The sequence below is a fragment of the Chiloscyllium plagiosum genome, unplaced genomic scaffold (genome assembly GCF_037043375.1).
Source record: "Chiloscyllium plagiosum isolate Xiang-an unplaced genomic scaffold, Cpla_swu_hap1 HiC_scaffold_21, whole genome shotgun sequence".
NCBI classification, from domain to species: Eukaryota; Metazoa; Chordata; class Chondrichthyes; order Orectolobiformes; family Hemiscylliidae; genus Chiloscyllium; species Chiloscyllium plagiosum.
The window spans coordinates 67661986-67950343 of NW_028270159.1; the positions used below are offsets into that span (position 1 = coordinate 67661986).

General features: G+C 43.9%; 1 non-coding gene across 1 annotated transcript; it reads right to left on the minus strand.

Annotated features, from left to right (window-relative positions):
• Positions 1 to 20044: 20044 nt before the first annotated feature.
• On the minus strand, positions 20045 to 20126 carry trnal-uaa (transfer RNA leucine (anticodon UAA)). Its single transcript has one exon. It is a non-coding gene; the product is annotated as a tRNA-Leu (tRNA).
• Positions 20127 to 288358: the final 268232 nt, after the last annotated feature.

The window sequence follows — 288358 nt, forward strand, 5'->3', positions numbered from 1 at the left end:
ATTTGAATTCTGAATGGACCTCAAATTTTAAACCTAATGTTGATCTTGCTTCTTGTGCACCTTCCTTGTAGCTGTACCTCTGTATCCCTCACTCTGTTCAATCGCCCGGTGGCATTTGTGTCTTTGCACTGAAGATTCACTGCACTGCAAGCAAAACAAGTTTCTTTCCCACAATACAGAGGTAAACGTGACAATATAATAATAAATTAAATCAAATCAGGGTTTATTAAAAAATGGTAAATGACAGAGATGATGGAAGAGGAACCCTGTCTATCAGCAGAGCCAGTCGAATACCTTGAGAGGCAAGACACATTACATGGTGTCTATAGCTGAACAGTGTGAAATGCCTGAGGATGGCTTACTCAATGTTGGAGGGGCTGCTGCAATTTCAAAGGGACTAGCATGGAATGCTGCATTACTGGGAAAGTTGCTGAACTGGCAGAGATGCTGCAACAATGAAAGATATCCCGAACAGTAACATAATTTGGGATAATGGCAGTCAGTATCATTGTTCGAGTCAATGGCTCTGGGGGAAGTACTGGTTGAAAATACAATGGTCCAGCTGGGAGATGGAGAAGGTTTGGAGACATAGAGACTTACAGCACAGAAAATAAAAATGCGCTTTGCCCGATAGAATCCATGAAACAAATGCCTCAGAATTCTCATCCAGTTTTCCAGCATTAAGTCCATAACCCGGGCATTACAAGTGCACATTTAAAGAGTTCTATGCTATCGGGGATCTGCTTCTACTACCCTTACAGGAAGTAAGTTCCACATTGTCACAATACTATTGGTGGAATACTCAAACCCCTGCCTCTCTGTATCTATGCCCCTGGTCATTGACTGATCACAAAGGGGAAAACATAATTGCTTCTGTGCTATCTATGCTCCTTATAACAATATACTTTTAAATGATGCCGCCTATCAATCTCCGCTGCTCCAAGGAAAACAATCCCAGTCCATCCAACCTCCCTTCATACGCAAAACTTTACTACCTTAGAGTCTTCCTGGAAAGTCTCCACCTTCTTTAAGACAATCAAAGTACTCCAACATTCTAGCTGTAGCCGAGCCAATATTTTATACATATTGTCGCTGCTCCTAAACTCTATGTCTTGCATTTAAAAGCCAAAAAATCCCAATACCTTCTCAACCATTTCAGCGACCTGTCCTACGACTTTAAGGTCTTCATGTGCACCAAGATCCCCCTGATTCAGTGTTTCCCAGGTTTCTACAATTCATAATGTAACCCTTGGGTTTTGTGTCCCTCCAAGTGCATCAGCTCTCATTCATGGATTGAATTCCAATTTCCAACAAGTTTTGCATGACCAGTGAACTTATCCTGGAAATCCCCTGATATGCAGAGTTCACAGCATTTCCAAGTATCAAGTTTTATCTTTCATTGAACATGGTGACCCTGTAATTTCCCAGTTTCCGCCTTCAATGCATCCCACTGCTCTGACATGGATTTAGTTAAAAGTTTCTGCTCTTTGTCCAATCACACCTGATCTTATTCCCTCGGTTTAGAACTTTGATTTCCCCCTCATCCTTGTCTGTTTCCATGATAATCTTGAGTTATGATTACTACCTACCTCACTGAGAGGTCAGCCCATCTTCATTACCGAAAAATAAATCCAGGATCACTGTCAAAGTGGGGGAAGGTAAAGGAACAGTCTGGGATTAGCCAGGTGAAGCTATGAACTGTGTTGTAGGAAAGAGAGATTTAAAAACCCTCCAGTTTATCCAGCAGAAAACAACAGAAGAATAAGCGGTTACAACAGCTGCCAAATTTTCCAGAATCAGAGGAAAAGCAGGAACATCCAGGATCAGAGACAGATTATGGGGTGGGGGAGCTATACCAATCAGAATGGCGGAGAACTGAAATTTAATAAATATTATCCAACCTGAACATTCGGGGGGAAGCTATTGGAAATCGTCGAGGGTCATTTGACAGAAAATGATTTGCTCTCTCAGTGAGAATGGGTCATGGTCCCTGTGGGTTTAAGGAATGCTCAGGTTTGTTGTATATTTTGCAGTCGAGTTGATAACCACGGTCAGAAAGGAAAGTCATCCTCAGTGTGTAGCTCTGTACTCATTCAGAAAAAAACAAAAACTACATGCAGGTGGGACACAGAAAGCGGAATGAAGAATGTAATAACAAATCCAATGTTTACCATGTCCGAAGGAACTGGTATTTATTTTTAATTCTAAATAGATCCTATACTTTGGAATCCGAGAATGTACACCTGACCGTTGCACTTGTCTATCCTCATAGGGACACCTCCCCCCCACCATCCACAAACAGCAGACCCCACTGCAGATTACAGCTTTGAACCGAGACATGGATGGAACGAGCTGAGAGATGGTGGATAAGATTAAAACGTTTAAAAGGGATGGGTATATAAACAGGAAGGATTTAGAAGGATATGGGCCAAACGCTGGCAAATCGAACGAGGTTAATTTTATATATCTGGTCAGTATTGAGGAGTTGACAAAGGTGCCGTTTCTGTGCTGCATGATTTCATAAGAAGACAAATATTCCTCAAATCTTCATCACTCCTCTAATTGGAAAAATCAATCCGTGCTCCTCAACAGTTACCCAAGCCAACAGCGGATTCTGGACATTCAACAGTCAGAGCTAACAGAATCTGAAACCCACACGGTGTAAAGGAGATTAACCAGCTCAAAACCCTTTTACTCCCTAAAGTAGGAAGGAGGAAATGCGCTGCTATCAATACAACTGCACAAACACAGATACACGCAGGAATGTGAGAACACTGGGTTTATGAGATCCACTGCACTGACTGACCACGATCCATTGCAGTTCTATACTTGCTGACATTTCACATCATTCCTTTCCTCAAGATAGCCTCCAGTCTAAGATGCAATTCAGGAGTTGGAAACATTTGACTCAGCGTAATCATGTAAAACAATGAAACATCAGAAGTTTTAAAATGTATAATTTAACTGCACGATATTTCAACTCGGGAGTCGGTATAACACTTAATATTACATCAGGATGCAAATCTCTGTGTTGGAGAAATTCAGGTCCCCTCATTGTCACCCTCCTGCTGTGGCATGGATTTACTTTTCCCAATTGCTGATGCAATCCCGTTCTGGTATAATCTAGTTCCAAACCAGGCTCAGACGGATCATTTTAGCTCCTCACAAAGTATTCTATGTTATTTTTGGGATATATGGTCAGCATGGACAGGTTGGACCGAAGGGTCTATTTTCGTGCTGTACATCTCTATGACTCTATGGCAAGGGCAGCAGCTACTTAGGAACACCACCAGCTTCAAGTTGCCCTCCAAGACACTCACCACCCTCACTTGGAAATATACCGGTATTCCTTTACAGTTGTTGGGTCAAAATCCTGGAAATCCCTCCCTATCGACACTGTGGGTGAACTCACAGCAAGTGGGCTGCAGCGATTCAAGAAGGCAGCTCAGCACCACCTTCTCAAGAGCAAATATGGATGGGCTATCAAGGCTGGCCAAGCTAGAGACGGCCAAGTCCCACAAATGAATTTTAAAAACCCAGAGAATCTGACATGTTAGTGTGGGACCAATGTTCAATATTTTCAAACTGTAATGATATTGTCAGTCTCTCTTGCTTTTCCAGGCTTATAAAGTCAACGTCAGTGCTGTGCTAACACAAACTGGCTGCCGGGAACACACCTAACATGTCTGCCTGACACATTTGGCTATGGAATTCTGTCAGCAAGGGAGAGAGGGGGTGTCAAAAGCCATTTCCATGTCTGAATCCTGTGTGGTTCTACCCCATCCCTAAATCAAGTGTTTATCAAATCCCACTCTGACGTGCTGGGAGTTCAAATTGTGTGTTGACTACAAATAAAAGAAAATAATGCATCTGCAAATAAACAAAGCTGTAGGATGTAACGTTGTGTGTTTGTTGGTGTCATTGTAGTTATACAGGATTGAAGATAAATAAGACAGTGCGAGATAGACAGCACTGTAACCAGCATGGGGATAGTGCCATTATAAAAGGAGTCGAGATTGTGGTGCTGGAAAAACACAGCAGCTCAGGCAGTATCCGACGAGCAGGAAAATCGACGTTTCGGGCAAAAGCCCTTCATCATGAATCCCTCGAATTCAATCTCCAGTTCTCACTTCCGCCCCATTATAAAAGGATATTAATATCTTCAGTGAATGGGGAAAACAGAGGGGAACGGTGTTCAAAGTAGGCAAATGGGGAGTCACCTGAAGTAGTGAAGTTTATGACTTCAAGACGTAATGGTCGGCATGGACGGGTTGGACTGAATGGTCTGTTTCCATGCTGTACATCTCTATGACTCTATGACTATAAAAGGAAACCGATCACAGATCAATTAAAATGTCTCAGTGCAGACTAACAATAATCTGATATCTTTTCCTCACTGTCCCACACGGATTCCTGGTATAATAGGGAACACATCATTTGTTGTTGGAACGAGCAGGTTAACTTCCTGTGATTTAACCTTTCTCCAATTCCCTTTCCAAGTTATCTCTGCCGAGTCAATGTTTAAATCTAACACTGTCCTGATCTGATGCCATTTGGAAATTCGAATCTCCTTCTGTCCCTTCCTGCCTGGTGCTCACTGTGTGAGGGTCTGCCTGTTTCTCTCCCATCTTTCAGAACACATGGAAACCTTCACATACAGGAGTTGAATCCTGTCTGGCTCAGCTCATTGTTAAGTTGGTCTATGGTGGGTACTTTCTCCCTTGATTTCTCTCCTCTCATATCCGGTTGTTCTGTATATAAATAATCCACTCCCCTCAATTCTATTCCAGTCTATAACACACTCTCGCGTTTCTAGTATTCTGTGTATAAACCAGCCCGACCACTTTGACTACTTCCCGTCTGTAACTCACTCTCGGGTCTGTTTTTTTTATGCACAGATCACCACAAAACCCTCAGTTAGATTCCAAACTGTGACTCAATCATGGCCTTCCGTTGTTCGATATACAAACCATCCTGAATTCCTCAATAGGATTCTAGTATGTAACTCACTCGCATGTATCTGTGGCAATTTATGTAGACCATCTCAAACCCCTTGAATAGATTCCAGCCTGTAAGTCACTCCTGGGTATCAGTTATTCTACATATAACCCTCCTCAAAGCCCACAAGTAGATTCCAGTTTGCAACTCACAGTTGAGTATCTGTTCTTTTTATAAATAAACCTCCTGATCCATCAATTCGATTCCATTCTGTAACTCACACTTGTTTATCGGTTATTCTAAATATAAACCACCCCAAAACCTTTGATTAGATTCCACTCTGTAACACACTCCTGGGTATATGTTATTCTACATATAAACCACCCCACATCCCTTGATAAAATTCCATTCTGTAACTGATTTCAATTTATCCATGGCTGTCTACATAAACCACCTCAAAACCTCAGTCAGACTTTGATCTGCAATTCATGGCTCGGTATGTTTTATTCTGTAGAAAAACTACCATGAACCCGATCGATTCGATTCCAATGTGTAACTCACTTCCATAAGTCTGTGCTTCCTTTTCTGAAACATCCCAAATGGTGCAAATGGGGGTAAGCACAGTGCAGGAAAACGGGTCAGCATGGACCAGTTGAATCGAAGGACCTGTTTCCGTGCTGTGTGACTCTATAATTTCTATCATCTCGATAACTCACTCCTGAATAACTGTTACTCTGTATAAAAACCACATTGAACTATTCAGTTCGATTCCAGTCTGTAACACAGTCCTGGGTACCTGACACACTGTGTATAAAGCATCCCGATACACTTACAACTCATTCCCAGGCATCAGTTACTGGGTGGATGCATCAACCCCCAAAGCTCGATTAGATTCAAATCTGTAACTCACTCCCCAGTACCTGTCATTATGTATACAATGTCTACTCCCGAACCCCACATCACCCCATCCCCCACTCCCCACCCCAACACCGATTAGATTCTTGTCTGTAACTCTCTTCTGAACTCTATGTTATTCCATATATAATTCGTCCCGAACTCAATTAGATTCCTGTCTGCACTCAATCCCCGGTACCTGTTACTCTCTGTGTAAGTCCACACGGAACCCTCAATTAGGTTCCATGCTGTAATTCACTCCTGGGTATCTGTTATTTGATACATTGACCTCCTGAACCTATACTGAGTGGAAGAGTGAGTGAGAACGAGTGAGAGAACGTAAGGGTGCATGTGTGTGGGTGTGTGAAAACGTGTGAGTATGGTAGCGTGTGAGTGTATGAGCATGTATGTGTGAGTGTGTATGTGTTACTGTTTGTTTACGTATGTGTTAGTGCATGTATAGGTGTCAGCTCATGTGTGAGATTGTGTCTGTATGTGTGAGAGAGTTAGGAGTTCCAGCATAAAATCATTGACACTCAAACCTTTCAGTCAGATGGACGGACACACACACACAGAGAAATAGGCACATTTGATGGAAATATAGAAATAGAAGATGGAAATGGAGAGTTATATCTGGGAGTCACACTAGCAGCAAGAATATTCTGAGACAGAGCCTCAGCTAATAAACCCACGATCTGCCCAGTCCTCTGTGTCGGGCTGGGGGGCGGGTGTCAGAGAATCTTACATGTTAGTGGGGGACCAATGTTCAATAATCACAAACTGTACTGATGTTGCTCGTCTCACTTGCTTTTCCCTCTTTGTATCGTCCATGCTAGTGCTGTGCTTACATGAATTGTCTGCCGGGAACATACTGGTATAGATTGTGTATGGGAGAAAGTGATAGTGAGATTGAGTATGGGAGAGAGTGAGATTGTCTATGAGAGAGTTGGCAAGATTGAGGATGAGGAAGAGTGACATTGTGACAGAGAGAGACAGTGAGACTGTGCATGTGAGACAGAAATAGTTTCTGTATGAGAGGGAAACATGGTGAGACTGTGTATGAGAGAGGGTGAGAAACTGGTATAATGTATGAGACAGATGATGAGATTCTGCATGAGAAAGAAAAATAGTGAGATTGTGCATGAGAGAGCGAGTATTGGGTTCTCAGTTAGTCCACATGTAAAGCACCCCAATCCCCTTGATTACATTCCAGTCTGTGCACCATTCATGAGTATCTGTTCTTCTATAAATGAACACCCCAAAACCCACGATAAAATTCCAATGTGCAACTAACTTTCAATCATCTGTTATTCTAAATATGAATCACCCCGATCATCTCTATAAGTTTCCAGTCAGTAACTCACTCCTGGGTATTTGTTATTCTATGTATAAACCTCCTCGAATCCTTCCACATATTCCAGCCTGAGTCTCACTCTCAAGTATCTGTGATTCGATATATAAAAAGCTCAAACTCCTCAATTAGATTCGTTCCCAGTATTGGTTAGTCAATATGTGAGCCACACATTCGACTATACCCCGATCTGTAACTCACTCACTGGCACCTGCTACTCTGTCGAGAAAGTAGCCCAAATCCCTCAGATGGATTTCAAACTGAAACTCACTCCCTGTTGTGTTCTGAAATACATGGACTCGCTGAGACCATCGATGAAATTCCAGTCTCTAACTCAGTATAAACTGAACGGGTGAATATTAAATTGGGAGCAGGAACAGAGAAAGCTGGAGTTTAATTTCCGCTACATTCTGTTTCTCCAGAAACATTAATTTGATGGAGTGCAGCGGTTCAATAAGGCAGCTCCCTCCCACCTTCTCAAGGGCAGATGGGAATGGGGGGATAAATGCTGGGCCCAGCCAGTGATGCTCACATCCCATGAACGAATGAAAACAACAATCCCTTTCCCTTCCTGAACACTCACTACCCCTGCAGACTGAGTCTGCAGACACAGCAAGGCTTCCTCACTTCCCTAGTCCCATGTCCTGGTAATAATTGGCAAATCATCCTAATATTTGATGACACCATTACGTTAGCTTTCTGGGATTTCTGGACACGGATCCAGAAAATAATGTGTAATACTGGAGTACAAGAGGACATGACCCACGAATGCAGGGCCCCGGTCATTCCCTGTCCCTCTCTCTCTGTCTCCCTCTCCCACACACATAAACACACACACACACATACAGAGTTACTGAGGGGCAAGGAATAACAGAGGAAAATGAGCATTTTCAAATATTAAAGCTCTGTTAAACAATCCTGGGAGTGGTTGATCGGGACAGTGTGGAGAGAGAGAGAGCTTGACTCAGTATCTAATCCTGTGCTGACCCTGCCCTTGGAGGGGTTGATGGGGATACAGTAAAGGCAGCTTCATTGTGTATCTAACCCCATCCTTTCCCTGCCCTGAGAGTGTTTGATGGGGACAGTTTGTAGCATAGGAACAGGAGGAGGCCATTCAGCCCCTCGACCCTGTTCCACCAGTCAATGGCATCATGGTTGATGTGTGGCCTAACTCCACATTCCTTCCTTTGGCCCATATCCCTCACTGAACAAAAATGTATCTCTCACTGATTTAACCTGAACAAGTGATGCAGCTTTGCCCATTTACCCAGTCTATCAATATCCCTTTGTAATGTTAAGGTACCATCTGCACTGTCTCCAATGCTGCCTAACTTTGTACCTCACCCCGTGCTGTCCCCATCCTGTGTGTGTTTGAGAGGTACAGTGCAGATGGATCTTTACTCTGTACATAGCCCCATGTTGTCCCTGTCCTGGGAGTGTCCGATGTGGACAATATGGACAGATCTTGACTCTGTATCGAACCCCATTCTCCCCAGACTCTGGGAGATTCAGGTGGAGAAATTGCCGCTGAACACATAGTCTGTATCTAACCCAGTGATGGAACTGCCCCGAGTGTGTTTGATGTGAACAGGATGGAGGAAGTGGGAGATTTGATTAGTATCTACCGCCACACTGAACATGGCCTGGGAATGTGAAAAGCTGCAGTGTACAGGAAGGTTTACCCTCATCTAACTGTATTCTCTACCTGACCTGGAGATTTAAATGGGTACAGTTTAAATAATGTTTTACTTTGTCTGAACCATGTACTCCCGCTGCCCGGGACAGTTTGCTGGGAACACTGTTTAACCTCTGCGATATGGATCCTATGAAGACTGATGGGAGACAGCGTAAATTGAATTGTCAGGGTTCAATTCCTTCACGTGGATGAGAGAAGGTCTCCAATTGGAATTGTGAGAAAAATTCATGCCCTTGGGACTGAAGGGTCAGTAACAGAATGAAGACACCATTGGCTCAGTGACAGCAGACAAGATAGAGGGGAATGAGAGTTTCAGCTGGAGGCAGGTACAGGTACACACAAAGGAATCTGAGACACAATTTTTATGCACAGAAGGTTTTGGGTGTGCGGAATGATTTGCCAAAGTCTGGTATAGTCACAACATTGTTGCCAGGGTTGGAGAGTTTAAGCTAAGGGGAGAGGCTGAACAGGCTGGGGCTGTTTTCCCTGGAGCGTCGGAGGCTGAGGGGTGACCTTATAGAGGTTGACAAAATTATGAGGAGGATAAATAGATAAAGTCTTTTCCTTGGGGTCGGAGTGTCCAGAACTAGCGGGCATGGGTTTAGGGTGAGAGAGGAAAGATATAAAAGAGACCTAAGGGGCAACAATTTCACCCAGGGGGTGGTACGGAATGAGCTGCCAGAGGAAATGGTGGAGGCTGATACAATTGCAACATTTAAGAGGCATTTGGATGGGTATATGAATAGGAAGGGATTGGTGGGATATGGCCCGGATACTGGCAGGTGGGGGAAGATTGGGTTGGGACATCTGTTCGGCATGGAGGTTTGTATCGCTCACAGATCTAACCTGAACAACTTTGCCCATTTACCCAGTCTGTCAATATCCCTTTGTAATGTCAGGGTCTGTTTCCATGCTGTAAATCTCTATGACTCTATTTAAAAGGCATCTGGATGGGATGCAGACAGGGAGGGTTTGAAGGGGTAAGGGTCAAATGTTGGCAAATATAACTAGATTAATTTCAGTTATCTGGTCAGCAGGGACGAGCTGGAATGGAGGGTCTGTTTCTGTGCTCAGCACCTGCGAAATCCTGATGAAGGACTTTTACCCGAAACGTCGATTTTCCTGCTCCTCGGATGCTACCTGACCTGCTGTGCTTTTCCAGCAACACTCTGATCTAAGCTCTGAAATGCACTCTTTCAGAGTTCCATCAACCTCATACCATGCACTTGAAGGCACTTCTACTGCCTTCCGAAAATACACAAAGCCAACACACCAGGATGTCCCATCATATTAGGCAATGGGATCCGATGCGGGAACCTCACTGCCGATGTCAAATGCATCTTGAAAGCCATGAGGCAGGGTACCCCCAGCTTCTGCCACGACAGAACATTGGGACACAGGCAGATTTCAACCTCACACCTTCAAGGCTGAATCTGAGCTGTGGTGGCATCTATTGTTAAAGATTTACCTGAAAATTTAGCTATTTTTACATACTGTTTACATATGAAAGAATAAAATCTAACATGGTATTTCTAAAAGTATACAGACTGAACAGACAATGCACTTTTATTTTTAAATATGTCATTTCAGTCCCATCACCCTGTAATTTTTTGCTATAAATTCTGTGTCATATGATGTTAGGCTCCACAACCACCTGATGAAGTTACAGCGCTCCAAAAGCTAGTACTATCAAATAAGCCTGTTGGACTATAACCTGATGTTGTGTGATTATTTAACTTTGTCCACCCCAGTCTAACACTGGCAACTCCAAATCTTTATTACATATTGTTTACACTAACTCACACGCAGTTCAGGTCAGTTTAGCACAATGACCCTGTTCCTCTTTTTGTGAGGTTCCCTGTGTATATTAACAGAGTTAATGGTGAGTACATTCTCTTTATCCTCTCAGTTTAAACAGTTGAACATATCAGTTTGAAGCCAGTGGAAGAGGAGATTGTATTTTTCTGTACAATTTCAGTGCAGAAAGTTCAGCCATAAACTGTCTTCGCATAAGTGGGGGTTGAATGCAATTCTCACTGAGCAACATTAATACAGCAAACACAATTCCGAGTTACTGTTATCAATTGGTTAAGGAACTGGGATGAAAAAAAAACACTTGTAGTGTGGTGCCATGACTCAGTTTGTTCACTTGCCGACATCATAAACAGCCCACCAAGATTTCACATCGTAGTGGTTCCTGTGTATTTTACCAAATGCTTGGTTGCTTCAAAATCTCCCAAGTCAGTGTTGCTCGTCAGTCAACCATGCGTCCTGTTTGAGCCTCAGTCTGTTGTGGTGACCCTCGTCTGATAGGAGAAAGTGAGTACTGCAGATGCTGGAGATCAGAGCTGAAAATGTGTTGCTGGAAAAGCGCAACAGGTCAGGCAGCATCCAAGGAGCAGGAGAATCGACGTTTCGGGCATGAGCCCTTCTTCAGGAATAAGAAGGGCCTGAAGAAGGGCTCATGCCCGAAACGTCGATTCTCCTGCTCCTTGGATGCTGCCTGACCTGCTGCGCTTTTCCAGCAACTCATTTTCAGATTCGACCCTCGTCTGTTCCCTGGTTTAGTTCCTCCAGTGGATATTGTTTCTTCCGAACTATTCATTCAATCTGGAGTTTCCTTCCTGCGTTTGACAAGAACTTCTGCGTGTACTCCTCCTTTATTACGCCTCGTTCATTTCCAGTTTGTTGGGAATAACGAGGTGGGCCAGGAGACATGGCAGGCTTGCCGGGGAATGTTGCAGTGATGGCGCAGACACCAATAGCTGTTCACCCTAATTCTCTGCTGTCAACATTCATTCATTCCACACCAACAGGAAATACTTCATTGCACTCCTGTCGTTGTGGTTCGCACTGTGAGTGCGGTTTCTTTTCTTGTGGATTATGAATTCTATTTAGAACTCGAAAGGATCATAATATTTGGAGGAAGGAATGACTCCTCACCTCAGGCATAAGTTTAGGGAACTTTATTCGGAGAATGTGAGCCTAATCCCACACATGCTACCGAGAGGGCAGAAAGCTTGTTAGCTGGTCCACTCTCAATTTGTCTCCGAATGTCAGACTTTTCAAAGAGCAGAAATGGGAAATGAGGAATATGGGCAGACCGAGAGTTTGAGAATGTGAAAGAGGGTCAGGTGCATGCACAGAGAAAGAAAGAAATATGGAGACGCATATTGAGGGAGATACTGAAAGAACCAATTCTCCAATCGACATGGCTGCTGACTGACAGAAACAAATAATAAAAAAGGTAACTATTAAGCACAGCCTTTCACCATCTCCGAGCAACGGAAGGATTCTTACAGCCAACAAAGTCATTTTGAATTTTCAACATTGATGGTTGTAAGCTAATGAAAGATTTTGGTAAATATCCTGACAGGGAAAACTGATCATTTTACCAAAAATATAATACAGAAATGTCTAAGTAACCTCGCTCCGCCGATATGAAGCACTAACTCTGTTTCTCTCCACTGTCGTACTAAGTTTTTCTATCAAACCTTGGTTTTGGTTCCGATTTCAAACATCTGCAGTCGTTTGTTTCATGTTACTCTTAACAACGTTTGAGACAAAACCAATGACCTGACGGCTTCAGAAAATCGGTCAGAAATACTGTTCGCAAGATATCTTTGCAGAACGCATCGCCCATTCCCTGACCAGGAATCACCCTTTCCCCCTCAGAAAATGCACCAACTCCTAACCGTGAGATTAAAAGGGAAGGCAACAGAAGCTGTCGCATTTATTCTCAATGAAACCACTTATGCATTTCATTTTGGTTCATTTTCGCTGCACATTAGTTTCTCGTTGTCTTCGAGGTTTTTTTAACACAATAGGAAAATACCATTCGGCCTATTGTGCAGTATGGCTCATCAGATAGCCGTCTGTTTTCGATCCAGTGTCCAGCTTTGACAGGATACTTTGTGTGTTCTGTTGTTTTCAACGCAAAATTCAGAAAAAGATTATCCCTGCGATCTTAAACGAGACAACAATGGGAGTGAGTTATATGCCGTCATACTGAAGTGAAATCCCCTCGAGCAACCCGTTCACATTTTCATCCATAGAGTGAGTCACAGACACACGTGCCCGGAGGTGGGGGGAGGAGGGCAGAGGTTTCGGGATTATACCAGCTCCTTGTGCTTCAGTACTGCTCTCCACCGACTTAAGACCAAGCCCCACCCCGCCCCCTACACCCCACCCACACACACACACACACACACACACACAGACGTTTCTCCGACAAAAGGCAGCTTTAGGCGCAACTAAAGTCAGTTTTACAGACAATGAGAGACGTTGCGTTGAGCTGGAATTTAAAATGGACAATTGCCTCACATGCAACTTTCAAATTTGAAAACACACTGGTCCAAAGTCTGCAGCTCCTGAAAATCTGTCGCACATTGAGGTGCATTACTACCAAATTCGAGACCCACTGATCCAATCCCTGCAGTACATTGCACACAAATCAGGAAGGATTCGAACCACCAAAAGTCAGAGGCATTATCCATTACATCACTGGCCCAACGGCAGCTGGAGGTACGGCAGGTAGTCGATATGAAATTGAAACATGGACATCGGGGTAAACAGTATTCACAAGGTGAACAATCAGTAAAAATAATTATCGTCACTGTTTCACATCGGATATCCCACTTCGTGAAGCAATGTCTTTCAATAGCCAAGGAAACATGTTTGCCCTCAGGTACCTGCTTCTGGGTCGCCTGAGCCTCTGCTGGAAGTTGCCATCATTTTATTCACAGTCCGTCCGCGATTTTTTGATTCACTCCAGTGAAATATCTTTTCATACCTTGCATCGTGACCTTTTCCAGTCAAGACCCTGAGCCAGTCCAGAGAGAAACCTCTGTTGGTTTTAATCCCGCGATGGAGAATCAGACGAGATGAACAGCGCCTTTTAGTGGTGGAATCCCTTCAGTGCAATCTCACGCCTCAAAACCTGTTCTGTATATTTCTGCATTGCACCTACTGACCAACATCAGATCGCCACAGCTCCACTTTCTTTACTTTGAAACCCAAGGCGATCATATGAAGCGTTTGCAAAATTGAAGAGAGAAACGTTGTTGCCGAAGGTGGTTATGAAGGGATGGACAGGCACAAGGGTGTGTACAATTCAGGTCGCTTTGGATACTGTCAGCATTACCGGGGGCCCGTGCTGAGGAGTCAAAGTTTGTATCGTCCAGACATGGATATAGTTCCAATTCAGGGAATGAAGGTTTAATTCTCTTCATGTGAATTGTCTGACTGAAAACGCATTCCTCGTTTCACACAGAAGACCTACCGGGATCCCTCCAGAATCAGCCCAGTGATTGCTTGAACCATGTAGAAGGACAATGACAGCGGACAGATACGATAGTGACCCCTTCAAATCTCCCTCCAATCATCTCACCTTCCTGAGTTGGAAATATGTTGTGTTCCTTCCGTGTCTCTGGGTGTAAATCCAGGAACTCCCGCGCTTGCAGCATAATGGCTGTACCTCCGTGTGAAGGAGTTCAATGGTTCACAAAAGCAACTCATCTCCTCCATCTCTGGGGGATTTAGGGATGGACAGCGAGTCCTATTCCATTGAGTGATATCTTTATTCCAGGAATGCGTTCCTAAATGTGGTAGGTTCCAATCGGTAGTAAGTTTGGAAGTGGAGCAGGGAAGTGAAATTGACGTGAATGACAATGATGACTGGGAGGCATGAGGCAGGAAGTGAGTCTGCATCTGGTGGTGCAAGGCTCAGTGTCACTGCTAATGGGTTAGCCTTTACTGCAAACTGTTTACATTGGCTCACACACCATTCCTGGTCAATTCATGGCAATGACACTGTTCCTCTTCGTGTGAAATTCCCTCTGTGTGTATTAAAGCCGTCAATACGCCCCAAGAGGATGAAAAATGTTCCCTTTGTCCTGTCAGCTTAAACAGATACAAATATCTGTTTGAAGCCAATGCAAGAGAAGATTGCCCTTTTATGTCCTTTGCATTGAAGAACGATCAATCGTGAAATGTCTGGTTTTGCAAAAGAGGGGTTTGATTGCAAATCACACTGAGTAATATTGATACAGAAATGTATTTCCGAGTTACTGTGGTCATGTGGTTAATGAAGTGCACATATGGACGTTGCTTAGTTAGTTAAAACCCCTCCTTGGTAAGCAGCTGACCATAGGGTCCAATCGCAGTTGCGCCCGCTTGTTGTATTGAAAGCTCGGAGGTTCACCTTTTATAAAGTATCGTGTTGCTGATGAAGCGACTCAGCATCCTGCCTGAGTTCGAGCCTGTTATGGTTTGGCAAACCCACTCCTTTTTCCTGGTTTAGTTCCAGCAGTGCATGTTGTCCTTCCGAACCAATACGCCAACCTAGAGTTTCTTACTGCTGTTCCAAAAGCACTCCTTCTTCTCCTCCACTTTTATTCTCCCTCCTTCATTCCAAGTTTGGTGGGAATAACGAGGTGAGGCAGGAGACACTGCAGAAAGGCTGTGGAATGTTGTGGTCGTGGCACAGAAACCACGAGTGGATCACCCTCATTCTCTGCTGTCGCTATTCATTCATTTTACAGCATCATTAATGTTTCCACGTTCTCCTATAGTTTGTTTATTTTCCTTTGGATAAGAAATGCCACTTTAATTTCGAAAGGGTTACAATGTTTTGAGGAAGAAATGGCCCCTTGTATCACATTCAAGTGCCAGACGTATTATCCGTAAAATGTGAGCCATGTTGTGCAGTCTCCTGCCAGGTTCCAGAAAACCTCTCAGCAGCTCCATTCTCAAACTATCCCCGAACGTCAGGCTTTTCAGAGAGTAGGAATGGGAAACGAGTGATATTGGCAAATTAAGGGTCAAAGAATATGAAAAAGGTTGAGGTAGATACACAGAGATAGAGACAGGAAATTAGAGGCCCATCTGGAGGTAGCCACTGAACGAATCAGATCTCGGGTCGACATGGCTGCTAACTGGCAAAAAATAAAAGATTTTGATAACAATCCTCATTCGACAGATAAAACTGACCATTATCCCGGCATTGTGGTCTAGAAATGAAGAACTAATCTGGTTCTGTCGTTGAGTATCATTGTCTCTGTTTCTCTCCACAGATGTTGCCAGGACTATTCAGTTTGCACGTCAATTCTTGTTTTTGGTTCAGATTTCCAACATCTGCATCTCTTGGTTTTCTGTTCAACTTTAAAACCGATGTTCTGCCAACTTTGGAAAAGTGGTCAGAAATATTCTTACCACGATGTGTGTGCAGAACAAAGCACGCATTCCTTGACCGGGAATAGAACCCGTGTCACGGCGGCGAGAGCGCCAAATGCTGGCTACTAGACTACAAGGGAAGGCAGAAGACGCCCTTACATTTATCCAGAAAACTGAATTAGTGACTGTATGAGAGCATGAGTCAAGCAGTTCATCTGAGGATGTAAATCTTCTCATTCCTGTTGTTGACTGAATGAGCGGTAACCATGCCTTCTGCTTGGAAACTCGAATATGTGAACTGCTCCAAATCATGACTGAGGTTTTCTGGTTTTGGTTCACGCAGGTTTAGAAATGCTCGGGTCCAAATGAAGCGTTTCAGAGCCTACTTTGGGATACATTTGACAGAGATGACATCAGGTAATCAATGTTCGCTGTGACCCGAGCAAATGAGAGCTTACCTTGTCACTGAACCAGGATGCCATCACATGTAAAGCAAATGCGATAGTTTTGGTGCAGAAAGGATCAGTGCTGGTAACTGTACCCTTAAAATGGACGGCGGGAGAAGATCTACAATTCGACTCATATCGTCGACCCAGGAGGAGAGAAACTTAGTTGAGAGTGTGGTGCTGGTCAGGCAGCATCCGCGCAGCAGGAGAAGCGCCGTTTGTTTCAGGAGCGTTTCATCATCTCCAGTCCTCACTTTATCCGAGGAGAGAAACTGAACAAAGTTTGATCCAGCAATTAATCGGAATGGTATTCCTTTTCACCATGGCTGCAGATGTGGGCTAGCAAATTCAAAGCCAGGTTTGCTGATGGGAACAACCAGCAGGAACGCTCCATTCCCACCAATCCACCTGTCCCAAGGGAACAAAGTAGCTCCTGCCTGGTTTGAACTAGAGATGTTTCGGGTGTGACCCAAATGGAACAATGAGGTCACAACCGAGCCACCGAGCCAGCTGCTCTTTATCCAACACTGACATTTCCGTTCCGAATAGACCAATGTTGGCCAGGGTTATTAGCATGATTGAAAAAAAAAGGATATCACGTGAAAATGCTCAGGAAATACTGACAAACAGGTTGCCAGGTTTGCCGAGTTTGGAATGTAGGGCGAGGCCGAATAGGCGCGGGCAATTTTCCTTGTAGCGCCGAGACAGAGGAATGTTCATAACTGCACTCTTAAACAGGATGGCCAGCAGGGCTGTAGACATCGCCACATATTCACAGCCACAGCGCAGTGACATTTGAAAAGAAATTCACGCAGCAGTTATTTGGAATGATACTTCTTTTCACCACTAGAGTAGTGATGGGCGAGTAAATGCAAAAGAAGGTTTGCTGATGAGGCTGCAATAAAGCCCCATCGATCACCATCTGGAAAACTGTCGCCCTTAAAGCGGGAACAACAATATTTCTGCTCAGCTCTGAACGAGGCCACTTTCTGCAGAAACTGATGCTTCTACTCTCCAGAATGCCGACTGCATTCTTGAAAATAGTAATTATCTGTGCTGGAAACATCCACCTATATTCTGAACAAGGAAGAATGTGTATCGAATAAAACCGTACACGGCAATTAATTGGACTTGCATTCCCTTTCACGACAACGGCAGGAATGGGCAGGGACATACAGAGTAAGGTTTACTGACCAGGTCAGAAAGCAATTACCTTCATCTATGTTCACACACAAGCCAATCGTTTTTACTGCCCGGATATTTGAAGGACCGATCCTTCCCATGGGAGGTGAAGGTGATAACTGCTCCCCCGCACAAACACAGTGGGGCCAGAGACCTGATCGAGCTGTCCCCCAGCGGTGATTGCGTTGTTCAGAACAGATTGGGTTTGCCGTGCGGGACTGAAACTCAGCGCGATCACCCAGAGACACGGTGTAACAGCCGCCAGCAGATGTGGAGGGGTTTGGGGCGGATGAAGACCCAGTCTGGGAAAAAAAGACTGGGTCCTAAATTCAAGGGGAATGAGTGTTACAGGGAGAAGACTGGAGAATAGGATTGAGAGCGATATTAGCCATGATCGAATGGCAGAGCAGACTATGGGCTGAAAGCTCTAACCGTCATCCTATACATTCCGGTCTCTGGGCATCTGGTATCTAAGGAAATAGAAACAGAGTTAATTGTTCATTTCCAAGTTCTTCGGTCATAAATGGGCAAAGTGAGAGATGGGACAGATCTGATACAAATTTAAAAGCTGGGAAAACGGTTGGAGAGGAAAATAAAATACAAGAGAATAAAGTTGGAAGCCAGAAGATAGTCAATAAAAAGGAAGACTGTACAAATCCAGAGGGAGATGGGCATGCAAAAAGAAATGTCACGAGTCCGAAGTCTTAACACTTTTCCTTTCCAAAATGCGAGCAGACCTGCTGAGATTTTCAGCAATTTCATTTGTTGGTTCCGAAACAGAAGATGGGAGTGATCCTGGACCAATCAGCTCTTCCATGCTCTGGGGATGTGAGACTTACCCGTTCACCCAGATCACTTCTGTCCCACTGTGAAACCTCACAATCCTGCCCCACCCCCACCCCTGTTACTGACAATAAACTGTCCATTTCGTGAACCCCCATGAGTACACAAGATGATTTTCCGTGTGAATTGTGAAACGTTCAGGCGAGTTCCCCTCGGTTTCCGTCAGAACGGTCTGAATCACTTCATTTTGGTTCAGGTCCATTTGACATTGAGCAGTCACTGTCAGACCCCGTCCCCCCAACAAGTAGACATTCGCGTTCTGTGTCTCTGAGCACTCTGGTGGACGTTTGGAGTGGAACCTGACGTTTTGAAAGAGACACAATTCATCGTCTATTCGGGCGCACTGATAAACTTGTCTCTGGCACTTCCAGGAAAGTGGAGACAGCTTTCACTCAGAAACCGACGTGTGATCAAACACAGTCGGATCCACGTGTCAAAAACGACCCCTGCACTGGGTTGCAATCCCTCAAGTGGAGTAGAGGGCTGGATTTCTTTAAAGGAGTGAAAGGGCCCATCGTGAGGCTTGAACCTATGGCCCTGAGATTAAGCATCTCATGCTGTACCGACTAAAGTAGCTGGGCCTGGCTCACGATTAATTAGTGTGTCATTTCATACTGAGCATATTTCACCTGGCATTGCAATTTGCAAGGATCCAGTTCATTCCTCCCAATCACAAATGTCATCATCCACACTTTCCATTTCTCAGCTAGTATTCGTTCAGAACATTATTATCTATTTAGCACTTGTCTCTGGATTTAAGATTCAATATAAATATTTTCATCTTTTTATGCTCATCTTTAGGTGGCCGGAATGATTCCCAATCACTCTGGCAGACGTTAAATCAATTGGGAAATTCCCTAAGGAAACGCAATCATTCCTGTTTCGGGTGTAAGGAATCCCACCTGCTGCCGAGACAGAGTCCTCACAGTCAGCACTTTCTCTATCCTTCCTGCCCAACAACTTTCCCCACTTCTTATTTGCGAGACAGGAGTTTTGTTTATGAAACACTCCAAGGACAGGAACAATATTCTGAAGCCGTTCTCAATTTAAAGTGGAATTGTTGTCCCTCTCACACGGGAAGAGCCGTTCCTGGGGAAGGATTTTCCATGTGCTGTGTCCCAGGGCTGAGCAGGAAGCCGGTGATTGAAGCGGCAGTAGCCGCTTTCTGTTGGCAGCGGGGCCTTGGAGAGATTGGGGCCACATCCAGCTGCGGACTCTGCTGAGTTCTCGTGGTTGCAGTGTCAGTACATGGTTGGTCTCAATGCTTGAAATGAAATCATTGAGGCTCGGTGCGAAGGGCAGGCTCGAACCACCAAACTTGCAACCAAACGTGCTGACTATTTGAGACACAGAAACTGGCACCAAAAGTTTCCACATATTCATCGTAAAGCAGTGCAGATGACGGGGTTCCACTGTTTTCAGCGTCAGTCTGGATTAGAGGCCTGACCGGCTGCAAACACAACAACGAAAATGTACAGAGCCGGCTAAGTTTCTCTGCCTGCAGAAGAACAGCCGCGATCTTGGTAGCGGTGGGATTCGAACCCACGACTCGATAGAGACTGGAGCTTAAATTCAGCGCCTTAGACCACTCGGCCACGCTACCCTACAGGTAGAGAGCGCTCAAAATTGTCATTACTAATGTTTCAGCGTCGCTTCACTTCAGCACTAACAGATCGTGCATTCAGTAACGAACGTGGTGCAATTTAGAAAGTATTTGAAAGGGTTTGCAAGGTTTGCACTGTTTGGATAATAGCACGAAGCTAAATAGGCTTCGACAGTTTTCCCTGGGACTTCAGGACTGAGGAATGGCCTTACAGAATTTTAAAAAGTCATGAGGCAGACGGTCAGAGAAAAGAGTCAGGGAGTATTTTTTACATAAATTCATACAGTTTTTGAGCTCAAGATTTCTACATGAATGAATGCAGTTTTTGAGCAAAGTACAAAAACTGCATGCAAGTACAAATTCACCCACAAAATATATGTGTGCATGTGGGTCTTTGTCTGTCTGTGTGGGTGTGTCTGTCTGGGGTGGGGGTTGTGAGTGTGAGAAAGTGTGTGTGTGTGTGTCTGTGTGTAGTGAGTGCAGAGTGTCTTAAGTCTGTGAGGGGGTGCATGTGTGAGTGTGGGAGTGTGCGTGTCTATAAAGCTGTGCGTGGGTGTCTGTGTGCGCGTCTGTATGTACCTGTGTCCGCGTGTGTGTGTGTGTGTGTGCGTAGGAATATCTGTGTGTGTGTGTGTAGTGCAATGGTGATCACCTGTAATGTGACATGAACCCAAGATCCCGGTTGAGGCCCTCCCTATGGGTACCGAACTTAGCTATTAGCCTCTGCTCGGCCACTTTTCTCTTCTGCCTGTCCCGAAGTCCACCTTGGAGGATGGTCACCCGAAGGTCCGAGGCTGAATGTCCTGGCCGCTAAAGTGTTCCCCAACTGGGAGGGAACCCTCCTGTTGTGCGGTGCCCATTCATCTGTTGTCGTAGCCTTTGCTCGGTTTCCCCAATGTACCATGCCTCCGGGCATTCTTGCCTGCAACGTATAAGATAGACAAAGTTGGCTGAGTCACATGAGCACCTGCCAGGCAAAAGGTGGGAGGTGATCCAATGCGTAATAGTGGTATCCATGTCCACAATCAGACACGTCTTGCCGCATGAATTTATGTAAAACTCCATTATCTCACTTTTTAGATTAGAATCAATCTAAACATCATGGTATAGACAGAGAACACAGTGGTGGATTCTGGATCAGCGGTGCTGGAAGAGCACAGCAGTTCAGGCAGCATCGAAGGAGCAGCAAAATCGACGTTTCAGGCAAAAACCCTTCATCGGGATTAAAGGCAGTGAGACTGAAGAGTGGAGAGATAAACTAGATTAGGGTGGGGGTGGAGAGAAAGTAGCATAGAGTACAATGGGTGAGTGCGGGAGGAGATGAAGGTGATAGGTCAGGGAGGAGAGGGTGGAGTGGATAGGTGGAAAAAGAGATAGGCAGGTAGGACAAGTCCGGACAACTCATGGGGACAGTGCTGAGCTGGAAGTGTGGAACTAGGGTGAGGTGGGAGAAGGGGAAATGAGGAAACTGTTTGAAGTCCACATTGATGCCCTGGGGTTGAAGTGTTCCGAGGCGGAAGATGAGGCGTTCTTCCTCCAGGCGTCTGGTGGTGAGGGAGGTGCGGTGAAGGAGGCCCAGGACCTCCATTTCCTCGGCAGAGACGGAGGGGGAGTTGAAATGTTGGGCCACAGGGCGGTTGGTTGATTGGTACGGGTGTCCCGGAGATGTTCCATAAAGCGCTCTGCTAGGAGGCGCCCAGTCTCCCAAATGTAGAGGAGACCACATCGGGAGCAACGGATACAATAAATGATATTAGTGGAAGTGCAAGTAAAACTTTGGAGGATGTGGAAGGCTCCTTTAGGGGCTTGGATAGAGGTGAGGGAGGAGGTGTGGGCGCAGGTTTTACAGTTCTTGCGGTGGCAGGGGAGGTGCCAGGATGGGAGGCGGGCGTGGAGCTGACCAGGTAGTCACGGAGGGAACGGTCTTTGCCGAAGGCGGAAAGGGGTGGTGAGGGAAATATATCCTTGGTGGTGGGGTCTTTTTGGAGTTGGCTGAAATGTCGGCGGATGATTTGGTTTATGTGAAGGTTGGTAGGGTGGAAGGTGAGCACCAGGGGTGTTCTGTCCTTGTTACGGTTGGAGGGGTGGGGTCTGAGGGAGGAGGTGAGGGATGTGGACGAGATGTGTTGGAGGGCATCTTTAACCACGAGGGAAGGGAAATTGCGGTCTCTAAAGAAGGAGACCATCTGGTGTGTTCTATGGTGGAACTGGTCCTTCTGGGAGCAGATACAGCGGAGGTGGAGGAATTGGGAATACGGGATGGCATTTTTGCAAGAGGGAGGGTGGGAAGAGATATAATCCAGGTAGCTATGGGAGTCGGTGGGTTTGTAAAAAATGTCAGTGTCAAGTCGGTCGTCATTAATGGAGATGGAGAGGTCCCGGAAGGGGAGGGAGGTGTCAGAGATGGTCCAGGTAAATTTAAGGCCAGGGTGGAATGTTTTGGTGAAGTTGATGAATTGCTCAACCTCCTCACAGGAGCTCATTTTCAGGCCCTGTCTTTGTTGGAGATGGTTAATTAAATATAACCTGGAGATGTAGAGACTCCTCATTTTAAGGCACTGACTGTGTGGTGGCTGGTTAAAACTTTTATAACCACGATATTTACAGTTTCTACAGTTTGGGGCACTGACTCTGGGCTGGCTGGTTAAACAAATAGCTATAACCAGGAGATTTAGAACCTGTCCAGTTTAGGGCACTGACACTGTGCCTTCTGGTTAAATATATAAAACAGTATATTTAGCGTCTCCTCAGTTTTGGGCACTCTCTCAGGTCTGGCTGATTAAATAAATATATATATATCCAGGAGATTTAGAGTCTCCTCAGTTTATGGCACTGACTGTGGGCTGGTGGCTTAAATAAATACATATAACTAGGAGATTTACAGTCTCCCCTGTTTAGGGTTCAGATTATGTGCTGGATGGATCAATATATATATATATATATATATATATATACAGAGAGAGGGGAAAAACCCTTCATCGGGATTAAAGGCAGTGAGACTGAAGAGTGGAGAGATAAACTAGAGGAGGGTGGGGGTGGGGAGAACACCCCTGGTGCTCACCTTCCACCCTACCAACCTTCACATAAACCAAATCAGCCAACTCCAAAAAGACCCCACCACCAAGGATATATTTCCCTCACCACCCCTTTCCGCCTTCGGCAAAGACCGTTCCCTCCGTGACTACCTGGTCAGCTCCACGCCCCCCTCCCATGCTGCTTGTTTAAATACATGTATCCAGGATATTTAATGTTTCCTCAGGTTCGAGCACTGACTCTGGGCTGGCTGGGTCAATATACATAACCAGGAGATGTAGAGAAGCCTCACTTTAGGTCATTGACTCTGTGCTGGCTGGTTAAATATATGCATGTAACCAGGAGATTTAAATTCTGTTCAATTTAGGGCACTGACTCTGTGCTGGCAGGTTAAATGTATATAGCCAGGAGGGACAGAGTCTCCTCAGTTTGTGATACTGACTCTGGGCTGGCTGGTTAAACAAATGGCTATAACCAGGAGATTTAGTGTCTGTTCAGTTTAGGGCAATGGCTCTGTGCCTGCTGTTAAAATATATATATATATATATATATATATAATCAGGATATTTAGGGTTTCCCCAGTTTTGGGCACTGGCTCTCAACTCTATGATTAAATAAACATATATAACGAGGAGATTCAGAATCTCCTCAGTTAATGCACTGATTGCGGTCTGGCGGATTAAATAACTAGATATAACCAGATTTAGAGTCGCCTCAGTTTCCGGTTAAACAATGTGCTGAATTTATAAATACACATAAATTACCAGGAGATTTAAAGTCTCCTCAGTTAAGGGCACTGATTCTGTGCCATCGGTTTAAATATATATATAACCTGGAAATTTAGAGTCTCCTCAGTTTGAGCACTGACTCTGTGTTAGCTGGTTAAACATATATATACAACCTGGAGATTTAGAGTCTCCTCTGGTGAGGGCACTGACTCTGTGCTGTCTGTTTAAATATATATAACCACGAGATTCAGATTCTCCTCAGACAAGGCAGAAACTCTGTGCAGGGTGGTTAATTAAATATGCATATCCAGGAGATTTAAATTCTCCACACGTTAGGGCACTGACATTGTCCTGGCTGGTTACATAAATATATATAATCAGGAGATTTAGAATCTCCTCAGTTTAGGCACTGACTCTGTGCTGACTGGTTTAATATATATAACCAGGGAATTTAGTGTCTGCTCATTTTCGGGCACTGACTCTGTGCTGTGTACTAACACATACATACTCAGGAGATTTAGAGTCTACTCAGTTATGGGCACAGCCAGCACATTTTCTGAACCCGAAAATGAGCAGACTCTATATTTCCTTGTTACATATATTTATTTAACCAGCCAACACAGAGTCAGCACTGACTTTATGCTGGCTGACTAATTTCAAAACAACAGGAGATTTAGAGTGACCTCAGTAAATGGCACTGTCTGTGTGCTGTCTAATTAAATATATACAACCAGAAATATAGAGTCTCCTCAGTTTAGGGTACTGACTCTGTGCTGGCTGGTTGATTATCAGGAGATTTAGAGTCTCCTCATTTCAAGGAACTGACTGTGCTGTCTGTTTAAATATATATAACCAGGCGATTTAGCGTCTCCGCAGTTAAGGCACTGACTCTGTGCTGGCTGGTTAATTATATATAACCAGGAGATTTAGAGTCTCCTCAGTTTCGGGCACAGACTCTGTGCTGGCTGGTTAAATAAATAGATACAACCAGGAGATTTAGAGTCTCTAGTTTCGGCCACTGACTGTGTGTTGGCTGGTTTAATAGATACAAAACCACAAGATTGAGTCTTCTCAGTTTAACGCACTGACTTTCTGCAGGTGAGTTAAATAAATATATGTAACCAGGAGATTTAGAGTTTCCTCAGTTAAGGGCACTGATTCTGTGATGTCTGGTTAAATATATATAACAAGGATATTTATAGACTCCTCAGATTATGGCACTGACACTGGGTTGGCTGGTTATATAATTATATAGAAACAGGAGATTTAGAGTCTCGTCAGTTTAGGGCACTGATTCTATGATGGCTGATTAAATAAATATATTTCACCAGGGGATTTAGTGTCGGCTCATTCTAAGGCACTGACTCTGTGCTGTGTATTTAAATATACATAACCAGGAGATTTAGAGTCTCTAGTTTAGGGCACTGACTTTCTGCTGGTGAGTTAAATAAGTATATGTAACCAGGACATTTACAGTCTGCTCATTTTAGGGCACTGACGCTGTGCTGGCTGGTTATATGTAACCAGGAGATTTAGAATCGCCTCAGATTAGGGCACTGATTCTGTGATGTCTGGTTAAATATATATAACCAGGATATTTAAAGACTCCGCAGATTAGGCCACTGACTGTTGGCTGGCAGATTAAATAAATTTATGTATCTATTAGATTTACAGTTTCCTCAGTTCAGGGCTCAGACTATGTGCTGTATAGATAAATATGTATATATAAACAGGAGATTCAGAGTGTCCTCAGTTAATGGCATTGACTCTCAGCTGTTGCTTAAATATATACAACCTGGAGATTCAGAGCCTCCTTAGTTTAGGGCACTGACTCTGTGCTGCCTGGTCAAATAAATGACAGCCAGACTACGAAGACCTCTCGGAATCCTGATAGCACACAATCCCACCAACACTCTCAAACAAAAACTGGTTAAAAAAAATAGATATAACTAGGTGTTTTAGACTCTCCACTGAATTTCTACTGTCTAGTTAAATAAACATGTAAAACCACGAGATTCCGATTCTCCTCAATCTAGAGCAGTGACTCTGTGCCGGATGGTTAAATAAACATGTACATCCAGGAGATTTAAATTCTCCACAGTTAAGGGCACTGACTCTGTGCTGGCTTGTTTAATACATATAACCAGGAGATTTAGAGTCTGGTCATTTTCGGGCACTGACTCTGTGCTGTGTATTTAAATATACATAACCAGGAGAGTTAGCGTCTACTCAGTTATGGGCACAGCCAGCACATTTTCTGAACCCTATAATGAGCAGACTCTATATCTCCTTGTTATATATCGATTTACCCAGCCAGTCCAGAGTCCGTGCCCCAAACTGAGGAGACTCTAAATGGCCTGGTTACATATATTTATTTAACTAGCCAACACAGAGTCAGCACTGACTTTATGCTGGCTGACTAATTTCAAAACAACAGGAGATTTAGAGTGTCCTCAGTAAAGGGCACTGACTCTGTGCTGGTGGGTTAATTAAATATATATATCTATATATACCTAAGAGATTTAGAATCTCCTCAGTTTAGGGCTCAGACTATGTGCTGGATGGATAAATACTCATAAATTACCAGGAGTTTTAGAGCCTCCTCATTTTAAGGCACTGACTCTGTGCTGTCTGTTTAAATATATATAACCAGGCGATTTGGCGTCTCCGCAGTTAAGGCACTGACTTTCTCCTGGTTTATATATATGTATTTATTCATCCATCACATAGTCTGAGCCCTAAACTGAGGTGACTCTAAATCTCCTGGTTATATATTTATTTAACCCACCAGCCTCAGTCAGTGCCCGAAACAAAGGAGACTCTAAATATCCTGGTTATATGTTTTTACTTAACCAGCCAGCCCAGAATCAGTGCCCTACCATAAGCAACCTCTAAATTTCCTGGTTATGTATATTTATTTAGTCAGCCAGCGCAGTCAGTGCCCCAAAATGAGGAGACTCAATCTCCTGGTTGTATATATTTAACCAGCCAACAGAGTCAGTGCCCTAACCTGAGGAGACACTAAATCTCCTGATTATATATTTATTTAACCAGGCAGCATAGAGTCAGTGCCCTAAATGGAGGAGACTCTGAATCTCCTGGTTGTATATATTTAAACAGCAGCACATAGTCTGAGCCCTAAACTGAGGAAACTATAAATCACAAAGTTCTATAAATGTACTTAACCCTCCAGCCCATAGTCAATGCCCATAACTGAGGAGATTCTAAATCTCCTGGTTATATATATTTAAATGGACAGTGCAGAGTCAGTGCCCTTAAATCAGCAGAATCTAAATCTCTTGGTTTTATGTATTTATTTAACCAACCAGCGCAGAGTCAGTGCCCTATAATGCACAGAATCTAAATCTCATGGTTGCACATATTTATTTAACCAGCCAGCATTGATTCAGTGCCCTCACCTGAGGAGACACTAAATCTCCTGATTATATATTTATTTAACCAGGCAGCATAGAGTCAGTAACCCCACACTGAGGAGACTCTGAATCTTCTGGTTTTATATATTCATGTATTTATCTCTACAGCACATAGTCTGAGCCCTAAACTGAGGAAACTATAAATCTCCTAGTTATATAAATTTATTTAACCGGCCAGCCCACAGTCAGTGACCTAATCTGAGGAGTCTATAAATATCCTGGTTATATATATTTAACCAGACATCACCGAATCAGTGAAATAAACTGACGAGTCACTAAATCTCCTGGTTACATATAACCACCCAGCACAGTGTCAGTGCCCGAAAATGAGCAGACTCTAAATGCCCTGATTACATATATTTCTTTAACTCACCAGCAGAAATTCAGTGCCCGCAACTTAGAAGACTTTAAATCTTCTGGTTATATGCATTAAACCAGCCAACACACTGTCAGTGCTCTAAACTAGAGACTCTACACCTCCTGGTTGTAACTATTTATTTAACCAGCCAGCACAGAGTCTGTGCCCCAAACTGAGGAGACTCTTAATGTCCTGGTTATTAATACCTGGTTATCCATCTTGCCCTAAAGTGAGGAGAATCTAAATCTCCTGGTCATATATATTTATTTAACCATCCGGCACAGAGTCAGTGCCCTCGACTGAGGAGATTCTGAATCTCGTGGTTTGACATATTTATTTAACTAGACAGTAGAATGTTAGTGCCCTGAACTGAGGAGACTATAAACCACCCCGATATATCTATTTTTAACCAGCCATCCCAGAGTCAGTTACCCAAACTGAGGAGAGTCTAAATATCCTGGTTATACAAATTTGAATCAGCCACCACACAGTCAGTGCCCTCAACTGAGGAGACCTAAAACGTCCTGGTTATATACAATTAACCAGCCAGCACAGGGTCAGTGCCCCAAACTGAGGAGACTCTAAATACTCTGGTTATAAAAGTTTTAACCAGCCACAACACAGTCAGTTCCAGAAAATGAGGAGACTCTAAATCTCCTGGTTATGTATATTTAAATACACAGCACAGAGTCAATGCCTTAGAATCAGCAGACTCTAAATCCCCTGGTGAAATATACTTATTTAATCAGCCATCATAGAATTAGTGCCCTAAACTGACGAGACTCTAAATCTCCTGTTTCCATATAATTATATAACCAGCCAACCCAGTGCCAGTGCCCTAATCTGAGGAGTCTATAAATATCCTTGTTATATATATTTAACCAGTCATCACAGAATCAGTGTCCTTAACTGAGGAGACTCTAAATCTCCTGGTTACATATATTTATTTAACTCACCTGCAGAAAGTCAGTGCCCTAAACTGAGAAGACTCAATCTCGTGGTTTTGTATATATTAAACCAGCCAACACACAGTCAGTGGCCGAAACTAGAGACTCTAAATCTCCTGGTTGTATCTATTTATTTAACCAGCCAGCTCAGAGTCTGTGCCCGAAACTGAGGAGACTCTAAATCTCCTAGTTATAGCTGTTTTTTTTTAAACCAGCCAGTCCAGTGTCAGTGCCCCAAACTGAAGAGACTCTAAATCTCCTGGATATGTAGATTTAAATACTCAGCACAGAGTCAGTGCCCTAGAATGAGCAGATTCTAAATCCCCTGGTTATATATATTTATTTAATCATCCAGCACAGAGTCAGTGCCCTAAAATGAGCAGATTCTAAATCTCCTAATTATATATATGTATTTAACCAGCCAGCACAATGTCGGTGCCTTAAACTGTGGAGAATTTAATTTCTCCTGGATATACAGGTTTATTTAACCATCCAGCACAAAGTCAGTGTCCTTGACTGAGGACACACTAAAGGTCCTAGTTTCATATATCTATTTAACCAGAGTGTAGATTTGCTCGCTGAGCTGTAGGTTTGATATCCAGACGTTTCATTACCAGGCTAGGTAATATCATCAGTGGTGACCTCCAAGTGAAGCGAAGCTGTTGTCTCCTGCTTTCTATTTATATCTTTCTCCTTGATGGGGTTCCTGGGGTTTGTGGTGATGTCATTTCCTGTTCATTTTCTGTGGGTTTGATAGATGGCATCTAGATCTATGTGTTTGTTCATGGCATTGTGGTTGCAGTGCCAGGCCTCTAGGAATTCTCTGGCATGAATTATTTGCCTCGCCTGTCCCAGGATAGATGTGTTGTCCCAGTCGAAATGGTGTTTTTTTTCATCAGTGTGTAGGGTTACGAGGCAGAGATGGTCGTGTCTTTTTGTGGCTCGCTGGTGTTCGTGTATCCTGGTGGCTAACTTTCTTCCTGTTTGTCCAACGTAGTGTTTGTTGCAGTCCTTGCATGGGATATTGTAGACGACGTTGGTTTTGTCCATGGGTTGTACTGGGTCTTTTAAGTTTGTTAGTTTTTGTTTTAGAGTGTTGGTGGGATTGTGTGCTACCAGGATTCCGAGGTGTCTTAGTAGTCTGGCTGTCATTTATTTAACCAGGCAGCACAGAATCAGTGCCCTAAACTAAGGAGACCCTGAATCTCCAGGTTGTATATATGTAAACAGCAGCTGAGAGTCAATGCCCTTAACTGAGAACACTCTAAATCTCCTGTTTATATATACATATTTATCTATACAGCACATAGTCTGAGCCCTGAACTGAGGAAACTGTAAATCTACTAGATACATAAATTTATTTAATCTGCCAGCCCACAGTCAGTGCCCTAATCTGAGGAGTCTATAGATATTTTGCTTATATATATTTAACCAGACATCACAGAATCAGTGCCCTAATCTGAGGAGATTCGAAATCTCCTGGTTACATATGACCAGCCAGCACAGCGTCAGTGCCCTAAAATGAGCAGACTGTAAATGTCCTGGTTACATATACTTATTTAACTCACCAGCAGAAAGTCAGTGCCCTAAACTAGAGACTCTACCTCTCCTGGTTATATATATTAAACCAGCCAACACACAGTCAGTGTCCTAAACTGAGGAGACTCTACATATTCTTATAAAAATTTAATCAGCCAACATACAGTCACTGCCCTAAACTGAGGAGAACCTAAATCTCCTAGTTATGTATAATTATTTAACCAGCCAGCACAGTGTCAGTGCACTAAATTATGGAGAATTTAAATCTCCAGGATACACATGTTCATTTAACCATCCAGCACAGAGTCAGTGCTCTAGACTGAGGAGAATATGAAACCCGTCGTTTTGCATATTTATTTAACCAACCAGTAGAAAGTCAGTGCCCTAAACTGAGGGGACTCTAAATACTCTGGTTCTAAAAGTTTTAACCAGCCACCACACAGTCAGTTCCTGAAAATGAGAAAACTCTAAATCTCCTGGTTATATTTAATTAAACAGCTTGTTATATGCAAGGTTTGTGAAGGTTTGTAGCTCAGGTTGAGGTTAAGGATGTAGGTTTGCTCGCTGAGCTGTAGGTTTGAGGCAGCTGTCGGGCTACGAGGCAGAGAGGGTCGTGTCTTTTTGTGGCTAGCTGGTGTTCGTGTATCCTGGTGGCTAACTTTCTTCCTGTTTGTCCAAAGTAGTGTTTGTGGCAGTCCTTGCATGGAATTTTGCAGTTGACTTTGGTTTTGTCCATGGGTGGTACTGGGTCTTTTAAGTTTGTTAGTTTTTGTTTTATAATGTTGGTGGGTTGGTGTGCTACTAGGACTCCGAGGGGCCTTAGTAGTCTGGCTGTCATTTCTGAAACTTCTTTGATGTATGGTAAGGTTGTTAGGGTTTCTGGCTGTGTTTGGTCTGCTTGTCGTGGCTTCTTCTTGAGGAATCTGTGCACTGTATTTTTTGAGTAACCGTTCTTCTTAAATACGTTGTATAGGTGGTTCTCCTCTGTTTTCCGAAGTTTGTCTGTGCTGCAGTGTGTGATGGATCGTTGGAATAGTGTTCTGATACAGCTTTGTTTGTGTGTGTTGGGATGGTTGCTGGTGTAGTAAAGTATTTGGTCCGTGTTTGTCGGTTTTCTGTATACGCAGGTTTGTAGTTCTCCGTTGTCCATTCCTAGACGTCACAGTCGAAAGAAGAGTCTCCTCAGTTTAGCGCACTGACTGTGTGGTGGCTGGTTAAATAAATGGATACATCCAGGAGATTTAGGGTCTCTTCAGTTTAGGACATTTACTCTGTGCTGGCTGGTTAAAGATATATAACCTGGGGATATGGAGACTGCTCATGTTAGGGCACTGTTTCTATGATGGCTGATTAACTAAATATACATAACCAGAAGATTTAAAGCCTGCTCATTCTTGGGCACTGACTCTGTGCTGGCTGGTAAAATAAATATATACAACTAGAAGATTTAGAGTCTCCTCTGTTTGGGGCACTGACTTTTTGCTGGCTAGTTAAATAAGTATGGATAACCACGAGATTCAGAATCTCTTCAGTCTAGGGTACTGACTCTGTGCTGGCCAGTTTAATAAATATATATAAAACCAGGAGATTTAGAGTCTGTTCTGTTTAGAGCACTGACTCTGTGCTGGCTGGTTAAATCTTTATCACCAAAGATTTAGAGTCTGCTCTTTATGGGGCACTGAGACTGTGCTATCTAGTTAAATATACATATAAACAGGAGATTTAGAGTCTCCTCAGGTTAGGGCATTGACATTCTGCTGGCTGGTTAAATAAATATATATAACCATTAGATTCAGATTCTCCTCAGTTTAGGGCACTGACTCAGTGTTGGCTGGTTAAATATATAGAAGCAGGAGAATTGCAGTCTCCTCGGTTTAGGGCACTGACATTTTGCTGAATTGTTAAATAAATATAGAAAACCAGACGATTTAGGATCTCCTCAGTTTAGGGCACTGACTCGGTGTTGGCTGGTTAAATATATAGAAGCAGGAGAATTGCAGTCTCCTCGGTTTAGGGCACTGACTTTTTGCTGAATGGTTAAATAAATATATATAACCAGACGATTTAGGGTCTTCTCAGTTTAGCGCACTGACTCTGTGCTGGCTGATTAAACAAATAAATATAACCAACACATTTAAACTCTGCTCATTATAGGGCATTAACCCTGTGCTGGCTGGTTAAATACTGAAATATAACCAAGATATTTAGAATCTCCTCAGTTTGGTGCACTGACTCTGTGCTCGCAGGTTAGTTATATATAACCAGGAGATTTAGAGTCTCCTCATTTTCAGGCCCCGACTCTGTGCAAGATGGTTAATTAAATATAACCTGGAGATTTAGAGACTCCTCATTTTAAGGCACTGACTGTGTGGTGGCTGGTTAAAACTTTTATAAACAGGATATTTAGAGTCTTCATATTTTGGGGCACTGACTCTGGGCTGGCTGGTTAAATGAATAGATATAACCAGGAGATTTAGAACCTGTTCAGTTTAGGGCCCTGACTCTGTGCCTTCTGGTTAAATATATAAAACCAATATATTTAGCGTCTCCTTAGTTTTGGGCACTCTCTCGGGTCTGGCTGATTAAATAAATAAATATATCCAGGAGATTTAGAGTCTCCCCAGTTTCGGGCACAGACTCAGTGCTGGCTGTTTAAATATATATAACCAGGAGACTGAGAGTCTCCTCAGTTTATGGCACTGACTGTGGGCTGGCGGCTTAATTAAATATATAAAACGAGGAGATTTACAGTCTCCCCAGTTTAGGGTTCAGACTATGTGCTGGATGATTAATACATATATATATATATATATATATATTTCGACTCTCCTCAGTTTAGGGCATTGCCTCTTTGCTGTCTGTTTAAATACATTCATCCAGGATATTTAGAGTCTCCTCAGTTTCGAGCACTGACTCTGGGCTGGCTGGGTCAATATACATTGCCAGGAGATGTAGAGAATCCTCACTTTACGTCACGGACTCTGTGCTGGCTGGTTAAATATATGCATGTAACCAGGAGATTTAAATTCTGTTCAATTTAGGGCACTGACTCTGTGCTGGCTGGTTAAACAAATAGATATAACCAGGAGATTTAGTGTCTCTTCAGTTTAGGGCAATGGTTCTGTGCCTGCTGTTTAAATATACATAATCAGGATATTTAGGGTTTCCCCAGTTTTGGGCACTGGCTCTCAACGCTACGATTAAATAAACATATAGAACGAGGAGATTCAGAATCTCCTCAGTTAATGTACCAGGAGATTTAGATTCTCCTCATTTGGGGCACTGATTGTGGGCTGGCCGATTAAATAAGCAGATATTACCAGGAGAATTAGAGTTGCCACACTTTAGGACTCAGATCATGTGCTGAATTAATAAATACATATAAATTACCAGGAGATTTAAAGTCTCCTCAGTTAAGGGCACTGACTCTGTACTGTCGGTTTAAAAAAATATATAAAACCTGGAAATTTAGAGTCTCCTCAGTTAAGGGCACTGACTCTGTCCTGTCTGTTTAAATATATATATATAAACACGAGATTCAGATTGTCCTCGGTCAAGGCACAGAGTCTGTGCTGGATGGTTAAATAAACATGCATATCCAGGAGATTTAAATTCTCCACACGTTAGGGCACTGACTCTGTGCTGCCTGGTTACATAAATATATATAATCAGGAGATTTAGAGTCTCCTCAGTTTAGGGCACTGACCCTGTGCTGGCTGATTGAATCAATATACATAACCAGGGGATTTAGAGTCTGCTCATTCTGGGGCACTGACTCTGTGCTGTGTATTTAAACATACGTAACCAGGAGATTTAGAGTCTACTCAGTTATGGGCACAGCCAGCGCATTGTCTGAACCCTAAAATGAGCAGACTCTCTACCCCCTGGTTATATATCGATTTACCCAGCCAGCCCAGAGTCAGTGCCCTAAACTGAGGAGACTCTAAATGTCCTGGTTACATATATTTATTTAACCAGCCAACACAGAGTCAGCACTGACTTTATGCTGGCTAACTAATTTCAAAACAACAGGAGATTTAGAGTGTCCTCAGTAAAGGGCACTGTCTGTGTGCTGTCTAATTAAATGTATATAACCAGAAATTTAGAGTCTCCTCAGTTTAGGGCACTGTCTCTGTGCTGGTGGGTTAATTCCATATTTCTATATAAAACTAAGAGATTTAGAATCTCCTCAGTTTAGGACTCAGATTACGTGCTGGATTGATAAATACATACTCATAAATTACCAGGAGTTTTAGAGTCTCCTCATTTTAAGGCACTGACTCTGTGCTGGCTGGTTGATTACCAGGAGATTTAGAGTCTCCTCATTTCAAGGAACTGACTGAGTGCTGTTTGTTTAAATATATATTCCCGGCGATTTAGAGTCTCCTCAGTTAAGGCGCTGACTCTGTGCTGTCTGGTTAATTATATATAACCAGGAGATTTAGAGTCTCCTCAGTTTCGGGCACTGACTTTCTCCTGGCTATATATATGTATTTATCCATCCATCACATAGTCTGAGCCCTAAACTGAGGTGACTCAAAATCTCCTGGGTATGTATATTTATTTAACCCGCCAGCCTCAGTCAGTGCCCGAAACTAAGGAGACTCTAAATATCCTGGTTAGATGTTTTGCTTAACCAGCCAGCCCAGAGTCAGTGCCCTACAATTGCAGCCTCTAAATGTCCTGGTTATGTATATTTATTTAGTCAGCCAGCACAGAGTCAGTGCCCTAACCTGAGGACACACTAAATCTCCTGATTATATATTTATTTAACCAGGCAGCATAGAGTCAGTGCCCGAAACTGGGGAGACTCTAAATCTCCTGGTTATATATAATTAACCAGCTCATTATATATATTAAACAGACAGAACAAAGTCAGTGCCATAACTGAGTAGAGTCTAAATCTCCTGATTACGTATACTTAAATGCACAGCACAGAGTCAGTGCCCGAGAAAGAGCAGACTCTAAATCTCCTGGTTATATATATTAGACCAGCCAGCACAATGTCAGTGCTCTAAATTGTGGAGAATTTAAATCTCCTGGATGTACATGTTTATTTAACCATCCGGCACAGAGTCAGTGCCCTAGACTGAGGACATTCTGAATCTCGTGGTTTGACATATTTATTTGTCGAAAGTCAGTGCCCTGAACTGAGGAGACTCAAAACCAGCTAGTTATATCTATTTTTTTAACCAGCCATCCCAGAGTCAGTGCCCCAAACTGAGGAGAGTCTAAATATCCTGGTTATATACAATTAACCAGCCAGCACAGCGTCAGTGCCCTAAACTGAGGAGACACAAAACATCCTGGTCATATACAATAAACCAGCCAGCACAGAGTCAGTGCCCCAAAGTGATGAGACTCTAAATACTGTGGTTATAAAAGCTTTACCCAGCCACCACGCAGTCAGTTCCCGAAAATGTGGAGACTCTAAATCTCCTGGTTATATATAATTAACAAGCTCGTTACATATACTAAACAGACGGAACAGAGTCAGTGGAAATAACTGAGTAGACTCTAAATCTCCTGGTTATGTATTTTTAAATACACAGCACAGAGTCAGTGCCCTAGAATGAGCAGACTCTAAATCTCCTAATTATATATATTTATTTAACCATCCAGCACAGAATCCGTGCCATAGACTGCGGAGATTCTGAATCTCGTGGTTATATATATGTAAACAGACAGCTCAGCCAGTTCCCTTGACTGAGGAGACACTAAAAGTCCTGGTTACATATATCTATTTAAGCAGGGTGCAGATTTGCTCGCTGAGCTGTAGGTTTGATATCCAAATGTTTCATTACCTGGCTAGGTAACATCATCAGTGGCGACCTCAAAGTGAAGCAAAGCTGTTGTCTCCTGCTTTCTATTTATATGTTTGGCCTGGATGGGGTTCCTGGGGTTTGTGGTGATGTCATTTCCTGTTCGTTTACTGAGGGGTTGATAGATTGTATCTAAATCAATGTGGAAAATGTGAGGACTGCAGGTGCTGGAGATCAGAGCTTAAAAATGTGTTGCTGGAAAAGCACAGCAGGTCAGGCAGCATCAAAGGAACAGGAGAATCGACATTTCGGTCATAAGCCCTTCTTCAGGAATGAGGAGGGTGTGCCAAGCACGCTAAGATAAAAGGTAGGGAGGAGGGACTTGGGGGAGGGGCACTGGGAATACGATAGGTGGAAGGAGGTTAAGGTGAGGGTCATAGGCCGGAGAGGGGATGGGGGCGCAGAGGTCGGGAAGAAGATTGCAGATCAAGAAGGCGGTGCTGAGTCTGAGGTTTGGGACTGAGAAAAGGTCGGGGGAGGGGAAATGAGAATGCTGGAGAAATCTGCATTCATCCCTTGTGGTTGGAGGGTTCCTAGGCGGAAGATGAGGCGCTCTTCCTCCAGGCGTCGTGTTGCCATGGTCCGGCGAGGGAATTGGCCAAGGACCTGCATGTCCTTGACGGAGTGGGAGTGGGAGTTAAAGTGTTCGGCCATGGGGCGGTTGGGTTGGTTGGGTGCGGGTGTCCCAGAGGTGTTCCCTGAAACGTTCCGCAAGTAGACGGTCTGTCTCCTCAATGTATAGGAGGTCACATCGGGTGCAGTGAGTGATGTGTGTGGAGGTGCAGGTGAATTTCTGATGGATATGGAAGGATCCCTTGGGGCCTTGGAGGGACGTGAGGGGGGAGGTGTGGGCGCAAGTTTTGCATTTCTTGCGGTTGCAGGGGAAGGTGACAGGAGTGGAAGTTTGGTTGGTGGGGGGTGTGGATCTGACGAGGTAGTCACGGAGGGAGTGGTCTTTCCGGAACGCTGATAGAGGTGGGGAGGGAAATATATCCTTGGTGGTGGGGTCTGTTTGGAGGTGGCGGAAATAGATCTATGTGTTTGTTTATAGCATTGTGGTTGGTGTGCCAGGCCTCTAGGAATTATCTGACATGTCTGTGCTTAGCCTGTCCCAGGATAGATGTGTTGTCCCAGTCGAAATGGTGTTTTTTTTCATCTGTGTGTAGGGCTACGAGGGGGAGAGGGTTGTGTCTTTTTGTGGCTAGCTGGTGTTCGTGTATCCTGGTGGCTAACTTTGTTCCTGTTTGTCCTACGTAGTGTTTGTGGCAGTCCTCGCATGGAATTTTGTAGACGACGTTGGTTTTGTCCATGGGATGTACTGGGTCATTTAAGTTTGTTAGTTTTTGTTTGAGAGTATTGTTGGGTTTGTGTGCTACTAGGATACCGAAGGGTCTTAGTAGTCTGGCTGTCATTTATTTAACCCACCAGCCCACAGTCAGTGCCCTAATCTGAGGAGTCTATAGATATTCTTGTTACATATATTTAACCAGACATCACAGAATCAGTGCCCTTAACTGAGGAGACTCTAAATCTCCTAGTTACATATAACCAGAGTCAGCGCCCTAAAATGAGCAGACTTTTAATGTCCTGGTTATATATGTTTACTTAACTCACCAGCAGAAAGTCTGTGCCCTAAATTGAGAAGACTCTAAATCTCCTGGTTATATATATTAAAACATCCAAACACAGTCAGTGCCCGAAACAGAGGAGACTCTAAATCTCCTGGTTGTAACTATTTAGTTAACCAGCCAGCAGAGAGTCAGTGCCCTAAATTGTGGAGAATTTAAATCTCCTGGATATACATGTTTATTTAACCATCCAGCACAGAGTCAATGCCCGAGACTGAGGAGAATCGAAATCTCGTTGTTTTACATATTTATTTAACTAGCCAGTAGATATTCAGTGCCCTAAACTGAGGAGACTCTAAATCTCCTGGTAGTTTATATGTATTTATAAATTCAGCACATAGTCTGTGCTCTAAACTGAGGAGACTCTAATTCTCCTGGTTATATATATTAAACCAATCAACACACAGTCAGTGCCCTACACTAGAGACTCTAAATCACCTGGTGGTATCTATTTATTTAACCAGCCAGCACAGAACCAGTGCCCCAAACTGAGGAGACTCTAAATATCTTGGTTATACAAATTTGAACCAGCCACCACACAGTGAGTGTCCTAAACTGTGGAGACACAAAACATCCTGGTTATATACAATTAACCAGCCAGTACAGAGTCAGTACCCAAAACTGAGGAGACTCTAAATATCCTGGTTATAAAAGTTTTAACCAGCCACCACACAGTCAGTTCCCAAAAATGAGGAGACTCCAAATCTCCTGGTTATATTAAATTATCCAGCTCATTATATATATTAAACAGACAGAACAGAGTCAGTGCCCATAACTGAGTAGAGTCTAAATCTCCTGATTATGTAAATTTAAATACACAGCATAGAGTCAGTGCCCTGGAATGAGCAGACTCTAAATCTCCTGATTATTTCTATTTATTTAACCAGCTGCACAACGTCGGTGCCCTAAACTGTGGAGAATTTAAATCTCCTGGATATACATGTTTGTTTAACTATCCAGCACAGAGTCAGTGCCCTTGACTGAGGAGACACTAAAAGTTCTGGTTACATATATCTATTCAACCAGGGTGTAGATTTGCTCGCTGAGCTGTAGGTTTGATATCCAGACGTTTCATTACCTGGCTAGGTAACATCATCGGTGGCGACCTCCAAGTGAAGCAAAGCTGTTGTCTCCTGCTTTCTATTTATATCTTTTTCCTTGACGGTGTTCCTGGGGTTTGTGGTGATGTCATTTCCTGTTCGTTTTCTAAGGGGTTGATAGATGGCATCTAGCTCTATGTGTTTGTTTATGGCGTTGTGGTTGCAGTGCCACCAGGCCTCTAGGAATTCTCTGGCATGTCTTTGCTTCGCCTGTCCCAGGACAGTTGTGTTGTCCCAGTTGAAATGGTGTATTTTTTCATCCGTGTGTAGGGCTACGAGGGAGAGAGGGTCGTGTCTTTTTGTGGCGAGCTGGTGTTCGTGTATCCTGGTGGCTAACTTTCTTCCTGTTTGTCCTTCGTAGTGTTTGTGGCAGTCCTTGCATGGAATTTTGTAGACGACGTTGGTTTTGTCAATGGAATATACTGGGTCTTTTAAGTTTGTTAGTTTTTGTGTGAGAGTGTTGGTGGGTTTGTGTTCTACTAGGATTCCGAGGGGTCTTAGTAGTCTGGCTGTTATTTCTGAAATTTCTTTGATGTATGGTAAGATGGCTAGGGTTTCTGGCTGTGTTTGGTCTGCTTGTCGTGGCTTCTTCTTGAGGAATCTGCACACTGTATTTTTTGAGTATCCGTTCTTCTTGAATACGTTGTATAGGTGGTTCTGCTCTGTTTTCCGAAGTCCGTCTGTGCTGCAGTGTGTGGTGGCACGTTGGAATAGTGTTCTGATACAGCTTTGTTTGTGTGTGTTGGAATGGTTGCTGGTGTCGTCAAGTATTTGGTCTGTGTTTGTCAGTTTTCTGTATATGCAAGTTTGTAGTTCTCCGTTGTCCATTCCTAGACGTCACAGTCGAAAGAAGAGTCTCCTCAGTTTAGCGCACTGACTGTGTGGTGGCTGGTTAAATAAATGGATACATCCAGGAGATTTGGGGTCACTTCAGCTTAGGCCATTGACTCTGTGCTGGCTGGTTAAAGATATATAACCAGGGGATTTGGAGTCTGCTCATGTTAGGGCACTGATTCTATGCTGGCTGATTAAATAAATATACATAACCAGGAGATTTAAAGCCTGCTCATTCTTGGGCACTGACTCTCTGCTGGCTGGTAAAATAAATATATATAACCAGGAGATTCAGAATCTCCTCAGTCTAGAGCACTGACTCTGTGCTGGCCAGTTTAATAAATATGTATAAAACCAGGAGATTTAGAGTCTGTTCTGTTTAGAGCACTGACTCTGTGCTGGATGGTTAAATACATATCACAAAGATTTAGAGTCTGCTCAGTATGGGCCACTGAGACTGTGCTGGTTAGTTAAATAAATGTATATAAACAGGAGATTTAGAATCTCCTCCGTTTCGGGCACTGACTTACTGCTGGCTGGTTAAATACAGAAATATGAGCAGGTGATCTAGAGTCTCCTCAGTTAAGGGCACTGACTCTGCACTGTCTGTTTAAATATATATAACGAGGAGATTTGGAGTCTCCTCATTTTCGGGAACTGACTGTGTGGTGTCTGGTTAAAACTTTTATAACCAGAGTATTTAGAGTCTCATCAGTTTGGGGCATTGACTCTGTGCTGGCTGGTTAATTGGAAATAACCAGGACGTTTTGGGTCTCCTCAGTTTAGGACACTGACTGTGTGGTGGCTGGTTCAAATTTGTATAACCACGATATTTAGACTCCCTCAGTTTGGGGCACTGACTCTGGGATGGCTGGTTAAAAAATATATATAACTAGGTGATTTAGAGTCTGCTCAGTTCAGGGCACTGACTTTCTACTGTCTAGTTAAATAAATATGTAAAACCATGAGATTCTGATTTTTCTCCATCTAGAGCACTGACTCTGTGCCGGATGGTTAAATAAACATGTACGTCTAGGAGATTTAAATTCTCCACAATTTAGGGCACTGACACTGTGCTGGCTGGATAAATAAATATATATATAACCAGGAGATTTAGAGTCTCCTCGGGTGAGGGCACTGACTGTGGGCTGGCAGGTTTAATAAATTATATAACCAGGATATTTAGAGTCTCCTCTGTTTGGAGCACTGACTCTGGGCTGGCTGGTTACAAAACTACGCATAACCAGGTGATTTAGAGTCTTCTCAGTTTTGGGCACTGATTTTTTTGTTGGCTAGTTAAATAAATCTATATAACCAGGACATTCAGAGTCTCCTCAGTCAAGGGCACTGACTCTGTGCTGTCTGTTTAAATATATATAACCATTAGATTCAGATTCTGCTCAGTCTATGGCACAGACTCTGTGCTGGATGGCTAAATAAACATGTATATCCAGGAGATTTAAATTCTCCACAGTTTAGGGCAGTGACTCTGTGCTGGCTGGTCTAATATATATAACCAGAAGATTTCGAGTCTGCTCGTTCTAGGGCACTGACTCTGTGCTGTGTATTTAAGTATACGCAACCAGGAGATTTAGACTCTACTCAGTTATGGGCACTGACTTTGTTCTGTCTGTTTTATATATATAACGAGCTGGTTAATTAAATATAACCAGGAGGTTTAGAGTCTCCAAAGCTTAGGGCACTGACTATGGGCTGGTGGGTTAAATACATTTATATAACTAGGTGATTTACAGTTTCCTCAGTTTAGTGCTCAGACTATGTGCTGTATAGATAAATGCATGGCGATTTAGAATCTCCTCAGTTAAGGGCATTGACTCTGTGCTGCTGTTTAAATATATCCAACCAGGAGATTCCGAGCCTCCTCAGTTTTGGGCACTGACTCTATCCTACCCGGTTAAATAAATATATATAATCAGGAGATTTAGTGTCTCCTCAGGTTAGGGCACTGACTGTATTGGCTGGTTAAATATATACAACCAGGAGATTTAGAGTCTCCTCATTTTCGGGCACTGACTCTGTTCTGGCTGACTAAATAAATTTACATAACCCGGAGATTTAAAGACTGCTTATTGTCGGGCACTGACTCTGGACTGGCTGGTTAAGTAAAAACATATAACCAGGATATTTAGAGTCTCCTTAGTTTTGGGCACTGACTGAGGCTGGTGGGTTAAATAAAAATATATAATCAGGAGATTTAGAGTCGCCTCAGTTTCGGGTTCAGACTATGTGATGGATGAATAAATACATACATATATATATATATATATATATATATATATATATATTTATAACCAAGAGAAAGTCAGTGCCCGAAACTGAGGAGACTCTAAATCACCTGGTTAAACATAATTAAGCAGACAGCACAGAGTCAGTGCCTTTACTGAGAAGACTCTAAATCGCCTGTTTATATATATTTAAACAAACGGCACTCAGTCAGTTCCTTGAAATGAGGAGACTCGAAATCTCCTGGTAATCAAACAGCCGCATAGATTCAGTGCATTAAAATGTGGAGACACGAAAACTCCTGGTAATTTATATGTATTTATCCATCCAGCACGTAGTCTGATCCCTAAACTGAGGAGATTCTAAATCTCTTAGTTATATATAGATATATTTAATTAACCCACAAGCACAGAGTCAGTGCCCTTTACTGAGAACACTCTAAATCTCCTGCTGTTTTGAAATTTATCAGCCAGCATAAAGTCAGTGCTGACTCTATCTTGGCTAGTTAAATAAATATATGTAACCAGGTCATTTAGAGTCTCCTCAGTTTGGGGCACTGACTCGGGACTGGCTGATGAAGGGCTTTTGCCCGAAACGTCAATTTCGAAGCTTTTTGGATGCTGCCTGCATTGCTGTGCTCTTCCAGCACCACTGATCCATAATCTGGTTTCCAGCATCTGCAGTCATTGTTTTTACCTCACTGGCTGGGTAAATCGATATATAACAAGGAGATATAGAGTCTGCTCATTTTAGGGTTCAGAAAATGTGCTGGCTGTGCCCATAACTGAGTAGACGCTAACTCTCCTGGTTATGAATATTTAAATACACAGCACAGAGTCAGTGCCCGAAAATGACCAGACTCTAAATCTCCTGGTTATATGTATTAAACAAGGCAGCACAGAGTCAGTGCTCTAAACTGTGGAGAATTTAAAGGACCTGGACATACATGTTTATTTAACCATCCGGCACAGAGCCAGTGCTCCAGACTGAGGAAAATCAGAATCTCGTGGTTTTACATATTTATTTAACTAGACAGTAGAAAGTCAGTGCCCTGAACTAAGGAGAGTCTAAATCACCTAGCTATATCTATTTTTTTAAGAAGCCATCCCAAAGTCAGTGCCTCAAACTGAGGAGAGTCTAAATATCCTGGTTGTACAAATTTGAACCAGCCACCACACAGTCCCTGCCCTAAACTGTGGAGACCCAAAACGTCCTGGTTATATACAATTAACCAGCCGGCACAGTCAGTGCCCAAACTGAAGAGACTCTAAATCTCATGGTTATGTTTATTTAAATACGCAGCACAGAGTCAGTGTCATAGAACGAGCAAACGCTTAATCTCCTGTTTATGTTTCTGTATTTAACCAGCGAGCACAGTCAATGCCCTAAACATTCTCTAAATCTCCTGTTTATATATTTATTTAACTAGCCAGCACAGTCTCAGTGCCCTGTAGTGAGCAGACTCTAAATTTTTGGTGATATTTATTGATCCATCCAGCGCAGAGTCAGTGCCCTAGACTGAGAACATTCTGAATCCCCTAGTTATTGCTTATAATTGTTATGCTTATTTACCGAGCCAGCCAAAAGTCAGTGCCCCAAACTGAGGAGATTCTAATATAAATATTTATCGATCCAGCACATAATCTGAGCCCGAAACTGACGCTACTCTAAATCTCCTAGTTATATCTATTTATTTAACGGGGCAGCCCACAATCAGTGCCCCAAAATGAGGATAATCTATATATATATTTAACCAGATAGCGCAGAGTCATTTCTTTAACTGAGGAGATTCTGAATCTCCTGGTTACATATATTTATGTAATCAGTCAGCACAGAGTCAGTGCCCTAAACTGAGGAGACTCTAAATATCCTGATTATATATATATATTTAAACGGACAGCATTGAGCCAGTGCCCTAAACTGAGGAGACACTAAATCTCCAGGTTATATATATTTATTTACCCAGCCTGCTCAGAGTCTGTCCCCTTAACTGACAAGACTCTAAATCTCCAGGTAATATATATTTAACCAGCCAGCCCAGACTCAGTGCCCTTAACTGACAAGACTCTAAATTTCCTCGTTATATATATTTAAACAGACAGCACAGAGTTAATGCCCTTCACTGAGGAGACTCTAGATCTCCTGGTCATATTTCTGTATTTAACCAGCCAGCAGAAAGTCAATGCCCTAAACTGAGGAGAGTGTAATTCTCATGCATCTATATATTTAACCATCCAACAACGAGTCAGTGCCCTAAACCGAGGAAAATCTGAATCTAATGGTTATAATTTTTTATTTAACTAGCCAGCAAAACGTCTGCGCATCAAACAGAGGAGACTCTAAATCTCCTGGTTATATATATTTATTTTACCAGCCAGCAGAGAGTCAGTGCCCAAGGATGAGCAGGCTTCTTTATCGTCTGGTTATGTATATTTATTTAATCAGCCAGCATAGAATCAGTCCCCTAACATGAGCAGACTCGAAATCCGCTGGTTATATATGTTTAACCAGCCAGCATAGAGTCAATGCCCTAAGCTGAAGAGACCCTAAATCTCCTGGATGTATCCATTTATTTAACCAGCCACCACACAGTCAGTTCGCTAAACTGAGGAGACTCTAAATCACCTGGTTATTAATATGTATTTATCCAAACAGTACATAGAATGAGCCTTCAACTGCGGAAACTCTAAGTCTTAACCCACCAGCCCACAGTCAGTGCCCTAAACCAGGAGATTTACAGTCTCCTCACCTAAGAGCACTGACCTTGGGCTGGCGGGTTAAATGAATATACATAATCAGGAGATTTTGAGTCTCCACAGTTTAGGACACTGACTCTGGGTTAGCTGGATAAATAAATATACACAAGCAGGAGATTGCGACTCTCCTCAGTTTAGACCACTGACTGTGCTGGCTGGATAAATAAATATAACCAGGAGATTTAGAGTCTGCTCATTCGAGGGCTCAGATGGATGAATATAAACCAGGAGATTTACAGTCTCCTCAGTTTAGGGTACTGACTCTGTGCTGGCTGGTTAAATATATATATTTAGGGCACAGAGTCAATGATCTAAGCTGAGGAGACTCTAAATTACCTGGTTATATATATTTAACCAGCCAACACAGAGTCAGTGCCCTCATCTAAGAAGACTCTAAATCTCCTGATTAAATATACTTAATTAGCCAGCCTGGAGTCAGCGCTCTAAATCTTCTGGTTGTGTATATCAAACCAGACAGCACAGAGTCAGTGCCCTCAAATGAGTATACTTTAAATCTCCTGTTTATAAATATTTATTTAACCAGCCAGCAGAGAATCAGTGCCCTAAACTGAGGAGACTCTAAATCACCTGGTTATATCTGTATTTATCCATCCAGAACATAGTCACATCCCTGAACTGTGGAGACTCTAAATCTTTTAGTTATGTATATTAATTTAACCCTCCAGCCCACAGGCAGTGCCCTAAACTGAGAAGACTCCAAGTTTCCTGGTAATATTTAAATAAACAGACAGCACGGAGTCAGTGCCCTTAACTGAGGAGAGTCTCCATCTCCTGCTTGTGTATATTTATTTAACCAGCTAACCCAGAGTCAGTGCCCTAAACTGTGGAGACTCAAAATCTCCTGATTATTGAACCAATCAGCCCAGAAACAGTGCCTTAAGGTGAGGAGAATCTAAATCTGTTGGTTTAGGGCACTGACTGTGGGCTGGCGGGTTAAGATTTAGATTCTCCGCAGTTGAAGGCTCATTCTATGCACTGGATGGATAAATACATATTAATAACCAGGAGATTTAGAGTCTCCTCAGTTTAGCGCACTGACTGTGTGGTGGCTGGTGAAATAAATAGATACATCCAGGAGATTTGGGGTCACTTCAGCTTAGGCCATTGACTCTGTGCTGGCTGGTTAAAGATATATAACCAGGGGATATGGAGTCTGCTCATGTTAGGGCACTGGTTCTATGCTGGCTGATTAAATAAATATACATAACCAGGAGATTTAAAGCCTGCTCATTCTTGGGCACTGACTCTGTTCTGGCTGGTAAAATAAATATATGTAACCAGGAGATTTAGAGTCTCCTCTGTTTGAGGCACAGACTTTTTGCTGGCTAGTTAAATAAATATTTATAACCATTAGATTCAAATTCTCCTAAGTTTAGGGCATTGTTGACTCGTTGTTGGCTGGTTAAATATATAGATGCATGAGAATTACACTCTCCTCAGTTTAGGGCATTGACTTTCTGCTGGCTGGTTAAATACAGAAATATGACCAGGAGATCGAGAGTCTCCTCAGTTAAGGGCATTAACTCTGTGCTGTCTGTTTAACGAGGAGATTTAGAGTCTCCTCAGTTTAGGGCACTGAGTCTGGGCTGGCTGGTTAAATATATATTACCTGGAGATTTAGAGTCTTGTCGGTTAAGGGGACAGACTCTGAGCAGGCTGGGTAAATAAATATATATAACCTGGAGATTTAGTGTCTCCTCAGTTTAGGGCACTGGCTCAATGCTGTCCGTTTAAATATATATATATATAATCAGGATATTTAGAGTCTCCTCAGTTTAGGGCACTGACTCTGTGCTGACTGATTAAATAAATATATGTAACAAGGAGATTTAGAATCTCCTCAGTTAATGAAATGACTCTGCGCTATCTGGTTAAATATATATAGATTATCCTCATTTTGGGGCACTGATTGTGGGTTGGCGTGGTAAATAAACAGATATAACTAGGAGATTTGGAGTCGTCTCAGTTTCGGGCTCAGATTATGTGCTGGATCGATAAATATTTATATTAGAATCTCCTCAGTTTGGGGCACCGACTCTGTGCTGTCTTTTTAAATATATATAACTGGTATATTTGGAGTCTCCTCAGTTTCGGGCACTGACTTTTGGCTGGCTAGTTAAATAAGCATATCTAACTCGGAGATTCAGAATGTTCTCAGTCTAGGGCACTGACTCTGTGCTGGATGGATCAATAAATATCACCAAAAATTTAGAGTTTGCTCATTACAGGGCACTGAGACTGTGCTGGCTAGTTAAATAAATATATAAACAGGAGATTTAGAGAATGTTTAGGGCATTGACTGTGCTGGCTGGTTAAATACAGAAACATAATCAGGAGATTAAGAGTCTGCTCATTCTATATCTATGGCACTGACTCTGTGCTGCGTATTTAAATAAACATAACCAGGAGATTTAGATTTTCTTCAGTTTGGGGCACTGACTGTGCCGGCTGGTTAATTGTATATAACCAGGACGTTTTGGTTCTTCTCAGTTTAGGGCACTGACTGTGTGTTGTTTTGTTCAAATTTGTATAACCAGGATATTTAGACTCTCCTCAGTTTGAGGCACTGACTCTGGGACGGCTGGTTAAAAAAAAATAGATATAACTAGGTGATTTAGAGTCTCCTTAGTTCAGGGCACTGATTTTCTACTGTCCAGTTAAATAAATATGTAAAACCACGAGAATTCGATTCTCATCAGTCAAGAGCACTGACTCTGTGCCGGATGGTTAAATAAACATGTACGTCCAGGAGATTTTAATTCTCCACAATTTAGGGCACTGACATTGTGCTGATGATTTAAATAAATATATATAACCAGGAGATTTAGAGTCTCCTCAGGTGAGGGCACTGACTGCAGGCTGGCGGATTTAAAAAAAAAACATATGACCAGGATATTTACAGTCTCATCTGTTTGGAGCACTGACTCTGGGCTGGCTGGTTAAAAAAATACATATAACCAGGAGATTTAGAGTCTCCAAAATTTTGCGCACTGACTCTGCGTCGGCTGTGTTAAATATATATAACCAGGAGATTTAGAGTCTTCTCACTTTTAGGCACTGACTTTTTGCTGGTTAGTTAAATAAATATATATAACCAGGAGATTTAGAGTCTCCTCTGTTTGAGGCACAGACTTTTTGCTGGCTAGTTAAATAAATATTTATAACCATTAGATTCAGATTCTCATCAGTTTAGGGCATTGTTGACTCGTTGTTGGCTGGTTAAATATATAGATGCATGAGAATTACACTCTCCTCAGTTTAGGGCATTGACTTTCTGCTGGCTGGTTAAATACAGAAATATGACCAGGAGATCTAGAATCTCCTCAGTTAAGGGCATTAACTCTGTGCTGTCTGTTTAACGAGGAGATTTAGAGTCTCCTCAGTTTAGGGCACTGAGTCTGGGCTGGCTGGTTAAATATATATTACCTGGAGATTTAGAGTCTTGTCGGTTAAGGGGACAGACTCTGAGCAGGCTGGGTAAATAAATATATATAACCTGGAGATTTAGTGTCTCCTCAGTTTAGGGCACTGGCTCAATGCTGTCCGTTTAAATATATATATATATAATCAGGATATTTAGAGTCTCCTCAGTTTAGGGCACTGACTCTGTGCTGACTGATTAAATAAATATATGTAACAAGGAGATTTAGAATCTCCTCAGTTAATGAAATGACTCTGCGCTATCTGGTTAAATATATATAGATTATCCTCATTTTGGGGCACTGATTGTGGGTTGGCGTGTTAAATAAACAGATATAACTAGGAGATTTGGAGTCGTCTCAGTTTCGGGCTCAGATTATGTGCTGGATCGATAAATATTTATATTAGAATCTCCTCAGTTTGGGGCACCGACTCTGTGCTGTCTTTTTAAATATATATAACCGGTATATTTGGAGTCTCCTCAGTTTCAGGCACTGACTTTTGGCTGGCTAGTTAAATAAGCATATCTAACTCGGAGATTCAGAATGTTCTCAGTCTAGGGCACTGACTCTGTGCTGGATGGATCAATAAATATCACCAAAAATTTAGAGTTTGCTCATTACAGGGCACTGAGACTGTGCTGGCTAGTTAAATAAATATATAAACAGGAGATTTAGAGAATGTTTAGGGCATTGACTGTGCTGGCTGGTTAAATACAGAAACATAATCAGGAGATTAAGAGTCTGCTCATTCTATATCTATGGCACTGACTCTGTGCTGCGTATTTAAATAAACATAACCAGGAGATTTAGATTTTCTTCAGTTTGGGGCACTGACTGTGCCGGCTGGTTAATTGTATATAACCAGGACGTTTTGGTTCTTCTCAGTTTAGGGCACTGACTGTGTGTTGTTTTGTTCAAATTTGTATAACCAGGATATTTAGACTCTCCTCAGTTTGGGGCACTGACTCTGGGACGGCTGGTTAAAAAAAGAATAGATATAACTAGGTGATTTAGAGTCTCCTTAGTTCAGGGCACTGATTTTCTACTGTCCAGTTAAATAAATATGTAAAACCACGAGAATTCGATTCTCCTCAGTCAAGAGCACTGACTCTGTGCCGGATGGTTAAATAAACATGTACGTCCAGGAGATTTTAATTCTCCACAATTTAGGGCACTGACGTTGTGCTGGTGATTTAAATAAATATATATAACCAGGAGATTTAGAGTCTCCTCAGGTGAGGGCACTGACTGCAGGCTGGCGGATTTAAAAAAAAACATATGACCAGGATATTTACAGTCTCCTCTGTTTGGAGCACTGACTCTGGGCTGGCTTGTTTAAAAAATACATATAACCAGGAGATTTAGAGTCTCCAAAGTTTTGCGCACTGACTCTGTGTCGGCTGTGTTAAATATATATAACCAGGAGATTTAGAGTCTTCTCACTTTTAGGCACTGACTTTTTGCTGGTTAGTTAAATAAATATATATAACCAGGACATTTAGAGTCTCCTCAGACTCTGTGGGCCCTGACATAACCAGGAGATTTAGAGTCTACTCAGTTATGGGCACAGCCAGCACATTGTCTGAATGCTAAAATGAGCACACACTATATCTCCTGGTTTTATATCGATTTACCCAGCCAGTCCAGAGTCAGTGCCCCAAACTGAGGAGACTGTAAATGTCCTGGTTGCATATATGTATTTAACCAGCCAACACAGAATCAGCATTGAATTTATTCTGGCTGACTAATTTAAAAACAACAAGAGATTTAGAGTGTCCTCAGTCAGGGGCACTGTCTGTGTGCTGTCTGTTTAAATATATATAACCAGAAATTTAGACCCTCCTCGGTTTAGGGATCAGACTACGTGCTGGACAGATAAATACACATAAATTGCCAGGAGTTTTAGAGTCTCCTCATTTCAAGGAACTGACTGAGTGCTGTTTATTTAAATATATATAACCAGGCGATTTAGCGTCTCATCAGTTAAGGCGCTGACTCTGTGCTGTCTCGTTAATTATATATAAGCAGGATATTTAGAGTCTCCTCAGTTTCTGGCACTGACTTTCTCCTGGTTTTATATATATATATATATATATATATATATATATATATATATGTGTGTGTGTGTGTGTATTTATTCATCCATCACATAGTCTGAACCCTAAACTGAGGCGACTCTAAATCTCCTGATTATATATATTTATTTAACCCGCCAGCCTCAGTCAGTGCCCGAAACGAAGCAGTCTCTAAATCTCCTGGTTATGTCTATTTATTTAGTCAGCTAGAACAGAGTCTTTGCTCCAAAATGAGGAGACTCTAAATCTACTGGTTGTATATATTTAACCAGCCAATACAGTCAGTGCCCTAACCTGAGGAGACACTAAATCTCCTGATAATATATATATATATATATATTAGCCAGGCAGCATTGAGTCAGTGCCCTAAACTGAGGAGACTCGGAATCTCCTGGTTGGATATATTTAAACAGCAGCACAGAGTCAATGCCCTTAACCGAAGAGATTCTAAATCGCCATGCATTTATCTATACAGCACATAGTCTGAGCACTAAACTGAGGAAACTGCAAATCACCTAGTTATATAAATGTATTTAACCCGCCAGCCCATAGTCACTGCCCTAGGTTTAGGAGACTCTAAACCTCCTGGTTATATTTAATTAACCAGCTCGTTATATATATAAAACAGACAGAACAAAGTCAGTGCCCATAACTGAGTAGAGTCTAAATCTCCTGGTTGCGTATACTTAAATACACAGCACAGAGTCAGTGCCCTAGAAAGAGCAGACTCGAAATCTTTTGGTTATATATATTAGACCAGCCAGCACAGAGTCACTGCCCTAAACTGTGGAGAAGTTAAATCTCCTGGATATACAGTCAGTGCACTAAACTGAGGAGACTCTTCTTTCGACTGTGACGTCCAGGAAAGGACAACGGAGAACTACAAACCTACAGAAAACTGACAAACACAAACCAAATACTTGACGACACCAGTCACCATCCCAACACACACAATCAAAGCTGTATCAGAACACTATTCCAACGAGCCACCACACACTGCAGCACAGACGAACATCGGAAAACAGAGGAGAACCACCTATACAACGTATTCAAGAAGAACAGATACCCAAAGAAATAGTGCACAGATTCCTCGAGAAGTAGCCACGACAAGCAGTCCAAACACAGCCAGAAACCCTAACCACCTTACCATACATCAAAGAAGTTTCAGAAATGACAGCCAGACTACTAAGACCCCTCGGAATCCTAGTAGTACACAAACCCAACAACACTCTCAAACAAAAACTAGCAAAATGAAAAGACTCAGTACATCACATGGACAAAACACACTTCTTCTACAAAATTCCATGCCAGGACTGCCACAAACACTATGTAGGACAAACCGGAACAAAGTTAGCCACCAGGATACACGAACAACAGCTAGCCACAAAAAGACAGGATCCTCTCTGCCTCGTAACCCTACACACGGGTGTTGAAAATCATCATTTCGACTGGAACAACTCATCTATCCTGGGACAGGGTAAGCAAAGACATGACAGATAATTCGTAGAAGCCTGGCACTCCAACCACAACGCCATAAACAAACACATAGATCTCGATGACATCTATCAACCCTTCAGAAAACGAACAAGAAATGATATCACCACAAACCCCAGGAACCCCATCCAGGAGAAAGATATAAATAGAACGCAGGAGACAACAGCTTCGCTTCACTTGGAGATCGCCACTGATGATGTTACCTAGCCAGGTAATGAAACGTCTGAATATCAAACCTATAGCTCAGCTAGCAAATCTACACCCTTGTTAAACAGAGAGATGTAACCAGGACTTATACTGTCTCCTCAGTCAAGGGCATGAACTTATGAACTTATAAATTCATAAGTTATGAATTATGTGCTGGATAGTTAAATAAACATGTATATCCAGGAGATTTAAATTCTCCACAGTTTAGAGCACTGACTCTGTGCTGGCTAGTTAAATAAATATATAATCAGTAGATATAGAGTCTGTTCATTCAAGGGCACTGACTCTATGCTGTGTTTTTCAATATACATAACCAGGAGATTTAGACTCTACTCAGTTATGGGCACTGACTCTCTTCTGTCTGTTTAATATATATAATGAGCTGGTTAATTCACTATAACCAGGAGATTTAGAGTCTCCTCAGTTTAGGGCACTGACTGTATGGTGGTTGGTTCAAATTTGTATAACCAAGATATTTAGAGTCTCCTCAGTTTGGGGCACTGACTCTGTGCTGGCTGGTTAAATAAATAGATACCACCAGGTGATTTAGAGTCTCTAGTTTGGGGCACTGACTGTGTGTTGGCTGGTTTAATATATATAACCAGGAGATTTAGAGTCTCTTCAGTTTAAGGCACAGACTATGTGCTGAATTTATAAGTTCATGTAAACTACCAGGAGATTTAGAGTCTCCTCAGTTTAGGGCACTGAATTTCTACTGGCTAGTTAAATAAATATGTAAAACCACGAGATTCCGATTCTCCTCAGTCTAGAGCACTGACTCTGTGCTGGATGGTTAAATAAACAAGTACTTCCACGAGATTTAAATTCTCCACAATTTAGGGCACTGAATCTGTGCGGGCTGGTTAAATAAATAGAAACAACCAGGAGATTTAGAGTCTCCTCAGTTTAGGGCACTGACTGTGTGTTGGATCGTTTAATATATATAACCCGAAGATTTAGAGTTTTCTCCGTTTAGGGCACTGACTTTCTGCTGGTGAGTTAAATAAATATATACAACCAGGACATTTAGAGTCTGCTCATTTTAGGGCACTGATTCTGTGATGTCTGGTTAAATATTTGTAACCAGAATATCTTTAGACTCCTCAGATTAGGGCACTGACTGTGGGCTGGCGGGTTAAATAAATTTATATATCTTGTAGATTTACAGTCTCGTCAGTTGAGGGCACTGACTCTGTGCTGCCTGGTTAAGTAAATGACAGCCAGACTACTAAGACCCCTCGGCTTCAGCGATGTAGAAGTCAGTGCGCCAGACTGACCCTGCTCATTCCTAAAGAGGGGCTTATAACCGAAACGTCGATTCTCCTGTTCCTTTGATGCTGCCTGACCTGCTGCGCTTATTCAACAACACATTTTTAAGCTCTGATCTCCACCATCTGCAGTCCTCACTTTTTCCACATAGATCTAGATACCTTCTATCAACCCCTCAGAAAATGAACAGGAATGACATCACCACAAACCCCAGGAACCCCATCCAGGAGAAAGATATAAATAGAAAGCAGGAGACAACAGCTTCGCTTCACTTGGAGGTCGCCACTGATGATGTTCATGAGCCAGGTAATGAAACATCCGGATATCAAACTAAGCAAGCAAATCTACACCCTGCTTAAATAAATATATGTAACCAGGACTTTTAGTGTCTCCTCAGTCAAGGGCACTGACTCTGTGCTGTCTGTTTACATATATATAAAACCACGAGATTCAGAATCTAATCAGTCTATGGCACGGACTCTGTAATGGATGGTTAAATAAACATGCACATCCAGGAGATTTAAATTCTCCTCAGTTTGGGACACAGACTGTGTGCTGGCGAGTTAAATAAATGGATACAACCAGGAGATGTAGAGTCTCTAGTTTAGGGCACTGAATGTGTGTTGGCTGGTTTAATATATATATAACCAGGAGATTGAGTCTTCTCAGTTTAGTGCACTGACTTTCTGTTGGTGAGTTAAATAAATTAATACAACCAGGACATTTAGAGTCTCCTCAGTTAAGGGCACTGATTCTGTGATGTCTGGTTAAATATATATAACAAGGATATTTATAGACTCCTCAGATTAGGGCACTGACTCTGTGCTGCCTGGTTATATAATTATATAGAATCAGGAGATTTAGAGTCTCGTCAGTTTAGGGCACTGATTCTATGCTGGCTGATTAAATAATCATATATAACCAGGGCATTTCGAGTCTGCTCATTCTAGTGCACTGACTCTGTGCTGAGTATTTAAATAGACATAACCAGGTGATTTAGAGTCTACTCAGTTATTGGCACTGACTCGGTTCTGTCTGTTTAGTATATGTAATGAGCTGGTTAATTAAATATAATCAGGAGATTTATAATCTCTTCATTTTCGACAACTGACTGTATGGTGGCTGATTAAAACTTTGTTAACCAGAGTATTTAGAGTCTCCTCAGTTTGGAGCACTGACTCCGTGCTGGCTGGTTAATTGTATATAACCAGGACGATTTGGGCCTCCTCAGTTTCAGGCACTGATTGTTTGGTGGCTGGTTCAAATTTGTATAACCAGGATATTTAGACTCTTCTCAGTTCAGGGCACTGACTTTCTACTGTCTAGTTAAATGAATATGTAAAACCACAAGATTCCGATTCTCCTCAGTCCAGAGCACTGACTCTGTGCTGGATGGTTAAATAAACATGTACGTTCTAGGAGATTTAAATTCTCCACAATTTAGGGCACTGACATTGTGCTGGCTGGTTAAATAAATATATATATAACCAGGAGATTTAGAGTCTCCTCTGTTTAGGCCACTGACTGTCGGCTAGCGGGTTTAATAAATTATATACCCAGGTTATTTGTAGTCTCTTCTGTTTGGAGCACTGACTCTGGGCTATCTGGTAAAAAAAATGCGTATAACCAGGAGATTTAGAGTCTCCTCAGTCTTGGGCACTGATTTTTAGCTGGCTAATTAAATAATTATATATAACCAGGACATTTAGTGTCTCCTCAGTCAAGGGCACTGACTCTGTGCTGACTGTTTACATATACATAACCACGAGATTCAGAATCTCCTCAATCTATAGCACAGACTCTGTGCTGGATGGTTAAATAAACATGCATATCCAGGAGATTTAAATTCTCCACAGTTTAGGGCACTGACTCTGTGCTGGCTAGTCTAATATATATAACCAGGAGATTTAGAGTCTGCTCATTCTAGGGCACTGACTCTGTGCTGTGTATTTAAACATACGTAACCAGGAGATTTAGACTCTACTCAGTTATGGACACTGACTCTGTTCTGTCTGTTTAATATAGATTACTTAGAATGTGGAAACAGGCCCTTTGGCCCAACAAATCCACACCGACCCGCCGAAGCGCAACCCACCCATACCCCTACATTTACCCCTTTAACCTAACACTACGGGCAATTTAGCATGGTCAATTCACCTGACCTGCACATCTTTGGACTGTGGGAGGAAACCGGAGCACCCGGAGGAAACCCACGCAGACACAGGGAGAATGTGCAAACTCCACACAGTCAGTCGCCTGAGTCGGGAATTAGAACCCGGGTCTCTGGCGCTGTGAGGCAGCAGTGCTAACCACTGTGCCACCGTGCACAGTGCCACGAGCTGGTTAATTAAATATAACTAGGAGATTTAGAGTCTCCTCAGTTTCGCGAACTGACTGTATGGTGGCGGCTGGTTAAAACTCTTATAACCAGATTATTTAGAGTCTCCTCAGTTTGGGGCACTGACTCTGTGCTGGCTGGTTAAAAAAACAGATATAACTAGGAGATTGAGAGTCTCCTCAGTTTGGGGCACTGAGTCAGGATTGGCTGGTTTAAAAAAAAACAGATATAACCAGGAGATTTAGAGTCTCCTCAGTTTAAGGCACTGACTTTCTACTGACTAGTTGAATAAAAATGTCAAACCACGAGATTCCGAGTCTCCTCAGTCTAGAGCACTGACTCTGTGCCGAATGGTTAAATAAACATGTATGTCCAGTAGATTTAAATTCTCCACAATTTCGGGGAGTGACTCGGTGCTGGCTGGTTAAATAAATATATATGACCAGGAGATTTAGATTCTCTTCACTTTAGGACTTAGTCTACGTGCAGAATGGATAAATAGGTATTAACAACCAGGAGATTTAGAGTCTCCTTAGTTTAGGGCACTGATTGTATGGTGGCTGGTTAATTTTTTTATAACGAGAGTATTTAGAGTCTCCTCAGTTTGTGGCACAGACCCTGTGCTGGCTGGTTAAATAAATAGATACAATCAGGAGATGTAGAGTCTCTAGGTTAGGGCACTGACAGAGTGTTGGCTGGTTTAATATATATAACCAGAAGATTTAATGTCTTCTACGTTTCGGGCACTGAATTTCTGCTGGTGAGTTAAATAAATATTTGTGGTCAGGGCATTTAGAGTCTGCTCATTTTAGGACACTGACTCTGTGCTCGGTCATTATATGTAACCAGGAGATTGAGAGACTCCTCAGGTAAGGGCACTGATTCGGAGTTGTCTGATTAAATATATATATAACCAGGATATTTAAAGACTCTGCAGATTAGGCCACTGACTGTGGGCTGGCCAGTTAAATAGATTAATATAACTAGGAGATTTACAGTTTCCTCAGTTTAGGGCTCAGATTAAGAGTCTCCTCAGTTTGGGGCACTGATTGTATGGTGGCTGATTAAATGTTTTATAACGAAAATATTTAGAGTCTCCTCAGTATGGGCACAGACTCTGTGCTGGCTAGTTAAATAAATAGTTACAACCAGGAGATGTAGAGTCTCTAGTTTAGAGCACTGACAGTGTGTTGGCTGGTTTAATGCATATAACCAGAAGATTTAAAGTCTTCTAAGTTTAGGGCACTGAATTTCTGCTGGTGAGTTAAAGAAATATATGTAATCAGGGCATTTAGAGTCTGCTCATTTTCGGGCACTAACTCTGCTGGGTGGTTATATGTAACCAGGAGATTTAGTGACTCGTCAGTTTATTTCACTGATTCGGTGATGTCTGGTTAAATATATGTAACCAGGATATTTATAAACTCCTCAGATTAGGTCTTTGACTGTGGGCTGGCCGGTTAAATACATTTATATAACTAGGAGATTTACAGTTTCCTCAGTTTAGGGCTCAGACTATGTGCTGTAGAGATAAATACACATATATATAAAACCAGGAGATTCAGAGTCTCCTCAGTTTAAGGTTACTGACTCTATGTTGTCTGATTAAGTAAATATATACAACCACAAGATTTAGATCCTGCGCACTATAGGACACTGACTCTGTGCTGGTTGGTTAAATAAATATATAAAACCAAGAGATTTAGATTCTCCTCATTTAAGGGCACTGACTCTGGGCTGTACATTTAAATATATATAACCAGGAGATTTAGAGTCTCCTCAGCTTAGGATACTGACTGTGGGATGGCGGGTTAAATACATTTATATAACTAGGTGATTTACAGTTTCCTCAGTTTAGGGCTCAGACTATGTGCTGTTTAAATATATACAATCAGGAGATTCAGAGTCTCCTCAGTTGACGGCACTGACTCTATGCTGCATGGTTAAATAAAAATAAAATCAGGAGATTTAGTGTCTCCTCAAGTTAGGGCACTGATTGTGTTGGCTGGTTAAATATATACAACCAGGACATTTAAAGTCTCCTCAGTTTGGGGCACTGACTCTGTGCGGGCTGACGAAATAAATATACATAACCAGGAGATTTAGAGGCTGCGTAATGTAGGGCACTGACTCTGGGCTGGCTGGTTAAATACATTAATATAACTAGGAGATTTACAGTTTCCTCAGTTTAGGGCTCAGACTATGTGCTGTAGAGATAAATACTCACATATATATATATATATAAAACCAGAAGATTCAGAGTCTCCTCATTTTAAGGTTACTATGTTGTCTGGTTAAATAAATATATACAACCACGAGATTTAGATTCTGCGCACTATAGGACACTGACTGTGTGCAGGTTTGTTAAATAAATATATAAAACCAAGAGATTTTTTTCTCCTCATTTAAGGGCACTGACTCTGCGCTGACCATTAAATATATATAACCAGGAGATTTAGAGTCTCCTCAGCTTAGGACACTGACTGTGGGCTGGTGGGTTAAATACATTTATATAACTGAATTTACAGTTTCCTCAGTTTAGGGCTCAGACTATGTGCTGTTTAAATATATACAAGCAGGAGATTCAGAGTCTCCTCCGTTTAGGGCACTGACTCTATGCTGCATGGTTAAATAAATATATTATCAGGAGATTTAGTGTCTCCTCGGTTTAGGGCACTGACTCTATGCTGCCTGGTTAAATAAATATATTATGAAGAGATTTAGTGTCTCCTCAGGTTAGGGAACTGACTGTGTTGGCTGGTTAAATATATACAACCAGGAGATTGAGTCTCCTCATTTTGGGTCACTGACTGCGCTGGCTGACTAAATAAATATACATAACCAGGAGATTTAGAGGCTGCTTATTATAGGGCACTGACGCTAGACTGGCTGGTTAAGTACAAACATATAATCAGGATATTTAGAGTCTCCTTTGTTTTGGGCACTGACTGAGGCTGGCGGGTTAAATAAATATATAGCCAGGAGATTTAGAATCACCTCAGGTTAGGGCTCAGAATATGTGATGGATGAATAAATATATATATATATATAACCAGGAGAAAGTCAGTGCCCGAAACTGAGGAGACTCTAAATCTCCTGGGTATATATAATTAACCAGACAGCACAGAGTCAGTGCCTTAACTGAGGAGACTCTAAAGCGCCTGGTTATATATATTTAAACAAACAGCACTCAGTCAGTTCCTTGAAATGAGGAGACTCTAAATCTCCTAGTAATCAACCAGCCAGCACAGAGTCAGTGCCTTAAAACGAGGAGACTCGAAAACTCCTGGTTATTTATGTGTATTTATCCATCCAGCGCATAGTCTAAGCCCTAAACTGAGGAGATTCTAAATCTCTTAGTTTTATATATATATATATAATATATATATATTTTTAATTAAACCACCAACACAGAGCCAGTGCCCTAAACTGAGGAGATTCTAAATTTCTGGCTATATATGTATTTAAACAGACAGCACACAGACAGTGCCCTTTACTGAGGACACTCTAAATCTCCTGTTGTTTTGAAATTAGTCAGCCAGCATAAAGTCAGTGCTGACTCTGTGTTGGCTGGTTAAATAAATATATATAACCAGGACATTTACAGTCTCCTCAGTTTGGGGCACTGACTCTGGACTGGCTGGATAAATCGATATATAACCAGGAGATATAGAGTCTGCTCATTTTAGGGTTCAGACAATCTGTTGGCTGTGCCCATAACTGAGTAGACACTAAATCTCCTGGTTATATGTATTAAACAAGCCAGCACAGAGTCAGTGCCCTAAAATGAGGAGATTCTAAATCTCCTGATTATATATATTTATGTAACAAGCCAGGACAATGTCAGTGCCCTAACATGTGGAGAATTTAAATCTCCTGGATATACATGTTTATTTCACCATCCTGCACAGTGTCTCTGCCTTGACTGAGGAGAATCTGAATTTCGTGGTTATACATATTTAAACAGATAGCACAGAGTCAGTGCCCTCAACAGAGAAGACTCTAAATCTCCAGGTTGTATATATATGTTTAACCAGCTAACACAGAGTCAGTGCTCAAACTGAGGAGACTAAATTTCCAGTTTATATATATATTTAAACTGACAGCACAGAGTCAGTGCCCTTAACTGAGGAGACTTTAAATCTCCTGGTAATTTATGTGTATTTATAAATTCAGCACATAGTCTGAACCGGAAACTGAGGCGACTCTAAATCTGGTTATATCTAGTTATTTAATCCGCCAGACCGAAATCAGTGCATTAACAGATTAAATATGTTTATTTAATCGTAGAGTTGAGAGCCAGTGCCCAAAACTGGGGAAACCCTAAATATCCTGATTATATATATATATATATATATATATATTTAAACAGCAGGCACAGAGCCATTGCCCTAAACTGAACAGACACTAAATCTCCTGGTTATCGCTATTTGTTTAACCAGCCAGCCCAGAGTCAGTATCGCAAACTGAGGAGACTAATCCTTCTGGCTATATACATTTAACCTGCCAGCACCGAGTAAGTGCCCTAAATTGAACAGAATTTAAATCTCCTGGTTACATGCAGATATTTAACCAGCCAGCACAGAGTCAGTGACATAAAGTGAGGATTCTCTACATCTCCTGGTTATGTAAATTGACCCAGCCAGCCCAGAGTCAGTGCTCCAAACTGAGGAGACTCTAAATATCCTGGATATATGTATTTGAACAGACAGCAAAGAGGCAGTGCCCTAAACTGAGGAGACTCGAAATCTCCCGGCTGTATATATGTATTAATCCATCCAGCACACAGTCTGAACCCTAAACAGGGGAGACTGTAAATCTCCTAGTTATATATATTTATTTAAGCCACCAGCCACCTAGTTATATATATTTATTTAAGCTACCAGTCAGTGCCATAAACTAAGGAGACTCCACACAGTCAGTGCCTTAAAATGAGGAGTCTCTAAATCTCCAGGTTATATTTAATTAACCATCTCGCACAGAGTCGGGGCCTTAAAATGAGGAGACTCTAAATCTCCTGGTTAGATATAATTAACCTGCGAGCACAGAGTCAGTACCCCAAACTTAGGAGACTCTAAATATCCTGGTTATATTTCAGTATTTAACCAGCCAGCACAGGGTCAATGCCCTATAACGAGCAGAGTTTAAATGTGCTGGTTATATTTATTTATTTAACCAGCAAGCACAGAGACAGTGCACTAAACTGAGGAGACCCTAAATATTCTGGTTATATATATTTATTTAACCAGCCAGCAGAAAGTCAGTACCCTAAACTGAGGAGACTGTAATTTTCCTGGCTCTGTATATTTACCCAGACAACACCGAGTCAGTGCCCTAAACTGAGGAGAATCCGAATCTGACTGTTATATATATTTATTTAATCAGACAGCAGAATGTCAATGCCCTAACCTGAGGAGACTCTAAATGTCCTGTTTATATGTATTTATTTAACTAGCCAGCACAGTCTCAGTGCCCTATAATGAGCAGACTCTAAATCTTTGGTGAGATATATTTAACCATCCAGCACAGAGTCGGTGCTCTAAACTGAACAGACTCTAAATCTCCTGTAATTACATATACTTATTAAACAATCCAGCATAGAGTCAGTCCCTAGATTGAGGAGACTCTAAATATCCTGGTTATATATATATTTAAACGAACAGCATAGAGTCTGTTCTAAACTGAGGAGACACTAAATCCCCTGGTTGTAAACATGTATTTAACCAGCCAGCACAGAGATAGTGCCCTGTAATGAGCAGACTCTACATCTCCTGGTTACATATATTCAATTAATCAGCCAGCACAGAGTCAGTCACCTAAACATGAGGAGACCCTAAATCTTCTGGGTATATATGTTTATTTAACCACCCAACACAGAGTCCATGCCCTAAACGGAGGAGAATCTAAATCAGCTGGTTATACATTTATTTATTCCACCAGCCAGCAGACACTCAGTCCCATTCAATGACGAGGCTCTGAATCTCCAGGTCATATACATTTAACCAGCCAACAGAATCAGTGCCCTATAATGAGGAGACTCTAAATTTCCTCGTTATATATATTAATTAAACTGTAGAGTTGCGAGTCAGTGCCCAAAACTGGGGAAACCCTAAATATCCTGGTTTTATATATATTAAAACAGCAGGCACAGAGTCAGTGCTCTTAACCGAGGAGACACTAAACCTCCTGGTTATGTTTCTGTATTTAACCAGACAGCACGGAGTCAATGTCCAAACTGAGGAGACTCTAAATTTCCAGGTTTTATATATATATATATATATATATATATATATATATATAAACCGACAGTCTGGCGCACTGACTTCTACATTGCTGAAGCCAAACACCAACTCGAGGACACCTCTTCCTACTGCCCCCTCGACCATGACCCTACCCCCCCTTCACCAAACCATCATCTCCCAGACCATACAGAACCTTATCACCTCAGTAGATCTCCCACCCACAGCTTCCAACCTCACAGTCCGGGAACCCGCACTGCCCGGTTCTACCTCCTTCCCAAGATCCACAAACCTGACCACCCTGGCTGACCCATTGTCTCAGCATGCTCCTGCCCCACTGAACTCATCTCTACCTACCACGACACTGTCCTATCCCCCCTAGTCCAGGAACTCCCCACATACGTTCGAGACAACACCCACGCCCTCCACCGCATCCAAGACTTCCGTTTCCCCGACCCCCAACGCCTCATCTTCACCATGGATATCCAATCCCACTACACCTCCATCCACCATGACCAGGGCCTCCAAGCCCTCAGTTTTTTCCTCTCCAGACGTCCCCAACAGTACCCTTCCACCGACACTCTTCTTCGTTTGGCCGAACTGGTCCTCACCCTTAACAATTTCTCCTTTGAAATCTCCCACTTGCTCCAGACCAAAGGGATAGCCAAGGGCACACGTATGGGCCCCAGCTAGGCCTGTCTCTTTGTTGGCTACGTAGAGCAGTTGATCTTCGGTAATTACACCAGCACTACTCCCCACCTCGTCCTCCGCTTCATTGATTCCTGCATTGGCGCCACCTCGTGCTCCCGCGAGGAGGTTGAGCAATTCATCAACTTCACCAACACATTCCACCCTGACCTTAAATTTACCTGGACCATCTCTGACACCTCCCCCCCCACCCCCCCACCCCCTTCCTGGACATCTCTATCCCCATTAATGACGACCGACTTGACACTGACATTTTTTACAAACCCACCAACTCCTACAGCTACCTGCATTACACCTCTTCCCACCCTACCTCTTGCAAAAATTCCATCCCGTATTCCCAATTCCTCCGCCTCCGCCGTATCTGCTCCCAGGAGGACCAGTTCCACCACAGAACACACCAGATGGCCTCCTTCTTTAGAGACCACAATTTCCCTTCCCACGTGGTTAAGGATCCCCTCCAACGCATCTCATCCACATCCCGCACCTCCGCCCTCAGACCCCACCCCTCCAACGGTAACAAGGACAGAACGCCCTGGTGCTCACCTGCCACCCCAGCAACCTTCGCATAAACCGTATCATCCCGCCGACATTTCCGCCACCTCCAAACAGACCCCACCACCAGGAATATATTTCCCTCCCACCCCTTTCCACCTTCCGCAAAGACTGTTCCCTCCGTGACTACCTGGTCAGGTCCACGCCCACCTACAACTCACCCTCCCATCCTGACACTTTCTCCTGCCACCGCTGGAACTGTAAAACCTGCGCCCACACCTCCTCCCTCACCTCTATACAAGGCCCTAAAGGAGCCTTCCACATCCATCAAAGTTTCACTTGCACCTCCACTAATATAATTTATTGTATCCGTTGGTCCCGATGCGGTCACCTCTACATTGGGGAGACTGGGCGCCTCCTAGCAGAGTGCTTTAGGGAACATCTCCGAGACACCCGCACCAATCAACCACCCCGCTCCTTGGCCCAACATTTCAACTCGCCCTCCCACTCTGCCGTGGACATGGAGGTCCTGGGCCTCCTTCACCGCCGCTCCCTCACCACCAGACGCCTGGAGGAAGAACGCCTCATCTTCCACCTCGGAACACTTCAACCCCAGGGTAACAATGTGGACTTCAACAGTTTCCTTATTTCCCCTTCCCCCACCTCACCCTCGTTCCAAACTTCAAGCTCAGTATTGTCCCCATGACTGGTCTGGAATTGTCCTACCTGCCTATCTCCTTTTCCATCTATCCACTCCACCCTTTCCTCCCTGACCTATCACCTTCATCCCCTCCCCCACTCACCTGTTGTACTCTATGCTACTTTCTCCCCACCCCCACCCTCCTCTAGCTTACCTCTCTACGCTTCAGGCTCACTGCCTTTATTCCTGATGAAGGGTTTTTGCCCGAAACGTCGATTTCGAAGCTCCTTGGATGCTGCCTGAACTGCTGTGCTCTTCCAGCACCACTAATCCAGAATCCGTTTCCAGCATCTGCTGTCATTGTTTTTACCTCCAAGTTGATTGAGACAATTGGAGTGACTGGGCAAATACCGTGCAGATGGAGAGCAATGGCAGAGATGAGAGGTTGTGTAAATTGATGGGATCAATTGAATGGCAGCCTATCATTTGAAAAGGGATTGGTTGATAATTGTTGATCAATAAATGAACTTAAGATGCATTTTTGTTTATTTCTGCGCAGCCTTCCGAGTCCATGTAAGGCAGTGAGTTCTGAACACGAAAGTTAATACTGGGAATGGCATTGGCATGCTGTATACAGTGTAATAAACCCAGCAAGTAGGGAGCTGTAACATTGAAAAGATCTGGATCTCCCTGTACACCAGTCACTGAAAGCAATATTGCAGTAGCAGAAAGCAGGTAGGAAGATAAATGGTTTATTCACCTTCATTTCAGGGGGATTTAGAATACAGGAGTAAGGGTCATTTACTGCAACTGTACAGGGCCTTAGTGGGACCCTATCTCGGACATTGTGCAGTATTGTGTGCAGTTTTGGTGTCCTTACCTAATAAAGGGCAAACCTGACATTGAGGGAGTGCCGTGCATGATGACCAGACTGATCTCTGGGATGACAGGTTAGTTGTGGGAGCAGAGTTTGGGGTGACTGGGCCTGTATTCCATGGGTTTTAGGAAAATGAGTGGAGATCTCAGTGAGATATATAAAACTCTGACAGGGTGTGACAGATTGGAAGCAGGGATGATAGTTCACTTTATAGAAAATGGTTCACGAATCGCATTGCAGTCAAATCGCACATAATAAACAACCATTATCAGAGAACTCCATATATATTGATGGGCCAAAGGCACTATAGTTCATAATGTTTAAACATATTTTAGGATATGAACATTGTGTGGGGAAAACTGCATTGAGGAGATGTTCGGCCATGAAATAGCATGGGGAAAGCTCAACGTGCTGAATGACCGCCTCCTCTCTTGATGTTTCTGTGCAATCTATGGGAAAGCTCTGCAAATGTTGTTACAAGCTCTCAGATGTTGGGAAGGATGTCTATGCAGGGTCAACGGGACTTGTTTCCCATTCCCTTTTCTGATAACAAGGTTGATGCCGGGTGTTCTGTCAGATTTTATCATTTAAGACCTCAGAGTAGTTTGATACAATTGAGTGCCTCACGTGGCCGATTCCGAGACCATGTCTGTGTATCTGGAGTCACTTTTAAGCCAGACCAGGAAAGCACGGGAGATTCACTTCCTGAAAGTACATTGGGGAAGGAGATTGCTGTTTACAATCAACATTGGACACAAGATCACTGTTACTGACACCAGATTTTAGGTCTCGATACTTTATTAATTATATTTAACTTCCACCAGTTGCCAGAGCATTGACCTGGTTTGGTTTCGTAATCCAATGATATGTTCACTACAGCACCATCTCCACATGGGGACCTATCGGAAACCACACTGACCTGAATATTTCGGTGCTACTTGACAGCTCTATCAAAAAGTATTCCCACCAATATGACTGTCGTGATGGGACTGAGGGTGTGGTAATTGGTCAGATTGTAATTATTCTCATATTCAGGGACTGGACATAGTTGAGTAATTTTCCTCATTGCCAGAGAAATGGCAGAGTTGGAGCTGGAATGAAAGAGCTTCCCCAGGGACACGGCTTGTTGTGCAGCACAAGTCTTCAGTCCAATTGCAGGAATGCTGTCAGGGCCCATTGCCTTTGTCGTATCAATAGTGTTCAGCTGTTTCCTCAGGACCGTACAGCAAATCGAATTGCTTGAAGACTGGCATCTGTGATTCTGTGGGAATCATGATGAGTGTGAGGTGGATCATCCACTCAACACGTCTGGCTGAGGATAGTGCAGACACCACATCCTTGACTTTTTTCACTGATGCGCAGAGCTGTTCCGATATTTTGGATGAGGATATTTTTGGAGTCCTCTCCAGTAAATTGTTTCATAGTACATCGACATTATTGTTTGGATTTGGCAGGACGGCAGAGCTTAGATCTGATCTGTTGGTCTTGGGATCATTTCCTCTCTCCATCAGACATTAGTTCTGCTGGTCGGAATTTAACCAGTTAAGTGTGGTAGCTTTAATGGGTTGTCAAAAGGTTTAGGTCCACATGATTTAGACCCTGGCATGTTCAGCCACATTCATCACTGAACCATGATGGTAATGAATTATCGTCAGGAAAATGTTACAGATTGCCGTTGAATACAATTCTGTTTCTGCTTCTGCTGTTCCTGCAGCATCAAATGATAACCCCAGTTTGAGTTGCAATATCTACAATTGAATTCTACTGACTGTCCCCCAGTTCACACCGAGACCCATTCACCCATCAGCCCTGTATTCTGTACCTAACCTGGTTTCTGATGCAGTAACACTTGCATTTTCATATTCTCATTCTGCTGAGGGCCTCTCCCTGGTGTCAAGCCTCAAAGTTGTTACTTTAACTCAATCCATTTAAAGTAATAATCGATATCGTTTGTCTTCCACAATGTCAACTTCTGTTGTTTGAAGTGAAAGTGTTTCACTCTGTTTTTCTCCCTGACCATGATTAAGAGCTCTGTAGTGTCAGTGATGCCAAACTTATGTAGTTTCAGAGTCAAGGAACTTGTCTACCATGCATTATTGTTCAGTTCGCAGTGTACGACACTTCATGTTGAACAGGATGTTTGAGCATCTTTGACATACTTCTTTGGAAATTGTCCAAAAACAGAAATTGCTGAAGATGTTGCAGCATCTTCTGGAATGAATGCAGTGTTTATCTTTCAGGTCCAGTGACCCTCTACAAAACTCTCAGTTTCTCAAGCAATTTTAGTAATTTTGTTACCAGTATCCATCGTTATTAGTTTTGTGAAAATTTGTTCCGTGCCTATTCATTTCTAGAGAAACTCAGCAGGTCTGTCAGCATCTGCAGAGACAGAGAAACAGCGTTAGCATTTCAAGCCCAGTGTGACACTTCTTCAGTACTGAAAAGAATTGGAACCTTGGCTTTTTAATAGCTTGACAGAAGTGGGGAATGGGTGACAGGGAAAAGAGGGGGTGGCAAAGATAAACCGGCTTTTATCAGTGGTGAATGAGAAGATGATACAAAATGAGTTTAACTTAAGGTGTGAATGGGGAAAGGGGTTCTCTCTATTGAGTGCAAGATAAAGAAGGCACTATCACACAAGATCATAGGGAGACCAGGAGGGAGAATGTTGACTATGTGGCATTATAAAGATCTGGCCATTAATACGTTTTCACTGTCGAGATCATCGCCTCCTTTAGCCAAAGGATATCAGGTATTCGGGAGAAAAACCAAATCACAGCATGAAGTTTGGGCTGAGTATTGTTTACCTGTCATGTTTACTATAGTTTCAAATTTGCAGTATTTATCTTTAAATGCTTGTTCTTGAAATTAGAATTGGATGGAGTGTAGAAGGTTGAGGGATGACATTATAGAAGTTTCTAATTCAAGAGAGGTATGGATAGGGTGAATAGCCAAAGCCTTCTCCACAGGATGGGGGAGTTCAGCCGTAGAACGCATAGGCTTAAGGTGAAAGAGGGAAAATTTACAAGGGACGCAGGGGCAGTGTTTTTACACAGAAGTTGGCGTAGGTATGGAATGAGCTGCCAGAGGAAGAGTGGTAGATGCATATACAGATACAACATTTAAAAGACATTTGGACAAACATATGGATGGGAAACATTTAGAGGCATATGAGCCAAATGAAAACAGATGGGACTAGCTCAATTTGGAAAACCTGGCCAGCATGGACATTTAGAAAAGCTTCACGCAGGTTCAGAGTGGTTTTGTGAAAGGGAAGTTATATTTTGCCCTGTAAAACCATGCAAAGTACTTCTGGACATGCCTGAGAATGTAACAAGCGGACTTGATAAAGGGGTTCTGGTAGACACCATGCTTTCCAGAGTTTTTCCACAAGGTATTACAAAATAAAAGTTCTTACACAAGACAGAAGCTCTTAGGATGATGGAGAATGTATTAACATGGGATGATGATTGCATAACATATAGAAATCGGAGAGTCAGGATTAATGGATCTTCATGATAAATGTATATCTGCTGGCGGATCACGGCTATCAGTGCGATGGCATCAGTTATTTACACTCTATACTGATAGTCTGAAGGAGGAAGCTATGACGATGACACTGAGAATCAAAAGGCAAGTTGTTATTTAATGGAGAGGACTTCCAGAAAAAGAACAGTACAAAGGGATTAGAGTGTTCCTCTGTATGAAAAATAATGTTAGCATGCTGATGCAGCAAGTAACTAGGTTGGTGCATTAGCCGGCTTCCAGGGATGAAAGAGTTATGTTATTGAGAATCTATACAATGGAGAGGCGATTATTCATTGGGGTTTAAATGAATGAAGAGTGATACTGCTGAAAATTACAAGACACAGAAGGGACTTGAGAAGGTAGATGTTGAGACGTATGTCACCATTCCTGAGTGGAGTCTCGAACTCGAGGACATAGATACCGAATATGGAATATCGATTTCTATCTGAGATGCAAAGTGATGTCTTCTCTCAGAAGGTAGTGAATGTCTGGAATTCCCTAACCCAGAGAGGTGTGGACGGATACAAGGAGTCGGCAAGAAAGTGGAGTTAGACCTGGAGTAAATCAGCCATGTTCGTAATAAAGGACAGGGCAATCTTGAGGGCCGAATAGCCTACTTTTGTTCCAATTTATTAATTTCACATGTTATGCTTTTGCAAAGTAACTGGTTATTTTCCCGGAAGTTGTGTTGTGTAATGCTACATTTGGGTGAGCAGAGGATTTGTTCGAGTTAACGCTGGGTGGAGTATAGGGGCTGTATTCACAGTAAATCTGGGTCTGTAACACGACCCACATCTGCAGCAGACGTTCCGAAGAGGGGAAGCCTGGAAACTGGGATTGGGGGTGAGTGTCACTTCTTGACCCAGCGTGGATTTTCCAAGTACATTTCCAAAATGCACCTAACCATCGGAGTGGCCTCGATCTGCCCCTGTGTAGCAGATCCGAAGGACTGAATGGAACATCAAAACATGGGGCTGAGGGACACGAGGGGGCCATTCGGCCCATTGACACTACTCCACCAGTAAATAAAGTCGTGGATCATCTCATTGTGGTCCCAACTGCACTTTTCTCTCCATGCACCATTATCCCTGATTCACCTGCCTATGGGAAATCAGACGAAGCCAGCCTCGATATAATATAAAGATTCAGCCATCCCAAACTTCTGGGAAAGAGAATTCCCACTTGAATGAATTCCCACTTTGGGATTTTTTTTTCTCACACCAGTTATGACTGAGGATGGAGGGTGTCACTCTTTCCTATTTTAGTCTCACTCTTCCACTGCTCACAGCAAATTTTAAATGTAACGAGGTTGGTGATATGGCCGATGATAAAGGTCTCAGACTGGGTCAGGTTCAGTGATAAGAACAAGTCAGATTTCTTTCGTCAGCCACAAGTGACTAACAGAACTAACAGAGGTGTATGTTGGATCTATTGGTAGCACTGCTGCCTCATATCACCAAGGAGCTGGGTTCAATTCCAACCACAGGCAACCCTCTATGTGGAGTTTGAACATTCTCCCCGTGCCTGGGCTTCCTCCCAGTGCTCCAGTTTCCTGCCACAGTCCAAATATGTGCAGTGTAAAGTGGATTGTCCATAGTGCCCAGGGATGCGTAGGTTAGGTGGGTTAGTTATGGTAAATGCAGTGTTACATGGATAAGACTGGGGGGGGGGGTAGGCATAGGTGGGATGCTGTTTGGTGGGTCAGTGTAGACTTAATGGACGGAATGTCCTGCCTCCACACTGTAGAGATTCTATAACAATGACAACAAATTTGGACTATACAAACACCCAGTGGGTAAATACCTGATCCACTCTCCTCAAGGTCTCTTCTGTGTTTTTTCCTTTTATTCCATCCAAGAGTAACCTGTTAAAGCCTCCATAATATAAGCCCTTCACCCCAGGAATACGTGAAATGAAATATCTCTGAACTGCTTCCAATGTAATTATATCCTTTCTCAGATAAGGAGACACAAAAAACTAATCTCACACTCAGATCATAATGTTTAAAATGGCTTTCTCAAAGTGCTGTGAGTCTTTGGAACACTCTTTCCCACGGAGCAACGGAGGCAGAGATATAATTTTTTTTTGAGGCACAGACGGAAGGTTCATAAATAACAACAGAATTAAGGATTATCGAGGAATGGGCAGCAATGTGCAGTGTAGGGGAAAATGTAGACAGTGGTATCAAATGACACGGCTTCAGGACCTCCAGGAATATAATGCAAAATGAAATGGTAATATCGATAAAATGTTAAGGGGGAATACAAGATGCTGGACTCGGTATCAATGCACGGAAAAAATGTTTCTCTAACCAACCCCATCCCAGCCATTTACTTAAAATTCAACACTAAAAGAGCGATAGAATCTTTACTAATCCCGGTTTGACAAAAACATGGGGAAAGGATCGAGTCAGTCCCAAAACACGGTGTACCCGTCAGAAGCATCGAGCCTGCCTGACGCTGTAGCTGCAACCCACCCTGCTCGTTCCATGGGCCCAGTTCCTCACCCGGCCTTGGTCACTGAGTTCACCAAGTTATGTGAAATGATTGAAGCCATGATTGAAGAAGGGTTCATCCGTGGCTAGAGCCGCTCTCAGCCGTGCTCCAAAAGCATGTGCAGCAACTTGACAGCCTTGGAAACAGAACAGACGACACCAAGGGCCGAAATGCAGCGACAGAGACCGTGATCGATTCCTCTCGGGAGAGGATTCTCGCCCTTGAAAAGCAGGTCTGCACCTTAACTGAACAAGATGACGACCTCGAGAACAGGGGTAGGATGAATAATATTCACATCGTCGGTTTGCTGGAGCGGACAGAAGGTGGTCAGCCGCTGAGTTTTTTCAAGAACTGGCTGCAGCGATTCCTTCAATTCGAAACTGAGGAGGGACGGGTGAAAAGTGAGGAAGTCATCGGGTAACGGCGCGAAAGTCAGACTCAGACCAATGCCTTCATCCTGTCCTTGCGCGATTATATAGTTATGGGGACAAACAAAGTCTGATGGAAGCTTTCAGTACCCAGGGGTTCTAAAATCCAATGGGTTTAATTCACAAGAGCTCCAGGATTATGTTCTTTCAGGACTTTTCAGCGGCAGTGATCAGGAAAGAAAATCTTTTGATGATATCAAGAGAAGAGTAAGGGAACTAGGGATTCAGTATTCCTTACGGTTCCCAACAGTGTTGCGTATTGCTTTGAATGGATCCGTGAACCCGTCTGACTCTCCAGAGAAAACGAAAACTTTTAAAGTGAGCTGGATATTTAGATAATCATGTTTCTCTCTTAAAGAAAGTTTGTTGGATTTTTCTGCTATTAAGCAGTGTTACGTTATAGCTGAGAATGGGTAGAGTACTCATTTTTAACTTCTTCATTCGTATGACTACTTTTCTTCTTTCTTTGCTTGTGTCTGGGGTGCAGCTCATGCTGGACAGGGTTACAAAGGTAGTTGTGATGACTAAGTGCCAACCGAAGGGCAGTTCAAGCCCGATATTTGTTGTTAATTGCCCTGGATTCCATATTGGTAGAGGGCACAAGATAACGTTTTGAGATATGTAAGCATCCGCAGTGGGCGGTGGAGAGTAAATTCCCCAATCGAGTGTCATTGGCATTTTGGATTTTATTTCGTTTTTTTGATTGTTTTATGTGTTTAGCTTTGGAAAGTTTTGAGAGCTTGTTAGTTGTAGTAGTTTTAGTTTGTACAGTTTTTAGGATCAATGAGTCTTTTTTTTTTCATTAATGATCAGCGATGTGTAATTCGATGTGAAACTCTAGACTTGAAATGTTGCTACAGTGTGTTTTGGATAATGATGTGCTTAACTGTTGTACCTGGAACATTAAGGGGAGCCATCTGCCAGTCAAGAGGAAAAGTGTACTTTCTAATCTACAAAATGAAAGAGTGGATGTTGTCCTATTGCAGGAGATGCACCTTGATGGCAAGGAACATTTGGCGTTATAGCAGGGCGGGTTTGCTCGGGTTTATTTCTCGTCTTTTAATACTAGGAGTAGTGGAGAAGCCATACTAGTGAAGAAGAATCTTCCATTTAAATTACTAAATTGTATTAGGCACTCACGGAAGGATCATCATCCCCAAAGTCTTGAACTATGGAAAACAATACAGTATTTTGAATGATTATTGCCACCCGGCGCACCATCTTAAAATCCTTTTGGATGCATTTTCCAAAGTAAGTTATCTTGCATCGTGGCACATTATTGTAGATGGAGATTTCAACTGTATTATGGACCCACGGTTGACAGAATGCCCAAATATCCCCCAATACCCTCGTTATAATGTAAGCAACTAGTGGATTTGTGTGCAGAACTAGAGCTGGTGAATGTCTGGAGGCAGATCTGCATCACAAGTAGGGATTTTATTTTCTCCTTTCACCCGCAGAAATGGCACACGAGGGATGATCTCTTCCCCATCCCTGCAACAATCTTAGATACGGTGGCATCCTACACAATTGGGAATATTACCCCAACATTCCTGCCCCAGAAGTAAGATAGAAATAACATAAAGTTATGTTGTATGCAGATGAGGATCTGTTTTTTTGTCAAATCCCACAGTTTCGGCAGCTCAAGTGATGCAATGCAATAATTCGCTTACCGCATTTTCGGGCTATAAGATTAAGTTTACAAAGTTTGTGGCCATCCCTATGGGAGGTCTCAGGGGAATACCTGATGTTGAAGGCAAATCCGGGTTTCCTTTTAAATGGTCACTGGGGTGGTTTCCCTATTTTAGTATATTCATTACACCCGTCTTTGACCATTTATTTAACGTGAACTATGTCCATTTGTTTGACAAAATTAAACAAGACCTTCAAAGATGGTAAGCACTTCCAATATCCTGGCTCGGTTGGATACCTGTTCTTAAAATGAATGTCCTTCCTTATATACTATACCCCGTGTGAATGCTTCCTTTGATATTTCTCAGACAGATATTTCGGAGACTCAATGGCTGGTTTAGCTCTTTTATTTGGCACCATAAGCGACTCTTGATCAAGCTAACCAAATTGCAACTACTCCACAGAGTGTGGGGAGTAGATCTTCCAGATTAAAAGCTATCAATTAAGTTCTTTATTATCCTATGTTAATGTGTGGACCACTGTGGACTCAGACAAGGTGAACCCTTATTAGTCTGTTGTTTGATACAAAATGACAACATTTATGGAGTAGTGTCATCACCCAATAATTATCCATAAAGTTAAAGCATGAATGCCAATGCGTCAGGTCGAGCGCAATATAGCCAAAACCATGTTTCTTACCCCTATAATTGGTATACCGAGTTGTCAACCAGGAACAATGGATTCCATGTTTAAACTGTGGGAAGCCAGGGGTGTAACTTGCTTGAGTGATTTAGAATTACTAGAATCCCTACAGTGTGGAAACAAGCCCTTGGGCCTAACAAGTCGTCTTCGACCCACCCAGACCCATTACCCTACCATCCTATATTTACCCTGACTAATGCTCCAACCTACACATCCCCAAACACTATGGGTGATTTATCAATAGCCAATTCATCTAACCTTCACATCTTTGTATCCTGGTGCTGTGAGGCCGCAGTGCTAACTACTTAGCCACCACGTTTTATTTGAGGGAAAAAGAATGACAGCATTTGATCAAATAACTCGTAAGTATGGACGACCTAGTAGAGACCTCTTCTGTTTTTTTTGTCCAGATCAGAGATTTGATGTTAAAAAAATACACCTTTAAAAGACTCTTACAGATCCTACAGAGAGAAGTGGGTGCTTATTGCTTAGAATACACTATCTGTCAGTACCCTTTATCATTAGTTGGAGTGTCTCCCCTCAGACGAGACTGTGCAGCTGTGTGATGACTGCGAGAGAGAGTTGGGGGTTCAGACCACCTCGGAGAGATGGGAGGACATTTGTGAAAATACTCGAAGGATTTTGATCTGTAATAGGACCCATTCCACGCAGTTGAAAATTCTTCATTGGGTCTATCTGACCCCAGATTGTCTCTCAAAATGCGAAGTGGGATTATCTTCAGCATGTCCTAAATGCAGAATGACTACAGGCACTCTTACTCTTGATTGTTGCCCTGCTGCAGGCTTCATATATATTGGAGCACTGTGTTAGGTGTGATGGAGTAGGTATTGGGGACTGAATTGGAGATGGACCCGGTTTTTCTTTTCCTGGGCCTGCTCAGGGTACCTTACGCAGATACACAAGAGGAAAAACATTATATCCTTACTTTCTGTGCTAGGAAACATGTTCTGTTGTGTTGGATGTCGGAAAACCCTGATTCTGTTGGGTCGTCGTAAGTTCTTGGAGAATATCCCTTTGGACTTTCTCACCAGTATGGTGCACCAAAAAACAGAGATTAATGTAAGACATGTCAGCTCTTTTTTGGATTAATACGATGCAGGTTTATCTGTCACATTAAGAAGGGCTCTTATATAGCCATGACGATACTTTCTAATGAATCTAATACCCAGCGAGAAACAACTATGAACATAAAAATGCGTATCAGTTAATGGTCTTGAAGAACGAGAGCTATCGTTTTGTTATGCTGCGCGGAACTATTTATTCATTATTTATTGTTTATTTTTGTTTTTCTTCTGTCCATTTAATGTTTTTAACTTGTTTTGTATGTACATGCACATGAGTGTAATTTTGTTCAGTTATTTGAGTTGTGTTGTTATTGCGTTATCATAAAATTAAAAATCTTTCAATAAAATTACTTTTTAAAATTAAAATGCTAACATTGATAGAATAGAGGCCCAAAGAACTGTCATTAGAGAGACCACTCATGCTGGTTTACCCTGAGGGTCACCACACCTCGGGTGATGGGGTGAGGTTGAGGCTGAGAGAGCGTCCCCTTCATGGTAAACTCTGTCAGTGTGAGGAACTGAACCTGCGCTGTTGGCCTCCCTCTACATCACAAACTTGCTGTCCAACTAACTGAGTGGGAGACAGTGCAACTGTCACAGACAGAAGCAGTCACAGGCAAAGGGCAAGAGAATCTTTCATAACAATGAAAATGGTACAATTCAGATAACGGTCAAGATAACGGCTGAGAGTAAAAACGTTCTCTGCTCGAAATTGTATAACAAAACGTGTTTAGAAGCTGCCTTTGATTTAATATCATTAAGGTGAGTCAAGTGAAATAACCAGAATTACTAAGCGTGATTGGCATCTAATACCATAAAATAAGTGTAGATTTTTTGTTTGGTCTGTGTAAAGCATGCAGACCGTCGTATGAAAGTATAAAGCAGATGGAATATATTGTTAGGAGAGTGCATACCATGGGGAATGCTCTCGAACAGGTACTTGTAGAAAACTGGGGTAAAAGTGCCAAAGTGCTGTCTGGTCAATAGGTGGGAGAATCGGTTTGGTATTGAATAAGATGGACATCATGGCGAAGGGGGGTGTGGGGGGGGGGGGGGTGGGGAAGCTAATGAGGTGAGTTCGATAAGATAGCACCAGGAAACTAGCTCAGCTTCGTACAGACAATCCCTCTGTCACACTCATCGAAAATGAAACTGAGACAAATTACTGTTTTATATAGCTCAATGTGTCGAAGACTCTGCAGTCCTCCCACCCAGCTGCAAAGCTGCAGGACAAATGCTCATTCAAAACTCTCCATTGCCTGAACTCACACTAATATACCATTAACTCATAATTCTTCATAATACTGACCCGTGTGGCATGATACTATCGAAATGTCTTCATTTCAGTATTCTGAAACCTGTGAACATATCTTTCCATGACATTTTTTCTCAGTCTCCCTCTCCCTGTCTCTATCCCAAAACACACGTATTTACAGTCATACGTTCTACAGACGGAAACAGGCCCTTCGGCCCAGCTATTCCATGCCGAACAAAATATCCATCCACACTCATCCAATTTTTCTGACCTTGCTCTGTATCCTTTAATCTTTTCCTAACTGTGTATTTGTCCAAATGCCTTTTCAATGTTGTTATTGTACCCACCTCAACCACTTCCATTGGCAGCTCAGTCCATATGTGTACTATACTCTGTGTACTACAAGTTGCCCCTACAAGTTAATTTTTATGTTATTCCTCTCGAAGCATTAAAGGATGTCCTCTAGTCATCGATTCGCCAACCTTACGAAAAAAATGAAGTGTTCACTCCAATGCACGTCTCTCATAATTTGATAAGATCTTGTTGTGATTCTGTTCGCCGAGCTGGGAATTTGTGTTGCAGACGTTTCGTCCCCTGTCTAGGTGACATCCGCAGTGCTTGGGAGCTTCCTGTGAAGTGCTTCTGTGATGTTTCCTCCGGCATTTATAGTGGCTTGTATCTGCCGCTTCCCGTTGTCCGTTCCAGCTGTCTGCTGAAACGTCTGCAACACAAATTCCCAGCTTGGCGAACAGAACCACAACAACGAGCACCGAGCTACAAATCTTATCACAAACTATCTGAACTTCTATAAGAACCCCTTCAGTTTCCTAGGCTGTACAGAAATAAGTTCTAAACTGTCGAATTTCTCCTTATAACTTAAACCCTTTAGCCCAGGAAAAATCTCTGAAATTTCTACACTGTTTCTTTTTCAATAATATCTTTTCTGGAGCAAGGAGAACAAAACTGAACCGAAAACTCCAACTGCATCCTTACCAAATCCTGTACAATTGCAACAGAACGTCCCAACGTTTATACTCAATGCCCTGATGAAGGCCTGTGTGCCAACAGCCTTCTTCACTGTCCTGTGTATCTGTGACTCAAATTTCAGATGACAGTGCACCTGATCTCTAATGTCCTTTATTCCACTACACTCCGTAAGGCACTCTCATTCATCATGAAACTCCTACCTGGATTTGACTTTCCAAAATGCAAGACGTCACCCTTATCTATGTTAAACACCACATGCTATTTCTCAGCCCACTTCCGCTGCCGATCAAGGCACTGCTGCAATTTCTGGTAATGTTCCTCATGGGATCACTCCTATTTTAGTGTCATCTGCAAACTTACTAACCTTGTGTTGTGCACTCTCGTCCAACTCATTGATATAGATAACAAACGGCAATGGGCCCAGCACCGAACCCTGAGGCAATCCACTAGTCACAGGCCTCCGGTTCGACAAGCATACCTCCACCAGAGCCATTTGCTTTCAAACGCCAAGTCAATTGTGTCGCCAATTTGCCAGATTACCTTGGAGTCCATGCAATATAACCTTCTCGAGCGGCCTACCATGTGGAACCTTATCAAAGCCTTTAAAGAAATCCAAATAGACTATGTCCACCACCCTTCCCTCGTCAACTTTCCTGGTCACTTCCTCAAACAACTCGAACAAAATTTGCAAGGCATGATCTGCCATGCACAAAGCTATGCCGACTGCTCCAAGTCAAACTCTTTCTTTCGAAATGCATGCACATCTTATCTCTCAGAACCTTCTCAAGTGCTTTACCGAAAACAGATGTGAAACTTACTGGTGCATACTTCCCAGGTTTTTCTCTGCAGCCATTCTTGATTAAGGGCACAACATTTGCTACTGCCCAGTCTTCCAGGACCTTGGCCCCTGACCTGTGTTCTCTCGCCTCTTGCAGTGGTCTTGGATATATCTGGTCAGGACCAAGAGATTTATGTGACTTTATGCATTGTAATATGTCCAACAGCACCTCTACTATGAGATGAACGATACCAAGATGTGACAACTAACTCCCCCAAAGGTCACAGATCTTCATGTCTTTCTTCATGGTAAACACAGAGGGGAAATTGAGGACCTCACCCATGTGTTGTGGTTTTACACATGAATGCCCACTTTGGATTTTAAGGCGTCCTATTTTCTCTATAGTCGTTCTTTTTCTTTACTATACTGAAAGCAGATCTTTGGATTCACCCTAATTCTCTCAGCCAAGGCTATGTCATACCCCCTTTTCGCCCTCCTGATTTCCTTCTTCAGTAAACTCCTGTATCCCTTGTGTCTCTCCAGAGATTCCATTGATTCCAGCTGCCTGAACCTGAGCCATGCCTCATTTTTGCTGGTCAGAGCCTGATTATCTCTTGTCATCCAGAGTTCTCTCTTCCTGCCTCATTTTCCCTTCACCCTCACAGGAACATATAGACCTTGAACTCGAGTTATCTCACTTTTAAAGGCTTCCCACTTACCAGAGATCCTTTTGCCTGGAAACAAGCTACTCCAATCAACGTTTGCAAGTCCCTGACTAATTCCAACAAAATTTGATTCGCCCCAATTTAGAACTTGAATCTGTGGACCAATTATGTCCTTACCATAAGTGTTTTAAAATTAATACAATTCTAGTCACCGGTCCCAAAATGCTCCCCACTTTACCTCCGTCACCTATCCTGCCCTATGACCCAACAATAGGTCGGGTTTGTCCCTTCCCGAGTAGGACCCTCTGTATGCTGCTTGTGGAAACTTTCCTGAACACACTTAACTAATTTATTTCCATCTTAGTCCTTAAACATCTGGAAGTCCCAAATCTATGTTAGTATTAGTAAAATCACCTATTATGACAATCCTATTACTCCTGCAAGTCTCCCCAGTCTACATGCGTATTTGTTTTTCTAATTCCCATTGATTATTTGGAGGCTTATAGTGCAACCACTATAACATCACCATCCACCTCTTACTGCTTTGCACCATCCACAAAACCTCACTCAACATTACCTCAATTATTTCATTTTTAAATGCTGGAGTGGTATGCGCCTGAATCGGAACTATTGTTATTGAAACTGTTTCAATTTACATCTCTCCCTCCCAGTGATTTTCACACCCACAGTACACCTTGTCAAGGCGCAATGGAGATATAAAGCTGTAAATGGATGGGACCTGCTCATCCTGTCACTGCCAGCATTGGCTGCAGAGTTCCCCACACTGGGCAGTGATCTAACACAGTGTTACCGAATAATGCAAACGCCTGGGGTTATATATGAATGAACCAGTGCGGTCTGCACAATCTCCTCACGCTGGACATTTAGCCCAGGATTATAGATAAAGCATTGGTGTGGGCTGCACAGAGTTCCACTCTGCACATTGCTCGGTTGCATTCAGCAGTTCACTAGCTGGATCTACACAGTGCTCCATATAGAACGTACAATGGATGGGCTGGTTAAGTGAGTTGGATTGCGAATGTGAGAGAACTAAACATCTGGCAATGCCTTTATTTTGTGTTTTCATTCTCGTGATTGGACCCTTCAAATCCTGACTCAGCGGGTTAGACCCATCCCTCTGGATGAGTGATAGTGACTGTTGTTACAGTATCTGGGTCTGCAACATGACCAACAAATGGAGCAGAGGTTGCAGAGAGGACAGGCTCTGTAAAATGGAATGAGGAAATCACAATCAGATCAGCTGTAGTCTTAGTGAATGGTGGGGCAGTATTGTGTGGACCACGAATGCAACTTATTCATCTATTTCTGTTTGTAACAGGCAAACTCCCCTTCTTTCCCAGTGGCCAAAGATGGTGAGGAGTACGTCACTTCCTGCTGTCCCTGTGTAACAGGATCCTGGGGCTTCACAAGCCTCCAGATTTCCCAGTGCCAGTCTCGAGCAGTTGAGTGACTGCCTCCTGTTCCTGTGTCCCAGACTCGAGCAGTTGAGTGACTGCCTACTGTCCCTGAGTCCCAGTCTCGAGCAATTGAGTGACTGCCTCCTGTTCCTGTGTCGCAGTCTCGAGCAATTGAGTGCTGCCTCCTTTTCCTGTTCCCAGTCTTGAGCAACTGAGGGATGCCTCCTGATCCCAAGTTTGTGAAAATAGATGTCCTCCTCTTGCTACTGACTAACAGGCTCCAATAGCTCTGTGCTCACCTGGTGCTCCTGTTTAATGGAATTGAGGGACTGAATGGCCTCTTCACATTCCTTACAGCTTCTCTTGACTAAAAGCCTTTCTCCTGTTTCTGTAAAACGCCATCAAAATCTGAATGATGTATTTTTGTATTTGACTCTCAGTAATTGAGCAAACAAGTTAACTGACAGTTTTCAGAACCTGAATAGCCTCTTCCTGTTCCTGTGTTATGCACTCGAGAGTCAACAGAGTCTCAGTGAGGTACATTACGGAAAAAGACCCTTCGATCCAGTCGTCCATTCTGGCCAAATATCATAAATTAATCTCGTCTCCCTTGCCAGCACTTGGCCCATACCGCTCTAAACCCTTCCCATGCACGGACCCATTCAAATGCCTTTTAAATGATGTAACTGTGCCTGCCTCCACCACCTCTTTTGGGTGCTCAATCCATACACACAGCAATCTCTCATTGAAAGTGTTGTGCCTCATTTCCCTTTAGAAATCTTTCCCCTCTCACCTTAAACCTTTGTCCTATAATTTTCGACTCGCCTATCCTGGGGTAAAGACATTGACTGTTTACTTTATCTATGCCCCTCATGATTTTATAAACCTCTGTATGGTTACCCCTCAGCCTCAACACTTGAAAATAATTCCAGCCTATTCAAGCTCTCCCTGTAGCTCAAAGCCTCCAACATCTGCAACATTCTTTTAAATTTCTTCTGCACCCTTTCATGTTTGACAACATCTTTCCGACAGCAGGGAGACCAGAATTAAAGGCAATATTACAAAAGTGGCTGAACCCATGCCTGGACAGGTGCAACATGTCATGCAAACGATAGACTCAAAGCACGCACCAATAAACTGAAGTGCCTTCTTCACTACGCTGTCTACCTGTGACAGCACTTTCAAGGAACGGAGAACCTGCACCACCAGGTGACATAGTAGCTCAGTGACTAGCATTGGCTACCTCAGAGCACAGCGATCTGGGTTTAATTCTATCCTTGAATGCCTGCCTGTGTGGAGTTTGCACATTTTCCCCGTGTCTGCATGTATTTCTTTCGGGTGCTACGTTTTCCTGCCACAGTACAAAAATATACAGGCAAGTGTAGATTGGCCATGCTAAATTGCCACAAGTACCCAGGGATGTGTGGGCGAGGTGGACTAGCCATGGGAAATGCAGGCTCAGAGGGATAGGATAGGGGTTTGTCCAGTAGGATACTGTTTAGAGGGTCGGTGTGGCCTCGATAGGCCGAATAGCCTGTTTCTTCACTGTAGGGATTCTATAATTTCACTGGAGTTCTCTTTGATTGACAAATTTCGACAGAACCCTACCTACATGTCTTGCCCTGATGTTACTTGCCAAAGTGCAACACCTCACATTTATCTAAATTTAACTCCATCTGCCACCCCTTGGCTCACCTAATCAACTTTCCCCTTTGTTCGGAGATATCATTTTTCAATGTCGTCGATACCACCAAATTTGGAATTATCTACAAGCTTACTGACCATACTTCATATACTCAAATGATAATGATTTGTATAAGTGACAAGAGGAAGTGGACCCACTATTGATCTTTGTGGCACATCACTGGTCACAGGTCTCCAAGTTTAATGAACAAATGCCCACTCTCACGGCCTGTCTCCAATATTCAAGAAAATGTTGGATCTAAATGGCGAGCTCTCCCTGGATTCCAGGCAGTCTAACCTTGCTAACCAGTCTACCATGAAGAACATTTGGGTTTTCTTACTGAATTCCATAAAGACAACATCCAATGATCTGCCTTCATCAATCATCTTCATCACTTCGTCAAAAAATTCCACCCAGTCAGTAAGACGTTTTCTCCAATGTACAAAGCCCTCGTTAGTCCTTGTCTTTCCAAATGCTTTCTCTCAAAATCCCCTCCAACAATTTAGTCACCAATTACCTCAGGCTCACCGGTCTATAGTTACCTGGTTTTCCTTACTTTCTTAAATGATGACACTACGTTAGCAGCCCTCCAGTATTTTGGCACCTCACCTGTGGAAATTAATGATACAAATATATCAGCAAAATGCAGAACAATCGCTTTCGTAGCTTCCCACAAACGTCTGCGATACAACTGATCAGTCCCAGCGATTTGTTCACCTTTATGTGTTTTAAAATGTCCAACACCTTCTTGTAATATAGATACTTTTCAAGCTATCACTATACATTTCTTCATTCTCTCGCTCTTGCAACACCCTCCACATTAAATACTGAGTAGAAATACTCGTTTCATATCCCTCTCTTCTCTTGTGGTTCCACACATAGGTAGCCTTACTGATCGTTAAGGTGCCATATTCTCTCCCGAGTTAATCTTTTGCCATGAAAAGATTTGTAGAATTTCTTCAATACCTCGTTAACCCTATTTCTAAAGCTAACTCGTGTTCACATTTTTCTGGCCCGATTTTCCAGTTGACTATACACTTACTGCCCTTATACTCTTCTGGGGATCCACTTGATTTCAGTTCTGTTTACCTGACAAATGCCTCCTTTCTTACCCTGACCAGAGCATCAGTATTTCTAGCCATCCAGCACTCCCTGCACCCACCAGCCTTGCCCATCTACCTAATGGGAAACACGTTGGCTCTAGACTCTCTGAAACCAAGTTTTGATTGCCTTGCATTTTCCAACCATCACTTTACCTGCGAATAGAGCATTCCAATTAGCCTTTCACAGGACTCGCCTAACACTTTCAAAATTGGCCTTGTTCAAAGTTAGAACTTTATTGCTTACATCTGGTCTTTCCTATTCCATAATTAGTTTAAATGTAATATTTATGCGTAACAGACTTAAAATATTAAATAAACAATTCCTGCCCCACTGTAACAGGCTTGAGAGGCTGCATAGGATCCTCCTGTCCCCGCATAACAGCCACGAGACTTTAAATAACACATCAACCCCTGGATTACGAGCAGCCAATGATGGATGTATCTGATGAAAGTCCATCCCTTCTCAATTACAGAAACAATGAACTCCAGCTGTTCTCTCAGTGACACCTCATACAGCTGCAGCGACAAATCATTTTATTTTGAATGATTTTGTTGGCAAAATGTGCTAATATTCCAGAGTTCCACCTTTTCAAGTAATAGCAGGCTAATATGGACTGAATGGCCTTCTCCTATCCTTCTGTAAGAGGCCCATAGGGACAGAATTGCTTCGGCCTGTTCTTGAGTAGCAGTGTCAGTGCTCTGTCTCAATGTTATGAAAGGATTTGAAAACAGGGCACTTAAAATCCGGAGTAGCATCACACTGGTCAATAAGTATCATACTGTAGGTTAAGGCATCTAGAAACCTGCCCATCCGATCTGTTATTTTATAACTGTTTCTTTTCATAAACAGAGTGGAACATATATCGACCTCTGCAGTGTTCTGTTAATAATCTCGTATGCAAGGAAAAAGAAATAAAAATTGTAAGATTTATGGTCCATCTCTCAGCAACCCTCATCCATTCCATACAAAACCAGTAAATGTTCCCTTTTATAGAGATATGAAAAATGATGTATGGAACGGGTTAACTGATTCTATTTGTTCTGTGACTGTGATTAATGCCGATCTCCATGGATTCTAATTATCCCAGTGGAGAGTTTCCATCTTTTAATGATAAATGGGCGCCGTTGAATGTGTTATTCCATAATATGAGCAGGACCATCATCAACAGTACTGACAGGGATCAACAGATCCAGAGAGAGGGGGAGGAGTGATCAGAATCTGAGAACATTAGACTGGAATGTTCCAACAATGGATCAGTTTCTGAGAACATTAGACTGGAATGTTCCAACAATGGATCAGAATTTGAGGACATTAGACTGGAATGTTCCAACAATGGATCAGAATCTGAGAACATTAGACTGGAATGTTCTAAACATGGATCAGAATCCGAGAACATTCGACTGGAATATTCCGACAATAGACAGGAGTTTATCAAATTATATTTGGTATTTTTCTGTATTTTATTCGTTGCCATTATCATCACAGATCTATCACACTCTTTGCTTTATTCAATATTTTTATTATCCTTTCCTGGCTATCGTTGGTGTTCCTGGTAAGTGTCACTGCCCATTTTTTTCTATAAACTAGTTATGACTGTATTATTGTTCTTTCATATATTCTACACTTCTACCCGCTATTATTGTTCCTGTTGAAACTCTGAATCCAGATATGTACTCTACAGACCTCTACTATCTACATCAATGAAGGTGTTCAATTACTGCCTCCCTCTGCTTTGGCAATGTTACTCATGGTGTGTTGACCTACTCAGTTTTAGCAGTTAACCGCAATGTATTGTATCTTTGCCTTTGTTATTTAAATATTAAGAGCATGGAGGTCACTGTCTACTGTTCTGGTTACAAACTCCACTTCGTTCCAGCGTTTTCAACCCATCCCTGGCCAATATCTATGGCTGACGTAGACGAGTCATAACTGTGGGTGATTCCATTGATCATGAGCTGACTCTTGACAACATGCCCTGTCCGTTTCTAACTTGAAATACTCACCATTCCACAATGTATCTCACTGGCTTATTCCATCTCCTGTTTGAACCTTGAGTTATAAAATACAGTCTTAATGAAGTTAATAATCTGCCGCTGACGCTCCCGGCTTCAAACCTGCTGAAGCAAATCTGATTCGAACTCACACCAAACTCCCATCCATCTATCATTCATGTTCACGCGGATATATATTGTTATTTTGATGACAATGCCTTTATTTGAACATTTTCAAACACTTTACCTCATCTGTTCATGAAAGCTCTCTCGTTCTCCCTCTGGCGATTATACAAAAGCCTGTCATTTTTTCGTATTTAAAATAGTTTCCTCCATGTGCGTTCCTTCTCAATGAGTTTCGCATTCAGCCACGCCTATCGTACGCACACACGCATTCTCACTCTCACACTCTGATGAACACACACACACGAACACACACACGCACGCAGAGAGAGCCAACCTTCCCATTGTAGATGGTAATCTGATGCGAGTATAGTTATCATATGATAGTAAAGTTTGCAATACTCTCCATGCTGGGCAGATCGTGCAGTTTACTGAGCAACACACTAGCATGGTCTGCACAACTCTCCATGCTGGGCAGATAGTGCAGTTTACTGAGCAACACACTAGCATGGACTGCACAACTTTCCATGCTTGGCTGTCATCTTGTCCCAGTTTATGTTGTTTGTGGTGTTCTTTCAAGCAGGTTCAGAATTTGATGTAACACACATTTCAGATGATCTGACAATACCTTTATTCAATGTTCTCATTGTTGTCATTTTACTCACGAAGATCTCACTTCTCCAGTTAGTCCCACTGCTCTGTCTTTTTTCCCATATTTCCACAACCTCCTCCCAGTTAATTAACTGTCTATATCTGTCTTTAATATGAATCTCTGTCCCTCTGTATCTTTCCCTGGCCTTTGGTTTTGGCTATATTTTGTATCGAGTGCTGGCATTGCGTAGCTCAGAAACAGTGAAATGTTGTGTGTCAGGCTGTTTTTCACTTCCCGGTATGTCTCATGTGATGGCCCATGGACGGCGTGTTTCAGAAGTTATGCGACACATCCTTGTAACTTGGAGTGTACCTGTGTTTGCCCCACTCAGGTGACCTTGCGATCAGTAACACGGGGAAGCTCATTGAGTAAAGGACCAGGCATCTAAATTGTGTGACAATGCTGTCACTCTTTTTTTTAAAAAAAGGTAATTTTCTCTTTTTTTTTAAAAAAAAAGGTCATTTTCTCTTTTTTTTTACAAGAGATCTTAAAGTCCAAATTGCCTGCTGTAAACGGCTCAAGTAAATAAATTTTAGGGTTTTAGGGTTTTTAATAAATAGCAGTAACAATGGCCAGCTATCATAGACCAGGCTTTCTAGTTTTTTTCCTTATAGCTGTAAGTCACCAGGTGCTTGTGTCCCAGAAGGGTTGGAAGTTTTAATAAATTATCCCTAACTGCTATTCTCTCTGAAGCTTCACTTGATTCTGTTTCCTCATGGATTGGAGAACTGCATGTCTGAATGCACCTTTTTACCATGGGGTGTGTTTAGGTGATGTTAGTATATTGGAACAGTTCATTTGTAGAAGGTTTTGTATCCATTGTTCGGTTAAGGTTTCCAATGGTTAAGTTATTCTAAAATCCTCTTCATTTTGTATGGATTTTCATTAGAGTGTTTAAATATATTATGTTTTAATTAATGGTGAGTGGTTTGGCGAGTAGCATCATATCTGGAAATTCCACTTCGTATCTGCCTTTAAAATAAGAAAATGTTAGCATCCAAACTACCCACTTGAAATAGTTTGAGGCAGTCTGGTTGGTCTACAGCAAACTGTAGACTCTTGTCTGGTTCTAAATCGATAAGACCAAATTGGCTTTGAATTACAATCCCTACAATGTGCAAACAGACCATTTGACCCAACAAGTCCACACCGACAGTCCGAGGAGTAACCTACCCAGACCCATTCCTCTGCCCTATTATTAGAGGGTACATTTATCCCGACAAAGGCTCCTAACCCACACAAGCCTGAAAACTACAAACAATTTAGCATGGCCAATTCACCTGACATGCACATCTTTAAATTATGGGAGGAAACCAGAGTATCCAGAAAACTTTCATGCAGACACTCGAGATTCTGCAACGGAGACTATTGGGTTCAAAGGTCGCGTATGGTAGTTGTTCCGGATGTTGAATTCGGTTGGTTTAAAACGCGTTTTGTGTATAAGGATTCTTACAGTCACTGAGATTTCTCTGGGTGTGGAAGAAGTGAAGTTGGGGTTTATACAAAAGGTAACGGAGGCAAAGCTGGAGGAATTGGCAGACAAGCTGGAGTTGGGGTTGCGTTTGTCTGTGAGAAAATGAGAGATAATTGCAGCTATAGCTCAGCAATTACATTTGGTGGAAATGCCATCAGACTTTTTGGAAATGGCTAGAATTCAATTAGAAATGCAGAGCCTTGAACACGAAAAGGAATTGAAACCATTTAAACTAAAATGAGAAGTAGAAATAAAAGAAAAGGAAATGAAGAAGAAAGAGAGAAATAGAGAGAAGAAAACCAAAGATTTTCAACTTCAAAAGTTAGTAATTAGAGAGGAAAGCTGACATAGAAGGCGGAGATGAAGGTAGATCGTAGACGAGATGAGGAGGATAGTGAGGAAGAGCAACCCTTTAGTAGCCAAATGTTTGATGGGTTTCTGTTTAAATACGCCCAGGCATTGTCTAAATTTGATGAGAAGAGTGGGGAAGCCATTTAAATTTCATTTGAGAAAGTGGCTAAACAAATGCAGTGATCAGTTCACATGTGAATATAGTTGATCCACACAGAGCTGATAGGTATTTGCATCGCGATCAGTGGAGGTATCTGGAATCTAAAAAAAGCTCCCTCGTTAAACGGACATTGAATTTGAAAGAATCAAACAAAGTAATTTTGAAAGGTGGGGAAGGGCATTAAAACAGAGCAAAACTATGGCACTCTTAGAGAGATTCTTATTTGGAGAAGTTCAACAATTCACTTCCTGCAGTCGTGAAAACTCGTGTGAAAGAGCAGAGAGAAAGAATAGCAAGAATAGAATTTGAAATGGCTGACGATGATAATTTGGTTCAGAAATCAAAGTTTGGTTTTTGTGAGAGATTGAGAAGAATGTGCGTGATCTTCTTAAAACATAAACCTGTGAGAGTTAGGTTTACTGGCCAAGGCCTGAAGTAGCAGGTAGAGGGTTTTCAGTATTAAGAGGTACAGAAGCATGTAATACTTTTATGCTGAGACATGAGGAGCTATGTAATTCAGAAGGACTATTGGAGAGACGAGGAGTGCTCCATTATGTAATGTGTGGTTGGAGTGTCCAGTGGAAACATCAACAGATTTATTCCACAATGGGGAAGGAGGCCTTGAGTTTGGTGTTGGCGTTACAACATTTCAGCATTTAAATTGCGAATAACATACCTGAGACAAATCATTTTCACTGATCGTGACCCCTTAAAGCATTCGGAGACCTTCAGGCGAAAAAGTACCAGTCTGTTGCGATTGAGCTTATTATTGCTGCCATTCAATTTGAAATTATACAGTTGACAGGGTGAGAAAACCTAATTTTTGACATATTCTGGAGACGTGAATGAAGAAAGACAAAGGCATTCTGTGGCAGGAGTAAAATGACTGAAATCGAATCTCGTTGTGAACATTTATATGCTCAGAGTCAATATAATATATATGCATTTCAGTCATAGAATCACAGAGTCATACAGATGTACAGCATGGAAGCAGACACTTCAGTCCTACACGTCCATGCCGACCAGATATCCCAACCCAATCTCGACCCACATGCCAGCAGCCGGCCCATATCCCTCCAAACCCTTCCTATTCATATACCCATCCAAATGCCTCTTAAATGTTGCAATTGTACCACCCTCCACCAAATCCTTTGGCAGCTCATTCCATACACGTACCACACTCTGCGTGAAAAAGGTTGCCCCTTAGGTCTCTTTGATATCTTTCCCCTCTTACCCTAAACCTATGCCCTCTAGTTCTGGACTCCCGACCCCAGGGAAAAACTTTGCCTATTTATCCTATCCATGCCCCTCATAATTTAGTGAACATCAAAAAGGTCACCGCTCAGCCTCTGCCGCTCAAGGGAAAATAGCTCCAGCCTGTTCAGCCTCTCCCTATAGCTCAAACCCTCCAGTCCTGGCAACATACTTGTAAATCTTTTCTGAATCTGTTCAAGTTTCACAACATATTTCCGATAGGAAGGACACCAGAATGGCACGCAGTATTCCAACTGTGGCCTAACCAATGTCCTGTCCAGCCGCTACATGACATCCCAACTCTTGTACTCAGTACTGTGACCAATAAGGGAAAGCATACCAAACGCCTTCTTCACTGTCCGATCCACCTACTACTAATAGAGGAAGATTAGGAAGTCTAAAATGAATCCATCTTTGTATATTGATAGATCATTTTATTAAAGGTGGAGTTGTGAGGATACTATCACTATAAAAAGGTTTTTTCTCTCTTTTTTTAAGAGAGGTTTTAAAGGCAGAGGTGTGGAACTACTGTTTGAAAACAGTTTAAGTAAATAACTGAGGAGGCCTATAGGTTTTATTAAAACGGTGGTAACAATGGAAGGACAGTGGCCAGCTCTCCCAGACAGGTTTGCTCGTTTTGTTTTTAGCTGCAGCATTCAGAAGTAGTTGGAGATCCCAGCAGGGTTAGAAGTTCCAATACATGATCCCTAGCTGCTTTTCTCTCTGAGATGGTTGTTGATGTTGATTTCTCCTGGATCAAAAAACGATATTTAAGAATCTGTATTTGAATTTATCTTTGTGCCAAGCAGTGTATACCAAGAAGGTATGGTATCAATTATTTGTGTAAGTGTTCGAACATATAAGCTATCCCAAATGTTCTTTTCTTTGATTGTATTTTAACTAAAGCATTTGAATAGATTATATTTGGCTTAATGTCGAGTGCTTTGACCAGTCACAACATATTTGGAAAGCACACTTCACATCTATATTTAAAGTAAGGAAAGGTTTGGGTATAAGTGGCCTTCTTAAAATATTTTGGGGGGATCTGGTCTGGTCCAGCCGAGGGGTTTCTGACTGACTCCTGTGATTGAAAAATTAGTGGAGTTGCTGGGGATGGTTTCCTGGAGCTTGTGCTGTGATCTGCCTCAGACATTCAGGGAGACCAGAGGATTTGCTAACCCAACTTTGGATGGAGCATGGGGACTATGGTAACAGTATCTGGTTGTGTAACATGAACACCAAATGGAACAAAGGCTGCAGACAGTGGAAGCGCTAAAACCACGGAGTGAGTGTGTGCAGGGAAAGGGATCTGCTGTATCCAACCCGGGTTTTCCAGGAACAGCTTCCCAAGTTACACTTAACCCAGGAGCAGAGTGTGAGGGGATCTGGACTGAACAAGGAGCTGATCACAGAGCTGTGTGACCTTCTTTAACACGACCTACAGCTTCACGCCAGGGTGAAGACGGTGCTGCCAGTGGTTATTAGGGTCACAGTTTCATTCAGCTTCTGTGATCCGAAACTTTCCAGGCCGGAGTCGGTAACAGCTCCATCATCTCCAGTTATCTCAACATCAATGTCACCATTCGGTGATGGAGGATGTATATGGTGGATGAAGTCAATACATTGCTTCTCCCTCAGCGGGAAGCTGCCAGGTGTATCCTTATTTTCCCAGTATAGTGGGATTCCCGAAGGTGTACATGGTATCTGCAGAGTAGCCATGTCAATGGGGAGAGGTAGAGGAACTGAAGGAGCTCTCACTCTATTAATGTTACAGTGTGTCCATATACAATACATCATGTTGGTGAATTCCCCTGTCCTGAAAGCAGCCACAGTTCCTTCATTCAGAATCAGGCAGCCATTCCAATTGTCTACGGGTCTCCACGTAGAAAGGAATAATTGTATCTTGGATAAAGGCCGTCCCCTTGATACGCGTTTCAAAACACCATCCCCACCACCAATCAACCACATCAAAATATTCTGTGTGTACGGAGAGCAAAGTGGTCACTTGGAGTGTCAATGAGCAGACGATCAGGGATGGAGCAAAACCTTCCATGTCTGAACGGGTCTCCGTGAACCCCCCAGTATGCAGTATCACTAAATCCTATAATTGCTCTCTATTTCAGTAACATACTACCTTCCATTATTCCTGTAAATGAAATTACAGGTTATATTATGTTGTATTGCACCTGCCAAATTATTATCCATTGCCTTTAACTTTCTGTATCTATTTGCAGACACTCCACCCTCTCTTCATAATTTAATTTCTTGCTTATCCAAGCGACATCACCAAACGCCTGATCATTGATATAGATTGTAAATAGTTGAGGACACAGCGCTGGTCACTGTGTGACTCCATTGGTGACGTTCTGTCAAACTGATTAAGACTGACTTATCCAGAGAGCCTGTTTGATACACAGTCCTCCCTCTTTGCTGTGTAACACGGTCGAAAGGCTGAGTATGGACGAGGAGCATCAATCAGGAATCGAAACCCTCGAATCTGCTCTGCCATTGAATATAATCATAGTTGATGTTATCGCGGCCTCTGTTCCACTTTCCAGCTATCTCTCCATCCTAAGACACCTTCCTTGCAGGAATCAGTTGAGGGAACTATCTCTGAGCTCCTTCCAATGTAACAATACACTTTCTTCATTGAGTAGGAAAAATCTTTACACACTACTCCAATATGATCTCACTAAGATCCTTCACAGAGGCAGCAAAACATTTACCAGGCTGCTGAAAGGTTCCCACCCAGTTTAGAGCAGTCTCAGCTCTCTAGGGTAATACACAACATTGTTTAAAATCATTGTCCTTCTCTACGCCACATGCACAACGGGAGATCTGGAGAAAATCTCAAAATAATGCTTGAGAAGAGCATAAATAATGTGGCGAGATGACCTCTAACATTAATTGTAATTAGAATCTGACCATAGCGGAGGTGCCAGTGTACTGGAGAACAATTAATACGATTCCATTTTACAGTAATCATGATTTGGAAATGCTGGTGTTGGACTGTGGTGACCAAAGTTAAAAATCACACAATACCAGGTTATCGACCAACAGGTTTAATTGGAAGCACAGTAGCTTTCGGAGAGCCGTACCTTCATCAGGTGATTGTGGAGGACAAAATTGTAAGGCACAGCATTTACAGCAAAGAATTACGCTATGATGTAACTGAAACTACACATTGAAAAATACCTTGATTGTCTGTTGAGTCTTTCATCTGTTCGAATACTATGATAGTTTAGCTTCTTCCGTGTGTAAATCAAAAAAAAACTTTTTTTAAAAGTTGCATTCTCAGGTTAACTGTAACAATTGGGTTAGTTACCCAATATGTCGAAGGTGTTAGCGCCTTGTGTTCTCTGTTTATGCCATGATGTTTAGATCGATTCTAACCAAAAAAGTCAGATACCACACACCCACACACACAGTCACTCCTAAACACACACATACACACGGACACACATATACAGAGACACGCACACAGACACTTGCTGAGTATGGACGAGGAACATCAATCAGGAATCGAAACCCTCGAATCTGCTCTGCCATTGAATATAATCATAGTTGATGTTATCGCGGCCTCTGTTCCACTTTCCAGCTATCTCTCCATCCTAAGACACCTTCCTTGCAGGAATCAGTTGAGGGAACAATCTCTGAGCACACACCCTTACAGACACACACACTCCCATACTCACAGATGCATTCACTCAGTGACTTAGACCACTCTACACTCATGCAGGCACATATACCCTCTCTCTCACAGAAACTCGCAAACCCTCACCCCAGACACACACACACTTCCACACTTACACATGCACCCCCTCACAGAATTAAGACACTCTGCAATCACTACACACACATATGCACACTCTCTCGCATTCACAACCCCCAAACCAGACAGACACCGCACAACAATCAACAGACAGAAGTGTTGCCTCCCAGTAACAGTCTGACATTGTCTGTAAGATATGATTCTGTGAGTATGACTATATCCCAGACACCCCATAACCTTCCCCGGATTTCTCCTGTCTCACCAGCAGAACAGACAGAGAACAGCCAGGGAATTCCTAGAGGCATGGCACTCATCCACAGATTCAATCAATAAGCACATCGAACTGGACCCAATATACTGACCACTGCAGCTGATCACTGTATCTCTCCATGACAGTATCTGTAAGAGTGACCACCGCATAGTCATTATGGAGACAAAGTCACACCTTCACATTGAGAATAGCCTCCATCATATTGGGTGGCACTATCACCGTACTAAATAGGACAGACGTCGAAAAGATCTGGCAGTTCAATTCTGGGTTTCCATAGTTGTTGTGAGTCATCAATTGTACTCTTGCACAACTTCATGGCCTGGCATATCCCCCTTGCAACAATTACCATCAAACCAGAGTATCAACCCTGGTTCAATGGAGTGTGCAGGAGGGCAGGAGCAGCACCAGGCATTCCTGAAAATGAGGTGTCAGCCTGACGAAACCACCAAACAGGACAAAATGTGCACCAAACAGCATAAGCAGTAAGTAATAGACAGAGCTATGTGATCCTAAAAACAAAGGATCAGACCTAAGATCTTCCACAGTTCGTCGAGGAATGGTAGGGACAATTAAACAAGTCATTAGAGGAGGAGAGTCCACAAATATCCCCATCCTTAATGGTGCGATATCCCAGCACTTCAGTGCAAAAGATAAGGTTGATGCATACTCAACAATCTTCAGTAAGAAATGCTGAGTGCATGATCCATCTTGGCCTCCTTCAGTGGTCCTCAGTAATTCAGTTACCAGTCATTAGCAATTCCATTTAGTCCACGTGATATCTAGAAACATTTGTAGACACTGGATACTTCAAAGGGTACATACCCTGACTACATTCTGTCAATAGTACTGAAAACGTGTGCTCTAGAACTTGCCACTTCCATAGCCAAGCAGTTCCCATACAGTTACAACAACATTTACCCGATTGTGTGGAAAAGTACCCAAGTATCTGCTGTACACAAAAAGCAGAACAAATCCAATCCAGCCAGTTACCAACCCATCAATCTACTCTCAATCATCAGTAAAGTGATGGAAGGTGTCAGTGCTTTTAAGCAGCATCTGCTCAGCAATAACCTGATCACTGATGCCAGTTTGGAGTCCACCAGAGCCACTCAGCTCCTGACCTCATTACCCTCAAACATGGACAAAAGCAATGAATACCAGAGGTGGGGTGAGAGTGACAGGCTTTAAATCAAATCCGACCAAGTGTGGCATCAAATGGCCTTAGCAAAACTGGAATCAATGGGTATCCGGGTCCAACTCCCCACTGGTTCGAATCATACCTGACACACAGGAAGATGGTCATGGCTGATGAAGATCGGTCAACTCAACTCGAAGACAAGTCTGTAGGAATCCCTCAGGCAGTGGCTTAGGCCCAAGCGTCTTCAGGTCTGCTTCATCAATGGCTTGCCTCTATTATAATGTCAGAAGTGGGGATGTTCGCCAGTGATTGCACAGTGTTCAGCAACATTTGTGGCTCCTCAGATACTGAAGTAATCCATGTCCATATGCAACAAGATTTGGACAGCATCCAGGCTGACATGTGGCAAGTAATATTGACGCCACACAAATGCCAGACCCTGACCATCACCACTAAAATACAATCTAAACACTGCCCATTAGCTTTCAATGGTGCTACCATCACTGAATCCCCCAGTATCAAAATCCTGGAGGGTAATCATTGCTCAGATACTCACTGGACTCGCCCATATAATCACAGTAATGACAAGAGCAGGTCTGAAGCTATGAATACTGCGGCGAGTAACTCACATTCTGTCTTCCAAAAGTCTGTCCATCATCTACAATGCATAAGTCAGATGTGTGATAGATTACTCCCCATTTTCCTGGATGATTGCAGCCCCAACAACACACAAGAAGCTTGATACCACCCTGGACATAGCAGCCAGTTTGAGTGTTGTTTCATCCACAATGTTCCACCATCAACGGTCAGCAGTAGCAGTGTTTTACTATCTACAAGTTGCACTGAAATGATCACCAAAGATTCTCAGACACCATCTTCCCAACATACGACCCCGTCTATCCAGAAGGACAAGGACAGAAGATGTATGGGAACACCACCATCTTCAAGATTCTCGCCAAGCCAATCACCATCCTGACTTGGTAAATATCACCGTTCCTTCACTGTCACTAGGTCAGAATCCTGGGATTCCCTTCCTAATGGCATTGTGTGTCAACCACAGCAAGTGGACTGCAGCAATTCACAAGACAGCTCATCACCACCTTCTCAAGGGGAACTCGGGGCAGGCAATAAATGCTGGCCCAGCCAGTGACACCCAAATTTACGAAATAAATAAATTGGAAACGTAAAATTTACAGGAACGTTGCTGAGGTATCGCTGGGATCGGTGCTCGGGTCCCAGCTGTTCACAATAACCATTAAACATTTGGTTGCGGCAATCAAATACAATATATCCCAGCCTGCTGACAGCACTAAAGGATGTGGGATTGTGAGTAGGTGAGGACGTTGTAAAAAAGCTTCAAGGTGACTGCGACAAGTGGAGTCAATGGGCAAATACGTGGCAATGGAGTGCAAGATGGATAGAGGTGGGAACAAGAGATTGGCAGCCTATGTTTGAAACATGTTGATCTACAAAGCTATGTATGCTCCTTTGTGTTGTTTCCTTCTGAGCAGCGCTCCGAGGTCCCTGACAGTGAGCTCTCAACCCAGAGGTCAATACTGGGAATGGCATTGTCACGCTGCTCAGTGTACAGAGACCCTCCAAGGGGGCAGCTGTAACATTGAAAAGGATCTGGATCTCCTTGTACACCAGTCACTGAAAGCAATATTGCAGGAACAGAAAGCAGTTAGGAAGATAAATGCTGCATTGATCTTCATTTCAGGAGGGTTTGAGACCAGGAGTAAGGGTCTCTTACTAAGCTGTACAGGGCCTTGTTGGGACCCCCCTCTCGAACATTGTGCAGTAATGCGTGCAGGTTTGGTCTCCTTACCTAATAAAGGTAAACCTGACATTGAGGGAGAGCAGTGAAGGATAACCAGACTGATCTCTGGGTTGACAGGCTTGTTGTGGGAGCAGTGTTTGGGGCGACTGGGCCTGTATTCCATGGGCTTTAAGAAAATGAGTGGCGATCTCACTGAGATATATAAAACTCTGACAGGGTGTGACAGCATGGAATCAGGGATGATAATTCCCTGGCTGGTACGTCTAAAACAAGGGCCCACAGTATTAGGTACAGGCAGGACACTCTGCATTGAGATGAGAATAAATGTCTGCTCTCAGAGACTGGGGAATTCGCTCACACCTGGAAGCCAAGGCACTGAATATAAATAAGAATTTAGAGGCACTAAAGGGATGGTGGGAGAGCAAGAGTACGGTATGGAAATAAAACGCCAGCCATCATTATACTGAATCGGGTAGCAAACTCGATGGACCAAAGGGACTAAAGTACTTCCTATTTATAGCTTTGCAAGGTTAATCACACTAACGGATATATTCATTGTGTGGGATAAGTGCATTGAGGAGATGATTGAACATAAACTAGAATGGGGAAGGCTCAATGTGTTATATGACCTCCTCCTTTACCGTTGTTTCTGTGTAGTCTGTGGGAATATTGTCACAAACTCTCAGATGTTAGGAAGGAGATCTCTGCAGGGGCAACAGGACTGTGTTTACCGTTCCCTTTTCTGATACCGAGGCTGGTGCCAGGTGTTCTGTCTGGTTTTATCCTTTAAGACCTCGGAACAGTTTGATACAATGGAGTGTCTTGCTTGGCCGTTTCAGAGACCATTGAGGGTGTTTATCACATGTCTGTCTGTCTGGAGTCACTTTTAGGCCAGACCAGGAAAGCACGGGAGATTCACTTCCAGAAAGTCCATTGGGGAAGCAAATTCATGTTTACAATCGACATTGGCTTCAAGGTCACTGTTACTGACACCATATTTTGCATCTTAATAGTTCATTAATTATTTTTAACTTCCAGAATCTGCCAGAGCATTCGTCTGGTCTGGATTAGTAATCCAGTGACACCTCCACAAGAGCACCATCTCCACATGGAGATCTATCAGAAATTACACTGAACAGGTTATTTCTGTGCTGCTTGACAGCTGTGTCAAAAATTACTCCCACCAATTTGACGATCGTGACTGCACTGAGGGAGAAGTAATTGGTCAGATTGTAATTATTCTCTTCTTAGCTGAGTAATTTTCCTCATTGCCAGGGAGATATCAGAGTTGGAGCTGGAATGAAACAGCTTCCCCAGGGACAGGGCTTGATGTGCAGCACAAGTCTTCAGTCCTATTACAGGAATGGGGTCAGGGCCCATTGCCTTTGTCGTATCTATAGTGTTCAGCTGTTTCTTTACCTCATGTGCATCGAAGAGAATTGATTAAAGACTGGCATCCGTGATTCTGTGGGCATCATGGCGATGGTGAAGTCGATAATTGACTCAACACTTCTGGCTGAGGATCGCGCAGATACTACATTCTTGTCTTTTACACTGATGTGTAGGTCTGTTCCATTATCTAGGATGGGGATGTTTGTGGATCCCTTTCCTCCAGTTATTTGCTTATTCATCCATCACCATTTATGATTGAATGTGGCAAGACTGCGGAGCTTCGATCAGATCTGTTGCTCAAGTGTGGTAGCATTAATGGGTTAGCATCAGGTTTGGGTTCACATTGTTCTGACCCTGACATGTTCACCCAAAGTCATTACTGAAACATAGATCGTGCTGATTGTAATGGCAGACTAAGGAGATTATCCCTGGACAAAATGTTACAGATGGTGGCTCAATGGTCTTCTGCTTCTCCTGCTGTTGTGGTCTACAGCACTACATAAATACGCAGTTTTGAGCTGCAATATCTGAAATGCAATTCTGCTGTCTGTCCCCTAGTTCACTTTTCACACTTTCACCCATCAGCCCTGCACTCAGTGACCTACTCTGGTTTCTGATGTGATAACACTTTCATTTTCATATTCTCATCTGCTGAGGTCATGCTTCCAATTTGACACGTTCCATTTCAAAAAATGATTTTAATTTAATTGTTTAATTCAGCTGATTCTTTTTCCTTGAGTAATACTATCTTCTGTGTTTAAATTGAATGTGTCTCCCTCTGTTTCTCTTCCTGACCATGATTAAGAGCTCAGTAGTGTCAGTGATGCCAGCCTTATGTAGTTTCAGAGCCAATGAACTCTTTGGATTGCCAATCATCTTCACCACATTCTATCTTTTCTCTTTTGTTATGATGCCTTATCATTCATGGCTGGCTTGTCCTCCCATGAGTATGTTTCATCATTTTTGGGAGAACTTCTGATATCCTCCGAATTATCCAACATATATTCCTGCCATTGCTGCTCCATGGTCTTCCCTGCTTGGCTCCCCTTCCAATTTACTCTGGCCAGCTCCTCCCTCATGTCTTTGTAGTTTTGTTACTCAATTATAATCATATTACATCAAGAAGAGGGCAATAGATATAAACCAAAAGAAGAATTTTTGAGAGATTGGAGATAAAGAGTAATTGCAAATTTCTTAACCAGATACAAAGAGAGAATGAGAGAGAGAGAGGATATAGACGAGGGCATGTGAAAAATGAGAAAACTAGATTCTCGAAAGAAGTAGATGTACATCCCTCAATGTTTTGACAATTGCAGTGTGCTGTAGCCGTTTTTACAGTGCATGTACAACAGAGTAATCTGTTCAAATGCTGGGTCTGATGCCAGAATTTTAATTTCCAATAATATGACAGACACTAGCTTTGGAAAAAAACCAGCAGGCCAATATATTGAATTCCCCGTAGAAAAGAGATTAACTGAAATAAGTTGGGATACCACATGCAAGAATTTATAATACACATCCTGATAAGAATGAGAGTATAGTGCAGCGATTTCCAGAAAAGGAGGGAACATTGAGAGAACGGGAACATATCACATTAGATGACCATCAAGTAATGTTTCATCAATTTTATACATCGTGTGCATCATTTTTCGATAACTGGGTCTCCGTTATTCATTTAGAATGTGTTGTGCACACATGAAAAATATATGCACACACATTGATTAAACAATGTATACAAGATCATTTTTTTCTACATTGAAATGCTCCTGTTTTCGTGCTACCAGGATACATGAACACCAAAAAGCCACGAAAAGACATGACCCACTATCCTATATTCCATAATAAAAAGAAGGGCACCACTCTGACTGGAAAAAAATACATACATACGAAGACACACAAGGATGTTCTTAGAGGAATGGCATTCTAACAAGAAGTCCATCAATAAAAACATCAATTTATATCCTCTCTTCCTTCTCTTGTAATAAAGAAAACCGGAAATGACATCACCCACCTTAAGAAACCAAGACCTATAAATAGAGAGGCGGGGCAAACCACCAGCACTTTAGCAGAGACGCTTACTGATGATGTCATCAAGTCATGGCGACGAAACGTCTGAAAACAAACCGTCAAGATCAGCGAGCGAACTTGCATACATACAAATTGTTATTTTTCATTAATTAGTGGAATTTAGGAGTTCTCTGTCACCCACATTTCAACGGATTATGATGTGAGATGAGCTTTTCTGGGTGTGTGGTTTTAATTAACAGAGGGGTTCGACATTGATGTCATAACAGTTTGGGGCCTTGGACAGATGGGATTTGTACAGATTTGAACAGATTTGGGGTTCAAAAGGTCCCAGCAGATTCCAACACGTGGCAATTAGTGACCTAGATCTTCAAATAAAACCGGTGGGAAAATTCATTTAATTCTGTTAACGTGTAATTGGTTCAATTAAAAATGAGATAAATGGCTTTTAAAATTACTAAAGACGTTCCCAAATTTGCCAGAGAAGTTTAGAAAGGCAGAAGACGGAATATTTTTAGAATGAGCAAATAGTTTAGAATTGGATTTAACCAGGGACAAAAGGAAAGTAGAAATTGTAATGGAGATGGTCAAGCACTTTGGTGTGTCAGAGAAACAGGCAACTGCAGTAGAGTCAGAAAAAACGTAAATTGCAAATGCAAGGTTTTTGACTCAGGTTGAGGTTTAAGGTGGAGGTTTGCTCGTTGATCTGTAGGTGTGATACCCAGACGTTTCATTACCTGGCGAGGTAACATCATCAGTGGCGACCTCCAAGTCAAGCGACCTCCAATTGTCTCCTGCTTTCTATATATATGTTTGTCCTGGATGGGGTTCCTGGGGTTTGTGGTAATGTAATTTTCTGTTCGTTTTCTGAGGGGTTGATAGATGGTACCTAGATCTGTGTTTGTTTATGGCGTTGTGGTTGGATCTATCCTGCGACTGGCTAAGCAAAGACATGCCAGAGAATTCCTAGAGGCCTGGCACTCCAACCATTTGTATTTTCACTATTTCTGACATGTTACTCAAGAGCATGATAATTTGTGGAATTAGGACAGAAATTAAGGTTGGGGACAGAAACATCACATTGGAGTGCCAAATCAAGATTGGGGAACTAACCGGAAGAGTGAGTGACAGAGTGTCAGACCCAGGAATACAGTTTATTCTTGTGAACGATTTAATAGGATCCAAGTTGGGAGAGACGCCCCTTGTGGTGGAGAAGTCAAATGAAACTAGGGAACTGAGGAGTTAAAAGAAATGTACCCAGGAATTCTCCACACTGTGTGGTAACAACATACTGCTGGCATAAGTTACAGCAGGAAGGAAAACGAAAGAAAAAGACAAAGGAGTTGATGCTCAGGTAACTGACACCCTGTTTGATGTCACGGTGCAGGAAAAACCTGCACGTGGAGAAAAACTGTAGGTGAGTGCAGAAGGGAAATGGGCCAAAGTGCACCGGATTGTGTTACTGGTAGCATACCGTGTTACGGGTAGCACATGAACTAAATGCAGGTGGTCACCTAAGTATACGGAAGACACAGGCTAAGGTACATAAGCAATTCTAGTGGCCTGGAATGCACAAGGACATGGTTAATTTTTGTTGTACACATAACACATGCCAAATGGTAGATAAGTCACAGGCAGGAATAAAACCAGCACATTTGTTGCAAATTCCTGCATTCGAAGAACCTTTCACGTGGTTTATGATTAATTGTGGAGCTCCCTTTCTAAAATTAAAGTGGAAAACAATATTTGCTGACCATAATAGATGTGTCTATCAGATTTCCAGAGGAAATTCCATTATGGAGTGTTAAGGCAAAAGGGAGGTGCAGGAGTTGGTAGCTTATTTTTAATCGCTGTGAGCTCCTCAGAGAGATTCAGTCAGACCAAGGTTCTCATTTTACTACTCAGCTGTTTTTGGAAGTCATGGATAACTTAGGCATACAGCATTTCCAATCAAGTGCGCCCCATCCTGAATCCCAGGGAGCATTGGAAAGTTAGCATCAGATGCGGAAGACTACGTTAACAGCGTACTGTCAGGGCTGGCCAAATGACTGGGATAAACGTGCCCCATTCAATTGCTTATCATCCAAAATACCCCGATATAAATCTACTCAGTTTACTTCCATTGAGTTAATGTTCGTACATGAAGTGAAGTCCTTTGAATTGAATTAAATCTAATTTGACAGGACCGCAGTCGGAGATCTCACACTTGGATTATGTGTGTGAGGTTAGGGAGAAATTAGATGGAGTAGGTAAGTGAACTAAGCAGCACCTGAGGGCACAGCGTAGGGTGAAGAAGGTGGGGATGACGTATTAGTAGTTTAAATAATGGTCAGGATACCAGAAGCCGACTGAATTTGAATATTATTGTTTGGACACCTGGAAAGCAATCAAATTATGAGAATTATTGCACAATGGGGAGTATATAAACGCAGCATCTTGAACACCAGAGGGAGAGCCACTGCTATCTAACAGCAGAGTAACTGCTGCAGAGCAGGAGTGTTAACTGCCCCTCTCAAACACTCTCTATTAAAGATATATGTTCATGTCAAACCTACTTGCAGTAAAGCAAATCGTGACCCAGGAAGATCAGCAGCTGGAAGAGTGAACACAGCGGGGAAGATAGATACTTTGTTGTCTTGAGATTGTAAGTTTTAATATGTGGGTTGGTAGGACAGCATATTTTTACAGAGTTGGAAACAGATGGTAAGTAGTTAAGAAAAGAGGGTCTTGTATTTGTGAACAGCTGTTGTTTAGTGTTCACTATGAAAGTGAACAAACTAATTTGTGAATGTTTGTTTAAATAGTGGAATGTAGGAGATCTGTGTCGCTCATATTTTAACAGATTACGAGGTGAGGCCAGCTTTACTGGGTGTTTGTTTTGAATTACAGAGAGGTTCGACTCCACCTTGTAAATGTCCATCCAAGCTAACCCCATTTCCCTGCAGTTGGCCCATATCCTTCTCGTCCTTTCCCATCCACATATTTATCCAAATGCTTTTAAAATGTTGTTAATGTACCCCCCAACCTCACCTGCTGGCAGCTGATACACGTACCAGCCTTCTGTGTAAAGAAGTGGCCCCTCATGTTCCCGTTTATTCCCTCCCCTCTCCACGTAAACTGATCCCCTCTAGTCCTGGATTCTCTAAATTTTGTAAAAGGACTGTGAGCATTTGCCCTATCCATACCCCTCATGATCTTATACAGCTCTACAAGGTCCCCCCTCAGTCTCCTACACTCCATAGTAAAGGTCCTAGCTTGTCCAACCTCTCCCTATAACTCAGACCTTTGAGACCTGGCAACATCCATGTTAATTTCTTCTGCACTCGTTCTAATTTCATAAAATGCTCCCTTTAACAAATTGACAAAAACTGAACAGAATACTCCAAGTGCGGCCTTACCAACGTCCTGTATAACTGCAACATAATTTCCCAACTTCCATACTCAATGTCCGGCCTGATGAATGTCAGTGTGCCAAATACCTTCTTCACTGCCGTGTCTACCTGTGAATCCACTCTCAGAGAACCGTGCACCTGGACGCCAAGGTCTCTCCAACCACTACACCCCTTAAGGTCCTCCCATTCACCATGAAACTGTTACCTTGAGTTGAGTTTCCAAAGTGAAAGATATCATGCATCTATATTAAATTCCTTTTGCCATGTCTCGGCCCACTTCCCCACCTGATTACGGTCCTGCTGCAATTTCTGATAAACTTCGTCACTGATTACGCTACCAATTTTATTAGTGTCATCTGTAAACAGACTCATCATGCCTTGTACATTCTGAACCAATTAATAGATAATAAACAGCAATGGACCCGGCTCCGGTCTGACAAGCATCCTTCCACTAAACCATCTGCTTCCTACCATCAAGCCAACTGTGTATACAATTGGCCAATTCCCCCAGCATTCCACATGATGGAACCTTCCAGAGCATGTGGAAACATATCAAAGGCCTTACCGAAACCCATAGAGACTACGTTTACCATTCAGCCCTCATCAACTTTCTTTGTCACTTCATCAACGAACTCTAACAAATTTGGGAACCATGATCTCCAACTCACAAGTCTATGCTGACCGGTCTGAATCAAACCCTGTGTAAGTAATGTGTGCAGTCAATGGCAGGCTGTCCTTCATTGTCAGATGATTCAATGCCATCTTCCTGCTGTTGTAGATCCTTGATGAGAGAGTGGTTGGGACTCGCTCTACAGATTTGATCTCCTTTCTAACAAATGATGTCCTTAACACAAACACGCGTGATGGTATCACGAGGATAGAGTGAAGAAGCTGAGTGTTTAATCAGAGAGAAGAAGAAATGGTGACGCTAAACACGAGGAGTTGCAGCGATCACTTACTTCCAAAAGAGACATTGACAGGGTGAGAAATTCCATACTTTACCCAGGGTCGATAGGTTTGATTTATTGTCACGTGTATCTCAGTACAGGGAAACACTTTATTTATGAGCAGTGGAGGCAGATCATAGTAAACATGGCTAGACAGATCATAAGGTGGAAATAGACTTGGACAGAGTAAGGCATACATGTTACACTGAACAGGCTGTGCATTCGACAAGATCAACATGAACAAGACCAGCATTAGTTGAACTTAGAGAGTCCATTCATCAGTGTAACGTGACTTTCCTAATAGTTTATATGCCTAAATTAACTCACCCCACGGTATTGTGCGGTCGGCGTGTGAACCCGTACTCAACATCATGTTGCTCACAATCCCCAACAGCAGCCACAATACCTTCCATCTGAACAGATAGCCATTCCCACCAGCTTCCGCCCTATATAGAGAACACCAGGCTGTCTTGTCGGAGATGATTATTGCCTTCTTGTGACTTTAAACAAGGCATATAGCTTCCCTCCTCACCACTAGAAAACTGTGTTAAAGTCCCACGTGTGTATCATGACCGACAGAGCTCCGAGGAACAACGTGGAGCAGTCTGTCAGTGCAGCCTCTGCTCCACTTGGTCATCATATTAGAGCATCAATTAGGAGACAGCGAGGACTGTGGATGCTGGGGATCAGAGTAGACAGTGGTGTGCTGGAAAAGCGCAGCAGGTGAATCGACGTTTCGGGCATAAGCAATTCATCAGGAATCAGTATCAATTACTTCGTTCTGCCCCTGTGTGAGTGCATTGAGGTAGGAATGGCCTTCTACTGTTCCTGTGTAAGTGACTTAAATGACTGAATGGTTCCTTCCTCGTCCGATTGGACAGAGCCAAAGGCCTGACTGGGTTACCCCCGGTTCCTGTTTGACAGCTCGATGTGCTGACAAGTGTGACAATGGTGCAGCTTTAAGAGGTTATTTTGTCCTGGTTTCTTTTAAGAGAGAGATTGAATGATCGTTACCAAGCTGGCTAGTTAAGACCACTTGAGTAAACAGCGAGAGAGGCCCTGTGTTTATTTTAATGCAGCCTGAATGGGTGTGGCCAGCTCTCACAGATTAGGATCTCTGGGTTTTGCTTTCTCAGTAACATCAGAAACTATTGGGGTCTCCACGGAGTTGGAAGCTTCAGTGACTATCTCCTGGCAGCTACCCTTGCTGACATTTCTCTTGATGCAGTTTTTAATTCCTGGATTGGAGATATATTTGTGACATTCTGTGTCTGAATATTTCTTTTTGCCACGGGCTGCGTTTATAGGATTATCCTATATTGGAACAGTTTATTAGTAATAGTCGTTGTGTTTCTGTTCGCCGAGCTGGGAATTTGTGTTGCAGACGTTTTGACCCCTGTCTAGGTGACATCCTCAGATTCAATCAACAAACACATCGACCTAGACCCAATATACCGGCCACTACAGCGGACAGCTGGAACTGACAACCGGAAACGGCAGATACAAATCACGATAAATGCCGGAGGAAACATCACAGAAGTGCTTCACAGGAAGCTCCCAAGCACTGAGGATGTCACCTAGACAGGGGACGAAACGTCTGCAACACAAATTCCCAGCTCGGCGAACAGAACCACAACAACGAGCACCCGAGCTACAAATCTTCTCACAAACTTTGGATTAGTAATAGTTCCTGGATCTGTTATTCTGTTAACTTGTCCAGAATTACGTTATTCTAAATTCCTCTTTCTTTGGTTTCATTTCATCTTTCGTGTTGAAATAACTGGTGTTTTGCTTCACACCGAGTAGTTTGACCAGTCACATTGCATATAGAACAGACAGTTTACATTTCCTTTAAAATAAGAAAATGTTAGAGTCTCGGCTACACCTTAAAATATTTTTCGAGGGGCTCTGGTGTGATCCATCACACTAGATACCCTCTCTTCCTGAGTAATAGGTTGGAAGCACTGAATGGGCTGTCCTTCTTCTTCTCCAATAGTGTCAATGGGCAGAATGACTTCATCATATTCCTGTGAAACAAACGTGAAGTGCGGAATGAACTCTTATTTTACTGTGGCAATGTGCAGTGTCAGGCAATCTTTTCATATGAATGTTACGGACTCTTTAAAAGCACACACCTCAATAGAGTTTGTGTCTTACTGCACATGGACATAGACCAGTTCAGGAACTATCGGGGGCGTCGAATTATTCTGAACATTGTGGAACCTTCAGTGACCATCTCCACTTCTGATCTTATAGTGGGGAGGGTGGGGGCGGGGAGACATTGATGAAGCAGCTGAAGATGTTTGAACGAGGAAGCTACCCAGAGGATCTCCCACAGAGCTGACCCAGGACTGAGATGATGCACATCTTCCTTTGTGCCATGTTTGACACCAAACACTAGAGAGTTTACTCTGATACCAGTCCAGTTTTGTTCAGCTCCTTGATGTCAACAGAAGTTAACCACTGCCGTGATATCAGGGTCAGTCATTTTTAACTGAACCCTTCTAAATCAGGTCATCTTTTGTTCATACCAATAAGCCATGATATAGGAGCAGCAAGTGGTAATGAATGTCAGGATTTCTCTTCTCAAGAGTGTTCGGAGAGCTAAATGACTGAAAGTATTTGAAGAGGAGGTAGATGGATATTGACATGTCAGAGAGTTGAGGGCTATGAAAAAATGGGTATGAAAGAGGATTTGAGACCAAGAGCAGATCAGTCATGATTTTAGTGAAGGGCAAGGCAGGCTTGGGGACTGAACGACCTGCTCCTATTTCTGATGTTCTCACATTCTGTTATTGGAAAGTTAGTGGGTGTAATTTTCATGCATGTGCAATTATTGTATATTGCAGTCAGGAGGCCAGAGGTATCTGTGAGCCATCACTGGGTGAGGTATGGGGCTGCGTTCACAGTGAATCTGGGTCTACAACATGACCAACAAATGAAGCACAAGTTGCAGAAAGGGGAAACTCTGTAAAGAGAGATGAGGGGCCTCTTTCATACCCAGCCTAGGTTTTCCAATTACATTTCCCAAATCAGTTCAAAGCGTGTGTGACAGCCTTGAAGGGCTGAATGGTCTCCTCTGTTTCTGTGCACCAGTTTATAGGTGTAAGTAGCCTCCAACTGCTCCTGCCTAGCAGGTTTGAGGGGCTGAATGGAACACAGAAACATGGGACTGAGGATCAGGAGAGGGTCATTAGATACTTTGAGCCTTCTCCACCAGGCACTAAAATTGTGGCTGATCAAGTTACGGTCTCAGCCCCACTTTCCTGTCTGTGACCAAATATCTGTGCCTAACATCCCTGTCAAATAATTAACTAACACAGCTTTGAGTCCATGTGAATATAGAGGCACGATAAAAACTTCCAGTGAAGAGAATTCCGACGTCAAAAGTCCTTTCAGAATTTTTCATCATCCCTCTTATAGAATCAGAGAGTCATGCAGAAACACACTCGTTAGGCCAATTTGTTCACTCCGACCAGTTATCAAATCTGATTTAGTCCCATTTGCCAGCATTTGGCCAATATTCCTTCTTTATCAGACACTTTTAAAATATGAGAGTGTACAGTCCTTGACCACTTCCTCTGACAGCAATTTCTGTACACACAACACTCTCTGTGTGAAACATTTATCTTCAGGTCCCTTATAAATCATTCGCTCTCTCGCCTTCAACCTCAAGAGGGGGTAGGTATAGGACAGATATTAGGGGTAGGTTCTTTACTCAGCGAGTCGTGAGTTCATGGAATGCCCTGCCAGTAGCAGTGGTGGACTCTCCCTCATTATGGGCATTTAAGCGGGCATTGGATAGGCATATGGAGGATAGTGGGCTAGTATAGGTTAGGTGTGCTTGGATCGGCGCAACATCGAGGGCCGAACGGCCTGTACTGCGCTGTATTCTTCTATGTTCTATGTTCTATGTTCTATGCCCTCTTGTTCTGGACTCCCCTATCCTGGGATCAGAACGTGGCTATTCAGAATATCCATACCCCTGATGATTTTATAAACCTCTATTATGTCACCCCTCAGCCTTTGCAACTCCAGGGGGGAAGCAGCTCAACCTAATCAACCTCTCCCTGAAGCTCAAATCTTCAGTCCTCGAACGTCCGTGTAAATCTTTTCTGCAGAAAACCGAGTTGTACGCAGGATTCTTAAAGTGGCCTCACCAACATCCTGTACAGATGCAACATGCCACCACAACCTCTATTCTCAATGCTCTGACTGATTAAGGCAAATGTGCCAAATGTGTTCTGCACCACTCTGTCTACCTGCGACTCCACTTTCAAGGAACAATATACCTGCAGCCCTATGTCCCTTTGTTTCACAACACTCCCCAGGACTTTACCATTAAGTGCATAACTTCTGCCCTGATTTGCCTTCCCAAAATGAATTTATCTAAGTTAAACTTCATCTGTCAGTCCTTGCCCCTTTGTCCCTTCTAATTGTGATCTCGTTCTCTGAGGTAATCTACAACACCACCTTTCTGATGTAATCTGTAAACTTACTAACTATGGCCCCGATATTCACATCCAAGTCCTTTACATAAATGATGAAATTCAGTGAACTCGGTACTGATTCTTACAGCACAGTGCTGCTCACAAGCCTCAAGTCTGAAAAATATCATTCTTCTTCAAGCCAATTGTTACTAGCTTCCCCTATATCCCATGTGACCGAAACGTACTAGTCTGTCTACCAATCAGAATGTTATGAACACCTTGCTGAAGTCCGTATAGACAATGTCTACCAAACTGCCTTCATCAATCTTCTTTGTCACCTCTTCAAAAAACTCAATCAAATTAATGAGACATGATTTCCCATGCAGAAAGCCACATTGACGACCCTGATCAGCCCTTGCCTTCCGAAATATATGTCAATCCCATCCCTCAGAATCCCCACCAACAACTTACCTACCACTGATATCAGCCTCATCGGTCTACAGTTCACCAAATTTTTGGGTCACTGTTTCCTTTTTCGTCCCACTCCTCCAGTGCTCGCAACAAATGTTAAATGTAACCAAGTTGGTGATATCAGTCCTAGACTGGGTCACTCTCAGTTTTAGGAACACGTCAGGCTAGTTTCTTTAATCTGCACGTTTGTGATCCAGAGCAATGTTACTCAAACTACGAGGGAAAAATTGAATGGCAAACTGTTTGAATATTGCAAATAAAGAATCGATACTTCCCTTTCTAAAAACACTGACACACACACACACACACACACACACACACACACACACACACACACACACACACACACACACACACACACACACACACACACACACACACACACACACACACACACCCGATAAATAAAATCTCTGCAAGTTCAAGTTGAAAGAACGTTGTCCACATATTAGTCTAACTCATGACGAAAGGAAAAATTGAGAGATTGTCTCAAATGTTATTCTGCTTCTGAAGATATTCTACTCACACAAACTGCGAATAATGGGATTTCATCCTGGAACAGTTGGATTTGGCTGAATTGCCTTTGCATTAGGCAGTGAGGAGATTCCAATGCATTCTGGTCAGGATTGCCCAAAGGGTAGCACAGTGGCTCAGTGGTTAGCACTGATGCCTCACAGCACCAGGGTTTGATTGCAGCGTCGGGTGACTCTCTGTGTGGGGTTTGCATATTCTCCCCTTGTCTGTGTGAGCTTCTAATGGGTGATCCAGTTTCCTCCCACAGTCCAAAGCTGTGCAGGTTAGGTGGAGTGCTCATGCTAAATTGTCCAGCGTGTTCAGGGATTTGTAGGTTAGGTGCATTAGTCAGGTGTAAATGTAAGGGAACGGGTCTGGGAAAGTTGCTGTTTGGAAGGTTGGTTTGGACTTGTTGGGAAGAAGGGCCTGTTTTCACCCATCAGGAATTCTACAAAAATAAGAATGGTAACGATGACTGTCGAGCTTTTATTTTTACAGCTTGCATACATTGCTGTGATGAGGAACAATGAAGGAAAGAGAATTCAATAGTCTGTTTGTTCTCGGGCAGATTACATTGTCTCCCTCTCTGAGTTGAATCACACAGTAATGTCATCCTCTCCCAAACTGGATCATGTGAGGTCTCCTTGAAAATTGTTCAAACTATTTCTCCATCACATTCCCTGTTCCATGTAGGTGCATCATTGCTGTTATCATACACAGAGCCATACCCTCAGCAGAAAATGTTTTCGGTCGATTTGAAGATATGTTTAGATATCTCTGCGTCATTAAAAATTAAAATGTTAATGTATTCAGAATACCTGTGTTAAAATAAATGCATTTTGTAACAAATACAGAAATTGCCGGAGGAGCTCGGCAGGTCTGTCAGCATCCAGATGCCTTTTACATGCTGTAGTTTTTCCAGGCTCCATCATTCCTCTGGCCGCTCATTCCATATGCACACCAGCCTCTGCGTGAAAAGATGCCCCTTAGGCCTCTTTAAAATCTTTCCTCTCTCACTTTCAACCAATGCCCTCTGGTTTTGGACACTCCTAACCAGGGGGAAAACCCTGACTACTCACCCTATTCATGAACGTTCTGAATTTATAAACCTCTACTGCTATGAAATGTGACTCCAATCAACACGAATGGCTGCGTTTTCAGTCATCCCGGGCCTAAATTCTCAAATTCAATACAGATACCTCTTCTTTCTCCATCAGGTCACAATTCTAAAACCATTTTAATCATTTTGTTCAGATGTATCCTGAGACACTTCTGTGGGCTTTAGACCTAGACCTTTGTGCCCGAAGGTCAGGACGCTGGCACCACTCGGCAATACCCATAAAGCTGTAACAGTATTCTCCTGTGTGTTTGTTCATCAACCTGTTCTGACATGCTGTGACACACCTCTGCAACAGGCAGGACTTGAATTCAGACCTTTTAGTCCAGTGATAGGAACACTACCACACAAGTTCAGGAACTGGAATCAAATCGAGAGCTCTAGCTCAGAGGAAGGGACACTACGCACTGCACTATCATACCAAGATTTTGGGTTATATGTTAATTGTCAGCTTTCAGCTCGGTGTGGATTATTATAATCAGGTTAGCATTACTGAACTACACAAAACACTTTGATTTGTTAAACAAGTGCAAGACATTTGTCTCAACTGTAGGATGTTGAGTGCAGTGCTATACCATCCAAATTAACTTCGAACATCTTTAATTGCAATTATCTGTAGTCTACAATATTAGGGAAAGAATTCCTGCAGACACACTCTGCATAATGAAGGGTCTCAAATAGGTATTTATTACTGAACACCAGAGATGGAGAAAGAGCATAATTTCTGGCCCCAAAGCACTGACCAGTATTACCCACCAATAACGTGTGACTGCTCTCTTCCTAAGACCATGAAATGTTACAAGGCAAAAGATTACTGTCCAGTCTCTCCTCCCCACTGACTGTGTCTGCAATCCCTCATCCCCCATCCACACAAGGGAACCCAAACTCAGGGTCTTTGTGAAAATCAAGGCCGGAGTGTGCAGTCCTCCTGGAGATGGGGAGGGAATTTTAAAATTAAACGGGGAAGGTGAGGAGGCAGTAATATCACTCACTAGGCTGAGGAGTGGCAGACGGAGTTTAGTTTGGATTCATGCGAGGTATTGGATTTGGTAAATCAAACAAGAGCAAGATCTATACAATTAAAAGTAGGGCCTTTGGCAGTGTTGTAGGACAGTGACCTAGGCCGTCTGGTACAATTATTTAAAATTTGCATCTCATATAGATAGTGTGTTCAAAAATATGTTCAGCACACTTGTCTTCACAGGTATCGGAATTGGGCCGTCATGTTGAGGTTGTACAGGACATTGGTGAGACCTCTTCTGGAATACTGAGTCCAGTCTGGTCACCTGGCCCGCTCATTCCATAGGCACACCGCCTTCTGGGTGAAAAAGCTGCCCCTTCGGTGACTTTTAAATTTTTCCCCTCTAACCTTAAAACTATGTCCTCTATTTTTGGACTCCCAAACCCTTAGAAAATACCTTAACTATTCACTTTGATATTATTGACCTTGATATTATTAAGCTGGAGAGGGTTCAGAAGAGATTAACCTGGATGTTGCTTGGATAGGAGGGACTGAGCTGTCAGGAGAGGCTAGATTGGCTGGGACTCGTTTTACTGGAGAGTAAGATTAAGGGGTAACTTTGCAGAAGTTTATAAAATCATGAGGCGTACAGATAAGCAGAAGGGTTGAAGTCTTTTCCCTATAGTCGGGGGTTCAAGACTGAGGGATATTTGAAGTTGCGAGGAAAAAGATTTACAAAAGTCATGAGAGGTAACGATTTTAGACAGAAGCTGGCTTGTGTGTGCAATGAACTTCCAGAGGAAGTGGTGAAAGCAGGGACAGTTACAACGTTTAAAGGACATTTAGATCAGTACATGGATAAGACATCAGTTTGGATGGTACTGTGAGCAGCTGCCCTCTCCCTCCCCCTCTCTGAATGAATCCCTGTTGCTTTTCACCCTCTGCCAATGCTTGTGCAGTGGCGTGTGGAGGCCAGCAGAGGGTGGCATTGCATCGCTTTAAGCAACACAGAGACAGCCAGACCGGCCCCACACAGAGACGCAGGTGCACACACGGTAATGATTAGGACACGGCGGAAAGCTCATCTGGTAATATAAACTAAACATAAAAAAATACTCAATTCACCTGGTCAACTGTTAAACTATGAGTGACAGAGAACTCCCAAATTCCACTGTTTAAATAAAAACATCAATTTATTTTTTTAACACTGAAAGTGAACATTTTCCATCAACTATTCACAACTCTGAGACCCCCTTTCTCTTAACTACTTATTACCCGACACCAGCTCTATAGCAATATACTGTTTCTGGGTCTGCCATTCTCTCATCTCTCAGGTGCTTGGAAGCTGTCAGTTCAGAACAGCATTCACCCTCACTTAAATGTACAGTACAAACTTTCAAATTCATCATATTAATACCTTAATGTCAATAAAGATAAGTGGAGCCAATTCGGATTTCTCTCGCTCTATGGTTTGTCAATATTTCATCTACTCCGTCTGGTTTGTATCAGGACTTACGTTGCCCCATTGACACTATGTCATTATTCGACTCTGTTCGTGGGAATATATCAGTATTTCACTGGCTCACACTCGTGTGTGTGGGGCAAGGGATTTCAGTTGTTTCATGGGGACTGTGATGCTATGACAATTTCAGTGTTTGTAGATGGCACCGAACCTGGAAGAATTGTAAAGTCTATGGAGGATAGTGTGGAACTCTATCAGGACAATCACACGTTCGTGTCGTGTTCAGGGGATCACTGCAGAGCAGTGTGAGGTGATGCATTTTGGTAAGAAGGACATTGCAAGACAATATAAAACAGGCTGTAACATTATAAAGGGGGTGCAGGAGCAGTGGGTCCTGGTTTTATATGAGCACCGATTATTAAAAATGTCAGGACAAGTGAGGAGAGCAGTAACTATCACAGATTAGTTTCAGTATCTGAGCTGTTTACAGGAGGAGGTGTAGAAGGGAGCCTTCGTGCTCCCTTCCTGGGAGGTGGTGGTGACGTTGTGTTGTGACACCACCCTCCTGCCCACCGAGACCGTGCGGATTCTATTTGGACCAGCTCGACATAAAAGGGAGATGGCATCAAGGCCACAGCTTCTAAGTTGTGCCGGGGGGAAACGGAGCTGCCAGTGGGTTTAAAGTGAGAATTGGCCTTCATTGAACATTGCTCCTTACATTAGATTACTTACAGTGTGGAAACAGGCCCTTCGGCCCAACAAATCCACACTGACCCGCCGAAGCCAAACCCACCCATTCATTTACCCCTTTACCTAACACTACATGCTGTGGGAGGAAACCGGAGCACCCAGAGGAAACCCAAGCAGACACGGGGAGAATGTGTAAACTCCACACAGTCAGTCGCCTGAGGTGGGAATTGAACCCGGGTCTCTGGCGCCACGAGACAGCAGCGCTAACCACTGTGCCACCGTGCCGCCCCTTACTCGGTTGGTTGGATGTGGATGTTTCAGAATCTCCACTCGAGGCGTCCCAGTCCTCTCAGGCTCGTACCAGGGCCCTCCCGACATGGCGGGGGGAGGGGGGTGAAAGAATGGATATCGGGTGCTCCACCACCCAGCTTGGCCCTTTCTGTCCTATTTCAGGCTGTTTCTCCTGCAATGAGAGAAAGGAGGGAGGGAGGGAGGGTTGGCATTGGTGCCCCTGTTGTTAGTACTGGTGTTGGTGGGGGACATGGTGAGATGTCCGGAGGGTGTCAGTCCACACTGTTGTGTCTATGCAGTGTTATTGGTGTGGGGGGTAAAGTGGAGGGAGACAGAGAGTAAGAGTGAGAGAGAGAGAGAGAGAAGGGAGACTGCATGCAGTAGTGAGATTGGTGGAGCATGAGCCTTGTTTGGGGGTCCGTGCGAAAACAGATATACAGTGAGTTTGAGGGAGCAGGGAGAATACAGTGACCCTTATCCTGACAGAGCGGGGAAGGTTATTGATGCTTGTCCTGTATTGCTGGACATTTCTTCAGACCGCAGTTACTGCACTGAGCTGGGTGGTGAGCTCACACTGTGCTCGGTGGGTCTGGTAGCGTGGCCCACTCTGGGAAGAGAATGGACCCCCTCTGTACTAGCCCATTCACCAGGACTACCGTGTCTCTGTTGACAAACCGTTGTGTAATTGCCCGTTATCTCCGGTGCTCAGGGTAAACTGTGCAGGGCAGCTTCAAACGGAGAAAGCTCAACCGTGTGCCCATTGGCCTTTTGGAGTTGGCAACAGTGCCAGAGATCACAGAATATCTAGGGTCATGCAGGTGGTCGTGAGTACCTCCAGCCATGAAAATCGAGCTGGCATTGAATTAGAAGAAGCCAAGTGGTGAGTTCGATGAGATATCACCAGGAAGCTAGCTCAGTCTCATACAGACAATCCATCTGTCATAATCAGTGAAAATGTCAATGTGACAAATTATGGTTCGATGCAGCCCAATGTGTCGAAGACTCTGCTGACCCTACCCCCAGTTACAAAGCTGCCAAACAAATGCTCATCCAATACTCTCCATCATCTGAACTCACACCAATATCCCATTAACCCATCATTCCTGGAAACACTGGCTCATGTTGCACAATACCGTTGAAATATCTTCATTTCAGCATTCTGAATCCTGGGAATACATTCTTCCATGACATTGTCTCTCAATCTCGCTCTCTCTGTCTATTCCCCAAATCCCTCCGATTTGTTGATACTTAAACTGATTCCCCCGCCATCTCTCCCTGGAGTGATTTTCACACCCACAGCACCCTGTGTCATGGATCAATAGATATGGAGCTGTAAATAGGTGGGAGCTGTCCATCCTGTTACTTCCAGCATGGGCTGCAAGTTTCCCCACGCTGGGCGGTGATCAAACACAGTGTCATTGAACAATGCACTGGGATGATGGGACACAATTCCACACCCTGGTCGCATATCTCATCTGGGTTTATAGATCAATGCACTACTGTAGTCTGCATATCCTTCCACTCTGGGTAGATTGTGGTTGCATTGCACAGTACACCAGCCCGGTCTGCACAGCGCTCCCTGATGAACACATATCTCATCTGGGCTTATAGATCAATGCACTGCTGAGGTCTGCACAGTGTTCTTCTCTGGACTGATTGCAGGGTTGTGTTCAGCTGTACACTAGCCTGGTCTGCGCAGTGCTCCATGCTGAACAGATATCTCCTCTGGGTTTATTGTGTCTGGTCTGGTTCGCTGAGGTGGATTGAGAATGTGATATAACTAATCCTTTCAGTTGATATGGCAATGGCTGTATTTTTGTTCTCATTCATGTGATTGGACCCTCCAATTTCTGACTCCTCCGGCCTGTCCCATTCTTCAGACTGCCTCCACCGTTTGGCAGCATGTTGTTGATGAGTAATTTTCCAGTTTCGAAGTGAATATCTGTCCTGTCTATTTCCCTGGTCATTGGCATTGCTCAACCTGGAGCATCGGGATTCACCGTAATAAACCTCAGTAAGGTCACTCCTCAGAAACAACTCTTCAGGGAACATAGCCCCAGCCCATTCATAATCTCCGTGTAGCTCAACATCACTCGCCACCACCACCGCACCCAATAATGTCAATATACTTGGAAATCTTTTCTGCACGCTTTCAAGTCTAACATTATCGTTCCTACAGCAGTGAGAACGAAATTAAAGGCAGTATTACAGAAGTGGCTGAACATAGCGCATATGCAAAAGTGAGTATTGCAGATGCAGGAGGTTAGAGTCGAGAGTGTTGTGCTGGAAAAGCACATCAGGTCAGGCAACATCCGAGGAGCAGAAGAACCGATGTGTCGAATTTTCTTCCTGTTCGGAAGCTGCCTGACCCGCTGTGGTTTTCCAGGACCACACTCTTGACCCAGTTAAATCCCAGATGGCATCCTTCTTCAAAGACAGCAAGTTCCCTTCCCACATGGTCGACGATGCCATCCAGAGCGTCTCATCTACTTCCCGTAACTCTGCCTTCAACATTCACCCATCCAAACTCAACAGGAAAAGAACATCCTGTTCCTCACGTTCCATCCCACCAAATCTCCAGATACAATGCATTACCCTCCCCCATTTGTGCCACCTACAAACAGGCCCCTCAACCAGGGATATATTTCCCTCCCCACCCCGATTTGCTTTCCCTAAAGAACATTCCTGGCATGACTCCTTTGTCAGGTCCACGCCACCCAACAACCCAACCTCCACTCCTGGCATCTTCCCCTTCCACGACAAGAATTGGAAATGCTGCACACTCACCTCCGTCCGAGACCCCAAAGAATGGTTCCACATTCTTAGGAGTTTTACCTGCACTTCCACACACGTTGCCTACACTATCCGTTGTTTTTGATGTCTCCTCTACACTGGGGAGACCGGACGCCAATGTGCGGAAAACTTCAGAGAAGATCTCTGGGACAAACACACCAACCAACCCCACCACCCCGTGGCTGCACCCTTTAAATCCCCTTCCCTCTCCGCCATGGACATGCAGGTCAGGACTCCTCCACTACCAAACCTTAACCACCCGATGCCTGGAGGAAGAAAGACTTATCATTTGCCTTGGGATCCGACAACCACATAAGATCCATGTGGATTTCACCTGTTTTCTCATTTTCCCTCCCTCCAACTTATCCCAGTTCCAACCTTCCAAATCAGCACCGCCCCATCCTACCTGTCAAACCTCCTTCCCATCTATCTGCCCCACCCTCCTCTCCGACATATCATCTTCAACCCTTCCTTCATCTAGCTATCACATTATCAGCTACCTTCCCCAACCTCATCCCCATCCCACTTATCTCTCAGTTCCCTTGGGCCACTAGCCTCACTCCTGATGAAGGGCCTACACCAGAAATGTCAATGCTCCTCTGATGCTGCCTGACCTTCTGTGCTTTTCTAGCACCACATTCTCGACTCTGACCTCTAGCATCTGCAATTCTCACTTTCTCTCTTGTGTTAATGTATCCAGAAATTTCCCCACCAGACATCTTATGAAGCTGCTCTGTTATTCTATCCCTGGGACATATACAGCCCCACAGTGCTTCCATGTACAAAGAAAAATTAAAAAAAAAGAATATTTATAGTCCGCCCGTTAGTAGCCCTCATCCATTCCATCCGGACTGAGTAAATATTCCCTTTTATTACGATATGCAATGTTATGTAAGGAAGGGGTTAATTGAGCCTCTTTGTTCGGTGACTGTGATTAATGTCATTCTCCATGGATTCTAATTATCCCAGTGGAGAATTCCCATCTTTTAATGATAAATGGGCACCGTTCAATGTGTTATCCCATAGTATGAGCGGGAGCATCATCGACAGCACTAACAGGGATAAGCAGCTCCAGATAGAGAAGGGGAGGAGAGATCATAACCTGTGAATATTAGACTGGAATGTTCCAGCAATGGACAGGGGTTTATGCGGTAATGTTTCATCCCTTTCGATATATTATGATTGGTTGTCTTTATCATGGTGGACCTATTATGCTCTTCGCATTATTCAATATTTTTTATTATCCTTTCCTGTCTATCGTTGGTGTCCCTGGTAAGTCTCACCGTCCAGCTATGTTTTTATTCTAGAAACCAGTTATGACTGCGTTACTGTTCTTTCATACAGTCTTCACTTCTTGTGACTATTATTGTTCATGTTGGGACTCTGAATCCAGATATTGACTCCACCGACCACTATTAACTGCATCCGTGAACTTGTTCAATTACTGTCTGCCTCTTTGCTTCTGGCGGTGTTACTCATGGGTCTCTGTGTTGACCGAGACAGTTTAAAATGTGAACCATTGTCTCACTGCCCTCGTTATTTAAATATTTGAAGTGTGAAGGTCATTGCCCTCTATTATGTTTGCAAACTCCGTTTCCTTCCTGGGACTCCATCCCATCCGTGGCCAATATCTGTTTTTTTTAATTCATTTCTGGGACTTGGGAATCTCTGGCTGGCCAGGGATAGCCCTTTCCTATTTGTTCTTGAGAGGGTGGTGGTGAGCTGGCCTCTTGAATCGCTGCAATCCACTTGTTGTGGGATGATCCACAATGCCATGAGGGAGGGAATTCCAGAATTGTGTGCAGGAACACCGGTATATTTCCAAGTCAGGGTAGTGAGCTGCGTGAAGGGGATCTTGCAGGTGCGGTTTGACACAGACGAATCACAACTTTGGTGATCCCTTTGACCATGAGCTGATTCCTGACACCATGCCCTGACCATTATTAACTTTAACGACACACCGCTCCATAATGTACTTCACTGGCTTAACCCATCTGCTATTTGAACCTTGAGCTGTGAAATACAGACTGAATGATGACAACAATCTGCTGCTGACACTCTCGGGTTGAAGCCTGCAGAAACAAATCTGATTCGAAATCAGACCAAAATCCCATCCATCTGACATTCTTGTGCACGCTTATCTATTTTTTCTGGCAATGTCGTTATTTTAATATTCTCAAGCAGTTTAACTCATCTGTCCATGAAACATCCCTCAGTCTCCGTGTGTCGAATATCGAATGCCCTGCCAGTTGTTCATATTTAACCTGGTTTCCTTTAAGTGTATTTTCTCTCAAACAATGATCTTCGCATTTAACTACCCCAAATGCATGCCCCCCACCACATACACACGCACACACACGCACACAACACACACACACACACACACACACACATTTGCAGATGAGGCAGATTGAACGCAAAAAGGAATTGAGACAGTTTGAAATAAGATTAAATGTAGAATTTAAAGAAACGGAAAGGAGAAGAAAGACAGAAAAGGAAAGAAGAAAAGCAGAAAGCGAGAGAGTTTCAACTTCAAAAGTTAGCAATTTGAGAGGAAAGTCGTCTTATCTGGGTGGAGATGAAGGTAGATGGTAGGCTGGGTAAGAAGGATAGTGGGGATAAGAAACCCTATGTTGCCAAAGGCCTGATGGGGATCTGTTTAAATACATCTAGACATTGCCTAAATGTGATGAGAAGGATGTAGAATTTTTTTCAATTTCATTTGAGAAAGTGTCCACACGATTGCAGTGGCCACTGACCATGTGGAATTAGTTGCTCCAAACAGAGCTGGTAGGTATTAGGAGTGAGGTAGTTGCAACCCTATGGGAAGAGGTATCTGGCAAGTATGAGGAGGTGAAGAAAAACATCTGAAGTGCATATGAAATTGTGCCAGAAACGTACAGACAGTGTTTTAGAATCTAAAATTGCGTCCCTGGTTAAACATACATTGAGTTTGACAGGATCAACCAAAGTAATTTTGAAAGATGAGTCAGGGTATTAAAAAGAGAGTAACCTATGACACTCTTAGAGAGATTCTTACTTTGGAGGAGTTCAAAAACACACTTCCTGCAATCATGAGAACTCGTGTGGAAGAGGCAGAGAATTAAAATGGCAAGATTAGAAGCAGAAATGGCTAATGAGTATTAGTTGGACCATAAATCAAAGTCTGGCTTCTGGGAGGGCTTGCGAGGAATGTGTAAGATCTCAAAATATATACCTATGTGTAAGGTTAAGTGGCATAGGCCAGGAGTAGCAGGTAAAAGAGTTACAGCATTAAGAGCAACAGGAACATGTAAATCCTTTAAGCTGAGACAAGGGGAAATATGTCATTCAGAAGGACTATTGGAGAGATGAGAAGTGCTCCATTATGTAACAAGTGGTTGGAAAGTCCTGTGGAAACATCAACAGAAATATTTCACAACTGGGAAGGAGGTCTTGTGCTTGGTGTTGGCGTTACAATATTTCAGCATTTAAATTGCCTATAACGTGTCTGAGACAAATCTATATACTGATCACAACGCCTGAACATTTTTAGAGAAATTTAGGGAGAAAACTTTCAGTCTGTTCAGATAGAGCTATTTTTGTTGCCATTCAATTTGAAAATTACACAGATGACAGGACAAGAAACCGTACTTGCTGCCAAGTTGTCGAAACTTGGATGAAGAAAAACTGAGGCGTTCTGTAGCAGAAGTAAATTGACTGAAATAGAATGGGGTTGTGAATGATTGCATGCTTAGGGTCAATGCAATATATATGTATTGTAGTCTACAAAAACTGGAAGAATAAAATGTTTAAAAGGAGGCCATCTTTGTATATTCGTGGGGATTTTTTTTTCAAACGGAAAGTTGTGACGGTGCTGTCAATTTAAAAAGGTTATTTTCTCTTGAATTTTTTAAAGAGAGTTCTTAGTGGCAGAGATGCCGAACTGCCGCCTAAAAACAGCTTAGGTAAATGACTGAGAAGGCGTTTAGGTTTTGCTGAAGCGTTGGTAACAATGGTAGGGCAGTGGCCAGCCCACCCAGACCAGGTCTTCTCGCTTTGTTTTCAGCTGCAGCAGTCAAAAGCTGCTTGTGTTTCCAGAAGGGTTAGAAGTTTCACTACATGATCCCCAGCTGCTATTCACTCCGAAAACTCTCTTAAAGTTGCTTCCTCCAGGATTGGAGAACTGCATATAAGATTCTGTGTTTGAATTTACCTTTATGCCAGGGGGTGTGTTTATGGGATGTTCCGTATTAGCGCAGTTAATTAGTAGAAGACACCGTATCCATTGTTTACATAGGTGTTCCACTAGAAAAGCTCTCCCCAATTGTTCTTCTCTTTGATTGTATTTTAATTGGAGCCTTTGAATGGATTGCATTTTGCTTAACATTGAGTGGGTTGACCAGTTGCGACATCTGGAACAAACAGTTCGCATCTACATTTAAAATAGGAAAAGTTAGGGTCTAGGCTGCCTTCTTAAAATATTTTGACGGGGTCTGGCCATGTCCATAATACTTGTGGCTGAGGATATTCAGACTGACTCCTGTCATTGAAAAGTTAGTGGAGGCGCTGGACATTATGTTGTGTGCTGCTGCAGACATTCAGGGAGACCTGAGGATTTGGTGATCCAACTCAGGATGGAGCTTGGGGACTTAGTTACAGCATCTGGGTCATAACATGAACACCAAATGGAACAGAGGCTGCAGAGAGGGGAAGCGCTGAAACTACGGAGTGAGGGTGTGTGGGTAAAGGGATCTGCTGTATCCACCCTGGGTTTTCCAGGAACAGCTTCCCAAGCTACACTTAACCCAGCAGCAGAGTGTGAGGGGACACTGACTGAACAACGAGCTAGTTACAGAGGGGTGTCGCCTCGCTCAACACGACCTGCAGCTTCACACCAGGGGGAGGACGGTGCTGCCAGTGGCTGTTAGGGTCACAGTTTCATTCAGCTTCTATGATCTGGAACTTTCCATGCTGGAGTGGTTGACATATCGATCATCTCCCAATATCTCAACATCAATGTCACCATTTGGTGGCAGAGGATATATATTATGGATGAGATGAATGCTTTCTCTCTCAGCAGAGAGGTGACGGATGTATCCGTGTTTTCTCAATATAGCAGGATTTCCAGTGATGTACATGCCTGCATGGCGTCCCCATGTCAATGAGGAGAGCTAGAGGAACTGAAGCAGCTCTCACTACATTAATGTTACAGTGTGCCCATGCACAGGACATCATGTTGGTGAATACTCACTGTCCTGACAGCAGCCACAGCCTCTTCATTCAGAAGCAGTCAACCATTCCCATCATCTTTCGGTCTCCATTCGGAAAGAAAGGGTAGTCTTTCGGTTAAAGGCTGTCCCTTTGTTAAACGGCTCAAAAAACCTCCACCTCACCACTCCCCACCGCCAACCAACCACATCAAAATATCCCGTGTGTACTAAGAGCAACAGGACCATTGGGAATGCCAGGGAGCAGACCATCAGTGAGATGGAACAACACTTCCCATGTCTGAATGGGTTCGCGTGAACACTTCAGAACACGCTGTATCACTATGTCACATAATCCATCTCCATTTCAGTAACATACTGCCTTCCATTCTTCTTGAAAAAGCTGGCAGGTTATACATTACATTATATTCCACTTGGCAAGGTATTATTCATTGACTTTACCTGTCCATATCAATTTGCAGACTCTCCACATTCTCTTGATAATTTAATGTGTTGCTTACCTCAATGTCATCATCAAACTTAGCAGCAGTACATCTATTCTATCGTCCTGATCACTGATATCGATTGTAAACAGTTGAGGTCCCAGCACTGGTCCCTGTGTGACTCCACTAGTTACGTTCTGTCAAACTGATTAATATTGATTTATCCGGAGGGCGTGCTTCCTGTTTGGTAACCAGCCCTCCCCATTCCTATGGAGCACAGTCGAAGGGCTGAATAAGAACGAGGAACAATCCAGCCACTCGAGCCTGTTCCGCCATTGTATACAATCATGGCTGATGTCATCGCCGGCTCAGTTCCATTTCCCTGCCTGCTCTCCAAATCCCTTCATTTACTCAATGTCCCAGCGTCCCCTGCACACTGGGGCAGTGAACTACACAGATTCACAACCCATTGAGAGAAGTAAGTTCTCTTCACCCCTGTTTTAAATCTGCTCTGCCTAATCCTAAAACTATGATCTCTTGTTCTAGTTGGCCCCAGATGAGGAAATATCCACTCCATACGGACATTGTCAATCACCTTTACCGTCCTCCAGACCTCAATGAGGTCTCCTCTCATTCTTCTAAACCCAGAGTGCACCGGCATGAACTGCTCAAACTCGCTTCAAAAGACAAATTCATCTCTGGAATCAATCTAATGAACTTGTTCTGAACTGCCTTCGTTGTAACAACATCCCTCCTGCAGTCAGGACAACAAACCCTGAACACAGTACGTCAGTTACCGTCTGACTAATACCTTGCAGAGTTACAGTAATTCTTCCCTCCCTTAATGCTCTGTTCTTTTACAAGTAAATGATAAAATTGCACTTGCCTTTCTCATTCCCTTCTGTACCTGCATGTGAGTTTTCCATGGTATGCCCATGGACACCCAAATGCCTCTGCACTTAAGCACTCTGAAGTTGCTCGCCATTTCCATAACATGCTAGATTCCTCTGATCAAAATGGTTAATCCCATATTATCCACGTTAATTTTTTGCGGCCAGATGTTGGCATATTCATATAAAGTGTTTATGTCCATTTGTAAATTTTCTACATCTTCATTACATCAACCTACTTTTCCACTTGTTTTAGTGTCAGCTGGAAATGTGGCTGTATTGTTTTTCCGCCTTTCATCCAAGTAATACAATGGATGGTAAATTGTTGGGTCATGTGGTCTGAACTCGATGGAACCCCAAACTTTGCCAACCATTAACGAAACAACTATTCCATCTCTCTGTATTTTGTTGGCTCACCAACCCTCTATCCAGGCGAATGACCTCCTCCCAAACCCATGTCCTCTTATTATACAGATTAATATTATATGCAGCGTTTAACCAATGCCTTTTCAAAGTCTAGGTACTTTACTTCTCCAGGATCCCTATTGTCAACTTTCCTTGTCACATCTTTAAAAAATTTGAGCAAACAAATTTTTAAAAATCATTCTGATTCTGATATATTCAGATTTTACTTTGCAAATCCCCTGTTGTTAATTAATTAATAACGGAATCTCAAAGTAACGGAGAATTCAATAATATGCACTTTTACAAACGTATTATTGAATTACATCGTGTAAACGATACTTAACTGATAAGAGGTATGACAGTAAAATCCAGCGAAATCCATATTTCTTGTGTATGTTCAGGTCAGTTGTGCCCGGAGACAGTTTTTATATTGGAAGTTGTTGTGGAGAAGGAGACTTCAGTGTGGTAAAAATATCTCGATTGTCTCTGTGTACTGATGATTATTCAGGCAGGTTACTATCCTATCCTCGCTATTGTTAGTGTTCCTGGTGGGTTTATCTCTGCCGAGTTACTAATCCTCTAACCCGTTGTCAATGTCATCGTTTTTTCTGCTATGTATATTTGGCAAAGATACAAAATATTTTCTTCGCTTTCAATCACAAACTCCATTTCTATTCCATGAATTTCATATCGTTTGCTTACAAACATCTGAGGAGAAACAGAAGTGTTCATAACCACGATTATCCCATTTTGTCCTGAGCTGATTTATATCTCAATACTCCGTCGACCACAAAACCTGTCCACTCCCACGTTCACAATATCCCCCAGTCTTCGGTTCTGCCTCAACGCTGTTTCTGAATAAACCATCATCCACACCTTTGCAGTTACAATTCTCTGCTGGCAACGCTTCTCGTTACACATATTTTGATAAAACGTTTTCTTACATCAACCTGGACCTACGCCAGTGTGAGGTCAGTTGGATTCTAAAATGAGATGGTCACAGCTTTGTGTAAACTGTTTCAGCATAACTTGTAACCTCCAACGAGGGAGAGGATTCTGCTGTCAGTGACCAGGAAGTTACAGTTTCATTGAACTGTTTTGAATCTAGAACTTTCTGAGCAGGAGTGGGTGTCACGTACATCATCTCCCACTTGCAGTGCTCTGATGTATTCACACAGTGACGGAATCCATCTCTGCCTCCTGCTGAGATAATACCTTTGCACTATCTCCACAATGGTAGGTACAGAACATCTTCCAGAAATACTATGGGACAGACGGACTGGTGAAAATAAGAAACTGTGCTGAATTAGATTTAATAAGGAGAACTTAATCAAAAAAACTAATTAAATTGAAGGTTGGCAAGTTGTGCACTAAATGAGCTCCATCCCAGTGTTTTCAGGGAAGTGGCATTACAGCTAGTGAAAGAGTTATAGAGCCATACAGGACAGAAACAGGCCCTTCGCTCCAACCAGTCCATGCTGACTATTCCAATTTCAAACTAACTTAGTCCCACCTGCCCGCGCTTGGCCCATATCCCTTCAAACATTTCCTATTCATGTACTTATCCAAATGTCTTTTAAATGTTGTAATGACAAGAAAAAAGTATTGATTACCCTTCAAAATTCTTTAGACTCTGGAAATTCTGGTTCGTGCAGACTGGAAAGTAGCTATTGTAATCCTAATTATTTAAAACCGGAGTGGGAGGGGAAACAAAAAAAATAATAAACGGGTACGTTGATGTCACGCCTGAGGAAAATATTAGAACCTACTGTGAGAAAGTTTATAACTCGACATTTGGGAAATCACGGTGTGACTTGGCAGAGTCAGCTTAGATTTAGAAACCGGAATCATCGTTGAGAAACCTGTGGAGTTTGTGTTAGTTGATGCATCCACAAAAGAGAACCTGTTAGAGTGGTGTATTTGAACTTGCAGTATGTTTTTTACATCGTTGCTCACAAGTAAACGAAGGAAGTTAGAGAACATTGATAAGGTGTGGACGGGGGCAGCTGGATATGCCACATGGATTGAGAATTGGTCAGTGGAAGCAATACTGAGCTTCTTGTACTGTTATAGACCGAAGGCAGTTACTCATGGAATATCACATGTGTCAGTGTTTGAACCACAACAATTTGCAAGGCATAGATATGATTTGGATGTGAGAAAGAAACAGCATGCATCTCATTTTGTATTGTTTAAATGGTACAAGGTTGAGAAGTGTTGTTTTTCAAAAGGACCTGAATGTCCTTGATCATGAGTCACCAAAAATAGCACATCCAAGGGTGTTAAGTATTGAGCATCTGGTATGGTATGTTGCCCTTCATTGTAATATGATTCAAGTGCATAAGGAAAGCCGTCTTCCTGTATTTGTCGGGCCATTGTGAGAGAGTATTTGGGGCACTGTGAACAGGTATGGTCTCCTTTGTAAGGCATGATCTCATTTGCACAGGCACAGCTCCAACAAGTAACAACAGTCTAATCCATGAGATGATGACACCATGATGAGACAGTGATGGAACTGGGTATTTAACCTGGAGTGCTATGAGACAAGGAGGGATGATTACGTTGAAACGTGAGGGTTAGCGACGATCACATATTTGTAAAAGAGACACTGTTTGGGTGCGAAATAATTAACTTATTAGATTTATTGTCACATGTGCCAAAGTCCAGTGAAAGCTTTATTTGCGAGCAGTACAGGCAGATGACAGTAAGCATAGACACACAGATCATAGGAGGAAAACTAAACTTAGACAGAGTAAGGCGTGCAGGTTACAATGCGCAGGACATTCAAAAAAACACGATCAACATGAACACGATCAGCATTAATTGGAGTTACAGAGCCCATTCATCAGTCTAATATAGTATTCCTAATACATTATAAGCCACAATGATCTCTCCCCACATTAAAGTGCCGACGGGATGAGGTTCTACAAGAAGAACGTAGGTAGTTAGGAACCAAGTTAAAAAAAAAACTAGTACCTCAGAAGTAGTAATCACAGGATAGCTACCAGTGTCAAGTGCTAGTCAAAGTAGGAATGATCAAATAATCAGAAAGAATACTTGGCTTGAGAGATCGTGCAGGAGGGAGGGATTCAGATGTTTGGAACATTGGGACCGGTTCTGGGGGAGGTGGGACTATTACAAATTGAACGGTCTGCATCTGGGAAGGACTGGAGCCAATGTCCTCGGGTATGCTTTTGCTAACACTGTTGTGGAAGGTTTAAACTAATGTGGCAGAGGATCGGGAAACAAATGAGGAGGTTGGTCAACAGGAAGGAGGTAGTAACTAAAGCCTAAGGAACGAGATAATAAAATCAGCATGGCTGAGTGGAAGAGGAAGCAGAAAGCGGAGAGTGAACACAGAGGGACTGGTAGTTTTAATGCACGAAGTATAGCAGGTAAGGCAGATGAACGTAGGGTTGGATTAGTACCTGGGAATATAATGTTATTACTATGACTGAGACTTGGTTGAGGGAAGGTCCTGATTAGCAATTAAATATCTCAGGAAATTAATGCTTCAGGCAGGGTAGAGAGGAAGGTAATGAGTGTGGAGGAGAAGAATTACTTTTCGAAAAAGATATCACAGCTGTGCTGAAAGAGGGCACGATGGAAGATTCAAGCAGTGAGGCAACATGGGCAGAGCTCAGAAATAGAAAGGATGCAGTAACAATGCTGGGATTGTACTACAGGCCTCCCAACACCGAGCATGAGATAGAGGTACGAATATGCAGATAGATCACAGAAAGATGTAGGAGCAACAGGATGGTGGTGATAGGAGATTTTAATTTTCCCAACATTGACTAACAGGAATTCACTTAGTTTTAGAGGTCTAGATGGAGCAGAATTTGTAAGAACTGTCCAGGAGGGTTTTCTAAGACAGCATAGAAATATTTAAACTCGGGAAGCGGCCATGCTAGACCTAGTGATGGAAAATGAGCCTGCCCAGGCGGTTGAAGTTTCAGTACGGGATTACTTTGGGAATAATGATCACAATTCCATTAGCTTTGCAATAGTCATGTACAAAGATGAGAGTGGTCCTAAAGGAAAAGTGTTAAACTAGGGAAAGTCTAACTATAGCAAAATTTGGCAGGAGCTGGGAAACGTAGATTGGGAACAGCTGTTTCAAGTGAAATCCACATTTGATATGCGGGAGACTTTTGTAGAGTGATTAATTCGAGTCCAGGAGAGGTATGTTCCTGTGAAAATGATGGATAGAAATGGCAAGGTTAGTAAACCTGGGTGACAACTGATAAAGTGAGACGAGCGAAGAGTAACAAGGATATGTAAATAAAGTCTAGATGAATGAAGATAGAGGAAGCCTTGGAAGAATATTGTGAATGTAGGACCAGTCTGAAATGAGGAATTAAGAGGGCTAAAAGGGGTCATGAGGTATCCTTAGCGAGCAGGATTAAGGAAAACCTCAAAGCTTTTGATCATATATAATGAGCAAGAGGGTAGCTAGAGAAAAGGTGGACACGCTCAAGGATAAAGCAGAAAAGATATGCTTGGAGGCAGAGAAAACGGGTGAGATTCTTAATGAGTACTTTGCATCGGTATTCACCAAGAAGAGGGGCATGGTGGATGTTGAGATTAGGTATAGATCTTTGATTACTCTTGGGCTAGTTTGCGTAAGTTGGGAGGAAGTGTTGTGATTTCCAAAAGACATTAAGAAGGACAAGTCCCCAGGTTACTGAGCGATGGGAGAGAGGAAATAGCTGAGGCTTTAACAGATATTTTTGCAGCATCCTTGAACAAGGGGAATGGAGAATTGCTAATGGTGTCTTCTTGTTTAAGGAAAGCTCCAGGTAATTACAGACCTGTGAGCCTGACATCAGTGGTAGGGATGCTACTGGAGAAGATACAGAAGGATAGGATATATACCCATTTGGAATAAAATAACTTTATTCCAAATGGGTATAACTGCAGGCGGCAGTTATACCCTCACAGCGCCAGAGACCCGGGTTCAATTCCCGCCTCAGGCGACTGTGTGGAGTTTGCACGTTCTCCCCGTGTCTGCGTGGGTTTCCTCCGGGTGCTCCGGTTTCCTCTCACAGTCGAAAGATGTGCAGGTCAGGTGAATTGGCCATGCTAAATTGCCCGTAGTGTTAGGTAAGGGATAAATGTAGGGGTATTGGTGGGTTGCGCTTCGGCGGGGTGGTGTGGACTTGTTGGGCCGAAGGACCTGTTTCCACACTTTAAGTAATCTAATCTAATCTAATCTAAGCTAAAAACTTCTCAGTGCTAGGTAGCATTGTTTTGTGCATATAATGTAATGGCTTACAAACTTAATAGAATTGTTTGAAGAGGTGACAAAGTTAATGGATGCGCGAAGTGGTATAGATGTTATACAGATGGACTTTAGTAAGGCGTTTGATAAATTTCCCCATGGTGAGCTGATGAAGGAGGTGAAGTTGCGTGGGTGTTCTAGCTAGATGGATAGAGAACTGGTTAGGCAACAGGAGTAATAATGCAAGGGAGCTTCACAAAATGGAGATCTGTGACCAGTGGTGGCCCTTGCTGGGACCATTGTTTTTTGTGGTATACATAAATGATTTGGAGGAAGATGCAGCTTGTTTCAGTAGCAAATTTGCAGGTGACACTAAGATTGGTGGAGTAGCAGACAGTGAAGGGGACTGTCCGAGAATACAGCAGAATATAGATAGATTGGGGAGATGGGCAGAGACATGACAGATGGAGTTCAATCTGGACAAATGTGAGGCGACGCATTTTGGACGATCCAATCCAAGAACGAACTATACAGTAAATAGAAAAGTATTGAGGAAAATTGATGCACAGAGCCATCTTGGTGTTCAGGTCCATTGTTCCCTGAAGCTGGCAAGGCAGACCAATAGAGTGCTCAATAAGGTGGACGGCATGGTTTCCTTCATTGGACCGGATATTGAATGTAAGAGTTTGCAGGCCATGTTACAGTTATACAAGACTTTAGTTCAGCCACATTTGGAATACTGCATACAGTTTGGTCGCCACACTAGCAAAATTATGTAGATGCTTTGGAGAGAGTGCAGAGGAGGTTCACCAGGATGTTGCCTGGTATGGAAGATGCCAGCCATGAAGAGAGATTGAACAAATTAGGATTATTTTCATTAGATAGACGGTAGTTGAGAAGGAACCTGATCCTTGGATGGCGAGGGATAATGAGTCACTGGTAAGGACAACAAAGAAGGCATACATTGGGTTTAAGATATCAGCCGTCAGTCAATCCTTAGATGACTACACAAAATGTAGAAGCAACCTTAAGAGCGGAATCAGAAGCCCAAAAAAGGGCATGACATGGGCCTCTCAGAAAAGTTGAAAGAAAATCCCAAGAGGTTCTCTCGCCATATAAAGTGTAGAAGCGTGGCTCAGGAGAGAACAGGTCCCCTTACTGATGAGCATGGCTGTCTTTGTGTGGAATCACCAGGAGGTGGGGGGGATTGTTTAACGAATATTTCTCCTCCATGTTTACTCAGGAGCAAATAATGGATACTAAGGTAATATGGAAAACAAGTGGAAATGTTTTGGTCTGCATACATATTACCAGAGTGGAGGTATTTGCTACCTTAAAGCACAATAAGGTGTATAACCCCCCTGGGCAAGAACATGTCCATCCTCGGATGTTATGGGAAGAAATTGCACGGGCCCTTGTACAGAATTTTGCTTCATCGTTTGCCACTGGAGTGGTTCCATTGTTTAAGAAAGGTAGCAAAGTCAAGCCAGGGAGCTCTTAGTCAGTGAGCGTAACATCAGTGTTAGGCAAGTTGTTGGAGAGGATAATGAGAGACAGGATGAACTAACATTTGGAAATTCAAGGTCTGATTAGAAGTAATCAGCATGGATTTGTGTGCGGGAAATCATGTCTGACAAATCATTTAAAATGTTTCAAAGAGGTAACCGCGAGAATAGATAAGGATAGGACAATGGATGATCTGCATACGGACTTTAGTAAGACTATTGACAAGGTCCCATACGGGCAGGTTAGTCAGTGAGTTTAGGTGACATGGGATCCAGAGAGAGCTAGCTAAATGGATTCAAAATTGGCTCGATGGTAGGATGCAGAGAGTGATGGAAGAAGATTATTTTTCAGACTGAAGGCCTATAACTAATAGTGTGCCACAGGTGTCGGTGCTGAGACCTTTGTTATTTGCTATTTACATAAATGACCTGGATGTGAATGCACAAGGTGTGATGTGGACCATAAGACATTGGTGCAGAAATTGAAATATTTAGCCCATCGAGTCTGCTCCACTATTCAGTCATGACTTGTATGTTTCTCAACCGCATTCTTCTGCTTTCTCGCCATAGCCCTTGATCCCCTTGACAATCAAGAACCTGTCCATCTCAGTCTTATATATACTCAGTAACCTGGCCTCCACAGCCTTCTGTGGCATTGAATTCCATAGATTTCCCACTCTCTGGCTGAGGAAATTGCTCTTATCTCCGTTCTAAAAGCTGTTTCCTTTACTCTAAGGCTATGCCCTCGGGTCCTAGTCTATCCCACCAATGGAAACATCTTCACAACATATATTCTGTCCAGACTATTCAGTATTCGGTATATTTCAATTAGATCCCCCCTCATCCTTCTAAAATACATTGAGTAAAGATCCAGAGTCCTCAAAGTTTCCTTATATGCTCTGCTTTTCATTCCTGGGACCATTCTCGTGAAACTCCTCTGAACACGTTCCAAGGCCAGTGCATCTGCTCTGTGATATGGGGCCTAAAACTGCACAACATACTCCAAGTACTCTCAAGAAAGTTACTACATTTCCGGGTGATACAAAATTAGGAGCTATCGTTGATAGCAATTAACGTTATCAGAAATTATGGAGGGATTTTAATCTGATGGGGAATTGAGCTGAGGATTGGCAATTGGAATTAAATACAGGATAAGTGGGAGGTGTTACACTTCGGAAAGTAAAACAAAGATATTGCTTCCACAGTAAATAGTCAGGTTCTGAGGAGTGTTGTGGAACAGAGGGACCTCGGACCACAAGTTCATATTTCATTGAAAGTGGCATCACGGGTAGACATGGCGGTAAAGAAGGTATTTAGCATGCTGGCCTTCATCGTTCAAAGCATTGAATATAGGAGTTGAGATATTATGCTGCCATTTTGTAAGTCGTTGGTGAGGCCACACAGTTTTGATCATCCTGTTAACCTGAAAAGAGTGCAAAGAAGTTTGACAAGGATGTTATCAGGACTAACAGGCTAGAGTTATTGAAAGGGGTGGGCCAGGTTCGGATATCATCCCTTGGAATGTAGGAGAATGAGGGGATGTCTTATGGAGATGTGTACTATCATGCGGGCCATAGATAGGATGAATGTATATAGTCATTTTCCCAGAGATGAGGGATTGAAAGCTACAGGGCATAGGTTTAAGTTGAGAGGGGAAAGAGTTAAGAAGGACATGAGGGGCAACTTCATTATGCAGAGAATATTTTTCAAATGGAATGGGCTGCCAGAAAAACTGGTTGAGGCAGGAACAATAGAAATATGTAAAAAATACTAACAGGTACATAGTCGGGAAGGGTTGAGGGCGATATGTGTCAAATGTGGGCAATTGGAATTAGTTGAGTGGGCAGCATGGTCAGCAGGGGCCAGTTTGGGCTGAAGGGCCAGCTCCTATGCTCGATCACTCTATGGCTCAATGACACTCCTTTTAAGTCAGTGCCACAGTGACACTGCGGGTTACACCAGCCCACACCATCTCTCTGTCAGGGGGATACTCCGGGCTACACCAACCCACACAATGTCACTGTCAGCGGGACACTCTGTTCTTCACCAGCCCACACCATGTTACTGTCAAGGGACCACTCTGGACGATACCATCCACACCATGTCACTGTGAGGAGGACACTCCGGGCTTTACCATCCCACACCATACTACTCTCAGGGCGACACTCGTGGATACAGCAGCCAACATCATCTCGCCATGCAATGGCTTCTATCATTTGATTGTCGAAAGTGCAGATGTTATCTACCTGCTTGGTAATGTTCTCTATGAGGTCAGTAACCCCATCATACACTTGCCGTTTACTATGGAACAAACCCGACCCTCTTTGCCGTGTCGGTAGTCGAGGGCATACTGGTTTTGCTGGGAAGATTGACGTAATTCTGAGAGAATGTCCTTACCTCCTGCTAAGTCCAAGTGGTCTGTTTGCCCAAGCGAGTTAGAGCAAAAATAAGATAGTTTCAATTTTGATGGCTAATAATTCCTGCAGATCCTCCTCAGGAAAAGGTACTGAGAAATGTGTAAGCCAGAAACTGGGCTTTACTGTTGCCCAAAGCCTTCCCACCACTCCAATGCACGCAGAATACAGGTGAAACTGAACGTTTGGTCGGGAAACCCCAACCACATTCCCAGGTAGTTGGGCAGGGAACTGTAGTTAAGAAAACCGCCCCTACAATACAGCACAGGGATTACCTACTCCATTAAAAACAATGAAGTTACTCGCTTTGTCTTGGCTGAAAAAAATAATATCCGGGTTTAGTTTAGATAATGGAGGGGGCTTCCCAATAAGAAACAGGCCTGTCTTTGTGACTACCCTGAAGGTATGGGTAGTCCATAGTTGCAAAATATGGTCGCACTGGGCTCTTAGGGTAAAAGCTGTTCAATAACAAGTGGTGGGTCATTCAGTAAGAGATGTGATTATTGTCTCAGACTGGTTCCTTCCATCCCACAATTGAAAAGATGGGGGCGCCATTAAGGGTCTCATAATGAAGGTGGGTGCCATTACCAATACCACAAAGAGCCTGAATACCCGCAATACCAGAGAAACACTCCCCCAGTAGGCACGCACATGGGATGCGAGGCGCCACAGGGATGCAGTAGTTGTTGGTACATTGGACCAAGGCACATGGAATAAACTTAGTCAGATGCACGTAAGTGCATCCCCATTCTGTATAGTTGTACCAAATGGGATCGGCTTCTCGGGCTTATTAGAGGAATTCCACAGGCAGCTAGCAGGTGGGGAAAAGTAAAAGTAAAGACAAATCGGTGCTGATTGTCTTCATGAAGAGGCAGAGAGAGAAAAAAAAGCATGCTGCAAGTCGACAACAGTGAAACATTTAGCGTCTGATGGTACCAAGGCCAGAATATGAGCTGGATTTGGGACCAGGGCGTGATCAGGCTGTGCAATAGTATTGATAACTCTTTAATCTTAAATCAATCCATACTGGTCTGCGTGCCAGACAATTAGACAACTCCCTGGAGTCCCCGACTCCTTTTTTGCATTTCACAATGTATTCTTATCAGGACATTTTCGGGCAGGGCTTGGACGATAGAGAGCGAGGGGTCGAGTCAACTCCGTTTGAAAGTTAGGAAAACCAAACGGAGAAAATGCTCACGTCTGGCCGGCCAATTTGTCTCCACTCAATAGTGGAGGACTGAAAGCTCTTATACCATTGTCCGCAATCCGTCCATACCGAATCCGAGTGACTACACCAGATGAAGATCTGAACCCTGGCAACGTTTCTCGGTTCCGCGATCGGTCAATAAACACTCGTAATTGGTCTGGCTGTTAAGACTCTACTCTTTGTTTTTCATACAGCCGAGTACAGAGCGTGCAGAAACACAGAGGTTATACACTTCCGTGCTCCTTGGTGTAACTGTGCACAAAGCTGAAAACAAAGCTTAAAAGTTTTTAAAAAAGCTTATACTTTTCTTAAAGAAGGGTACAGACCATGATCAAATACTACATTCGGTCAATTACCAATCAATACACAGTATTGATTTATGTGAAAATTCCTTGGTCCAATGATATTTCCTGAAACCAACTTTATTTTACCAAAAATCAGGTCACCCTTATCTCACTAGCAGAGTCATTGCACCTGCACCTAAAGGCCGGCTAAAACTGTCTTCTCTAGCTGAGTAATTTCTATGCTTTAAAGGGCACATTTTCTGCTAAACACTACTGCAGCAGACTGTTTTTAGTCACTTATTCAGAATTAGCAGTGAGTAGCTTAAAAGCCATTTTCTGCGACTTTAGCAGAATTGCCCGTTTGCAACATAGAAACCATTTTGTCATGTTATTTGCACCAAGAAGGCATCTTGTTGTCACCTAGGTTATGAAGAGCATCTATTAACTGGTTGCCCCTGACTACAACCGGTTACCTCAACCTATATTAAGGTGTCAGGTCCTCACCTGTCCCTCTGTAACAGGCTCGAGAGGCTGAATGGCCTCCTTCTATCCCTGTGTAACAGACTGCACAGGTTGAATGGCCATCTCCTATCCCTATGAACAGACAAGAGAGGCTGAATGGCCTCGCCCTAACCCTCTAAAACACATTCAAGAGGCTGAATGGCCTCCTCCAGTCCCTCTGTAACAGTTGCAAGACATTAAATGACACAGCAATCGATGGATTATGAGAGGCCGGTAAAGTGTATTGAATGAATGTTCCTCCCTTTTCAATTACAGTGACACAAAGAACACAATTTACTCCAGGTGCTCTCAGTAACACCTCGTTCATCAGCAGTATCACTTCTCTCTGTTATGAATAGTTCCCTTTGCATCTTTCCACCTCTTCAACTGGGAATACGCTAATGCGGGCTGAATGGCCTCCTCCTATCCCTCTGAAACAGACGTATTGGCAGAGAATTGCTTCCCCCGTTGCTGAGTAGCCAACCCAATGCTTTGTCAAAGTTATGAACGGGCTTGATAACTGGGCACTTTTACCCAGGAGTAGCCTCACACAAAGTCATTTGGCAATAAGTATCGTACCTTGGGTTAAAGTCTCTCGAAATTTCTCCTCCATTTATTTTTGTAGCAGCTATGATATTTTATTCCTGTCTCCTTTTATAAACAGGGTGGGACATATACAACCCTGCAGTGTTCTGTCAATACTCCCACATACAAGGAAAAATTATTAAATAGATGGCAGGATTTATGGTCCATCCGTCAGTAACTCTCAACCATTCCATCCAGACTGAGTAAATGCTGACTTTTATTTTGATATGAAAAGGGATGTAACGAAGGGGTTAACTGAGTCTGTTTGTTTGGAGACTGTGATTAATGACAATCTCCATGGATTCTAATGATCCCAGTGGAGACTTCCCATCTTTTAATGATAAACAGGCTCTGTTCAATGTGTTATCCCACAGTATGAGCAGGAGCATCACCGATAGTACTAACAGGGATCAGCAGCTACAGAGAGAAGAGGAGGAGAGATCAGAATCTGGGAATATTAGACTGGAATGTTACAACAATGGATCTGAATCCGAGAACATTAGACTGGAATGTTACAACAATGGACAGGAGTTTATCCTCTGATTTTTCTATTCTTTCTACATATTATGATGGGTTGTCATTACCATGGCGGATCTATTATGCTCTTTGCATTATTCAATACTTTTGTTATCCTCTCCTGTCTATCGTGGGTGTCCCTGATAAGTCTCACTCTGCAGCTATTTTTTCTATAAACCAGTTATGACTGCATTACTGCTCTTTCATAAAGTCTTGCCACCATTATTGTTCCTGTTGAGACTCTGAATCCAAATATTCACTACGGAGACTAGAACTGACAGTATCACTGAACTTGTTCAATTACTGTCTCCCTCCTTGCCTCTGGCAGTGTTGCTCATGGGTCTCTATGTTAACCTACTCAGCGGTGAACCATTACCTCACTGACCTTGCTATTTAACTATTTGGAGCATGGACGACACTGCCTTCTGCTACGGTGACAAACTCCGTTTCCATCATCTGATTACATAACATCCTTATCCAAGATCTTTTTAAAATACATTTGTGGGACTTAGTCATCGCTGGCAGGCCAGCATTGATGTCTCATCCAAATTTGCCTTTGAGAAAGTGGTGGTGAGCTGCCTTCTTCAATCGCTGCAGTCCACTCGCTGTTGGTTGACCAATGGCAGTATTTCAGTAGGGAGGGAATTTCAGGATATTGACTCAATGACTGTGAGGGAATGGTGGTACTTCCAGAAGTTTGGAGGAGAGCAAATGTTGTCCCCTTGTTCAAGAAAGGAAGTAGATACAACCCTGGAAATTATAGACCAGTGATCCTTACTTCGGTTGTGGGTAGAGTATTGGGCAAGGTTACAAGAGAAAATCCTTATAAAAATCTCGAGAGGAATAAGTTGATTGGGGATAGTCAAAACGGTTTTCTAAACTTTAGGTTGTGCCTCACAAACCTTATTGAGTTCTTTGAGAAGGTGACCAAACAGGTGATCGAGGGTAAAGTGGCTGATGTGATGTATATGGATTTCAGTAAGGTGTTTGATAAAATACCCCATGGTAGGCTATTGCACAAAATGCAGAGGCACAGGATTGAGGACGATTTAGTGGTTTGGATCAGAAATTGGCTAGTCAAAAGAAGACAGAGGGTGGAGATTGATGGGAAATAAGCATCCTGGAGTTCATTTACTTGTGCTGAACCGCAAGGATCTGATTTGGGGACACTGTTGTTTGCCATTTTTATATCTGACCTAGATGAAGGCGTAGGAGGATGGCTTAATAAATTTGCAGATGGCACTAAGGTTGTTGGAGTTGCGGAAAGTGCCAAAAGATGTTGCCGGTTACACAGAGGCATAGATAGGCTGTACAGCTGGGCTGAGAGGTTGCAAATGGAGTTTAATGTGTAAAAGTGTGAGGTGATACACTTTAGAAGGAGCAACAGGAATAAAGAGTACCGGGCAAATGGGAACCTTCATGGTCATGAAGATGACCAGAGAGATCTCGGTGTCTATATGCAGAGATCCCTGAAAGCTACCACACAGGTTGATATGTTTGTTAAGAAGGCATACGGTTGGAAGGCTTCAAGATGGTGGCAATTCCTTAGGTCTGCTCTGCTGAGCTCTGCACCAAAACCCAGAAAAAGAGGGACACTCACTCTCCCTTTATTACCCATTGCGGTCGACATCATTAGTTTTTGACGCCCAGAATTGCTGTGTGTGAGTTGAGAATTGTTAGGAAAATGACTAATGGGAAGGGACTGTGAGGATTGAAACAAGCAGGGCACTCCCCTGCAGCAAGGGACACGTCTGCGGCCGCATCATCGACCTCAGGGAGCATTCCCGGGGACTCAACTGTGGAACCGAGCCTGGTCTTGGAGTTTGTGAAACTCTGAGAGAAGATGGATTCAGCGATGGAGGAGTCCCATGCGAGGCTTGAACCGATCTCAGTCATGCTGCGGTAGCATGACCAGGAGATCCAGCGTCTCAGGTAGCGCATCATGGAGGTGGAGCAATGGACTGCAGCCCCTGAAACCGGGGTGGAATCCTTGGCGGGTCAGTTCCAGGCACTGGAACAGCAGGTACGGGCTTTGCAAGGGCAGGTCAATGAGCTCGAAAATCAAGGCTGTCGGAAGAACATCTGCCTGGCTGGGCTGCAGGAACAGGAAGAGAGATTCCAGCTGGGCAGCTTCTTGGAGCAATGGATCCGCAGTTATTGAAGCTGGGAGTCCGGTCCGGCCGGGTTCGGGTGAGTGGGCCCACCGGTCACAGTGCACAGGCCTGAAATGGACCAGCGCCCCCACCCGGTCCTACTGTGACACAAGCAGTTACAGAGATAAGCATAGAGTGCTGGAAGGAGCCAGAAGCTCTGATATACAAAGGATTGCGACTTTTCTGCAACCATGATTTGCAAAAGGAAGGCCTTTTATGAGTTAAAAAGGCAGCTGATAGACTTGAATGTCTAATACTCTGTAAGATATGATATTTCAGCCATGGAGCATCCGTGTTTAATTTTGACTCACCATAAAAAGCAAAGGAATTCCTGGGCACCTTATAATAGACTGGCTGGCTCAAATAATATGGACAATAATGTTGACTTTATTTTTACTCTGTGGTTTACCTGTCCATCCTTTTTATATATATTTGTGGGTGTCCTACTTTTCTTATTTCTCTCTCTTCTCCCGTTATCTTTTGCTTTTATTTTTATCGTTTCCTTTTTATTTCTCTCCCTTGATATGTGATGGGGATGTGGTTGGGGAAGCAGGGGGTGTTTTGTTTTGTTTTGTTTTAACCAGGAGTACCGAGGATTAAAGCATGGATAGGACAGTTTGAGTGACACTTTTAATTTTCTTGTTATAAGATGCTGTCTGGCTTTGGGGCACAGCTTCAGGTGGAAGGAGCCATGAAGGGGTTATTGGGTAGTATGAGCGCTCCCTGTGGGCACGGGGGCAAAGTTTCTTTTCATTTGTGTTCGATGTTGGTCTGTTGTAGACATAAATTGTTAGAAGTTTTGATCTGATAGGTTTGGAATATGCATTTTTAAACTTATGCAAACTGTTTGCTGTTTTCACTCGGCACGCTATGAGTGGGGTTCGTCCTCCCTGGGGTCATGTACTATTTCAGATGGCTATGGCTAACCATTCCGTTAAATGGTGCACCTGGAATGTTAAGGGGAGTCATTCAGCAAGTAAGAGTAAAAAGATACTTTCAATCCTGAGAAAAAAAAGAGGGTTGATGTCGCCTTGCTGCTAGAAACACATCTAACCAGTAAGGAGCACTTCAAGTTACATCAGGGAGAACAAAGAAGAACAAAGAACAAAGAAAATTTCCAGGCCAGGAACAGGACTTTCGGCCCTCTAAGCCTGAGCTCATCCAAATGTACTGTCTAAACCTGTCAGTCAATTCCTACACATCTGTATCCCTCTGCTCTCCACTTCCTCATGCATCTGTCCAGACACATCTTAAATGAATCTACCGTGCCTGCCTCTACCACCTCTGCTGTCAACGCGTTCAAAACGCCCACCACCCTCTGTGTGAAGTACTTGCCACGTGTTCCCCCTTAAACCTTTCACCTCTCACCTTGAAAGTGTGACTTCTCGTCATTGAATCCTTCACCCTGGGAAAAAAAGCTTGCCTCTATCCACCCTTTCTTTACCCTTCATGATTTTATAAACCTCAATCAGGTCCCCATCAATCTCCTTATTTCTAATGGAAATAAATCTAACCTACTCAACCTTTTTTCATAGCTGGCACCTTCCATACCAGGCAACATCCTCGTAAACCTTCTCTGCACCCTCTCCAAAGCGTCCACATCCTTTTGGTAATGTGGCGACGAGAACTGTACATAGTATTCTAAATGCGGTTGAACCAATGTCTTGTCAGCTCTTATACTCAATACCACGTCCAATGAAGACAAGCATACTGTATGCCTTCTTGACCACTCTATCCACCTGTGCAGCAACCTTCAGGGTAGAATGGACCTGCACTCCCAGACTTCCCTGCCCATCAGCCTTTCCCAAAGCTCTTCTATTCATTGTATAATTCGTCTGGATTGAAATCCATCTGCCACTTTTCCGACCAACTCTCCAGTCTATCTATATCCTACTGCATTCTTTGACAGCCCTTTTCGCTTTCTGCTACTCCACCAATCTTTGTGTCATCTGAAAACTTGCTGATCATAGCAACAGTGCCCTTTTCCAGATCATCTATTTCTAATACAAAGAACAGTGGCCCCAACACTGACCCCTGTGGAGCATCATTGGTCACCTTTCTCCACTGCGAGAAACTCCCTTCAACTATTACTTTCTGTCTCCTGCTGCTCAACCAATTCTTTCTCCACCTAGCTAGAACACCCTGCACACCATATGACTTCACTTCCTCCATTGGTCTACCATGGAGAACCTTATCAAACGCCTTAATAAAGTCCATGTATATGTCATCAACAGCCATTCCTTCACTATCACCTTGGTCACTTCCTCAAAGAACTCAATTAAGTTGGTAAATCATGATCTCCCCCGCGCAAAACAATGTTGCCCATCTCTGATAAGCCCATTCTTTTCTAAATATAAGTAGATCCTATCCCTTAGTACCCCCTCCAGCAACTTTCCCACCACTAAGTCAGGCTCACTGGTCTGTAGTTACCTGGAATAGCCATACTACCCTTCTTGTACAGGGGGAGCAACATGAGCAACCCTCCAGTCCTCCGGCAACTCACCTGTATTTAAGGATGCCACAAAGGTATCTGTCAGGGCCCCAGCTATTTCCTCTCTCGCCTCCCTCAGCAACCTGGATAGATCACATCCGGTCCTGGGGATTTCTCCACCTTAATAACCTGTAGCCTACCCAACACATCTTCCCTATTTATGTCAACGTGATCCAGACTTATCAATCTTCTATCTCTAATCTCAACATTCACCATGCCCCTTTCCTCAGTGAACACTGATGTAAAGTAATCATTCAGAATCTCACCCATTCTCTCAGATTCGACACACAGTGTTCCTTCATTATCCTTTTGTGGACCAATCCTTTCTCTAGTTACCCGCTTGCCTCTTATATAAGAATAGAATGCTTTGGAATTCTCCTAAATTCTGCTCGCTAATACTATTGCATGACCCATTTTAGCCCGCTTGATTCCACGTTTAAGACTTGTCCTACTGGTCCGATATTCCTCCAGGGCCCGTTCTCTTCTTCGCTGCCTAGACCTTATGTATGCTTCCCTTTTCCTCTTGACTAGTCATACAATTTCTCCTGTCATCCATGGTTCATGAATTTTTCCCTTCCTATCCTTTGCCTTCAACGGGACATGCCTATCCTGCACCATCTTTAACCTATCTTTGAAAGCCTCCCACAGCTCAAATATGGACTTCCCTTCAAATAGCTGTGCCTCATCCACATTTCCGAGTTCCTGCCTAATTTTGATATAATTGGCCTTAGCCCAGTTTACTACTCTTCCCTTAGGACACTCTCTGCTTTATCTACGAGTATTCTAAAACTTACAGAATTGTGGTTACTGTTCCCAAAGAAATCCCCCACTGTAACTTCTACCACCTGTCCTGGCTCGTTCCCCAGTACCAGGTCCAATATGGCCCCTTCCCTCGTCGAACCATTGACATACTATTCTAGAAAACTCCCCTGGACGCTTCTTCGAAATTCTACCCCATCCAGACGTTACGTGTATCCCAGTCAATGATGTGAAAATTAAAATCTCCCATCACCACCACCCTGTTGCCTCTACATCTTTCCATAATCTGTTTACCTATTTGTTCTTCTACCTCACGCTCACTGTTGGGAGGTCTGTAATACAGCCCCAACAGTGTAACTGCACCCTTCTTACTTCTCAGCTCCACCTATAATGCCTCACTACCCAAGACATCCACAGAGTGCTCCTTTAGCACAGCCGTGATGTCGTCCTTGACCAGCAATGCAAATCCAGCCCACCACACCCCCCGCCCCCCCACTTTTGCTTGCCTCGTTGTCCTGTCTGAAGCGCCTATATCCTGGAACACTTCATTGCCAATCATCATGTCCTTCCTTCAACCAAGTATCTGTGATTGCAATAACATCATACTCCCAGACACCAATCCAAGTCCTAAGTTCATCTGCCTTACACACTATACTCCTTGCATGAAAGTAGATGCATTTCATGTCATGAGATTTTTGCGCTCATCCACTCTCTGCCTACTTTTCCCTTTATTAATGTCATCTTCATAATTCTTACAGTCTCCAGTCGCGATCTCACAGCCTACTTGTTTTCTCTTCTGGTTCCCAGTCCCCTGCCACATTAGTTTAAAAACTCCCCAACATTAGGATCAAAACGTCCCCATGGACATTGGTTCCGGTCTGATTCAGATGTAAACCGTCCATTTTGTAATAGTTCCTTCTTCCGCAGGACCGGACGCAATGTCCAATAAACCTGAACCCCTCCCTCCTACCCCATCTCGCAAGGCACGTGTTCATCCTGCCTATTCTTTCATTTCTCCACTGGCCAGCACGTGGCACTGGTAGTAATCCTGAGATCACTACCTTTGAGGTCCTCCCCTTTAACTTCTCTCCTAGCTCCCTGAATTCTTCTTTCAGGACCTCACCACGTTTCCTACTTATATCGTTGGTGCCTATATACAACACGTCAACTGGCTGTTCACCCTCCCCTTTTAGAATGCTCTGCATTTATCAGTGACATCCCTGACCCGAGCGCCTTGGAGGCAGCATACCATCCGGGAGTCCTGTTTTTGGCCTATCTACTCCTCTCACAATAGAATCTCCTACGACTATGGCCCTACGAGACCTTTCCCCGCCCTTCTGAACAGCAAAGCCCGACATGGTGGCATGATCCTGGCAACTGCTGCCCTCCCCTGGTGAGCCATCTCCCTCATCATTATTCAAAACGGTTTATTTGTTTTGGAGGGAGATGACCGCAGGGGACACTTGCACTGCCTTCTTACTCTTTTTCTGTCTTTTGGCCACCCATTCACTGTCTCCCTCAGCAACCCTAACCTGCGGTGTGAACAGTTCACTAAAAGTGCTATCCACGATCTCTTCAGTATCGCGGGTGCTCCACAGTGAGTCCATCCGCAGCCCCAGAGCCGTCATGCGGTCAAACAATAGCAGCAGCTGGACACGCTTCTTGCAAGTGTAAGAGTCAGGAACGTTAGACACGTTTCTAAGTTCCCACAGTAAGCAAGAGGCTCATGCCACGGGGTTGAGGTCCCCTGCCATTACGAGCTTAGCTTTATATGAACTAACTAAAACCAAACAATGCACTTGCAGATATGAAAAAGAAAAATAAAGAAAAAATAAAAGCCTTACCTTGCTGAGTCTTCTCCTTCCGGTTAGAGGAGGGGGGCCGGAGGGTGATACTGCACGTGTGGTAGCTCGGGTTTAGCCACTGCCCAGTTATAAATTAAACCCTTACCTTCCCGGCAGCCCTGGCTTCACTCCACCTTCTCTCCTCGCTGCTCTTTCTGAGTGTTCAGACGTGTGTTTTTTCTCATCATTTAATTCGAAAAGCAGGAGGGTTACTAACTCAACAAGAGATATCTTCCATTTCAACAGTGAGACCAAATTAAGGAACAATATGGGTGTTTTATGATTATTAAAGCTTTAAGACTTGGAGATATGTATGGGAATATGAATGTCTGCTGCCCTGGCACATTCCTTCAAATTTTCACCAGATGCCTTTTCCGGGTTGATCGCCCTTGTGGCACGTCATATAGTAATGGGGGGAGACATTAACCAACTTATTAATCCCGAAGTGGACAGGGTGCCTCACGGACTGGTGGGTTTGTCACCGCAATCGAGGCATTTGGTCGACCTGAACAGGAAGATGAGATTGGTGTGTGTGTGTGGAGTTGTCCCCACCCTCAGGAGAGGGTCTTCACCTTTTTTCTCTCAGCCACGTAAGTGCTTTTCGAGGATTGGCATTTTTTGCCCTGTTGACCTTTTTGAACTCGATGCTGTCCAGCAGAATTGTGAAGATAGTCATTTCTGATCATGCAGCAGTGTACATGGAGGATAATGTCGGTGGTGATGGGACAGGCTCATGGCACTGGCGCTTGGCTCCTTTCTTCTTGAAGGATAGCAAGTTTATCGAAAAGTTTTCAGGAGAATTTAATATTTTTGGACATTAATTTGGGTACAGCTAGTAATCCAGCGGTGCTCTGGGAGACTGCCAAGGCCTAGGCGAGAGGTGTGATTATTTCTTACTCGGCGACCCAGAAGCGGCAGAAGGCAGAGGAGCAGCGCATGCTCGAGGCTTGCCTGAAGGCAGCTGAAACAGCATACCTTGACAGACCGTCTGTAACCAAGTTGCAGTAGATTACAGCCCTCAGGGCTACTTTGAATGCTGGGTTCACCCAGACAGCAAAAAGGGAACTCTCCTTTGCGAAACAGAGATTATTTGAGTATAGTGATAAACCGGGTAGATATCTAGCATACCTGGCCAGAAAGAAGAATGCCCCATAATCTATCACATGCATTAGGGAGAGTGCTGGGAATCTTACATGTGATACCAATGATAATTTTGAATGTAACTAATTAATTTGAATCAAGCCCAGGATACCAGGAATCACTGGAAGCTAAACGTTATTGTTTAACACCTGGAAAACAATCAAACTATAAGAATTTAATGTGTCATGGGGAGTATATAAATCAGGTATTTTGAAATTAGTGGGAAAGCTCACTGGCCATCTAACATCTTGTTCTCAAATTAGAAGAAAAGTTCTATCCAATATACCTTTCCTTGTAAAACCTACTTGCAGAAAAAAACACAGAAAGAAGGTGAACCAGGGAGATCAATAGCTGGAAGACCGAAGACAGCGGGGAAGACAGACACACTGCCATGTTGAGATTAAGTTAATGTAACGTTTAATAAGTTGGTTAATGGAACAGCATATTTTCAGAGTTGTAGTCAGCTGTTAAGAAATGGGGGTCTTATACTTGTGAATAGTTGTTGTTTAGTGTTTACTATTCAGGTTCATAAAATATATTGTTATTTTTCTTTGAATGGTGGAATTTGGGAGTTCTCTGTCACTCATGTTTTAACAGATTATGAGGCGTGGTGAGGTTTTGGTGTTTGTTTTTTTATTAACAGAGGTTCGACATTGATGTCAGAACAGTTTGGGAGTTTATCATTCAGGATCTGAACAGATGTGAAAAGGTTAGGGGTACAAAATGTCCCATCCGATACCAACACTTGGCAATTATTGTCCGAGATCTTTCAATAAAACTTAGGTCAGAAAATTTCTTTCATTTTCGTTACCTGCAGATGATTAAATGAAAAGTGAGTGAAATGAGTCTTAACATTGCTAAAGAGGTTCTGGAGTTTGAAAATGATTCCCAATTTGCCAAGAAGGTTGAGAAAGACAGAAGAAGGGCGTACATTTAGAATTAGCAAATAGGTTAGAATTGGGTTTAACTAGGGACAAAAGGGAAGCTGAAGTTGTAATGGAGTTAATCAAACACTTCAGTGATCCTGAGAAACTGACAGTGAGTGCAGTAGAGTTAGAAAAAAAGATTGCAAATGCGATAGTTAGAAGATTAAAACTTGAGACAAAAAGAAAGAGAGGAGAAAGAGAAAGAGAGGCAGAAGAGAATGAGAAAGAGAGAGAGGAAAAAGAGTGAGAATTTGAACATGAGAAGTAGTGCATTAGACAGTGAAGTCAAGTTAACAGGATAGAGATTAAAATAGAAGGTACGGATATACATAAATATGTTAAAACATTGCCGTGTCTTGATGAGAAAAATGTGGCTGCCTTTATTATTTCATTTGAAAAATTGGATAGACAGATGGAGTGGTCAGAGAACATGTGGGTAATGCTAGTTCAGACTAAGCTAGTGGGCAGAGCTAGTGAGGTATGTGCAGAACTGTCAGATGAGGGGTCAAGAGGTTATCTAGATGTCATACCGGCTATTTTGAATGTCTATGAATTGGTACCAGAAGCATATAGAGAGTGGTTCAGAAACATAATGATCGAACCAGGTCAGACTTATGCTGAGTTTGAAAGAGTTAAACATAGTCATTTTGATAGATGGGCATGGGCCTTAAAAAAGACAAGACATACAAGGCTCTGAGATAGATCATTCTGCTGGAGGAATTTAAACACTCACTTCCAGAGATGGTCAGAGTTCATGCAGATGAAAAGGAAGTTCAAGAAGTGAGAAGAGTGGCAGAGCTGGCAGGTAAGTAGAGAGTAGTAAAGGTATGGAATATTTTGCCTGCAACGGTAGTAGATTCGCCGACTTTAAGTACATTTAAGCCGTCATTGGACAAGCATCTGGACATACATGGAATAGTGTAGCTGGGCTTCAGATTGGTATGACAGGTCGGCGTAATATCGACGGCCGAAGGGCCTGTACTCCGCTGTAATGTTCTATGTTCTATGTACGATGTGAGTATGCATTGGTGCATGAGCTGCAATTTAGCTTCTGGCACGATCTTCCTCCTGTGAGGGATAGAAATTTGGAGAAGGGGAGATCCTACTCTACAAAACAAATATTGATAGCACACTGGGAATGCTGTATTTAGGTTAATAAAGAAGCCCAAGATGGTTGAAAGGAGGTGAAAAGGCTCAGGTGTTTTCACAATACCGGAGTGGAACACATAGAATGACAGTGCCGGTGGTTTAAGAATGGCACTGGAAAAGTTGTGTTCACTGCCATAAGAGGGATACGCAAAGTCACAATGCCAGTCGTTGAAGAAAGCTACTGTGGGAAAAGATGTGGGAGAAGAGGCTAAGCCAGTAGCATTAGTGTAAGTAGTAAAGGAAACCCCGAGAAAGGTTAAGGAGCTGCAGGAGATTGCACAGCCTTGGCAGTGGCTGGAAATGGAGTTAGTACCTGATCTCTATAAAGAATTCACCTCTGTGGGTAAAGTTTACTCAGAAAGAATAGGGGGAAGGACAACAAGGTGTAATTTTGCGAGATACGGGATCTGCTCAGTCTTTATTATTCGAAAAGTGTGACGCTGGAAAAGTACAACAGGTCAGGCAGCGTCTGAACATCGACATATCAGGCATAAGCCCTTCATCTGGAAAGTGGCGGGGAGGGGAGGAGAAGGGGGCTAAAAGATAAGTAAGAGGGTAGAGGTGGAGCTGGGGGCAAGGTCACTGGGAAGGCGATAGGAAAACGAAGGTGTGAGTGATTGTGATAGGCCAGAGAGGAGAGTGGAGTTGACATGTGGGAAGGAGAGTTGAAGATGGCGATGCTGAGTTGAAGGGTTAGATGTGGAATGAGGTTGGGAGAGGGGAGAATTGGAAACTGGTGAAGTCTATGTTGACGCCGTGAGGTTGGAGGGTCCCAGCTGTCCTACCATCAATCTGTTTCACCCTACCCTCTGACCTATCACTATCACCTCCTACCTGCATCTACCTATTGCTTTTCAAGCTACCTTCTGCACAGCTCCATCCCCACCCACCTATGTATCTCTCAGAACCTTTTCTCCCATCCCCCAGTTTTCTTATGAAGGGGTTATGCTTGAAACTTGTACTCTTCTGCTCCTCGGCTGCTGCCTGACCTGCTGTGCTTTTCCAGCGCCAAACCTTTCAACTGTGATCTCCAGAGTCTGTAATCCTCACATTCTCTCAGCCTGGAAAAGTAAGGATGAAAGTATTTGAACTCTTTCTGACATGTTACCTGAGAGATTGATAATTTGTGGAATGGTGACAGAAATTTAGTGCTCCCCTGTGTAAGATCAGGTTGGAGATCCAAATCAAGATTGGAGACGTACCAATGGGAGTGAGTGACAGACCGTCAGTTTCAGAAATACCGTTTTATTCTTGAGAACAATTTAGCAGGATCCAAGGTGGGAGTGACACCTTTTGTGATGGAGAAATCAAAGGAAGACCAGGAAATGTGGGAATTAAAAGACAAATAACCAGGAAATTTTCCAGACTGCGTAACTACATGGTCTCACTGTCATAGGTTACAGCAAGAAGCAAAAGGGAAAGAGAAAGACAAAGGAGCGTGACTTTTATAAGCTGACCCGCTGTTTCATGTAATAGTGCAGGAAAACCCGGAACAGGTAGAAGGTCAGGCAGAGGTGTTTAGTCCTGAAATTTACATAAATTCATGCATTCTCAGAAAAGGAATCAGAATATATTGTCGAGCGTTAGCAACTTAAAGATAAAATCCTAAATGAAAATGGAGACCATAGCATGTTAGTGCAGAGGGGAAATGGACCAAAGGTAACCAGATTGTGTTGGTGGTAGCACATGAAGTGTTATGGGTATCACGTGAACTACCTGCAGGAGATCATCTCGGTATACCTGCAGGGATCACCTGGAAGATTAAGGCTAAGGTACAAAATTATTTCTACTGCCCTGTATTGCACAGGATGTTTTTTTTGCTATGTGTGTCATACATGCCGAATTGTAGGTAAGCTACAGGCAGGACTAAAACCAGAACCTTTTTTGCCAATTATTGCACTTGACGGACCTTTCAGGTGTGTTATGAGTAGTTGTGTAGGCCCTTTTCTAAACTAAAAGTGAAAACAAATATTTGCTGACCATAATGGATGTGTCTGTTAGATTACCAGAGGCAATTCCATTACGGAGTGTTCAGGCAAAAAGGGAGGTGGAGGGGTTGGTAGCTTTCTTTCCTCAGTACGGGCTAACCAGAGAGTTTCCATCAGTCCAAGGGAGTCATTTTACCAATCGGATGTTTAAGCAAATCATGGATAACCTAGATATTCAGCACTTCAAATCAGGTGCGTCCCATCCCGAATCCCAGGGAGCCTTGGAAAGTTAGGATCAGACACTGAAGACCATGTTAACATTATACTATCAGGATTGGCCAAATGCTTGGGATGAAGGTGTTCCATTAAAATGTTTGCCATTAGAGATGCCCGATCGAATCTGTTTAGTTTACTCCCTTTGAGTTAATATTCGGGCATGAAGTGAGAGGTATTTTGGAATTAATTAAAAAGAAATTAACAGGACTGACGTCGGAGATCTTCGAGGAGATCACACACTTGGATTATGTATGTGAGGTGAGGGAGAGATTAAATACACTATGTGAGTTAGCTAAACAGCATCTGAAGAGGGCACAGCATACAATGAAGCAAGTGGCAGGTAAAAAGTATGAATTTTGATGTATTTTTTCCCCATGGGGATGCCACCAGTGGTAGGAACTCCCTTCAAAGCCAGGCTGAGTGTCCACTTCCAAATGGAGAAAAAGTGGAGTCGGGTAAACTATCTGGTAAAGATGCTGGATATAAAAAGAGGTAGCAGGTATGTCATTTGAACATGTTGTGATATTACTAATATGGAGATAGGGAATTGGGGAAAAAGATGTTAGTTACTGCCCCGCAGAGTGAGGAACCAAATACTGATGTCATGGAGTTTAATGTCCCTCAAAATACTTTAAATAATAAAGAAGTCCTTGAGGAGTGGGATAGGATATCGAGGTGTCTTTGCAGGAGCAATGAACCCAGTTGATTGTTCATTGCAGCATCATGAGGACATTTGCAGAACCATGATGGGAGGACTAACGCTTTAGTGTATGGATTGGAAGTAGAGAAGTAGAGAATGCTGTTCTGATAAACAACACTCCTGCAGGCTTAATCCTCACAAAACCACTGAGGCCCAGAATGAAGTGGATGTGATGCTCAATGAAGATATCATTGAACCAAGTCAGAGCAAGTGGAGTATGTTGATTCTGTTCGTTACCAAACCTGATTGTGCTCAGTAATTTTCTGTGGGCTATAGAAGGTCAACGCTGAAACAAAATCAGACTTCTATCCAATACCAAGGTTCAAAGACTACATACGTAAATTTTGACAAGCAACACATATCACAAAGTTGGACTTACTGCATGGTTGGAAAATGTGTTGCTGGAAAAGCGCAGCAGGTCAGGCAGCATCAAAGGAGCAGGAGAATCGACGTTTCGGGCATAAGCCCTTCTTCAGGAAGCTTACTGCATGGTTACTGGCAGGCAACTTTATCAGAGAAAGTGAAAAAAGGTTCCGCGTTTGTAACTTTAAATTGGCTACATCAATTCGAAATGATGCTCTTTGGAATGAATAATGCACCAGCCACATGCCAAAGACTCATGAACAGAGTTGTGGCCAGATTAACAAATGGTGCAGTTTATCTGTTAGATGTAGTGATCTTTAGCATGTCATGAAAAGATCACATGTTACAGTTGGCAGAGCTCGTTGAACGAATACAAGAAGGAAAACTGATAATAAACGGAAATAAAACAGAATTTGCGAAGACAGAGGTGACGTTCTTGGGACATTAAATTGGACATGAAAGGTTGATGAAGTGCTTTCAGCAATTTTCACAACCATCCTCGATGAAAGAGGAGCTTCCCTTTTCCTCTTGACTAGTCATACAATTTCTCCTGTCATCCATGGTTCATGAATTTTTCCCTTCCTATCCTTTGCCTTCAACGGGACATGCCTATCCTGCACCATCTTTAACCTATCTTTGAAAGCCTCCCACAGCTCAAATATGGACTTCCCTTCAAATAGCTGTGCCTAATCCACATTTCCGAGTTCCTGCCTAATTTTTATATAATTGGCCTTAGCCCAGTTTACTACTCTTCCCTTCGGACCACTCTCTGCTTTATCTACGAGTATTCTAAAACTTACAGAATTGTGGTTACTGTTCCCAAAGAAATCCCCCACTGTAACTTCTACCACCTGTCCTGGCTCGTTCCCCAGTACCAGGTCCAATATGGCCCCTTCCCTCGTCGGACCATTGACATACTATTCTAGAAAACTCCCCTGGACGCTTCTTCGAAATTCTACCCCATCCAGACGTTACGTGTATCCCAGTCAATGATGTGAAAATTAAAATCTCCCATCACCACCACCCTGTTGCCTCTACATCTTTCCATAATCTGTTTACCTATTTGTTCTTCTACCTCACGCTCACTGTTGGGAGGTCTGAAATACAGCCCCAACAGTGTAACTGCACCCTTCTTACTTCTCAGCTCCACCCATAATGCCTCACTACCCAAGACATCCACAGAGTGCTCCTTTAGCACAGCCGTGATGTCGTCCTTGACCAGCAATGCAAATCCAGCCCAACCCTCCTCCCCCCCCCCCCCCCCCCCCCCCCCCACTTTTGCTTGCCTCTTTGTCCTGTCTGAAGCGCCTATATCCTGGAACACTTCATTGCCAATCATCATGTCCTTCCTTCAACCAAGTATCTGTGATTGCAATAACTTCATACTCCCAGACACCAATCCAAGTCCTAAGTTCATCTGCCTTACACACTATACTCCTTGCATGAAAGTAGATGCATTTCATGTCACGAGATTTTTGCGCTCATCCACTCTCTGCCTACTCTTCCCTTTATTAATGTCATCTTCATAATTCTTACAGTCTCCAGTCTCGATCTCACAGCCTACTTGTTTTCTCTTCTGGTTCCCAGTCCCCTGCCACATTAGTTTAAAAACTCCCCAACATTAGGATCAAAACGTCCCCATGGACATTGGTTCCGGTCTGATTCAGATGTAAACCGTCCATTTTGTAATAATTCCACCTTCCCCAGGACCGGACCCAATGTCCAATAAACCTGAACCCCTCCCTCCTACCTCATCTCGCAAGCCACGTGTTCATCCTGCCTATTCTTTCATTTCTCCACTGGCCAGCACGTGGCACTGGTAGTAATCCTGAGATCACTACCTTTGAGGTCCTCCTCTTTAACTTCTCTCCTAGCTCCCTGAATTCTTCTTTCAGGACCTCACCACGTTTCCTACTTATATCGTTGGTGCCTATATACAACACGTCAACTGGCTGTTCGCCCTCCCCTTTAGAATGCTCTGCATTTATCAGTGACATCCCTGACCCGAGCGCCTTGGAGGCAGCATACCATCCGGGAGTCTTGTTTTCGGCCTATCTACTCCTCTCACAATAGAATCCCCTACGACTATGGCCGTACGAGACCTTTCCCCGCCCTTCTGAACAACAAAGCCCGATAATGGTGGCATGATTCTGGCAACTGCTGCCCTCCCCTGGTGAGCCATCTCCCTCATCATTATTCAAAACGGTTTATTTGTTTTGGAGGGAGATGACCACAGGGGACACTTGCACTGCCTTCTTACTCTTTTTCTGTCTTTTGGCCACCCATTCACTGTCTCCCTCAGCAACCCTAACCTGCGGTGTGAACAGTTCACTAAAAGTGCTATCCACGATCTCCTCAGTATCGCGGGTGCTCCATCCGCAGCCCCAGAGCCGATTTCAAAAAATCTAGTTAACATTACTGAACTATACAAAATGTTTTTCATTGTTAAACAAATGCAAGGTATTTGTATCAATTATCAGATGTTGAGATCACGTTCTGTGCCATCGAGATAAACCATAAACAGCGTTAACTGCTATTTTCTGCAGTCTGCAATATTAGGGAAATAAATCCTGCAGCATACTCTGCACAATGAATGATCTCAAATAGATATTTATTACTAAACAGCAAAGACTAAGGAAGAGCATAATTTCTGGCCCCAAAGCACCGTATTACCCACCAATAACGTGTTTGACTGCCCTATTCCTAAACCATGAAATGATACTTGGCCGGTGATTACTGTCCATCCTCTCCTCCCCACTGACTGTGTCTGCAATCTGTCCCTTCTCTCACTAATCACACAAGGCAAACAAAGCTCAGGGTCTTTGTGAAAATCAAGGTCGGAGTGTGCAGGCCTCCTGGAGAGGGGATGAACATTTTAAAATTGAAGGGGGAGGGTGAGGAGGCAGTAATATCACACACTTGGCTGAAGGGTGGCAGATGGAGTTTAGTTTGGATTAATGTGAGGTACTGGATTTGCTAAATCAAACAAGAGTAGGATCTATACAACTAAATGTAGGGTCCTTGGCAGTGTTGTCGGACAGAGAGCTAGGCTGTCTGGTATAGTTCATTAACATTTGCATCTCATACAGATAGTGTGGTTAAGAAGGTGTTTAACACACTTGTCTTCATAGATCAGACCTTTGAATATTGAAATCTGGACGTCAATGTTGAGCTTGTACAGGACATTGGTGAGACTTCTTCTGGAATACTGCGTCCAGTCTAATCATCCTGCCAGCTCATTCTATATGCACACCACCCTCTGGGTGAAAAAGCTGCTCCTGGGGTCACATGTAAAATTTTACCCACTCATTTTAAAACTATGTCCTTTAGTTTTAGTCTGACCTACCCTTAGAAAATACATTGACAATTCACTTTGATATTACTGACCTTGATATTATTAAGCTGGAGATGGTTCTGAAGAAATTAACCTGGATGTTGGTGGGAATGGAGAGACTGAGCTATAAGGAGAGACTGGGACTTTTTTCACTGGAGAGTATGAGATTGACGTTACAGACATTTATAAAATAATGAGAGGTACAGAAAAGCTGAAGTGCCGATGTCTTTTCCCTAGAGTTGGGGATTCAAAGCTGACGGATATTTTAAGGTCAGGGGAGAAAAGTTTACGATGGTCATGAGAGGTAATTATTTTAGACAGAAGCTGGCTTGTGTGTGGAATGAACTTCCAGAAGAAGTGGTGGAAGTGTGTGCAGTTACAACATTTAAAAGGCGTTTAGATCAGTACATCGATAACAAAAATCAATTTGGATGGTACTCTGCGCAGCTGCCCTCTCCCTCCCGTCTCTGAATGAATCCCTGTTGGTTTTCCCCCTCTTCCAATGCCTGTGTAGTGGCGTGGGGAGGCCATCAGAGGATGGCATTGCATCACTTTAAGCACCACAGAGACTACCAGACCTGCCCCACACAGATACACACACGGGGATGGTTAGGTCACGGCGTGAAGCTCGTCTGGTAACTTAAATGAAACATAAAGAAGTGCGCAATTCGCCTCGTAAACTTAAAATATGAGGGACAGAGAACTCTCAAATTCCATTGTATAAATCATCTCATCAATTTATTTTTTCAGTCTAAAATTGAACATTTTACATCAACTATTCACAACTCTGAGACCCCCTTTCTCTGAACCGCTTATTACCCGACTACAACTCTATAACAATATACACTTTCAATAAGAAACTTATTAAAATCACATCAATGTAATTTCAAAACCACACAGCAGCTGTTGTTTTTGTGTCTTCTTCCGGCTGTAGATCTCCCTGGGTAATTTTCTTTCTGTTTACTGCGGATATGTTTCATATGAAAAGGTACCTTTGACAGAGAGTGTTTCCTAATCTCTTGGATCTGTGTTGATGGCATTTGCTCTGTCTGCAATTTTCAAAATGCTTGCATTTTAAATATCCATAACATCAGATTATCTCATTGGTTCGATTTTTGAAAAACAATAAATTCAAATTTGGTTTGGTTTTGCAATCCTGGGGTATAATTTAAACTGATTGGACAACAATTCGAATTTTACCAATCAGCAACCAACTCAGGGTTCTATTTCACAGACAAATGTGACATATTTTCAGTTGTCCTTGACACTCTGGGTCTGCCTGTGTATATCCTATGATATACACAGGCGCTTGTCAGCTCTGAGTTCAGAACAGAACTCATTCTCTCTTAAAGGTACAGTACACACTTTCAACTTCATCACATTAATACCATGATGTCAATGAAGATAAGCAAAGCCTATCCGGACTTCTCTTGCTCCATGGTTTGTCATTTTTCATTCCCTGTGTCTTGTGTGTGTCAGGCTTTTTGTTGCTCTGTTGACAAAATCTCATTATTCAACTCCCTCTGTGGGAATATAACAGTATTTCACTTGCTCACACTCGTGCATGTGGCAGGATTTCAGTTGTTTCTTGGGGACTGTAACGCTATGACAATATCAATGCTTGTAAATTCCACCAAACCTGGACGAACTCTGAAGTCTATGGGGACAGGGTGGTACACCAATAGGGCAATGACGCATTGGTGAATTTTTCGGGCAGATGGGGATCAATGCGGAGCAATGTGAGGTGATGCTATTTGGTAGGAAGGACATTGAAAGACAGTTTAAAACAGGCTGTACCGTTATAAAGGGGCTGCAAGAGCAGAGGGTCCTGGGTGTATATGTCCATAGATTATTGAAGATGTCAGGACATGTGGGGCGAGCAGTAACTATCACAGATTACTTTCAGTATTTGAGCTGTTTACAGGAGGAGGTGTAGGAGAGAGTCAGCGTGCTCCCTGCCTGGAAAGTGGTGGTGACGATGTGTTGTGAGCCCACCCTCCTGCTCACCGAGACCGCTGGGATTCCATTGCTCGACACAGAAGGGAGATGGCATCAGGGCCACAGCCCCTAAGTTGTGCCGGGGGGAAACGGAGCTGCCAGTGGGTTTAAATTGAGAATTGCCCTTCACTGAACATTGCTCCTTACTCGGTCGGTGGGACGTGGATGTTTCAGAATCTCCATATGAGGCGTCCCAGTCCTCTCCGACTCGTACCAGGGTCCTCCCCACATGGCAAGGGGAGGAGGGGGAGGGAACGGATATCGGGCACTCAACCACCCGGATAGGCCCTTCCCGTCCTAATCCAGGCTGTTTCTTCTGGAATGGGAGGAAGGGAGGATGGTAGTGGGTGGCCCTGCTGTAGGTAGGGGACAGGGTCATGGTGAAGTGTCCGCTGGGAGTAAGTCCACATTGTTGTATCCATGCAGTGTTATATCCATACAGTGTAATTAGTGTGGGGGGGGGGGGGAAGTGGAGGGAGGGAGAGAGGGAGGGTTAGAGGGAGAGAGGGTTTAGGAGAAGGAGAGAGAGGGAGAGAGAGAGAGAGAGAGAGACTTGTTCGGGGGTTTGTGCTGTAACAGATATACAGTGAGTGTGAGGGAGCAGAGAGAATACAGTGACCCTTATCCGGATAGAGGAGGGAAGGTTATTGAAGATTGTCCTGTATTGCAGGACATTTCCTCAGAGCTGGGTGGGGAGCTCAGACCATATTCGGTGGGTCTGGTGGTGTGGCCCCCTCTGGGATGAGAATGCCCCCCCCCCCCCCGCACGAGCCCCTCCGTGCCCCTGTCGACAAACCGTGGTGTAATTGCCCCTTATCTGCCATGCTCGGGGTAAACTATGGAGGGCAGCTCCAAACTGAGAACGCTCAACCATGTGCCCATTGGACTTTTAAAGATGGCACCAGTGTCAGGGATCACGGAATATCCAGGGATATTCGGGCGATGTTGAGTACCTCCAGCCATTGTGGGTGGCAGATTCGGGCTGGTATTGAATGAGAGGGACACCATGGGGTGGGGTGGGTAGTTAATGAGGCGAGCTCGATAAGATAGCACCAGGAGCCTACCTCAGCCTCGGACAGATAATCCCCCTGGCACACTCAATGAAAATGTCAGTGAGACAAATTATTGTTAGAATCTGCCCAAAGAGTCATAGATTCTGTTTAAACCCATTCCAGTTAAAAAAAGATGCAGAACAAATGCTCATCTGACTTCACACCAATATTCCTTTTATCCATTTCGACATGTATCCATTTATCCATTTAGACAGGCTCATGTTACAGGATGATCTCGAAGTGTCGACATTTCAGTATTCTGAACCCCAGGAACACATCCTTCCATGGCACTGCCTCTCAGTCTCCAGCTCTCTGTCTATTTACCAAACCCCTCCCATGTGGTGATATTTAAACTGATTCCCCCGCCATCTCTCTCTGGCAGTGAATGTTCACACCCACAGCACAGGCTTGTCATGGCAGAATGGAGATATGGAGCTGTAAATGGATGGGAGGTGCACATCCTGTCATTTCCAGCATGGGCTGCAATTTTCCCCACACTGCGCAGGGATCGAGCACAGTGTTACTGAACAATGCAGTGGGGTGGGGTACACAATCCTACATGTTGGGAGGATAACTGCTCCTGGCTAACAGATCAACGCACTGGGGTATTGTACAGAGCTGTACATGCTTGGGGTGGGGGTGGGGAGTAACTGCGTATGGTTTCCAGATCAATGCACTGGGGTGATGTACACAGTCCTACATGCTGCGAGGGTAACTGCTCCTGGTTTACAGATCAATGCACTGGGGTGGTGTACACATTCCTACATGCTGGGAGGGTAACTGCTCCTAGTTTCCAGATCAATGCACTTGGGTGGGGTACACAGTCCAACATGCTGGGAGGATAACTGCTCCTGGGTTAAAGATCAATGCACTGGGGTGTTGTACAGAGCTCTACATGCTGGGAGGGTAACTGCTCCTGGTTTACAGATCAATGCACTGGGGTGGTGTACACATTCCTACATGCTGGGAGGATAACTGCTCCTGGGTTAAAGATCAATGCACTGGGGTGTTGTATTCAGTCCTACATGCTAGGATGGTAACTGCTCCTGGTTTACAGATCAGTGCACTGGGGTGGGGTACACAGTCCTACAGGCTGGGAGGATAACTGCTCCTGGTTTACAGATCAATGCACTGGAGTGGTGTACACAGTCTTACATGCTGGGAGGATAACTGCTCCTGGATTCCAGATCAATGCACTGGGGTGGTGTACACATTCCTACATGCTAGGAGGGTATCTGCTCCTAGTTTCCAGATAAATGCACTGGTGTGGGGTACACAGTCCTGCAGTCTGGGAGGGTAACTGCTCCTGGTTCACAGATCAATGCAGTGGGGCGTTGTACACAGTCCTACATGCTGGGAAGGTAACTGCTCCTGCTTTACAGATCAATGCACTGGGGTGGGGTACACAGTCCTACATGCTGGGAGGGTAACTGCTCCTTGTTTACTGATCAATGCACTGGAGTGGTGTACACAGACCTACATGTTGGGAAGATAACTGCTCCTGGTTTACTGATTAATTCACGGGTGATCACTGCACAGGCCGCTGTGCTGGTCAGACTATCTGGTTGAGGTTTCTAGATAATGCAATGATGTGGTCAGTGCAGCTCCCGGTGCTGGACAGGTATGTTGCCTGTGCACAGTACATCACGTTGGTGGGGAGGATAGGGGGAAAGGTGATGGACAGGTCAAGGTGTTCCCCGGAACGTTCTGTTCCCAATATTTTATAACTGCCATTCCCCGGAAGGTTCTGTCCCTGACATTCTAGAACTGTCATTGCCCGGAACGTTCTGTCCCTGACATTCTAGAACTGACATTCCCTAGAACGTTCTGTCCCTGACATTCTATAACTGTCATTGCCCGGAACGTTCTGTCCCTGACATTCTAGAACTGACATTCCCTAGAACGTTCTGTCCCCGACATTCTATTACTGTCATTCCCCGGAACGTTCTGTCCCCAACATTCTATAACTGTCATTCCCGGAACGTTCTGTCCCCGACATTCTATAACTGACATTCCCCGGAACGTTCTGTCCCCAACATTCTATAACTGACATTCCCCGGAACGTTCTGTCGCCGACATTCTATAACTGACATTCTCCGGAACGTTCTGTCCCCGACATTCTATAACTGCCATTCCGCGGAATGTCCTGTCCATGACATTCTATCACTGACATTTCCCGGAACGTTCTGTCCCTGACTTTGTTTGTGAACAGCCGGACGTCAGTGAATTGAACAAACGGTAAGATCCCGAGGGAAGAGATCCCGTTCCAGGGACAAGGAGACACTGTTCCGAATGCCCCTCAGGCAATTAAAGGGGTGAATATGTTTTCCCTGCGTTTACATTTCTTCCTGACACAGGACCGACCACAATTTAGCCCAAAATACAGGAATTCCCAAACTCCGTTTGTCTTCAGGAAAATGGGAGAGAATCCTTCAGGACCGCAACGTTCCCACCCTCCGTATTAGGAACTGGGAAGGAGTGACCTGTGTCTGCTCTCGAGTGATCGAGTGTGTGGGAATGTTCTCGAGATCATCTGTCCTTATGGATGTGTCTCTGTGTGTTTGGGGAGGGAGGGTTTCTTGTGGTTTATGTCACATTTTAGTCAATAATTCCGACCTTCCAATTTGTTATTCCAACTCCAACTAATTTAATAAATCCCTGAATACAGAGACACATTTGAAAATCTCACTGGGTCCCCAAGCAAACGGATCCCTTTGCCTCCAGGCTGATGGATAATGGGTTTGTTTTTCTTCCTCACAGTTAACATAGTGACCATCTACATCCTGCTTTATAAAGATTGTGGATTGTCTCCATGTGTCAGACGTTACCTGGGGGCCATGGCAGCGGCGGATCTCCTGGTCATTATCCTCGACGTGATCCTGAGACACATTCCCATTGTTTATTGGAAAAAGTTTTATTTCCTGAGTGACTCCGTCCCCGTGTGTAATATCCACGCCGTCCTGCTTTATGCAGCCACTGACTGCTCTGTCTGGTTCACCGTCACTTTCACCTTTGATCGGTATGTGGCCATTTGTTGCCAGAATCTGAAAAGTAAATATTGCAATGAGAAAACGGCGGCTGTGGTTCTGGGAGCAGTGACTGTGCTGAGCTGTTTAAAGAACATTTCCTGGTATTTTATGTTCACGGCACGGTATAAGCTGGTGAACCGCCCCTGGTTTTGTGATGCAGCAGATGGTGTTTATTCCTCCATTGTCTGGGCCATATTCGAGCTCCTCCATCACATTCTAACCCCGTGTGTCCCATTACTCCTGATTCTGCTGCTCAATGTTCTCACCGTCAGACACATTTTAGTGACCAGCAGAGCCCGCAGGAGACTCTGCGCTCACACCAATGGGGACGCTCAGTCTGACACTGAAATGAGAAACCGAAAAAAATCCATCATTTTACTGTTTGTGATCTCGGCCAATTTCATCCTGTTATGGCCAACGTTAATGCTGTTTTCTATATGGAGACGGATGAGGGATATTGGGTATCAATCTGTGTTTCTCCATTACTTTGTACGGGAATTGGGCTTCATGCTGCAGCTCCTCAGTTGTTGCACAAACACCGTGATTTATGCCGTGACCCAGACTAAGTTCAGACAGCAGCTGAAGAATGTGCTGAAACATCCCTTCACCCGAATCCATCCATTAATCAAATTCCCTCATTAATCACACCATCCGGGATTTTCTCATTTCAGTTCAGTGTTTCAGCGATGGAGCATCCTGTCGCTATGGTAACAGACTGAGGGTAGCGCTGGTTTGTCCATACTTATCCCACAGTGGGGTTACAGGGAATCATTTCAATGTTTTCACAACTCAGGGGCCGGTGAGAAAAGGCTCTATCCCACTGACTGTGTCCATCACTTCCATTTGTAAAAATAAAAATGCTCATTAAAGCGTACCGAGCAGCAGAGTGGCCAATGTTGTTGTGTGTCTTTGACTTGGAGAAACTGAGCTGGAGAGAGACAGACTCAGACCCAAGCCCTGGTCCTCAGGGAATGGGAGGGCACCGCGCCCTGAGCTCAGGAGCTGGGTTTAACTCCCTCTGCCCCTCCACTGCAGCATGGCCTCCCCATTTCATCCCCCCTTCTCTTTCTACTCAATTCTCTCCCTCTCTCTCACCACCTCTCCTCTTCACATTCCCTCGTTTCCCCTATCACATACAATCCCCCGAACCCCTGATTCTCCACCTGCCCACACTCTTCCCTATCCCCTCACCCTCACTCTCTCTGTCCTACCGTCTCTGTCTCTCTCCAGCAAGAGAGAGTGTGGACAGAGAGATGGGGATAAAGAGAGGGGTGGACTGAGAGAGGGTTACAAAGAGAGGGGAACAGAGAGAGAGGAGACAGAGAGAGGGGGACAGAAAGATGGGTCAGAGAGAGCGGAACAGAGAGAGAAGGGACAGAGAGAGGGGACAGAGAGAAGGGAACAGAGAGAAGGGGACAGAGAGAGGGGGACAGAGAGAGGGGGACAGAGAGAGTGTGGACAAAGAGAGAGTGTGGGCAGAGAGATGGGGATAAAGAGGGGGGGACAGAGAGAGGGTTACAAAGAGAGGGGACAGAGAGAGGGGACAGAGAGAGGGGAACAGAGAGCGGGGGTACTGAGAGAGGGGAACAGAGAGAGAGGTGACAGAGAGAGGGAGATAAAGAGAGGGGACAGAGGGATGGAAGGCAGAGAGAGGGGAACAGAGAGAGAAGGGACAGAGAGAGGGGGACAGAGAGAGGGGACAGAGAGAAGGGAACAGAGAGAAGGGAACAGAGAGAAGGGAACAGAGAGAGGGGGACAGAGAGAGGGGGGCAGAGAAAGGGGGACATAGAGAGGGTGAAAGAGAGAGGGGGACAGAGAACAGGGAACGGAGAGAAGGGGGCCAAGAGAAGGGGACAGACAGAGGGAAACAGAGAGAGGGGGAGAGAGAGGGGGGGGGGACATGGAGAGGGGAGACAGAGAGGGGGGACAGAGTGAGGGGGACAGAAAGAGGGGGACAGAGAGAAGGGGACAGAGAGAAGGGGACAGAAAGAGGGGGACAGAAAGAGGGGGACAGAAAGAAGGGGACAGAGAGAAGGGGACAGAGAGAAGGGGACAGAGAGAAGGGGACAGAGAGAGGGGAGACAGAGAGAGGGGAACAGCGAAAGTGGGACGGAGGGTGGGGGACAAAGAGAAGGGGACAGAGAGAGGCGGAACAGAGAGAGGGGGGACAGAGAGAGGGGGGACAGAGAGAGGGGGGACAGAGAGAGGGGGGACAGAGAGAGGAGAACAGAGAGAAGGGAACAGAGATAAGGAGACAGAGAGAGGAGAACAGAGAGAGTGGGACAGAGATACGGGAATAGAGTGAGGGAAACAGAGAGAAGGGGACAGAGAGGGGGGAGACAGAAAGAGGGGAACAGCGAAAGTGGGACGGAGGGAGGGGGACCAAGAGAAGAGGACAGAGAGAGGCGGACAGAGAGAGTGGGACAGAGAGAGAGGAAGGACAGAGAGAAGGGGACAGAGAGAGAAGGGACAGAGAGAAGGGGACAGAGAGAGGGGGACAAAGAGAAAGTGATTGAATGAGGGGAACAGAGAGAAAGGGATAGACAGAGGGAAACAGAGAGAGGGGAAGTTAGAGAGAGAGGGGGACGTGGAGAGGGGACACAGAGAGGGGACACAGAGTGAGGGGGACAGAGAGAGGGGGACAGAGAGGGGGACAGGGAAAGGGGGGGACAGAGAGACGGGGGACAGAGAGAGTGGGGACAGAGAGAGCGCGGACAGAGAAAGGGGGGACAGGGACGGGGGGACAGAGAGAGGGGGGACAGAGAGAGGGGGGACAGAGAGAGGGGAACAGAGATAAGGAGACAGAGAGAGGAGAACAGAGAAAGCAGGACAGAGATATGGGGATAGAGTGAGGGGAACAGAGAGAGGGCGGACAGAGAGAGGGAGAGAGAGAGAGTTTGGGGACAGAGAGAGCGGGATAAAGAGAGGGGGACAGAGAGAAGGGAACTGAGAGTAGGGTACAGAGAGGGGGACAGAGATTGGGGGTCAGAGAGAGGGGGCACAGAAAGCGGTGAAAGAGAGAGGGGAACAGAGAGAAGGGAACAGAGAGAAGAGAGCAGAGAGAAGAGAGCAGAGAGAAGGGAACAGAGAGAAGGGGACAGAGAGAAGGGGACAGAGAGAGGGGTCAAAGTGATGGGGATAGAGTGAGGGGAACGGAGAGAAGGCGATAGACAGAGGGAAACAGAGAGAGAGGGACAGAGAGAGGGGGCCATGGAGAGGGGGATAAAGAGAGTGGGGGCAGAGCGATGGGAGGCAGAGAGAGGGGAAAAGAGAGAGAAGGGACAGAGAGAGGGGGACAGAGAGAGGGGACAGAGAGAAGGGAACAGAGAGAAGGGGACATAGAGAGGGTGAAAGAGAGAAGGGGGGAAGACAGAGGGGGACAAATAGCAGGGAACAGAGAGAAGGGGACAAATAGCAGGGAACAGAGAGAAGGGGACAAAGAGAAGGGGCAGAGAGAGGGGGACAAAGAGAAAGGGATTGAATGAGGGGAACAGAGAGAAGGGGACAGACAGATGAAAACACAGAGCTGGGGAGAGAGAGAGGGAGGACGTGGAGAGGGGACACAGAGAGGGGGACAGAGTGAGGGGGACAGAGAGAGGTGGACAGAGACAGGAGGACAGAGAGAGGGGGGGCAGAGAGAGGGTGGACAGAGAAAGGGGGACAGCGAATGTGGGACGGAGGGAGGGGGCAAAAAGAAGCGGACAGAGGGGGGGACAGAGAGAGGGGGACAGAGAGTGGGGCAGAGAGAGGGGAACAGAGAGAGAAGAGACAGAGAGAGGGGAACAGAGAGAAGGGAACAGAAAGAAGGGGACAGAGAGAGGGGGACAGATAGCGGGGGACAGTGAGAATGGGGACAGAGGTAGAGTGTTGACAGAGAGATGGGGATAAAGAGAGGGGGTCAGAGAGAGGGGTACAGAGAGAGGGGACAGAGAGAGGGGAACAGAGAGCGGGGGGACTGAGAGAGGGGAACAGAGAGCGGGGGTACTGAGAGGGGAACAGAGAGATTGGGGACACAGAGAGGGGTATAAATGGAAGGGGGACAGAAAGATGGGGGGCAGAGAGAGGGGAACAGAGAGAGAGAAGGGACAGAGAGAGGGGGCCAGAGAAGGGGACAGAGACAAATGAACAGAGAGAAGGGGAAAGAGAGAGGGGGACAGAGAGAAGGGAACAGAGAGAAGGGGACAAAGAGAAGGGGACAGAGAGAGGAGAACAGAGAGAAGGGGACAGAGAGAAGGGGACAGACAGAGGGGGACAAAGAAAAAGGGATTGAATGAGGGAAACAGAGAGAAGGGGACAGACAGAGGGAAACAGAGAGAGGGCGGACGTGGAGAGGGGACACAGAGAGGAGGGACAGAGTGAGGGGGGCAGAGAGACGGGAACAGAAAGAGGGGGACAGAGGGGTGGGGCAGACAGAGGGGGACAGAGGGAGGTGGACAGCGAAAATGGGACGGAGGGAGGGGGCAGAGAGAAGGGGACAGAGAGAGGGGTGACAGAGATACGGGGGACAGCGAGGGGGGTACAGAGAGAGGGGCGACAGAGAGAGGGGAACAGAGAGAAGAGAACAGAGATAAGGAGGCAGAGAGAGGAGAACAGAGAGCAGGACAGAGATATGGGGATAGAGTGAGGGGAACAGAGAGAAGGGAACAGAGAGAGGGCGGACAGAGACAGGGAGACAGAGAGTTTGGGGACAGAGAGTGGGGGATAAAGAGAGGGGGACAGAGAGAGGGGCACAGAGAGTTTAGGGGACAGAGAGAATGAGATAAAGAGAGGGGGACAGAGAGAGGGGAACTGAGAGAAGGGGACAGAGAGAAGGGGACAGAGAGAGGGGGTCAGAGGAGTGAGGGCAGAGAGAGGGGGCACAGAGAGAGTGTAGACAGAGAGACGCGTACAGAGAGAGAGGGTACACAGAGAGTGAGTGGGGGACAGAGAGAGAGGGAGACAGAGTGAGGGGGGACGGAGAAAGTGGGACAGAGAGAGGTGGTACAGAGAGATGTGGGAAAGAGGGGTGACGGGGCAGAGAGATGAGGGGCAGAGCGACGTGGGACAGAGAGATGGGAGACAGAGAGGGGAACAGAGAGAGGGGGGCAGAGAGGGGGTGGACAGAGAGCAGGACAGAGATATGGGGATAGAGTGAGGGGAACAGAGAGAAGGGAACAGAGAGAGGGCGGACAGAGACAGGGAGACAGAGAGTTTGGGGACAGAGAGTGGGGGATAAAGAGAGGGGGACAGAGAGAGGGGCACAGAGAGTTTTGGAGACAGAGAGAATGAGATAAAGAGAGGGGGACAGAGAGAGGGGAACTGAGAGAAGGGTACAGAGAGAAGGGGACAGAGAGAGGGGGTCAGAGGAGTGAGGGCAGAGAGAGGGGGCACAGAGAGAGTGTAGACAGAGAGACGCGTACAGAGAGAGAGGGTACACAGAGAGTGAGTGGGGGATAGAGAGAGAGGGAGACAGAGTGAGGGGGGACGGAGAGAGTGGGACAGAGAGAGGTGGTACAGAGAAATGCGGGAAAGAGGGGGGACGGGGCAGAGAGATGAGGGGCAGAGCGACGTGGGACAGAGAGATGGGAGACAGAGAGGGGAACAGAGAGAGGGGGGCAGAGAGGGGGTGGACAGAGAGCGGGGTACAGGGAGAGGAAGGTACCGAGACAGGGGGGAACAGAGAGAGGAGGGACAGAGAGAGGGGGTACAGAGAGAAGGGGTATAGAGAGAGGGGCAGAGAGAGCGGGGACAGAGAGGGGGGACAGAGAGAGCGAGACAGAGAGAGGGGGACAGAGAGGGGATGCACAGAGAGAGGGGGAACAGAGAGAGGGGGTCAGAGGGGGGACAGAGAGAGGGAGATAGTTAAATGGGTGGAGAGAGAGGGCGGCAGAGAGGGGGTGCAGAGAGAGGGGGGACAGACAGAGTGGGGACAGAGAGAGGGGTACAGAAAGAGCGGGGGGACAGAGTGGGGACAGAGGGAGTGGGAACAGAGGGAGGGGGACAGAGGGATTGGGACGGGGGAAACGGGGGCACATAGGGAGGGGCGGAGCAGAGTGGGGACAGCGAGAGGGGGTTTACAGAGATGGTGGGGACAGAGAGCGAAGGGTCAGATAGAGGGGGGACAGAGAGAGAGGGGACAGAAAACGAGAGGGGACAGCGAGAGAGAGGGGGCAGATAGAGGGGTTTGAGAGAAGATGGACAGAGAGAGAGGGAGCAGAGTGAGAGGTGACAGCATGAGAGAGAGGACAGAGAGAGAGGTCAGAGAGAGGACGGACAGAGAGAGGGGGACAGAGAGAGGGAGGACAGAGAGAGGTGACAGAGAAAGCTTGGACAGAGAAGGGGGGACAGAGAGAGTGAGGACATAGAGAGATGGTCAGAGAGAGTGGGTGACATGAGAGGGGGACAGAGAGGGGGGCAGAGAGCGTGGGACAGAGCGAGGTTACAGAGAGAGGTGTACAGAGAGAGGCGCAGAGAGAGGGGGACAGAGAGAGGGGGACAGAGAGAGTATGGGGACAGAGGGTGCGGGACAGAAACGTGGTGGGACAGAGAGAGTGGGGACAGAGAGAGAGGGAACAGAGAGATGGGGACAGAGAGTGGGGGAGCTGAGTGAGGTGGGGATAAAGAGAGGGGGACAGAGAGGGGTAGGACAGAGAGAGGGACAGAGAGAGAGGGGGGACAGAGAGGGGCACAGAGAGGGGGACAGAGAGGGGGAACAGAGAGAGGTGTGACGGGGTGGGTCAGAGGAGAGAGGAGGACAGAGTGTGGGGGACAGAGTGGGGGAGAGAGAAAGAGGGGACAGAGAGGGGGGACAGAGAGAAGGAGTACAGAGGGAAGGGGTATAGAGAGATGGGGCAGAGAGAGCGGCGGACAGAGAGGGGTGGCAGAGAGAGCGAGACAGAGTGAGGGGGACAGAGAGGGGGTGCAGAGAGCGAGGGGGAACAGAGAGAGGGGGTCAGAGGGGGGCAGATAGAGCGAGATAGTGAAATGGGTGGGGAGAGAGGGCGGCAGAGAGGGGCTGCAGAGAGAGGGGGACAGACAGAGTGGGGACAGAGAGAGGGTTACAGAAAGAGAGGGGGGACAGAGTGGGAGACAGAGGGAGGGGGACAGAGGGATTGGGACGGGGGAAACGGGGGCACATAGTGAGTGGCGTAGCAGAGTGGGGGACAACGAGAGGCGGTTTACAGAGAGGGTGGGGACAGAGTGAGGAGGGTCAGATAGAGGGGAGACAGAGAGAGAGGGGACAGAGAGCGAGAGGGGACAGCGAGAGAGTGGGGGCAGAGAGAGGGGTCAGAGAGAAGAGGGACAGAGAGAGAGGGGACAGAGTGAGTGGGGACAGAGTGAGAGGGAGCAGAGTGAGAGGGGACAGCAAGAGAGAGAGGACAGAGAGAGAGGTCAGAGAGAGGACGGACAGAGAGAGGGGGACAGAGAGAGGGAGGACAGAGAGAGGTGACAGAAAAAGCTGGGACAGAGAAGGGGGACAGAGAGAGTGAGGACATAGAGAGATGGTCAGAGAGAGTGGGTGACATGAGAGGGGACAGAGAGGGGGGCAGAGAGCGTGGGATAGAGTGAGGGTACAGAGAGAGGGGTACAGAGAGAGGCGCAGAGAGAGGGGGACAGAGAGAGGGGGACAGAGAGAGGGGGGCAGAGAGAGTGTGGGAACAGAGGGTGCGGGGCAGAGAGGTGGTGGGACAGAGAGAGTGGGGACAGAGAGAGGGAATAGAGAGATGGGGACAGAGAGTGGGGGAGCAGAGTGAGGTGGGGATAAAGAGAGGGGGAGGACAGAGAGAGAGGGACAGAAAGAGAGGGACAGAGAGAGATGTGGGACAGAGAGAGGGGAACAGAGAGAGGGTTACAGAGGGAGAGGGGGACAGAGAGGAGGACAGAGAGGGGGACAGAGAGAGGGGGCAGAGAGAGAGCGGGGACAGAGAGCGGGAACAGAGAGAGGTGTGACGGGGTGGGTTAGAGTAGAGAGGAGGTCAGAGAGTGGGGGGACAGAGTGGGGGACAGAGAGAGAGGGGACAGAGAGGGGGGACAGAGAGAAGGAGTACAGAGAGCGGTGTCAGAAGTGTGTGTGACAAAGAGAGGGGGACTGGGAGGAACACAGAGCATGGGACAGAATGGGGAGACAGTGAGAGTGGGACAGAGAGAGAGGGCCGGAGAGAGGGGTTGGCAGAGATAGTGGGGGGACAGATGGTGCGGGACAGAGAGGGAGGACAGAGAGAGGGGGGCAGAGAGAGGGTAGACAGAGGGGCAGAGAGTGGGGTGACAAAGTGTGGGGACATAGGGTGCGGGACAGAGACGGGTGGGACAGACATTGGGGGGACAGAGAGAGGGGGGACAGAGAGATGGGGACAGAGAGAGGGGATACAGAGAGGGGGACAGAGAGAGGGGGACAGAGAGAGGGGGACACAGATGGAGGCAGAGAGAGGAGGACAGAGAGGGGGGACAGAGAGAGGGAGACAGTGAGTGTGTGGCAGAGAGTTGGGGTACAGAGAGTTGGGGGACAGAGAGGGGGCAGAGTGGGGGGTCAGAGTGGGGGGACAGAGGGAGGGGTGACACGTAGAGCACGTAGAGAGCGGCGGAGCAGAGTGGGGGACACAGAGAGGGGCATACAGAGAGAGGGCGACAGACAGAGGAGGACGGAGAGGGGGAGAGAGAGGGGTGGACAGGGCGAGAGGGAACAGAGAGAGTTGGGACAGAGAGAGAGGGATTGGGGCAGAGAAAGAGGGGTAAGGGAGAGGGGGCAGAGAGAGGGGGAAAGAGAGAGGGGGACAGAGATAGGCTGTCAGAGAGGGAGGGATGAGAGAGAGACCGGGGCCAGAGAGAGGGGTGGCAGAGAGGGGGGTGCAGAGAGAGGGGGAACAGAGAGAGGGGGACAGAGAGAGGGAGGACAGAGAGAGCAGGGACAGAGAGAGCGGGGACAGAGAGAGCGGGGACAGAGAGAGCGGGGACAGAGGGGGTACAGAGAGAGGGGACAGAGAGAGAGAGTGGACAGAGAGAGAGGTGACATAGAGAGTGGTAAGAGAGAGGGGGGACAGAGAAATGGGGACAGAAAGAGGGGGACAGAGAGAGGGGGACAGAGAGAGGGGCAGAGAGAGGGGGCAGAGAGTTGGGTGAACAAGTGGGGGGACAGAGGATGCGGGACAGAGAGGGGTGGGACAGAGAGGGGGTGGACAGAGTGCGGGGTACAGAGAGAGGAAGTTACAGAGACAGGAGGGACAGAGAAAAGCGGGACAGAGAGAGGGGGACAGAGACGGGGGAGGTAGATTGATGGGTGGAGAGAGAGGGCGGCAGAGAAGGTGTGCAGAGGGAGGGGGGACAGAGAAAGGTTGGACAGAGAGCGGGGTACAGAGAGAGAGTGGGTATTGAGAGAGGGGTGGAGAGAGAGGGCGGCAGAAAAAAGGGGGACAGACAGAGGGGGGACAGACAGATGGGGACAGACAGAGGGGGACAGACAGAGGGGGACAGACAGAGGGGGTCAGAGCTGGGAGAGATAGTATGATGTCTGGAGAGAGAGAGCGACAGAGAAGTGGTTGCAGAGAGAGGGGGGACAGAGAGGGGGGACAGAGAGAGAGTGCGAACAGAGAGACGGGCACAGAGAGAGGGGGACAGTGATGGGGTGACACAGGGGGCGGAAGGGAGAGGGGTGACAGACAGAGGGAAGACAGAGATTGTCCCAGATGAACAGAATGCGAATGATACCCTCAGTCACTGACAGTTATCCCCGCGGCTCTGAACTATGGGGCTGCAGACAGTCTAACGCGGAAGGGATGGTGAAAATGAAACATTGTTTCACCCTCAGCCACTCTGTCCCAGAGACAGGAAGAGGGACAACATCAACGTGTGGCGTCACTCACGCGCCGACAGAAGCTGTTCAGCCCATCGAGTCCTGGGCGACTCTCTGTAGCTTGTATATCTCTCTGGTTATTCATAATTTGCCATCTATGTTATAATAATGCGGAACTGAGTCAGTGTCATAATGCTGTCTCCAACAAATTGATCCAATTGTCACTCACGGCTTTTCATTTCACGGGAAGGACACTGCTGTTCGAACCAGTTTAGGGAATAACTGCAGGACGTCATGCGCATAGAGCACTCTACAACTGATATCGCTCACCTTCACCAGTTTATTCCCAGCTCTGGCAAATGATTTTGCGAATCAGATCAGAGCAGACCGACAGAGAACAGGGAAAGAGCTTCCAGACCTTCACAAGTGTGTTTCCTCACCTGTGTAAATTTGGCGGGTGTATCAGTACGAAATATTCATTTCAGACACATTGTGTGAAAGAAGCGGAAAGTGAAACAACGTGCAATACATAGAATGGAGCTATGTTATATCGGAACACTAGCGGTGACAGTACACACACTGAAACCTGGAATTGTCAACGAGCAGAGGATGTTTTCAATCCATTAATTTCGGGAGTATGAGCCCAATACGCTCCCGCTGGGCCGCTCTGTTCGCGCTGACCACAGCAGTTTCCCGCAGTCTTCAGCTTTTCGTCTGGCGTGTGGCATGGCAATCAGTGTCGCAGGAGAGAAACGTGAACGCGCTCTTCAGCTCCATAGCAAACACGGGTTTGGGGATCAGGGAGGCAGCTAGAAGGAATGGGAGTTATGCAAATTCTGGAAAGCTGTACAAACGGGAGATTGCACATGCACAGGAACCCATCTTATTTTGGGAACCTTGTGCAAATAACGCCATCTGAAACAGATGAAACATTCTGAAGCAGAACTGCAGCGAAAGAGAGAGTCTCTCCCAGTCATCGGGAACTGTGTCTGTGTCCTCCTCGAAGTTACAGCGAGGGCTCTGCTGTCTGAATCAGTATGGGATGTTACTGCAGCATATCCTGTCGCTCAGGCACTCTGCACCTGATATGTATAAGCTTTATCACGTTACCGCAAGCTCACAGAATAAATTTCACAGCTCACATCATCCCAGAGTGACAGGGAACAGAAAAAAAGTGTTTCAGACAATCATCTTTACACCCCTGGGAAGAAAACGGATGTGGGAGTGCAGACAATCTCGACCAGTGCTGTTGTTGCTATCTGTGTGACATCAAGAGCAGGTACCAGGAAATGTTTATCTTGCTTCTTAAAACAGGTGTGAAAATTTGCAGATTTTAGACACATCTACCTGCTGTTAGTGAAATGATGAACAGCAGACTACAGTTCACAGAGTATGGTCAGCCCTCTGGTTTATGGGCTCAGCACTCTCCAACTGTGACCCACTGCTCACAGGATTTGAACAAAAACAAATGACTCAGTGACAAATTTTGTTGAAACGGATTCTGTGAGGAATTGAAAGCGATGGAATGAAAAGCCGCTTGAGAGCGGGATGTAACATTATCTGTGAAGGGATTGTTTTCCAGACTCGAGGAGACTGCGCAGTGCTGTTTCCATGGGTCGATATCAGGATAGGTAGATTGAAACAGCGTCTCATGTCATTGTAGGGAGCCCTGTCGCTTAGACCCACTGCACCTTTTGTACAATGGTGCAAAAGCACGGACCTTTTCTGTAGAGGGGACAACTTCAAAATCGTTAATGCAGTAAAATTCACAAATGAGCGAAACACCAAAGCAACCACAGAAATTGGTGTTATGTGACGGGGTAAACCCCTCTGCAAATGTAAACCGACAAAACAGAAAGGATTCACACTGTACTGTATTCTGTTAAAATTCAAGAGGCAAAAAACTTTCCAAAAATCACTATTTAAAGTTAAAAATAACAACTTTATTGTTGTTTTTAACATTTGACAGAGAATAATCAACTTACAACTACTTACAACTCATTTCTCTAAACCTTGTGCTCTACAATACCTTCCCCAACCGCCACCCCATTAACATTTACAAAAAAAAAATCAACTTACAAACCAGCTTGTTGTCGAATCTTCTCTTCGTATCTTTCTCTGTAGATTTTTTCTCCAGGTCGGTGTTGATGCGTCTTTTTTGTGCAATCTATTTCTCCAGATAGGCACCTCCTGGAGATTTGACTAACATCCTCCATCTGTTGGTCGTTTATTTTCTCTCTTTGCTGTTCTTTGCCGCTCTGGGGAACTGTTCAAAAATGTCCGATATTTGCCCCATGAACAGTCGGATCGTTTCATTGGTTTTAACAATGGAAAAATTCCAAATTCAAACTGATTGGGGCATAATTGAAACTGATTGGCTGAATTCACATTTGTTTTCCATGTGACACAGCTCTTAGTTGTTTCAACCTAATGTTATGTTGTTACCTTGTTCTGGACTCATTGTGCTAGCCAGACATTTCAGCACCTTTAAAGGTACATTATACCCACAACTTCATAACACTGGCATTTGCCAAGACAGTCTTTTTCGCTCAACATTGCTCTCTGTCAAGCTTATGTGCCTGAGATTTGAACAATCTCTGGTCTATGTTAATTAAAACTGCCCTATTCTCATAACCTTAGATTTAACACACCCGGTTATGTATGTCTTACAATATTAATTGATTCCTCACTGTGTTACTTCAACACACGTTGAGAAGAAATGAAAGTGAGAACAACAGTCACCTGTGTAACTGCGATTTGACCCAATGTTGCTGCAGCCAACCTATTCAGCTGTAAGTAAAATAGCCCACACCTTTCCTGTACAGGAAATGAGACTGCATAGCATAGTGGTAAGTTTTAATGAGTTCAATTAGACCCAGCATCATTTGTCAGGACGAAATTTACTGGGATATAAAGACATGATGAAATAGACGGGGGTTGGGGTGTGAAATATAGTTAGGAACGATATGGCCAGAGTTCCCTTGATACAAAATCGTTAGAGATGACGGAAATGAGGTTTACTGAGAGATAAAGCCACGAGAAAAGAAAAGAAGGGATTTAATTGGATGGTGGAATAGACGAAGAATCACGCGACACAAATCAGGAATGACTGAGTTGAGTCCTAATGGAGCCTTTCCAGCTGATGTGAGGTTGGAAATGATAAATAGGAGGGAAATTCCCTCGTTCAGGTGAATGTATAACTAAAGGTTCGAGCTTCAATATCAGTGAGGAAGGACAAAGAAGTTTACAGCAGGTACTTTTTATTCTGAGAGTTATTGAAATCGGAGATGATTTTTCAGCAAATAAAACATGTTAGAAGATGATTCCAGCATATTTAAAAGGCCACGTGCAGACATACAAGGAGCGAATTTAACAGGGACAGGGATTATGAGCTGCCTGAATGGGGAGGCAAAATGGACGCACTCACAAATTGTTCAGCGTTCATCGGAAAGAAATTGCTAAATACCTGCAACTGAACATGTTAAGTGTAAGAAGATCTGGTGGTGTTGAAAGGTGTCGCAGCTGGTTCTCCGTGAACTACGACAGATTGTTGTTGTGCTGAGCTGTTTGTTTTAGCTCTGCATTAAATGGAAGCTGGTTAGCTCAATCCGTGGGCTAACTGGTTTATGGTATAGAAAGGGACAAACAACGTGGGATTAATTGTCGCACTGTCTCAGTTTACCATAAGGATCATCATCTCCACCGCTCACGTGATCTGTAACACAATGGTGATTAAAGTCAGTAGGAATGGACCTGTCGATGTCAAGCATCATTATCATTGCCATCTGTTGCCTTGAACATTTGGTCACAATGACCAGGAACGGGACTGATTCCTTTTAATACTCACTCATTTCCGTCCGAAAAATCCAGCGACAAGACTTATCATTATTCCTGTTTGAACCCTTTGTTCCACACAGCATCAAAACTATTTGTCATGACTTTACCAGATTAAGTGACAACATTCAATCTACCCAAAGAAATAAATCTAATTCCTTTCGAACGGTTTAATGAGCTGTGTGAGTTTGCAGTAAACAGGATTATATGAAACGAGTTTAAGAGACTTTTCAAGAATGTAATCCAGTGCAGTGTTAGAGATATGAAAAAGATCATCAAGCTAAAATATCATCTCTGTTTCTCGATCCACAGATGGATAATCACCTGGGAAATATGTGCCGTTTTACGGTTAACAACTGATACCTTTCCCAAATCAGAAACTGGAGTTTTAGAATAGATGCTGCTTTATTCGACATTATTCTTCAACTATGCTTCAGTCTAATGCTCCAATAATGCCTGATAAACGTCAGTAAAAACAGCTATAGATAACAATTGGAATTACAACTGCGGCATTTTAACACACTGTTCAGTGCCAAGCGCTGATCAGTTGCTCCACTGGAGCCGCCGGCAGCAAGCCGACAAAGTGCCCGAATCATACCTCTGGGACCTTCGACCCGCCTGTTCTACTTTTGCTGTGGTTCTGAAATTAAAGCTAAGGCAGAGGAGGAGGAACTGATATGGACCTGTGACTTTTAGAGCATCAGGTTCAGGAAATGGGACATAGAAAAACGTTGTGCAAAATAGTCTTGATTGAAAACTGGGTTTCTGTGGATTGCTGCGTTGTTTACAGACAATGTTATATTATCGCCGTCACAGGATTTCTCATTCGGTCGGCTTCAACTTGGCACAAAATTCGATTCGACTAAACTTCACTATCTTCCTTCTGCATGTTCCTACAGACAACAAGAAATATACTGCACTCATCATCAATACTCAACATGGTTACATGCAAGGACATGTTGTAAAGTTTCCATGAATACTGAAGATATCAGGATGTTATGCAAGAGTAAATTGAATTTCAGTTTAAATTGTAAAGTGATACAAATCCAGAGTAAGATCCAGAATGCTCGAAATTCATGATTATTACCGTGGCCAGAACTCTAGCCAGGCAAAATGGACATCTGTCCCTGAATCCCCAATATCCACACGACCGTTCGCTCCATGTGTCCAGTTGGAAACCTGTGTGAAGGAACATGCAGTCTGGCAGAGCTCCTGGGAGAACCCTCCACTGCCTGATCAAAGCTACAACAGGAGCTGTGTATTCCAGCTGTGAGAGCGGTGGGATAAAATGGAGGACCTTGATATTCCATGGTGTAGATTCACAGGGTCCTAATCATATTGTTGTTTCAAACCCTCTGTCAGAAATAGCACAGACAGAGAGGAATAGGAGGGGGCCATTTCGCCCGCCAACGCTACCGCTCCATTTAATATCATTATGGCTGACAGAACACGTCAATGTCTTTCTCCAGCCCACCCACATCAACCTGTCGCCCAAAGGCGAAAAGACACTGAATAAACCGAAAATCTCTGTGCAACCGTGGGAGAGAAATGTGTATAGAGACAGTGGGATACAGCAGTTGGTTTTGTGAATGAGCAGCGTATTCTGGACTGATCATATTTCAAATGATGCGATTCCCTCAAAACTCACCACCAAGAAGATGAGGAATCTTCTCTGGTCAGTAGCAGGGACGAGAACTCCAGACGAAGGGAACTGATGATGAATCAGCAGAACAATCATTGATTCAGCTGAAATCTGAACTAAACTCCGATTCTGTTGGGACTCGAACCCACAAACTTTGAATCACAATCTTAACAATGCAGTAGAAGTCCAACACGACTTTCATTGTGCCACAGAAGTGAGCTAGCCTACGTTTTACTGCACCCAACGTTACGGTGTTCAATTTCATCATCAAACATCTATTTATCCTCGCCCCACTTTCCAGTACCTGGTCCTTATCCGTACATGCTCTAGCTTCTCAAGTGTTTGGCTAAATACTCCCGAAGTGTTCTGAGGACTCTTAGATTTACCATACGTTCACACAGTGAGTTCCAGACAAACAACACTCTCAGGGTGCAAACGTTCTTCCTATATCTTCTCTGAATATCCTCTCTCTAGCGTTTCATCTATATCCCTGGTTATTTACCCTTCCCATTATACTTTTATTCCTGTCGCACGTATCTATTCCCTTTCTGTGCACGGTAATCAATCCTCTCTCAGATTTCTCCGGTCTCAGATTAAGAGTCCCAATCGAGCTCATCTAACTTTGCAGTGACGAGAGTGTAGTGCTTTAAAAGCACAGCCGGTCAGGCAGAATCCGAGGAGCGGGAGACTCGATGTTTCGGGCATGCCATTCGTCAGGAATGAGACTTTTGTGTGGGGTTTGAGGGAGGGGAATGGGGTTAGTGGTCAGGTAGCTGGGAAAGCGATAGGTGGATGAAGGTGATGGAGAAGGTGGTAGTTCAGAAAGGGATTGATGGCCGGGTCCAGAGAGCAGTGCCGAGTTGGAGGCTTTGGACTGGGATAATGTGGGGGGAGGTGAAACGAGGAAGCTGTTGAAATACACATTTATCCCGTGTGGTTGTGGGGTCCTAAGGTGGAATATGAGACGTTCTTCCTCCAGGCATCGGCTGGTAATGGAATGGCCGTGGCTTGTGCCCGTAGCATCGATTCTCCTGCTCCTCACATGCTGTCTGACGTGCTGTGCTCTTCCAGTACTACACTTTCGACTCTGAGCTCCAGCACCTGCAGCCCTCACTTTCGCTTAACTTTTCAGGGGAAATGGTCGAGCTCAGACACCACCTTGGTAAATCTCCTTTGACCACCCTCCCGTGCAATCTCACGTTTCCTGAAGGCTGGCGATCAGAACAGAACAAAATTAGCCAGAGAAAAGCAGAAATATCGGAACAAAATCAGCAGGTCTAATGGATCTGGGCAAACGATCCTCCTTTGGAACGAATGGTATGTGCACGTGGGGCAGGGTTTAAAATGATTGAGCTCAATGTTGGGTACTGAAGATTGTGTGGTCTCTCAGTAGGAAATGACGTGCTGCTCTTCCAACTCGCGCTGTGCTATGTGGGAGCGCTGCAGCATACCAAACTGACATGAAGGCGTGGGAACACAGTGGGATGTTGCAGTAACAGGAACCTGGAAGCTCAGAGTCTTAGTTTGCTTGCCGACAGAACGTATGTGTACTCATGTTTGTCACCCGCTTTGTTTTTCTCTCCACAGTCTCGATGAGACCACATTCTGAGCAGGAAATGCAGTTTGCTAAATTGAGTGATGGGCAGATAAATCAGTGGAACATCGTAAACGGGCAGCGTTACACCTTCTGGGATTTCGTGTAATGGTGCCAAATGGGGAAGTGCTGCGGGCCAAGGAGGATTGGACGATGGTGTACAGAGAACAATTGTCCTGCATCATGCCGGTATTCAGTGGTGTGGACCAGTGGGCAAAGGGCAGTGGAATGCATATCTTCCTGAGCTACCTGCTATCAGTAAACACCTCACTACGGAGCAAAAGTATGAAATGATTTTCATTTTAACAACAGTACCAAGTGCAGCTTGAGAAGTTATGTGTTTGCACTGTCACTGTCATTGTGTCTCCCCGGGAGCAGTACTACTCCCCTACGCTGATTCAGACGGCACAGTTCTTCCTGTGACATGTCCCTTCGAGAATGGAAGGATAGGTATCAATAATCCATACTTGGAACAGAGTATCTGTATTGCTCAATAACAATTGCTTAATTATCCTAACACCTTTTCAAATCACTTGACCCACATCCTTGTATGTCTTGGCATCATAAATTCACTATGGAATACTTCGGAAAGTTATGTGGATTTCTGTCTCTCCGACCCTTGCATACACTGTGTTCCCCATTTCAACCACCCACTGTTTGAAAACGTTTTTCCACACATTCACTCTAATCTTTCCGCCTCTGACCTTAAATCGATGGCCTCCCGTGCTTGAAATCTCCATCAAAGCGAAATATGTATTTCAGTCTACGCTATTCATATCCCTCAGTACTTTGTACATCTTAATCATGCCCCTCTAAATCTCCTCTTCTCTAAGAAAAACAACTCCAGTTTGTCAAATCTCTTCTTTTCAGTCAGACAATATCCTGGCAAATCTACCCTGCATAACTGCACACAACAGTCTCGCTAGAGCCGAATGAACGAGTGAAATAAATGATGCGAAAGTCGACAGAAACTCGTGTTTTTTGAATAAATGCTGCCCTGTGCCCTTTTCCTGAGCCTGATGTTTCAATAGCTGGACCATGTCAGTAAAAAATGCTCCATGTGGATTGAGCTCGCAACTGCGGTATCCAAATGGATCAACTAGTTTGAAGGTCCCGATGGTAAGACTTGGGCATGGTCACACAGCAACAGTGAGCGCAGCAACACCAACTGAACGGGGTCAATGTGAAAGTGATTGTAAGGGAAATGGGACGGTGAACTTAAAGGAGGTAAGTGATTGCGGGAGGTAGGGAATTCTTCGAGAATGGGTGTGTCGGAATCCTGATAAATGACTCGCAGAGATGTGTGTGAGAGAGAGGAGTTTGATGGAAAAAAAACATAATCTCTGAGAATGCTTTCATGTAAAGTCAACTGATTCCATTCTGTGCTTCTTCAGCCTTAGTCACAAGAAGTAAAATGCAGTGAATCGGATTCGAACGAGCTTACTGCGACCACAATGCAGAATATTTTAACATTCAAACACTCACCGAGTCATGCAAAGACGCGCGTTTAAAAAAAGCAATAGTTACAGTGATAGAGGATGCATTAGGAAGAGAAGCAGACACACAGCAGGAATATTACGTGAGTGACCGCAGACATGTGGGAATTCAGAATTAGCTGAACCTTTAAATTCGATAGCACCAGACTTCCATCGAATACTGCATGTTGAAGACTGAGTTTGATAGATTTCTAGAAAAAAAAAGGTTCAGGGGATGGTGCGGGATATTGGTGCAATGTATGTTTCAATAACAATGTGTGACTAACTATGTGTTAATAACAGTTTCTTCACCAACTTCCCCACACAAGGAAGTACACATTGCTGCAGTCAGTCACATAACCCTAGTTCCTGAAACCAGAATCAGACAAACTTTGTGGCACAGCCGCGAATTTCAAACTGGAAGTGGCGGTGGAAAAAGTGAGGACTGCAGATGCTGGAGATCAGATCTTAAAAATATGTTGCTGGAAAAACGCAGCAGATCAGGCAGCATCAAAGGAGCAGGAGAAACGACGTTTCGGGCATAAGCCCTTCTTCAGGAATGAGGAGGGTATGCCAAGCAGGTTAAGATAAAAGGTAAGGAGGAGGGATTTTGGGGAGGGGAGTTTGGGAATGCGATAGGCGGAAGGAAGTTAAGGTGAGCGTGATAGGCCGGAGAGGGTGTGGGGGCGGAGAGGTCGGGAAGAAGATTGCAGGCCAAGAAGGGGGTGCTGAGTCTGAGGGTTGGGACTGAGAAAAGGTGGGGTGTGGAAATGAGGAAGCTGGAGGAATCTGCTTTCATCCCTTGTGCTTGTAGGGTTCCTAGGCAGTAGATGAAGCGCTCTTCCTCCAGGCGTCCTGTTGCCATGGTCTGGCGATGGAGGAGGCCAAGGATCTGCATGTTCTTGGCGGAGTGGGAGGGGGAGTTAAAGTATTCAGCCAGGGGGCAGTTGGGTTGGTTGTTGCGGGTGTCCCAGAGGTATTCTCGGAAACATTCTGCAAGGAGGCGGCCTATCTCCCCAATGTATAGGAGGCCACATCGGGTGCAGCAGATGCAGTAAATGATGTGTGTGGAGGTGCAGGTGAATTTCTGATGGATATAGAAGAATCCCGTGGGGCCTGAGGGAAATGAGGGGTAGGTGTGGGCGCAAGTTTTGCATTTATTGCGGTTGCAGGGGAAGGTGCCAGGAGTGGAGGTTGGGTTGTTGGGGAGTGTGGAGCTGATGAGGGAGTAGCAGAGGGAGTGGTCTTTTCGGAACGCTGATAGTGGTGGTGGGGGGGGAATATATCCTTGGTGGTGGGGTCTGTTTGGTGGTTATGGAAATGACGAAGGATGATACGATGTGTCTGGAGGTTGGTGAGATGGTAAGTGAGGACAAGTGGGGTTATGTCCTGGTGGCGATTGGAGGGGTGGGATTCAAGGGCGGAGGAGCGGGAAGTGGAGGAGATGCGGTGGAGAGCATCGTCAACCACGTCTGAGGGGAAATTGCAGTCTTTAAAGAAGGAGGCCATCTGCGTTGTTCAGTATTGGAATTGGTCCTCCTTGGAGCAGATGCGGCAAAGGTGAAGGAATTGGGAATATGGGATGGCGTTTTTACATGGGGCAGGGTGGGAGGAGTTGTAATCTGGATAGCTGTGGGAGTCCGTCGGTTTATAGTAAACGTCCGTGTTGAGTCCGTCGTCCGAGATAGAAATGGAGAGGTCTAGAAAGGGGAGGAAGGAGTCTGAGACGGTCCAGGTAAATTTGAGGTCGGGGTGGAAGGTGTTAGTAAAGTGGATGAACTGTTCAACCTCCTTGTGGGAGCACGAGGCAGCGCCGATACAGTCATCAATGTAGAGGAGTAAAAGGTGGGGGGTGGTGCCAGTGTCGCTGCGGAAGATGGACTGTTCCACATATCCAACGAAGAGGCAGCCATAGCTGGGGCCCATGCGGATGCCCATGGCTACTCCTTTGGTTTGGAGGAAGTGGAAGGATTGGAAAGAGAAGTTGTTCAGAGTGAGGACCAGTTCAGTCAGTCGAAGGAGGGTGTCAGTGGAAGGGTACTGGTTGGTTCGGCGGGAAAGGAAGAAGCAGAGGGCTTTGAGGCCTTCGTGATGGAGGATGGATGTGTATAGGGACTGGAAGTGGCGGTGGACATGAGCACGTGAAACTATTCTGTGGCATCAGTGACATGATTGGCAAAGGCCTGGTCATAGATCCATAGAGTTATAGAGATGTACAGTATGGAAACAGTCTCTTCAGTCCAACCCATCCATGCTGACCAGATATCACAACCCAATCTAGTCCCTTCTGCCAGCACCCGCCCATATCCCTCCAAACACTTCCTATTCATATACCCATCCAAATGCCTTTGAAATATTACAATTGTACCAGCCTCCACCACTTCCTCTGGCAGCTCATTCCATATATGCATCACCTTCTGTATGAAAACGTAGCCCTTTAGGTCTCTTTTATAGCTTTCCATTTTCAACCGAAAACTATGCCCTCCAGTTCTGGACTCTCTGACCCCAGGGAAAAGATTTTGTCTATATATCCAAGTGCGTGAAATGCTGATGCTGTGAATGCTTCTGGTCAAAGGCGGGGTGGAAGGCATATTGGTCTCAATCTATTACATTATTAAGATTGAGCAGCAGCATTAACCCACACTGAGGATTCGCTCAGAGGAAGCGTGCTGGAGCCTTAAGTGAGAGGTCGACGTATTGAAAGCATTCTAAGAGATTTTCGTTAACAAAGTGGTATTTTGTTGCTTTGACAGTAAGAACTGCTTTTGCTCACTTCGTCTCCACATCAGTCTCTTGCTCTAGTAAACACTCCAATCCAGCGTACATTGCTTCCATTCCAACACATAAACGAGCCCTATTCTCTCTCTATCTGGGATAATCTGAATTGACAATGTCATTCTTTGAATGGGGAAATGCAGCAGGGAGTTAGTTGTTCGTGCAGCGGCGATCTATTGGGCGAGTAATCTTTGGAGACTGGAACTTGGCAGCTGCTGTTAGTTAAATTCGATGAATAAAATCTGGAAAACAAACCCAATCTCACGAACAGAGACAATAACTTTAATATACTGAAAACTCATTCGTTCATGTCCCTTTAAAAGGGGAATCTGCTGACCGGAACGTGTCCTGTCAACATGTGACTCCAGAACCCACAACAATGTGGTTCACCTATCAATGCTCTCTGACTCAGTTCAAGGTGAATTAAGAATGAACAATAAATGCTCTTCAGACCAATGACAGCCACATTCCGTGGGAGAATAAGAATAATAAAAATACATGAACAACGGGGAAAATGTGAGTCTTGTCTGTGTGGACTCGAATTCAACTGATGTCCAAACTAAATAGACACGAGGATACCCGCAGCGTCAATACGTCAGGGCCATGGGGTGACTGCAGGAAGGGATTCAATTACCCGCTGAGGTGTAAACTCACTTGCTCAGTCACAATGCGCACAGGTCATTCACCACTCCCATATGTGAGAAGTGATCACTCAGGAGACGAACTGGCAGAGTCACCAAGCAGTTTACAAATGACAGCAGGAATTCGATTCTGCTGTTATTGAAGCTTTTAATCCCAACCAGCAATGAACCCTGTTTGGATGCCTGTTTCCAGTGGAGTGCCACTGTTTTCTGATGGAGACCAATGGTTTAGACTTAGTTGTAGAAGCCATGATTTGCAAGTTTGCTGATGATATAACAATTGGTCGTGTAGTTGACTTTGGTGAAGAATGCCAAGGACTGCAGGGATGCATTAGTCAGGTGGAAAAGTAAAATGCTGAATGGAATTGAATCTAGATCAACGAGTGTTAATGAATTTGGGTAGAAGAAACAATAACAGTGAGTATTCTGTTGAGAGTAGACGGACAAAGAGATCATGGAGTGGACATTCACGATCGCTGAAGATCAATGGACAGGGGAATCAGTTGGATGGAAGTGCGTACTGTAGATGCTGGAGATCAGAGTCAAGATTAGAGTGGTTCTGAAGAAACACAGCAGGTCAGGCAGCATCCGAGTTGCAAAAATAAAGATGTTATGGGCAAAAGCCATTCATCAGGACTAAAGCTAGGAGCCTCGAGTGTGGAGAGAAAAACGGGAGGCTGGGTATGGGAAGAATTTAGCTGAGAATGCTGTAGGTGGATGGAAGTGGGGTTAAAGGTGATAGGTCGGAGAAGAGGGTGGAGCGGATAGGTGGGAAGGAAGATAGACAGGTGGTACACGTCAGTACGATGGTGCCAAGCTAGAAGGCTGGAACTTTGATAAGGTGGGCGTGGGGAGAGGAGTAATCTGGTGAATACCACATTGATGCCCTGGGGTTGAAGGGTCCCGAGGGTGGAAGATGAGGCGTCAGGTGGTGAGGTAATGGCGGTGGAGGAGGCCCAGGAGAGTGGGTGGGGTGGGGTAGTTGATGTGTTTGTTCAAGGGGAGTTGGGTTGAATGTTGCGGGTGTCCTGGAAATGTTCTGTGAAGCGCTCTGCGAGAAGATGTCCGGTGGACCCAATGTAGAAGAGACCACATCGTGAGAAACGGATGCAATAAATGACAAGTGTGGAAATGCAGATGCACATCTGATAGATGTGGGAGGCTCCATTGGAGCTTTGGAAGGATGTGAGGGGGAAGATGTGGGTGCAGGTTTTGCAATTCCTGCGGTGGCAGGGGGAGGTGCCGGGAGGGGACGGTGGGTCTTTGGAGGATGTGTACTTGACTCGGTAGTCGTGGAGGAAACAGTCTTTGAGAAAAGTGGATAGTGGTGGGGAAGGACATTTCTCACTCGAGGTCAGTGTTACTGACACTTTTTACAAACCCACTGACTCCCAGAGCTGTCTGGATTATACCTTCTCCCAGCCCACCTGTTGTGTAAATGTTATCCTGTATTCCCAATTCCTCCACCTCCATCGCATCTGCTTCCAAAGGACCAGTTCCGCCACAGAACACACCAGATGTCCTCCTTCTTTAAAGACCGGAACTTCCCCTCCTTTCTGGTTGAAGATGCCCTCAAACGCATCTCATCCATGTCCTGTACCTCCGCCACGAAGTCCACACCTCCAACCGCAACAAGGTCCTCATCCTCTATCCTACCAGCCTCCCCATAAATCACATCATCCGATGGCAGTTTCGCCACCTCTAAACGGACCCCACCCCTATCCACTTTCTGCCAAGACCGTTCACTCCGTGACTACCTAGTCAAATTCACGCCCTCTAATGATTCACCCTTTCCTCCTAGCACCTTCCCCTGTCACTGCAGGAACTGCAAAACCAGCACCCACATCTAGCCCATCACCTCCGTCCAAGGAAGGCTCAAATGGAGGCTTCCACATCCATAAAAGTTCACCTGCTCTTCCACACATGTAATTTATTGTATCTGTTGCTCCCGATGTTGTCTCCTCTAAACTGGGGAGACTGGATGTCTTCTCGCAGAGCACTTCAGAAAATATCTCGAGGACACTCGCAAGAATCAACCCCAGTGTGCCTTGGCCAAACATTTCAACTCCCCCTCCCACTCTCCCAAGGACATGCAGGTCCTGGGCCTCCTCCATCGCCACTGCCTCACCACCCGATGCTTGGAAGAAGAAAGCCTCATCTTTCACCTTGCGACCCTTCAACGCTATGGCATCAATTCGGACTTCACCAGTTTCCTCATTTCCCCTCCCCTACCTTTCCCCAGTTCCCAACTTCCAGCTCAACACCGTCCTCCTGACGTGTCCCACCGATGCATTCTCATTCCCACCTATCCACTACACCTTCTACTCTGACATATCATGTTCACCTCCCATCTCCATCCACTTACTGCGCTCTCAGCTATGTTCCCCCCAGCCACACCCCCTCCCATTTATCTCTCCATCCCAAATGGTCCCAGTCTCATTTCAGATAAAGGGCTTTTGCCCAAAACGTTCATTTTCCTGCTCCTCAGATGCTGCCGGACCTACTGTGCTTCTCCAACACCTCTTTAATCTTGAGGGGAATCAGTTGATTGAGAGGGTTTTCGGATATTTTCTGTTGTTGACCACAGGCTGTGGATGATAGTAGAACTTTAGCAACCACCAGTTTAGGGAACAGCGAAAGGACTGAGCACGAGTCTGGTCACCGCATAAATCAACATTTTTTTAAAATTGTAAGATAAATGATGAAAGGCTGAAATATGCAATGTTGCCCATCAAGACTGTTTCACCACTCAATGAATTTATCACTGATTCCTTTCCAAGTCACGGTGCTATGCGCCTTGGAGGGTAACTTGCAAATTGTGACGTTTCGTTGCATCTTCCAACATTGTCCTTATAGTCAGAACAGCTGTTGAGCTTTGAACGTTCTGTCAAAATGCCCAGATGACTTACTCCAGTGCATTTTGTAGTTAGAACATAGAACATAGAAGAATACAGCGCAGTACAGGCCCTTTGGCCCTCGATGTTGCGCCGATCCAAGCCCACCTAACCGATACTAACCCACTATCCTCCATATACCTATCCAATGCCCGCTTAAATGCCCATAAAGAGGGAGAGTCCACCACTGCTACTGGCAGGGCATTCCATGAACTCACGACTCGCTGAGTGAAGAACCTACCCCTAACTTCAGTCCTATATCTACCCCCCCCCCTTAATTTAAAGCTATGCCCCCTTGTAATACCCGACTCCATACGCGGGGAAAGGTTCACGCTGTCAACCCTTTCTAACCCCCTAATCATCTTGTACACCTCAATCAAGTCACCCCTAAACCTTCTTTTCTCTAATGAAAACAGCCCCAAGTGCCTCAGTCTTTCCTCATACGATCTTCCTTCCATACCAGGCAACATCCTGGTAAACCTCCTCTGCACCCGTTCCAGTGCCTCCACATCCTTCCTATAGTATGGCGACCAAAACTGCACACAATATTCCAGATGCGGCCGCACCAGAGTCTTATACAACTGCATCATGACCTCAGGACTCCGGGACTCAATTCCTCTACCAATAAAAGCCAGTATGCCATATGCCTTCCTCACCGCACTATTTACCTGGGTGGCAACTTTCAGAGATCTGTGTACATGGACACCAAGATCCCTCTGCTCATCCACACTACCAAGTATCCGACCATTAGCCCAGTACCCCATCTTTTTGTTATTCTTCCCAAAGTGAATCACCTCACACTTAGCTACATTGAATTCCATTTGCCACCTTTCTGCCCAGCTCTGCAGCTTCTCTATATCCTGCTGTAAGCTGCCACATCCTTCCTCACTGTCAACAACTCCTCCGACTTTCGTATCATCCGCAAACTTGCTCACCCAACCTTCTAACCCCTCTTCCAGGTCATTTATAAAAATGACAAACAGCAATGGTCCCAAAACAGATCCTTGCGGAACACCACTAGTGACGGCACTCCATGAAGAAACTTTGCCATCAACTACTACCCTCTGTCTTCTTCCATCCAGCCAATTCCTAATCCAAACCTCCAACTCACCCTCAATGCCATATCTCCTTATTTTCTGCAGTAGCCTACCATGGGGAACCTTATCAAACGCCTTACTAAAATCCATATATACCACATCTACCGCTTTCCCCTCATCAACCTCCTTCGTCACCTTTTCAAAGAATTCAATAAGGTTTGTGAGGCACGACCTGCCCTTCACAAAACCATGCTGACTATCCTTGATCACATTATTCCTATCCAGATGTGCATAAATCCTATCCCTTACAATTCTCTCTAAGACTTTGCCCACAACAGGAGTGAGACTCACCGGCCTATAGTTACTAGGGTTATCCCTACTCCCCTTTTTGAACAAGGGAACCACATTTGCTATCCTCCAGTCTTCTGGCACTACTCCTGTAGACAAAGAGGACATAAAAATCAAGGCCAATGGCTCTGCAATCTCCTCCCTTGCTTCCCAGAGAATCCTAGGATAAATGCCATCAGGCCCAGGGGACTTATCTATTTTCACCTTTTCCAGGATTTCCAACACCTCTTCTCTACATACCTCAAAGCCATCCATTCTACTTATTTGTGACTCAGTATTCACATCGACGACAATGCCCTGTTCCTGAGTAAATACTGAAGAAAAGTATTCATTCAGTGTCTCCCCAATCTCTTCCGCCTCCACACGCAACTTCCCACTACTATCCTTGACTGGACCTATTCCTACCCTAGTCATTCTTTTATTCCTAACATACCTATAGAAAACCTTAGGGTTTTCCCTAATCCTACCGACTAAGGACCTTTCATGTCCACTCCTTGCTGCTCTTAGCTCTCTCTTCAGGTCCTTCCTGGCTACCCTATAACTCTCAATCGCCCCAATTGAACCTTCACGTCTCATCTTGAGATAGGCCGCCCTCTTCCATTTAACAAGGGATTCCAATTCCTTATTAAACCACGGCTCCCTCGCACGACCCTTTCCTCCCTGCCTGACAGGTACATAATTATCAAGGACACTCAATAGTTGCTCCTTGAACAAGCTCCACATATCATTTACACTCTTGCCTTGGAGTCTACTTTTCCAAGCCACACATCCTATGTCATGCCTCAACGCATCATAATTTCCCTGACCCCAGCTATAATTCTTGCCCTGTAGTACACACTTATCCCTCTCCATCACGAGAGTAAAACTCACCGAATTATGGTCACTATCCCCAAAGTGCTCACCTACCGCTAATTCTAACACCTGGCCTGGTTCGTTACCCAGAACCAAATCCAGTATGTCCTCACCTCTTGTTGGCCTGTCTACATATTGTGTCAGGAAACTCTCCTGCACACATTGAACAAACACTGACCCATCTAACGAACTTGAGCTATAGCTTTCCCAATCAATATCAGGAAAGTTAAAGTCCCCCATAACAACCACCCTATTACTGTCACTCATCTCCTGAATCACCTTCCCTATCCTTTCTTCAATGATTCCAGGACTATTAGGAGGCCTGTAAAAGACTCCTAACTGGGTGACCTCACCTTTCCTATTCCTAACCTCAGCCCAAACTACCTCAGATGGCAAGTCCTCATCCATCGTCCTTTCCACCACTGTAATACTATCTTTGAAAAGCAATGCCACACCTCCCCCTCTTTTACCCCCACCTCTGACCCTACTAAAACATTTAAATCCTGGAACCTGCAACAGCCAATCCTGTCCCTGTTCTAGCCATGTCTCCGTAATAGCCACAACATCGAAGTCCCAGGTACCACCCCACGCTGCAAGTTCACCTACCTTATTTCGTACACTTCTTGCATTGAAGTATACACACTTCAAGCCACTTTCCTGTTTACAGGCACCCTCCTTGGAAATTGATGCCATGTTCCTAACCTCCCTATACTCCAGGCCCTGCACCCTGAAGCTACAATCTGGGTTCCCATGCCCCTGCAGAGTTAGTTTAAACCCCCCCCCCCCCCCCGCCCCCCCGTGCACTCTGTTGAATTGTGCCTTAGCGGTGAAGAGAATGAATATTGCAGGTATTGAAGAAGATACAATCAAGTGACTGAATTGTCGTAAACGATATCCAGTTCCTTAAATGTTATTGAAGTTACACCCATCTAAGCAAATGGAGAGAGTCGTATTCCACGTCTCATTTGTGCGTTGCGAACGATTTAGGATTCACGGTGACACGAGTTGAGTTTATAATCAAAAAATGTCTACCAAATAACATGTTTTTGTTGTCAAAGAGTTTATATAGCCAGTTCATATCCTTTTTTTTCCTTAAATACTAGCTCTGTGGACGATTACATGGGGTAGTTTGGTTACAGTAAAGCCATTGAATGTCAGTGGGATATGATTACATTCTCATTTGTCAGAGTTATCATTACTGTATTCCGTCCTTGTGTGGAACGATTTGATTCCAGTCGCTGTCTGATTTCAAGCTCCATTTCCCGTCTGTGCTTGAAATTTCAATCGTTTCCTCACATAAATTTCTCGACTTGCCTTAATAATATGTAAGGACGCTGCAGGGGACAGCAGAGATTTGCGAGGATGTTGTCAACATTGGATAAACTGGACCTTCGTGGAATGATTGGTTAGGCTGGGATTATTCTCCTTAAATCAAAGGAGGCGGAGGGAAGCTCTATAATTACATAATAACATTTATAAACGTTCAATATTCATGGGATCTTAACAAGGTAGTTACGGGCAGGTAGTTTGCCCTCTTGTACGAGGAGAGCACCAGAGGACATGAAGTCACAATTAGTTATTGCCAATTTAATTCAGCGATGAGGAGTATTTTCTTTGTTCAGGGTCCAGTGATTCTGTGGAACCCTTTCCAGAAACTTTTGTTTAGGCTGAGTTATTGTGTATTTTCAAAATGTGCCAGACAGATATTTAACCAGAAAGACGATGAAGCTCTGTCGATGTAAGGCTGGAGAATGGAGTTGAGGATTATCAGGTCAGCCATGAGTTCGTTGAATGGTGGAGCAGACTCGATGGGTTGAATGGCCGACTTCCAATCCTACATCATTTGGTCGAACGTATTATTCTATTGATAAGTTTGGAATTCTGAGGGGATGGGATGAAGTGATAGAAAAGGTTTCTCAAACTTGTCAGAAAGATCAGGAACAAGGCTAATAAACCCATGAACAAGAAATGTGTTGTGGCCTGGAAACAACAAATGGCAGTGAGCCCACCGCAGATGGATATGTGCAGAAGTTGTGATTGCTAAAGAAAATTGGTGGATCTAATGCTGTTGGCAACTTGGTGATCGTGCTGGATGATCGATCGCAGTGTGATTCACACAGCAATAGTTTGTGAAAGAATAAAAGGTTTGTTTCATTGGAGAAGTTTTCTGCAGTTCCAATTCCAATTGACTGTTTGAAATAATGATCAGACCTTTGTGTGGAGTGTTACATCAAAATACTCATTCACAATCCCACTGGATAAACTATTGCTCTCGATCTCTCCTTATTTGTTACTCTTTCATTCGATGTATATTCATATAAAGTCAAGATGGAATGAAGGGACGAAACAAAAGTCGCACTCCTTTTCATTATCCCAATTCAACTTACAACAGAATCAAACTGGTTTGTTTCGACTTTGATGAGGTATCAGTTTATCTCAAATCTCCGTTACAATGAAGTGCAAAGCAAGATTCTCCATCTAATGTATACTAAACATGCGAGTCACAAAGGAAAACCACAGCTGCGTTTAATAGAAGTAACAACCAGAGTAGGATTTGTATCCACGTGTGAACAATGAATTACCTACCCGTCGCCATAACCTTGGGGCCATGTCCTCGCATAGCAAAGGAGCTCACATGTGACCCTGCCAAGATTACATATGGTGGTAATAGGGGATGAGAAATTCCTTGAGCGGAATCGAATCCACACCATTATGTTTCTGCTTTCAGAGGAATGACAATATCAGCAAAATCCAAGGAATTGACACCAGCCTTGGAAGGAATAGCTGTCCTTGATTCATTCCGAGTCGGAACTGTCTCAGAATGACCCAGCGAACAAGAAATTCCGGCACATTCACACGCATATTTACTGTTGACTCATAATTTCTTCAGACAGTTTCTCCCTCACGTGAAGAAGTATATATGGAGAGAGAAGTGAAGGTGATGGTTTAGTTCGATGACTTTTCTCATATGGCTGAACCTGAACTGGGTAAAGTTCCCGGAAATGCAGTTTTGTTCGCTTCATTTTATTAATTTTGCTGCAACCTCACTCTGCTCATTGCAATGATCGGAGGTAAATTGGATTTGTATCATTGAAATGTTTAATATTGTATTCAATTTTGATCCGAACTTATTTCAGCTTAAAGAAAATACTGATGAGAAAAACTGAAAGTTTAACTACAAAGAAAAAGCCAGTTTTGATGTTCAGTTACTTTGGCAGATTTCAGTGGGTATCTAATGAACCCAACATCATGGCGATTGTCCTCCCATCTTTAAGGCATGAAATTAAAGCAGAAAATCGATTTCCAAGCGACGTGTCACTTCCTATTCATTCTGGAATATCTTTCCTTGACAATCTATAAAATCTGCTCAGTTCCATTTATAATGTTTAATGTGGAATATTAATGCAAATCTTTCAAAACTCTGAAATTTTTGCTGACTGTTATTCGGCTGCATACGTTTTTGATATTTCTTTACATTTCAATTTATTCAAATTAGACATTGTTTCCTCGCACCTTCCATCCCGTACACCCCACTTTATCACGATTACCCAGCCACAGGCTGTCTCTCTCTCCTGGTGAAACTCACTGCTTGTGTGTCTCTAAATGTGCCTTCCCAAATATTTTGGAAACAGATTATCTGAGTGACAGAAATTCTGCTCCCATCATTTCTTTGTCCTACATCAATGGTTTTGAATACCTGACGTTCAGAAATTTAGTAACTTGAAAGAGTGAAATTACCACCTATTTCCTCCCTCCAAACCTCACATACTCTGGAGAACTTCCATTCGGTTTTACTTGGTTCAGTTCCAAATTTTTCAACACACAAATAAATAAAATCCCATCCCCACTAAATACCGTCAGCATCGTCTCTAATGTCTTAGCAGCCCAGTAAACGCTAGCAGTGTCCTCTCTGATAGAATCACAGATTAGCTACAATGCAGAAAGTACAATTCACCCAATCGAGTCTATAGGGTCACTCTGAAGAGCATCACAACCAGACCTAGCCCCCGACTCTCTCCCATATATTTCACCTGAAGAAAGAACAGCCCTCTGGCTTGTGATTTCAAATAAACCTACTGGAATAAAACATTGCATCGTGTGACTGCTGACCTTATCCCCGCATTACCCATGGCAAATTCACTTAACTTCGTGATTTCAATTCCTGGACATGACAGGGCAATTTAACATGGTCAAATGACCTCAACTGCAGATCTAAAATTATAGAGCCACACAGCGATTATATCATAACAATGCACACCATCTGCATCATGTTTAATAGCTTTATACACTGGTAACTCAGCCTAGTGAAAGCAAGCTGCGCCCATCAACCATAATTCAATGCATCCAAACGCGATTCTGCACTGTACAACATCATTCGTGCAACAGGAAATGTTTCTGCACTCAGATCTGAATAGGTTTACCTTGTTTTCTTCCTCAGGTTCCTGCTTTAAGCAAACATTTCAGTCAGAAACAAATCGATGAAATGGTTTTCATTCCAACACCGATACAATGTGCAGTTTGCAAAAGTTACGTGTTTGCACTTTCACTGACACTCTCTCTCCCCAGGAGCTGCAGTCCTTCCCGAGTTGATTCAGACAGCAGTGTCCTTGCTGTGACATATCCAATCGAGAATGGATGGTCAGGCATTAATAACCTTCACTGGGGAACAGAGCCACAGGTTTAAAACTTTTACGATGCCCCCAGCGGAGAATTGAGCCCTGTGACAGGCGGGGACACTAACCACAATACTGTGGAGGACAACAACGTCGAAAGAGGCCCATCAGCCTGTTGTGGCCGCACTTTCCAACGCAACTGCTTAACGACCTGAATCAAGTTTTCCATCATTCAGCCCATAGCCTTATATGTCTTGGCATCACAAAGTCTCAACTGAATTTTTTTTCAGGTGTAAAGGATTTCCGCCTCTCTGATGCTTTGTGCATATCTACTCAAACCTTTTTGCCTTTTTCCGACATCTTTTGGCCCGGTATTCGATCCCTCCATCAACAGGATACACTTTTTCAGTCTATCTGAGCCGTATCCCTGATTGTTTTGTACATCTCAGTCATGTCTTCCTCAATCTCCGCTGCTCGGCGACAAACAACCGCAGTCTGTCCACATAACTGAGACTACTCAGCCAGACAATGCCCCAGTGAATCTCTCCTGCACTGTTTCCCGTGCGATCACATCCATGCTATAATGTGAATTGTAGAACTCCACACAGTACTCGAGCTAGAGCCAAATAAAGTTTTCTTTTATTCTGTTACTGTATGAAGGCAACGCTGGCTCGGCAGCATATTTTGCTATCTCTAAGTACACAGCCGGCAGCTGAGTCTCAACTATATTGCAGTGAGTCTGGAGTCATATGGAGGCCCGACCAGATAAGAAAGGCAGTTTCCTTCCTAAAAGAACGTCAGTGAAACTGATGGTTTCATTGTTTTTTCAACAATCGACCGTGGATTTATGGGAGTTATTAGATTCGTAATTCCAGATATTTACTGAATCCCAATTCTACTACCTAGCATGGTCGGAGTCAAACCCGAGTCCCTGGTGACTGAATTAACAGTCCAGTGGTAAGAGCGCTCGGCCATTGCAGAAAACCGGTCAAACTGATCTTTTCCAATGGAGTTGCTTTTCCCCGATACTGTCCTGTGTCATTTTCCTGAGCTTGTCAATCCAATAATCTCTTGTCCGTCTCAGCAAAAGTTGCTACATGAGTATTGATCTCACAACATTGGTAACCAAATGGATCAACTGGTCTGCAGATCCAGATCGTGGGGTTGGGGCACGTTCACCCAGCAAAAGTGACCACAGCAGCACAGACTGAACGGTATCAATTTGAGAGTCAGTGTTTGATTCGGCAGTACCTGAATGAAATAGGATATGACTCCACAGCCACATGATGAAAGAGCAGCGCTCCGAAAGCTAGTGCTTCAATTAAACATGTAAGACTATAACCTGGTGTTGTGTGATTATTAACTTTGTACACCATAGTCCAACACCGGCATCCCCAAATTAAAGAAATGGGGGTGTTGAACGGAAAGTCGGGTTAATGATCGTAGGAGGAAGAAATCTTTGAGAACGGGTGGATTTGAATGCTGACATATGAAACACCGAGTTATGAGCGAGCAGAATTTGAAGGAAAAATATCATTGCCTTGGATAAAATTACCATGTTAAAACAACTTATACCTTTGTGTGCTTCACAAAAACTGGGGCGAATAGAGAAACTACTGCCGTAACTCAGATTCAAGCCGAGGTTGCTGCGGCCACATCACAGAGTACTAGCCACTAAAGGATTGCGGCATCCCATATACCAGCACGCTACCCGGGCGTTATAAGTACAGGAGCATAGACAATATTAGGCAGAGTACCTAACATAATATATCAGTGCTTAGCGAACAGTGGCAGATATGTGGGAACTCAGAATGGGCTGAGCGTTTAACATCGGTGCCCACAGAGGCTGTGGTGATTCCATCATTAATATGCTGAAGGCTGAGATAAATAGATTTCTCCAAAACATCAAAGACTCCGGGGACAGTGCAGGTTTTGTTGAAATGTATGCTCCAATAGCAATGCAGTTTAACATCGGCTCCTTCACCAGCTCCGCCACACAAGGCAGTAACCACTGCTGCCACCGAGTCCCAGTTCTCAGACCCTGAAATCAGAGGAACTGAGTGGCGCAGTCACAAAGATCCAACTAGAAATCGGGATGGGAATGAGGTCGCAGAGATAGTCGATGGCTCCAGTGACACAACCGGAGAATGCACGGTACTTCTATGACGGTTTAGAGGCGTAAGCATTTCCGTGGTTGCGAATGCTCCTGGTCAAAGGCGGGACTGAAGGGAAATTTGTTCCCGTTTATAATGACATAGCGATCTACACAGCATCTTGCTGAGACAACTGAGTGCCACAACTGGAGCGAGGGCGGCTAGTTTGAAGTTTGATTTTCCTTCGCCATCACCCACTTCCCTGGAATGAATTGCTTTCACCATTTTTATTTCCATTTGTTTAATATCTGCCTGCAGTCTGCGGCTTTCTTCCTCATGGTTAATTGCATGACTAACTGTTGTATGATCTGCACACTGCTAAATCACGACCACTACAAGTAAATATGAATCATTGATCTGTATGAGAAAGCAGTGGAACACACAGCAGACATGCTGCGTAGGTTTGCAGGCGACATCAGAATTGTAGACAATGAGGAAGATTTCATAAGATTCAAAAGGATATTAATCCAATGAGTCGTTGGACTGAAAAATGTAACATGGAGTTGAATCTGGATAAATGGAAGGTATTGCATTTTGGTACAACAAAAAGAGTAGGGCTTTGCATAGTGTTGGAGAACACGGAAGCTAGGGATGCAGGTACATAATTCTTTGTAGTTTTCATCACCCACAGACAAGGTGTTCAAAGGTATTTAACATACTCCCCTTCATTGCTCTGTCCTTTGTGTATAGTAGTCGGGACGTTATGTTGAAGGTTTGCAAGACATTGATGAGGCCTCTTCTGGAATATTATGTCCAGTTCCGGTCGCCCAGTTGTAGGAATGATATTATTCAGCTGGAGCAGGTTCAGAAAAGATATACACGCATGTTGCATTGTATGGAATGTTTGAGTTATAATGAAAGGCTGGATTGGCTGAGACTATTTTCAGATTTGAGATTGGGGGGCTGGAAAATCACAACAGGTAAGGCAGCATGCGACGAGTAGGGGAATCATTTTTCCACGCAAGTGTCTTTCATCAGGCTCTTCCCTGAAACGTCGATTCTCCAGCTCCTCAAATGCTGTCTGACCTGCTGTGCTTTCCCAGCACAACACTATCGACTCTGATCCCTCAACTACAGTTCTCACTTTCTCCTAGTTGAGACTGATTTCACTCTCGGTTAGGGGTTTGAGCGGCGACCTGACAGAAATTTATGACTTCTTGAGAGGCATGTTAGAGTTAACAATAGCCGCCTTTTCCCGGGAGGGGGATTTCAAGACGAGAGGGCATATGTTTAAGATGAAAAGAGAAAGAGAGTTAAAAAAATACATGTGAGGCCTTTTTTTAGAGAAGGTGTTTTACATGTGCAATTAACTTGCTGAAGAAGTGATGGATGAGGGTACATTTGCAACATTTAAAGAACAATTCGATCCAAAAATGAATGGGAAAGTGGGATTTTAAAAATAAATTTATTCATGCCTAGTACATCAGTTATTTCCCAGAGGACAGTTAAGAGTCAACCACAATATTATCCATCTGGAGTCTCCTGTGGGACAGAGCAGATGAATATGACAGTTTGCTTCACGAACTGGCATGAGTGAATCAGATGAGAGTTTCCACACAACTGATTCAGGTCATCACGAGACTCTGCAATTCCAGGTGCTTATTGAATTCAAACTCCACTATCTGTCATGTCCGGACGTGAACCCTTTGTCCCCAAAATATTACTTGGATTTTTGGATGTAAAACTACAAGGGCATTATAACCACTCAGCGGGTACAGCAGGAGACAGATGGGACTAGATTAGTTTGGCCGTACGTTCAGCATGGATTGGTTGCACTGACGGGCCTGATTTCATTCTGTATGACTCTATGATTGACGCTATTGAACAAATAGCTGGTTGGAATGAACAGCAGCACTGACAGCATAATCGAACACCTGATGGGATATGTAATCCTGCTGGAGTCTCCAGAGGTTGTTTTGCTCAGTGACCCCTGCCCACACACGGCACTGTGGAACGTCTTGTCCCCAGTGTTACTGATGAAATGAGTTTCCATTTCTGTGGTTAATTGAATCTCTTCCTGCAGTTCCCAATTTGACCTGCTTTCTCTGTGGTATCGGCGTCCTTTTTACAACCCAGGGTGAACGATCCTTTCAAATTGTGGCCACACAAATACAAATCCTGTTTTCCATGTTGTGAATGTGTTTTCATTCTTTTTCATTCACCCACAGGGTGTGAATATCACTGGTCAGGATAACATTTATTCTTCGCCCCTTGTTCGTTGCTGCCTGGCTACGCCACACACTCGGGTGCGATCCCAGCCTCGGGCAGTTTGTGGGCAGTTTGTGGGCAGTCTTTGGGAAGTTTGCACATTCTCTGTGTGTTTGCGTTTTTATTTCTCCCTCTGACCAAAGATGTGCCAGTTACAGGGATCAACAATGGAAAATGCATGTTTATGGGATAGGGAATACCGTGGGTCCTGGTGGGATGCATTTCGGATGGACCGTCTGGACTGGAAGGGCCGACTACCCTGCTTCCCCAAACGATGGGTATTCTTGAATTAAGGGTCAGCTCATGTATTTCTGGCCCTGGAGTCTCTCATAGGCAGGAATGGGTGAAGATTCTGCATAAGGGACATGAATGAATGGGATTGCAGGAAATTAAAGTTATTATCTCTGTTCCTGAGGCCAGGCTTGCATTCATGGTGTTATTCGTCGAACTTAAACATCACCGTTTCCGTGTCCCAGCCCCAAAGGACAACCAGTTCAAAATATCACCCCAACACCACCTTCTCCAGGTATCAGTCTTGAGTGTGTGGAAGAAACTGATTCTGAGCTGATGCAAGCAAAAGCAGCTTCCATCGCCAGTGTCGGAAACACAGAAACAAATAGCAAAATCATCTGTTAAACCCACCACTGCAAAGTTAACGGTTCAACACGCTTCAATTGTGCCACTCAGCTGTCTTAGCAAGATGCACAATAAATCGCTATGATAGTACAAACGGGTACAACTATTCCCTTGATCAGGAGCATACTCAACCTAGGAATTTCTTGCGCCTCTATACCATCATAGAAGGACCGCACTGTCACCTATTGCATCAGTGGAGCCAGAGAGTAACATCGCGCACTCATCCCATCCCCATTTCCGGTTGAATCTGGGAGGCTGTGCCACAGTTTCTCTGAATCGAGGCTGTGAACTGAGATTATGTGTGATTATCTGCAACCCTGGTTATTGCCTTGAGGAAGCTGGTGAAGTCGCCGATGTTAAGATAAAATGCTACTGAAACATATATTTCAACAATATCCTGTACTGTCGCCCGAGTCTTTGATATTTTGGCGAAATCTATCAATCTCAGTTTTCAACATTCTCATTCAAGGATCTCCACAGTCTCTGAAGACATGGAATTTAAAGATTCAACTCATTCTCAGTTCCCACATGCCTGTCACTCTTCGCTGAGTACTGATGTTGTACATTTGCTGTTTTTCCGATCATTTACTCTGCTAGTACACTTATTGCTGCTTGCAAGCATCCTGTTCTGTTGTTGCTATGAGGGTGGTCACCTGTATTTTGCATTGTGACCACAGCAACCTCGTTTCGAAACCATACACGACACTAAGTGTTCTCTCCGTTGTCCTTTTTGTGACACATGGTAAGAAATCAATTGTTTTACCTTCAAATTCCGCTCTCTCACATCTCTGCGTTTCACATATCAGGATTCAAACACACCTTTGTCGGAGATTTCTCTCCTTCCCACGATCATTAAACCTCCTTTCGGTCCCTCCTCCCATTTCTCTGAGGCAATGCACAATCCATCACTCTTCTTCACATTGATACTGTTCTGTCTGTCCTGCGGTCACGGCTGTTGGGTGAACGTGCTCCAAACCCACCATCGGGACCTCCAAACAAGTCGATCCATTTGAATACCGCAGTTGTGAAATCAATCCCCATGTAGCAGCTTTTACTGACATAGGCCAGAGACTATTGGAGCGTCAGGCTCATGGAAAAGACCCAGGGCAGTTTTGGGAAAAAAGAGATTTTATTGGAAACGATCAGCTTTTGTGACTTTCTGCGTTGCTCTCGCTGTAATTTCATAGGACTGATAATCCTGAAACCGAGGTAATAGTCTGAGTACTCGGGCCTGAGTCTCACCATGTCAGATTGTAAAATTTGGATTCAGCAAATATCTGCAATGAAGAATCTAATGAATACTATAGATCCTTTGACAATTGTTGAAAAATAAACATCTGGTTTACTGATGCCATTTCAGGATGGAATCTGCTATCCTTACTTGGTCTGGCCTGCATGTGACTTCAGACTCATAGCAATATGGTTGAGTCTCAACTGCCCTCTGGGCAATTCAGAATGAGTAATAAATTCTGCTTCGCCAGAATCGCCCTCATTTAATACAGAAAATTTAAAACAAATGCTCATTAGTCTCAAGCAAGAGTGTTGTGTGCAGTTTTGCAAGTCACATTTCTAGTAGGGATGTGATAACACTGAGAACATTGCAGGAGATATTTACCAGGATGTTGTTTGGGACGAAGAGTTTCAGTTGTGAAGAAAGACAGGACAGAGTGGACTGTTTGGATCATTGCAAAGGAGATGTAGATAAGTCATGAATGAGTTAGGGTATGGACAGATTTGACTGAACGAGTTTCCCATTGATGGAGGGATCGATCAGCAGGGGCTAGAGATTTAAGGAGAAAGGCAGAAAGGTTTGAGAAGATGTGCAAAAAACTTTATCAGCCAATGTGTGGTTGGAATTTAGAATACACTGCCTGCATTGTTCAGAGCGGCAAAAACCCGTATAACCTGAATAAATATTCAGATGTGAACTTGTGATGCCAAGACATATAAGGCTGTGGGATAAGCATTGAGAAATGTGATTCAGTTCATTAGGCAGTTGTTTTTGACAAGTGTGGACACAATAGGCTGAAGGGCCTCCTTTGACACTCCTGTCCTCGGTAGTAGAATGGTTAGTGTCCCCGCCTGTCACAGGGCTCAATTCTTCGCTGGGAACAGTGTAAATGTTTTAAAACTGTCACTCCATTCCCAAGTTCGGGCATTGATACCTGTCCTTCCATTCTCGATGGTGCATGCCACAGGAAGGACAGTGAAGCCTGAATCAGTGTGGGGAAGGGCTGCAGCTCTCAGGAAGGCAGAGTGTCAGTGACATTACAAACACGTGTCTTCAGCAAACTGTACATTGTATCTGTGTTGGAATGAAAAGCATTTGATGGACTTGTACTGGATTGAAGTGTTTTCTGGAAGCTGGACGGTGAGGAAGAAACAACGTAAAAACATTCAAATATGATTGCAGAAACATTTCCCTCAGCACGAATGACATTGTAATGGACAGAGTAGTGTTTCAATACATTTAATTTGGGTTGATTTGCTTTGATGAGGCTGAGTTACCAGGTATAAAGCCATTAAAAAATGATACAGCAATTGCTCACTATGATGGAACATTGTGTCAGTAATTCGCACTGCTGTTCGCTCGGAGGATTAGGTTGATTGGCAAAGTTAAATTGCCCTCTCGTGTCCAGGTAGTGAACTAACTAAGTTAGGTGAATTAGCCATGGGTAACGCGGGGACAAGATCAGAAGTCACAGGACGACAGGTTATAGTCCAACAGGTTTATTTGAAATCATAAGGGGGAGGGCTCACTCTTCCTCAGGTGAAATATACGGGAATAGGGAGGGGAGCTTGGTCTGGGTGAGATGACCTTCAGAGAGTCCACACCGGCACGATTGACTGAAATGCTCTTTCTACACTGTAGGATTCTGTGATTCTATCGGAGAGGATAATGATGGTGTTTGCTGGGGTGTAAAGCCATGAGAGACGATGCTGGCGAGGTGTTCTGATGATGAAATTTTATTCACTTGTCTTCTTGGAAAATTGAGAACAGTTATCCCTGAACCAAGGAAAACTTAGTGGGGGGTTTTCCCGGTTATGAAATGTTTGGACTGAGTAAATGGGTGGAAAGTTCCATCTTTGAAGTAAGTAAACTTCTCGATGTCAGACATTCAAATCCTTTGATAAAACCTTTGAAGGGCAAAGGAATGATGAGAACAGAATCGCTGTCACTCCGAGAATCTGTTTTCCAAAATATTTGAAAAGGCACATTTGGTGACATACAAGGAAATTTATGTGGATAGGTAAAGGAGTAGGGGTGGGGTGTAGTCGGTCAGAAGCTGCGGGGAAACAATGTCTAATTTGGTTGACTTTAAATGTAAAGACTTTTCGTGAAGATGTGCGGCTGAATAAGATTCGAATCTAAAACTCTAAATTTTGAAAGATTTGGCATAATATTCCACTTCAAGCATTGTAAATGGAACTGAGCGGATTTTTTCTATTGCGATGGGAAGATATTACATTATGAATCGGAAGTGACCAGTTGCTTGGAGATCGACTTCGTGCTTTAATCATATGCGTTAAAGATGTGAGGACAAACACCATGATGTTTGGTCCATTTAATACTCGGTGAAATCTGCCAAAGTAACGAGCAACAAAACTGCACTTTAACCCTCTGCTTTTCTAAGAAGTATTCTCCTTAAGCTGAAATAAAGTCGGAGCAAATTTGAATACAACATTAATCGTTCCAATGGGATAAATCTAATTCACTTACGATATTACAATGAACATTGTCAGATTGCAGCAAAATTAAAATGAAATGAACAAACAGCGTTTCTTGCGGTTTAATCTAATTCAGGTTGAGCCATATGAAAAAGGGCGTTGAGCCACAACATCGCCTTTATTTCCCTCTCCATGGCTGCTTCTCCACGTGAGAGAGAAAGTCACTGAAGAAATTATGAGTCAAATGAAGGTGAGAATATGACGTAAAAGTCTTGTTCTCTGTTTGATTCTGACACAGTTCTGACTCAGAATGTATCACTGACAGCTATTCATTCTGACGAGCATGGCTATTTATTGGAATTTGCTGTCATTAAAATTCTGGTGAAAGCTGAAACACATTGGTGTGGATTCGATTCCCCTCTGGAAACTTCTCATCCATGGCTTTCACTGCATGTAACCTGATGAGGTCACATGCCACCGCTCTACAAAACGTGCTGAGGATACCGAGCGATTATGGTGGTGGGTTATTATATTATACACATTCACGGATCCGAGTCACACTCTAGTTGCTAACTTCACAAACCGCTCCAGCAGTTTTTATTTGCACCTCACACTCTGGTATACACTGGATCGTGAATCTTGTTCTTGCCCTTTACTGCACGGGAGGTTGACGAGCAATACACACCACATTAAAGTCGAAATGATGAGTGAGAGCAGTCATTCTATTCAATTATACATTAACTTGGTGTAATGAGAAATAACGCATTTTTTTCTTTCCTCCCCACGTTCCATCTTGTCTTTCTATGAAGTTACATTGAAAGAAAGAGAAACAGATAACAAGAGATCGGGAACACAGGTTTATCCAGTGGGGTTGTTCATGCGTATTTTAACCAATCACTTCACACAATGATCTGATCAGTATTTCAAACAGTCACTCGGAATTGGAACCGCAGAAAACTTCTCCAAAGAAACGAACCTTTCATTCTTCCACAAATTTCTGATATGTGTGAACCATACAACGATCCATCATCCAGCGAGATCACTGACTTACCAACTGTATAAGATCCACCAACTTTCTTCAGCAATCACAGATTCAGTCCACAGCCAACTGTACTGTGCCCAGTATCATTTGTTGTACCCAGGCCACAGAACATTTCTTCTTCCTGAGTTTATGAGGCTTGTTCCTGATCTGTCTGATCGGTTTCATAAACGTTTCCTATCACTTCAGCCCATCCCCTCATAATTCTGAACTTATGAATAAGATAAGGCGTTAGACCAAATGTTAAACAAGGTGGAAGTATGCCACTCAGCCCATCGAGTCTGCCCCACCATTCAACGAACTCATGGTTGATCTGATAATCTTCAACTCGATTCTTCTCACTTACCTCGACAAAGTTCCATTACCTTTCTGATTAACTATCTGGCACAGTTTGAAAATACCCAACAACGCAGTCTCAACAGCGGGTGCCACAAAAATGCCACAGACTCTCTGACCCCTGAGCAAAGAAATTACTCATCATTTCTGAATTAAATAGGCAATATCTAATTCTGTGTTCATACCGATTGGTGCTCTCCTCACAGCATAGTGCAAGCCACCTGCCCGTATCTACCCTGTCAAGATCCCAGGAATATTGAACGTTTATAAATGTTGTTATGTGATTATAGAGCTCCCCTCCACCTCCTTTGTTTCAAGGAGAATAATCCCAGCCTAACCAATCATTCCACGAAGCTCCATTTTATACAGAGTTAGCAACATGTTTGTAAATCTCTGCTGTTCCTTACAGCGTCCTTACGAAGTTTTCAGACAGGTGGAGAAATTTCGGCGAGGAAACGGGTTGAAATTTCAGGCGCAGATGGGAATTGGAACTTGAAATCAGAAAGCGATTGGAATTGGATTGATCCACAGAATGACCAAATGCAGCAATGATAACTCTGACAAATGAGAATCTAATCATATCCGATTGACATTCCATGGCTTCATTGTAACTGAATTCCTCCGTGTAATCGTACTGGAAGCTCGTGTTTAGGAGACATGGAACCTGACCGCCCACAAAAAGAAGTTGACTACAACAGCATGTCCGTTGGTCGACTTTGTTTGATTATTAACTCAATTCTCGTCTACGTGACGCCTACATCGTCCGTGACACACAAATTAGATTTTTAACAGAACTCTCTCATTTGCCTAGATGGGTGCAGCTTCAATACCACTGAAGGAACTGGACACCCTCCACGACAATGCAGTCACTTTACTGCACATTCTTCAATACCTGAATATTTATTCCCTGAATTGCTAAGGGACAATTGCAGCAGAGTGCACCACATAAAAGATTCACTGGAGTACGTCATCCAGGTTTTGTTGACAGAACCTTCAATGTTCAAAAACTTTACCGACGATAATACAAAGTTGAAGATGCACTGAAATGTCACCGTTTGCAAATTACACTCCAAGTCACATACCAGCATGACTTGGAGAGTAAACAGTGGTAAATTCATTGAGTGATGAAGCGGTCTTGATGGTCAAAGCGTTATACTACAGCCCTCCACCTTTTATCATACAATTTTTAAAGAATTGACTATTGCATTGACCAGAATTGCGCACATTCCTTTGGTTATTTCCTAAACTGGCGCTTGCTAAAGATCGAATATCATCCTCAGCCTGTGGTCAACAATAGAAAATATCCAAAAACCCTCTCAAACAATTGTCTCCCTGTCCAACAATCTTCAGAGATCTGTGAATGCCCAGTCCAATATCTCTTTGTTCCTGTACACCACTCAGAATTCCCACTGTTATTGTTTCAACTCCCCAAATTCATTACCACTTATTGGTCTGGATTTAATTATATTCGCCATTTTTCCTTTCTACCTGTTTGTTACATCCCAGTCGTCCCTGAAATTATTCATCATAATCAACTGTACAACCAATTGTTGTATCTTCTGTAAACTTCTGAACCATGACTCCGACAACTAAATTTGAATTATCGATCTATATCAGGAAACAGTGGGACTCCACTGGAAACAGGCATCCAAACATGCTTCATTTTTGGATGGGATGAACACCTAAATAACAGCAGAATCAGACCCTTGCTGTCATTTGTAAACCTGATGGTGACTCTGCAGGTTGGTCTCCTGACTAATTCCTTTCACATGTGGCAGTGGTGAATGACCTGTCCAAGTTGTGACTGAGCAAGTGAGTTTAGACTTCAGCGGGTAATTGAATACCTTCCTGCAGACCCCGCCCCCATGGACCTGACTTCATTGCGGCGTGGGTATCCTTGTGTCTGTTTAGTTTGGATAAGCAGTTGAATTTGAGTCCACACTGAGACGACTCCCAATTATCCCCGTCATCCATGTATATTTTTTATCCTTCCTTATTCTCCCACGGAGTGTGGCCATCATAGTCTGAACAGCACTTGTTGTGCATCCTTAACTCTCCTTGATCTGAGTCAGAAGGAATTTATGGGTGAACCGTACTATTGTGCGACTGGAGACATATATTTGCTGGTCTTGTTAAGGAAGGCAGATTTCCTGTTTGAAGGGAAATGAAAGAATGGGTTTTCAGGAAATTAAAACTTTTTGTCATTCTTTCTCTGAGTGGGTTTATATGCCAGATTTTATTCATCAAATTTAATTACTACCAGCTGCGATGCTCCATTCTCCAAGAGTTGCTGGCCCAAATATAGCCATTATATTTGCAGATGACACGAAGATTGGTGGAGTAGCAGAAAGCATAGGGGACTGTCAAAGAATGAAGGAGAATATAGATAGACAGCAGAGTTAAGCAGAGAATTGGCATATGGAGTTGAATCCAGGCAAATGTGAGGTAATGCATTTTGGGAAGTCTAATTCTCGAGCGAAATCTACTGTAAACGGAATAGCCTTGGGAAAAGTTGATGAGCAGAACGATCTGGGAGTTCAGATCCTTTATACCTTGAATGTAGCTGCACAGGTGGATTGAGTGGACAAGAAGGCATATGACGTGCTGGCCTTCACTGGACGGTGCATTGAGCATAAGAGCCTGCATGCTAAAATTGTACAAGATTTTGGTTCAACGGCATTTAGAATGTTGTGTACTGTTCTGGTCGCCAAATTACCAAAGCGATGTGCACGTTTATGAAATAGTGCAGAGAAGGTTTATGAGGGTGTTGCCTGGTATGGAAGGTGCTAGTTCTGAAGAGAGGTTGAGTAGGTAATGTTTGTTTTCATTAACGAAAACAAGATTGAGGGGGACCTGATTGACATCTACAAAATCATGAAGGGTATTGCCAGGGTGGATAGAGATAAGCTTCTTCCCAAGGTGAGGGATTCAATAATGAGATGCCACATATTCAAGGTGAGAGGTGAAAAGTTTAAGTGAGTTCGACGTTGGAAATATTTTACACAGAGGGTGGTAAGTACTTGGATAGTGTTGCCAGCAGAGGTAGTGAGGCAAGCACGGTAGATTCACTTCAGGTGCCTCTGGACAGATGCATGAGTAGATGGGGTGCAGAAGGATACAGATGGTTTGGAATTGGGTAATAGCTTTTGACAGTGGATCAGCTCAGGCTTCGACGTCCAAAGGGTCTGTTCTTGGGCTGTAAATTTTCTATTTTCTCTGTTCTTCTGTGTTCCCTACACGACCAACTTCACGCTACATTGCTACATCTCAGAGAATGACATTGTCAATATCCAATTATTGCAGAGGGAATTCGAATATGACATGCGGCTGTGTTGGAATAAAAGATATACGCTGGATTGGAGTGTTTACTGGGAGCAAAAGGCTGATTTGGAGACGATGTGATCATAAACAGCTCTTACTGTCAAAGTGACAAAACAGCGCATTGCTTAGGAAATTTTCAGAGAATGCTTTCAATTAATCGACCTCTTGCTTAAGACTCCAGCGCGCTTCCGCTGAGCCATCTGCAGTGCTGCTGTTGCATCTTAATAATCTAATAAACGGAGACAAATATGCCCTTCCTCCCCGCGTTTGACCAGGAACACTCCCAGCTTTGGCATTACTTGCGCCTCTGTACCATCATATAAGAACCACGTCCTCACTTTCAAACCAATCATTCCATTTCGATACCGTGGTTGTGAGATCATTTCTCATGTAGCAGCTTTTACAACATGGACCATAGATTATTGGAACATCAGGTTCAGGAAAAGGACACAGGGTAGCAGTGAGGAAAAGAAATTTTTTTTGAAAGTACCTCTTTCTGTGGACTTCTTCATCATTTATTTCACTTGCTCATTTGGCTCTATCTAGTCTATTGTGTGCAGTTCTGCAATTCGCATGATACTATGGATATGATAGCACTGGAAATGATGCAGGACAGATTTACCAGGATATTGTCTGGGTAGAAGAGTTTCAATTATAAAGAGAAATTGGATAGTCTGGAGGAGTTTTTCTTATAGCAGAAGAAATCGAGAGCAGACATGATTGAGATGTACAAAATAATCAGGAATATGGATGGTGTAGACTCTCTTTGATGATGAGATCGATCAGGGGGGAGTGGAGGGTGGCATAGACTTAAGGATAGAAGAGGAAAGATTGGAGTGAACGCGAAGACAAATGTTTTGAAACAGCGGTTGGTTGAAATCTGGAAATCAGTGCATGCAAAAGTTGGAGAGGCAGAAATCCTCATAACTTTCAGAAGTATTCAGATGTGAATTTTGTGATGCCAAGTCAGAGGAGGCCATAGGCCAAGTGATTTTAAGAGGTGTTCAGATAGTTATCGAATGTTAATTTCAAGCAATACCAAATAGGCTTCTTTTTGCATAAAATTCCTGGATAGTACCACCGCCTGTCACTGCGTGAGATCATGTTAAATTCACTTCCAGGATGAATGCTTGCATATTGGGATAGCTCAGTGGATAGAACTGCACCTTTCCACGCCAGAAACCGGCATTCGATTCCAGACTTGTTTGACTGACTGTGTGGAATTTGCACTCTCATGCTCTCTCTCTTTCTTGTGAGTTTCCTCTGGCTGTTCCGATTCCTTCCCGCAATGCAAAGGTGTACAAATCGGGTCAATGGCAAACAAAATCTAAATGGACTGTAAGTGTTGTAAATCAGAGACAAAAGTCAGAATTGCAGCTCGGGGAAAACGGAATGACTGTTTCAGGTAACAGACCCTTCCTCGGAACTATTTTTAGTTTGCAATGTTAACCCTGATTTCTCTCCACTGATGCTTCCTGACTCACTGAGCTTTAGGAGCAATTTCTATTTTCGTAGGTGGATCACAAATGCGGGTTTAGAAAGATAGAGTGGGGCAGTGTGAATCTCTTACACGGCACAGTGCAGACTCAACTGGCCAAGTGGCTTCTGTATGCACTGTGTCTAATTCCATTAACACTGTATCTATAAGTCTTTGTCCATTTTTTAGTCTTTGTTATTCACATCTCTCCTGTCATGTGAAGTGCAGAGCAGGATAATCGACGTATCGGGCATAAGCCACCACAAAACCGTTACCACCTGACGCCTGGAAGATGAACGCCTCATATTCTGACTTGGGACCCTGCAACCACACGGAAAAATGTAGATTTCAACGGCTTCCTCATTTCACCCGCCCCACATTATTACAGTCTGAAGCATCAAACTCAGCACCACGCTCCAGACCCATACATCTCTCCCCATCTGACATATCACCTCCACCCCTGCCTCGCTCCACCATTCGCTTTCCACCCAACTCCAACCCCCACCCATTTATCTCCCAGTCCTAACCAACAAGACTCATTCCTGATGAAAGACTTATGCCAGAAACGTCGATTCTCCAGCATCCCGGATGCTGCCTGACCTGCTGTACTTTTCCAGCACGATACTATCGCCGTGGCGAAGATAGAAGAGCTCTGCTCAGGCTTTTTATCTGAGAACGTAGAAGGCTGAGTGTGGAAGTGATTAAGGTGCACATTAAGGGGATCGATATGTTTGATAGGAACAAACTTCTTATGGGAAGAGTTAACAACCAGGGATCTCCGTCAAACACAAGGGAGAGGATGCTCAGACGAGATTTAGGAAGAACGTTTTCACTCTTAGAGTGTTGTTTATTTGGAATTCACTTTGTGACCGTGTGGTAAAGGTATGAGTCAGTAAAACATTTCAGGAGTATTTAACCGAATAATTGAGAAGCTAGAGCACACATGGATAAGGACCAGGTACTGGAAACTGGGGTGAAATTAAACAGATATCTGATGAAAGAACCGAACACTGTACAGAAAATATAGAGCATGAAAGCATGGGAAGGGTAAAGGCATGGAAACTACTGGCGTTTTGTTACAAGTGGTCTGCGGAATGCTACACTCGTCAAAAGGTCACTAGGGCAGAATGGGGCCAGTGTGGCAGGATGGGATAAGAATAGTGGAATGCTGCTACACCAATTAGCAGAGTCAGACTGGGTTGAAAGGTTACTATGGCAGGGTGAGATAATATCAATTTGTAAAGTCAGCCTCGCCTTCTAAATATCATCATGGCAGTTTGGGAAACGTCATTACAGTACATACTTAGGACATTACTTTAAATAATTAATTGATAGTAGACTCAGCCTGCTTGAGGCACTTGTAGCAGGATATGACATTAAATATCTAATTAGTAGTTCGTAGAGTCTGCTTGGGACAGGAAAACATTGTGATAGATGGGGTAGCTAAATATCTAATCATGACAAGTTAGTCTGGGACGGAGGTTCATTGAGCACAGGTGGCAGTGGAATACTTAATAGTTACAGTAGAATAAATTAGGAAAAATCATAGTGGCAGAAGCAGAACGATAATGGGAATTAGCATCATTGGTTTATTGTATAGCTGGAGTGAGGTAATTCTGACTAACACAGTTGGCATTCTGATAAGCTAACAAGACATGATTAAAGAAAAGGTATAAAGTGACGGAGTTTAATTCAGATACATGTGAGGTGCTGAATTTTGGGAAAGCAGGACTTATACACTGAATGGTAAGGCCCTAGGGAGTGTTGCTGAAAAAGAGACCTTGGAGTGGAGGTTCATAGCTCCTTGAAAGTGGAGTCGCAGGTAGATGGGATTGTGAAGAAGGCATCTGGTATGCTTTCCTTTTTTGGTCAGAGTGTTGAGGAAAGGGTTGGGAGGTCATGTTGCGGCTGTACAGGACACTGGTTCGGCCACTGTTGCAATATTGCGTGCAATTCTGGTGTACTTCCGATCGGAAAGATGTTGTGAAACTTGTAAGGGTTCAGAAAGATTTACAGGGATGTTTCCAGCCTTGGAGGATTTGAGCCATAAGTAGAAGCTGAACAGGCTGGGGCTGTTTTCTCTGGAGCTTCGGAAGCTGAGGGGTGACCTTATAGAAATTTACAAAATTAAGAGGGACATGGAAAGGATAAATCGATAAAATATTTTCCCTAGGGTCGGTGAGTCCCGAACTAGAAGGCTTAGGTTTAGTGTGAGAGGGGAAATATACGAAAGAGACCTAAAGGGCAACTTTTCCACACAGAGGGTGGTACGTGAATGGAATGAGGATATGGTGGAGGCTGGTACAATTGCAACATTTGAGAGGCATCTGTATAGGAAGGGTTTGGAGGGATATGGGGCGGGTGATTGCAGGTGGGACTAGATTGGGTTGAGATATCTGGTTGGCATGGACAAGTTGGACAGCAGTGTCTGTTTCGATGCTGCACATCTCAATGACTCCATGACTCTAAGCCATGGACCCTGAGGTTCGGACGAGTCAAAACTTTATTTTCTGAATGTCACTGTTTTTGTTTGCAAACAAAAGATCGACTCCTTGAAAAACTCTCCGCATCTCCTGGTGATAGTCGACATTTTCTCTACGACAACCGCAACTTTGGGTGCAGTAAAATTGTGGCGAGTGCAGCTCTGTGGCGCAATGAAAAGCGTGTTAGATTTCTACAAATTTGGTAACTTTGCTATTCAATGTTTGTGGGTTTGAACCGCACTAGGATTGGAGTTTAGTTCAGTTTTCAGCTGAATCATTGAGTGTTGTGCTGATTCATCGCCAATTCATGTCGTCTGGAGTTCCCGTCCCTGCTACTGATCAGAGGAAATTCCTTACCTTCATGGTTGTGCGTTTCTACGGAAACATATCATTTGAAACATGATCTGACCAGAATCAGATGCTTATCCACAAAATCTGCAAATTTCGTGCAGAAACCCACTGTGCAACACGTTCTCGGATGTAGGAATGGTGAAGATTATTGATGAATGCAATATGTTTCATGTTACCTGTATGAACAGAAATTTTCGAATGCTTAACTGTCTTTATCCCGTTGTACGACAGGTTGTTGTGGATGAGCTGGGCAAAGACATTGACGTGTTTGGTCAGCCATGATCATATCAAACGGCGGGTAGATAATGAGAGAATTAATCGCACGCTGTTGGTCTCACTTTTGTCACAAATCAGTTAGTCAGCGAACTGAGCTAAACGACTTCCATTCAATGCAGAGCTAAACCAAACAGCTCAGTGCGTTTGTATTATATAATATTTCATGTAGAATGAGCTGTTGCACGTTCCAACACCATTAGCTCTTCTTACACTTAACATTTTCAGTTGCGGTTGTTATGCATTTTCTTTCCTATGAATGTTAAACACTTCCAGAGTGTTTCCCTTTTGCACCCCCATCCAGGCAGCCCAGAATCACTGTCGCTGTTTAATTCACTCCTTGTGTGTCTGCACGCGCTTTTCGAATATTCTGGAATCAGCACCTAAGATGTTTTTATTTCTGAAAATTCATCTCCAAAATCAATAACTCTCAGAATATAAAATGCTGGACCAAAATTATTTATTGTGCCCTGTTGGGTTTGAAGTTCTAACGTCTAGTTTCCACTCACCTAAACGAGGAAATTTCCCTCATATTTACTCTTAAGATCTTCACATCCGCTGGATAACCTCTATTCGGACACAACTAAGTCTTTCTTGTTTCTCCCGCATTATTCTTTATCTATGCCATCAGCCCATTAAACCGCCTCTTTTCGTTTCTAGTGGCTTTATCTCCCAGTAAACCTCATTTCCTTCGTTTCGAAGGACGTGGCATCATGGCCGTGTCATTCCGAACGTCTTTGTATTCCAGTAAACGATGCCCGTGTCGTTATTCATGTCTTTATATCCCTGTAAATTTCAACCTGAGAACGGATGCTGGGTTTAATTCAATGCATGAAAACTCACCACTAAGCTATGCAATTTTATTACCGACACAGGAAAGGTGGAAGCAATTCCAATTACAGCTGAATCGATTGGCTGCAACAGAATCGGGTCAAGTCGCAGTCACATACTTGACTGTTGTTCTTATAGTTATTTTGTCTCTATGTGTGCTGAAGTTACGCAGTGAGGGATCATATTACTATTGCCAGACATATATAAGGGGGCGTATGAAATGCTGAAGTTATGAGACCAGAGCAGTTTTTATTGACGTAGACCATTCATTGTTCGAATCTCAGTCTTAGGAATTAGACAGAGAGCGATTTTGAGCAAAGTTTGAGCAGGGACGTTTACCCCATTACGTAATACCAAATTATTGTTTACCTCATTTGTGTGTTTTGCCTCATTGAGGATTTTCAAGTTATCCCCTCTATACAAAAGTTCCGTGCTTTTGCACCATTATACAAAAGATGCAGTAAATAGCATCCAACACTGTTTCAGTCTACTTATACAGATATTGACTCCTGGAAACAGCACTATGCACTCTCTTCGAGTCTGGAAAATAATTTGCTACATTCCCACTCTTATGGCTCTTTTAATTACATCGGCTTCTGTTCTTCACAGAATCCGATTTAGCAGATCTTGTCACGTAGTCATTTCTTTGTATGTGTTCAGATCATGTGAGCAGAATATCACAATCCATAACACAGAAGTCAGACCATACTCAGGGATCCGTACTCTGCTCTAGATCATTTCATGAACACCAGGAAGAAATATCTATGATCTTGAAACTTTACTAACCTGTTTTTTTCTGAAGCAAGTTAAACAATTCCAGGTTTCTGCTTTTGTTGTCACACGCACCAAGGTTGTAAATGCTGGAACCAGTTGAGCCTGTCCGCTCTCCCACATCCATTTTCTCCCCAGGAGGTGTTAAGATGATGGTCTGAATCGGATTCTTCTAAAAAGAAGAACCTTTTTATCCATTGATTTCTGGTTTATGGGCCCACTAAGCTCCCGCTGGGCCTCTGTGTTAGCGCTGATCACAGCCGTTTCCCGCAGTGTTCAGCTTTTTTGTAGCATGTACCTTCGAGGATGACATCAAAAGATATTCGCTGTTACTGTGTGATACTCTACCAATGGAGACAGCTCTATCACTGGAGGCTGCTCAGTCCGCTGGGATGGGATAATTTCTGCAGTGTGTCCTGCGGATCAGATACAGTGCACTTTATCATTCAGATCATACAGAGTGAGAGCACTCAAAAAGGCCAAGCGAATTTTCCCCACAGGAGTTTACTGTAGGTGGTACAATACCAGCGGCACCAAAATAACCCAGGAAAGAACGGTCTCAGAAGTCCATTTTGTAAGTTTAGTTTCAGACTCTGGTCACCATTCTCCACGAACCCTGCAGCCTGTGGGCAATCAGCAAAATGAAGTTGGTGGTGGATCCCAAAAATGAGAGCATAATTCCTCATTTATATCTCCAATAAAATTGGGATGGTGGTAGTGGGTGGGGGGGTGGGGGGGCACATTGTCAGAAGATAGACAAAATCAAATACCAAAGCAGGTAATAATCTCCTTGAGTAAAATATTTACAACAGTTTTGGCAGTAGCGTTGGAAGTGCAGTAAGCTTCAACTCATCAAGGAAAAGAAAATCAACAATGACCAAAACATACTTATAGTGCTGACACCTTTGCAACTCGATGAAGTCTTTAAAACTCTTTAGCAGTTGGCATTGGGTGGTCAGAGGGCGACTCACCCTTATCAGAGAACATAGAACAGAGAAAGGACAGCATAGAACAGGACATTTCACGCACGAAGTTTAATCCTAATGTAAAAACAAATTACAACCTACACACCCCTCAATTCACTGCTCTCCCCCATATGCAAGTCTACAAGTTGCTTAAATGTCCCCAAAAACTCTGCTTCCACCACTACCACTGGTAACGAATTCCATGCATTCACAGCTCTCTGTGCTAACAAAAAACTACTTCTGACATCTCCTTTCTATCTTCCTCCTAATATCTTCAAACTATGAGTTCTCCTACCAGTCAATCTTGCCCTGGGGAAAATGTTCTAGCTATTGACTCTATCTATTCCTCTCATTATTTTGTAGACATCTGTCAGGTCTCTCTCTTCCTCCTTGGCTCCAGAGAGATGTCCAAGCCTATTCAACCTTTTTTTCCTAAGGCAAGCCCTCCAGTGCAAGCAGCATCCTCCTTTGCAACCTCTCCCAAGCCTCTGTATCTTTCCTATAGTAGGGCGACCAGAACTGGACACAATATTTCAAGTATTGCCTTACCAGGGACTTGTAGAGCTGCAGCAACACCTCACGGCTCTTGAACTCTATCCCCCTGTTAATGAAAGCCAAAACACCATATGCTTTCTTGACAACCTTATCCACTTGTATGGCAACTTTGAGGGATCTATGTACTTGCACACCCAAATCTTACTGTTCCTCCACACAGCCAAGAATCGTGTCTTTAATCCTATATTCAGCATTCGAGTTCCACCTTCCAACATGCATCACTTCGCATTTATCCAGGTTGAACTCAATCTGCAATTTCTCAGCCCAGCTCTGCAGTCTGTCTATGTCGCGCTGCAGCCTGCAGTAGCCCTTTATACTATTGCCAACACCTCCAAACTTTGTGTCATCTGCAAATTTACTAACCCTCCCCTCAACCTCCTCATCCAAGTCATTTATAAAAAGTACAAAGAGCAGAGGCCCAAGTACGGAGCCCTGGGAGACCCCACTCAACACTGTCGCCTAGGCAGAATACTTTCCATCTACAGCCACTCTCTGCCTTCTGTCAGCCAGCCAATTGTGTATATATCTGTTTAATGCCTGGAAACAGTGTGTTGATGGAGGGTTGTCTATTTATGTCTGATTAATGGTCGGTGCTAGGGGGTGGTGCAGGGTTGTGTGCGATTTTCTGTATATATCTGCTTAATGACAGGAGACAGACTGGTGGTGGTCGAAGGTTGTGTGTGTGTATTTCTGTGTATATCTGCTCAGTGGAAGGATAAGAGGGCGGTGTGGAGGGTTGTGTGTGTGTGTGTGTGTGTCTGTCTGTGTATATCTGTTTAATGGCAAGTGATAGGGCTGTTTTGGAGGGGTGTGCGTGTGATTCTGTGTATGTCTATTTAAGGGATGGTGACAGGGTGGTGGTGTGTGTATCTGTTCCGTGGCAGGAGAGGCAGACAAGGTAGTCCTGGAGGATTGTGTGTGTGTTCCTGCATATATCAGCTCAATGGCAGGAGGCATGTTGTTCATGGAATGTTATGCTTGTGTGTGTGTTTCTGTGTATAACTATTTAATTGCAGGAGATAGGGTGGTGGTGGAGGATTGTGTATGCATGTGCGTTTTTGTGTATATCTATTTAAGGGCAGTAGACAGGGTGTCCGTGGAAGGTTGTGTGTGTATATTTCCGTGTATAACTGTTTGGTGACAGGAGACAGGGTGGTCAAGGAGGTTTGAGTGAGCGTGCGTGTGTGTTTCTGTGCATATGTGCTTAATGGCATGAGACAGTTTGGTGTGTGTATGTTATTGTGTGTATCTGTCCAATGGCAGGAGGCAGGGTGTTCATGGAGTGTTGTGCATGTGGGTGTTTCTGTATATATCCTTTTAATGGCAGGAAACAGGGTGGTGGTGGAGGGTAGATGTCTGTGCTTCTGTGTTTATAAGTGCTTATGGGTAGGAGACACGTTGGTGGTGGAGGTTTGTGTGTGTGTGTGTTTCTATGCATATCTGTTAAATGGCGGGAAACAGGGTGTTGGTGGTGGAAGGGTGTGTGTGTGTGTTTCTGTGTATATCTGTTTAATGCCAGGAGACAGAGTGTTGGTGGTGGGTTGTCTGTGTGTTTTTCTTTTTTGTGCCTGTCTGTTTAATTCTGGTGATAGGGTGGTGGTGCAGGGATGTGTATGTTTTTTTTCTGTAAGTATCTGCTTAATGATGGGACTGGTGGTGGTGGAGAGTTATGTGTCTGTCTGTTTCTGTGTATATCTGATTAATTACAGGAATCAGGGTGGCGGTGGAGCGTTCTGTATGTATGTGTGTTTCTGTGTATATCTGTTTAAGGGCAGGAGACAGGCTGATGGTAGAGGGATGTGTGCGTGTTTCTGTGTATATCTGTTTTAAGGGCTGGAGAGAGTGTGGTGGTGGAGGGTTGTGCGTGTGTGTTTCTGTGTATATCTGATAAACGGCGGGAAACTAGGTCGTGGTCGAGGGATGTGTATATGTGTGTGTTTGTGTGTTTGTGTATATACCTGCTTAAAGGCAGGAGACAGGTGGTGGTGGAGAGTATAGTGTCTGTATTCCTGTATCTATGTGCTTACTGGCAGGAGACAAGGTGGTATGGAGGGTTGTGTATGCATGTGTTTTTGCGTATATCCGTTTAAGGTCAGTAGGCAGGGTGTTCATAGAACATAGACCAAAAATCATTACAGCCCAGTACAGGCCCTTCGGCCCTCAATGTTGCGTCGACCTGTCATTCCAATCTGAAGCCTATCGAACCTTCAATATTCCATGTACGTCCATATGCTTATCCAATGACGACTTAATTGTACTTAAAGTTGGGTAATCTACTACCATTGCCGTCAAAAGATTCCATACCATTACTACTCTCTGAGTAAAGAAACTACCTCTGACATCTGTCCTATATCTGTCACCTCTCAATTTAAAGCTATGCCCCCTCGTGCTCGCCGTCACCATACTTGGAAAAAGGCTCTCCCTGTCCACCCTATCTAACCCTCTGATTATCTTTTATGTCTCTATTGAGTCACGTCTCAAACTTCTTCTCTCCAACGAAAACAGCCTCAAGTCCCTCAGACTTTCCTCCGAAGCCCTTCTCTCCATACCAGGCAAGATCCTAGTGAATCTCTTCTGCACCCTTTCCAAAGCTTTCATATACTTCTTATAATGCGGTGAACAGAACTGGACACAATATTCCAAGTGCGGTCGCACCAGAGGTTTGTACAGCTGTAGCATAACTTTATGGTTCCAGAATCGATCCCTCTATTAATGCCTTCTTAACAAAACGGTCAACCTGGGTGGCAACTTTCAAGGATCTGTGCACCTGGACACCGAGATCTCTCTGCTCATCTACACTACCAAGAATCTTATCATAAGCCCAGTACTTTGAATTCCTGTTCCTTCGACCAAAGTGCATCACCTCACGCTTGTTCAATTAAACTCAATATTCCACCTCTCAGCCCAGCTCTGCAGCTTGTTTATATCTCTCTGTAACCTACAACATCTTTTGTCACTATCCACAATTCCACCGACCTTAGTGTTGTCTGCAAATTTACTAACCTACCCTTCTACTCCCTCATCCAGGTCGTTTATAAAAATGATGAACAGCAGTGGACCAAACACCGACCCTTGCGGCACATCACTAGTAATTGGACACCAGATGAACATTTCCCATCAACCACCTCCCTCTGTCTTCTTTCAGCAAGTCAATTACTGATCCAAACTGCAATATCTCCCACAATCCCATTTCTCTGCATTTTGAACAATAGCCTACTGTGGGGAACCTTATCAAATGCGTTGCTGATATCCATATACACCACATCAACCGGTTTACTCTTATTTATCTATTTGTTCACCTTCTCAAATAACTCAATACGGTTTGTGAGGCACGAAATAACCTTCACAAAACCGTGCTGACTATCCATTATCATAATATTATTTTCTAGATGATTGCAAATCCTATCTCTTATAACCTTTTCCAACACTTTAACAACAACTGAAGTAAGGCTCACTGGTCTATAATTACCAGTGTTGTCTCTACTCCCCTGCTTGAACAGGGGAACCACATTTGCTATCCTCCAGTCTTCTGGCACTATTCGTGTAGACAATGACGATTTAAAGATCAATGCCAAAGGCTCCCTGGCTCCATGGCTTCCCAGAGGATCCCAGGCTAAATCCCATCTAGCCAAGTGGACTTATCTATTTTCACACTCTGCAGGATTTCTAATACCTCTTCCTTGTGAACCTCAATCACACCTAACCTCGTAGCCTAAATCTCGGTATTCTCCTCGACAACATTGTCGTTTTCTAGAGTGAATACTGTCGAAAAATATTCATTTAGTGCTTCCTCTATCTCCTTCGACTCCTCACACAACTTCCCATTAATATCCTTGATTGGCCCTCACCTTACTCTTGTCATTCTTTTATTCCTTAAATACCTATAGAAAGCCTTATGGTTTACCCCGATCCTATCGGCCAACAACTTCTCGTGTCTCCTCCTGGCTCTTATGAGCTCTCTCTTTAGGTCTTTCCTGGCTACCTTGTAACCATCAAGTGCCCTAACTGAGCCTTCACATCTCATCCTAACATAAGCCTTCTTATTCCTCTTGACCAGAGATTCCACTTCCTTCATAAACCACGGCTCCTGCGCTCTACAGCTTCCTCCCTCCCTGACAGGTACATATTTATCTAGGACACTCTGGAGCGTTTCCTTGAATAAGCTCCACATTTCTAATGTGCCCATTCCCTGCAGGTTCCTTCCCAATTTTATACTTCCTAAATCTTGCCTAATCGCATTGTAACTGCCGTTCCCTCAGCTGTAAATTTCGTGGAAGGTTGTGTGTTTGTGTGTGTGTGTGTGTATTTCCGTGCATTACTGTTTGATGACAAGAGTCAGGGTGGTCAAGGAGATTTGAGTGAGTGAGTGTGTGTGTGTGTGTGTTTCCGTGCATAAGTGCTGACTGATATTAAACAGGTACACACCGAAACCAACACACAACCCTCCACCACCACCCTGTCTCCTGCCTTTAAGCAGATATACATACAAACACACACATCCCTCAACCACGACCCTGTTTCCTGCCGTTAATCAGATATACACAGTTTGGTGTGTGTGTGTTTTTGTGTATATCTGTCCACTGGCAGGAAGCAGGGTGTTCATGGAGTTTTGTGTGTGTCTGTGTGTGTGCGTGCACGTGCGTGTGCGCGCGCGTGTGTGTGTGTGTGTATGTGTGTGTGTGTGTGTGTATGTGAGTTTCTGCATATACATTTCATGGCAGGAGACAGGGTGGTGGTAGAGGGTAGGTTATCTGTGTTTCTGTGGCTATGTGCTTACTGGTAGTGGTGGTGGTGGAGGGGTGTGTGCGTGTTTCTGTGTATATCTGTTTAATGTCAGGAGACAGAGTGTTGGTGGGGGGATGTTTGTCTGTCTGTGTGTTTTATTTTCTGTGTATGTTTGTTTAATGGTAGGTAATAGGTGGTGGTGTAGGGTTGTGTGTGTTTTTCTGTATATATCTGCTTAATTACAGGAGACAGACTGATGGTGGTGGAGGGTTGTGTGTGTGTTTCTGTGTAAAATCGATTAATTTCAGGAAACAGGGCGGTGGTGGAGGGTTCTGCGTGTCTTTCCGTGTATATCTATTTAATGGCAGGAGGCAGGGTGGCCGTGGAGGTTTGTGTGTGTGCGTGTTTCTGTGTATATCTGATTAATGGCAGGAAACAGGGTGGTGGTCGAGGGATGTGCGTGTGTTTCAGTGCATTTCTGTTTAATGGCAGGAGACAGGGTGGTCATGAAGGTGTGTGTGTGCTTCTGTGTATATCTGTTTAAGGGCTGTGCGTATGTGTTTCTGTGTATATCTGATTACCGGCCCGAAACAGGGTAGTGGTTGAGGGATGTGTGTGTGTTTGTGTGTATATCTGCTTAAAGGCAGGATACAGGCTGGTGGTGGAGGGTTGTGTGTGTTTCTGCGTATCTCTATTCAATGGCAGGTGACACAGTGGTGTTGGAGGGTAGAGTGCCTGTGTTTCTGTGCCTGTGTGCTGAGTGGCAGGTGACAGGGTGGTGGAGGATTGTGTATGTTTCTGTGTATATCTGTTTAACGTCAGTAGACAGGGTGTTCGTAGAAGGTTGTGTGTGTGTTTTTGTGTATATCTGTTTAATCGCAGGTGACAGGGTGGTGGTCGAGGTTGGTGTGTGTGTGTTTCTGTGTGTATATGTTTAATTGCAGGAGACAGGCTGGTGGTGGAGGGTGGTATGTGTTTGTTTCTGAGTATATTTGTTTCATGGTAGGAGACGTGGTGGTGCTTGAAGGTTGTGCGTGCGTTTCTGTGTATATCTGCTTAATGGCAGGCAATAAGATGTTAGTCGGGGGTTTTGTGTGCGTTTGTGTGTGTGCGTTTCTGTGTATATCTGTTTAATGGCAGAAAACAATGTGGTGGTTAACGGTTGTGTGTGTGCATTTCTACGCATATCTGTTTAATCGCAGGGGATCGGGTTGTGGTGGAGCGTTGTTTGTGTGTTTGTGTGTGTTTCTGTGTATGTCTGTTTAATGGCAGCAAAAAAGGTGGTGGTGGAGGGTTCTGTATATGTGTGTGTTTCTGTGTATATCTGTTTCACGGCAGAAGACATGATGGTGGTCGAGGGTTGTGTGTGTGTACGTCCGTGTATATCTGCTAAATGGCAGGAGAAATGGTGGTGGTGAAGTGTGGAGTGCGTGTTTGTGTGTATAACTACTTAATGGCGGTAAATAAGGTTGTGGTGTAGGGTTGAGTGTGTGTGTTTCTGCATATATTTGTTTAATGTTTGCTGACAGGGAGGTTATGGAGGGTTGTGTGTGAGAGTGTTTCTGTATATATCTTTTGAAATGCAGGAGACAGGTTGGTAGTGGAGGGTTGTGTGTTTCTATATGTACCTATTGAATTGCAGGAGAAGGGTGGCAGTGGAGGGTTGTGTGTGTGCTTCTGTTTACATCTGATCATTGGCAGAAAACAACTTGCTTGTGTAGTAGTGTGTGTGTGTTTCTGTATATCCCTGTTTAATGGCAGGAGACAGGATGGTAGTGGACGTTTGTGTGTGTGTGTGTGTGTGTGTTTCTGTGTATAATTGATTTATGGCAGCAAACAGGGTGGTGGGGAGGGTTCTCTCTGTGTGTGTTTCTGTATATACCTGTTTAATTGCAGGAGACAGGTTGGTGGATGGTATATGTTTGTTTCTGATTATATCTGTTTCATAGCAGGAAACATAGCGGCGGTTGTGCGTGTGTTTCTGTGTATATCTGCTTAATGGCAGAAAACAATGTGGTGGTGTACTGTTGTGTGTGTATTTCTACGTATATCTGTTTAATGGAAGGAGACAGGGTTGTGGTGGAGGGTGGTGTGTGTGTGTGTTTCTGCGCATATCTGTTTAATGATAGGAAGGGGGTGGTCGTGGTGGTGTGTGTGTATGTTTGTGTACATCTGTTTAATGACAGGAGACAGGGTGGTGGTGGAGGCTTGTCTGGATGTTTCTGTAAATATCTGTTTTATTGCAGGAGACAGGGTAGTTTTGAAGGTTGTGTGTGTGTTTCTGTGTATGTCTGTTTAATGGTAGGAGGCGGGGTGGTGCTGAAGGTATGCCTTTATGTTTCTGTATAAATCTGTTTAATTCCAGGAGACAGGGTGGCGGAGGAGGGTGGTGTGTGTGTGTGTGTGTGTGTGTGTGTGTGTGTGTGTGTGTGTGTGTGTGTGTGTGTGTGTGTGTGTGTGTGTGTGTGTGTGTGTGTGTGTGTGTGTGTGTGTGTGTGTGTGTGTGTGTGTGTGTGTGTGTGTGTGTGTGTGTAAAAATGTTTAATTGCAGGAGACAGTGTGGTGTTGGAGGAATGGGTGTGCGTGTTTCTGTGTATATCTGTTCAATGACATGAGACTGGGTGGTGGTGGAGGGTTGTCTGTATGTTTCTGTAAATATCTGTTTAATTGCTTAATGACAGGAAACAATTTGCTGTTCAAGGATTGTGTGTGCGCGTGTATGTGTATGTGTATGTGTGTGTATGCATGTGTTTCTGTGTATGTCTGATTCATGGCAGAAGACAGGGTGTTGGTGTCGAGATGTGTGTGTGTTTCTGTTTATATCTGTTTAATCACCGGAGAGTGTGTGATTTGGGTAGGGTTGTGTGTGTATTTATATGCATATCTGATTAACGGCAGCGAACAGGGTGCTGGTGGAGGGTTCTGCATGTGTGTGTGTGTTTCTGTGTATACCTGTTTCAGGGCAGGAGACATAGTGGTGGTCGAGGGTTGTGTGTGTGTGTATTTCTGTGTATATCTGCTCAATGGCAGCAGAACAGGGTAGCGGTGGAGGGATGTGTGTGTGTTTGTGTGTATATCTGTTTAATGTCAGCACACATGGTGGTTGTCGAGGATTGTGTTTGTTTTTTTCTGTGTATATCTGTTTAGTGGCAGGAGACAAGCTGGTGGTGAAGTGTCAAGTGCTTGTTTGTGTGTATATTTACTTAACAGCAGGAAATCAGGTGGTGGTGGAGGGTTGTGTGTGTTTGTTTCTGCATATGTCTGTTTAATGGCGGGTGGCAGGGTGATAGTGGGGGGTGTGCGTTTCTGCATATATCTGTTGAATTGCAGGTGGCAGGTTGGTAGTGGAGGGTTGCGTGTGTGCGTTTCTGTATATATCTATTGAATTGCAGGAGACAGGTTGGTAGTGGAGGGTTGTGTGTGTGTTTCTGTGTGCATCTAATCAATGGCAGAAAACAGCTTGGTAGTTTAGTATTGTGTGTGTTTCTGTATATCCCTGTTTAATGGCAGGAGAAAGGATGGTAGTGGAGGTTTGTGTGTGTGTTTCTGTGTATAATTGATTTATGGCAGCAAACGGGGTGGTGGGGAGGGTTCCCTGTGTATGTGTTTCTGGGTATACCTGTTTAATTGCAGGAGGCAGGTTGGTGGTGGAGCGTGGTATGTGTTTGTTTCTGAGTATATCTGTTTCATGGCAGGAGACATGGTGGCAGTTGATGGTTGTGCGTGTGTATCTGTGTATATCTGCTTCATGGCAGAAAACAATGTGGTGGTGGACGGTTGTGTGTTTGTGTATTTCTATGTATATCTGTTTAATGGCAGGAGACAGGATTGTGGTGTAGGGTTGTGTGTGTGTGTGTGCGTATATCTGTTTAATGATCGGCGAGGGGTGGTCGTGGTGGTGGTGTGTGTGTATGTTTGTGTACATCTGTTTAATGACAGGAGACAGGGTGGTGGTGGAGGCTTGTCTGGATGTTTCTGTAAATATCTGTTTAATTGCAGGAGACAGGGTGGTTTTGGAGGTTGGTGAGTGTATGTTTCTGCATATAACTGTTTAATGAATGTAGATAGGGTGGTCGTGAAGGGTTGTGTGTGCGTTTCTGTGTATATCTGCTTAATGACAGAAAACAAATTGGTTCTCAATGCTTGTGTGTGCGTGTGCATATGTGTGTGTGTGTGCTTCTGTGTATATCTGTTTCAAGACAGGAGACAAGGTGGTGGTGGAGGCTTGTCTGGATGCTTCTGTAAATATCTGTTTAATTGCAGGAGACAGGGTGGTTTCGGAAGTTGGTGAGTGTGTGTTTCTGTATATAACTGTTTAATGTATGTTTACAGGGTGTCGTGGAGGGTTGTGTGTGTGTTTTTGTGTATAGCTGCCTAATGACAGGAAACAAATTGGTTGTCAATGCTTGTGTGTACGTATGCGTCTGTGTTTCTGTATATATATATATATTTAATGGCAAAAAACAATGTGATAGTGGAGGGTTGTGTGTGTGTGTTTCTGTCTATGTCTGTTTAATGGCAGGAAACAGGATGGTGCTGAAGAAATGTCTTTATGTTTCTGTATTTATCTGTTTATTTGCCGGAGACAGAGTGGTGGAGGAGGGTGGTATGTGTATGTTTGTGTGTCTATATGTTTAATTGCAGGAGACAGTGTGGTGTTGGAGGAATGGGTGTGCGTGTTTCTGTGTATATATGTATGATGATGGGAGACTGGGTGGTAGTGGTGGAGGGTTGTCCGTATGTTTCTGTAAATATCTGTTTAATTGCTTAATGACAGGAAACAAATTGCTGTTCAAGGGTTGTGTGTGCGTGTGTGTGTTTCTGTGTGTTTCTGTGTATGTCTGTACAATGGCAGGAGACAGGGTGTTGCTGACGAGATGTTTGTGTGTTTCTGTTTAAATCTATTTAATCACCGGAGAGTGTGTGATTGGGGAGGATTGTGTGTGCATGTGTATGGTTATGTGCATATCTGATTAATGGCAACAAACAGGGTGGTGGTGGAGAGTGCTGTATGCGTGTGTGCTTCTGTGTATATCTGTTTTAGGGCAGGAGACAGAGTGATGGTCGAGGATTGTGTGTGTGTATTTCTGTGTATATCTGCTCAATGGCACGAGAACAGTGTGGTGGTGGAGTGTTTGTGTGTGTGTGTGTGTTTCTGTGTATATCTGTTTAATGCCAGGAGACGGAGTGTTGGTGTAGGGTTGTCTGTGCGTTTTGTTTCTGTGCCAGTCTGTTTAATGGTAGTTGATAAGGTGGTAGTGCAGGGTTGTGTGCGTTTTTCTGTATATATCTACTTAATGACAGGAGACAGACTGGTGTTCGTGGAGGGTTGTGTGTATGTGTGTTTCTGTGTATATCTGTTTAATGGCAGGAGACGGGGTGGTACTGAAGATATGCGTGTATGTTTCTGTGTATATCTGTTTAATGGCAGGAGACAGGGTGGTGCTGAAGAAATGCATGTATACTTCTGTGTATATCTGTTTATTTGCAGGACACAGGGTGTTGGAGGAGGACAGTGTGTGTGTGTGTCTGTGTATATATGTTTAATTTCAGGAGACAGGGTGGTGGTGGAGAGATGTGTATATGTATTGCTGTATATATCTGTTTATGGATAGGAGATGGGGTTTCGTGAAGGTTTGTGTGCGTGTGTGTGTTTCTGTGTATATCTGTTTAAGTGCTGGTGACAGGGTGGTGATGGAGGGTTGTGTCTGTATTTCTGTATATCTCTGCTCAATAGGAAGAGAACACGGTGGTGTTGGAGGATTTTGTGTGTGTTTCTGTGTATATTTATTTAAGGGCAGGAGACAGGGTGGTGATGGAGGATTGTGTGCATGTTTCTGTGTATATCTGTATAATGGCAGGAGACAGGGTTATCGTTGAAGGTTGTGTATGTGTGTGTTTCTGTGCATATCTGATTAATGGCAGGAAACAGGGTGGTGGTCGAGGGATGTGTGTGTGTTTCAGTGCATTTCTGTTTAATGGCAGGAGACAGGGTGATGTTGGAGGATTGTGTGTGTATTTTTGTGTGCACCTGTTTAATAGCAGGAGACAGGGGGTTCGTGGAGTGTTTTGTGCGTGTGTTTCTGTACACATCTATTTAAGGGCTGGAGACAGGGTTGTGGTGGAGGGTAGTGTGTGTGTGTGTGTGTGTGTGTGTGTGTGTGTGTGTGTGTGTGTGTGTGTGTGTGTGTGTGTGTGTGTGTGTGTGTGTGTGTGTGTGTGTGTGTGTGTGTGTGTGTGTGTGTGTGTGTGTGTGTGTGTGTGTGTGTTTCTGCGTAAATCTATTTAATGGCAAGACACAGTGTGGTAGTGGAGTGTAGAAAGTCTGTGTTTCTGTGTCTATGTGCTTACTTGCAGGAGACTGCGTGGCTGTGGATGGTTGTGTATGTATGAGTGTTTCTTTGTATATCTGTTTAATGGCAGGAGACAGGATAGTGGCCAAGAGTTGCGTGTGCTTGTTTCTGTGTATATCTGTTTAATGGCAGGAGACAGGGAGTTGGTCGAGGGTTGTGTGTGTGCATTTCTGTGAATATCCGCTGAATGGCAGGAGACAGGGTGGTGATGGAGGGTTGTGTGTGTGTCTCTGTGTATATCTGTTTAATGGCAGGAGACAGGGTGGTCGTGGAGGGTCGTGCGTGTGTGTGTTTCTGTGTATATCTATTTAATTGCTGAGGACAGGGTGGTGGTGGAGAGATGTGTGTGTTTCAGTGCGTATCAGTTTAGTGACAGGAGACAAGTTGGTGGTAGGTCGATGTATGGGTCTGTGTTTCTGTGTATATCCGTTAAATGGCAGGAGACAGGGTGGTGGTGGAGGGAGTATGTGCCTGTTTCCGTGTGTGTCTGCTTAATTGCAGGAGACAGGGTGTTTATCTGTTTAATGATGGGGGACAGGGTAGTGGTAGAAGGTGGTGTGTGTGTGTGTTCCTGTGTATATCTGTTTAATGAAAGGAGACAGGGTGGTGGTGGAGAGATGCTGTATGTTTCTGTAAATTTCTGTTTAATAGCAGCAAACAGGGTGGTGGTAGAAGGTGGTGTGTGTGTGTGTTTCTGTGTATATCTGTTTAATGGAAGGATATAGCGTGATGGTGGCAGGTTGTGTGTGTGTTTCTGCGTACATTTGTTTAATGGGAGGAGACAGAGTGGTGGTGGAAGGTTGTGTGCTTGTGTTTCTGTCCATATCTGTGAAATAACAGGAGACAGGTATATAAGGTTGGTGTGTTTGTGTTTCTGCATATCCCTGTTGAATGGGAGGAGACAGGGCGGCGGTGGAGGGTTGTGTGTGTGTGCTTCTGTGTATATCTGTTTAATTGCAGGAGACAGGGTGGTCGTGGAGGGTTGTGTGTGTGTTTCTGTGTATATCTGTTTATGACAAGAAACAAATTGGGTGTCAAGGGTTGTGTGTGTGAGTGTGTTTGTGTGTGTGTGTTTCTGTGTATATTTGTTTAATGGCAGAAAACCATGTGGTGGTGAAGGGTTGTGTGTGTGTGTGTGTTTCTGTGCATGTCTCTTTAATGGCAGGAGACAGGACGATAGTGTCGAGATGTGTGTGTGTTTTTTTATACCTGTTTAATTGCCGGTGAGTGTGTGATTGTGGACCATTGTGTGTGTGAGTGTGTGTGCATGTGTTTCTATGTAGATCTGTGTAATGGCAGGAGATAGTGTGGTCGCGGATGATTGTGTGTGTGTTTCTGTGTATATTTGTTTAATGGCAGAAAACAATGTGGTGGTGAAGGGTTGTGTGCGTGTGAGTTTCTGTTATATTTGTTTAATGCCAGGAGACAGGAAGGTGGCTTAGAGACTTGTGTGTGTTTCTGTGGATATCTGTTTATTGACCGAAGGCAAGGTGTTGGTGCAGGGTTATGTGTGTGTGTGCTTCTGTGTGTATCTGCTTGATAGTGTGAGACAGCGTGGCGGGGGAGGCTTGTGTTGTGTGTTATAGTGTATATCTGATTACTGGCAAGAAACAGGGTTTTGGTGGAGAGTTGTGAGTGTGTTTCTGTGTATATCTATTTAATGGAAGGAGACAGCGTGATGATGGAGGGCTGTGTGTGTTTCTGCATATATCTGGTTAATGGCAGGAGACAGGGTAGTGGTGAAAGGTTGTGTGCTTCTGTTTCTGTCTATAACTGTTTAATAACAGGAGACAGGTATTGGTGCAGGTTCGTGTGTATGTTTTTCTGCATTTTACGTTAACCGTGCAATTTGCTGCAGACACGTTCACACCAGGACATGAGCAACATGGATACCAACTAAGTTGGAAACGTGTCGGAACTGAGTTGGAAGCGTGGCATTTTTTAACGGTTTTCAAGATGTCAATTACGCTGGAAAACAAAGAGCTATTGGAAACAGAAAGGGAAAAGGTAGAATAGCTTCAACTTTCTGTGCTGGATACCACTGAGCCGCAGCACAAGCGGCTGTGGCTTTTTTTTTCTGTAGTGTAGTGGTCATCATCTGCGCCTACCATGCGAAAAGTACCCATTTCGAAACTGAGCGGAAGTTGCTTTGCTTTTCAACTGCAGCCTTTTACATGGACAAGAACGGAGCTTACTTGCTTGCATTCTCATCTGAAAACCTGCCTTCGAATTTGCTAGAACAAATCTGCTCTCGGAGTGAAATGTAATGCAATTCCATTTAATTACTGTGCAAAGCATTGTAAAGTTTTTCTCCAACCTGGTTCTGATCATATGCCATTCTGTTTGAGAGTGTAGTTACCGCCTTCTGATCCTTTCACGAAGAGCAGTACCGCATTTGCATTCCTTGCGCAGGCGGCCTGGTTCAAAGACAGGGAAGAAGCTGATGCGCTGGTGTCACAGCGCACCACGGATTCGCGAACTTGTCAGTTTGTAAAATGTACCCCAAAGTCGTCTCTGAAAGACCTCATTTGGAAGCTGCCTGTCGTTATTCAACGTGCGAGAATTGGCACCAGAGGTCCTGAATCATGTTTTGACACAGTTCGCACGTTAGTGGCTCATTCAATCAGCAACAGCAATGAAAGAAATCACACTCTCAGTGGAACCTCTGGACCTGTGCTTTCATGGCGTCGCTCGTATTCAGGTGCGCCCCGAGATCTAAGCCACGTTGGAACTGAAACGGAGGAATCGACAGAGAGACTACAGAATGACATCGCATCCATTTGGTTTTCTTTAAATCACTGACGAGCAGGAAAATGAAAACGGGGAGGGCGAGTGGAGAAGTGAAGCAGTTGCAGCTCTGGTGAAATTCCTTCTTTGTGATTCACTCAGCAACCAGAGACGTGAAGGTGAGTCAGGCGTGAGAGCTCTTCACATCGAGAACAAAAAGCACTCAAGGGCAGTTAGCACCTCTTCCGGAGTGGGGGTGGGGTGAGGTAATTACCTTTTGACTTCTGTTACTGTGTTCAGAAACTGCCTTTTAGATTGAGATGAACAGAAACTGCATTTCTAATAAGCACCATGCAATTTAGCAAAATTTATTGAGTCGCTTCTCGTCGATTCCCACACAGGTTTCCAACTCAGTTGGTATTCATGTAGCGCATGTCCAGGACTGAAGATCTCTGCAGCAAATTGCACGGTTAAGGTAAAAGGGGAGGAAAGTGGCATCTCTAACTGGCCCAGAGGTCAAAACATCCTCACAATGTGATCTATCGTTCTCGGATTGTAATGCTACCTCTGGTTTTAGGGTGGAGAACATTCTTTGGGACTCTTATTCTGCAAAACAGACACAGTGACTGAAACTATGCTGCACGGTATGATGTTGAACACGGACTGCTCAGCTTTGTGCATTTCCCCTGTAGTCCGGTGTGTTTCGTGTTCCGTGTATACGTGAAAGTCGTCCTGTTTTGAGCAATGGGTGAAATCATTTAGCAAAGCAAGGATCGAAATTGCAGTAATGTCAAGCAGTTCATGGTTATTCCACCAAATCATAAGCGAATATATATTCTCACGCACTCACAGATACATTTGTAGCTTAAAAGAGTGTGAGAAGATAGACTCTGCTTACCATTGATTTTTGTCTGGATTGATAGGCTATCATTATCTGCTGCGTAATTGACATTGTAGCCGGGCACATCCCAGCAGCTGTGCGAGTGGGAGAGGGATCATGGAACCCTTTTCATGTGACTTTGCATCTGTTGTTATGCAGGAGCACAATTGGAAATGCAAGAAAATGGGGAGCGTGGCCGGCTGGTAGCCGTGCCGGTGGGTAATGTGGCCAAGCGGGCTAATGTGCTGAATCCAGGCCCCGGTGTTTGAGTGGAGAATGGGTTCGAATCCCACCACTGCCATTTATGCTGATCAACTCCAACGCTGCAGCTTGTCAAAATGCTGTTTCAGTCCCCACTGTGTTGATGTTGAAAACAAAAGAAAAATGCGTTTGCTTCGCGGGGAATTAACTGTGGTGTGGCATAGTGCCAAATATTTCAAAGTGTCTCTGCTGTCATGATCGTATTAGCCTCCCGCGTGGAAAATCGCAAACCGCTCTGCTGTTCCAGGTCAGTTGAGCTTTTACTGGAACCGTATGGAGACTGTTATTTCATCGCTCTTGTGAAACAAAGTCCTGCGGTGACTCGACACGTCGTTACTTGGATTTCCGGCGAATGGGAAAATCGTTCCAATGAATTTCGATGTCATATGTTATTGAATTTGTCCCATTTCCTTCATTCCCGCCCTGGAGACATCGGAAGGGAAAGGTAATCTAATCGAGACTGTGATTGGTGATTTTCACTTTTTATCACCCATTCTTATTATGTTCTTTCTTTCTCTCTTTTCAGCATTGTCTGGCAAGTGGTTGTGCTCTAAGGCTGCAGTATGTTTGAAAGAGTAGTTTGGAATTGCCCTGTTGTTAGTTGTGAGATTACTTTATGACTCATGCCCTCGGACTGTCTCACATTTAGCATTGTCTGAAAATGCATTAGGTTTGCCAGCTTTGTTTGTGTTCCGTGTTAAATGCTTTCTGTTTTGCGATTCGCTCAATAGATTACGAGTTAATAGGGTTTCTGGGGTAATGTCCAGCAGCAAAAATCCTCAACTGAGGATCTGGGAAAATTTCACGGTATATGGTCAGTCAGAGCAAAAGTAAGGAAGTCGTTCGTTTCTGGAGTGTTTCACAACACTACCTTTCCGGTGAGCAGTCGAACAGACTAAATGATTGTGCCACAGACTGCAACGGCAAGCTCCGCTAAAAAGTAATCCTTTAAAGCCGGTGTAAGCAACACAACGTTATTGGGGTACACCGCGTGGAAACAGATACTTCGGTGTATCTCGTCCATACTCACCACATAGCCAAAATTAAACAAGTCCCGTTCCCCAGCATTTGGCCCAAATCCCTCTAAACCCATCCTATCCAGAAACTCATCCGATTACCTTTGCAATTTTCTGAGTGTAATAGCTTCCTCCACTTCCTCTGGTAGCTCATTCCAAACACGCACAACCTTCTGTGTGGGAAATGTGCCTCAGGTCCTTTGTCAATTTCAGCCCACTCACCTTAAACCTATTCTCTCGAGTTTTCAACTCACCCCAACTTGGGTAAAACACGTAAATACTCAGTTTACAACCCTTCCATAAGATCATGTTGCAGCCGTTACGCTGCAGGGAAAGTCGTCCCAGCCTATTCCACCTCGCCCTACGGTCCAAACATTGACGACATCCTTGTCTATATTTTGTCATCAATTTCACGTGTCTTACTTTTTCGTTTTCAAGATGTCAATTACGCTGGACAACAACGAGCTATTGGAAACAGAAAGGTGAAACTTAGAATGGCTTCAACCTCCAGTGCTGGATGCCACTGAGTGGCCGCACGGGCAGCTGCGGTCTGTTTCTGTCGTGGTCATCACGTTCGCCTAACGCACGAACGGTCCCCAGTTCGAAACTGGGCGGAAACTGCTTTGTTCTTCAACTACAGCCTTTCACTTGGACAAGAACGAAGATTTCTTGCTTGCTTTCTCATCTGCAAACCTGCCTTCGAATTTGCTGGCACAAATCTGCTCTGGTATTGAAATGTAATGCAATTCCATTTAATGACTGTGCAAAGCATTGTAAAGTTTTTCTCCAACCTGGTTCTGCTCATATGCCATTCTGTTTGATAGTGTAGTTACCGCCTTCTGATCATTCCACAAAAAGCAGTACGGCATTTGCATTCCTTGCGCAGGCAGCCCGGTTCTAAGACTGGGAAGAAGCTGATGCGCTGGTGTCACAGCGCACCTCGAATTCCTGAACTTGTCTGTCTGTCAAATGTACCCCAAAGTCGTCTCTGAAAGGCCTCATTTGGAAGCTGTCTGTCGTTTTTCAACGTGCGAGAATTGGCACCAGAGATCCTGAATCATGTTTTATAGCAGTTCGCACGTTACTGGCTCATTCAATCAGCAACAGAAATGAAAGAAATTGCACTCTCAGAGGAACCTTTGGACTTGTGCTTTCATGGCGTCGCTCGTATTAAGGTGCGCCCCGAGATCTCGGCCACGTTGGATCTGAAACGGAGGAATCGACAGAGAGGCTACAGAGTGACATCGCATCCATTTGGTTTTCTTTAAGTCACTGACGAGCAGGAAAATATTATCGGGGTGGGCGAGTGGGGAAGTGAAGCAGTTGCAGCTCTGGTGAAATTCCTTCTTTGTGATTCACTCAGCAACCAGAGACGTGAAGGTGAGTCAGGCGTGAGAGCTCTTAGAACGAGAACAAAAAGCACTCAAGGGCAGGTAGCACCTCTTCCGGAGTGGGGGTGGGGTGAGGTAATTACCTTTTGACTTCTGTTACTATGTTCAGAAACTGCCGTTTTGATTGAGGTGATCAGAAACAGCATTTCTAAAAAGCACCCTGGAATTTAGCAAAATTTATTGAGTCGCTTGTCTTCGATTCCCAGATACGTTTCCAACTCAGTTGTTATCCATGTGGCTCATGTCCAGGTGTGAACATCTCTGCAGCAAATTGCACTGTTAAGGTAAAAGGCAAGGAAAGTGGCTTCTCGAACTGGCTCCGAGGTCAGAGCATCCTCACAATGTGATCTGTCGCTCTCGGATTGTAATGCTACCTCGGGTTTTAGGGTGGAGAACATTCTTTGGGCCTCTTATTCTGCTAAACAGACACAGTGACTGAAACTATGCTGCACGGTATGATGTGGATTATGGCCTGCTCAGCTTTGTGAATTTTCCCTGTGGTCCGGTGTGTTTCATGTTCCGTGTAAACGTGAAAGTTGTCTGTTTCGAGAAATGGGTGAAATCATTTTGCAAAGCAAGAATCGAAATTACGGTAATGTCAAGCAGCTCATGGTAATTTGACCAAATTAGAACCGATCATATGTTCTCACGCATTCACAGATACATTTGTAGCTGAAAAGAGTCTGAGTAGTTGGACTCAGCTTACCATTCATTTTTTTCTGGATTGATGGCCTATCATTATCTGCTGCGAAATTGATATTGTAGACGGGCACATCCCAGCAGCTGTCCGAGTCGGAGAGGGATCATGGAACCCTTTTCACGTGACTTTGCATCTGTTATTAGTCAGGAGCACAATTGGAAGTGCAAGAAAATGGGCCGCGCGGCCGCCTGGTAGCATGGCCGAGCGGTCTAACGCAGTGGATCCAGGTTCCAGCCGCGACAGAGGTGTGGGATCGAATCCCGCCGCTGCCATTTCTGCTGATCGTCTCCACCGATGCAGTTTGTCAAAATGCTGCTTACGACCCGTGATGCATTTCTGTTTAAAACAGAAGAACAACGGGTTTGCTTCACGGGGAATTAACTGTGGTGTGGAAAAGTGCAGTATTTTCCGAAGCGTCTGCGCTGTCATTGTCGTGTTCGCCTCCCGCGCGGAAATTCGCAAGCAGCTCTACTGTTGCTTTAGGTTCCAGGCAAGTTGCGTTTTTCCAGGAATCGAATGGAGACTGTTATTTCATCGCTGTTGTGAAACAAAGTCCAACGGTGACTCGGCTCATCGTTATTGGGTTTTCTGACCAATGAGAAAATCGTTCCAATGAATTTCGATGTCATATGTTATTGAAATTCTCCCATTTCCTTCATTTCCGTCCTGGAGACATCGGAAGGAAAAGATAATCTAATCGAGACTGTGATTGGTGAAATTCACTTTTTATGGCCCATTCTTATTATGTTCTTTCTTTCTCTATTTTCAGCGTTGTCTGGGAAGTGGTGGTGCACTCAGGCTCCAGTATGTTTGAAAGAGTATTTTGGAATTGCTCTGTTGTTAGTTGTGAGATTACTTTATTGCTCTTAACCCCAGACTGTCTCACATTTAGCATTCATGCATCTCTCTGTCTGAAAATGCATTAGGTATGCCAGTTTTGTTTGTGTTCCGTCTTAAATGCTTTCTGTTTTGCAATTCGCTCAATACATTACGAATTAACAGGGTTTCTGAGGTAATTTCCGGCAGCAAAAATCCTCAACTGAGAATCTCGGAAAATTTCACGGAGTGTGGTCAGTCAGAGCAAAAGTAAGGAAGTCGTTCATTTCTGCAGTGTTTCATAATACTACCTTTCCCGTGAGCAGTCGAACAGACTAAATGATTGTGCCACAGACTGCGACGGCAAGCTCCGCTAAAAAGCAATCCTTTAAAGCCGGTGTAAGCAACACGACGTTATTGGGGTACACCGCGTCTAAACAGATACTTCGGTGTATCTCGTCCATGCTCACCACATAGCCAAAATTAAACAATCCCATTAAACAACGAGCTCTTGGAAACAGAAAGGTGAAAGGTAGATTGATTTCAACTTTCAGTGCTGGATGCCACTGAGCCGCAGCCGGGGCGGCTGATGCTTGTTTCTGTAGTGTAGCGGTCATCACGCTCGCCTAACACACGAAAAGTCCTCAGTTCGAAACGAGGCCGGAGCTGCTTTGTTCTTCAACTGCAGCCTTTTACATGGACAAGAACGGAGCTTTCTTGCTTGCTTTCCCATCTGCAAACCTGCCTTCGAATTTGCTTGAACAAATCTGCTCTCGTAGTGAAATGTAATGCAACTCCATTTAATTACTGTGCAAAACATTGTAAAGTTTTTCTCCAAAATGGTTCTGATCATATGCCATTCTGTTCGAGAGTGTAGTTACCGCCTTCCACGAAAAGCAGTCCCGCATTTGCATTCCTTGCGCAGGTGGCCCTGTTCAAAGACAGGGAAGAAGCTGATGCGCTGGTGTCACAGCGCACCGCGGATTCCTGAACTAGTCTGTCTGTCAAATGCAATAGCTGTAGAAGGAAAAATAAAACGTGCTCCAAACTTCCCTTTATCATTCATCTCTGGTTTTGAAGTTCTAAACTCTAGATACAGATCCATACGAATGAGGGAATTTCCCTCCTGTTAACTCCCACCAAACTCACATCGCCTGGAACCCTTGACACAACTCAGTATTACCTGGTGTCACACCACATGATCTATTCATCTTTTCCACCACGCTATGAAACCCCGTCTTGTCTTTTCAAATGTCATTATCCCTCACTACATCGATGGACTCCTATCCATTTTATTCTTTCCAAGTAAACTCTGTCCATTCTTCCTGACGTCTTTTCATTCCAGTCATCGCTATCCATGTCTTTTATTATCTCTTTATATTCCAGTATTGTTCATGTTGAGAAAGGATGCTGGGTCCAATGCAACAAATTAAAGCCCGCTCTAATGCTGTATACTGCCATGACCAACGTAGGGAAATGGAAGCTAATTCTTTCAAAGGTGAATCCGTTAGGTGTCGCATTATATATCATTCCCTGACTGGGAAGTGACTGTTTTTCCTCACTTTTCTCTCCTTTCTGAACATTTGCTAAAGCAACACAATAAGGGAACATAGAATGCCTAAAGTTCAGAAACTGACTATTCGCTGCAAGAAATGCACACCAACCCTCCAGGGATTAACCCTCACAGAGCAATTCTTTACCCTTTTTCTCTCCATTTGCTCATGAATAAGGCACCTTACTGACAGTCGACCCAGTTGCAGGCAAATCATATCTCTGGCACAGTGAGGCAGCAATGATAACCAGTGAGCCAACTTGCGGCCCTGTACAATATTGCAAGGCACATGCGGATGCGTTTGAAATGCGATTCCTGTCAACGATGCTCTACTTTTGTGGTTGCCCTTATTAGGAACAATAAATCCTGATTCCCTGACCAAGAAATGAACTCAAACCACAGCGGTGAAAGCGTTGCATCGTAACCATTAGTCGACCAGGAAGGAAGGCATGTGCAGTTGTATCGTCTCAGCAGCACAACTTTCTTTTCCAGCGATGAGAAATTTCTATGGGAGATAAGGAAATAGCAGGAAAACTTAACAAGTACTTTGCGTAAGTGTTCACAGTGGAAGACATGAGTAATATCCCAAAAATTAAAGGGTGACACGGGGCTGAGTTGAGTATGGTTGCCATTACGAAAGAGATAGTGCTAGAAAAGTAAAAAAGTCTTAAAATGGATAAATCTCCTGTCCCCAATGGGATACACCCTAGCGTTCTGAGAGAGGTGGCTGAGGAAATAGCAGAGGCATTGGTTGAGATCTTTCAAGAGTCACTGGAGTCAGGAAAGGTCCCGAATGATTGGAAGATGGCTGTTGTAACCCCCTTGTTCAAGAAAGGATCAAGGCAAAAGATGGAAAATTATAGGCCAATCAGTTTAACCTCGGTTGTTGGTAAAATTCTAGAATCCATCATTAAGGATGAGGTTTCTAAATTCTTGGAAGAGCAGAGTCTTATGAGAACAAGTCAACATGGATTTAGTAAAGGGAGGTCATGCCTGACAAACCTGTTGGAATTTTTTGAAGAGGTAACAAGAAGTTTAGACCAGGGAAACGCAGTGGATGTGGTCTATCTAGACTTTCAAAAGGCCTTTGATAAGGTGCCACACGGGAGGCTGCTGAGGAAGGCGAGGGCCCATGGTGTTCGAGGTGAGCTGCTGGGATGGATTGAGGATTAGCTGTCTAACAGAAGGCAGAGAGTTGGGATAAAAGGTTCTTTTTCAGAATGGCAGCCGGTGACGAGCGGTGTCCCGCAGGGTTCGGTGTTGGGGCCACAGCTGTTCGCATTATATATTAATGATTTGGATGAGGGAACCGGGGGCATACTAGCGAAGTTTGCCGATGATACGAAGTTAGGTGGACAGGCAGGTAGTACTGAGGAAGTGGGGAGGCTACAGAAGGATCTAGACAGGTTGGGAGAGTGGTCCAGGAAATGGCTGATGGAATTTAACGTGAGCAAGTGCGAGGTCTTGCACTTTGGCAAAAAGAATAAAAGCATAGACTACTTTTTAAATGGTGAGAAAATTAATAAAGCCAAAGCACAAAGGGATCTGGGAGTGCTAGTCGAGGATTCTCTAAAGGTAAACATGCAGGTTGAGTCCGTGATTAAGAAAGCGAATGCAATGTTGTCTCTTATCTCAAGAGGGTTGGAATATAAAAGCACTGTTGTGCTACTGAGTCTTTATAAAGCTCTGGTTAGGCCCCATTTGGAGTACTGTGTCCAGTTTTGGTCCCCACACCTCAGGAAGGACATACTGGCACTGGAACGTGTCCAGCGGAGATTCACACGGATGATCCCTGGAATGACAGGTCTAACATATGAGGAACGGCTGAGGATACTGGGATTGTATTCGTTGGAGTTTAGAAGATTAAGGGGAGACTTAATAGAGGCGTACAAAATAATACATGGCTTGGAAAAGGTGGATGCTAGGAAATTGTTTCGGTTAGACGAGGAGACTAGGACCCGTGGACACAGCCTTAGAATTAGAGGGGATCATTTCAGAACAGAAATGCGGAGACATTTCTTCAGCCAGAGAGTGGTGGGCCTGTGGAATTCATTGCCACGGATTCAGTGGAAGCCGGGACGCTAAATGTCTTCAAGGCAGAGATTGATAGATTCTTGTTGTCGAGAGGAATTAAGGGCTACGGGGAGAACGCTGGTAAGTGGAGCTGAAATGCGCATCAGCCATGTTTGAATGGCGGAGTGGACTCGATGGGCCGAATGGCCTTACTTCCACTCCTATGTCTTATGGTCTTATGGTCTTATCAAAAAAGAATGTTCGTGACACCGTTCTTTTACAGCACAGAATAATACATTATGTCAGTGCCAGTCATTAAACATCCATCCATTCTCGTTTCCAGATACCAATACTTGGCCCACAGCCTGACGTCTGAAGTGTTCATTTCAATGAGACTTTCCATGCAAAGTTTTAATCTCAAATGAACCAGCGTTAGAGACTGAAGTTAGATACCGTCACATTTGTTCCTGACCTGCGGGAGAACTGAATCTCATTTTTACCCATGGGGGAACTATGCAGACACATCTTTTGATAGCGACGAAGGACTCAGGAGAGCTCAATTTCCATAAAATGAAGAATTAGATTACTTACAGTGTGGAAACAGGCCCTTCGGCCCAACAAGTCCACACCGACCCGCCGAAGCGTAACCCACCCATACCCCTACATTTGCCCCTTTACCTAACACTACGGGCAATTTAGCATGGCCAATTCACCTGACTTGCACATCTTTGGAGTGTGGGAGGAAACCGGAGCACCCGGAGGAAACCCACGCAGACACGGGGAGAACGTGCAAACTCCACACAGTCGGTCGCCTGAGGCGAGAATTGAACCCGGGTCTCTGGCGCTGCGAGGCAGCAGTGCTAACCACTGTGCCACCGTGCCGCCCACTAATTGACCAGTCTGGCCTCTTCTTTGTTCACTATTAGCTTTAAAACCCGTTTCTGTTTACATCGGTAAACTGGCAGGAGGCTGTCCTTCTAAGACTGCCCCAGTCATGAATATTTGGAAACTGCTAAACGTTGATTTCTCCACCTCTGGGACAGCCTGGTTAGCTATGCTCTTCCACCCTCCTATCTGTTTAATTTGGATTCCAACACATTCCTGTTTCTACATAAGGAACGGAACACACAGCCATATCCCTGTACGTTTTCGTCCTGCACTGTTTCACCATTACTTTATTGCTTCTACAGAGTTACGTTGTTCTTCCTGCCAAACAAAGGCATTCTTCGCATCAGAAGCTTGTCATTCTCATATTCCTCGAAAGAAAAACACGGATGTGGACTTCCAAACTGAAACAGATGAGGCATGGTCTGCGTAAAAAAATGACTTCCAGCTGTTCCTTCAAAAATATTTCCTAACAACATCTCGAACGCACCTTCGGATGCTTGCTGCAATAGTTGTAAGAAAATTCAGCACGACTGCCGTGAGAATGGAGGCTACAACTCCTGGTTTACAAAACCAGGGCTCGAACCACTGAGTTAAGGAAGCACTAACGTCTTGAGACTGACAAAAGATGATGACCTCGAGCAGAACAAATTCTGTCAAATCAGTTTTGTGATACAAGCTTCGTTTTGTGTGACAGAATACGACTTGAAACCCACTTCTTTGATCACTTGTTTGATATAACACTTTGTCAGCTTCCCAATATCTCATAATGTGACAGGGATCAACATTTTTTTAAACTCACACAGAAGAAAGGTTTTGATGTTTCTATTATGAAAAAGGCACGTTGTAGTGTTAATACCAATTAATTGTCCTTGATTTCAGCATGTATTACAGTTTTTCTTCATCACTTGGTGAGTAATTCCTTTCCTATAGCCCATAGCGATGGGATTCATAATTTATGGCTTTGGCAGATGACGTTTAGGCACCAAACATGAAACAGTTCAAATCGAACATGCTCTGGAGGTTGGAATTCGAGTGAATGCACATATCTGAGAGAGCACTTTAAAACATAATCTCGGGTGTCGTGTCCGCTGGCTGGCTTGGTATACTATTGACCAGCTCTGTTTGCTCTTGAGTGGGCTGGACGACATGACAGTGATACATAGAGGGAAGACAATCAAGAGATTTGTAGAAAATGATGAAACCTTTGAAATTTAGCTGCCCAGTGATGGCTGAGCAACCCTTGTTGTGAGTACACCCACATTCAGCGGAGGTATTGGAAGACATCAGAATTACATCATTGGGTGAATAACCTGCAACTCCTTCCCTTCCACCATGAGGGAGCCCATGTGGAAAGATAAAGCTGCGAAGGCCGCATTGCACGTTTGGGAAAAGGGGCGTTGGTAAAAATGTCATTCAGATAATGCACAATGAAACAGTGAACAGAACGCAAGTGCACCCTTGAACAGAAGGTGAGGGAGTTAGATCACAGAACATAGAACATTACAGCGCAGTACCGTCCCTTCAGCCCTCGATGTTGCGCCGACCTGTGTACCAATCTGAAGCCCACCTTACTTATATTATTCCATGTACGTCCATATGCTTGTCCAATGACGACTTAAATGCACTTAAAGTTAGGGAATCTACTCCCGCTGCAGGCAAAGCGTTCCATACCCTTACTACTCTCTGAGTAAATAAACTACCTCTGACAGCTGTCCTCTATCTATCATTCCTCAATTTAAAGCTATGCCCCCTCGTGCTGGTTGTCGCCATTCTTGGAAGAAGGCTCTCCCTATCCACCCTGCCTCACCCTCTGAATATAATATATGTCTCTGTTAAGTCACTTCTCAACCTTCTTCCCTCTATCGAGAAAATTACAAGTCCCGCAGCCTTTCCTTGTAAGACTTTCCCTCCATACCAGGCTACATCCGAGTAAATCTCCTCTGCACACTTTCCAAAGCTTCCATATCCTTCTTATAATGCGGTGACCAGAACTGTACACAATACTCCAAGTGTGGCCGCACTAGAATTTTGTGCATCTGTAGCATAACCTTATGGTTCCAGAACACGATCCCTCTATTAATAAAAGCTAAAACACTGTATGCCTTCTTAACAACTCTGTCAATCTGGCTGGCAACTTTCAAGGATCTGTGTACCTGGACACCGAGATCTTTCTGCTCATCTACACTACCAGGAATCTTACCATTAATCTAGTACTTTGCATTCCTCTTATTCTGAACAAAGTAAATCACCTCACACTTGTCCGCATTAAATTCCGTTTGCCACCTCTCAGTCCAGCTCTGCAGCTTATCTATATCTCGCTGCAACCTTCTACGTAATTCTTCACTATCCACAACTCCACCAACCTCAGTGTCGTCTGCAAACGCACTAACACACCCTTCTACGCCCTCATCCACGTCGTTTATAAAACGAACAGCAGTGGCCCCAACAGCGATCCTTGCGGCTCAGCACTGTTAAGTGGACTCCAGGAGCAACATTTCCCAACAACTACCACCCTGTGTCTTCTTTCAGCAAGCCAATTACTGACGCAAACTGCTTTATCTCCAACAATCCCATTCCTCCGGATTTTTACAATAGCCTACTGTGGTGAACCTTATCGAACGCCTTGCTGAAATCCATATACACAACATCATCTCATCTACCTGCTTGGTCACCTTCTCAAAGAACTCCATAAGGTTTTTGTGGCACGACACAACCTTCACAAAATTATGCTGACTATCCCTAATCAAATTATTCTTTTCTAGATGATTATAAATCCTATCTCTTATAACCTTTTCCAACACTTTACCAACAACTGAAGTGAAGCTCACTGGTCTATAATAAACAGGATTGTCTCTACTCCCATTCTTGAACATGGGAACCACATTTGCTATCCTCCAGTCTTCTGGCACTATTCGTGTAGACAATGACGATTTAAAGATCAATGCCAAAGGCTCGGCAATCACCCCAATGGCTTTCCAAAGGATCCTAGGATAAATCCCATTCGGCCCAGGGGACATATCTACTTTCACACTTTTCAGGATTTCTAATACCTCCTCCTTGTGATCCTCAATCACACCTCGTCCAGTTGCCTGTATCTAAGTATTCGCCTCGACAAAATTGCCGTTTTCTAGACTGAATACTGTTGAAAAGTATTCAGTTGGTGCTTCCACTATCTCCACTGACTCTGCACACAACTTCCCACTAATGTCCCTGATTGTCCCTAATCTTACTCTCGTCATTCTTTTATTCCTTAAGTACATATCGAAAGCCTTCGGTTTAACCCTGATCCTATCGGCCAACAAATTCCCACGTCGCCTCCTGGCTCATCTGAGCTCTCTCTTTAGGTCTTTCCTGGCTACCTTGTAACCATTAATCGCCCTAAATGAGCCTTCGCATCTCATCCTAATATAAGCCTTCTTCTTCCTCTTGACCAGATAATCTACTTCCTTTGTAAACCACGGCTCCCGCGCTCTACAGCTTTCTCCCTGCCTGACAGATTCATACTTATCAAGGACACACAGTAGCATTTCCTTGAATTAGCTCCACATTTCTAATGTGCCAACACTGCAGTTTCCTTCTCCATCCTATGCTTCCTAAATCCTGCCTAATCGCATCATAAATGACGTTCCCCCAGCTGTAACTCTTGCCCAGTGGTATACACCTATCTATATCTATCACAATAGTAAACTCAACAGAACGGTGATCTCTATCACCAAAGTGCTCACCTACTTCCCAGTCTAACACTTGGCCGGGCTCATTACCCATTACCAAATCTAATGTGACCACGCCCCTTGTTGGCCTGTCTACATACTGTGTCAGGAACCCCTCATGCACACAGTGGACAAAAACTGACCCATCTATAGTAATCGAACTATAGTGTTTTCGGCCAATATTTGGAAAGTTGTAGTCCCCCATGACACCTACCCTCTCTCCCTCACTCCTATCGAAAATCATATTTGCTATCCTTTCGTCTACATCTCTGGAACTATTCGGACGCCTGTAGAAAACTCCCAATAGGGTGATCTCTCCTTTCCTGTTTCTAACTTCAGCCCATATTACGTCAGTTGACGAGACCCAAACATCCTTTCTGCAACTGTAATGCTGTGCTTGACCAACACAGCCACACGTCTCCCTCTTTTATCTTCTTCTCTGTTCATATTGTAATCCTGGAATCTGCAACAACCATTCCTGTCCCTGCTCTGTTCATGTCTACGAAATGGCCACAATGCACGCTGCAAGTTCGTCCACCTTATTCTGGATGCTCCTGTCATTGAAGCAGACACACTCCAAACCAAATTCTTGCTTGCTGGTGCCATCTTGCGCCCCTGAAGCTTGATTCTGGACCTCCCGACTCTCAAAAATTTCTATACCTGAACTGCAATTTTGGTTCACATCCCCCTGCTGGATTAGTTTAAACCCACCCCAAAAGCCTTCGCGAATTTCCCGCCCCCACCCAAAGATATTGGTACCCCTCTGGTTCAGATGAAGATCATCCTGCTTGTATAGGTCCCACCGACCCCAGAAAGAGCCCCAATTATCCAAGAATCCAAAACCCTCCCTCCTGCACCATCCGTGTAGCCACGTGCTCAACTCCTCTCTCTCTCTATCCATTGCTCCACGAGCACCAGAGCAAGGAGGGAATTTGAAAGAACGGATCGAAGTGTATTATGATCGTGTCGTCCAAACGAATGGTTTAGTGTTTGAGCTGCAGAAGGGCAGAGACGTGGAAGAGTTAATGATGTTAATGAGGTGCAAGTCGGCTGACATGGTGATGATGGAGATATGTGGTTAAAAACACATCACGAGTTGAAGGATGTCACCATGGTAATGACGTGTCTGTTCAGACTCAAACCAATGCCAGGGAGAAATTTGAATCAGTGGCGAGACATTTTCTCCTGTCACGTCGTCGATGATGCCTTCCAGCTCATCTCATCCACTTCCCTCAACCCCACTCCCAAAACCCATCCCTCCAAATATGACGAGGACAGAACTTCCTTCTTCAACACTTTAAAATCTAGCAGCCTCTGTAGACATCATGTCATCCTCCGGTATTTCCGTCAGCTGCAAATGAACCCCAACAATTAAAATGTGCTTCCCTCCCCACCCCTATCCATTTTCTATAAAGATCATTCCCTTTTCCACTCCCTTACAAAGTGCACGCTACCACAAAACCACCCTCCCCTCCCAGCACCTTCTCATTCCGACACGGGATTTGCAAAACATCCGCCCACACATCCGTCCTCAACTCTGTCAAAGGCCCAAAAGACCCTTCCATGTCCATCAGAGTTTTACCTGCATTTCCACGCATGTCATTTACTGTAACAATTGCTCCCTTTGCAGTCTCCTCGACATTGTGGAAATTGGATGCCTAATTACAGACCGCTTCGGAAAACATCTCCGGGACACCCGCACCAAACAACACCACTGGCCTCTTGCTAAACAGTCAACTCTCCCTCCCACACAGCCAAGTTCATTCAGGTCCAGGGCCTCCGCCGCTCTCATGAACTGTCCTATCTGTACATCTTCCATCCCACCTATCTGCTCCAGCCTGCGCTGCGACCTTTCATCATTATCCCCACCTCCGTTAATCTATCACACTCTCCGTTACCTTGTCCCACCCCACCCGCTTCCATTTTTCTCTGTACCCCCTCAGTTCACAAGCCTCTTTCCTGATGAAGTCTCGTGTCCAAAATATCGATTGTCCTGCTCATTTGTTGCTGCCTGCCCTGCTGCGCTTTTCCAGCATCACACTTTCGACTCAGTGGAGAGGTAGTGGATTTTGAGCTAGGGACTGAAGTCAGAGGTTTCAGTTTTGCAATGATTGAATTGTAAGAAATGTCTTCTCCATCAGGACTGTATGTTAGGCATGTCAGGACAGTGTTTGACCTGGAGGGAGCACGGAGGCGATCGTGTTCATATCCACCTGCTGACCTGCTCGTTCTCTGTGGTGGACGTTGTGTGCATGAAAGATTCTGACAAAATTCTAGTCAAGTTCTTAGTGTCGAAAATCCCTTACCTTCAAACCATATCTTCAGACAGATTCTAGAGTCTTTTGAAAGACGGTTTCACACTCTCATTTTGGGATCACATCAATTTCGCAGATATTAGAAGGGGAAGATTTAGAAGTCAACCTCTCCACCATAATCTGATGAAGCCACGAATTCTATCCCAAATACAACTTGATCAGATTTTGAACATGAAAGGAAAAAGCTCTGGTAATAGTGTGAGATAAGTCGTTCACTTATTGTGCGTGTGGACCAGGTTTTTATCTATCATCAGACTTACACACCTCAATTGCAGTCATAGTGAGGAATGACTGTGGGAATGTAGGGATTCATTTTCCTGTCTGAGCTGAATTCCCATGGACGCAATGATACCAGGAACAAGCCAGTCACCTGCTCAGAGTGTGGGAAGGGATTCACTCTGTTACTGACCTGCTGCGACACCTGCTAGTTCAAAATGATGAGAAAGGATTTCAGTGTCTGAACTGCGGAAAATGCTTTAAAACGTCCAGCGATTGGAGAACCGAACACGATGCTCATACTAATGAGTAACCTTTTCTCTCTCCGGACTTTGGAAAATGTTATCAAACCTCTATGTGTTTCATCTCTGAGAAATATGCCCACATAAATAAGAGTCCATTAAGATATATAGAGACCTGACGTCTGACCCACGTGCTCACCCGGAATAGAGACCTTTCCAATTCCAAATCTGTGGGACCCTGCTGCAAAGTCCGAGCGACCGGATGACTCATCACCTTTCTTGCCATGTTAACAGGACTTTCTAAATGCCATGACTGTGGGAAGTGCTGCAGAAGATGCTGAATACTTGCGTGTGTTCAACGTGTTCACACTGAATAAAGACATTACTCATTATTAACGTTCCTGGGGACAGTTCATCATGAACGTCATCACATTGTGGAGAGACATATCAAATATGTAGCCTGTGGGATGTGCTCTCTAGTCTCTGTAGAACTGATTTCCCATCGGTATTTTCGAATTGTGAGAGAAGTTTCAAGGAACCTATTCCAGGAATAAGTTTAAGCGATCATCTCAACTCTCAGTCCACCATCTGGTTTGCAGTTGGCCGCAAGCATTTACCTGCTCCATGTGAGCAAACCAGTTAGGTCGCTCATCGACCCTGTTGAGAGAATAGAGGATCCCACTGAGGGAAGGAATTCACTCACTCATCGACCCTACTAAGGCAGCGTAGTGTTTACATATCGCAACAGCAATTGAACATTGTTGTTCTTCACATTCAGGCCTGGAATTAAAGTTGGAATATTCTCAATAACAATCAAATAAATCAGCTTTGTGTTAAATGCTTTGAGTAGGTAATGAGCAAGTTAGACGAAGCCAAGCTGGTGGAGGTTACAAGCTTGAATTTCCCCAGGCATATGTCAAGGTGCAGTACGGCAAACTGCTAAAGAAGAGGACATGGATTGAGGTTTTGCTGATAGGCAGAAGGCAGACAGTTGGGTAAAGGGGTCTTCTCCAGGATGGCAGCCCGTGACTAGTGGAGTTCAGCAGGAGTCAGTGATGGCAACACATCTATTCACATTATGTATAAAGGATCCATTCAAAGGAATTGAGGGTGTTGTTGCTCCATTTGAAGAAGACACAATGATAGGCGTAAGGGCAGATCTTATTGTTGAAGCGGGCATGCGGCAGAATGAGTTGAACAAACTGAGTGCTTTGAAAAAATAGTTGCAGTTGTGGTACTTTGTGGAAAAGTGTGCGGTCATATGTTTGGTGGTAAGAGTAGAGGCACAAACAATTTTATGAAAGCAGAAAGAATTCAAAGTTCAATTTTCTCTTATGTTTCACATGCAGTTTCAGTTGGTATTTTGGAACGCAAATACAACGCAGGTGTTCAGTTCAAGCGAATAGGAAAGCACGGGCAGAGGTTTACACCTAAGTCAATAGGAGGCTCTGGACAGATACATTTGGAACATTAGGAGCAGGTCTGGACCCCATATCGAAGTGATGATATGTTTTGAGTGGTGGATCGGAGGTTTATAATGGCTGACTCAGTGGCGAATACCCATGACTTGCGCCCTCAGCGATGTTGGTTCGATATCTACTTTGGATGACTGTGTATTTGGAGTTTGCACATTCCTCCCCAGACGAAAGATGTGGGGCTGACGTTCTTTGGTCATGGGAAATGCAGGGTTACAGGAATTGAGTAGAGGTGTGAGTTTGGGTGTGATTCCCTTCGCAGGATTAGTGTGGGCTTCTTGGTCCGAATGGCCGGGTTCCACATTGTAGGTATTCCATTAGAACAACGTTGATTGCTGAGATTTACGCCTTGCCATAAGACTTTTTTTTAAAAAAGGGGACAGCTTCCATATAAACACATGGTTTCAAGTGAATCTTTTGAACGATAGAAGGAGTGGAGGGGCATTCTTAAGGAGGACATTATAAAGGTCAATCGAGGATATGAGATATCAGCAGAACATAAAGCTAAGTATAGTCTAAAGAGAATCTACAATAATTAAGAACTTGAGACCAAATAGGACTTTAAGATGAAAGAGCTCACCTTTGTCTTGAATCTCAGCAGATGGAGAGACATATGATGTTCACTTCGCGTCAGTTTACACCATGGAGAACGACATAACGGGTACAATTAAATATTGATGTTTTGAAAGTCCTTCACATTGAAACGGGGAGGGGCTGGAGGACCTGGAAAATATAAAGTTGGATATTTCTCTGGGATCTGATCTCCTGTATCCTGGAAACTTGTGGGAAGTTCGGGAAAGAAACCTTTGGAACTTTTGTAGAAATATTTTTATCATCTATTATGACGAGTGGGGCGCCGAATGACCAGGGGATGGCTATTGTGCCTTTGTTTAGAAAGGAATTCACGGAGAAGCCTGGGAGCGATAGATGATTGTGTCTGGTTATGGTTGTGGGTAAGTTGTTTGGTGCAATTCTAAATGATAGGATTTATATGAATGTTTAGATACAAGGAATGAATCGGGATAATCGGCATGGTTTTGCACAGATTTGATTGAGTTTTTTGAGCACGTAACCAAGAAGATCAATGAGGAAAAAGTAACAGACTTTGCTCACTTGGACTTTAATAAAATATTTTACACGGTTCCACATGGTTGACTAATTCATAAAGTTAGATCGCATGGAGTTAAATGTAAGTTTTCCACTTAGATATAAAATTAGTTTAACAGCAGTATGCTGAGAATGGTGGTGCAGGGTAGTTTTCAGACTGAAGGACTGTTACCAAAGGTGTCCCATTGGCTGAGCGCACATTCATTTCTTTTACATTTAAATAAATTTGCAAAATTGGTAGTAGAAGGTTGTGAAGCGATTTTCTCGTCAGGTCAGTTTCTCTCTGGCCTCGAGTTTAAAAAGCGTGTGGGAAAGGAGTGGATTAGGGTCATTCGTCCATCTTGAAGCGCACGATATCAGGCATACATCTATTCTCGTCTCGGTTTGCTGCAGTTACATTCTCCCTGTGATCTTAAATGACATAACAATAGTACTGAAGGTTGACCTGGTCACACTGTTGTAACCCCTTTGAGGAGCGTATTCTCATGTTCACATACAGAGGCAGTCACACAGGCACATTCCCCGACAGTGACAGTGTCCTCAGGATTCTCCCCACTCCATGTGCTTTACGTCTGTAAGTTTCTCCAGAGAAAGGCGGCTTTAAGTGGAATGCAAGGCACTTCGCCAGAAAATGTGCACCGTTGCGGTGAGCCGCGATATGAAATGGATACTGAGCTGAAATAATCGAACACGCTTCTCATGTGTAACTTTCAATAAACAAATCCCACCAAAACAAGCCGTCTGCCTCCTGGGACCTGACAGCATAGCGCCCAGCAGATATTCCTCACAAAAAACAACGGACCGGCGGAAACATCTGAACACTTTCACATCTCATCTTGTTCTATTTCTGCCTCTGTCACACCTCCACTTTCCCCTGAACGTCCCGATGTCAATGAGCTGTTTGATATAAACACAGGCACATCGAGAAAGTAATCTTTATCTCAAAAGCAGAGCCAAGGAATGTAAGCTGCAAGGGCTTGCTCTCAACTGGTTAATGAAACATCACGGTCTCATCGTCCTGATTATCAGATAGACTGATTCCACAAATATGCACTGTAATAGTTATTACCAATTGAAATGTGCCAATGAATACCGTGACTGACAGAACTATCGGGGAGAGAAGCTTCAACCTCTTCCTTGCCGAGGTACATTTTGCAAAGGATGTCCTTTTACTTCACAAACTGACCACCTCGCAGGTGGCCATGGAAGTGTCTAGCACAAAAATGCCCTTTGGCCCACTAAGTCTGCAACAGTCCAACACAATTCCCTGAACGGTTCTTATCTCATTTGCCGTCACTTTTGTCAGAGGGGCAAACGTATTCAGTAATGGAAGTGTACAACTAAATGGATCTTACCTGCTTTAAAGTTTTCTGCCTTTTCCATCCTGACAGGCGGTTGGTTGCAGATTACTAACGTTCCTTGCCTGAGTTATACGCATTTCACCTTATCCTGCGATTTGAATTTGAAACAAGAAAGCAGAGAACAAGCACTCTCCAAGTTCACTCTCGGCTCTCAATTACACTTAGAAAATGCTTAACTGCAATGAGGAATCCACAGTGGTATTAACGCCCATCGCGTCAACCACTTGGCCTCAACTGCAGAAGCGCGCTACTAAACTTGTTTCAAGTTTATTTGTTTGAATTCAATCACCACAGTTTCGATAGGGTTAAATGTCAGGACATGGTTGGACTGTGTAAACAATCTCGATGGTTGAAATGGTCATTCAGTTAAAAAGAAAGGGAGAGATTGCAGGAGAAACTAGACAGATCTGGCAGCATCTGTGGAGAGATAAACAGAGACAACGGTTTCTGTTCTGAACTCGGTAAAATCCCGGAACTGTGCGGACAAAGAAAAACAACAGATTGTGTGAGAGCAGCTGTCGCTCTGTTCCTGGGTCGTGGGAGAACAGCAATCTGTCAGTGAAGAGCCGAACGCACTGACTAATATCGCCACAGAGACTGTTGAGCCAATGACTTCAATGATCCCCGAATGCAAGCTGCAGCCTGCTCCTCCCATATTGACAATCATCTTTAATTAGTATGTCGTTTCTGAAATAAATCCTGCGCAATTCACGGTGAAGACGTGGGAATAGTCTGATCCCACCCTTTACAGTCACATGCATGACACCGGAAATCAGTTATCCTCCTACAGAGATCGCCTCATTTCCAGCCTTTCAGTGTCCTATCTGTTCCCGCATTTTCTAATTGCCCCGGAGCTGAGATGAGATTTGACTTCCTGACGTGCAGGAACAGAATCCTTCAATGTCACAGATCAATTCAAGTCCGGAGTACATCAGAGTCAAAATACCGGCCTCCGAAAGAACAGAATGATTTCTAAACTATCTCTGCCCAGCCGGCCAGTTCACCCCTCATTTTCCACTGAATCCGCTCCCCAAGGAATGTCTAAAGATTCACAAAGCTCGATGCTGGGATTTTTGTTTTTCTTGTTGAAAGGTTTCCCACTTGACAATTGACAACATTTTCCCAGATTCTTTTCACAATCCTCTGCTTTGCACCATGTAGAGAGATAAATAAACCTCATTTTCTGGAGAGATTCACGTCTCTGGAAATGTCTTCCTTGGAGCAAGATTCCTGTATGTCAAGAAATGAGCAGACCTGAGAACATATCGAGTTGTTGAGACGGTTTTTCTGGAGTTCCAGAGATAACTCAGCCAACAAGAAATCATTTAAAATCAACTGTGAGTGAAACATGCTCGGTATTGATGAGAGATTGAATGCATATAAAGGATCCATTTTCATGAGCAGAGAGATTAATAATATAGCAATGATCGAGTGAAAAAAGATGCACTTTTATCGTGCCTTTGAGCTCCACTCCAATCACAGGCACAGAAGCAGATGTGTCATTGTCAGTAATAATGTGCTCATCAGGGCAGTTTGTTCAAAGAGAGGTTAAAAAAGAAAACTCAGAACTGGCATTGGAGACAGCAGTGAGATTGTGTTTTACTTTAAAAGTTTGTTCTGTTCTACTTTATATCCAGAATAGTGAAGGACCGGAGATCCCAATCTCAGGGCAAGGGGTTAGCCACATAAGAAATAAATGAAGAGGATGTTCTCACATTCAGAGGGTATCAAGTATGTAGAAACATTTACAGCAGAGGCCTTTCAAGACTGAGTATATTCAAGGCTTCAATTATCTCTCTGTTAATAGCATGGAGAAAGGGGCATTGTGAAATGTGTCCAAATTTGCTGACAATACACACGCGTGGGAGAGCATGTTATGATGAGATCGTGGCAATATGAATAGGCAGAAAGATATATTGGGTGAGTGGGCAAAAGCTTGTCAGATGCAGTTACATGTCCGGATTATGAGGTCGTGCACGTTGGTCGGAAGATTCAAAAGACAGAGTACCATTAAAATCGAGAGAAAGTAAAAGAAACGTGTGACACAGTGGAGTCTTATACACGGCACAAACGAAGTTTAGTATCATATTATTTCCATGACAAAAAGGATGGCTTCCTTTACGATTGCTAACAATGAAAGAGATGATTTCCCAGGAAAGAAAAATAATAACTGAAACTTATTCGAAACGAAAATTTAGAAAAGACTTGGATCGTTCCAATGGACGATGTTAATGTTTATGGTTGTCTAACATTTGTTTACAATGGGACTGGGTGTGGGAATTAGGGGAGCTGCGGAGTGGAAGTCTGATTACCCATGATTACTCTCATCCTTCATCTGTCTTCGTCATTTATTTCGCACTTTGCTTCCTATGAGTGCCCTTGTAAACTGTATCCGCTGGTGACTTATTTCCCTGGTTGTTCTTCATCACGACCCGAAAGAAATCAACATTCGTTTCTCCTGAATCTCGGTAATCTCTGATCAAATGTCACCAGCACCTCGATATTTTCCACGTCGGTCTGCCTTCTTGAAATAATAATTGATCCGTCACTGTGTTACTGTTGCACAAATCAAGAACAAATCAAACAGTACCAATAGCATCTAGGGTGTAAACGCAGGTAACTGCAACCGCTCCCCAGACTACTGTGCGATCTCAGAAGCACACATTGTACAGCCAGGAAACTCAAAACAACAGAAACACTCTTTTGGGCTGCGGACCTGGTTGTGTTTCTCAATCAGAAATCGAATTTTACATTGGTAATATCAACAGTTCCCTCACACAAGGAACTGACTAATGCTGCAGACGGAGGATAAAGTGTGGACTGTAGATACTGGAGATCAAGAGTGTGGTGCTAGAAAACACAGCAGATCAGGCAGCATCTGAGCAGTAGCAAAATCGACGTTTTGGCCGAATATCTAATGAAGTATTCATGTCAGAAACATCCATTCTCCTGCTTCTTGGATGCTGCCTAACCTGCTGTACTTTTCCAGCAACACATTCTCCATTGCTGCAGGCTGTCACGCATTGCGAGATTCCAGCCACGAAATCAGCGACACTCAGTGTCATGAGTCAACCTATTGTGGACACCAGGCAGTGGTGTTTCATGTCACGTTGATCTTCAAGAATGCGTATCGTGAGTTGTCTGTCCTGTATAATGTTTCCTGCAGTCACGACATGCAATATTTCTTTTCCAAATTTGTCTTGCCTATGATGGGTATTTGGTCCATTTTTTGGTGAGTTGTTGTCAAATATGTCTTTCGGTTTATGCTGTCTCATAACTCCGAGTGGTCAGAGGAGTCTGGCTGTATATGCCGAGACATACTTTTACCTATAATGTAGAGAGCTTGGTTTGTTGGGTAATGGCATGTCCTCCTGGCGTTGGTTTTGACAATGAATCTGCGGGAATATCAATTGTTGCAAAATATTTCTGGAAGATCCACTAAACAACACAACCAGCTGTTCCGAGTAGCAATGCACAGCGATGACGAGGACAACAAATTCGACTGTGACAACACAAATACATTGGGGCCAGCTAAACAGAGTGAAACCAGAGAATTTCTAGAATGACGAGACTCATCCAATGACTCCATCAAAAAACAAGTTGATCTGGACTCAACATACTGGGACATGCAAAGTAACGACAAGAAACAGCATCTGAAAGCAGTGGGAAATAAATCAAATCAATTCGAAACGCTGCAGGACAGCAGAGCTTCACATGAGTTTCATCTGCCTTGAAGATATCACCGAGAAAGGGGAGGAAACGGCCACAAACCAACTTCCCAAAACCACCGAATTTCCCCACACCATCTGCATCCTTCACCTGAACAACAGATCTTTACACAAACCTTGAAACCCTGAAGCGGGAAAATGAACACTGGCATCCCACGTGACAACTGAGGTTACCAAACGCCACACGGTGGATGTCGGAGCTAACTGAGGCTGCAAGCTACTTGTGCATGCTCTTGTCAATAACACCTGCTTGATTATCCTCATCCCATTTTCCATCATTTAATGTTGTATGCCTTTCGCATTACAAATTCACAGTTAAGTATCTCTGAAGATTATTAGAATTTCTGCCGCTCTGACTCATAAGGACAGTGATGTCCAGATTCCAATGGCACGCAAGCTGATAAAGTTTTTTTTTTGTGTAGAGCTACTCGAACGTTTATGACTCTTATCTGAAATCTATGATTGATTGATCCATCCATCATCGAGAAATCTTTCGTTAAGTGTACCCAATCCATGCCCCTCATTATTTCCTACATGTCAATACTGTCTCCTCTCAATCTCTCCTGCTCTCACAAAAGCAAGGCCAGTTTGTCTAAACTCTTCCATAGCTGAAGTTCTTCAATCCAGACAATATATTGGCAAATCACTTCTGCACCATTTCCACAGCTGTCATATCGCTTCTTTTATGTGAATTGCAGAATTATACATAACACTCTAGCGAGAGACGAATAAAGACTTGAAATAAATGTGGGGAATTCGCATGCATTGGTCTTTTCCAATAAAGTCTCTTTTCCTCGATACTGTTCTGCGTCCTTTTCATGAACCCAGTGCTCCAATGATCTCTGGTCCATGCAAATCAAACACTTTACATGAGGATTGATAACCCAACAACATTATCTGATTGCATTAAGTGGCTGAAAGCTCCTCATGGTGGTATTGATGCAAGTTCACCTAACAAGAGTGAAAGTTGCAGCACTAACTTAACGGTGTCAATGTGAAAGTGAATGTTACTTTGTGCAATGCCCCAGTGGTATGTAAGGAAGGATAGAATGGAAGAATAGTGATTGGGAAAGGGAGGAACTTCTCCGAGATTAGGTGCAGATAAAGTTTGAAGCAAAAAAATCATCACCTTCAGGAGCATTTTAACCTTAAAAATTGACTTCTTCCTTTATGCGTTTGTTTTGAAAGGGTTATATGTAGTAACATGGAACAAATGCGCATTACTGATACTCGGATTTGAATGGAGGTTGCTTCGGTCACAATGCAGAGGACGCGCCACTATACGATCACATGAAAAAATAACCAACAGTAAAAACAATAAATGCAATGGCTAAGATTTGCGAGGAACAGCACCACATGCACAAGAGGATAACCTACTGAGATTGGGTTGTATCGTCATCTTCGATGTCCTCAGTCGCTGTGGAGAGTCCATCACTGAGAATGTTGAAGACTGATTTCGATAGATTTCGAGAAAAGATGAAATGTACAAGCTTAGCAAACAAATTGTTGAAATGTTGGTTTAAATAACCACGAAGTTTCTCATCGTTACTTTACCAGTGCCTCGAGACAAGGTTGTAACTACGGTTGCACACTTCAATCACACTGGCTTCCAGGTCTGGAATCACAGAAATTTAGCGATGCAGTGGCGAAGATCCGATCGGAATTTGAGAGCGGAATGAACGCGTGAATCTCTACTCTTTCTGCCAGTGACCAAGTCCGTCAGCATGCAGTTCTTCTATGAAGGCAGAGAGGCGTGTGGAACGCCCAGGATGGGAGCTCAAAATTAGGATGGAGCAACTGGAATAGGGAGCTGTGGGAGAAAAGGCTGGGAGTTCTAACCTTATCTGGATACACTTCAATTGACATGGCGCAGTAACCTTTGGGTTGATGGAAAGTATCCTGAGCCATTTTAATCTGAACTGAAATAGTTTTTGGCAGCATACATTTTTGTGGATTGTGGATTGAGGGAGGATCGTAGCTCATCCCATACAAACACACACACACACACACATACGCATAAGTGTGTGTGTGTGTGTGTGTACATTCAGAATATTTGGAATGGATGGTCGGCCATTTGAATGTTCTTCCCGTCGAATGTGCGACCTATATGTATGTACATATATATAAATGTGTATCCGCATGCATGTATGTGTGTGTGTGCATATTTATTTAAAAGTTGCAAAAGCACATTGAGTAAAACAGAATTTATTCAAAAAAATCTGATTTTGTGGAGTGTTCTCTCCTTGGAAAATACCTCAGTCACTTAAGACCAGCCATAAACACCCCCTGAGTGAATATCTATTACTCACTAGAGATACAGAGGTGATTTTTGAAGTCGATGACGTTTCTCATGTCACTGAACCTGCGCTGTGTTAAATTCTGGAAAGGAGGTTTAGCTCGCTTCATATTACTAATTTTGCTGCAAACTTGCACAGTCCATAAAAACAATCCAAAAATTATTAGGTTTATCTCATTGGACACTTTGCCTGTTATCAGAAAAACTGGAATACAAATGACAAATATGTATTTACGTACTGCTATGAAGATTACAGAATTCAAACAGGAATTTTTTCGTGTCTTGTCATGAGATATGGTTGGGCGAGATGAGTGAGCAGCAAATGAACTCATTCCCTTCTCTGTGATTGCAGCCAAATTTTCCAATGCAACAGATGAAAGAACAAAGGTGCATTACATCGGCAGGTCAGTTTCAACTCATGATAGTATAGTTTCACTTTGATGTTCACTATCTTCTAAAGTATTAGCTGAGTGGGGAGATCAGGATCCTGAAGGTATGCTGAGACATTGCGAGAATTATTCCCACACTGTTGGCATCACTTTATATCATAAACCAGTAATGCAGCGGACTGAGCTAACCGGCTTCCATTTAATGCTGAGCTAACACACAGAGCTCAATTCTTTTACAATTTATAGAAGTTCATGTGGAACAAGCTGCTAAACCTTTCCTCACAATCCGCTCATTCTATACTTAGTCGTGCTCAGTTGCAGGTGTTATGAGATTTCTTTCCAATAAACGTTAATCAATTAGAGAGTGTGCACCGAACGCGTACCCATGATGTCCACCCAGATTCCCTGTCCCCGTGAAATTCATTCCTTGCGTGTCTGCACGTGATTTCACAAATATATTAGAATCAGCTTCTGATTTTTTTTTCCTGAGAAAACGTAAACATATTCAAGTTCAATAGCTGTAGAAGGAAAAAGATTGCGAGCTCCAAACTTCTCTTTATCATTCATCGCTGGTTTTGAAGTTCTATAATCTTGAAATTGATCCATCTGAATGAGGGAATTTCCCCCCTGTTTACTCTCGCTAAATTCACATCGCCTAGAAACCTTCTATACGGACACAAGTCAGTTTTACCTGGTGTCACGCCTCATGATCTATTCATCTTTTGCACCATTCCATGAAACCCCGCTTTGTCTTTTCAAATGGCATTGTCGCCCACTACATCGTTGGCTTCCTTTCCATTATTCTGTTTCCAAGTGGATGCGTTTGAAATGCGATTCCTGTCAAAGATGCTCTACTTTTGATGTTGCCCATATCAGAAACAATAAATCCTGATTCCCTTACCAAGAAATGAACTCAAACCACAGCGGTGAAAACGCTGCATTGTAACCACTAGTCGACCAGGAAGGACGGCATGTGCAATTGTATCTTCTCTGAACAGCATAGCTTTCTTTTCCTGCGATGAGAAATTCCTTCCAAAAAAGAGTGTTCGTGAAACCGTGCCTTTACAACACAGATTAATACATTTTGTCAGTGCCAGTCGTCAAACATCCAAATACTCTCGTTTCCAGTTTCCACTAATTGGCCCACAGCCTGACATCTGAAGTATTCACCTGAATGTGACTTTCCCTGCAAGGTTTTAATCTCAAATGCACCAGCGAATGCGACTGATGTCAGATACCGTCAAATTTGTTCATGAACTGTGGGAAAACTGATCCTCATTTTGACCCATAGAGGGAACAATACAGACACATCTTTTGAAAGTGACAAAGGCCTCAAGAGAGCCCAACTTCCATAAAATGTGAAATTGACCCGTTTGGCCTCTTTTTTCTTCACTACAAGCTTTAAAATCCGATTGTGTTTACATTATCAGAGGGTTAAACAGGCAGGAGGCTGTCCTTCGAGGACTGCCCCAATTGTGAATAAATGGTACCCGCTAATTGTTGACTTCTCCACCTTTGAGGCAGTCTGGCTAGCTGTGCTCTTCAAGCCTACTACTTGTTTAATTTGAAATCCAGCAGATTCCTATCTTTACATACGGAATGGAAGCATTCAGCCGCATCCCTGTACGTATTCGTCCTCCACTGTTTCACCGTCACGTTACTGCTTCTAATGAGTCATGTTGTTCTTCCTATCAAACGAAGGCATTGTTCGCATCAGAAGCTTGTCATCCTCATGTTTCTCGAAGGTAAAATACGGATGTGGACTTCTAAACTGAAACAGAAGCGGCCCGGTCTGCGTGAAAATAACTTCCTGCTGTTACTTCAAAGATAATTCCTAACAACGTAGAGAACGCACCTTCCGATGCTTGCTGCAATAGTTGCAAGAAAATTCCGGGTTTACGTAACAAGTGCTTGAATCACTAAGCGATGGAAGCACTAACCCAGGCGCCGTTTTGCGACTGACAAAAGACGATGACCTCTAGCAGAAATACTTCGGTCATCTCAATTTTGTGATACAAGCTTCGTTTTGAGTGACAAAATAAGACTTGAAACCCACTTCTTTGATCACTTGTTGGATATAACAGTTTGTCAGCTTCCCAACGTCTCATAATGAGACAGGGATCAACATTTGTTTAAACTCCATCAGAGTAAAAGCTTTGAATTATTTTTTATATAAAAGACACGATGTAGTATTGATATTAGTAAATTGCCCTGATTTTAGCATGTATAACAGTTTTTTTTCTCTTAATTACGTGGTGAGTAATTCCTTTCCTATAGCCTGGTGCGATTTACGTCGCTTCAAGATTTCATAATTTCTTACCTTGGCCGATGTCGTTTAGGCACCAAACGTGAAACAGTTCAAATCGAACATACTCCGGAGTTTGGAATTCGAGGGAATTCAGATATCCGAGAGAGCACATTAAAACATAATCTTGGGTGCTGTGTCCGCTGGCTGGGTTGGTATACTATTTACAAGCTCTATTTAATCTTGAGTGGCCTGGAAGACATGACAGTGATAGATAGAGGGAAGACAGTCAAGAGATTTGTAGACAATGATGAAAACTTTGAAATTTAGCTGCCCGGTGAACGGTGAGTAACCCTTGTTGAGAGTATTCCCACATGCAGGAGAGGTTTTGGAAGACCTCAGGATTACATCATTGGGTGAATAACCTGCAACTCCTTCCCTTCCACCATGTGGGAGCCCTTGTGGAAAGACAAAGCTGCGAAGGCCGCAGTGCACGTTTGGGAAAATGTGCGTCCGTAAAATTGTCATTCAGGTAATGCACAATGAAATAGTGAACAGAACGCAAGTACACCCTTGAATAGAAGCAGAGGGAGTTAGACCATACAACATACAACATAGAACATTACAGCGCAGTACAGGCCCTTCGGCACTCGATGTTTCGCCGACCTGTCATACCAATCTGAAGCCCATCTTACCTACACTATTCCATGTTCGTCCATATGCTTGTCCAATGACGACTGAAATGTACTTAAAGTTGGCGAATCAACTACCATTGCAGGCAAAGCATTCCACACCCTTACTACTCTCTGAGTAAAGAAGCTACGTCAGACATCTGTCCTATATCTATCACCCTTCAATTTGAAGCAATGCCCCCTCGTGCTGGTCGTCACCATTCTTGGAAGAAGGCTCTCCATGTCCACCCTATCTAACCCTCTGATTATGTTATATGTTTCTATTAAGTCACTTCTCAACCTTCTTCTCTCTAACGAAAACAACCACAAGACCCTCAGCCTTTCCTCGTAAGACCTTCCTCCTTACCAGGCAACATCCGAGTAAATCTCCTCTGCACCTTTTCCAAAGCTTCAACATCCTTCTTATAATGCGGTGACCAGAACGGTACACAATATTCCAATTGCGGCCGCACTAGAGTTTTGTACAGCTGGAGCATAACCTCATGGTTCCAGAAGTCGATTCCTCTATTAATAAAAGCTAAAACACTGTATGCCTTCTTAACAACCCTGTCCACCTGGGTGGCAAAGTTCAAGGATCTCTGTACCTGAACACCGAGATCTCTCTGCACATCTACACTACCCAGAAACTTTCTGCAACTGTAATACTGTCCTTGACCAACAATGCTACACACCCCCCTCTGTTACATTCTTCTCTGTTCTTACTGAAACATCTAAATCCTGGAACCTGCAAAACCCATTTCTGACCCTGCTCTATTCGGGTCTACGGAATGGCCATAAAAATGAATTCCCAGGTACCAACCCATGCTGCAAGTTCAACCACCTTATTTCGGATGCTCCTGGCGTTGAAGTAGACACACTCCAAACCAACTTCTTTCTTGCCGGTGTCATCTTGCGTGCATGAAACTTGATTTTGTACCTCCCTACACTCAACCTTTTCTTTCCGTGAACTACAATTTTGGTTCCCATCCCCCTGCTGGACTAGTTTAAACACACCCCAATAGCCTTAGCGAATATCGCCCCCAGGATATTGGTAACTCTCTGGTTCAGATGAAGACCATCCAGCTTTTAGAGGTCCCACCTACCCCAGAAAGAGCCCCAATTATCCAAGAATCCAACCCCCCCCCCCCCCCGCATCATCCATGTGGCCACATGTTCAACTGCTCTCTCTCCCTATTTCTTGCCTCTCTAGCACCAGAGCAGGGTGGGAATTTGAAAGGACGCATGGATGTGTACTACGAGCATGTCGTCCAAACGAATGAATTTCAGATTGAGCTGAAGAAGAGTTGAGACGTGGAAGAGTTCGTGAGGTTCATGAAGTGCAAGTAGACTGACATGGTGATTATGGTGATATGGGGTTAATAACACATCACGAAGTGAATAATATCACCATAGTTATGACGTGTCTTTTCAGATTTAGACAATTGCCAGGGAGGAAATTGAATCAGTGGCGAGGCATTTTCTCCCAGCACGTGGTCGATGATGCCTTCCAACTCATCTCATCCACTTTCCTCAATTCCGCTCCCAAAGCCCTTCCCTCAAACTATGACGAGGATGGAACTCCCTTCTAAATCACTTTAAAACCCAGCAACGTCTATCGACATCATGTCATCCTCCCGTATTTCCGTCAGCTGCAAATGAACCCCACCAACTAAGATGTGCTTCCCTCCCCACCCCTATCCTTTTTCTCCAAAGATCTTTCCTTCTTTGACTCCCTTATCAAGTGCACGCCCCCACCAAACCGCCATCCCCTCCCAGCAACCTTCTCATTACAACACGGGGATTTGAAAAACTATTTCCAAGGCCCCAAAGGACCCTTCCATGCCCATCAGTGTTTCACCTGCATTTCCACCATGTAATTTACTGTATCCATTGCTCTTTTTGCAGTCTCCTCGACATTGACGAAATTGTATGCCTAAGTACAGACCACGTTGGAAAACATCTCCGGGACACCCGCACCAAACAACACCACTGGCTCCTGGTCGAATACGTCTCCCTCCCACACAGCCAAATTACCTCAGGTCCAGGGCTTCCGCCACTCTCATTAACTGTCCTATCTGTCCATCTTCCTTCCCACTTATCTGCTCATCCTGCGCTGCGACCTATCATCATCACCCCCACCTCTATTCACCTAACACACTCACAGCTACCTTGTCCCAACCTCACCCGCGCCCATTTGTCTCTCTATCCCTCGGTTCACAAGCCTCTTTCTGATAAGGGCTCGTGCCCGAAACGTCGATTGTCCTGCTCATTCGTTGCTGTCTGTCCTGCTGTGCTTTTCTAGTATCACACTTTCGACTCAGTGGCGAGGCAGTGGATTTTGAGGTTGGGACTGAAGTCAGAGGTTTCAGTTTAGCAATGATTCAATTGTAAGAAATGTCTGCTCCAACAGGACTGGATGTCATGAGCAAGTGAGACGAATTCAAGCCCGTGGAGGTGACCATCTTGAATTTCCACAGACATATATCAGGGTGCAGTACGGAAAACTGCTGAATAAGTGGCCCTGGATTGAGGCTTGGCTGACTAGCAGAAGGCAGACAGTTGGGTAAAGAGGTCTCTTCCAGGATGGCAGCCCGTGACTAGTGGAGTTTAGAGGAGTCAGTGTTGGCACCACAGCTATTCACATTATGTATGGATGATCCATTCAAAGGAACTAAGGGTGTTGTTGCTCCATTTGAAGAAGACACAATGATAGGTGGAAGGGCAGATCTTATTGATGAAGCGGGCATGCTGCAGAATGACTTGAATGGACTGAGTGCTTCGAAAAAAATAGTTGCAATTGGCATACTTTGTGGAAAATATGTGGCCATATGTTTGGTGGAAAGAGTAGAGGCATAGACAATTTCATGAAAGCAGAAAGATTTCAAATTTCAATTTTCTCTTATGTTCCGCATGCAATTTCAGTTTGTGATGAGGAAGGCAAATACAATGTAGGCTTCTGTTCAAGCTAATGAGAATGAACGGGCAGAGGTTTACAGCTCAGTCAATAGGAGGCTCTGGACTGATGCATTTGGAACATTGGGAGTAGGTTTTGGTCCATACCTAAGTGATGATACGTTTTCGGTGATGGAGAGGAGGCTTATTATGGCTGACTCAGTGCTGAGGACTAATGCCTTGCAGCCTCAGTGATGTTGGTTCAATATCTACTTTGGACGACTGTGAATTTGGAGTTGGTGCATTCTCTCCGTTTCAGCCTGCGTTTCCTCCACAGACTAAAGATGTGTGGCTGACGTTCTTTGGTCATGGGAAATGCAGAGTAAAGGAATTGGGTGGAGGTGTGAGTTTGGGTGCGATTCTCTTCGCAGGATTAGTCGGGATTTCTTGTTCCGAATGGCCTGCTTCCACATTGTCGGTATTCCATAAGAACAGCGTTGATGGCAGGGATTTAGGCCTTGTCGTAAGAATTTTTTTAAAGGAGGTGACAGCTTCCATATAAACACATGGTTTCAAGTGAATGTCTTGAACGATATAGGGAGTGGAGAGGCATTCTTAAGGAGAACATCATAAAGGTCAATCGAGAATATGAGATAGCCTCAGAACATAAAGTTAAATATAATCTGAAGAGATTCTACAAGTACATCAAGAACTTGAGAACAAAGAGGACCACTTTAATATGAAAAAAGATCACCTTTGTCTTGAATCTCAGCAGATGGAGAGACATATAATGTTCACTTCGCGTCAGTCTACACCTTGGAGAACAAAATGGCGGGTAGAACTTAATATTGATGGTTTGAAAGAAGTTCACATTGAAAACGGAATGTGGTGGAGAACATGGAAAATATGAAGTTGGTTATTTCTCTGAGATTTGATCTCCGGAATCCCGCAACATTGTGGGATGTTAGGGAAAGAAACTGTTGGCCCTTCGTAGAAATATTTTTATCATCTATTATTACGAGTGAAGTGCCGAACGACTGGAGGATGGCTAATGTTATGCCTTTATTTAGAAATAAATTAATTAAGAAGCCTGGGATCGGTAGACCTGTGTGTCTGGTTATGGTCGTGGGTAAGTTGTTGGATGCAATTCTAAACGATAGGTTTTATTTGAATTTTTAGATTCAAGGAATGAATCGGGATAATCAGCATGGTTTTGCACAAAGTTGATTGAGTTTTTTGAGGGCGTAACCAAGAAGATCAATGAGGACATAGTGGTAGACTTTGCTCACTTGGACTTTAATAAATGCTTTCACAGTTCCACACGGTTCACTAATTCATAAAGTTAGATCACAAAGAGATCAATGTAAGGTTTCTAAATAGATATAAAATTAGTTTATTAGCAGGCTGCTGAGAATGGTGGTGGAGGGTAGTTTTCAGACTGGAAGACTGTTACCAATGGTGTCCCATTGGCTGAACACACATTCATTTGTTTCATTTAAATAAATGATGTAGGTGGGAAGATAGAAAGTATGGTAAGTAAGTTTGCAAAATTGCAAGTAGAATGGACAATAAATAGTTTATGTAAGGGTGTGAAGCGATTTTCTCATCAGGTCAGCTGCTCTCTGGCCACAAGTTTAAAAAGCGTGAGATGTGCGGGGGGGGGGGGGGGGGGGGGAGTAGTGAAGGGCCGTTCTTCCATCGTGAAGGGCACATTATCAGACATCCATCTATTCTCGTCCCGGTTTGCAGCAATGAGATTCTCTCTGTAATCTTAAATGACATAACAATGGTACTGAAAGTTGACCTGGGCACACTGTTGTAACTCCTTTGAGGAACGTATTCTCAGGTTCACATACAGAGGCAATCACACAGGCACATTCCACGACAGTGACAGAGTCCTCAGGATTATACCCACTCCATGTGCTTTATGTCTGCAAGTTTCCCTGGAGAAAGGCTGCTTTAAGTGGAATACAAAGCACTTCGCTAGAAAATGTGCACCGTTGTGGTGAACCGGAATATGAAATGGATACTGAGCTGAAATAGTCGGACACGCTTCTCATGTGTAACTTTCAAAAACACAAATCCCACCAAACAAGCCCCCTGGCTCCTGGGACCTGACAGGATAGCTCCCGGCAGACATTCTTCACCAAAAATAACGGACACACGGCAAAATCTAAACACTTTCACGTCTCGTCTTGTTCTGTTTCTATTCCTGTAACACCTCCAGCTTTCTCTAAACGTCTAGTCCCGATGTCAATGAACTGTTTGATCTAAACACAGTCACATTGAGAAAGTAATCTTTATCTCAAAAGCAGAGCCATGAAATGTCAGCTGCACGGGCTTGCTCTCGCCTGGGTAATGAGATATCAGGTCTTATCGTTCTGATTATCATATAGACCGATTCCACAAATATGCACCGTAACAGTTATTACCAATTGAGATGTCCCAATGAATACCATGACTGACAGTAAGATCAGGGGAGAGTAACTTCGACTCCTTCCTCACCGAGGGACATATTTCAAAGGATGTTCTTTTACTTCACAAACTGACCTCCTCACAGCTGGCCATGGAATTGTCTTGCACAACAATACCCTTTGGATCACTAAGTCAGGACCAGTCCAACACAATCCCCTGAACTGTACTTATCCCATCTGGCGTCACTTGATTCAGAGGGACAAACATATTCAGTAATGGAAGTATGCAACTAAATGGGTCTTACCTGCTCTGGAGTTTTCTGCCTTTTCCATCCTGACAGGCGGTTGGTTGCAGTTTCCTAACGTTCCTTATCTGAGTTATACGCATTTCACCTAATTCTGCGATTTCAATTTCAAATAAATGTAGAGAACAAGCACGCTTCAAGTTCCCGCTCGACTCTCAGTCACAGTACGCAAAATGTTGAACTGCGTGAGGAATCCACAGTGGATTTAATACTAATCGCCTCAACCACGTGGCCACCACTGCCGAAGCGCGCTCCTAAACTGGTTTCAAATTCTCCCTCCCTGTGGAGTTGAGGGATAGATAATCACTGTTCGGTTTGTTTGAATTCAATCACCACAGTTTCGACAAATTTAAATATCAGGACATGTGTGGTCTGTGTAAACAATCTCGATGGTTGAAATGGTTATTCAGTTAAAAAGAAATGGAGAAATTGCAGGAGAAACTAAACAGATCTGGCAGCATCTGGGGAGAGACAAATAGAGACAACGATTCAGAGCTTCTTCAGTAGTTTCTCAGAACGCTATCTTCTCCCAGAGGTACTGACAAACCTGCCGAGTTCCTTGAGCAGTTTCTGTTTTTGTTTTAAATTCCGAGTGTCCACAATCCTTCACTTGCCATTCAACAATAGAGAAACTCATTTGTGGTTCCTCATTGGATTTGGTTTCCGTTTGGATACATATCCCTGACCCTATTAAAAGAAATTCTCTGGCTGCACTCTGATTAGCTTGTCCTATTATTTTTGTGTTGTACAAGTTGTTGTCCTCGACATCACTCTGCATTGCTACTCGGTGGATGTGGAACAATCCATCTTCCGGAAGTACACTGGCCCCACCCCCCAACTTTTCCTCCGCTACATCGATGACTGTATCGGCGCCGCCTCGTACTCCCACGAGGAGGTTGAACAGTTCATCCACTTCACCTACACCTTCCACCCCGACCTCAAATTCACCTGGACAGTCTCAGATTCCTCCCTCCCCTTCCTCGACCTTTCTATTTCTATCTCAGGCGACCGAATCAACGCGGACATCTACTACAAACCAACCGACTCCCACAGCTACCTGGACTACACCTCCTCCCATCCTGCCCTCTGTAAAAACGCCATCCCATTCTCCCAATTCCTTCGACTCCGCCGCATCTGCTCCCAGGAGGACCAGTTCCAAAAACGCACATCCCAGATGGCCTCCTTCTTCAAGGACCGCAATTCCCCCCCCGACGTGGTCGACGATGCCCTCCACCGCATCTCTTCCACTTCCCGATCCGCCCTTGAACCCCGCCCCTCCAACCGCCACCAGGACAGAACCCCACTGGTCCTCACCTACCACCCCACTAATCTCCATGTACAGCGCATCATCCGCCGCCATTTCCGCCACCTCCAAACGGACCCCACCACCAAGGATATATTTCCCTCCCCTCCCCTATCAGCATTCCGTAAAAACCACTCCCTCCGTGACTCCCTCGTCAGATCCACACCCCCCACCAACCCAACCTCCACTCCCGGCACCTTCCCCTGCAACCGCAGGAGGTGCAATGCTTGCGCCCACACCTCCCCCCTCACCTCCCTCCAAGGCCCCAAAGGAAACTTCCATATCCGCCACAGATTCACCTGTACCTCCACACGTATCATCTATTGCATCCTTTGCACCCGATGTGGCCTCCTCTATATTGGGGAGACGGGCCGCCTGCTTGCGGAGCGTTTCAGGGAACACCTCTGGGACACCCGGACCAACCAACCCAACCACCCTGTAGCTCAACATTTCAATTCCCCCTCCCACTCCACCAAGGATATGCAGGTCTTTGGACTCCTCCATCGTCAGACCACAGCGAAACGACGGTTCGAGGAACAATGCCTCATCTTCCGGCTAGGAACCCTCCAACCACAAGGGATGAACTCGGATTTCACCAGTTTCCTCATTTCCCCTCCCCCCAGCCTGTCTCAGTCAAATCCATCAAATTCAGCACCGCCTTCCTAACCTGCAATCTTCTTCCCGACCTCTCCGCCCCCACCCCAGTCTGACCTATCACCCTCACCTTGACCTCTTTCCACCTATCACATTTCCGACGCCCCTCCCCCAAGTCCCTCCTCCCTATCTTTTATCTTAGCCTGCTGGACCAACTTTCCTCATTCCGGAAGAAGGGCTAATGCCCGAAACGTCCTTTCTCCTGTTCCCTAGATGCTGCCTGACCTGTTGCGCTTTTCCAGCAACACATTTCCATCTCTGATCTCCAGCATCTGCAGACCTCATTTTCTACTCGGTGGATAAGAACAGCGATCGCTCCATGCGTGGGTACACCCTCTTTTATGTTAACAACCAAACGAGAAGACTAATTGCTTCTCAGTGACTGGGGAGTTCCCTTGTTGCAGGCCCCTCGCAGTATCTCCAAAAGCAGACTGTCAGTAAACTCAAGCTTTCTACTGCCCTTCGCAGAATGAAAATTGCCTTCAATTGATTTGATGTTTCCAAAATGTATTCTGGGGCATTCATTGTGGACCATGGGAACAGTCTGATCTCACGGTTTGCAGACACATACATGTCACCAGGATACAACTCTCCTAAAACTGGGAGTTTCTCCCTTCGAGCCTTATGAGGAACATTTTTCTGACCTCGGTAAAAAATCGGAAAACTGTTTGGCCAAAAAAAAACAGATGGTGTGGGAACAGCTGTTCCTCTGTTCCTGAGTCATGGGAGAACAGCAACCTCTCAGTGATGAGCTGTACGCACTGACGAACGTCGCCACAGAGCGTCAATGACGTCAATGATCCTCGAATGCAAGCTGCATCCTGCTCCTCCCATATTGACAATCGTCCTTAATTAGCGTTACTTTTCCGAAATAAATACTGTTAAGTTCACGGTGAAGACATGGGAATAGTCTGATCCCACACTCTACAGACACACCCATCACACCGCAAACCAGTTATCCTCCTACGGTGATCGTCTCACTTCCAGCCTTTCAGTGTCCTATCTGTTCCCGTGTTTTCTAATTGCCCCGGAGCTGAGATGAGATTTGACATCCTGACTTGCAGGAACGTGGATCCATCAATATCACAGATCAATTCATATCTGGAGAACATCAGAGTCAAAGTAACGGCCTCCGAAAGAATGGAAAAATTTCTAAACTTTTAAAGTGACAACATTTTCCCAGAAACTTTTCACAATCCTCTGTTTTGCATCATGTACAGAGATATATTAACCTCCTTTGTCAAGAGATTCCAGACTCTGGGATGTTTTGTTTGGAGCACTTTGGATGCTGCCTGACCTGCTGCGCTTTTCCAGCAACATATTTTCAAACTACTCAGGACACCTGGCAGTGGTGATTAGTGTCAAGTTGATCTTCATCAATGCGTATCGTGAGTTGTCTGTCCTCTATAATGTTTCCTACAGTCACGATGTGCAACATTGTTTGTCCAATTTTGTACTGCATATGGTGAATATTGGGTCCTTTTTGGTGAGTTGTTGTCAAACGGGGCTTTCGGTTTATGCTGTCTCATAACTCCAAGTGGTCAGAGAAATCTGGCTTTACGTGCTGTAACATTTTTTTTTACCTATAATGATGCGTACTAGGTGTCTTGGGTAATGGCATGTCCTCCTTGTGTTGATTTTGGCAATGAATCTGCGGAAATATCTATAGTTGCAAAATATTACTGGAGGATCCAGTAAACAACACAACCAGCTGGTCCGATTAGCAATGCAGAGTGATGTCGAGGACAACAAATTCGACTTGTACAACACAAACATAATAGGACAAGCTAATCAGAGTGCAACCAGAGAATTTCTAGAATAACGAGAATCATCCAATGACTCCATCAAAAAAACAGGTTGATCTGGACCCAACATATTGGGACATGCAAAGAAACGAGAAGAACCAGCAACTGAAAGCAGTGAGGAGGAAATCAAACCAATTCGAAATGCTGCAGGACAGCAGCGCTTCACACGAATTTCATCTGCCTTGAAGATATCACAAAGAAAGGGAGGAAACGGCTGCAAACCAACTTCCCAAAACCACCAAACATCCCCACACCATCTGCACCCTTCACCAGAACTACAGATCTTTACAGAAACCTTGAACCCCAGAAAAAGTCAGAGCCGCCCCAGCGGGAATATGAGCCCTGGCCTCCCACGTGACAACTGAGGTGACGAAACGCCACTCGATGGATGTCAGAGCTATCTGACGCTGCAAGCTACTTGTGCGTGTTCTTGTCAATAACAACTGCTTGATTAGCCTCATCCCATTTTCCATCATTTAGCGTTGTATGCCTCAAGCATTACAAATTCACAGTTAAATATCTCTGAAGGTTATTCGAATTTCTGCTGCTCTGACGCATAGAGACAGTGATGTCCAGATTCCAACCACTCGCAGGCTGATAAAGTTATTTTATTTACAGCTACTCGAACTTTTATGACTCATACCTTAAATCTATGGCAACTTTTCGATTGATCCCTCCACCATAGAGCGATTTTTCATTAAGTTTACCCAATCCATGCCCCTCATTATTTCCTACATCTCAATACTGTCTCCTCTCAATCTCTCCTGCTTTCACAAAAATAAGGCCAGCCTGTCTGAACTCTATCATAGCTGAAGTTCTTCAATCCAGACAATATATTGGCAAATCACTTCTGCACCGTTTCCACAGTTGTCATATCGCTTTTGTTATGTGGATTGCAGAATTGTACTAATAATCTAGCGAGAGACGAATCAAAACTTGAAATAAATGTGCAGAATTCACAAATATTGGTCGATTCCAATAAAGTCTCTTTCCCTCGAAACTGTTCTGTGTCCTTTTCATGAACCCAGTGCTCCAGTGATCTCTGGTCCATGCAAATCAAACACTATACATCAGGAATGATAACCCAACCACATTATCTGATTGCATTACGTGTCTTAAAGGTCCTCATTGTGGCATTGGGGCACGTTCACCGAACAAGAGTTACAGCTGCAACACTAACTTCACGGTGTCAATGTGAAAGCGAATGTTAATTTGTGCAATGCCCCAGTGACATGGGAGGATGGATGAAAAGGAAGAATAGTGATTTAGAAAGGGAGAACATCACCGAGATTGGGTGGAGATAAAGTTTGAAGCAATAAAATCATCACCGTATAGAGTATTTTAACTTTAAATTTGAATGTTCCCTTTCTGCGTTTGTTTCACACAGGTTATATGGAGTAACATGGAACAAATGTGCATTGCTGATACTCGGATTTGAATGGAGGTTGCTTCGGCCACAATGCAGAGGATGAGCCACTATACGATCACATGAAAAACTCAACAGTAAAAGCAACAAATGCAATGGCTGAGATTGGCGAGGTACAGCACCACAAGCACAAGAGGACAACCCACTGAGATTGGAATGAATCGTCATCTTAGATGTCCTCAGTGGCTGTGGAGATTCCATCATTGAGAATGTTGAAGGCTGAGTTCAATAGATTTCTTGCACAGATGAAATGTACAGGCGCTAGTGCACAAATTGTTGAAATGTAGGTTTAAATAACAACGAAGTTTCACATTATTACGTTATCAGTGCCGCGGGACAACGTAGTAACGACTGTTGAACACTCACATCACACCGATTCCCAGGTCTGGAATCAGAGAAATTTAGTGGTGCAGTGGCGAAGATCCAATCAGAAATTGGGAGTGGAATGAACGCGTGGATCTCTACTCTATCTGCAGTGACAAAGTCCGTGAGCATGCAGTCCTTTTATGAAGGCAGAGATGCGCCTGAAACGCCCAGGCTGGGAGCTCCAAACTCGGCTGAACAAATTCTGTTGACATGGAATAGGGAGCAGTGGGAGCAGAGGCTGGGAAGTCTAATCTCATCTGGATACACTTCAATTGACATGGAAACCTTGAGTTGATAGAAAGTATGCTGAGCGATTTTAATCAGAACTGAACTAGTTTTCGGCAGCATACATTTTTGTGGATTGAGGGAGGATCTGCCCCAGGGAATTGTCACAATTATAAATAAACATTTTGCAAAGACTGAGCTCGTTCAGGACTGTGAAATGGACTAATTATCATTGCACTGTGACATTTCTCATATTCCGACACTGCAGCCGGTTAATGTTCTGGAAGGATATTTTAAAAATCTTTTTTTTTGTGTTATTCAATTTCCTGCAAGCTTGTTCTGGTCTGGTTATTGATGTAACGTAAACAATCGAAATCAATATGATGCTAGGATTCGGTTCGAGGTTCCGTCGAATTACAGAAGAACAACAGGAGAGTAGACGTGAAATTTATCAGAACAGCAGTGATCAAAATGAATGGACGGGCAGACAGACAGTGAAAGAAAGCTTCATGGTGTTAAATGTGCTTTCTTTGCCAATGAAACTTACCGTGTCACAAAGTGGTGACTATTGAGGTCAAGCAATGTGGGTGATAATATTTGCTGGTTTTGCGAATGTCTCACCTGCGCTGATAGGAATGGAGCTTTTAAGTCCTCCTACACAGAGTGAGGCAGGGAGAAAGTAAACACAGCAAGCTCCAAAAAAAACATAAACATTTCTTCTTTTCTGAACATCAGTCCCGAACTGACTAAGATGACCTTTGCAAAATTATTTTACACCATGTTAGATGAGGAGTTACAGATTCGAACACGGAAACCAAATTATGTATCAAGATTAAATCATGCCACTTTATTCGCTAAAACAAATGCAACATGGAAGTTTTACCTTCTGACTCGCAGTAATTCTTGCACAATATCATAAATTTGTTTCCCATGAAACGGGAATAGCTGCTCTTTCTCTAACGTCTTAAACGTATTAAAACCTCGGTATGTTGAGCAAATCACACCTGAATCGTTTTTGATCTCTGTAGAACAACTTCAACTTCTCCACCCTGATCTTAGATGTCATATTCCGCATTTCTTTGACTGTTCTGATAAATCTCCTTTTCGATTTATCCACAGACATTCACATTCTTTCTCGAGATCACCTGTTTGCGCAAACCCAAATGCTGTGTATTCATGTGGGTGATATTATCACACACAGGTAATTGCTCAGGAACATCACCCTGATTCCTGTGTATTTCCTCAACAGTGAGCGTTTTCTCTGACCAGTGCTTCTGATTTCGTTCGTGCTGCTGGGTATAGCATTTGATTACCAACATGAAATCAAATAAATCAAATACATTACTTCAGGTTTTTTTTACTAATAATCTACTGTTACAACCTGACATAACCTTTTGTACTGTCCACTCTCCGACCAATCTTGTTCTGATCTGCAAACTCACTGACCATGCTTTATACATTTTTATCTAAATCATTTGCATGAATGAAAAACGAAAGTTGGTTCAGCCTTAAACACTGTGCAACACAGCTGGTAACAGTCCTCCAGTCAGAACACTGCCTTCCACCTCCGTTCATGCCTTCTACCAAGAAACTAATTTTATATCTTATTGTAAAGCTTACGTTCCATTCTATGTTATCGAACTTTAAAAATTAATCAACCTTGTGGAACCTTTTAAAAGGATTTATTAGATTCCATCTGAACAATGCCTACCACTTAGTCCTCATCAATATTCTTGGTTACGTCCTCAAAAAACCCAACCACGTTTGTGAGACAGAAATTCCCTCGCACAAAACCAAACTGATTAGCGCTATTCATTCCTCGTCTCTCAAAATACTTATAAATCCGAAAGTTCAGAATTGCTTCCAACAACTTAACAACGACCTTAGGAAGCCTCACAGGTCTATCATTTTCAGTTTTCTCCATTCATCCCTTCCTCAACAAAACCACACCCTATTTCTACCAACAGCCCAACAGTTTATTTCCCTGTTTTCCCAAAAAGCCCTTGCTGCACGACATCAGATCCCAGAGAAATATCCAACTTTATATTTTCCAAGTCTTCCGGAACTTCCTCTTTACAATGTGAACCACCTTCAAAACATCAATGTTTGTAGCCTCCATTTCGTTCACTAATGTGAAATGAATATTTAATATCTCTCCCCTCTGCTAAGGTGCAAGACAAATGTGAGCTCTTGCACCTTTCTGGGATCCTATTTGGTCTCTAGCTCTGAAAGTACTTATAAAATATCTTTACTATATCCTTAAATTTATGTGCTAAGGCTATCTAATATGGTCGTTTTGCCTTCATGATTTCCTTTGAAGAATGCCCCTCCACTCCTCATATTGTTCAAGAGATTGACTTGAGATCGCATGTTTACATGGAAACTGTGATTTTTTAAAAAAAAATAATTCTTATACGACAATTATTATATCTCTCATCCCTGCGATCAACGTTGTTCTAATAGAATCCTGAAAATGTGCGAAAAGGCAAATCAGCCCAAGAAGAACCAACGAAACATACGAAGATCATTGCACTTAAGCTCACACCTCTCCCCGATTCCTGTAACTCTGCATTTCCCATGGCAAAATGACGTCAACAAAGTATTTGTCTTCTGTGGAGGAAACTGACGCAGACACGGAAAGAACTTGCAAACTGCAGACAGTCGCCCGACGAAGAAATTGAACCAGCGTTGCTGAGGCTGGAGACAGCAGTGCTCACCACTGTGTCAGCCATTTTAAACCTCCTATCCACCACTCATAATACATCTCCCCTTAGACATTAGGGCAAAAGCAATTCTAGATAATCCAAATGCGTCTGACGAGAGCCTCTTATCGCTTCATTTGCAAACCTCTGCAGTTGGTTTTTAACTTGCTTGAATGAATGCAAACATTGCATTTACTCTCCTAACAGCCAACATAACTTGCATGTTAAACATCAGATAAACCTCAACTAGATTTCTCAAGTGCCTTTAACCGAGAGATCTCTGAAGCCTTTCCGCGTCACAAAATGGTCTATGCCTCTAATCATGCCATTACTTTATGACCTCTCTCTTTTCCACACAGTGTTCTAATTGCAAACTTTTTTATCCAAGCATTCAGCAAGTCCACGTAATTCTGCAGCCTGCCCGCTTCCTCAAAACGATCTGTCCTTCTATCTTTTGTTGTGTATTCTTCAAAATATCAACAACATTCTCGGGTCCTTTGACCCGATCATTCACGCATAACGGGAATAGTTGTGGTGCCAAGACTGACCCTTGCTGAACCCCACACGTCACGCTCGGCCATCCTGGAAAAGACCCCTTCACCCAACTGCTTTCATCCAGTCAGCCCAAATTCAAGCCATGCCAGTACTTTGCCCCTCAAACCATAGATTCTTTTTTCGCAGTTTCCAATCCTGCACCTTGACAAATGCCTGCTGCGAATTCAAGCTGATCAAACTCTCAGAATATAATGTTTCTCACTTGCTCATTACTTCCTCATAGAATTCTATTACATTTGTCCTTAAGAACCTGTGTTGATTCTCCAAGTACTACGGAATCACATCCTAATATTGACCTCTCCTACGGTATTGAATACAGAATTGATTTGTTTGACAAATATCTAATATATTAAAACTTTGCTTTCAGTCCTGAATGTCACGAACAACGAAGTCCAATCGCATTTGAGAGATGTAACATCTTCGCTGTGTTAAGACGGACCCGCGGGGTCCCGTCTTTGCGTGTTCTTTCGGAAGGAGAGACTCACACTGGCAACTATGGTTAGACGCAGACAGACGTTTATTCACAGAATCTTAACTGGTACAACGAATCTACAAGCATGCATTCGTTGGAGAAGGCGTTCTCCCTTCTCGTTCAAACTTGACACAATTATGCTTCGCGCTGCCTGGAGTCCGCGGTCAGTTCGCCTTCCCCATTGGTCCATTCATCTGCGCGCGCTGGGGATCCGTCCTCCTATTGGCCGCATCGAAGTGCCTGTCCAGCTCCTGCTGTGCTTGACAATGGCTCAGCCATCCCGGGAGCGATTCCGATCCCGTATTCAATAGTTCATTGTTTCAAGGAAGTACTATGCGTCTGACAGGCTAGCCATTTTCAATAGTTTCAGTTTAACTAAATTCACAATTATACTTATCAACTTTAGACTTAAATAGAGCCATTCACACTTAACAGTTACAGTTTCCGATAGAGCAATTCACACTTGTCTAACAGTTACAGATTCCGATCGGTTTCTTTATTAATCCCGAGTTTCGATGGGGCAATTGATACTGGCTGGTATTTACAGGCTCCAAGGTTTAATTAACATTATGCATATCCCTTACAAGCTCCAGCCAGGTAGTCATGCAGTCACCAGCAGCAGCTCGCTTGGCTGTTGTTAACCATTTCAGGGCTGGAACTAGAAGTGTCTGTTGCAGAACTAGTGTCACCCTCCCTAGCCCTACATTAAACACCCCAGTGAAATCTCCCCAACAGCTGTCTCAGCAGGCTCGATGAATGAGTGAATTCCTTCCCCCAGTGGATCTCTCTGCGGTCTCTGCAGGGTCGATGAGTGAGCTAACTGTTTTTCTCAAATGTAGCAGGTTCTGCCCACTGCAAACTCGCTGGTGTACTGAGAGTTGAGATGATCGCCCGAACCGAGTCCCACAATGAAAACAATTGAAATGTCTCTCAACTTGTGAGAATGTCGATGGAACATCAGACCTGCAGAGATTGGAGAGCACATCCCACACACTGGATATTTGATCGGTCTCTCCACAATGTGAAGACGTTCATGATTAAACGATCCCAAGGAACTTGTTTAGTGATTAGCACAAGCTCAGCATGTAAAGGGTCTCTTCTTTGTGAACACGTTGATGCCATGTCAGTCCCCAAGAACATTTGCTACACTTGTCACGGTCTGGGCGTTAAAAAGATCTGGCAGCAATGCTGATGGGACTTCACGTCGATCGGATATTTGCAGCACGTCCCACAGTTGTGGAATTGAAGATGTCTGCCCTCTGTGTGAGCACGTGGATCGGACGCCAGGACCCCAGAAGTTCTAAAGGACTTTCATTCATGTCTGTATATGTCCCATGCATCAACTACACAAAGGTCTGATAATATTTTCCAAAGTCTGGACAGATGAAAGTTTTCTCATTAGTATGAACATGGTGTTGGATAATCCAATCACTGGACGTTTTATCGCATTTTCCGCAATCCAGGCATTGAAATGATTTCTCATCATTGTGATCGAGCAGGTGTCGCAGTAGGTCAGAGAAGGAGATTATCCCTTCCCACACATTGAGCTTGTTCCTGTTATCATTGCTTTCGTGGGATTTCTGCTCAGATGGAGAAATGAATCATCACTTGTCTGCAGTCTCACTTAAATATGACTACAACTGTAGTTTGTGAGCTCTGGTGCAAGCAGAAGCCTTGTCCACACACACAAGTGAACGATTCTCTCCCACCGTAACCGGAGCCTTTTCCTTCCATGTTCAAACTCTGAACAAGTTCTATTTCGGATAAAATGCGTGACTTCATCTTATCATGGTGGAGTGATTGTTTATTAAAACTTTCCCTTCTAATATGCTGTGAAATTGATGTTATATATATTTTTAAATCAATAGAATGAGAAAGAGTCTCTCACAGACTCGGGATTGTGCCTGAAGCTAGGATTGAAGTTAAGGGATTTAGGCACAAACAATTTGACAGGAAATTTGCCAGCATCTTTCAGACACACAGCCTCCACTTCTGAGAAGGAGCAGGTCAACAGGTGGATGCGATCACCATCAAATCCCTGTTCGCTCGAGGTGAAACACTCTCCGGACTTCTCTGGCATCCTGTCCTGTTGGAGCAGACATTTCCTACAATTGAATCGTGCAAAAGTGTGGCCTCTATCTTCAGTCCCCAACAGAAATCCACTGCCTCGCCACTGAGTAGAGAGTGTGGACTTGGAAAGGCACAGCAGGGCAGGCAGCACCCGAGAAGCAGGAGAATCGACGTTTCAGGCAAGAACTCTTCATTTAAAATGAGGCTTGTGAGCCGAGGCGTATAGAGACAAATAGGAGGAGGCAAGGTATCTGAGAGTGTGGTAGGTGGGTTGAGGTGCGGGTAATGTAAAATTGGTAAGATAACGAGTTTTGTTTTATTCTTTGATTTTTCAACAGTCTCTTTGGGCATTTAGAATCGTGGGAATGGAGGTGAGGGCATTTGAATGTTACTCCTGCCGAATGTGAGAGGTAAGGGTCATGACTATTGTCTCTGCTAACGACATCTGCGGGAAGTGCACCCAACTCCAGCTCCACGAAAATCGCGTTAGGGAACTGGAGCGAGAACTCTATGAACTTCGGATCATTTGAGAGGCAGAGAGGGTTATTGAGGGGTGTTACAGCGAGGTAGTCACTCCTCAGGTGCAAGAAAAAGACAGATGGGTTACAGTCAGGGGACGGAAGTGGAACTGGCAGGCACTGCAAGGATCCCTTGTGGCCATTCCCCTTAATAATAAGTATACCGTTTTGGATACTATTCTGGGAGACGGCTTGCCAGGGGAAAGCAGTGGGGCACAGGGCTATGGCACAGTGTCTGTCCCTGCTGCATAGAAGGGAAGGATTGAGAGGAGCAGAGCAATAGTCATTGGGGACCCCATAGTTAGGGGACAGATAGCAGGTTCTGTGTGGACAAAAGGGATTCACGGTTGGTGTGTTGCCTCCCAGGTGCCTCGGATCGTAATTCTCTGATCGTGTTTTGGGATCCTTAAGGGGAACGGGAGCAGCCCCAGGTCATGGTCCATCGAGCACCAACAATATAGGAAGGAAGAGAGATGGGGATTTAAGGCAGACTTTCAGGGAGCTAGGATGGAAGCTTAGAGCTAGGACGAACAGAGTTGTTGTCTCTGTTTTGTTGTCCGTGCCATGTGCGAGTGAGGTGAGGAATAGGGAGAGATTGGAGTTGAACACGTGGCTACAGGGATGGTGCATGCGGGAGGGTTTTGGATTCTTGGATAATTGGGGCTCTTTCTGGGATGGGTAGGACCTGCACAAGCAGGATGTTCTTGGTCTGAACCAGAAGGGTACCAATATCCTGGGGCGATATTCGCAAAGGCGATTGTGGGTGGGTTTAAACTAATCCAGCAGGGGGATGGGACCCAAAATTATAGTTCAAGTATAGAAAAGGTTGAGAGTATGGGGATCCGAAATCAAGTATCATGGCCGCAAGATGGCACCGGCAAGCAAGATGGTGGTTTGAAGTGTGCCTACTTCCACGCCAGGAGCATCTGGAATAAGGTGGTGAACTTGCAGCATGGATTGGTACCTGGGACGTCGATGTTGTGGCCATTTCGGAGACATGAAAAGAGCAGGCACAGGAATGGTTTTTGCAGGTCCTAGGATTTAGATGTTTCAGTGAGAACAGAGAAGATGATAAAAGAGGCATTTTTGGTCAAGGACAGTATTGCAGTTGCAGAAAGGATGTTAGGGGACTCGTCAACTGAGGTAGTATAGGCTGCGGTTATAAACAGTAAAGGGGAGGTCACCCTGTTGGGAGTTTTCTATTGGCCTCCGAATACTTCCAGAGATATTGGGGAAAGGATAGCAAAGATGATTCTCAATAGGAAAGGAATGAAACAGACAAGGTAGTTGTCATGGGGACTTCAACTTTCCAAATATTGACTGGAAATATTATGACACGATTAGGCAAGATTTAGGAAGCATTGTATGGGGAAGGAAACTGCAGGTTTCGGGCACATTAGAAACGTGGAACTTAATCAAGGAAAAGCTCCTGAGTGTCAAGCATAAGTATGAACCTGTCAGGCATGGAGAAATCTGTAGAGTGGGAGCTGTAGTTTTCGAAGGGAGTGGAATCTCTGGTCAAGAGGAAGAAAAAAGCATATGTTCGGATGAGATATGAAGGCTCAGTAAGGCCGCTTGAGGATTACAAGACAACCAGGAAAGACCTAAAGAGTGAGCTCAGAAGAGCCAGGAGGAGACATGAGACGTTGTTGGTGGATAGGGTAAGCGTAAACCATAAGGCTTTCTACAGGTGTGTAAAGAATAAAAGAACGACAAGAGTAAGATTAGCGCCAATCAATGATAATAGTGGGAAGTTCTGTGTGGAGAAGAGGGCTAATGGGAAGCACCAAATGCAGATCTTTCAACAGTATTCTCTCTTGGAAACGACCATGTTGTCGAGGAGAATATTGAGATACAGGCTACTAGACTAGGTTAGACTAATGAAGTTCACAAGGAAGAGGTATTAGAATTCCTGCAGAGTCTGAAAGGAGATAAGTCCCCTTGGCCGGACGGGATTTATCCGAGGATCCACTGGGAAGCCAGAGAGGAGATTGCCTAGCCTTTGACATTGATCTTTCAATCGTCATTGTCCACAGGAAGAGTGTCAGAACACTGGAGGATAGCAAATGTGGTTCACCTGTTCAAGAAGGGGAGTAGAGACAACCCTGGTAATTACAGACCAGTGAGCTTTACTTCAGTTGTTTATAAAGTATTGGAAAATGTTTTCAGAGACAGGAGTTATAATCATCTGGAAACGAATAACTTGATTAGGGATAGTCAGCACGCTTTTGTGAAGGGTACGTCGTGCCTCACAACCCTTATTCAGTTCTTTGAGAGTAAACCGGTTGATTTAGTGAAAATGGTTTTCAGCAAGGCGTTCGAGAAGGTTCTCCAGAATAGCCTGTTGTACAAAATGTGGAGGAATGGGATTATGGGAGATATAGCAGTTTGGATCAGTAATTGGCTTGCTGAAAGAAGACAGAGGGAGGTGGGTGATGGGAATTGTTCATCCTGGACACCAGTTCCCAGTGGTATACCGCCAGGGTCGGTATTGGGTACACTGCTGCTCTTCATTTTAATAAACGACCTGGATGAGGGCGTATAAGTGTGGGTTCGTAAAATTGCAAACAACACTAAGGTCGGTGGAGTTGTGGATAGTGACGACGGGTGTTGCAGTTTACAGAGAGACATAGATAAGTTACAGAACTGGGCTGAGAGGTGGCAAATTAATTTTAATGTGGCCGAGTGTGAGGTTTTAATTTTTGGTTGGAGTAACGGAATGCAAATTATTGTGCTAATGGTAAGTTTCTTGGAAGTGGAGATGTGCAGAGAGATCTCGGTATTCAGGAACAGAGATCCTTGAAAATTTCCACACAGGTTGACAGGATTGTTAAGAAGGCATACAGTGTTTTAGCTTTCATTAATAGAGGGACAGAGTTTCGGAACCATGAAGTTATGCGACAGCTGTACAAAACTCCTGTGCAGCCGCACTTGGAGTATCGCGTACAGTTCTGTTCACCACATTATAAGAAGAATGTGGAAACTTTGGAAAGCGTGCTAATTTCCTAGGATGTTGCCTGGAATGAAGGGAAGATCTTACGAGGAAAGGCTGAGCGACTTGACGCTGTTTTCGTGGGAGAGAAGAAGGTTGAGAGGTGACTTAATAGAGAGATATAAGATAATCATAGGGTTACATAATGTGGTAATTCTTTCTGATGAAAAAGCGTGAAGTAGTTTTCTCCAGGGCTAATCTGTTTGAGTTTGGAATTCCACTTCTGTGTTTCTCCTTCGAGGAACATGTGGATAACAAGCAGCTGACGTGAAGAATGCTACAGTTTGGCAGGACGAGCAACATGAGAGAGTAGAAGCCATTGAGTAACGGGGAAACAGTTGGGGAGGAGACGTACGGGAAGCGGCTTAATGCTTCTCTTCCTATGTAAGAACAACAAACTAGAGGAATCCAAAGTAAACAGGCAGGAGGATGGGAGATTACAGGAAGCCAGGCTGCCTCAGGAGGTATAAGTTCAGCGTGTACCAATTCTTAATAGCTGGGCCTGTCCTCCAATGGCAGCCTGCTGCCTGTTTACCTCTTTGCTTACGTAAACAGGCTCTGGTTTTCAAGTCTAAAGTGAAGGAAGAAGTAGCCAAATGGTTAAATTCCTAATTTTCTGAAAGTCGGTCCCTCCTGAGGCATTTGTCACTCTCGAAAGATGTGTCTGTGGTAATAGAAAGAACTAAAATTCCACTGAATCGTTCAAAACAATTGATGTCTTCATTGGAAGCATCTCGCAAAGCAAGTTGTTTATCTTCTTAAACTTGGTTTTACTAAATATCTCTCAAACATGAGCTGTTTCTGAGTACTTCATAGCCAGAACATTTGAAAGAATTTCATTCTGTTTGAATTATTTGTGGCACTTCTTAATATACCGATTAATGTCTCCCATCGATGAATGCAACCGAGAATATCAGAGTCAACCTCAGACCGCTGTCAGAGGAGGGGAAGTTAGGAGCGTCTCGCACGCTGCTCTTGTGCACGTTATCAATTTCAAACCAATCCAATACTGCAACCCATGGGAGTGTAAAGGAAACAATTTAAAAGAGCCCCGTTTCAACTCTGTGAATCTTTAGGGGAATGAAAGATGAACTCACCGAATGAGCAGAGACTGTCAAGGTACCTTCCCCTTCTTGAAGGAGTAGGGACATCAACTCTGATGTTCTCGAGGCATGGACTGATCTGAGATATTGAAAGCATTCCCATCAGAGCTGCTCCACTCTCGCTGTTGTCACTGTCAGCAACAATATAATCTGATTCCCTGACCAGGCACCCAACTCTGGCCGCAGTGAAGAAAACACCGACTCTTAACAATACACCACCAGTGCTGCCTTCCAAGCTGTTGAACTGCTTCTTAATGCCAGCGCATATGGCATTTAATTTACCAGTACATAAGTTTGAGCTAGTCATCGACTGTTTACAGAATGGAAAGAGGCCCATCATCCAAGTTTTCAGCTCTTGGCCTCTCCCCTTGTGTTCTCAAATGTTTCAAGCACTCGTCGCAATGGTATCATCCAGTCACGTTTTATAATGTATGCGACTGAAGTTTAAGATGTGTTCACACCCCCTCGGTGATCTGAACCCCATTTCACTTACAGAGGCAAACACAAAGACACCTGTTGGCGAAGTGACTGTGGCCTCAGGAGAGATCAGCCAGAAAAGATGATTGCACACAATTGGCTTATTTTGTCCCATTTCAAATTTCAACACCAGAGTTTGGTTGCAGCAAAGAAATGAAGCATTCAGCCATTCCCCTGCCCGTGTTCTTCCCTAACTAAGCATTGAGCTACGGATGCAGTGTGCTCTGAGAGAAGGATTCTCACTCTTTAGAAAAAGCAACAAAAAAGATGATTCGATAGCAGTGCATTAGAAACCAGTCGGAACAAATCCAAGACAGAACTGAAGGCATCATGTGCAGAAGGATGGGAGTCTGTAATGCTGAATCAGACAGTGTCCATGGTCATAGAAACAGCGACTGTCCCTGGACAGTCATTTGTATTCCGTGCTCTCACAACCATCGCCTGCGAATCATTAGCATTTATTGTTACCAATATGAAATGCTGCCTTCCCCTTAAAAGTAGAATTATGACCTGGACATGCACACGTAAATTGTGAAATTGGTATAAATTGATATTTTTTTTATTCCATATTCAGGCTAAAGAGCAACATGTAAACACTTAGATTATCATTAAAACCCAATATTAAAGCCAGTTAGTGTTTTCACAAAACTACAAAACCAGAGGAAGAGCTGGGAGTTGCACGACTGAAGGAGTGGGACTGCTCCTGCTTCCGATCCACTTTTCATCCCTTTTGTCCCAAGAACAAGTGCAGAAGCCAAATACTGGCAATCTGATATATATATTTTTTAAAAATCAGAAAATGCTAGAAGTATTCAGCTTGTCTGGCAGGTTCTGAAAATGTGGTAGAGGTCAATGCTATCACAACCTGATTGTCTTTACTTTGTATTCACAATAACTAATGTCCAAGTCACAACTCATTCAGACACGTTTCCTCATCTTTAAAATGTATGCACGCTTTCAAAGTTTGCCATCAGAAACGTTTTGTCAATTAATTCAGTACTGACAGGATAGCCGTTTAAAACTGTATGAAACATGTTGCAAACGGTCATATCAGACAAATGAGGTGCCCCGTGAAGAAATATGTGTTTCATTCAGGAAAGTTAAAATAGAATTGTTCATAGAAAATTGTGGTGAACTTCCTGCCGATTTTTTTATGAGGTAAGAACAAGTCTTGATTATGCTAATCTAAAGCGATCAGATAAATGTAGATTGGCAAAACAAAAGACAAAAGTTCTGTGAGACTGCTGTGCATGAAACCTGGGGATGATGGAATATAAGGGATAATAGCAATATTGATCATAAATAGGCAGCGTGAAAGGTTACTGATGAAGGGTGCCTGCCTGAAACTTCGATTTTCATGATCGTCGGATGCTGCGAGACATGCTGTGATTTTTGAGCACCACTCTAATGCTGACTCTGATCTCCAGCATCTGCTTTCCTCACTTTCGTCTGTGGCAAAGGGAACAGAGTCATCATTAACAATTGTGTTTTGAATTGGAAGAACTTTTCAATCGAACTTTGATTGAGCGTTGGTGTGTGGAAGTTCTGGTTAGATTATTTTAGCCAGACAGCATTCTCTGATTTATCAGAGCGCCCAGCGCGCCCATGAGATTCTATGATTGGTTGAAGGACCAATGCCTCCAGCTTGGTCCTGTAGGACCGCCTCTTCTTCGCTGTTGAACATTATACGTCATCACTTGGGATGGATCCTGCAGCATGCATAGGGTTAACATGAACTGTGAGCATGCTCGTGGCGAGTGCTCATGGGAATGAAATGCAGTTGTCTCCAATCGACAGTCGGTGAGTGAGGACTGAAGGGGAGGGAAGGGCCAGATGCTATAGCCCAGTTAGAGGTCACAGGTTTGGTCATGAAATGATAGACAATAGACAATAGACAATAGGTGCAGGAGTATGCCATTCAGCCCTTCGAGCATGCACCGCCATTCAATATAATCATGGCTGATCATTCCTAATCAGTATCCTGTTCCTGCCTTATCTCCATAACCCTTGATTCCACTATCTTTGAGAGCTCTATCCAACTCGTTCTTAAATGAATCCAGAGTGTGGGCCTCCACTGCCCCCTGTGGCAGAGCATTCCACACAGCCAGCACTCTCTGGGTGAAGAAGTTTCTCCTGAGCTCTGTCCTAAATGGTCTACCCCGCATTTTTAAGCTGTGTCCTCTGGTTCGGCACTCACCCATCAGTGGAAATATGTTTCCTACTGCCAGAGTGTCCAATCCTTTCATAATCTTATACGTCTCAATCAGATCCCCTCTCAATCTTCGAAACTCAAGGGTATACAAGCCCAGTCGCTTCAGTCTTTCAGTGTAAGGTAATCCTGCCATTCCAGGAATTGACCTCGTGAACCTACGCTGCACTCCCTCAATAGTCAAAATGTCTTTTCTCAAAGTTGGAGAACAGAACTGCACACAGTACTCCAGGTGTGGTCTCACCAGGGCCCTGTACAGCTGCAGAAGCACCTCTTTGCTTCTATACTCACTTCCTCATGTTATGAAGGCCAGCATGCTATTAGCCTTCTTCACTACCTGCTGTACCTGCATGCTTGCCTTCATTGACTGGTGTACAGAACACCCAGATCTCTCTGTACTGCCCATTTACATAAATTGATTCCACTGAGGTAGTAGTCTGCCTTCCCGTTCTTGCTACCAAAGTGGATAACCATACATTTATCCACATTAAACTGCATCTGCCATGCATCTGCCCACTCACCTAACTTGTCCAGGTTTCCCTGTAATCTCCTAACATCCTCATCACTTTTCACCCTGCCACCCAGCTTTGTATCATCAGCAAATTTGCAAATGTTATTGCTGATACCATCTTCTATATCATTAACATATATTGTAAAAAGCTGTGGTCCCAGCACAGATCCCTGCGGTACCCCACTGATCACTGCCTGCCATTCCGAAATGGAGCCGCTTATCACTACCCTTTATTTCCTCTTAGCCAACCAATTTTCAATCCAATCTTTCAATTCAATCCAATCCATACTTTGCCCCCAATACCATGCACCGTAATTTTACTCACTTACCTCCTGTGTGGGACTTTATCAAAAGCTTTCTGAAAGTCCAGGTACACTACATCTATTGGATTTCCCTCGTCCAACTTCATAGTTACATCCTCAAAAAATTCAAGAAGATTAGTCAAGCATGATTACCCCTTCATAAATCCATGCTGACTCTGTCCTATCCTGTTACTACTATCCAGATGTGCAGTAATTTCATCCTTTATAATAGACTCCAGCATCTTTCCCACCACTGAGGTCAGAATAACTGGTCTATAATTACCTGCTTTCTCTCGCCCACCTTTCTTAAAAAGTGGTATAACATTAGCCACCCTCCAATCCTCAGGAGCCGACCCCGAATCTATTGAACTCTGGAAAATAATCACCAACGATTTCCCGAGCCACCTCCTTCAGTACCCTGGGATGCAGACCATCAGGCCCAGGAGACTTATCAACCTTCAGACCTAACAGTCTGGAACCAAACATAGTTTATCTGGGATCGCCAATTAAACCACAGAGAGCATGAGTCTTCTCAGAAACAGGCCCCTGTCAGTGACCGCTATTCCTGATTCAGTTTTTTTTTAATTTATCAGGTCATGGTTGGTTGATCTAACTTTAGCGTGAATAGAGTTGAAAATAAATGATATTGTTTGAAATGATTGCTGTGGTCCATGAGGTTGTAGTGTATTTCGGAGATGCTTGGGAGTGTATTAGTGACTGGAATTGATGGGAAAATGTACCCCATGAACACCTCTGTCCCTTACGTAACTGTAAATGTGTCAGAGAAGGAAAGAATGGAGCAGGAAGTGGAGGGACAGGACTCCTGAGCAGGATAGTGGTTCATGGGGGTTTTGGAATTTGAGTTCATTCGTGGCCAATCCCTCAACTTAATCCGACCGATTGTTTTTCTCACTGCTCCCCTTCGCCACCCTTTCCTACCACTTCCCCCACCCAGTATCAGCAACATTTTAAAGACGTTTAATGATTTCATATATACTATGTCGTTTTTGTCAGAATATTCAGTAATTTGAGAACTGAATTTAAATTGAGATACAGAACAGCTAGTGTACGAACCTCAAAAGTTACTTTGCACCTCCTCGAATTGCTGAAGTTCATATGCTAAAATTGCTCCCCGGTTATTGTTTGGTAAGTATTTACAGGAGTATTCTTTAAATCTAGACAATGTGTTACTGATATCTGTGTCAGTTAAAAACAATTGGTTTTCATCTCCCTTCTTTAACAGAATGGAAATATGAAAATTTAGAACAGGACTGGCTTGTTGTGATGTTTGATCCTTCTCTGTTATTCAGTATGATCTTATCTGATTATTCCACACCGTAACTTGCTCCATCTTTAGGCCTAGCGATTTATGTACAAGAAGACGAAATCTCCTTTCCTAATTTTGTTTCGTAAATTTCTGCTGGCTCTGTCCAATCCAGTTACTGTTTTCCAGTCTTAGGCTAACTCTTGCCCTCAAAACGATAAATATCTCGATCTTGTCAACATTCCACGTTCTGGCTTTAATTACGTTCTGTGGCATCAAATTTCACTGAGTAACCAGTTTTTGATTAATAAATAAAATCATCATCTCAGTCTTAAATGGACTACCCTATATTCTTCGAAGTGACGCCACCTCCCCACCCTCTATGGTTTGGATGCCCTGGTCATTGAAAGCATCCTTCCTGCATTTACCTTGTTCGTACCTTTTAGAATTTAACTCGTTTCTGTGACATCCTACTTCATCATTCTCAACTTGAGTGATTTTCATCCTGACGAATCCTCATACATCAGTCCTGCCATCCCATGAATCAGCCTGGTAAACTTTTATTGTGCAGTCTCCGTATGGAGAATATCCTTTATCAGATAAGGATTCCAAAACTGCACACAACACTCTCGGTTGTGCTGTCGACAACATTCTGCACAATTTCAGCAAGTCTTCCCTGCTCCTGTGTTTATATTCTCTCAGTACAAAGGCTAACACACCGCTTGCCTTCCTCACTTGCTGCTGCGCCTGCATGCTTAAATCCAGCGATTTGTGTACAAGAAGACGAAATCTCCTTTCCTAATTTAGTTTCGTAAATTTATGCTGACTCTGTGTAATCCAGTTACTGTTTTCCAGTGTGAGGCTAACTTTTCTGTCATTCCATGTTTTCTCGCTACTTCCTTTTATAAATAGTGGGGTCACATTAACTGACCTCCAAGCCTTAGATATTGTTCAGAGTCGATAGAGTATTGAAATATGACAATTAATTTACTCTATTTAGTCTCCACGCTCTACTTACAGAACGCATTCACTGCATTTAGGGTAGCTTGAAGTACACTGCTGTTTGATTTGCATTTGGTGGAATTTACTGTCTTTTAATCTCAACAATTTCCACAACACCATCTCCGTGATAATAATGATTTCCTTCAGTTCCTCCCTCTTTTTTTCTTCCCAGCACTTTAGGAATATTACTTTTATCATCTGTGATGACAGAATCAATATACATATTTATTTGGTATGCTATATATTTATCCCAAATTATAACATCCTCTGTGTCTCATTGTAAGGGATTTGTTTTCAATAATCGTTTTTTTTTTCTCTCAATTCATGTACCTTCAGGAAATTTAACAAATCGTTATATGTTTCTCTCAAGCTTACTGTTAAACAAAATTTTCGTTCTGCATTAATTCTTTCTTCATGTTCTGCTGATATCCGAACTGGTCCCATTCTTAATGTCTGCTGCTATTTTCAGCCAATTTGTAAGGATCCTTGAGTGCAATATTATGCCTAATATCGCTTGTTATGCATGACATGGCCACGTTTCCCGTTTTCTTTATGTCAGACAGGAGTGAGAAGCAGTTGCAGTTCCTGGAAATGTTTTTGAAACGCTTGTTTTGTTAAGTTCTGTTCCTCAATTCGTTGTACCGTGCTCACGCTTCATATGAGTATCATTTCTTCTATTTAGATTTCGGCTCATAATCTAAGTCAGCTCTATCACTCCCGAACTTAATGAAGAATTCTCTCACTGACTTCTTCACTCTTCGTTAGGGGCAGCATAGATATGGATTGTCAATTATTCCTTGACATATATACAAATAAAGCTTTCTCATCAAAGAGAGAGAGAGAGAGAGAGAGAGAGAGAGAGAGAGAGAGAGAGAGATCGCGCGATTTGACTGATGGTGATTTAACCTGAGAGTCGTTGTGCCTCAGGCAAGGCGCAGGATTGAAAATGTGGGTACTTCATAAAGCCAGTACGAGAACTGTGCACATGCTGCTGCTGTCATTCTTCATCGCAATCTCGTCGACCAGCCAACTAAGCTAGCTCACCAATGGCCATTAAACAGTCCGTAATCAAGGATTCTCTGCCCTCCATTTGTGTTCTTAATGTAGCGACTCAGAAAACCATCTCATACATACACCACATATGTCGCCTCCATAGGATTGTTACTGATCTAACTTGCTCAGTCTATGGGCAGATTGAAGTCACACGTAATAGCGATAAGGCCACAAGATAAAGGAGTAGTATTAGGCCATTCAATCCATCGAGACCTCTCCATTATTTGGTTATGGCTGATATGTTTCTCAACCTCATTCTTCTGCTTTCTGCCATCTACTGTAACTTTTGATCCTCTAATCAATCAGGGACCTATATACGTCTGTCTTGAATCATTGCAATGACTTGACCACTAAGCCCTCTACGGCAAAGAGTTCTGAAGAATTACGAGCCTTGTGCTGAAGAAATTCCTCAGCATCTCACTTCAAAATGGTCATTCTTTCTCTCTATACTGCGCAGTAAGCTCCTGGTCTCTCGTGCGAGTTGAAAAACTTCTCCACAGCCACTTTATTTGCCCCTCTCTGTATTTTTTAAGTTTCAATCCGATCCTCCTCAAACTTCTAAACTGCATCAAGTACAGCTCCCGAGTTTTCAACAATGTATGACAAACATTTCTTTCCCCCAGGATCATTCTTTTAAACCTTCTTCGGTCCCTATCCAATGTCTTCATATCTTCTCGAATATTGTGTGCAGTTCTTGTTTCCTCGTTACGAGAAGGATTTTATCATACTGGAGAGGGTTCAGAAAGTATTTACCAAAATGATGTCATGAATGGAAGTCTTCTGTTATAAAAATAGGCTGCGTTTGTTTTTTCACTGCAGCAGAGGACTTCGACGTTTGGCCTTCTAGAGATTTGTAAATCACGAGGAGCATAAATAAGATTACCATCAAAGGTGAGGGAGATCGCATCCAGGGGCATATGTTTAAAGTACGAGAAGGAAGATTTATAAAGGACATGAGGGGCAGCTTTTGTTTTACACCCTTTGGTCACTGTGTGCAATAAACCGCTAGAGGAAGTGATGGATGCAACTATAGTTAAATTATTTAAAAGTCATTTGGATAAGTAACTGATTAAGAATGTATTGGAAGTTTTTGGGTCAACGGCAGGCAGGCGGGTCTATTTTAATTTGGCAATGAGTTCTGCATGGTATATATGGAGTGAATAGTCTGTTAAACTACTGTATGACTCTGACCCTACCCTTAGATATCGGGCCTAACTTCTTGCAAGATTGCAAATGCGGTCTGACCACAACGATGTAAATGCTCAACTGGACATCGCTGATCCTGTATTGAGGCTCCTTGATATAAATTATAAAATTGAATTTTCCTTCCTTCATTCCAACTGAACCTGCCTGATCTAGGCCTCCTAAATCACTTTGAACTTCGCATTTCTGAAGGCTTTCCGTGAACTGAAATTATTCGAAGCCTGCCTTCTTCCTCTCGTACTGCATAACCTGACACATCCCATTTTGTATTCCATTTGCCACTTCTTTGCCCATTCTCTATGCCTGCCTAGCATCTTACGAAATTTCCCAGCTTTCTTGACACGACCTGTCTCTCCAACTACGTTTGTGTCAACTGCAAATGTAACGAAAATGCACTCTGTCCCTTTGTCCAGATGTTTAACGTGGAACGTGAATAATTATGCTCTCAATACCGAAACCTGTGCAAGTCTTAAAAAATCAGTAGCTGCCATCCTGTAAAAGACCCCTCTGTTCTCACTCAGCCAGTCAGCCAATCCCCTCCTTGTCACTAACAGCATGCTTCTTACCTTATTTAGCTGTCTTCTTTATGGCACCTTATCACAGGACTTATGGGTATTGAATGAGATCACGTCCACTGGCTCTACTTTGCCTTAATGGTTTGGTACTTCCTCAAAGAGATCTAGAATAGCTGTCAGACATGACGTCCACTTGATGAAGACATGCAGACTTTGCTGTATTTTACCATCCATTTCCAAGTACTGTGCAACACTGTCGTTAGCATGGCCGACAGTCGTCTGTGTCTGCCTCTCTTCTTTCTTTCAGAAGGGGTGTTGCAATTAAAAATTTCCACTCATCTTGGACCCACCGTGATGCCGATGACTTCTGACTGATCACGACCAATGCCTCCACAATCTCCTCAGCAATCTCCTTCAGAAATCGGGAATGCAGTCCATCTGGTCTCAGTGACTTCGTCCCTTCAGACCTTGCAGCTTCCCTGGCATCTTCTGGTTAGTGTTAGCATTTCATTCACTTCCTCCCTACGTGTCTCTTAATTCACGTATTTTGTTGTTGTCTTCCACTGTGAAAACTGATGCAAAGTACGTGTTTACCTGCACCATTTCGTTGTTTCCCATTACGTCATCTCCAGTGCTCCAATTTGCACTCTTCTCTCTGTTATCTCTCCACCATTCAGGCGCTCTGCCTGTATTGTTGATGAAGTGCTTTTGCCCGAAACGTCGGATTTTCCTGCTACTCGGAAGATGCTTGAACTGCTGTGCTTTTCTAGCACCACTTTACTCCAGAATCTGGTTTCCAGCATCTGCAGTAATTGTTTTTACCTAGTTGACTTAACCCTACTGCGAATCCTCTTGCAAGGATGCCTATCTTGAAGAAATTTTCCTCCTCTCTCGACAGGAATCTCTGGGAGACCCTCTCCCACTGCAACTCCCAGGTCATTTCCTCTGCCCTAAAGCGACCTTCCCCCACGCTTCTCACTGACTTTCATACCCACCGCACTCATCTATTGTACTCTGTTCTACTTTCTCCCCACCTCCACCCTCCTCTCATTTATCTCTCCAATCTTCAGGCTCTCTCTGCCTGTACTCCTGATGAAGGGCTTTTGCCCGAAATGTCGGAATTTCCTGCTACTCGGATGATGCCTGAACTGCTGTGCTTTTCCAGCACCACTCTATTCCAGAATCTAGTTTCCAGCATCTGCACTCATTGTTTTACCTTACTATTCTCTCTGTAACCTTTTAAATATGTGAACAAACTCTTGCACCATTCTTTATATTTCAAGTTCACTCACTTACGTACTAAATCTTAATAACTCATCTTACCATTTCAGTTGTTCTCTGCTCATTATTGAACCCTTCCAAATGCTCTAGGTTTCACTAATCTACATCAGATGGTAAGTTTTTTCTTTTGCTTCTGTGCTCTCCCTGACTTCTCTTGTCAGTCATGTTTGCTTTATTCTCTCTTAAGCATGTTCAGGTGGCGTGAGCAATGGATCCGGTGTTACGAGGCGCTGACAGAGTGCCATTTGTAATTGGGATAACGTCTGCCAACTTTACAGGATAGCAGAGTACATGGAACAAGACTGTGACCTGGACACAATAATTGTGAATTTCTCTCCTGGACTGGTAGAGATGGGTTTACGAAACTGCATTTACAGTGAGTTAAGAGGAGAGTATTTACACAGACCAAACCCAAACCAAGGTATATTTGTGTCTTCTGAATTTCTTACCTGGATTGACAGTGATGAATTTTAGATACCCATTTTTGTTATTTTACCATAACTCCTGTCGACTGTGTCTTTATGATTTATCCACCAATTACCACCCCCAGATCCTTTGACTGTCACAAATCAACTCCATTTTCCTTCTGCTTCTCAGATCAGAAGGATCAAGAAAATCTGCTTCATTTTTTTAATTTCCTGATGTCTGTCTGCGCACGCTAAAACATTCATCGACCTTCTTTCCCTGCACATACAACCCGACCAACTATGTTATTTCAGCATAGACTGTTTTTAATAAATATTTCAGCTGCTGCAGTATTTTGCTATTAATTTCTTGCAAGTGTTTCTCACAGCACTGAGTCTAAAAGTATAGATGCTCCAACGATTAGCTGCTTTCTTACTGAGTGGTGGATACAGAAACAGATCTATGGACTCCGGTGTGAGTTTTTTTTCCTTTAATTTTAGTCTCAATTACCGAATGATTCCAACAGAAGTTAATTTGGCGCATCGTGCCGATGCTGCTTCCCTGAGCAGACTAGTTCACCTCACTTTCCAGCGCTTTCATGAGCAAGTTTGGCAGATTTGTCAATCTCCAATTCCCTATGTAGAAATCGATGGATTATCTTCTTGAACTGCTGCAGTCCACGTCGTCCACATGGTCCCAGATTGTTGGCAGGTGAGGAGTTACAGGTTAAACACCTGTAAACACCTGGAAATGATGAAGGAATTGCAATGGATATCCAAATCAGCAACATAAGATTATAATTCTACCCCGTCTTCCATCTGTCAAAATGTCCAGAATGATTCAGAGGAATGTGAAAAGGCAACACTTGACACTGAGCCACATAAAGAATTGTTTAGGTACTTGACCGAGCATGTTTGAATGGGTTCTCTCTCAATTATATGCTTCAAAGCAATTTTACACGGTATTAGAACGATTGATTTGCAATCAGCAAATTTGGTTGAAAGATCACTGCAGAGTCTGATGGAGTCACTTCATTTATCCAAACTTGAATAATATGGTGTTCTGAACAGGAAAGGTGCAAACTTTGTTCAAAGTCGGGAGAAACAGAACACGTGTGTGTGGGCGAGGCTTCAGATGATCATCTGCCCTGTCAAGACGCAAAGGGAATCAGCACAGTGAGATAATATGCAAATGTCAGGATTGTGGAAAAGGAGAAAGTGATGATTGCACATGCTTGCAATCAGTGTCTAAGAATGTGGTGCTGGAAAAACACAGCCCGTCAGTCAACATCCAGTCATAAGCACTTCATCAGGAGATTAAATGTCCCACAATATGAAACAGGGGACAAAAAAATAAGAACAGTAAAGAGGTCGTATTTCAAAAGTTAACTGGACTAAAGTTTGAGTCAACTGGACCAGACAGGCTTCATCCCCAAATTTTGAAGAAAGAGGAAGACAATGAGAGAATGTGAATGCGCTGGGAGTCATCTTTCAAGCTATGTAATCTCTGCAAAGTCTCCTGTGGAGTGGAATTCACGTTGGAACCCCACTGTTTTACTTATTCAGGAGGCTTTTTCTCCGGTCCCACACAACATCACAAAACACAATGGGGTTGGACAAAAAGTGCGAGCATTCATTAAGGATTGTTTACCAACTGGAAAGCACCGATTAGGAATAAGCGCACTTTTCTCAGGATGGTATTCTATTACTGGTGGAGTACCACAAGGATCAGTGACAGCACTGCTGCCTCACAGTGCTAGAGACCGGAATTCAATTCTAGCATCACGCGATTTCCAACATGAAGTGTGCACATTCAAAGTGTCTGCGTGGGAATCGTACGGATGCTGCTGTTTCTGCACACAGTACAAACATTCACGGTTGAAGTGAATTGCCTGTTATATCCAGGAATGTACAGGCTCGGTGGATTGGGCATGTGCAATGTAGCATTATAGGGAGAGTGTAGGGCCTCATTGCAGTGACTGCATTCTAGGGATTCTATGATTCAATGCTTGAACCAAATTGTTCCTAAACATTATACATGATTTGGACATTTGGACATCTTGTAATTTTTCCAAATTTGTTGATGACACCAACTAGATCGGAATGTACATTGTGAGGAGGATGGAGGGAGCCTTCAAGAGATGTTTGACAGGCTCACGAATGGATCAGGACATGGCAGTTTATCCATAGCACACGATAGCTCCACAAAGAACTTCAATAATCTGGTTAAATCTGACTACCTTTTCGCAAAGTGTCTTGAATTTGCAACCTACCCTTGATTTTCTTTCTCCAAATGCCTTGCTCAACAACTTTATTAAAAAAACATTGAGAAGCTTTCATATGACAGATGTTAAGCTAACTGCCTGTTATTTCCTCCTTGACTTCCCTTCTGTTCTGACGAAATAAAACGCACTGATCTGTATTGGTTCCCAAGATGCCTCTCCACTGATTTTATAATTCTCAGATTTGTTTTCAAATCCATCCATGGTCTTACACCCCATTAATCCACCACTGCTTCCAGCCCAACATTCCTCTGTGCTCTTCCAACTCCTCTACTTCTGCTCTCTGTATTCGAACGTTCCTTACTTCCCCACTGCCAGATATGGATTTTACACTGAATGAGAGAGTCTGAAGCAGGGTTGCATTTCACTAAACACGACAGGCTACTGCTCTTGGCGTTAATATGGAGTTCTACCACACCACCATGTTATCTAAAAAAAAGAAGATCAATTCATTCTCATGACGATGATGTAGATTCCTGCAAAATACTTGACTGTTTTCTGTGTTCTGGCAAATACAGTATCTTTCTCTATCCCCTGTTTCACTTTGACTGTGAAATGATACATTTCACTGTTCCTTTATTCACTTATAA